Genomic DNA, 288,358 nt, shown 5'->3' with positions numbered 1-288,358 from the left:
AACGTCATGATTCCTTTCAGCTCCTGCTCCTCTTCTGTACGAGTGACCCCCTCAAATGTACATGCTGTGAGGTCCCCCAGCAATGACCATCTTTTCCCTTGAATGAACTTCCCCCAAAACAAATCTGATGAGTAACTAGCAGAGGCCAGAGCATCTTCTGAATTCCTATTATAATCCATCTGCCACAAGAGGGCACAGCGTGACTGAGGATCCCGGTCGGAATAGCCGTGGGCATTACCCGCTGGACACCCTGTGCTTCAGTAGCTGTTTTCATTTGAATATTGTTCTTATATACTTGAATTAATCTCATTCTTTAAAGCAACTGAAAACAGGTTATGTCGGCCATTTCCTTCTGGGGCCTCTTTTCTCAGGCTATAACTGGTTGAGTACAAACTTAGCATCATTCTTCTCTGTTTAAAATAGTGATTCATCTCCCTTTCTGGAGTTATTTCCTGTAGGGCCTTAAGAGGCCTTCTAGCTCCGAATCACTGTACATTCCCAGTTCTTGTCATGTTTCCTGCAGGCCATCAAGTTCATGGGTTTTATTATAGCCTTGCAAATTAGTAGAAAAAATTTACTAGCCCATAAACATTTTATCAGCCTCATCTTGTTCCTGGGGGTAGATTGGTAACAAAATAGCTGAAAGCATCGCATCGCATCGCTATGCACAAGTTACTCAGCTATGAAACCGATGATTGTTACGCAACCCATTTCTAACTTTTTATTTCCTCTTCACCAAGGGTTTCACTGTACAGTGGATACGGGCATGAATGTGACCAAATAAACCTGTGACCCAACACTGCGTGCAATCTGTGGCATGCGTAGCAAAAGCGACACATCTACAGATGGATTTCATTGGCAAATGGAAATCACCCTCCCTTGAAAAGTCTCACTGGCCTCTGCTCAAGAGAATGACTTGCCAGAGCATGCCAGTTCTCTCCTCCTCCTCCTCCTTGTCCCTCTGCTCCCCCTAAGCTGCACCCAGACGCCCAGAGGGAGCGTGGGCAGGACCTTGGCACGCTATTTTACAAAGGTTTCTGATCTCTGGAGCGAGATGGATGTTTCCACACTCAGGAAGCTGGCAACCAGGTGGTGTGGTGCAGTGGCCCAAGCCCCTGTCTACATTTATCCCTTTGCAAAGTCACATGCATTTCTTTGTGGCTGCTACTCCCTTTTTCAGCTGAGACTTGGGGTCAGCCGGACTGAACACCATTGAGGATAAATATCCTTACCCCTATATTCTGGGAAGGCCTGCCCCTTTCTATCAGAGTAACTGTGGTTCTACATCCTTCTCTTTCACACCAGTTATGGCTCTACCCACTCACACTGGTCCACCATCTAGCATGGGGTGGCGGATGAGCCACATCATAATTAATAATGCAGACAGAGGCACCACAAGAGAGAAACAGTGCCCCCGTGGGCAGGAAGGCAGGCGAAGACAACCATGGAGAAGTGGCCGGTCCTTTTTCAACCATCAGGACTTCTTCCCTCCTAGGTCAAGGCTCTGAGTAAGTCAGTGGGAGTCTGGCCTCATCATTGGGCATAGGCTCCTGATTTGAGCTCTGACCCATCAGCAGAGGGAGTTGATAAGGAAAGTGGACAGCTGGCAGCAATAGGATAGGGTGATAGGATCCCCAGTGGTTCCTAGTCCTGGGCTGCCAAGCAGAATGTGAGGATGTTGACAGCATGAATTTCAAGACAGACTTCAGGACCATATTTTCCCAATGAATGTTCTGAGAGAGGTTAAGAGATGTCCTGTGAAAAATAGAGTTTCACAAAGTTTTTTCACTGTAGGATTTCTCAGAGTCTTTCATAGGCCAAAATTTATATCTCCCAAAGGGAGAGATTATTTTACCACAAAACCTGTTTTTGAAATTATGTCATACAAACCTAGTGTTTTAAGTTGCACACCAGGGAACTGTTTCTCTAGTCATCTAATTTGGACCAATTACTCTAAAAGAAAAAAATGTGGACAGCTACATGCAAAAGAATGAAACTAGACCACTTTCTAACACCATACACAAAAATTATATCGAAATGAATTAAAGACCTAAATGTGAGACCTGAAACAATAAAAATCGTAGGAGAGAGCACACGTAGTAATTTCTCCGACAGCAGCCATTTTTGTTGAAAACTCAGCGTTTTTCTAGATATGTCTCCTCGTAGCAGGGGAAATAAAAGCAAAAATAAACTGTTGGGAACTGCATCAAAATAAAAAGCTTCTGTGCAGCAAAGGAAACAATCAACAAAATGAAAAGACAACGTACTGAATAGAAGATATTTGCAAATAATAGATCTGATAAAGGGCTAGTATCCAAAATACATAAAGAACTTATACAACTCAACACCATAAAAGCAAATCATCCAATTAAAAATGAGCAGAAGACAGCAACAGACATTTCTCCTAAGAAGACATCCAGATGGCCAACAGACAACATGAAAAGATGCTCAACACCATTCATCATCAGGAAAATACAAGTCAAAACCACCATGAGATAGCAGCTGACACCTGTCAGAATGGCTAAAATCAAAAACACAAGAAACAGCGAGTGTTGGTGAGGATGTGGAGAAAAAGGAACCCTGGTACTCTGCTGGTGGGAATGCAGACTGGTGCAGCCACTGTGGAAAATGGTATGGAGGTTCCTCAAAAAAATTAAAAATAGAATTACTATATGATCCAGTAATTCCACCACCGGGTATTTACCCAAAGACTATGAGAACAGTAATTCAAGAAGATACATGCACCCCTATGTTTATTGCAGCATTATTTACAATAGCATAATTACAGAAGCAGCCCAAGTGTCCAGTGATAGATGAATAGATAAAGATGTCAATACTATTCAGCCATAAAAAAAGAATGAAATCTTGCCATTTGCAACAACATGGATGGATCTAGAGGGTATAATGCTAAGTGAAATAAATCAGTCAGAGAAAGACAAATACCATATGATTTCACTCATGTGGAATTTAAGAAACAAAGCAAACAAACAAAAAGACAAACAAAAAACTGACTCTTTAATACAGAGAACAAAATGGTGATTACCAGAATGGAAGTGGGTGGGACGATGGGGGAAATAGGTGAAAGGGATTAAGACACACTTATGATGAGCACTGAGTAATGTATAGAATTGTTGAATCACCATACTGTACACTTGAAACTAATACAACACTACATGTTAATTATACTGGAATTAAAATAAAAATAAATAAATTTATTTTAATTTAAGAATGACAATGTATTGTTCCTTAATAAATAAGAGCAAAAATGTTTTTGTGTGTGTGACCAAAAACTAAGATTGAGGAATACCTCTAGGGTGTTTTAGGGGGTTGGAAGTGGCATTATCACTGTACATTTGCAAATACCTAGGGTTCTAGTGAAGGACACAAAAATTATTTTTCATGCAGCTGCATCTTTATTTCAACAAGCTCTTAATGCTTCTCAGATGTCACCTTGTGAGAATCCCCAAGCTCTAAGAACTGGTTCGAGGTAGACGGGCTAATGGTGTGATAAATTGATAAATGCAGAGGCTCAATGTTCTTTAGGCAGGCTCCGAAGGCTTGATATGTCAGGAAGACATACCCAGCAACTATCTATTCCTAGTGAGGTACAAGATGCCGCCCTTGCTAAAAGTCATAGTCTGGACTATTCCCCCATATCTCAATCAATACAAGTTGATGACTGAACAAAGCTAAACTGATTATAAGGAAGCAAGTTGTGAGCAAATAAAATCCCAGGAAAACCTGAAATAAACACGTAACTTGGTGTTGCTACCATCGTCTTACATAATTGCTATGGTAACAGATGAGATGCGGATGCAAGAAAATGTTTTGGCTGGGTCCTTTTGCAGGTTAGGTAGTGTTCTCTACTCATCTACAAGGCTTCCATGAGTCCCGCTGATTTTGCTCTGCTCTGCGCCATGAGGGTGGTGATGAAGGACGGTGTCCTTAGAGCATGTCTGTGGAAGTAGGCACTGCCAAGAATTATCGTCTGAATTCCAAATAGAGGAAACCAACCATCAGTGTTCAGGGCTCAAGAATAAATGACAGGGACACCTGGGTGGCTCAGCGGTTGAGCATCTGCCTTTGGCTCAGAGTGTGATCCTGGAGACCCAAGATCGAGTCCCATGTCAGGCTCCCTGGATGAAGCCTGCTTCTCCTTCCGCCTGTGTCTCTGCCTCTCTCTCTCTCTCTCTCATGAAAGAATAAATAAAATCTTTAAAAAAAAAAAAAAAGAATAAATGACAGTAACTCAGTGCATATCTAATTGGGTTCACGTGATCTAGCCACAAACCTATAGACACTTGTGCCTGTAGAAACCCCTCCAGAGTGTCCTGTATGAGCACTTGTGTCAAACTGGCCCAAAAGGTAATCTGCAGAGCTCTGACCTGGTACAAAACTCAGCCATCTATTTTGAGAAATTAAAGTCTGATTTCAAGATGAAAAAAAAAAAGAAACAGAAAGAAAGAAAGAAAGAAAGAAAGAAAGAAAGAAAGAAGAAAGAAAGAAAGAAAGAAAGAAAGAAAGAAAGAAAGAAAGAAAGAAGAAAGAAAGAAAAGAAAGAAAGAAAGAAAGAAAGAAAGAAAGAAAGAAAGAAAGAAGAAAGAAAGGAGAAAGAATCCTTAATCTCCTCCAGAAACCTAGGGAGAGGGAGGAGGTGCATACCAATACTCACGGCCACACGGAGAGAGGACTTAAATGGCCCGAGAAAAAAATGTGTCATTCTAAGTGGAGAAGAAAACGGCTATTGTCTAACACTTAAATCAAAAATACTGTATAAACAGCTAACAGCTGTTTTTCAGCCTTTGCTTTTTAGAGCAAAAGCCAATAAAAGAAAAGACATACTCTTTCAAATGTGGTTTTTGTTCAGAGCCCAGATTTTCTACAACTAATTTCCAACCCCAAAGTAGGTCCTGTTTTGGATCTTCTTGTTTTGAAGACTAGAGAGAATGACAAAGCTTAGCGTGGCACCATAGATCCAGAGGGGGCCGAGCCAAAGCGACTTGCCATTCCAAGGGGAAGGCATATACCTGTCAGAGGGAATTTTAGTATTAAAAACCAGAAACCAGTACCCTCAAAACCCCTCAGTAAGTGGATATTGTAAGGAAGAAGCATTAACATTGCACACAGAAGTAGGAAATAGGTGCGTGTCTCTGAGGTATTGTTTGATTTCAGGGCCCTTAACTACAAAAGCATCAAGGAGAGTAAATGACATGGTTCGTTCTTTCCTCGTCCACGTAAGAAAGCCACCTGATAAGACCTGGAGGACTCTAATGAGCACTCATCTTGTAAATAAGGAAATTACAGGGGACTTTTAAAAGGGATATTCATATGAAAAATTACTAGCTAAGTCTTATAATTATGAAACCAGAGGAATAAAATAACAGTGAGGCGAGGCCTGGTTTATAAACAGAGACTCAAAGATAAGGCCTTACTTATTCCCTCTTGGTGCCTCTGTTAATGCTGTTTACTCCACCCTGAATACCACCTTCAGTCCCCTAAAAGAAATCTTTCTCTTTTTTTAAATATTTTATTTATTTATTCATGAGAGTCACAGAGAGAGAGGCGGAGACATATAAGCAGAGGGAGAAGCAGGCTCCCTGCGCGGAGCCCTATGCGGGACTCGATCCCAGGATCCTGGGATCACGACCTGAGCCAAAGGCAGACGCTCAACTGCTGAGCCACCCAGGTGCCCCAGGAAATCTTATAACTATTTTGGGTATCAGTTCTTCACTCATCTCTAACTTTTGTTATTATATATATGTGATATATGTACACACACACATACATGTATATGAAGAGTAACAGAGAGAGCTTTGAAACTTTATCTCATAAGTTTATTTTTTTTAAGATTTTGTTTATTTGAGAGAGAGAGACATAGAGAGACACAGAGACAGCAAGAGAGAACACGAGTGGGGAGGAGAGAGAGAAGCAGACTCCCCGCTGAGCAGGGAGCCCGATGAGGGGCCCCATCCCAAGACCGTGGGGTCATGACCTGAGCAGAAGGCAGATGCTTAACCAACTGAGCCACCCAGGTGCCCCTCTTTATTTTATCTTAAATGTTGATGTGCAGGCTGATGTGTATATCTTGTTGCTGTGTCCATATGACCTGAATATTAGGACCACACCATACCATTCCCGGGATCACGGCAGAGTCGATCTTCTGAAGGCCCTCCTGCTACGATTCTATTAGCTCCTAAACAAAACGTCGTTTTCAGTGTGTACTACTGGGTTTGCAGAGAGCAAAGGAACCCTCCAGGGTCCAAAGAAATGAGCAGCGGGCTGAAACCCGAGCAGAGGCGGTAAGTACAGGACCAAATCAAACAGAAGCCCTGGGCCCTTGCAAGGTGCAGAAGCCAAACTCAAGTCCTGCTTTCAACTCTAACCCTCGAAGGGGCTAAATCAGTCGTCTGGGTCCTGGAGGAAGCGAACGACAATCTCTTTTGGAGTAAATAACTCTAATTCAGGCACTCCTCAGCACTCCCACAGGTCAAGCCAAATGAGTTCAGAATCAAACATGACCAAACAGCAAGAAAATAAGCCACAATATGTAAGAGGCAGCAGAAAGAACAAATCTATACTTCCAGGACTGTGGTACTGGAATTATCAAATGCAAATTTTTAAATACAATATATAAAATATGACCAGGCAGATTTGAAAAAGAGCCAAGTAAAACATTTTTAGGGGCACCTGGGGGGCTCAGGGGTTGAGCATCTGCCTTCAGCTCAGGGCGTGATCCCGGGGTCCTGGGATCGAGTCCCACCTTGGGCTCCCTGCAGGGAGCCTGCTTCTCCTTCTGCCTGCGTCTCTGCTTCTCTCTGTGTGTCTCATGAATAAATAATTAAAATAATTTTTAAAATTTTTAATAAAAATATGATTGTTGAAATTAACAACTCAAGGGCCAGAGTAAAAACAGTATGCAAGACACAGTTGAAAAGAGAACCAGTGAACTAGCGTGTCTGAACAAATTACCCAGAATACAGCACAGAGAGACGGGAAGATATGAGAGAGGGGTGAAGACACGAGGATGGAATGGGAAATTCTAATATGCTGATCATAAGAGTCCCAGAGAAGACCAAGGAGAATAGGTGAAAGGCATAATTCAAAGAGATAATGAATGAGAATGTCCAGAGCTGATGAGTGATATGAATCCACAGATAGAGGAGCACAATACAGACCATGCCGGATTAAAAAGAAAAAAAAAAAAAAAAACTAAACTTGTACTCAGCCACAGCATAGTAAAACTGCAGACCGCTAAGCTCAAAAAGAAGATCTTAAAGGCAACAAGCAGAAAAAAGGCAGGTCACCTACAAAGAAACAGTTAGGTTGTCGGTAGAGACCTTTAAGGGTATTACCAGAAACGGAAACCAGAAAACGGTAGGAAAGTATCTTCAAAGTGATAAGAGAAAAGACCCGAGAATTGCATGTGCCACAAAACTGCTTTTAAGAATGAATGTGGAGGGATCCCTGGGTGGCTCAGTGGTTGAGCACCTACCTTCGGCCCAGGACATGATCCTGGGGTCCCAGGATCGAGTCCCACGTCAGGCTCCCTGCATGGAGCCTGCTTCTCCCTCTCTCTGCCTGTGTCTCTGCTTCTCTCTCTCTCTGTGTCTCTCATGAATGAATAAATAAAATCTTTTTTTTTTAAAAGGAATGAATGTGGAATAAATCAATTTTTAGATAAATATGATACATGAATGAAAAAAATGAACAATATGAAGGGTGCTATGCTTAAGCTTCTTTCTGGGCATCATACCAGGAACACTTTTTTGTGAAAAAAAAAAAAAAAAAGATTTAAGCAAGAGTTTAACATTTACTTAGTTGAGTGACAAAGAGGGATTTTGGTGTTCCTTGACTCCCTGGGAATTCAGGAAACAATTGAGTTATTGGTGGTTTAAAATGTCAGAGAGCAGTAATCACAATGTGCTTCCCACTCTCAATTACTTCAAGCATTGTCTGATTTTGAGGCTATTCTTGAGAACTAAAATGTTTTTCTAGTATATATTGTGCAGTTTCCACGTGCTCGGTATGACTAATGCATTAGTCACCAGTTACAATATGGGAGACTCAGGAAAAGATAGTCTTGGGCTCGGGAATGACTTTCTTCCCAGTCCCATCCACCCCCATCCAACCAATTATTGCCTCCTGCCTGGGAGACCAGCTCTATTCCAGACAAGAGGCACTTCCAGAGTACAACCTGTTGCTTCCAGAAGCCTCTACTTCAGTAAAAAGCTCCATCATCCTTCTTGGGCAGACGTTCTCCCAGTATTTCTCATTCCTTTCCCTGTGATCTCTGGTCTACCAGTGGGGAAGTGTGTGAGCCCAGCTATTGAGAGAAGAGGAAGGAGGTGACAAGAAAAAAAGTTAGGTTGGTTGACACAGCTTCAACAAAGGTATTTGAAGATGTAGTTTGTAATATGGAAAAGCAGGAACCAACCCAAGTAGCCACCGGTTAGGAACTAGCCACGCAAACTTCAGCATCTGAAAAAAAAAATGGAATATGATCCTGCCATGACTGATGATAAATGCAAGTCTGAGTGGACGGTGGCTCCTTGTGGATATTGGGATCGCATCCAACTGCTTATGCAAACTAGTGTCAAACTGATAAACAGGTCACAGACCCAATTATGCACGAGGGGTATGATTAGTCAAGCAGCCAGAGAGCTAAGAATTAAAAACAAAAGATACAGAGTTTTCTGACTTATTAGCAAATTTGTTATTTATTCATACATTTATGGCAAAAGTGTTTTTAATGTTGTTTTCATTGCTCCTGTGATTTTTTACATGTTTTTCTATAGAAAAGACACATCTTTATTTAAAACAGCAGACTGAAAAAAAAATGGTAAGTATATTCGAGTCTACATAGAAGACAGAAACCACACAGTAATTTCTACAAGGAAAATTAACTATATAAAGCATTATTAATAGGGCACTGGAGTAACAAGAGGTTGGCTAGTAAGAAGTAAAGAGAGCTCTAAAGGAAACAGTAATAACAGACACAGAGAACAGCTATCACCCTTACGGCTGAGATACAGTTGAAAGGAGAATTAGTGAACTAGTGTGGAAGAGGCCTCCTCCTCCCAGGACAAAGATCTAGACCTTATGGGACCTTATGGGAGCCGTGGCTCTCTGGATGGTGGGGAAGCTCCCTAGGGGCTGCTGCACTGTGGGACTTTCCAGAGACCTGCTGTCTGGAGGACTGAGGCAGCCATCCACTGAGTGAAGACACCTTGCCCCAGACATCACTACAAAGCCATCTAATGGGGTACCAGGGAAACCATCCAAGGGGAGATACCCTACCTTTGGCGCTCTATTGTCAACCTCCTGTGGGGGTTCCAGCAGAAATCATTCACAGAGGGGTGCCCAGGGAAGCTGCCCCTGGCCACCTGTCACTGCAGAAAGAGCTGTGCACACTACAGGAGCCTGCCAAGGCAGGCCCACTGGAACCAGAAGGAGACGCCCCAGCCCTTCACAACGTCCCTCTGCGACCCTCTACTGACAAAACCTAACAACGTACTAGCTGGCGGGGGAGAACTGCTAATAGGGTCCAGGTCCATTCCTGCAGAGCCAGCAATGAAGGGTGAATTGGGCCGTGAAAGGCAACAAATTGGCAACTTTCACAATGAATTAGGCTGATGGCCCTACCTGTGTTTATTCCAGACTGGAGGCCCCGGATTTTCCTATCAGAGAGCCAAGCCCATGCCGGGAGCCTGGGCCGCTGATCAGACAACGGAGCCAGCCGGTTCCTAGTTTCCTTGTGTGCAACGGCTTTTCTGAAGGCCCAGTGGCTTTCCTTATTAATCATTTCTGGGCTGCCCAAGGCAGCCTGGCCCAAACGAGTCTCCCAGTCTTGTTATCTAAAGTACAAACCTAACGATAACAAATCCGTCTTCTAGTTGTGTCAGGAGAGCTAACGAGTTAGGAACACCGTGAGGAGGAGTTAAGAATAACGAACAATGATGTGTCTAGTGGTTAAACCGATGCCACTCACGCTCCTAACGTTTCTGCGATATGCAGTAGAACGCAGCGAACAAGAGCCTCGGCCCCGAGCTACTTACCAATTGTGCGAGCTGGGGCAAGTAACATCATCGCTCTGTGCCTCAGTTTCTCCACCTGAAAATGGGGATAATGACAGTACCTGCTTCGGGGGATTGTTGGGAGGAGTAAGCGAGTTCCTGGCAAAGCTCTGCAGACACAAGGTAGCACAGAGCACCTAGTAAGCGCTTTATCTGTCAACTATAATTATTAATATTTGAGAACAGACGCACCCAGACTAGGTGATCTCTCCCGCTCTCCTCCCACAGGATGTTGATCTCCCTCACAAATGCTGTTCCCCAGAGGCACCCAGGCGCGGAGCGACCACTGAGTCATGCTGTGTCGCTCAGCAGTTCCACCGGTCACGCAGGACACTGGCTTGCTCTTCTGTCATCAACACTGGACAAAGGGGCCGAGAGCCAAGACAAGTAAACTGGCCCCCGCAGACCTGATCCAAACGGCTCGGGGCCTGGCAGTACCAGCGCAAGAGCTCGAAAAGAAAAACAACCGAAAACAACGCACAGGCTTGTCTTTGTCACGACTGACCCAGCTCGCAGCCAGGCATGGAAACAGAGCAGCTTTATGAGAAAATGCCTTTCTTTCCACGCGGTAATTGAATCCAGTTGCGGATTGAGGGTGTACATTAGTGGGGTTTAAGAAAGGTCTGCTTCTTAGATGCATCTACTCCGGCTGAACAGTCTTTTCTTTCTATTAAATTCTCCTTGGGCGGGAGGGGAAGGGACATCCGCGGACAACATAATGCTTTGGAACCTGGCTCCCGCGCTCGGCCTAGGGACACCCTGGCGACCCTTTGGGTGCTTGGGAAGCTAAGCCTGTGGGTCAGGCCCAGGACGGTCCCTCTGGATGCTGAGTTCCACTTGGCAGCACACAGTGTTTGGGGCACTTTTAGGGCAGCTGGATGTCCAGGCCCCGCTGGGTCCACTGCAACACAGCTGGTGTCCCAGGGGCTCTCCTTGTCCCATTGCCACCCCTCGCCTGGGGGACCCCTGCGGGGGGAGCCAGCTTGAGGCTAGGACAGGGTGTCTCCGGGTCAGGCTGGTTGCGCCTTGTCCCGTGGCTGTCGCTGCCCGCTGACACCACGCTGTGCTCCCTCATTGAAACCAACCGGTCCCGTCCCCTGATCTAGCAACTGCCACCCACGTGAGGACAGCAAGGCGCAGGCCAGCCCGCTGGAGTCCCGCCCTGGAGCCCTTGGGGCACGCATCCCGAGGCCTCAGCCAGGGCTGCAGCGCGCTTTGGACATTTTGCAATTACTGTGGTTGGTCTCGCAGCGATGGGAAGGTCCCCGCGGCAGCAGGCGGGCCGCGGGCTAAGTCGGAGTCCGCTCCCTTCCCAGGCGCCCAGACCCCACCTGCCGAGTGGCCCCGTGGGGGCGCCCTCCCGGCCGCAGACCGCCCCCCCTCCCCCCGTGCAGGTCAGGGTGCAGGGTGCAGGGTGCAGGGTGCAGGGCGCGGGCGAGCGCAGGGGCGCGGGGGGAGGGGCGCCCACTGAAGGGCCGCCCTCGGGGCGGGGGCTCCCGGCGCACACCCGGCCCGGCCCCGGCCCCCACTCTCCGCGGGGCTGCCTCGAGGCCTGCTGCTCCTTCCTGCACCAGTTGCACGAAGCAGGGAGCGAGCGCCCCCCCCAGGCCTCCAGCGGGCGCGGGGGGCGGGGGGGGCCCGGGAGCCCCGCGGGGAGGAGAAGGCACCGAGGGGCGCGGGCGGGGGCCTCCGGGGACGCGGGGGGAGGGGGAGGGGGAGGGCGAGCCACGACCCGGCCACGCGCGACGTGAGGGAGACGAAGGCCCCGCGAGGGCGGGGGCGGGGCGGTCACCCCGGGCCCGGAGGACGGAGCCCCGCGGGGGCGGCACCGTGAGGCGAAGGACGGGGGACCCCGCGAGGGAGAAGCCGCCGCCCCGGCCCCGCGATGCTCGCCCCCCACCCCGGGGCACCCTACCCCGCTCCTCACTAAGTCCCTCCCGGCTCCCCACCAAGTCCTCTCCCCAGACTTCTGCAAGCTCCCGGGGAGGGCGGCCCGGGGAGGGGGGGGGGGCCAGGGGCTGAGCCCGCCTTCGCCCTGGGCGTGACCCCGGGGTCCCAGGATCGAGTCCCGCGTCGGGCTCCCCGCACCGAGCCTGCTTCTCCCTCGGCCTGTGTGTCTGCCTCGCTCGCTCTGTGTCTCTCATGAATAAGTAAATGAAATATTAAGAAAGAAAAGAAAAAGAAAAGAAAAGAAAAGAAAAGAAAAAAAAAGAAAGAAGAAAGAAGAAAGAAAGAAAGAAAGAAAGAAAGAAAGAAAGAAAGAAAGAAAGAAAGAAAAAGAAAAGAAAGAAAAGAAAAGGAAAGAAAAGAAAGAAAAGAAAAGAAAACCTGGCTCGCACCTGGCCGGGCAGGTGCAGGGAGCAGGAAAGCTGGGGGGCGGGGGCGGATGCGGGGGCGGGGAGGCTGCGTGTCAAGCCCACCCCACCTCCTGCGGGCCTCAAAATAGTAGGGCGGCCCTGGCCTGGGGGGATCCCGGCCCTCACCCCGTCCCTAGGATGGCCCGGAGGCCCGCATGGGAGGCCGGAGATCTCCGTCCCTGGGAGGAGACCCCCCTCCGCGGGGAGGCCCGTGGTCACCGGAATTCAGGAGGCTTGGGGTGATCGCGTCAGCAACTACCAGGTATCACAGTTGGGAGGGGCAGGCCCATCTCCAGGCCGCCCCCCCCAGCCCCCCAGCTTTTCTTTTTGCACCTGCTGCCCCTCTCGGGTCACAAACGTCCCTGACACCTGGCCTGCGTGGATGAGCACAAGGTGCAAGCTCCCAGGGGAGGTTTCCCCCGAGTCGTCTGGGGCTCCCACTGGCTCCACCGGCATTACCTTAAAAGGGATAAAGTAAAAGAGAAACATTGAAAGACCACAGTATTGACATCTTTGCAGATTTTCTCAAATTGAGTGGGAAAGAGTTGAAAAAATGAAGGCAAAGGGAAATTATTTCTGGGAGCGAAATCCTGAAATTTCTGTTTCTTTGAGGCCAAGATTCCTAAACTAAAAACCCAGCCCCTCGTGCTGGCCCTGGGCTGGGCCCACAGCACTAGATGCTCAAGATAGGGCCCAGGGTCTGTTTTGGGACCTCAGACTGTGGCCAATTACCCCCCAACCTGCAGCCACATTAGTTTCCTAGGCCACTAGAACAAATGCCCACAAAGACGGTGGCTTAAACCAATAGAAATGTTTTCTTTCATAGCTTCGGAGGGCAGACGTCTGAAATCAAGAATCAAGGTGTTGGCGGAGCAGTGCTCCCTCCAGCGTTTGGGGAAGATTCCTTCCTTGCCCCTTCCAGCTTCCGGTGACACCAGGCATCCTGGCTTGTGGCTGCATCCTCCCATCTCTGCCTCCTCCTAGTTGTTCTGCGTCTTCTCTTCAGTCTCGGGTAAAGGCACTTGTCCTTGGATTTCCAGCCCATTGGGTAATCCAGATGATTTTATCTCAGGAGGCTTTAACTACATCTAGAAAGCTCCTCTTTCCAAATAAGGTTGCATCTGCAGTTCCCGGGTTTAGGATGTGGACATATCTTTTTAGGAGCCACCATTCTGCCTGCTAGACACCCCACATCTTCATTCTCCCCCTGCCTCTGGAGTCTTACACTCAATCTAGAAACATGGTCCATTTGCCTCATCAAAAGAAAAATAAATTCTCTCCCATTGACACTTTCAAGCTGTGCCGTCCTTCCTTTTGTTCCTGCGCTCAGCTTCCAGTCTCTCTAAGGAGTAATCTGTATTTGTTACCTCCGTTTCAGAACTACCACTGTTCCCCCACCCCAACCCCACTTACTTTTTTAAAGTTTATTTTAAGCATACAGAGAAGTGTAGCGCATAATATGCCTTTTTTTAAAAAAAAAACTTTTATTTGCATTTATCTTATGCAGAATTCACTCCTGGGCATAAGTTTTTTGTTTATTTTCTTCTGGGATGTCGTCTTCTTCTTCTGCAACCTCGTCTTCTGCTTTAGGAACAGTCTGCTCTTTTCCAGTAGAAATCATCTCAGTGTGGCAGGGAGAGCTCATGGGCGGGTTCATCTGAACACGAGCCCTCTTAAGTGCTAGGCCGCATCTTGGGGGCTTTGCTCATCTGGATGTACTCGATCATCAGAGAATCTATATCTAGACCCTGAGGTTCAGCATTACTCCCTGCAGTTTTAGGCACGTGCAGTAAAAATACAGCACTCTTGTTAGGCCACCGACCCTTGTCCAGCCCGTGTTTGGCCTGCGCACCCCTACCAACTCTACCATAGTGGTGATGGGATGGCACACAGTGCTTCTGCAAAGTAATGTCCTTCAGATACTTGGTGGCTTTTTGGACGTGCATACCCTTTGGCCTGGGCAGCTTCACGTGTGTTCTTAAAGTGAGCACGAAGATTTGAACCTCTTGATTTGCACGATTTTGTAGGGTTTTCTGGGTCATGTGAATGGAGAACCATTTCCAGAGATCACCACAGGCCACTTATGGGAAGAGAGGGTGTTTCAGTGTTTACATTTTTCTCCCACTTTTTATGGTAAAAGATGACATAAAGTTTGCCATTTTAGTCATTTTTAAATGTACAGTTCGGGGATGCCCGGCTGGCTCAGTCAGTTCAGTGACTGCCTTTGCTCAGGTCATGCTCTGAAGGTCCTGGGATTGAGCCCCACATGGGAGTCCCTGCTCACGGGGGAGCCTGTTTCTTACTCTCCCTTTGTTTGCTGCTCTCCTTACTTGTGCTCTCTCTCTTTCTCTATCAAATAAATAAAATCTTTATTAAAAAATAAATATACAATTCAGTGGCATTAATTATAGCCACTTACTTTTCAATGTTTTGTAATTTGGTTTTGACCCTCACCACTGACCTGTAAGCATTCACTCAGAGATCAGCAGCTTCCATCCTCAACCTTCTCTGCCCCTTTACCAAACTGAATATTGCTGACCAATTCCTTCTTAGAACTCTTCCCTCAGCTTCCCAGATCCCTGTTGTTTTCTGTTGGACTATTTCTCTAATCCTTTCCTCCCATTCCCTAAATCAGTACTCTTCAAGGACTTGCCTGGCTCCCCCCAGGTGAGATCGATTTCTCCCTTAGAAACCTCTCATATTCTCATCCAGTGTTATGGCTCCAACCAGCCCCTCAATGCAGGTGGCATGGTCTAAAAGCTAATAGTGCTTCTCTCTCTGCCTGTGTCTCTGCCTCTCTCTCTCTCTCTCTCTTTCTCTGCATCTCATGAGTAAATAAAATCTTAAAAAAGAAAAAAAGAAAAAGAAAAGAAATAACTGGGTGGCTCAGCCTTTGGTCCAGGTCGTGATCCTGGAGTTCTGGGATCGAGTCCCACATAGGGTTCCCTGCAGAGAGAGAGCCTGTTTCTCTCTCTGCCTGTGTGTGTGTGTGTGTGTGTGTGTGTCTTTCATGAATAAATAAATAAAATCTTTTTTAAAAAAATAAAAATAAAAGCTAATAGTTGAATGGGGTGCCTGGGTGGCTCAGTGGGTTAAGTTCCCAACTCTTGATTTCAGCTCAGATCATGATCTCAGGGCATGAGATTGAGCCCCACATCAGTCTCCATGCTCAGCGAGGAGTCTACTTCAGATTCTCTCCTTCTCCCTCTGCCCCCCTCAAGTAAATAAATCTTAAAAAAAATAATAATAAAATAAAAAACTTGGCTAATAGTTTGAGGCTCTGAGTTGTAAGTGCACATATCTGGCTGCCTTCTAAACAATCCCACTTACATATCCCATGACACCCCAAACTCAACATGTCCAAAAGGGGTCCCATGATCTCTTCTTTTAAACATATTGCTTCCTCCGTGTTCTCCCCACATTTGCACATGGCACTGCCGTCCTCCACCTCACCCTGTGTGGAAATCTTGGCACTGCCTTTGCCTTCCATATGCCCTCTGATTCCGTGACTTCTGTCTCTGCAGCAGCTTTCCCCTGCCCCCATGCCATCTCTTCCACATCTCTTCCAACACTCTCCAGATGCTAATGCCTGCCTTCTTGCTTTAGCCCGGCAGACTCTAGTGGACCTCTCCCAGATCCTGCCTCCACTCTCTCTCTATCCCATTCTGTTGCACATATTGTTAATAAATTGTCCTCCCTAAAACACAGTTCTGATCCAGCCCTCAGTAGCTCCTACTGCTTTGAAAATACAGCCTAACCTCCTCAGCTGAACCTTCAGTGGCCTCCCTGAACTGGCCCTGACCTCCTCCTGACCGCCACATTCTCTCCACTCCAACCAAACCGATGAGGGGTCTGTCCTCTGGACACATCCCACACTTCCTTCTTTACCTTACCCCATTCAAAATATGGGTTTCATGGTCTTCTAAAAGACCGCTTTTCTTTCTTTTAAAATATGTGTAACAAAATAAGAGATGCCGCCTAAAGAGAAGACTGCCAAATTCCGCCAAGTGGAATCGCCCACCTCTTATTTCCTGTACCAAACAGAAAACATACCCCAGATTACTCTTATCTGACAGGGTTACAAACAGAGCTTTGTTTGCCCATGGAATTCACCAGCTTGGAGTGGAACCATCCCCTTTTGAGGACTCCGACGTTTTCTCGGTGACTCACCTGTCAGGAAAGCATCAACTTTCCTGCTCTGAATTTCTGTAACAGAAAGGGGACTCTGGTAGCAGATACAATGGTAACAGACACTATCACTGCCAACCTGAAATCTTGTGATTGAGAGTTTCGGGAAGCCAAATAACATTAGAGATGTGATGCAAAAATTAAAAGAAAACCAGCCCACAGAAATCAGTGGAGGTACAAAAAGAACAGACTATAAAGTGCTCCACTGGGTGCTTCCTTCTTGGGCACTTCAGTTCCCAAGCCCTTGGCCTGCCCAAGAGATGGCATCAAAATGCTCTTACGAAGCCCATACACACCTCACCAGTCCAGGCACACCAAAAGGAAAGAGTTCTTTTGGAAAACCCAGGTGTGGCAGCCTTTAATCCATCTGAAAAGACCAAAGTCGTGCATCTTTTGGTCTATACAATATCTGAAATTTGAGATTCTTCTTTTAAATCCCTTGTCCACTTAGTGCTATTTCTGTCCCTGTAGCCTTTGAGATGTTCAAAAGCAACTGAAGCGGTGGCTTCTGAAGCTGCAGAAGCACTTTGAGCACTAAAATCCCTCTGAAATTCAACCAAACACAAATTTAGGGAATTGGATATTTTCTTAGTGGAGAAGGATACTCTGACGTATACAATCTAGGCTTTAATTATGTAATGGGAGCTACTAGGTGTGTTGCTCTGGGCAAATTATTGACCCTCTGTAGGCCCCTCAAATGGGATGATTACATTACTTTGCAGAGTCATAGTAAGATTAAAAATAACATGTAAAGAGCCTAGGTAGGGCAGGACCTGGCACTAAAAAAGTTCTCTTTAATAGTGAAATTATTTTTAACACTGTAAATCTGATTGAAAAAGAAGACGAGATTATCCTTCATTTAGAATCCTCTTTTGTTTATTTTTTTTATTTTTTATTTTTTTAAATTTTTTATTTATTTACCCATGATAGTCATAGAGAGAGAGATAGAGAGGCAGAGACATAGGCAGAGGGAGAAGCAGGCTCCATGCACCGGTAGCCCGACGTGGGATTCGATCCTGGGTCTCCAGGATCGCGCCCTGGGCCAAAGGTAGGCGCTAAACCGCTGCGCCACCCAGGGATCCCCTCCTCTTTTGTTTAGAAGACACATAAGGGTTTTTTCTTTGAAGAAAAAACTGTAGTATTAACATATTAAACTATGTATTAATGTATGCCCTTCAGATTTGTGTCCATTTAATATTATTTATTTAATTTACTCACACCTCCAATATGACTCTGGCACTTCCTATACTCAAAAGCAAAATCTTCCCATAATCCATTTTGTCATACTTTCTTCTGCTCTATGCAAGGAGCATTCCACAATTTTCCTGAGATTGATATTTCCAAGGTATTCCCACCATTCCCAGAACAGAGACTGATTTTCATGTAAGGTTCCACCTCTCCCCAGATTTTAGCTCCTGTGGGCTGGGTAAGGCTTCACTCCCAGCTCCAGGGCTTGGGAAGTGCCCCAGATGTAGCCAATCAAAACATCATATTCTTCAGCCACAGACATTGGTTCAGAGATGAGCATGTGATGTAAATCAATCCAGTGAGAGAGTCGCTAGGGAATTGTGGGACCACTAGGAAAGACAGTCTTCTCCATAGTAGGTGGAGAAATCTGAGAGGGTGTGAAGCTAAGGCCACTGCAGCCATGGTATCATCGTATGGCAGCTAGGAAGCTAGCTTGAAGGCAGGCAGAGCAATGGAGAGAAGGTTCAAAGCCTTACGACAGAACAGGATTTGAGCATGGGGAGAATAATCCAGAGTTGAGATGATGGAAGAGGCAAAGGATGAAGAAGTTAAAGGGTGAAAGAGAAGAGATAAGAGGACACTAGAAAAAGGAGTAGATGAAACAGGTAAATAGAAGGAAGAAAAGGACAAGAGCAGCTTCTCCAGCCTTCTGTGAGGTCCACCCCTTTCTGTTCCTCTACTTCTTGTCTTCACCTACAATTTATTCAACTAAGAATATGTATTACTTGTGGGGTAAAAAGGAGATAAAATAGCCAGTGTTAAGGCTTCAGCTGGGGTGGAGCTCAGCTGCTACTGATCTGGTGTGAAGGGCTCTTCCCAGGAAAGTCAGATACCCCACCCTCTCCTCAGCAGAGGCATTACCAGTGGCTCTCCCATGGGAATGGCCTGGACAGCAGCTGTCAGAGCCTAGGGATGGTCCCAAAGCAGAGCATGGACTCAAAAACCACCCTTCTGCTGAAAAGGGACACATAGCATAGCATATGAGGCCTTTCTTTGCTGGACCAGGTCACTCTCTCCTGTTTTCCTTCCAGGCAGATAGGCCATGCGCTACAGAATAGCCAGCTGCTGAGAAAAGGCACCAGTCCAAGGACCAGGATGCTGGGAGTTTCCCAGGAGCAGGATAGAGAGGACAGATGATCTCATGAGCCTCTTTCTGGCCTCATTAGCACCTCACACACTGCTGGGAACCGAGCACTAAGATGAAAAGTCTTCACAAATTTAATTGTCTTTAAGGGGAAGACAGTTTTTGTTTGGGTTTTGTTCTTAAGACATTAAAGCTTTTTATTTTTCTTAAACACTCTTCCCAAATGTACTATACTAAATCTACTTCGTCCAATGGTAGTAGATCTCTTAGGCAGATCCACAATTTTCCAGTTGTTTTCAGATATTAAACCTCAGTAGAATTTCCAAACTCGGTTCTGTTTCATATTCTCACCTCCCTTCCCCTGTGTAAGCTGGACCTTGATGGACTGAAGGTCTAATTTTCAGCCACTTCCTGCTCCTACTTTCTCCTTCCAGGTTGGGTTCCTCTAGTGTGTTGGGCTGAGAATTAGGACAGGGAGAGGGCAAGGGTATTATACAAATAGATGCCTAGTAGTGGTGGCTGCTTCACTGGCAGACCTAGACTGACTGTTGATGCCATCTGTAAAGTGGACACCCAAATACTGGCTCCATCTGGGAGGTACATGTGAGTTCTTCAGAGAGACATGCAGGGCAGGGATATGGTAAATCCAGGTTGAACCCTTCCATGCTCTTCAGCTCCCATCACTGAAGGTATACCTATACACTCTTTGAGCTCCAGCTCCCTGGGGAATAGGACAGACCTGTCTTAGGATGTGAATGGAACAAATCCAGCTACTTCCTAAGTAACATGGACATGAACCACAGAGAACTCATTCCCTACCCTTGACAAACTGGGCCTGGTCCAGTTTCTCCTTGCAACCCTTCTCCCTCCCTTCTTTCTCCAAGACCCTCCTCTGCTCCTCATGATGTACTGGTAAATCGGCAAATCCTTTTCTCACTCAACTGTCCAACTGGAGAACTACTTTCTACCTGAATCTTTATTACTGATTTTCTCTGAAACCCTTTACTGGAGAGAAAATATTTATCTATTTCTCATCCTGACAGGAAGGGGAGGAATTGCCTCTCCTCATACCACTGTATTCCAATGACTCTTAGATTGACTTCTTTCTCTTTCCCCATCTTTTTACATAGAAGATGGTGGTTGGTGGTAACAGGGCTCCATCTATCTCCTCTTAGGAATCCTTGGTTTTCTGGCTCCTGTGGATATTGTCTTGAATATTGAGTAATTCTCTTTTCTCACTCTTGGGTCCTCGTACCCAGGTCCAGGGCAACAGAAAGAGTCCCACCTAAAAGCTTGTTACATGTTTAAACTAAATGAAGTTCCATTTCCAGAGTTCTCCATCCTTTAGTATAGAGGTATCATTTATCTGATATTTTCCTTCTGCATGAAGGATTTTCTTTAACACTTCTTTCAGTACAGGTTTGCTGGTGATCAATTCTTTCAGGTTTTTTGTGTCTAAAAACGTCTTCTTTTCACATTCATTTTTTTTAAGAGATACTTTTGCTAGGTATAGAATTCTAGGTTGACAATTTTTTTCTTTCAGCACTTCAAAGATTATTGTTCCTTTGTCTTGCAACTTACTTTATCTCTGACAAGAACTCTGCTTTCATCCTGTGTTCCTCTGTCCATAACATAACTTTTTTTTTTTCCTCTGACTACTTTTAAGATTCTCTCTTTTTCATTGGTTGAGCAATTTGATTATCTTGTGCCCTGGTACAATTTTATTCATGTTTTTCTTGCTTGAATTTCACTCTATTGAGTGCTGGATATTCTTTTATCTTAAAGATATTGGGTGTTCTGGGCCACAGTTAAGTTACTTGGAAATAGTTTGGTCCTTTCAAGGCTTGCTCTTCTGAGTACTCTACTCAATGCCCCCCATGAATTACAAAGTTGTCAACTTTGGCGGGTGGGGATAGGGACTATTCCTGTCTTAGGTGAGCTCTAGGGAGTTGTTCTCTCTAATCCTTGTGAGTGGTTCTTTCCCTGGCCTCATAGAGTTCCCTCACATGCCATGTGCTGACCAGTACTCAGCTGAAGACTTGGAGGAGAGGATGCTCTGTAGAACTCCTCGGTGTTCTCTGTGTACAGTTCTCTCCTCTCCAGTATTCTGTTCTGTGAATTCTAGCTTCATTGGTCCCCCTGGGATCCCAGGTCCAACTCCTCTACTCAGGACTACTGCTAGGCCCTACACTGTGGCCTGGAAATTCTCTGAAGGTGGTCAGCTGGGGACAGTCACAGGATTTACTTCAGTTGTTTCCATTTTCCCAGGAATCAGTGTCAGGCACTGCTGGTGGTCCAATGTCTGAAAATCATTGGTTCAGTTATTTTTCTGGTTTTTCACTTGTTTTAGGATGCTGGCCTGAGTGTACATTTCCTAGAATTCCTGGAATCTGAATACTAGCTCTTAGATGGGCTTTAGAAATCAGCTCAACCTGCACCTCCCATTTACCAGCAAAGAAACTGAGATGGGGAAAGGGCCTGCCTGTGTTTGGCCGACTCTAAACTGGGTCACTTTTCTTAACTTCAGATAAAAGTTGTTTTGAGGGCAGCCCCAGTGGTGCAGTGGTTTGGCACCACCTGCAGCCTGGGGTGTGATCCTGGAGACCCGGGATCAAGTCCCACATCGGCTCCCTGCGTAGAGTCTGCTTCTCCCTCTGCCTGTGTCTCTGCCTCTCTGTGTCTATGAATAAATAAAAATAAATAAAATCTTGAAGAAAAAAGAAAGAAAGTTGTTTTGAAATAAATGAGCTCCCAGGAGAAAAGAAGGAGCCTGAGGAACTTCAAATCAAGGCTCCAGTGTGTCAAAGGAGTAAGTAGAGTCAGTTGCTCTCACTGTCCTCATCATTTCAACATTTTCCATGTTTAGTGCCTGGAATGATGTTGGCCCCTTACCTCAATTCCTCAATTTTGGCATTAATGAGGAGGCTTTCGTTCCTTCCTGCCATCCTCTACTACATCAGACTCCTAGAAGGATGCTGTGGAATCTCAGAACCAGGAAGAGGCAGATAGTAGAACTGGAATTGGAGCTCATATCTCAGAGCCTGCCCAAGGGAGCCTGAAGATCGTCTGAAGCAAATGCATCATTGTATAGACAAGGCAAGAGACCAGACAGGCTCGCCAGTGCACCCAACAAGGGTAAATATCTTGGTTTTGCACACGGATGCCCATGTCTGAGAGACAACGTGTTTCAGGGTTAAACAGCTCTTCATGATGTTGTATTTTCAATAGATGTTCACTTCACTATGTTGTTTACCTGCAGGAACCACTTCACACCCAACTGGGTTTCTGTGTCAGACACTTCTCCAAGTAGTCTTGTCCATGTTTTCTGTGCACTTATAACAGTCTGTTTTGCTTGTTTATTCATGCAGCAGAGTGAAAATTCCTGACAGAAACCTGGGGTCACTGTGAAAGGAAGTTTTGGAGAGGAGGACCAACGCCAGAGAGGAGGAGGAGGAAGGAAGGAAGCAATGAAAGTCATAAGCCCATTTCTCAGGTCACTTCAAAAGCCTCCAATTCAAGACACTGAGCAGATAAGTATCTATTTTTCTTTGCTTTAGGAACTGCCCCTCCCCATTTACTGCATTACAATACTAAGCACATGCTTCTCAGCACGTAAAAAGCCAGGGACTGTCCAGGTTTTGATGCAGGGGGCAAACTTTGCTTTGCCTTGTTGACCAGCCATCACAATGGGGCCTTTCATTGCAGAAGCACATGGTTCCAGGCAACGTGACCTAAGAGCTGGCAAGGGCTCTGGGCAGCACAAAGGAACGGAACTTGTCTTTGTGCTGGGAGTGCAGTGTTAGTATTTGCAGTGACTTGCAATGGCCCCTCGATTCAGGATGTGGGCACTGGTCTGTGCCACTCAGTGGCACCTTTACCCTGTTCCCACACCTCTGCAACCAATGGGTGGCCAGAGCGGGCCAGGTTCCTGGAAGAGGAGGTGGGGCCAAGGCAAAGTCCACCTGGGGAGACACACGTGTGTGCATCTAAGGCAATTCTCCAAGTGGTCAGAAAACTTCTCTGTGCAGACTGTGGTCATTATTTTCACTTCCTTGGTGACTATGTAAATTTTCAGAGAGAGTTAAAATCTGAGAGTGGAGCATTTTCACATTGGCCAAAGTGGGGAGATAAAATTGGGTCATCGGGAAGAGCCTCATGGCAAAATACATCTCGTATCCCACTGAATGAAGAACTATTTCAAACACTGTCCTTAAGGCAATTTAATGGGTGCTACTTAAGACCCCTCACACTGTCCCCTACTGCATGAAGTGGTGTCTCCAGGGACTTTTTAGCTCACTCCTCAAGAAAAGGCCTCCATTTGGATGAGGTGGAGGCAGGCAGCAGGGGACAGCTGGACTGGAGTAGGGTTCTATCCATGGACTAACCTTCACTTCTTCCTCAGGGCAGCAAAATACTAACCTGGCCTTCTTCAAACAGCAACCCCCAAACCTGAGGAGGTCCTGATGTGTTTTCCAAATGTCAGTTCATCATAGTCAGCACGGGTGGGGGCCTGACTGGAAATGGTACCCATCATCCGGAATTGACTAAACTTCTACTACGCGGACTGCGGACGTGCTGCTATCCTCCAGTATCACCATTTCACTGAGGACCAGTCACCAAGAACTATTAATGACAAGGTAAATGAGGTTTATCCAACCCTGTAGTACTTTTTATTAGGCTCTTCCATGCAGTGTCTCGTTTAATGTTCACAACACCATTGGGGTGGGGGTGGGGGGGACCAGACTCTTACAGAGGAGGAGATGCTTCAGAGAGGCAAGAGGCCCAGGATCACAGGACTAGAGCCAGGGCTCCCGCCCAGCGATCCACCCACCACGCACTTACCCACCAGCTGTGGTAGGAGCAAGGAATAGGGGCAGGAGGCAGAAAACAGGAAGAGGCAGGAAGGCGGGGTTGTCATGAAGGTTGTGGCTCAGACGACATCCCTGTGAATCTCTCAGAGCCCGATGGTGGGGGATCGATCCCTCTCCACTACCCCAGGCAGAGAGACCAGGGAGAGAAAGAAAAAACACAAAAAAACAAAAAATACTCCTGCTCCAAAAGAAGGAGCCAGCAGAGGAGTGTCGATGGCCCCGCATGGGTGAGGTGCTGGTTTATGCTCTTTGTCTCCCTCCCGCCAAGTCCCCCCACTGTCCCCCTGGCTAAGTCCCCCCCAACCCCCCTCGCTAAGGCCCCCCACGAACCCCTGGCTAAGGCCCCCCGGCCCCCCTCGTTAAGCCCCCCCTGGCCCGGGCGAGCCTGGCCGCAGGAGGGATGAGCAGAGACGCGCTGCTTGCCGCTCGCCAGGCTCTGCGGGTGGAGGAGGACAGAAGGCGGACAGACGGACGGACGGACGGACGGATGCTGAGGCTTCCAGGTTAGGCGAGAACACAGAAGAAAGAACAGGTTGCAAATGATTGTTCTGAAATAGCTACTCCCAGGCCCCTACAGCCCCGGGCACGGCGGGGTGGGGGGTCCGGGGGGTCCGGCTCCCCTGCAGCTGCCGCCGCCGCCCGTTTTCCTGGAGGCTCTGAGAGCATCAGGCTTTAAAACACAGGCGCGGGACGCCTGGGTGGCTCAGCAGTTGGGCGTCTGCCTTCGGCCCAGGGCACAATCCTGGGGACCCAGGATGGAGTCCCACGTCGGGCTCCCTGCATGGGGCCTGCTTCTCCCTCTGCCTGTGGCTCTGCCCCACCCCCTTTGTGTCCCTCATGAATAAATAAATAAAATCTTAAAAAAAAAAAAAAAAAGCAAAGACCATTAAACTTACAGAAGAAAATTTAAAAAAAAAATAAAAAATAAAAAAGATAAAACACAGATGCGCTGTTTGCTGCGGCGTCGGGGCGGGAGGCCGCCAGCCCGGGGCCGGGTCAGGGGACAGGCTCCCAGGGCGGACGCCCGCCAAGGCCGAGGCCGAGCTGCCCCCGTGCCCCGCCGACCCGCGTCCCGGGGGCGTCCCGGTCACCGAGGCCGCATCTCGGGGGCATCCCGGTCACCGAGGCCGCATCTCGGGGGCATCCCGGTCACCGAGGCCGCATCTCGGGGGCATCCCGGTCACCGAGGCCGCGTCTCGGGGTCATCCTGGTCACGGAGACCACATCTCGGGGGCATCCCGGTCACCGAGGCCGCATCTCGGGGTCATCCCGGTCACCGAGGCCACATCTCGGGGTCATCCCGGTCACCGAGGCCGCATCTCGGGGGCATCCCGGTCACGGAGACCACATCTCGGGGTCATCCCGGTCACGGAGACCACATCTCGGGGGCATCCCGGTCACGGAGACCACATCTCGGGGGCATCCCGGTCACCGAGGCCGCATCTCGGGGGCATCCCGGTCACGGAGACCACATCTCGGGGGCATCCCGGTCACGGAGGCCGCAGGGAGGCGCGCTGCCCCGCAGGACATCCCCCGTGGGACTAGAGGCTCCGCGGTGCCCGAGGGCGCCAGACTGTGAAGGCGGTGGGAGCCGGCACCACGGAGCCTCCCCAGGGGCTCTGAGAAGCTCAGCGCGGCGATGGCAGGGGCCTGGGGCCAGGTGCGTCCGCGCCCGCCTAGCCCGCACCTGCGGGGAGCCTGGCACTGCGGGGCGGGGGGAGCCCCCTCTTCGCCTCCGCGAGGCAAACCCTAGACGCGGGCAGATCCTTCTGCCGCGAGCCCTGGGCGGCGCCCGGCACCTGCAGGACACGGGCTCGCGGGGGTCCAGCTGCAAACCTGGCCCGGGGCGCGGCCTGCGGCTACGCACGCACAGGCATTGCCGCCTAAGGCCTGCTGGCCCTCCGGGGCCCTGACCACCACTGAGCTTTTCACCTGGCTTCAAAGGGAAAAAATAAAATATAAATAAATAAATAAATAAATAAATAAATAAATAAATAAAAACAGGATAGCGCCTAGTGTATTTTTAATGAAGCTGAATTTGTTCAATTTCGGAGAACTACCATTTGTTCTAGGATTATGTCCTTTCTACTCTTTTTGGTAGAAAGGACTTATTTTTAAGAAACAGATGGGACAATGTAATAGATGATAACATTTGTGGCTTTGTTTTTTTTTGTCAAAACAAAATATGGCAATACTATGTTGGTCTTCCCTTTTGTCTGTGAGTTTGGTTTTTGTTTTGTTTTTTGTTTTGTGTGTGCAGTAGCTTAAGGATAGTCACAAATTCTTTGGCGCGTCTCCCATTGAGAGGTGCATCTAATTCGTCTCCCCTTGAATCTGGGGGCTGGCCTTATCGACTTACTTGGCTAATAAAATAGAGTGGGCATAACTAATAGTTGAGAACTTCTGCAACTAGGTCATAGGAAGCCTTGCAGCTTCCTCCTAGGCTTTCTGGAACACTTATTTATGGAACCCAACTGCCATGCTGTTGGAATGCCCAAGAAGCCATGAGGAGAGGCCCATAGAGAAAGGAAGCAAGGCCCCTGGCCAGTACTGGACGAGGTCCTAACTGAGCCAGCACCAACCTGCCAGACGTGGAGCAAGCCCTTTTGGAAGAGGATCCTTCAGCTCCAGTTGAGCTGCCACAACCGATACTTACATGGATCAGAGATGAATTCCACCAACCTTGCCCAAACTGCAGATTTGTGAGGAAAATAAATAATTTTTGTTGCTTCAAACCACTGAGTTTGGGAGCAATTTGGTACACAGAAATAGATAACCACAACAGCTTGTTTGTCTAAACAGTTTGTGAAATTCAAAAATCCGAGAACTGCTGGTTCATGTTGTTTGTTAAACATCTATATTGGGCCAAATAATGGTCCCCCCCCCACCCCCCCCACCCCCCGCCGAGAAGTCCATGATCTAATCTCTAGCATCTGTGAATATGTTCTGTTACACAGCCAAGGGGAATTAAGGTTACAGATAGAATTAAGATTGCCAATCAGACCTTAAAATGGGGAGACTTTTCTGAATTATTCGGGTGGACCCAATCACAGAGGTCCTTCAGGGCAGAAGAGGAGGTCAGATGAAGGATGAGAACTTGACCTGCTGCTGCTGGCTTTGGAGATGGAAGAAGGACTACAGATGGCCCCTCGAAGCTGGAAGAGGCAAGAGAACAGTCTTCCATAAAATATCCAGAAAGGAACGCAGCCCTGCCAACCCCTTGATTTTAGCCCAGTGAGGACCCGTGTCAGATTTCTGAGTTCCAGACTGTGAAAACATACATCTGGGTTGCTTACAGGCACTAAATGTGTTGTAATTTGTTACAAAACCCTAGAGAATGAATACAGTGCCTAGCCTGTGCTACTATGTACCCTCGACCTCTTAGGGTCAGAATAGATGGTTAAATCTACTTGAAGATCTTGTACAGCCCCTATTTTAGAGATATAGAAGCCTAAAGATTCTAAGGTCAAACAGCTAATTTGTAACATAGCCAGGACTAGAACTTAGGTGCTCTCAAATTTAAACTCCTTGAGGAAAGGAAATTTGGGGGATGATGGGGACTTCTGTTTGGTTCGCCACTCTGTCCTCAGCGTCTAGAACAGTGCCTGGCACATGGTAGGTGTTTTGTTTTTGTTTTTGTTTTTGTGGGTATTTTTTGAATGAAAGAGTAAAAATCAATTCCTACATGCTCCGCTGTAGTCATTTCCTCCAGCAAAGTCACCAAAGGACAAAATCCATAGCTTCATTAAAAATAAACAGGGCAGCCCGGGTGGCTCAGCAGTTTAGCGCCGCCTTCAGCCCAGGGTGTGATCCCGGGGTCCCGGGATCGAGTCCCACGTCCAGCTCCCTGCATGGAGCCTGCTTCTTCCTCTGCCTGTGTCTCTGCCTCTCTCTCTCTCTGTGTCTCTCATGAGTAAACAAATAAAATCTTAAAAAAAAAAAATAAACAAAAATCTCCATCACATCTTCTGTTTTACATCAGATTATGTGGCTTTTAACTATGTTCTGTGTTTGAAGCCCATCATTTGCTTAATTTTAATTATAAATTATATATTTTTATATAGATACATGGCCCCAATTTTTTTAAGTATGAAAGAATACAATGAAAAACAAATCTCATTTTCATCTCAGTCTTTACGGGTCACCACAGTTACCATGTTCTCATGCATTCTCCCAGACATCAGGCCATATCTTTGAGACTTGAAGCTGAGCAGTTTTAAGTATGTCCACGGTAGTCACTGGATTTTTATATTCTTGGCACCTCTCTTGTCATTTGTTACTTTGGCTCTGAAAGAATCTGAGCTACTCCCTATTTTTGGACAAGACCCACCCAACAAGCCTCACCTGGCCCGAGGTGGAGGTCAGGGGTCTTCTGTGGTGCCAGGGCTCACCCAGACCTCTGGGAATAAGGTCTATGGTGGTTATTTAGCTCCAGGGCTGGTTAGTTGGGGCCCAGGCGACTCTGACGGTGTGTCCCACATGCCAGAGCTGGTGGAAGAGACATGAAGATCTCAGAGGTGCCCTCCTGACACCCTCTATGGAGGTTGATGTATACACAATATCCTGCTTCAACCCCTGGGCACTGATTTAGTTCAAGAGGCAAACTGGCTCCTTTTCATGAACCACCCAGTCCAAGGGGTAGCGGGTGATTATCTCAAAATGCTAAGTGAAAGGGACGCCTGGGGGGCTCAGTGCTTGAGCATCTGCCTCTGGCTCAATCTGTGACCCCGGGATCCTGGGATTGAGTCCTGCATCAGGCTCCTTACAGGGAGCCTGCTTCTCCCTCTGCCTGTGTCTCTGCCTCTCTCTGTGTGTCTCTCATGAATAAATACATAAAATCTTACCCAAAAAAAAGATGCTAAGTGAAAAGGTGGAAGCAAGGAACTGTAATGCCCTTTAGCCTTCCTCAGACATTCCACCCCAGCCCAGGCAAGATGCCCTATTACACTCTCTTAGCACTGCACGCACCACCCCTTGCAGCTCTGTCTCCCCTTTCTTGCATTTACGATACTATCACACCAAAAAAAGTTTGCAACAAGTACAACTAATTACAGTGTAATTATTTTTTTTTAAAGATTTTATTTATTCATGAGAGACACAGAAGGAGAAGAGGCAGAGACACAGGCAGAGGGAGAAGCAGGCTCCATCCATGCAGAGAGCCCGACGTGGGACTCGATCCCAGGTCTCCAGGATCACACCCTGGCTGAAGGCGGCACTAAGCCGCTGAGCCACCAGGGCTCCCCTACAGTGTAATTATTTGATTAAAGTCTAAGAACACGTCATTTAGACTAGAAGCCTCCTGAGGGCAAGGACGGTGCCTCTTTGTCTCATGACTGTATCTCCACCCCTAATGCGCTTTGTGGCAAGTGGGTGCACGACACAAATGTGCTGAGTATTGAATGAGCCAAGAGCGAACCTTCGTGCCAAACGCCAGCACCCACGAGGGCTCGATAGGTACTTATTCTTTCAGTTCTTACAACAACCTTATGAAAACAGGCTGTAGTAGTATTCCTCTTTGCATAGAAGGAAACTGAGGCAGAAGTGCTTGAGTAACTTGGCCCCGACTGCACGGCCAATGGCAGCCTGGCCCAGAGCCGACCTGTTCAACCACCATGTGGCACTGCCTTTCAGTGAAGTTTGGGGCAGGCGCCCGACAGCAGAGGCGCAGAAGCCACATGAAGGAACCAGAGCTCTGGGGCCCAGAGAGGAGAGGCGGGTGCAAGTCCGGGGGCTCGGGAAGTAGGGGAGAGCCGCGCACCAGTCGCCGGGCGGCCCGTCCCAGGGCAGCCGGAAAGCCGGGCCTCAGGCCTAGGGGTTTCTGCCCCATTCCTCCTGGCGCCCTGGCCTCGACGGCGATGCCGAGCCTTTGCGGGAGAGGACGGGCAGGGCCAGCTGCCTCAGGCCCAGGCCTCACCCCACGGTCAGCCTCAGGGGACGCTGCGGACACACAGGCACCCTGCCACCGCCCAGGCTCTGGCACAGTGGGCCTCTGCAGCCTCCTCTGCCTGCCCCGGCGACTCCGGGCCCGCACGCCTCCCCGGGCCCCAGGCCTCTCATACCCGACTCACCCCATAAATGGGCTCTTCTCACTCTCAGTTTCTGTCTCGTGGCCTCTTCCCCATCAGCCACCCTCCAGCCTCCCACTGGGCTTGTCAGAAGTTTCTTTTTTTGAAAGATTTTATGTATTCATGAGACGCCCAGAGAGAGGCAGAGGGAGAAGCAGGCTCCCCACGGGGAGCCCGATGCGGGACTCGATCTTGGGACCCCAGGGTCGCGGCCTGGGCCTAAGGCAGGGCCTCCAGGGCTGAGCCCCCCAGGGGCCCCTTGTCAGAAGGTCCTGAGGCAGCAGCGGCAGCCCTCGCATTGGTGCTCCTCCCAGTAAATGGGATCCAGCACCCCCTCCCTTTCCGTTAGGGGTGTCCTGTGCGCGCTGCTCCTTGCCATTTTGTGTGCTGTGCGCGGGAGCCGCGGCCCGAGCGTTACCTGCGTTACCTGCAGCCAGGCTGCAGCATGGGGTTCTTGGGTATTTGTGATCAGCCCGGAGCCCAAGCACCCAACCAGAGCTGTTCTTTGACAGGAATCCAGAGGCAGTTTCTAGGTCTGGTGGAGAGATGGCTTCCCAGTGTGGGCCTCAGCCTGCAGGAGGACCTGGAACTCTCAGCAGTTGGTCCCCTGAACCGGCTCTGGGTCCCTTTGCCAGTGACCTTGAATACCAGCCCCTGGTTGTGCTCTTCTACAGTCATTAGCACTCTGGACATAGAAGCAAGTGCGTTCTTGTTAAAGGGATTTGGGGGCAGTGTCACACGGATGGGGAGGCATTTGGGCCCACGTAGAGAGGGAAGGACCCCACCCATCGCAGGCCCGGCTCTGCCCCAGCGTGGCATCAGCACCAGCTCTGTGGTCGGCCCCAAGCACCTGCTCCCCAAGTGAGCCCACTCTGGTCCTAAGCGAGGAGCGAGAGGCTGTGTCACCAGAGCTGCGAGCCGGGGTTCCGGGGAAGGTAGGAGGTTACTAAGGTGAAAAACCCTTCTCTTTACCAACCATCATCCCCTTCTCCAAATGCAACCCCAAACATAAAGTAAGATATGAAATTAAATAAAATGTAGGATCCTACGGGTGCGTTCAGAGGCAGACCAGTTCTCCCCAGCAGACGCTACCCCAAAAGCACAAGGACCTCATTCTGTTTTGGTGCGAGAGCAACTCTCTGTTCATAATAATGTTCAAGGTCCCTGCTGAGAACGGGGAATGAATTAAAATACTTGGGAATTTCTCTTCTCTGCAGGGGCCATGCCATTTTTTAAAAGTGCCATTTTGAGGATTTCGCCATCACATTTCCTTTGAAGAGGAGGTAGGTCCCTTGACTCATCCATGTGCAAACACCCCCATCGTTCGGGAAAAGTGGCTCCTCTGGAGGGTTGGGGGGTTGGGAAGCCGCGGCTGTCCTGTCGCTGAGAACTGTGGGAAGGAGGAGAGGGCATCCTGTCACACTTACTGTATCCAATTTCTTTGCTCCGTGCTTTCATTTTATCTTTTACTTTGTAGAAAGTGAGAAGTGTCTTTTTTGTCTTTGTGAATCTTTCACCCAAACCAGCATTTCTTCTACTCTCTGGCTACTCCAGAAAAATACGGAAAGAAAATTCTTTGTATGGCTTTGAAATAATAATATTTAAATTCTTGTTGAAGCAGTAAGCCATGTGCATTATTGGAAATTTAGAGAAAAACAAACTGCCCATCATCTCAGGATCCAGAGACAATCGTTACTCATAATTTGGATCACCAAAATAAACCTGTCTAGGTCCTGATGTGTGACCTTTTGGTTCATACTGCTGGATGTGATTTGCTAATTTTTGTTAAGGATTTTTACATGCATGTTCATGAGGAGTTTGGGTCTATAGTTTATGTATGTGTGTGTGTGTGATATTTTGTCAGGTTTTGGTATCAAGATAATGCTTCTCTAATAAATCAAGTTAGAATGTGTTTCCTCCTCTTCTGTATTCTGGAAGAGATTGTGTAGAGTTGGTATTATTCCTTAAATATTAGTAGAATTTGCCAGTGAAAACATTTACACCTAGAGTTTATTTTATTGAAATTTTTAAACTACAAATTCAATTTCTTGTTATAGATTTATACAGAAATTCTCTTTCTTCTTGAGTCAGTTTTGGTAATGTGTCTTTTCATGATATTCCTAGAAAATCCTTTCATTTTATCAGGGGTGCCTGGCTGGCTCAGTTGGTAGGGCATGTGACCCTTGATCTCAGGGTTGTGAGTTTGAGCCCCACATTGGGTATAGAGATTACTTAAAATAAAATAATAAATAAAAATTTAAAATAAAATCTTTGGGATCCCTGGGTGGCCTGCCTTTGGCCGGGGGCGCAATCCTGGAGACCCGGGATCGAATCCCATGTCGGGCTCCCAGTGCATGGAGCCTGCTTGTCCCTCTGCCTGTGTCTCTGCCCCTCTCTCTCTCTCTGTGTGTGTGTGACTATCATAAATAAATAAAAATTTAAAAAAAGAATTAAAAAAAAATAATAAAATCTTTAAAATAAAAAAATACCTTTACCAGATTGGTAGTAATATCCCCTCTTTCACTGCTGATTTTGATAATTTGTCTTCCCTCTTTATTTTAAATTTCTTTTAAAGATTTAAAAAAATCTTTTCAAAGTACAGTTTGGCTTAATTGAATTGATTTTCTGTATTTACTGTTTTCTATTTTATTGATTTTTACATTGATCTTTATTTTTTTTCCTTTCTTCTGCTTACTTAAGGTTTCATTTGCTCTTTTTTTGCTCTTTTTTTATAATTTCTTAAGGTGAACGTTGAGGTAATTGGCTCATAATACTTCTTTTTATTTTTATTTTTTTAAAGATTTATTTTTATTTACTTATGATAGACATAGAGAGAGAGAGAGAGAGAGGCAGAGACACAGGCAGAGGGAGAAGCAGGCTCCATGCTGGGAGCCTGATGCGGGACTCGATCCAGGGACTCCAGGATTGCGCCCTGGGCCAAAGGCAGGTGCCAAACCACTGAGCCACCCAGGGATCCCCATACTTCTTCTTTTTAAATGATTTATTTATTTTAGAGAGAGAGCACACAAGTGAGCATGGTGGGGAGGAGCAGAGAGATAAGGAGATAGAATCTCAAGCAGACTCAGTGCTGAGTGTGAGGGGGCTTGATCCCGTGACCCTGAAATCACGAACTGAGCTGAAACCAAGAGTGGATGCTTATCCTGACTGTGCTACTCAGGTGCCCCAATATTCTTTCTTCTTTAATAGAAGGATTTGGTGTTATAAATTCCTCCAAACCACTGCTTTAGCTGCAATTCATACATTTTAATATGTTGTGTTTTATTTTAAATCCATTATGTTTTGAAATTTCCTTTTTTCAAAAAAAAAAAAAAAGGTTTTACTTATTTATCTGAGAGAATGGGAAGGGACAGAAAGAGAGGGAGAGAGAGAGTCTCAAGCACACTCTGCCCCGAGTGCAGAGCTCAAATGAGGCTCCATCTCATGACTCTGAGATCATGACCTGAGCCCAAATCAAGAGTCAGACAATCAACTGAGCCACCCACATGCCTCTCTTGTTTTTTAAGCAGGCTCCACGCTCAGTCCTCACACTCATGACCCTGAGACTAAGACCTGAGCTGAAACAAAGAGTCAGATGTTTAACTGACCGAGCTGCCGAGGCAGCCACGAAATTCCCTTCTTGATTTCTTCTATTGTCCCTGGGTTATTTAGAAGTTCTTTGTTGAATATCCAAATATTTGGATAACTCCTGTTTCTTACTGTTGATGATCTTTTTAACTCCACTGTGGTCAGAGAACATCTTTTGAATAATTTCAGTCATTTTCAATTTATTTAGCTTTGTTTTAGGACCTATTATATGATCTATCCTGGAGAATACTTCGTGTACAGTCTAAAAGGACATGTATTCTGGGTCACCTGGCTAGCTCAGTCAGTAGAGCATGTGACTCTTGATTTTAGAGTTGTAAGTTCAAGCCCTATGTTGGGCATAGAGATTACTCAAAAATAAATCATTAAAAAAATAAATAAAAGGATGTGTATTCCACTGCTGTTAGAATTTTTAAGTCTCCTCTATCTGTATTCATTTTTGTCCAGTTATTCTGTCAATTATCAAAAGGTGGGTACTGGAATCTCTAACAGTAGTCATGGAATTGTCAACTTCTTCCTTCAATTCTGTCCATTTTTGCTTTATATATTTTGAGGCTCTATTTGTTAGGTGTGTATACACTTATATCTACATGATTTATTGAGATTTTTAGTATTGTGAAATACCTCCCTTTGTCTCTAGCATACAGCTTGTCCTAATATCTTGTGGTATTTGATATTAATACAGCCATTCCATCTCTCTTATGGTTACTGTTTACATAGTAAACATGTTTCCATCCTTTTACTGTCCATCCATTTTTATCTTTAAACCTAAAGTTTGTCTCTTATAGGTAGCATATTATTGAATCTTATTTCATAGCCAGCATGAGACTTTCTCCCTTTTCATTGGATAAGTATTGTAATTTAATGTGATTAGTGATAGGATTGGATTATGTCTATCATTTTGTTGTTTAATTCCTATATGTTGGAGGGGGTTTTGTTCTTCTATTGCTCTTCTGCTGTTTTCTTTTGTGATAAAAATATTTTAAGTGCAATATCTTTATTTCTGACTTTAAAAGTATTCTTAGAATTTATCGGTGATTGCTCTAGGGATTAAAATTTTACCTTGTCATAATCTAGTTCAAGTGAATGCTGACTTAATTCCAGTAAAATATAGCAACTTTCCTCCAATATAACACATTCCCGGGATCCCTGGGTGGCGCAGTGGTTTGGCGCCTGCCTTTGGCCCAGGGCGTGATCCTGGAGACCCGGGATCGAATCCCGCATCGGGCTCCCGGTGCATGGAGCCTGCTTCTCCCTCTCCCTCTGCCTGTGTCTCTGCCTCTCTCTCTCTCTCTCTCTCTCTGTGACTATCATAAATAAATAAAAATTTAAAAAAAAAAAAAAACACATTCCCCCTTTCCTTTATGCTATTTCTGTTTGTAATTATGTATGTGATAATGATCAGCTTAACAGTAGTGTTACAGTTTTATAGAATATTGATTTTTAAAAAAATCAAGAGAAAAAATATATTTATAGTCTTTATATTTACTCTCATGTTTACCATTCCCATGTTCTTCATTTTTTCCTTTTCTTTCTTTCTTTCTTTCTTTCTTTCTTTCTTTCTTTCTTTCTTTCTTTCTTTCTTTCTTTCTTTCTTTCTTTCTTTCTTTCTTTTCTTTTTTTTAACAATGAAAGTTTACATTTAGAATTAGCCAGCTGGACTCAGTTTAAATGATGTCAATTTTGTTGGCAACATCCAAAGCATCATGGTCAGGAGCCAAACATATGTCTTTTTCTGCCCATCAGGCCTGATCATGGTGTTGACCCTGACCACATCAGTGTCACAGAGCTTCCCCACAGCCTCTTTGATCTGGTGCTTGTTGGCCTTGGCATGACATCCACAATGAACAGTGTGTGGCTTTCTTTTCTTTTTTCTTTTTTTTAATTCAGACAGAGAGAGAGGCAGAGACACAGGCAGAGGGAGAAGCAGGCTCCATGCAGGAAGCCTGATGTGGGACTCAATCCCTGGCCTCCAGGATCACACCCCAGGCTGCAGGCAGCGCTAAACCGCTGCACCACTGGGGCTGCCCAATGTGTGTGGCTTTCTTCTATCTTCTTCATGGCTGACTCGGTGGTTAGGGGGACCTTGATGATGGCATAGCGGTCAGGCTTGTTTCTCCCGGGGCACTCTTCCAAAGATAATCTGGATTCTCTTCACAGAAGTAGTGTCTTGAGCCATTAGAAAGCAGGTGATGTGTGGATCTTTCCGTGTGTGGCTGTGGACACCTTTCAACACCACTTTTTTGGCCTTCAAAGCCTTTGCTTTGGCTTTAGGGAAGGAGCAGGGGTTTCCTTTTGGCTTTTGGCACCATCCTTGTGAAAGCCTTCATTTCTTCTTTGGATTCAGGTTAACACCTGGTGTCACTTCCTTTCGGCCTGAAGAACTTCCTTTAGCATTCCTTATGAAGCTGGTCAGCTAGCAACAAATTCTTTCAATCTTTATCTGGGAACGTCTTTGTTTCATTTTCATTGCTAAAGGATAGTTTTACTGGATGTAAAATTCTTGGTTAAGAGTTTTTCTTTTCTCTTTGAGCAATCTGAATAACTAATTCTATTCTGTTTTGGCCTCCAGGTTTCTGACAAGAAGTTGACCATTATTTTTCCCTTGTTTGTGATGAGATGTTTTCTTTCACTGGTTTCAAGGTTTTCCCTTGTATTTGCCTTCTAATAGTTTTGACTATGATGTGTCTAGGAGTGAATCTCTTTTTATATGTTCTGCTTGGAGTTTGTTGAACTTCTGGGTCTATAGATTACTGCTTTCATCAAATTTGAGAATTTTTCAGCCATTATGTCATGACGTATTTTTCTGCCACTTTCTTTTAGCCTTCTGGGACACCCACTGCATGTATATTGGTATGCTTGATGCTATCCCACCAGTCTCTCAGGCTCTGTTTACTTTTCTTTAATATTTTTCCTCACTGTTCCTCAGATTGAATAATTCCTAATGATCTATATTCAAGTTTATTGATTTTTTTTCCTTCTGTGACCTCTTCTAGTAGATTTTTTAAATTTTCTGTTTTTATATATTTCAACTCAAAATTCCCATTAGGTTCTTTTTTATAATGTCTACTTCTTTGTTGAGATTCTCTATTTGTCAAGTCATTGTCACTGAACTGTTTAATTCTTAAGTGTAGTTTCCTTTAGTTCTTTGAATATATTTATAATAGCTATTTTGACTTTTTTCCCCTGCTAAATCTGGTTTCTGGGCCTACTCAGAGTTTCTGTTGTTTTATTTTGTTTTGAGTATGAGTCACATTTTTTTTAGAGTATGAATCAGATTTCTGTTTTTTTCCCATGTCTCATCATTTTTCTTGAAAATTTGACATTTTAGAAAATATACTATAGCAACTCTGGATTCTAATTTCTTTTTCTGGGATGAGTATGTTGTTTTTATTAACTTGTCTGGACTTAATCTGTGGAATCTGTGTCTCCTGCAGTGTGTGGCCGTGAACGTTTCATGGCCACACATGCTGTTTTATTATTTTTAATTCTTATGTTTAATTTTTAGCCTGGCCCCCAAAGCATTGTCCCTGTGTCTGCATAGTTTAGTGGTCAGCTGATGACTGGGAAGAGAGGTTCTGCTCAAACACCTTAAGCCTATAAGATCCGTCCTCTGTTGATGGATTTGTGTGTGGGTTGAGGAATGTATTTAAAGGTCAGTCAGTTTTCAAGTCTGCCTGACTTGTATTTTCTTCCAGAATTTCTTGGCTCCCCTCTGTACATATGCATAGTGTCCTCGTCAACTAGGGATGCATGGAGAGCTTATACAGCTTTTTTATGGCTCTTATTTCTAGGATTTCCCCCATTAAATTTCTGACTCATCAGCCACTCTCTTCTAACCAAGACTGCAATCTCAGACCAGCAGCACTGCAAGGTATCTTTTTTCAATCCTACTGAGTTTGCTGCTTTAACTGACAACATTGCTGGGTATGAGTTTTTACCTTTCTTTCCAAATCTAATCTGCCCCTTTCTGACAGTAAGGCTGCTGGTTTTCACAGCCAATATTGTGCTGGTAAAATTACCAGCCTAGATGTACTGGGGGCACAGGGAAGGGAGCCCATGAAGGCCACAAATTCTCATCATTTTAACATAAAAGTTTAGCAGCTAAATGCTTCTCAATTTGTTCTTTCCTTTTGCTTAATTTCCCAAGCCCTGAAATTGGTTGTTTGTTTGTTTGTTTGTTTGTTTGTTTGTTTTTACCATTTTGCTCAGTTTTATAGTTTTGGGGGGCAGGAGGGCTGAGGATCTGTCGACCTTTTCACTCTGCCATAGCCAGAAGTCCCACCCAATATATATTTTCAAAATATAATCACACTGCACATTCTGTTGTCTATACTGAAAAGTCAATCCTAGATTTTCAGTTTCATTTGTGCATTTGATAACTTGACTTATTTTAGTTACTTTTCTAAATTTCCAAATAGAACTTTGAGGACCACTACCTCCTTTGACCCAGGATCCCCTTAAAAACTCAAAGAAATTTTATTTTATTTTTTTTTAATTTTTTTAAAAATTTTTATTTATTTATGATAGTCACAGAGAGAGAGAGAGGCAGAGACATAGGCAGAGGGAGAAGCAGGCTCCATGCACCGGGAGCCTGATGTGGGATTCGATCCCGGGTCTCCAGGATCGCGCCCTGGGCCAAAGGCAAGCGCCAAACCACTGCGCCACCCAGGGATCCCTCAAAGAAATTTTATTTATTTATTTTTTTTATTTTTTATTTTTAATTTTTATTTATTTATGATAGTCAGAGAGAGAGAGAGAGAGAGAGGCAGAGACACAGGCAGAGGGAGAAGCAGGCTCCATGCACCGGGAACCTGATGTGGGATTCGATCCCGGGTCTCCAGGATCGCGCCCTGGGCCAAAGGCAGGCGCCAAACCGCTGCGCCACCCAGGGATCCCCCTCAAAGAAATTTTAAATGACCATTTGGTTAGGGGACCCCTAACCTGGACCCCTTAAACCATAGGAGTAGGAGAAAGTTGTGACAGGGAAGGGAGGGGCAATTAATAAGATACTTTCAATATTTGAAAAACACACATGAGCATTGAACAATTACCAGACACAAGGCAAAGCTTACCACAATATCTCATTCCTAAGTTTTGGGCTGGTATTACTTCAACTCAATATAAGGATTCTGTAATCTTATGCTGATCAGAGGTTTTTGTTGGTAGTTATAAATAGTGCCAGTTAACAAAAGTGGGAGAGTAAGCCAATTATTACCTAATAAAGCAGTTTATTTTAAACATGGGTGTGGGTCAAGGGAACAAAGTAACAAAGGGACCTTGGAGATAAAATAGAAACTCTGATGTGGCCCCCACCTCGCTGATACAGATGAGGAAACATGAGGCCAGTCCAGTAGGCCACATGGCAAGTTATAGCACGACCCAAATCTACATCTATGGGCAACCCAACTTACCCTTTAAGTCTATAAACATATTACAGCACAGAGTACATAGCCACTATCAATTAAGTCCTATGATTTAAATAATATAAAACATAAATCAATGCTGTCTACTAGAACTTTCTGCAATGATGGAAATATTTATATTGGTACTGTCCAAAATTGTAGCCACTAGCCAATAGCCACTGGCCATTGAATACTTGAAATATGGCTAGTGAAATTGAGGAACTGAATTGAATAATTTATAGTGGCTAACGTTTTGGAGAATGAAGATGTAAACACTTGTGTCATTCATAAAAGTAAATTCCTTCTCTAAGCTATTCAAAGCATAAGGCAGTTATTTTCAAACTTTATTTTTTATTTGTTTAAGATTTATTTTATTCTAGAAAGATAATGTGAGCAGGGGAAGGGGCAAAGAGAGAGGGAGACAAGCAGACTTCTGTGCTGAGTGGGGAGCCCAATGCAGAGCTCAGTTCCAGGACCCTGAGATCATGACCTGAGCCAAAGTTAAATGCTGAACTGACAGAGCCACCAGGTGCCCTTCAAACTTTAAATCACAGAATCTACTCTTTAAAAAAGGAAAATATTGCTCCCAAACTAATAAAACGTAGACCAGCAGAGCTACCAGGAGAGTGGGCATGGAGCCAGCTGCTCCCTCCTCAGCTTTCTACCTTTATTGAGCCTCACCTGGGGCCTGACCCACCTGGGGCCTTGGGAACCTCCTCAGAAGCCCTAAGACTGCACTGAGCATAGTGTGACAATCATCAACAAAAAGTACAGAATAGAACAGCAGCAGGTAATTCCCCTAACAAATAGTTACTGAGCAGCAGCTGGGAACTAGACACTAATCTAAATATTACAGGAATCACACAGGAAATATGGCTCCTGCAACAAAAAGACAAAAAAAGACAATAATGCTTAGCAGTAATATCTTAGCCAGATGCTACCCATACCTTATCTCGTTTTATCATCATGTTAGCTCTGTGAAGTAAGTGTTATGATCTTCATTCATTTCACAGTTTAGTACATTAGACTTTGGGAGAGCAATAGCTCCACCCAAGAACACACACACAACTGGTCAGGAGGAGCTGAGACCTAGGTCTGCCAGACCCAAAGCTGTGTTGTGCCCCTCCAGGGCTCACCATGGGGGCTCATGTAAGCTCCCGTGGGAACTGGAGTGAGAGAAATAATACAATTGAGGGTTAAATTGTCATTAGGTCAAAGAGGAGATAGTCACAAGTAGCTCCCAGAAGTTTCTGCTATCACCAGATGGAGCAAGGAGTAGGTCAGCCAAAAAAGAACAGGAAAAGAAAGGCTGAGGCCCATAAAGACGAAGGAGACAGAATCACAGTCAAGGAACTAGAATTTGGCCAAGGAGGTGAATATTTCTAGCCCCTTCATAGCCCTGCAGGGCATTCAACCGCTAGATGAATACACCAGTGTGATATTGTGATGTAATAAGAAATATATATTTGGTCTTTGTTCTCAGTTCCTGGCACAGAGCTCCTAAACCCCTGATAATTTTCTGAATGATAGGGTTAATAGGAGCATCCTCTGTTATCATATTTGGTTTTAGCCTCTGATTCCTGACACAAAAGCTTCTTAGGCCCTTGCAATCTCCAGAGTGATAAGGGTGTCTTTCCATATGCTAATGAGATGGTGGGTGGCTAGACCACTCGACGGCTTCAGGATGGAGGGCTCATCAGCAGAAAGACAAAGGCATACTATCAGCACCACTCCCCAACCTCCAGGGAGAGTGGGGAGCCCAACTCAATCCAACCCAATTAGAGATTGAGTTAATCACTAATGGCCAGTGATTTAATCAATCATCCCCACATAATGGAACCTCCATAAAAAACTCTATACAGTGGGGTTGGGAGAACTTTTAGGATGGGGATCACATCTGGGAGGGGATGTGCTCTCTGGCAGGGGAGCTCCATGACCCCCATTCCCCACCATAACTTTGCTCTACATATCTTTTCCATGTGGCTGTTCTTGAGCTATGCCCATTATAATAAACTGCTTAGTAAGTAAACTATCTGAGTTCAATGAGCTGTCCTAGCAAATTATCAAACCTGAGGAGGGGATCGTAGGAATCCCTAATTAATAGCCAGCAGTCAGAAGTATAAGAGGCCCAGACACATGACTGGCTCTGAAGTAGGGGCAGTCTTGTGGAACTGAGCCCTTAAACTGTGGGGTCTTCACTCAATCCAGGTAATTAGTGTCATAATTGAATTAAATTATTAGACACCCAATTGGTGTCTACAGAGAATTGAAGAATTCCATGGTGTGGAAAACCCACACGTTTGGTGTCACAAGTGTTTTGAGTACAAATGGGTCATATTAATCAGCATCTTGACCTTAGAACCAGAGAATCTTCTGATCTTCCAGCTTCCCAGTTTCTGTGTCCACGCTCCCTGTGCTCTCTCATGGGTCATCTACATGAGAAGGACGTGCCAGCTGAAGGACATCCTCCTTGGTGATGCCTGTCATTGCAGTTCTTCCAGAAAGCCATGACCTCTGAGCCAGGCCACCCCGCCACAGTTTATACTTCTTTCTCGTCCTACAGCCCTTTATGCTTAGCTCTTCCAAGTCCAGAGGAGAGTGGGAGCTGATAAGCAAGTCCATCACCTGAGAAATTTCTGTCATTGGGCAGGGATTTCTCATGGTTTTCCATAAAGTTATGACCACAGGAAGTGAATGTGCTGATTGAATATTGAGATGTGAGATTCAGAATCGAGTGACCAGCCAAGCTCGCTGACTCTGTTTGGGTCCAAAAATTATATTACAGAAAGACTCTAAAGCAGCTATTATAAATATGTTCAAAGAATGAATGGAAGCAATGATGACAAACACTGAAGCATAGAGAGTCTTGATAAAGAAATAGAAACTATTAAAAAGAACCAGAGACATTCATTTATGGCATGATGGAGTGAGGAGGTCAACAGTTCCTCTCACAGGAAACATAAATCTGGACAAAACTGTCAAAACATATATAACATTAACTTCTTGAAAATGAGGAACACTTTGCTCAAATAGAATTATAGGGCAGCCCCAGTGGTGCAGCGGTTTGGCACTGCCTGCAGCCCAGGGCCTGATCCTGGAGACCCAGGAATCGAGTCCCACGTTGGGCTCCCTGCATGGAGCCTGCTTCTCCCTCTGCCTGTGTCTCTGCCTCTCTCTCTCTGTGTCTCTATGAATAAATAAATAAAATATTAAAAAAAAAAAAAAGAATTATAGATGGGAGCTCACCTGGTAAATGGAACAAATGAAAACACTTGCTGGTAAAGCAGACCACCCTCTACCCCCAGCTGACCTTGCCACCTCCTGTGGCTCATCTGCAGCACCCACTTCAGAAGCCAGGCAGTGAACCAGTAAACTGACATTTGGGAACTCATGTCCTGTTCTCAGGGCCTTTAAAGCTAAGGGTCATGTTCTGGATTCTGGTAGTAATTCCACCCCCACTGGTCTTGGTTTAGCTCAGTGGATGTCATTAGAACCAGTTACCCCAGAGATCTTTCTAGAAATTTATGGAGACTTTCAGTATAATCTAATGATTGGAGGGTACTGCTGGCCTGCAGTGGGTGAGGGCCGGAGTTGCTAAGCATGCTAAAATGCTCAGGACTGTGCCCCACCGTGAAGAATTGTCCTGCATCCATTGCATTTGAAGGTCCTCTTAGCCATTCATTAAGTGAGTTTTGTTTTGTTTTGTTTTGTTTTGTTTTTACAGAGAGTGCACAAGCTGGGGTGAGGAAAAGAAAGGGGGAGGAGGAGAGAGAGAGGGAGAGGGAGAGGGAGAGAATCTTAAGCAGGATGGAGCCTGATGCAGGGCTCTATCTCACAACCTTGACACCATGACCTGAGCTAAAACCAAGAGTCGGATGCTTAACCAACTGAGCCACCCAGGTGAAAATTTTGTTTATAATTATTTGAACCTAGAACCAAACTTACCTTAAATACAAACAAAAAGTATGTTTTGCATTGTTTTAATATACACTGAATTGCTAGGAATGAGACTATAACATAAATCAAGGTAAGTTGTACTTTTTTGTTTATCATTTAGATTGTTCATCATTTATCATTTTAGAAAGTCCCATCACTCATGGCACCATGGCTTGTGGCACTCAAGCTGCCAGTACCAAACATTACATAAGTGTGCATTTTCTCAGCAATTCATTGTGGCTTCTCCTGCAATTGTGACAAATATTTACCTGTTGATATATATATATATATATATCAACAGGTAAATATGTTGATAAATATGTTGATATATATGATAAACATATATATATGTGTGTGTTTGTGTTCCTTTTCCTTTTCTTCTCTTTTATACTACAGCTAGAGCATTGAATTGATAAATGGTTGACCCTTGAACAACACGGGTTTGGATTACATGTGTCCACTGATACACAGATTTTTTTTAATGGAGTGCAGAACTGCAAATGTATTTTCTCTTTCTTATGATTTCTTTTAAGATTTTATTTATTTATTCATAAGAGAGAACAGAGAGAGAGAGGCAGAAACACAGGCAGTGGGAGAAGCAGGCTCCATGCAGGGAGCCCGACGTGGGACTCAATCCCAGGTCTCCAGGATCACGCCCTGGGCGGAAGGCAGGCGCTAAACCGCTGAGTCACCCGGGCTGCCCTCTTATGATTTTTCTTAATAACATTTTCTTTCCTGTAGCTCAATTGTAAGAATACAGTATATAATACATATGACATACTAAATATTTTTTAATCAACTGTGTATATTATTGGTTAAGCTGACAGTCAACAGTCTTCTATTATTGATTTAATTTGGGGGGAGTCAGAGGTTTTACAGAATTTTCAACTGGGGGTTTGGTGCCCCCACCCCCAACCTTGTTCAAGTGTCAACTGTATTTTGAAGTTTTATGTGTAGGCCAGTTGCCTTATCTGTGAATTTTCTGCTAGATAAAGCAGTGTTACAGCAAAAGCGTTTCTTATAGGAGTGCTTGGGTGGCTCAGTCAGTTAAGTGTCTGACTCTTGATTTCAGCTCAGGTCATGATCTCAGGGTGGTGAGATTGAGCCCTGTGCTCAGCAGAGTCTGCTTGAGGTTCTCTCTGGCTGTAAAGTGTTTCAACCAAATGCCAGAGAAAACAGTTCAGACTGGGTATCTAGGAAGAATCCTTCAAAAAGGCTGTTTAGTGGAGGCTGGAGTAACTAGGAAGGCTCTTGCAGATGGGACTTGCGCAGGACTGCGATGGGGTGTAGGACCTGGAGGAAGGGGAGGGGACCTGCCCAAGCATGGCACACAGGAAGAACTCGATGCAAACTTGGCAAAGGCAAAGGAGAGAACAGTCTTGGCCCTGATGATGGGCAGCACATGCTGGGCAACCACAGGTAGACACAGGGCTCTCGTGCGTGTTGCGTCCTGCTCCCTACAGCTTAGGCTCTCGGGCTTGTGGTTCCTTTCGGATTTCACTGCTGCAGTGCTTTGATGATTGTTTATCATCTCAGCCTGCCCCTGCTGTGAAGGAATAAATGTTTCAATTTCTAATTTAGAGACACTAAAAATGGTAATATTAGAGTCATTCATTTAAATATAAAGGTTAAAGGTCCTGGTAATAACGATAGTGGACACTCGGTTTGTAATAGGCTACTGCTTTTTAACAATTACAATTTCCAAAACCAATTCTTTGAATGTCCTGTGCTCGTGCCAAGGGCATTAAGGCTCTGACTAGTTAGAACCCCATATGTGGATGATTTTGACTCTTAACATGAAAAAAGAAATAAGAAACTGATTTTTAAAATAAAGACTATTTATGATGTCTCGGAAGAGAACTGCAGAGACAGGGCAGTTCCAGGGCTGGTAAAATGAGTGATTCAATGCAGTTCTCAAGGATGCTGACTCTTTCCATTTTCCTTTTCAGTAATCCTTGGTATTTCTGAGTGGCCTCCAAGGCTGGCTCCCTTCGTGGTCTTGAGATGGCCACCACAGCTCAAATTTAAAAGTACGGAAATAGAAAATGGGATGTTGGTGCCTTGGTTATCTTTTTAAGCTTAAGACAAATCCTCCTGACAGCTCTCCCTGAAAGTTTTCACTCAGATTGTATTGGCCAGAATTGCATGACATACCCATGCTTGAACCAACGGCTTAGCAAAGGGAAGGAGATCAACGTATGGGGTTTGGTTCAATCACTATGCATTCTCTGGAGACAAGGAGAGGCCCAGCCTCCATGGAAGGTGAAAGCCACTCTGGACAAAGTAAACAAATAGGGCCTCTGACAGCAAGCAAGGAAGAAGCAGGGTAAGTCCATGGAGGAGGCAATGCCATTGTCTGTCACAACCAGGGATTTCTACGTTGGTTTCTACAGAGTATTCTTCGGAGGTGCAGGAAATAGGAGTTCTTTGGTCAAGTAAGTGTAGAAAAGGGTGCACTAGATCATCTCCCTGGGAATTCACAATGTCATCGGGATAGTAAAGTTTCTGAGAAAACCTGTGCTTAACGTTAAAGCCAGAATTTTCCCTGTATTTCCATGAACGCATGTATACATATATTCAGATGTATTTGACCATGGAAACTTTTGTTTGTGAATATCTGAGAGCAATCCAACAGAAGTAGTGTTTCATGAAACATCTGTTTGTGAGACGCTGGGTTGATATCGGATATTTGTTCAGCTTTTGAAATAGTTTAAGTAGGATATTCATAAGTTATATGTGTCAATGCATTTATAAGAAAATTTAGCCAGTTTTATTTTAGAATGTTTTGCTACTTTTTAAAAAGAGCTTAAAAATGTTGCAGAATTCATTTGTTCCCTTCTCCAAATTAGAAAGGGCGTGGTGGTGGTGGTAGGCTGGAGACCAACTTGTTTGCTGAAACTAGATCTGGTATAAAGATCTAGATTCTAGATCTATTGTTTTCATTACTTAGTCTTTGGAGCAAACAAAAGTTAACATGGTTGGCCAGGGTGAGCTCCAGATAAGACGTCCAGCCTTTCCATTATTTTGTTTTCCCACAGAACACAGGGACAGGAACAATCCAAAGAGACTATCCAAATCACATGGTCCGTAAACCACTCCAAGGGCAATATAATGGTTAATAGTTTCCAAAATGAGGGCATAAGGCCTTACTTAGGTCACTAACCAATGAGAAAAGTTTCAAATTAGGAAATTGTGCTATATGCTCAATCTGAATCTTCTGTATAGTTCACTAACAAATGCAATTGAACATTCATTATATGTGTAAGGCCCCGGGACTTTCAAAGGTAAACAAAACCAGAAGCATGGTCTTTGCTTTAATATGTGCACTATCAGGGCACCTGGGTGGCACAGACAGTTAGGCATCCGACTCCTGGTTTTGGCTTAGGTCGTGATCTCATGGTGGTGATCTCATAGTTGTGAGATCAAGCCCTGTCAGGCTCCATGCTCAGCACGGAGTCTGCTCAAAATTCTCTCTCCCTCTCTGCATCTCCCACTCGTGTTCTCTCTCTCTTTGAAATAAATGAATAAGTATTTTTAAAAAACAAAACAACAACAAAAAACAAGTGCACTATCTATTTGGTGTCAAGATACAAGTCCCAATGTTAAAATGATACCAGCATAGCTAAGTGATGCAGGGCAACTTCACCAGAGAAGTCACCAGAGAATATTAAGACTACATGAGACACACCTTGAACTTCTGCTTAAAATCTTATTTTCTTTTGTCTAATCCTCACTGGAAATAAAGAACTTGTTACAACAAATTGTACAAGAATTTTTCACATAATTTAGTTGTCAAGAGCCCCCACTTAACCTGTAGTTCTTTGGATCATTGTCCTATGAAAGTTCTCATGAATTACAAATAAGTAATTATATATGAAAACTATGTGCACAGATATATTATAATCAGTGCTAAGCTCTTTGTTCATGCCAAAAGAGCTTTTATATACATAGTACAGATGAGGAAGCAAACATAAATCTAGTCTTGTTTATATGGGAAAAAATGTGTGGGTTTTTTTTAAGCCACTGGAAAAATCAAGAAAGTGATTTTTGAAAAGCTTTTTAGACACATCTGTAGAATTGAAATGCTTGTGATTAAAAGAGCTTAATTCATTTCTACAAATATCTTAGAGGGAAAACGCCTTTGGATTTTCTGGACCCACCTCCTCTGCTCCATGCCCGATTTTCATTTGGACCTTCTCTCTCCTTTGGCCCTATAGCCCATGCCCTGCTCAGTTTGGATGATGGTTCCAACAGTTTCTCCTAAGTGCAGGGCTTTCTGGAGGGGAGCTGTATCATACTGGTTTGGAGTTTGGGCTCAGAGTGCTCCAACTCCAGCAGCCCTTTCCTCCATGGCACTCTCCAGCAGACTGGAGTCTGGGAACAGCCAGACTTACCCACTAAGGGCTACTCTTTTCAGGGGGATCCCTCATGTTGTCTATGTACAGAAAGAGGACCTCTTTCTCTTTTCTCTTCCTCCTGTCCCTTGAGTGGCACAGACCTTTCTAACCCAGCCTATAGGGCTAAAAGGCAAAACTCAGGAGTTATTTTTATTCCTGGTGATCTTTCTCTCAAGATGAATGATCAAAAGTATTGGGAACTGAGGGGTTTTGCAAATCTCTGGACCATGTCCTTGACAGACGTGATCACTCAGGAGGTGGAAGTACAGATAGTAGCTTATGAGAACCACAGTGAGGAAGTGGAGGGACTATGTTCTCTCAGATCTAGACTTCCTGGGTGGCTTCTGCTTCATCTTGCAATTGCATGTCCAGAGAAGACAGTTGCTCTCATTGGTATAATCGTAGCTACAGATAGTACAGAAACACAATTTAGGGCAGCCCCGGTGGCCCTGTGGTTTAGTGCCACCTTCAGCCTCAGGTGTGATCCTGGAGACCCGGGATCGAGTCCCACGGCAGGCTCCCTGCATGGAGCCTGCTTCTCCCATTGCCTGTGTCTCTGACTCTCTCTTTCTCTCTGTATCTGTCGTGAATAAATCAATAAAATCTTAAAAAAAAAAAAAAAACACACAATTTAATGAATTTATTCTTTTTTAAAGTTTTTCTCTCTTTTTTTTAAGATTTATTTATTTATTTATTTTAGAGAGGGAGTGTGTGTGAGAAGGGGGAGGGGCAGAAGGAGAGGCAGAGAGTCTGCCCAAGCAGACACCCCCACTGAGCGCAGAGCCTGTTGCAGGGCTTGATCCCAGGACCCCAAGATCAGGACTTGAGCCAAAACCAAGAGCCAGCCGCTCAACTGACTGAACCACCCAGGTGCCCTTAAAGCTTTTATTTCAATTTCAGTTAGTTAACAGAGTATAATGCGAGCTTCAGGTGCATAGGGGAAATGTCGGAAAGCAAGAGAAAAGGTGATGGGTAATGCTGCCAAACACAGTAAAAGAGTCGCTCATTTTTAGATAGTGTTTCCTTAAAGGATGAACCCGGATGCCTGTTATGTAGGCCCTTGCTTCTAAGAGTGCTCTTTGGCACAATGGGTGATTTCCTTCTTGGCATTCAAATGGCTGACCAGTAATCTATGCAGATATAAATGTAACAAGGGAGATCATCAAATAAAAGAGATAAAGGATATTAAACTTCCTATTTACACTAGAAACACATCCAAGCACATAAAAATTTTGGAGGGAAGAGAAAGCCAATGGAATCCACTTTTACGGAGAGCCGACTATAGGGCAGTCACTCTCCTGGGCACAACACATATTATGTCATTTAACCCTTAAAACTCTATGAGGTAGGTGCTATTTTTTGCATTTTATAGACAATACTGTGAGATTAGAGAGGCTCAGTAAGTTATCTAAGGCCACACAGATGAGAAGTAGACATGCTGGATTTTAAGCCTAAATTTGTCTCTAAAACCTATGTTCTTTCTGTCATGCCATGTTGAGATGGCTGATGTGGAGGTAAATATCACAACTCAGTAATTATTAGAGACTGTAAGTGGCAATTAGTCCTGTGATTTTTTTTTTTTTAAGTAATCTCTGCCATCAACATGAGGCTCAAACTCACAACTCTGAGATCAAGAGTCCCATGCTCTACCAACTGAGCCAATCAGTGATATTTAACCAACTCAATTTTTATGGGGTCTTTTCTGCAATGTGTTGAAAATATAATGGGAATCACGATGAAATAAAATCACGGGACCTTTAGTCAATCAAGATTTTTCTGTTCTTCGACATGAGAAAGGTACTCGGTCCCCCAGAAATGTCAAGATCAGGGATTACGTTCCCCTAAACACTTTTGAGGCTATCACTTGAGGTGACTACAAATCTCTTCTCCTCCTACACCCATCATCCTCATTGATATTCAGTACACTGGCACCACGATGCCAAAAGGTACAGAAGATTTCAAGGAAAATATACAATTTAGAAAAGGATTGTCATTAACAAAAAAGTTGAAGAAGACTTTGTACTCCATGCTTAGGAAACAACAACAAAAAAGATTTTCATATTTACATTAGATAACCTATTTGCTTCTCCCTACTCCTAAAGAATGAGATTAATCTAGTACTCACATGCCATGGAGTTTCCTGGCAAGGTTCGAAGTGTTAGAATTAAGAACCTACCCCCCAAAAAGGAAGGTCAATGGAGCCTAAGGCCATGCAGAAGAGAGGAGGCCCAAGTAGGGCAGAAAAAGGGACAGAAACTGACTCTCACTAAAAGGAGAACCAAAATATGTTTTTTGTTTTGTTTTGTTTTGTTTTTTTAAGGGACAAGAAGGGGGCGCCTGGGTGGCTTACTCAGTTTAGCCTCTGACTCTCTACTTCAGCTCAGGTCAAGATCTCAGAGTCCTGGGATGGAGTCCCACCTCAGGCTCCATGCTCAGCTGAGAGTCTGCTAGAGGATTCTCTCCCTCTGTCCCTCCCTCCATGCTCTCTCTTTCAAATAAATAAATTTTTTTTTTTTTTTTTAAACAGGGGCAGGGGCAAGGCCCTACTCTTTGCCTATAAGATTTAGTACATGATTTAAAGATTGCTCATAGTGAATTTTGGAAAGGCTAAGGGACATGGGCACTCTCATAATACTACTGGTGAAAGTAAATTAATACAGTCTTTTTAGAAGGTAATTTGGGAGCATATATAGAGGAGGAGTATGGTGCAAGTAGTGGTTCTCAAACTTTAGCATGCACAGAATCACCTGGAGGCTCATTAAAACACAAATTGCTGGGCCCCACTCCCAGAGTTTCTGATTCAGCAGTATGGGGGAAGAGTCTGGGAATTTGCATCTCTAACAAGTTCCTACGTGATGCTAATGCCACTGGTCTAGGGAATACACTTTGAGAACCACTGGTATAAATGGTTAGGAATTTGGCTCTGATGCTTTTCAGTTTTGTGACTTATACAAGTTACTTAACCTCTCTCAATGTTGTTTTTCATTTATTAAAAATGGGGACAATGGGGCACCCGGCTGGCTCAGTTGGTGGAGTGTGCAACTCTTGATCTTGGGGTTGTGAGTTCAAGCCCTGTGTTGGGTGTAGAGATTACTTAACAGTAAAATCTTTTTTTAAAAAGAAAAATGGGGACAATAGTGTCTACCGCATATAGCTGTTGTGAGAATTAAGAGTTAATAAAAGTAAAGCGCATGTGGGAAGTGCTTAGTAAATGTTAGGTCAATAAATTTTTTAAAAAATATTTAAAAATATATTATATTTATTTATTTGAGAGAGAATTCATGCTCCCGAGTAAGGGGGAGGGGCAGAGGGAAAGGGAGAAGCAGACTCGCCTCTGAGTAGGGAACCTGACTCAGGGGTCTACTCTAGGACCCTGAGATTGAGACCTGAGCTGAAAGCAGATGCTTAGCTAACTGAGCCACCCAGGCACCCTTCAATAAATGTATTCATAATTTAAAACGTTCATTCTTTTTGACTTGACAATTCCATGTCTAAGTATGTATCTCCAGAGAAATATTTATATTATGACCTAGATGAAGTAAATTCATTTAAAAATATAACTTAACAAAATATTCTTGGCTTAAGAATAGAAAATCTGTAGAGCTCTATTACCTTTAAGGTAATCCAATTTATAATTAAAATGTTTCTCATAAAGAAAACTCCAGAAGTCCTCAATGGTGTCTTCTACCAAACTGCTTAAGGAAGAAATAATCCAAGTATTGCCCAGACTCTCTCAGACAACAGACGATGAAAAAGAGTTCCCAAATAATTTTACGGGCCCTGTATAACTTTGACACTAAACTTGCCAAGGACATCACAAGAAAATTATAGACCAATATCCTTCATGAATATAGATAGAAAAAATTTTAACAAAATATTAGCAAATCTGTTGTCAAAAACGGACCTCTGTGCTCTGGAGCCAAAATACGTAATGCAAAGAGTTTGGGTATAAAGAAGAACAATAGCTTTATTGCTCTGCCAGGCAAAGGAGGCTGCTTCAAAACTGCAAGCCCGCCCAGAGGAAGGGGCTGGGAGTTTTATAGGGATACAGGATCTAGCCAGTTTTGACAGGAATTGTGTACGTGCCACCAGCCTCCTTGGCCATGTCTTCAGGGTGGTATCAGATTCCTGAAACAAAAGGCTAAGATGGGAGGGAGGGTAAGTTTGTAGAAGGGAGGGAAAAGGTTACTTAAAGATTTAAGCATTTATTTGAGAGAGAGAGAGAGAGAGAGAGAGAGAGAGACAGCATGAGTTGGGGGAGGAGCAGAATCTTTCAAGCAGATCCACTGCTCTGAGTGTAGAGCCCCACTGGGGGCTGGATCTCACGACCCTGAGATCATGACCTGAGCTGAAACCAAGAGTAGGAGGCTTAGCTGACTGAACCACCCAGATGCCCCGAGTTTACTTGTTTAAAATCAGGCTTCGCTGAAGCATTAGTGCAGCCATTTTGACTTTTGTTGCACTTTATGCTTTTAAGCAATTCTAAATCCAACTGAGCAAATTGGAAAAATGGTAATACACCATTACCAAAATCTATATTGGTTTCCTAGATTTGTTGTAACAAGTTACCGCAAACCCCGGGGGCTTAAAACAACAGAAACTTATTCTCTCTCAGTTCTAGAGGCCAGAAATCTGAAATCAAAGCATCAGCAAGGCCAAATTCCTTTCAGAGAATTCATCCTTGCCTCTAGTTTCTGGTGACTGACAGCATTCCTTGGCTTGTGGCTTCATCACTCCAGTCTCTGTTTCCATCTTCACAGAGCCTTCTCTTCATGCTTATCTGAGGAATGCAAGGTTGTTTGAACATTCAAAAATCAGTCAAAAAAAAAAAAAATCAGTCAGCATAGCCCCTGATAGACATCCTACATAATTCCCCTCATTTGAACAGGACTTGTGAATATGATGGAATAGGCACATCAGTGATTACATTATGTGGTCTAAAACACTGTAACAGACTAAAGAAGAATTCTCCTGGCAGCCTCCAAGAAGCCAACTACATGTTGTGGAAAAGGCCACATGGCAAAATACAGTCTCTAGGAGCTGGCGATGGTCCTCCTACAGGCAAGTCCTACAACCACAGGAGCTGAAATCTGCCAAAAACGTGATCTTGGAAGAGAACCCCAAGTCTTTAATGAGCTTCAAGTCCCAGCCGTCACCTTGAGATCTGGTGAGACCCTCAGCAGAGGACCCAGTCAATGCATGACCACACTCCTGACCCACATAAACCGTGAGATAATAAATTTGTTTGTGCTAAGCCAAAAAAAATTTTTTTATGTTTATTTATTTAAGGAATCACTATGCCCAACGTGAGGCTCAAACTCACAACCCTCAAGATCAAGAGTCGCATGCTCTTCCGACTGAGCCAGCCAGGCACCTCTCACCAAAGATATTTTTTTAGTGGAATTCATCATATTAACAACATAAAGGAGAAAAATCACATAATTATTTCATATGTAGGAAAGGCATTTAACACAATGCAGCATCTGTTTGTGATTAAAACTCTTGTCAAAGGTGAAGTAGAAAGAAATTTCCTCTATTTGAATAGGGGCATCTATGAGAAACTTTTATCTAACACCATATCTAATGGTGAAATATAGGAATACTTTCTCTCTAAGACTAAGAACCTTACAAAGTGTTCACTCATATTTGTTCTTTTTCAACATTTTATTAGAACTGCTAGCCCATGCATTTAGGCAAGAAAAATAAGTAAAAATTCTTTAAATCAGAAAGGAAGAAGTACAACTATCTTTATTCACAGATGACATGATTGTATATATAAAGAATCTAAGGGAATCCTCTCTCTCTCTCTCTCTCTCTCTCTCTCACACACACACACACACACACACACACACACACACACGACAAGCTATCAGAGCAGTGAAATTGGCAATGTTGCAGGATATAAAGGCAATATGCAAAAGGCAATAGTATTTCTATAAAGCAACAAAATGAAATTTCACCCCTCAAAAATCCTACCTTCCATAAAACACTAGAGAACAATTTGGCCAAGTTCTTTGCAGGTTTGTAACAAAGATTGCCTTTTCTCTAGTTTCCAGTGACCTGTTCCTTATTTCCATCTGAGATCTCACCAGAATGGCTTTCACGTCCATTATTCTACCAACATTCTGTCCATGATTATTGATGTGTTCTCTAAGAAGATGGAAGCTTTCTCTCCAGCTCTCCTCTCTTCTTTCTAAGCCCCCACCAGAATTACCTCTAAAATTTCTTATTTCTAGCATTTACCTCCAGACTCCATGAGCTACTGCCACACGTTTAGGTACTTGTTTACAGCAGTACCCCATGTCTTGGTACCAAAATCTCTATTAGTCTGCATGAGTTGCTGTAACCAACCAAATACCATCAACCGGATAACTTCAACAACAGAATTTATTTTCTCACAGTTCTGAAGGCTGGGAAGTCCGAGATCAAGGTCTGGCAGGGTTTGGTTTCTGTTGAAGGCTGTCTTCCTGGCTTGAAGATGACAACCTTCTTGCTGTGTTCTCACATGGTAGGGAGAGAAGGCTGTGGGGAGAGAGAAGGTAGGGGAAGAGAGCTCCCTAGTGTTTTCTTCTTACAAGGAAACTAACCATTTTAGATCAGGGTTCTATCTTTTTTTTTTTTTTTTTTTTAATCAAGGTCCTATCCTTTTGACTTCACTTAACTTTAATTACTTGGATAAAGGTCTCATCTCCAAATATAGCCACACTGGGGATAAGGGCTTCACTGTAAGGATTTTGAAGGGACACAAATCAGCACCTTTATGTGAAAAAATTCAGTAGTACTTTCTGGAAAAAATCTAAGCAGCAGAAAAAGCCTGAAAAAGCAGAAGTAATGTACTTAATACATTTAAGTCAGTATTTTTGTCTCTGTCCCGTATATTCTCTCATTTAGAATAATTGAACAAATGTTCCTATTAGGCTTGTGTTTTACTTGTCCAAGCTGGCTTTCTATCACCTGCAGGATAAAGTGATGGCTTTAAAATGCCCACCATTTAATATGATCCAGGAATTCTATGCCAAGGTAAAAAAAAAAAAAAAAAAAACATGATGCTAATGACTTGCCCTATTAATCGTCTGTTCTGTGTGGGGTGTCATGACAGATGCTGGGAGTGGAGGAGGAATCAAACCCAGGGGCTGTCCACAAAGAACTTATAGTTGGCTAAGGACATAGACCCCTACTTTCAAAATGATTTTCCCGGGATCCCTGGGTGGCGCAGCGGTTTAGCACCTGCCTTTGGCCCAGGGCGCGATCCTGGAGACCCGGGATCGAATCCCATGTCGGGCTCCTGGTGCATGGAGCCTGCTTCTCCCTCTGCCTGTGTCTCTGCCTCTCTCTCTCTCTCTGTGACTATCATAAATAAATAAAAATTAAAAACAAAAAAACAAAATGATTTTCCCAGGAGTGGTAAGGAGTTTGTACAGTCATCCACATCCTATTACCCAGGTGGCTGGTTAGAAAGGCAGCTATGGGGCACCTGGGTAGCTCCATCAGTTAAGAATCTGCTTTCAGCTCAGGTCATGATTTCAGGGTCCTGAGATGGAGGCCCATGTTGGGCTCCCTGCTCCATGGGGAGTCCTTTTTTTTTCCTCTCCCTCTGTCTCTCTCCCTGCTTGTGCTATCAAATTTTTAAAAATTAAAAAAAAAAATCTTTTTTTTTTTTTTAAAGAAAGAAATGCAGCTATGGTCAAAGAACAGTTTTCTAAGAGCAGTTCTACCCTACAAATAGCACTGTATTGAATATATATACAGTCTGTGTCAAGCAGTGAAGCAACTGGACACGTGCAATATCTATTTTAAATAGAAATGGAAGCTCTGTGTTTATGCCATTTAAACATTCTTCAGTTCACTCCATGATGTCCTTGACCGTTGGAGCAACCATATTAGATTCATCAAGTAAATTATAAGGGGCAGCCAGGTAAAACAGAGTGTTCTTATAAAAAGGAGAAAAACCCAATGCCACTCTACCCACAAAATGCTGCCTATTTGCTTTTTCGAAACCATCATTCTAACTTTTTTTTTTTTTTTTTATAAAAGGGATGCTTTCCCAAGATATGTCTTAAAACCTGTAATTCTGCTTCTGAGGTATATGTAAGCATGGTGTCTGTGGTTTTGTGACATCATAAGCATCCTGAATAAAATAACATATTGCAACTCCCAGGGAGACTTTGCATCTCTGCAGGGCAGAGTATAATCTCAAGAGCTTCTAGGCCTACAGATGAAATTGTGACACTAAAGCTTGTGAACAGGAGTTTTTCTATACTTAAAAGATCCACATAGAAACAAAGTCAATTAAATTTTATTACAACCAAGAATATAAAATAAATGCAGTGTAATTTATTTTAGTTTTAACAGTCATTTCAAGAAGGATGTCAGGACAACTCAAAAGCGGGAAACACTCAGCTCCAAAGTGGCTGCTCCCCCGCACCCCACGGAGCGGCCTGGCTTGGGGGGCAGCTGGCTCTGAGCGGGCACCGCACCTCGCCGCAGGGTGTGGGAAGCGTACGCAGCAGTCATCGCTATATTCATAGAAAGAGGGGGTGCGTGCAGAAAATGGCTGAAAAAAGGGACAAAGACAGGTTCACTTCACAAATAGGAATTATGGGGATTACAAACTAGGCAGTTTAGAAAGGATATACTACATAACATATATAAAAAGTACTTTAAATCGTTGTTAAAAAGGACATCTTCAGTCCAGATTTTGTGTAATACTTTTAGTGTCTACACAGACAAATCTTTAAAAAAATTAAATAGTATTAATTTACTAAATATTTAGGAGATAACAGTGCATTAAGGATTTTTTTTTTTCATATAATACATACATATCACTCCTTTGCAGTGATAGCATAGAAGAGTAAGTATGGCCTTAGGTACAACACATTTTTTAAAAATCCTAAACAATGAACTCTGCTTTATGATATCTGTGACTACTCTTGAAGATGACAGAGGCCCGTACTGCTAAGTTTGATGTAAAACATTACATATACTTGAGTCCTTCGAGCCTCCGGTAGGCTAACTGCTATTTTACTGCCTTTCTCCATTCCCTAGAAAGGTATCACCGTAGAGTTTAGGATTTGCAATTTTCATAGAATTCTTCCTTCATCGTATAGTTTCTGCCACATAGTTTTATCCAAAGCAGATGAGGCTGCAAATCTTACTGTCCGGTGCTTTTGCCTTTTACCTTGAGCCGAGAAAACAGCATCCTTTCAGGGGCACACGCTCAGCAGTTGCTTCGCCAGGAGTGAGGCAGTGAACATGTAGGTAAATATCGTCCCTTTCCATTCTTCAATGTAAATTGTTTCTAAGAGCAAAAGAGTAGTGCAGAAGGCCAAAGTTCTACGTACTAAAGTTTTAAAACCACACAGATATAAAAATATACATGTCCTTGGTTTTTGTATGTTACTGCACGATCTACTTTCATCACAAGGATTGCTTCAGCCTCGTAGTAACGGCCCTGCCACCAGGCTACCTTACCCTTGAGCTCGGCTCCTGGAACGCTTAGAATCCCTTTCGCCAAATGCGTACCTCACCAGAAGGCTAATTTGAAAACTGATTCGTAATATGGAGGGCAGAAAACCTTCACCTTTATTCCTTCCTTCCTTTCAATAACCTCCCTTTGGTTTGGGTTCTCACGGGCTGAGGGGTGAGAACTCCCCACCCCGTATTCTCAGGGAACAAGATGGTAATGAGTATTTGGAGAGGAATGAGGTCATTTGGGGACCACAAAGATAAAATTTTAACCTCAAGAGGCTTCACAGATCTACCTCCAGGTCCCACAGTTTAGGGTCCATTAGAATGTTAAAGGCTTTGTTCCCTGTCCCAAAGGAAATCATGAACCATAATTATTTCAAGGGTAATTGGGCGCCAATGGGGATCACCTACTCCGAGGCAAGAACAAGAACAAATGGGCCAGGGCCAGCATAGTGACCAGAATAATGGGGATATCTGGCCGCATCCTGGAGAACACTGTGGACTAGGAAAAACTGATGAAATGCCCTCATGGTTTTCGTATCAGTTCTGCCGATAAAATTAACTATCTGCAAGGAAAGCAGGGTAGCCCATTGATTATATAAGCACATGTCACAAGATTTGTGTATCAAAGTTGCTTTTAAAGTATTAAGGGGCATGGTATTTTGGTCTCTGCATGTAAGTGGGCTTTTCTCTTATTAAATATAAGTGCCCCCGAAGGGTAGCAACATAGATTCTGTTTTCATTATAATTTCCCACAACCACTTAAGGAGTTTATTCTGCCTATAAGGGCCACCTGACTGTTGTTGAAAGGCTGCTGTGAACATTTCAAATCTGCATTAATGCCTGTTGTGATATTTAATCGCTGGCTTTCTCGAAGGTAGATAGAAACCTCTCCATAACACTGTTTATCACACAGCAGAATTTGGAATAATAACTCTATCCAAATGAGTTTAGAAGTAAACAAAAGGACCTTCATAGTCTTATAAGCCACTCCTATCACCCCACCATGGAATGGATCACAGGCTCCTTAAGGACAGGGAGCATGTCTTGCCCTTTGAGTCTTCCACCCAGCATGGCATTGAGCACGTGGTGAGGGTACAGTGAGCATCTGATGGCCAATAACTATGGACAGTGAGGCTTCAGGGCACAAGACAGGATTTTATACAGGTAGCTACGTTATGCAAAGGGCTATTACTTTCTCATTAAAACAAAACAAAACAAAAACGGAAGGGGTGAATTACCATAGAGACGATCAGAAATTCCTTCCAATGGAGAATGTTCAACTGTTTCATCTTCAATGTCAATGAGTGTCACTATATAGCTTTTATTATTAATAAGCATTATTATGCTGAGATCAGTAAGGTCCTTGCTGGCTACAGTATCACATTAATAGTGCAAAATGTATACTGGCTTCTGTCTAAAATCTTATTTTACTTGTGTATGGACCCAGAGTATCATAACCAGGTAGATAAGTTCACAAAGAATAGTTTTTAAAAAATGCATATAACTTGCATATACAACAATCAGCTATTTCTTCTAGCTCAAGAAAACATTTAAAACAAGGCTGGTGCTGCTAGTAGCATTCAGAAGAACACAAATTTCTTGCCCCTTACATTACAATGGGAGCTCTAAATCTTTACATTTCCTGTGACTCTGGGGAGTGAGGGGCTCCTTTCACAGGCTAAGAAAGAACTCAGCCTCTAATTCATAGATCGTGGAAATGCAAAATACGCACTTTATCTAGTATAGTCGTGTATATACTATCTGCCCATAGTTTTTTAGGCACAATTATTAAGTTTTCTCCTAGGGGCAAAGAAAGCATTCAGTGCAATGAAAAGATTCTTGATAGAATTAAGTTTCAGTAACAACAGCAAAATTATGCATACATAATACATACTTGAAACATGAATAAAACCTAAATTTTTAACATGCTTTAAAAATAGTCACTCTATGTCTAATGCAAATATGAATGGTGAACACTGCTCTTTATTTTAAAAGCAGATTAATTTGCAAATTAATTTGCAGGCTTCTATTTGAGTACTCTTGATTATGTAAAAAAGTTACTCAAGCTAACCCAGACGTGAAGAAACCAACAGTTCTTTAGAGAAGCCAACTTTTATGTACAACACACACTAAAAGCTTTTCCTTCAAAGGTAAGTAACACGTCCTTTGATCAATCTTACTCCTTAAAGAAACCCTAGTGCAGTTAATATTCTCTTCTGCTTTCTGGTGCGGGGCACCAGAGGGCTGCAGTTCATCAAAGCTCTCGAAACCCTTTTTAAGGTAGACTTCGCTACATGAAGGTTAAATTAGAATTCTTCATTACTGAATACTATTCAGAACAAGGTGATTCTGGGAACTACGTTCCATATGAGTGATTGATTATATAAAAACTACCACATACTACAGTTCTTCATAGCATAAAGCATAGTAACTGTAAAGATCTAGGCTGTTTTTGGTTGTAGGTTCCCTCTGTCCCACCATTTGTCTTTTTTTAGACCTTCCCTGAAACTAGATAAATAAAAACGTAATAGTAAAGTACTTTGGGACAGTAACAGTTTCTGTTTAAGACTTCCATGAGCAAAACAGTCATATTCTGTGAAAACAACGTAGTGCTTTAAAAGGTGCATTTTTTTTTTTTTACCTGTGTTGCTAGATCAGTTCATGAAGTATAAAACTATACACCACTGGAGTCGTTTCTAAAACATTAAAATCCTATTAAAAGAGCTTTGAAAAGATAAATCATAGTGATTGCTACAGCATGAGAAAGGTGCACCAGGAGATCCTTCCAAAAAATGCTGAAGGTTACAGAAGTTAAGTGCTGGGATTAGATCAGACGATGTATCAAAGTCACAATGGAACTCATGCGGGGCAAGGGTGTTGGGGAAACTTCACAAAAAAATCTTCTTTAAGTCAATAAAGAAGAGACATCAGTCAGTCCTACAAAATGCTTAGTACGTAGCCTTCCTACCGACGTGGATGCGTTTGAAACGTCATCATCACTTGCATTTTTGGTTCTTGTCAATGCGGACATCATATTGCTGGAGTCTGTGCCCTGGGCCGTGGCGGTCAGTAGCGGTGGCCCTGGTGCGATGGGTGGTACTGCGTGCTCTGCTGGGACGAGGAGGAGTAGCCCAGTGTGCTCTGGGACTGAGAGGATCCCTGGACGCTGCTTTGGTAATTCAGGCGAGAACTGGAGTGCTGGGGAAGCAAAGAGACAGGGGAATCACTGGTGGGAGAAGAGGAAGGCTCAGGATGGTCATCACAACGGGACGCACAGGACACAGGGGCCACTTACGGAGGCTCCTGGTTCAGATCCAGCATTGTGGACAGTGGACAGCCAACTTAAGCTCGCAGCTACACTTTGCTTATTTGGAATCACGGCCTGGCACTGCCGTCACGGCACGTTTCGGCGAGCAAGAAGCCTGGCTGGATTTCTCTGGGACATAAGCTCACGTGGCAAAGAAAAGCGGAGGGGGGAGCCTTATGCTGACCCGCTGCTCTTTACGGTGACCGACCCTGCCAAGTTATTCTTTGTGTAACTGAGATTACACAGTTCTCTGGGCGCCTGCAGGCCTCAATGATCGTTTGGGCACACTGAGTCAGTGGTATCCATAATGTATACTCATGTGCTCTTAATGCCCTCATTATCAATAACAAAGCTATGATTAAGAGATCGTTTTCAGAGAAAAGAATTTTCAGAGGTAGAGGCTAGAGTGCCATCAGCGGCACCACCTGTCCGCCAAAGCACGGCAGGCTGGGCAGGATGTGGCGGCAATGAGTGGGTTTTATAAACTTCAGGCAATATTTAGAATGAAATAAAAGGGGGGTTCATACGTGAAAACACCCTCAAGAGAAAGCAGAGACAAATGTATTTCAATCCAATGGTGTTTTATCGCCTTAAATGAAACATTCATCTTCATGGTACCAGGGACAAATATGCAAAAAAAAAAAAAATCATCTCTAGAATAAGAACATGGGCCTAGTTAACGATAAGCACAGCTGGACCCAGGGCCTTCAGCTAAGCTCAGAAGGCTGGATTTTCCTGTGAGTAAAGCAGGAAAGATCTTAACTAATAAAACCATCACTTGGAGTAAAAACTGTAAGTGACCCTGAAGGTGGCATTGGGGGTTAAGGGAAGGACAGCTCAGCAGGGCGTGCAAACGCTGCCAAACTGAACTAGCAACATCGGGTCTGACACAGCAGGGCCATAGGAGGGCCTTGGTGAAAACCAGCTCCACGTCGCCCCCTCCCTGTCACAGGACTCTGGCCAGGTCTAGAGAACACGACAGAGTCACTCCTGTCAGTTACGGGGATCGCGGCTACCAGGCGTCACCAGGACCAGCGCCAGCTGAGACCACCTCGGCTTGGGGGGACAGTCCGCAGGCGCCGAGGAGGCCTGCAGGCGCCCAGAGACTGCTGAAATCCCTTCAAAAGGGGGAATTTTTGCACCAAACTATGCGACTCCTCAGATGTTGGCCCCTCTATATGCGACCACTTCGAAAAGGCACCTGCACTGAAGGCCCTGCCCAGGTGGCCTCCGGGCTCGCTGCCCGACGGGAGGGGCCGCCGGGCCCGAGCCAGGCCTCCGCCCGACTTCACAGTCCGCTCGGGGAACTTCCCACCCCCCCGCCCTACCTTGTTCCTCGCGTGACTTGTCCCGTGTTCGGCTTTGTGTGCCGTGTAAGGAGCCGAGTTACGCACGGGGCCAAGTGTCGCTGCTGGGAATCCTGCTGCACCTGCTTTATGACCGAATGTGGAGACACAACTCGCGTCCGCGCCTTCGCGGCGTGTTCATGACACCAGTCGTGTTAGTGTAAGAAGCCTCTCATGCTTTCGGATTCACATGTTTTATTTTTTAAGTTTATTATGAAAAACATGTTCTTTACACCCAAGCCCTCCGATTGCTGGGCTGGCTGTGATCCCTGGACTTTAGCAGATGCGATTCAGCACAAAAGCTCCTCTACACTAGGCAAAGGTGGGGAAATGGGAGTCGTGGGCAGGTGCAGCGGGCCTCTCCCACCTCCACGCCACACTGACCTCTCCAACGGAGAGCTCTCTCTCCCCAGCCCATACGCACGCCTGCTTCATTTTGAAGCAGATGGCACGGCGTGGGCCAAAGAAAAGCATTTTGAGGAATTCTTGGATTTGAAAGGAAGGCAGTAGCTGAGTTATCTGTCCACAATGGGACTCCACTCAGGTTAACATAACAGAATCAGAGACACAAAGATGCACCAGGATGAGATAAAGGCCTGGTGCTCACACAATAGGAATAAACTATTGTTGGGGAGGGGGATGGACTTTATATATATTAAAAAATTCAAATACGTTCACGGCTACTACCCAAACAGCAAGCGGTTTTTAGTAGATCAAAATGAAGCCCTGATTAGTGTTCGTTGTGCTTAAAGAAGAAAACCGTGAGTCCCAAATGGGGTGCCTTAGGCCAAGTCACCAAACCAGAGCTGAAGACCTAACTGCAGTTTCAACTCTCCCCCTGCAATGTAGTCTACCAGGTCAGTCAGGAAATCTGGTGGGTGCCAAAGAGTCGGCCTCCTGGGGCCTCTCCTTTCCCTCCAAGGAAGACAGGTAATTTGCACGGTAAGAGCCCTACCCTTTCCCTGAGGGAAAAGCGACCCCCCAACTGGAACAATCTTCTTTTCTCTTTTGCCAGTAAGGCTCTTGCCCGGCCCTCCTTCCTACCAAGGCTTCCATGTTGTACCCGCTCCTGGGAGCTCCCCTGCACTTGCTAGATGGGACGCTGCCCAGTTCACAAGCCATTTAATAAAGCCAACCCGACCTTCAAATTTACTCTGTCGTCTTTTGTTTTTCACCCTGTAGAACCAATGGAAGCTCTATGGCGTGTACTCCTCGGCGTGCAGGGACTCTTCCAAGAGAAGGTTTCAGAGAAGAGGTTGTGTGGAAACAAATTAGTTTGCAGATACATTCAAAATGGAAAGCCAGCTGAGGCAGCTATTTATTGTGTCTTTCTTGGTAAATGTTTCTCTTGATTCGGGTTCCTTATCAGCAAGTTTATGGTTTCCTTGCCAGTGGTTTTGTTTTCTATTATCTCTATTCTCCTGCTCCTATTCCACTAGCAGTACCTTGAGGTTCTAAATCTTTTTTTTTTTAAGGTTTTAAGGGTTCTTCGCTCCCCCCCCCCCCCTTAGATCTTAGCTGGTTACTTTCCTTGAAAATGAAGGCTGTTTTAAAAAAAAAAGAAAGAAAGAAAATGAGGGTTTTATGGGGTTTTGTAATGTTCCCTATGGTTTTCACGGGTATTTTTATCTCTCTCTCCCCCCATACTAATAATCCTTAGACTTTTTTCCCTTTAATTTCCCAAATTAGTAGTACAATCCATAGAGGCCACTTTTAGACTGTAGACTTGAGCAGTGCAAACGTGATCCAGGCAAAAGGGCCCCATAGGGAACCCCTGACTGAACACAGGCCCATCGGGGGACCCACCTCAAGACATCCCTAGGCCCTCACTGACCAATGGGCTACTTACAACCAGGCAGTTACCAGAACAGGGATGGTTCCATGGCCGTCATACCTCCTCACCCTTCCTATCTCCCCACCTCCTGCTTTAACTATGGCCCTCACCCTCCTTGCTGTCCTGCCGGGGGGCTCCCTTGAGGAGGATTCAATAAACCTTGATCTCCTCTGTTATTCTTTCATGGCCTGGACTACCAGCTGCCACTGGCTTCCACCCATCCTTGTCCCACACTTGGGGGCCCCCATCCCATGGAGAGAGACACTACATTTAGGCAGATACCACACAACTGTAGGGTGTTGTTGTTGTTTTTTAATCTTATTAATAAAAAGTATTTTCTAGTCTCAAAAATACTTCTAGTGAGATTGAACAGTGATTTCTGCAACATCTCAATCTTAATCCCTTTCTATGTTTGCAATGGCTACTTACTGATTATTTCCTCTCAGGGACAGCAAATCTTTCTCAAGTGGGCAGCTTATTTTGCCCAAAATAAGCTGCCGCTCCTCTCTCTTTCAACTGCTTATTCTGACCCAAAGCTGACAGGCAGCTGGAAGGCTAATATGAGAAATTTCCTTTGAGCAGGGAGATGCCCGCCTCACTTTCCCTCCTCCGGAAGTCAGGAAAAACAAGCCAAGGAACAAAATGTTTCACAATTACAACGAAATATGACCCAAATCTTCATTTTCATGTCATGCCCTAGAAACAGGATTGTACCATTTGTACAGTCAAACTTTAGAGTTCAGTATCACTGGAGTCTAAAAGGCTCTAGGATCAAATTGACTTCTGGGTTGTCTGGGAGGCTCAACTGCTTGAGCGGCTTGCCTTTGGCTCAAGTCGGACCCTGGGGTGCTGGGGATCCAGCCCCGCCTGGGGCTCCTGGCTCAGTCTCCCCATTCAGCCCAGGGTCTGCTTCTCCCTCTGCCCCTCCCCCTGCTGTGTTCTTGCTCATGCTCTCTCTTTAAATAAATTTTAAAAAAACAATCGACACTCCATTTCATAAAAAACCCTTGACCAGAACAGAATCGGAGGGGGTACCTGATAATCTGACGGCATGACAGGCCCGCCGGAGTTGGCACCCGAGGGCCCCAGGCGGGGCTTCTTGCTGGGGGGCACCTGCCCGAGGCCCGAGTCCTGGCTATGCTGCAGGCCGCCACCTGCACCCCCGGCCCCTGCGCCAGCCCCGCCCGTGGTCCCGTTGGTCTGGGTGCTGTTCTGCTGTGGTGCCGGCGCCTGCGGGGGGGCTGCCGCCTGCTGGGGGGGCGCTGGGGGCTGCTGATGCTGGTTCTGTTGCTGCTGCTGGTTCTTGCAAGAAAAGGAAGAAAGGCAAACTTGGTATGGAACTAAATGAACAGGGCGGTGGTTGCTTTCATTTTCCTTTTCTCTTTTTTTTTAACAGGACATTGATTCCTTAGTAGGCTCACTGGGCTGCCCAAGGACCAAGCTGGAGAGCCCCTCTGGGGTGGGGATGCCAAAGTGACTCCAGCCGGATGCTGCGCATCCCCTAAGGTCAGAGTACTGAGTCCTGAACACGATTCATTCTCCGAAGTTCATCTAGATTGCACACTCATCCTCCACATCAGTCCCAGACATCCGGCCGGAAGGCATGCAGCACCCAGGAAGCTGTTCTGCTCTCAGGAAACCAGCTGTGATGGTCTTCTCCATCAGGAGTTTGGAAAAGTAGAGGGATATGGGGAGGGCCTGATATACCCAGTTACCAGCAAAGAATAAGACCCTTTGAAAGCAGCCTGCATAAAGTGACACTGAACAAATGAAACCCAACAATTAAGAACCAGGGAATGAAACAGGCTAGAAATCATTTATCTGTAAACTTACTAGATTTCAAGTTCGCAAAGTACATCTGCAATCATGTAAATACATAATTAAAGGCAGTTAAATACGTAGTAATCATTCAATTATAGTTCCCTAAATTCTCTTTTTGCCTCCCTTATTCTCTGGAAGTGATGTGTACCGTGTAGCTTTATACCTTGTCACCTTTCTCTTCAGGTTCATCTTCATTAAGGAATTCTCGTTTGGGGTATGGAATCTGGCAGCCAGCAAACACACTACAACACCATTTAAAAAAAAAAAAAAAGAATATACATCACGACCTAAAATCTACAGTTATCATTGACCTTGTTAACTTAAAATTCCACTTTTTTTCTTAAGCTATGTCCCACTCTTCAGCTCTAGCTAATATTTGCGGGATGCCTCCCAAGACAACTGAATTCAAGCAAATAAGAAAAGAATTTGTGGGGTGCCTGGGTAGCTTAGTTAGTTAAGTGTCTGACTCTTGATTTCGGCTCAGGTCAGGATCTCAGGGCTGTTACATCGAGCACCGAGTCGGGCTCTGACCCGCGCTGGGCACACGTGCGCCGAGCCTGCTTGAGATTCTCTCTCTCCCTCTGCCCTTCACCCCCACCCCCTTCTCTCTCTGGAAAAAAAAATTGTCTAAGTTTTATAATAATTACCATTTTCAGTAACAAATCTTAACTGCTGTTAGCTAGTTGACATATATGATGGGGAAGTTTCTCCACAGAAAATTTATTAGCACACAAAACAAAATTGAATTTGTAATTGCCTCAACAATGAAAATACTCCCTCCCCCCCAGAAAAGCTGCATCTTTTATGTGTGCTAATAAACACAAGCACGTGGGTGTAACAAGGAGGGGGAAACACAGGGGTTTTGGTAGTAGAGTGGACACACAGACTTTTAAATTCTTAGTTCCCTACTGGTTTGGCTTAAACTTATCTGGCTGACTGACCTCTCAAAGTCCCACCTGTTCTCAGCTTCAGTTTTTTTCTGTAACCCTGAGTAATGGTCCTTTCTAAAATACTTGTTTCCATTCACACCTCTCTATGGCTTTGCCTGTTTCAGAATACGGGCCCTTTCTCTTGAGTACTTTTTCTCTGAGGTAGTATTAATGGAGAACTTGTAATGCTGCAGTAACAAGGGCTTCTCTTACTTGCAGCCACCATCCAACACCCCCGACCTGGAGCAAAGAACACAGAACACGTACAATACGTACTCTAATGTTGGCAAGGGGTCCTCCTGAAAATAGGGATCCTGCAAAGCCTGCTCCGAGGTAATTCTTTTGGTTGGATCCATAGTAAGGAGTTTCTGAAGCTAGAGTAACACATAAGAAATTGATAGCACATGGAAAGACTGCTTATCAATGTTTTGACTTTTGTATTAAGGTCTAGCAGGATTAATATCAGATGCCATTTTGCAGAGCTCACCATGCTATTAGGACACCACACACATTTATGTGAAATTGGCAGAAATCATTAGCATGAAGGCCCTTTGAGAATATAATTTTTTTTCCTGCTGATAAATCTTTGGGAAAAATTAAGTCTAGAAATCAAGGGTGACATCTTAAAAGAAAAGTATTTAATTTTGCATCAGCCCCCAACAATTTCTTTTCTTTCTAAAGGGAAGGAATAGCTGGCACAATTCCATGTTGAATGGGATGGGGTGGGCCTGTGCTATGGACCCAACTTCCATCTGGAAGAGAAGCACCTACCAAGAGGAACACTTTGCTGTCAGGCTTGACCTTGTGTTTCTCCATGTACTTTATGAGGCTACTGTTGGCGTACCTGCAAGGACATGACAATCACACATCACTGGGAACACTCACGTTTTGTTCTGCTTCGCTTCATTTTTTCAAAAAATGTTCATTTACTTAAGTACAGTTTACACAATTTGTATTTTTTAATGGAAAGCTCCCAGATTGGTTTTCCCATAAGGTACATGTTTAGGCCATTGTTTTTTCTAATAAAAGTACACATAACTGAATATTGGTAAATGTGGGAAGAAGCAGGGATTGTTAAACACCACACCTAAGAGTTTCTATTGTCACAGTTGCTTGGGGGGAAACAACTAACCATTAGAATTGAAAATGTGAACAACCTAAAATCTAGCAATTCCTTTCCTAGGTACATAGTCTAAGAGATTCCTTTGTGCATGTATATCACAGGATACATGGGCAAGAATGTTCTTAGCTGCATTTCTATAGTAGAAAAAAACTGTAAACAACACCAATGTCTATCCACTAAAGAATGGGTACGTTGTTATGTGTTATACAATAGTAAAAATGAGGGACGCCCGGGTGGCTCAGCAGTTGAGCGTCTGCCTTTGGCTCAGGGCATGATCCAGGGATCCAGAATAGAGTCCCATATCAGGCTCCCTACGGGGAGTCTGCTTCTCCCTCTGCCTATGTCTCTGCCTCTCTCGTCTCTCATGAATATATAAAAATAAAATCTTTTTAAAAAATAATAAAAATGAATACAGAGGTTGTGTGGGGAATAAAAGCCAACTGGAGAAGAAAATACAGACTGTAATATAATTTATATAAAGTTCTGAGATATATTAAACTGAAACAGTAATCCATTTAGAGATATGTCCATCTATAGCAAAACCAGAATGAAAAATGCAGAATGATAATTACAAATTCAGAATAACGTTTACTCACTGGGAGGGACATGAACAGGAAGGCAGGGTGCACAGAGCACCTCAGTAATCTTAGTGATGTTTTATTTCTTATGCTGAAGGGTGGGTAGGGGGGGTATTCATTTTATTATTCTAAATAGACTATGTATCGTGTTTTTGTTACGTATTTTCTTTCCTACATATGAAAAATTTCACAAAATCTTATGCTGAAGGGTGGGTAGAGGGGTATTCATTTTATTATTCTAAATAGACTGTGGATCATATTTTTGTTACGTATGTTCTTTCCTACATATGAAAAATTTCACATTAAATTTTCACATTTATGGTGGAAAATTTAGAGAATACAGAAAACTCTAGAGAAGAAAACTGATAGTCAAGTAAGTCATTCAGTGATTAGAAGAAAAAAAAAACAAACAAACCAAAACACTGTTGAGATTTTGCTGATTTTTCCTTTGGCATTTTTGCTATGCATCTATGTCTGATTCAAACACAGAGGAGTTTTTGTTTTTGTTTTATAAAATCAGGGTCATACTGTACAGACTGCCCTCTTTTCACTTAATAATAAACTTCTTTCCTTGTCTACCACTCCCTAAACTACTAATTTGCAGGGGTTGTATATTCCTACTGTTCTTGATGTTGTTTGTTTCACAATAGTTAAGAAATCTGTGTCCTTGTAGGTTAATCTGATCTGCATGGTGGGGAGACAATGCTGCACAGCAGGTGAGGATCAGAAAGGATTTACCAGTTCGTCAACCCCAGTGAAAGCCTAGGTTCCTCCTCTGAAAGCTGAGGATTATAATCATACCTATCTAATAGCGTTGTTGTTGTTGTGGGGACCATCCGAGAAAGTGCTGCTAAGGGCTTAGCACCATGCCTGACATAGTAAGTACTTGGCAAGCCATGTGTGACTGCTCTGATTGCTCCCACAGGATAAATTCTTGAATTTCTTAGGTCAGAGGAAAGGGACATTTCAAAGCCATTTTTATGTGCTACAGAACGAACCTTTCTACACAGAGCTGGCCCTAAGACAGGCAGCATGGGTCCCTGAGAGCCTGCATTTTTAGCAAGGTCTCCAGGTGATTTGTATGTAAATTAAAGTTTGAGAAACACTCTGGCTCAGCAGTCACATTCAAGGAAGAGTGCCCATTTTATCATACCCTTCCCTAGGTATGTTCATTCTTAAAATCTTTGCCATGTGTATTGATTTAAAATTTTCTTGGGGTGCCTGGCTGGACCAATTGGTAGAGCATGCAACTGAATCTCAGGGTTGTAAAGTTCGAGCTCCATGATGGATGTAGAGATTGCTTAGAAATAAAATCTTAAAAAAAAAAAATTGGGGCAACCCGAGTGGCTCAGTGGTTGAGTGCCACCTTCATGCCAGGGCGTGATCCTGGAGATCCAGGATCGAGTCCCATGTCAGGCTCCTTGCATGGAGCCTGCTTGTCTCTATGCCTGTGTCTCTGCCTCTCTCTCTCTCTCTCTCATAAATAAGTAAATAAAATCTTTTTTTTTAATTATTTTTTTTACATTTTTTTCCCTCCAGTAATGAGGAACATTTTTATTAGCAAGGTAGCTACTAAGTTTGTTAATGGGAAGAAATTTTAAAGTTTATGTAGAAATGGAGTTTGTCTACATAAATCTCTTTGGTCTTTATGTTGCATCAACTGATTTCTTGGGTTAACTCTAGATTCTAAGTTATTTGTTTCCATCATAATATCAGGTGGAATGTGATATTGAATGCTTATTGGAACAATCAATTTTAAAGTCGACTTAGAGATTTCCTTTTAGTTCCATTTTCACCTTGCCTTCTACTGAGCTAACAAGAGCTGACACTCTGGAAAGATTATAGAAGCTTATATCACTATCCTTCCCAATTCACTTAAGAGGAATTTTGGGGGTTCTTTTCATTTGATATAATGAAAGAAAGTTATTTTACTTTTTATGTCATTTAAAATGATGCTTTCTGGAATTCTTAAATTATATTTTACTTCAGTGACTGGTATGTATTCTATTAGATTTAGCTAATTTTTAATAAATTCCTTTCATCTTACCCATCACTAGCCTCTTTCATGGGGGTAGAACCGTTTGCATAAGAAGTACAGGCTCTTACTGCTGAGCTTTTCCTATTACTTTTCCAACTGAATTTCATTTATCTTTTAAAACTTCTCTCCTTTTATTTCTGGTTACTGTAAACACTATCATTTGATGTGAAAATTTTCCTTTAGTCTTTAAACACTTAGATGAATGTTAAGTGCTTACATTAATTTTCTTCATCTTTTACACTACTAGTATGTCTTCAATTACTTGTACCACTTTCATTAATACCCATTTGACAAGTCATTAGTGAGCATGTACTTATGTACCAGGCCCTGGAGACACAGATAATGGTGTATAAAGTCGACATAACCCATACTATCTAGAGGGAGAGGCAGGTAAGTGTTCTAAAGCTAACTGTGGTGCAAAGTCATCAGTGCTGAGAGGAGCAGCAAGGATGTCACAGTACAGAAGGGGACTACCTAACTCAGACCTAGAAGGGCAATGGAGGCCTCAGCAGGCAAGTGATGCCTAAGCCAAGATTGAAAGGATAAGCAGAAAGGAAGTTAATATGAGAAGTTAGAATGAGTGGGAGGAAAGTATATCGTAGACTAAAGGAACAGCATGTGTAAAAACCCAAAGGTAAAGAAAAAAAAAAAACCAAAAAACAAAACTCTGGGGTTTTCAGATTCTTTTTTTTTTTTTTTTTAAGATTTTATTTATTTATTCATGAGAGACACAGAGAGAGAGGCAGAGACACAGGCAGAGGGAGAAGCAGGCCCTATGCAGGGAACCCAATGTGGGACTCAATCCCAGGTCTCCAGAATCACAGCCGGGGCTGCAGGTGGCGCTAAACCACTGAGCCACCTGGGCTGCCCGGGTTTTCAGACTCTTAAAGAAATTCATGATGTCCAGGCTATAGAATAAAAAGTAGACAGTGGTTTAGTAGATGATGGTGGTGCAGAAGCCAAAGCTCTGTAAGTCACACTCAGAATTTAGAGTACAGTGAATTAAGAGCAACTAGGAGACCAAACATGATCAAATTTGCTTTTGGCCACGACTGCAGTATAGACAGTGAGTGTGAATGAAGATTGGAGGTCTTCCACTTGGAAGACCACTGCAGGATCCTAAGTGAGAGAGAGTTGCTGTCTGGACTGTAATAGTGACAAGGTAGATGGAGAGAAATACAAAGAACTGACTAGATTTACTAATTGTTTGAACCCTGCAGGGTAAAATGGAAGAGAATGGGATAAGAGAAGATCAGGCATATCTCAGGTCTTGGGCTGGAACAACTAGGTGAATCATGGAGTCATTTCCTAAGATAGGAAATACAGCGGGAGGAAGGTGTGGGAGGATAGATGATGAGTTCAGTTTTGGACACTGAACTTGAAGTGTTTATGGAACATTCACGTTGGGATTCCAGAAGGCAATTAGATAAGTGGGTCTGAAACCTGGGAAAAGAGATCTGAGTCAGATGCAAAAACTGGGAGTTATCAGCGTAATCAGTGGTAAATTGTGGCCAATGAAATCAGAGAAACTGCTCGGGAAAATGTCCAGAGTGAGAAGAGAGTCCAAGACAGAACCTTGAGCAATAGGAGTGCCTTTAAGAGGCAGAAGAAAAACACCCCACCGGGGACCGTGGAAGAGAGAGGCCAAAAATGTGTGGTGCCATTTCCTACCTTTCTTTATCATGCCTGCTTTCATTCTTACATGTCATCCTGTCCTGAAATTTTCCTGTTAAGTTGCCCAAAAGAGAACCCCTTTCACCTTTTCCTCTAGGCGTGCGCATTTACAACAAACCCCTCTCACGCTGTCCCCTTTATTCTCTCATTTCTACTCAATATACACCAGTGTGTTTTACTCGGCTTCTGGGCCATGCGTTCTTCTTTCTGCTATACTTCCTGGTTGTCTAACCCAGCATTTCGCTCACCGGTCATTATTCAGATAAAGATAAAAATCACAGTTGTGGCCTTGAACTGAGCCCTCATCATGCTAAAACAGGAGAGACATTTAAATGCTATACTGACCCTTAAAATTCTTAGAAGTCTGTAAAATACTACAGTCTAAGCCTGACATGTACATTAGCAACATCTGGAATATCTTCTTTAAATCATGAGCATAATTAATATATTAAAACCTAAAATCTAAATGTCTGGTTTAAACACTAATCTGTATCTGGTTTCTAAAAGGATTGATTGAGATATTCCCATTGAAGTTACTACTTATATTTAATATGAAATTACTTACGTTGTTCTTCTAAAGTCTTTCTGAAGTGTGGGGTACTCTGGCATCTTTCTAATATCTTCCCAATCTTTATCTTACAAAAAAATATCAAATATTGTTATAGAAAATAATGTTACTTATATTTAAAAATCTACTTATGTTAGCTTAAAAATAGACATAAAAATAAAATATGCTTTTGAAAAGGAATTATTTTGAAATATGACTCCAATGTTATTTTGAAAAGAAAAATAAATTACCTGCAGGAAACCCCATGACACTAAATATCCGATCTAGTTGATCATGATGAAAGGGATTGCTTGTTTTTATATCTTCCTGACGACAGTGAAAAATAGGTTCTGAAGTCAACAATTCAGCAAATATGCAACCTATTGCCCATATATCTATGAAGGAAGAAAAACAAGTTTTGTACAGACTTATTATATTTCTTGGGTTATAATCCCTGAGTATTTTCACAACCTACATATAAAAATAGTTTTCAGTGATGGAATATACAAAGTATGACAACCATATTAAGAAAACATATAAAAACATATATATATATATATATATATATATGACATGAAATAGCTGTATCATTACATAACAGATTAAAAGCCAAATATAAAAACATTGATTTGTAAATTTTCTAATCAAGATACACTTGGGAAACTCAATTTAGCAAGCAATGAATTTACACCTAGGCAAAAGCTTTTCCCAACCATTGTGAATAATGTAGTCACTGAAGCATTCAACTGATAATTTAATGCAGGTAATACTCATGACCCAATAGACTAAACAATGTCATCATCATCAGGTATAGTGAGACATTCCTTTAAGGCAGTCAAATGCACAACAATAGATCATAATTTCTGATGCATGAGTGTAGATAGACAGTACAGACCATATAACATGACCTGGAAAAGCTCTACTTTTGTTGGAAAGACTACCAATTTCAATTTTTTCAACAAACTGTAAGGTCTAGAAGCTGATAAATACAAGTGTCTACAGGTATGGCATGACACCATAGAGACAGATATTATTTGAATATATTCACTTGGATTAAGCTGTTCCAATCCTCTAACACTCCAAGATAAAGTTAGGCATCTTTAAAAGTTTTACTAACTATTTTAAATCACCAGTGATAGATTATTCTATCTGGATTTTACATGTTGAAAAACTGTAATTTTGATTCTAAGACTATAATAATACATTCACAATGCTTTGCCAAATGTACGAGTGAATTGATTTGTGTCTCTCATGAATAAATGAAATCTTAAAAAAAAAAAAAAAAAAAAAGAAAAGAAAAGGACAGAAGCCAGGATCCAGATTCCTCTGAGAATTGCTAAGAAAAAGAACCTTAGTGCAGCAAGTAATGTTAAGTTCTGGGATTTCTTGCCTCCTATTAACCTCTAATTTTAAATGGTCATCTGGCTCTTGTATCATCTATACCATTTCTCAGCTCTCATTCTTCTATCAACGATGTGTTCCTCCCTCCCTCCACACACACACACACACACACACACACACACACGTACGCACAACTGCTATCACTCCTCTTCCCCCCTAAATCACTCCATGAAACTTCGTGATATCAAATCATCAAACTCTTCTTTTATATGTTCTGAATAGAAATAATACTCATTTCTGACATGAACCAGGTATGGAGAAGAGTAAGAACAAGTGAATGTGTATGCATTTGTTGTATTTATAATGTCTGCTATGATATGTGAAGCTGGGATGCCTGGGTGGATCAGTGGTTGAGTGTCTACCTTTAGCTCAGGTCGTGATCCCAGGGTCCTGGGATTAAGTCCCACATCGGACTCCCCACAGGAAGCCTACTTCTCCCTCTGCCTATGTCTCTGCCTCTCTCTCTCTCTCTCTCTCTCTCTGTCCCTTATGAATAAATAAATAAAATCTTTAAAAAAAAAAAAGAATATATGTGAAGCCTAAGAATAACTGATTTGGGGATTACTCCTTTTCTGTGTCTTTTTTCTTTCTTCCTAATTTCTATCCAGAATGGATAAATGCAACTTGACTAAAATTGGAAATTATCTTTATCTCTAAGTTGCAAACTAGTTTAAATTCAATTTTATTGTCCACACCCTGAGGAAATAGGAAATAGAGTTGATTTCCAATTTATACCCAATTATCTTTATTTCTCCCAAAACACCTAATTTTATTTCAATAGAAGAACAGTTAATCAGAAAATATTCAGGGCTCCTGGGTGGTTCAGTCTGTTGAGCATCTGCCTTTGGCTCAGGTTATGATAGCAGGGTCCTTGGATGGAGCCCCACAGTCTTGTCGGGCTCTCTCTTCAGCAGGGATCCTATTTCTCCCTCTCCTTGTACCTGCTGCTCCACCTGCTTGTGCTGTCAAATAAATAAAATCTTCAAAAAAAATATTCATAGAATTGTGCTTCTCAAAGTGTGGACTGTCAAAATGTGTGGACCACATACAACAGACTCATGCAATGGCACATATCATAAATGAGACTTACTACACCATGGATTTGTCCTCTAAGAATCTCTGAGAGTGGGAGAGGTTTTGGTGGGGAGTCCAAGAAGGTTTGGCTGAATGTGCCTTTTCTGCCTACAAATCTCCCTCCTAGATATACTCTGTAGAGACCTTGCTAAGAGCCGAGAGCAGGTGGATTTCTACTGTTACCATGTCCTCGACTCGCTGCCCTGTGCCCTGGGTTATCTCATCATCAGTTCTGCTCTGAGGCACCGCCTGTTACTTCCCAGCTAACAACCCCTTTCTCTGGGGTATTTTCAGTCTCTCCCTATTCCCTAGTGCTTTCTGAGATTGTCTAAGAGATTTTACTGTTCTCAGCGGAGAGATTGAACAGAAAAAGCACACATAATTCCAAAAGTTTCAAAGGTACAGCTTCTTGGTAAAAATCACTCATTGGGATGTAAGTAGAGTCAGGCTCTAATTTTAACCCCTCATTCTGAGACCATTCTATTCCTTCCATCTGCTTGTATAGTTGTCTTTTCTGTATCCTTCAGATACAGCTGCCATGGTCGGGTCTCAGGCCCATAGCATGGCCTCAGCAGCCTCTGAATGGGGCCTTACTATTGGCTCAGCTGCTAGCAGTAGGGTTGAAGGCCGGTCTCACACTCCCCTACTGTAAACACTCATAGGCTTGTTCACCAACTTAACAGAACCTTTCAGCAATGTTTAAGAAGTATTACAAGATTTCAGCAACTGTGTTGGCATCTCAATCCTTGGACATAGTATAGATGTATGCTGGGTGTCAGAATTTTGCAGAAACTAGACCTCCTATTGAATGAGGACATTGCTCACTATATTTTAATCTTTGTTTCTCCTTTTATCCACAAACAGGTTAATTATCAGTCTAATCTTTTCAAACATAGGAACTACCTCTGTAGTTCTTTGCATGCCACCAGGTTTTTCACAAATTTAACAGAGAAAGGTTACACTCAACTATCTTTAATAATTTTATTATTTAGTGCCTTTATTAAATAGAACTTAACCAAAGCAGCTAAATGTAGTGAAAAATGATAGGAGACTAATACCAGTAAATGGAAAATTCATCAGAAAGAAATTTTCAAGAAATACACCTAGCAGATTTTGGTACTTACAGAACTAGCCCATCACAGTGACAGTACTATTTACCCTTCTCTATCTTCTCTTTTTACCTCATTTAAATAAATTTCTAGGGAGCACCTGGGTGGCTCCATAGTTGAGCATCTGCCTTTGGCTCAGGTCATGATCCCAGGATCCTGGGATCGAGTCCTGCATCGGGCTCCCCGCAGGGAGCTTGCTTCTCCCTCTCCCTGTCTCTGCCTCTCTCTGTACGTCTCTCATGAATAAATAAACAAAATATTAAAAAAAAAAAAAAAAAGAAATCTCTAGGTTTGAGGAGAGCTCTGTCTTCCTGACTCCCCCAGTTCATAGCTGGGCACTCCAAGGACACGGTAGTGATCAGTAGTAAAATCTCTGCTGCCTCTGTTCTGGAGCAGACTTTAAATTCTACAGAGAGTGTGTTTATAACAGATTCTCTTACTCAGTTTTTTTTTCACTTACTGAAATGGCAAGATGCTGAGCACAGCTAATCCACCCAGAGTCTATTTCCTACTGTAATGGAGAACCCGTCATCCTGATAACAGTAATGGCAGGAGAAAAAAATTAGTCACATTATTTCTTGTTGAGGAAAGAACTGACTGACTGACTTTTCCCACCAGATAGAAGGGGCTCTCTTCAACATCACGCTATATCTGGTTTTCTGTTTTTCTTTTTGTGGAGAAAACAATTCTTACTAAACCTCTCTCCAATTCTTCTTGATCAATGGTAGGCAAGTGGGAAATAAAATCAGCGCGTTATCATTTCCATAGCAACACAACAGGATCAGGTAAGTCTCTTCTCTAACAGGAAATGCTTTCTTCTTTTTAAAGAACCATATTCTCCTACAAAGTTAAAAAGGCTAATCTACCAGAATATAAAATTTAGGGCTGCAGAAGACAGGAGGACTTTGACAAAGGGATGGAAGAATGGTTTTTACAAAACAGCTTCATTATTATTGTACCACTTGGTATTCATGATCATTCAGTGCTACGATCGGAAATCGTCTGAGACTAACTTACCAATGGCCTTTGTATAATGCCTCGCACCAAGCAGAAGTTCTGGAGCCCGGTACCAAAAAGTCACCACCACTGGATCCAGGTCTGCTAGTGGCTTTAGAGGAGAGTTGAATAGTCTGGCAAAACCCATGTCAGCTAGAAAATGAAATAAATTAATATAAAACTCAGTTTGGTATGCTACTTGAACCATGCAAGGTTGATGACAATAGCCACTTGCCTTATAAAGCAACCTTTTACCTCACTTTGCAACCAGGCACCAGATCCCCACCCCCTTCTGAGGTGGATATTATTATTATTATTGTGCCTCTTTAATTGATCAAGAAACTGAAGCTTAAAGATATTCTGACTTGCCCAAGGTCATGGAGTGAGTGAAGACAGTCATAAGTAGAACCCAAGTCTGACTTCAGATCCCCAGCTTTCAGAAACACTATAATCATCTTAAATGTTTTATAAAATTGAAATAGTCTGAACATGATTAGTTATGACCTCTGTATGCCTTTGCATCTAAAAACTGACTCCATCTTGGTTTGGTGTGAGCTGCAGTTGGCTCATGGACGCACGAGAGCCAATTTGTACATATGTCTTCCCAACTCTGAGTTCAGTGATGTCATGTTGGTGACTTGAAATTGGCTATGATGGGAATATTTACATCATGAAAACAGCAAATGCTACAAATTGGGGCTTTTTTCCCCCAGGGAGCCACTGTTGTGTAATTACCAGCACACTTTATAGGATACCAAGAACCATGTTACCAAGAACATGTATAGGATATGTAAGAGATAATTTGTTATAATTCAGGATTTAACAAAGATCTATACCAAAGGTGATTTAAATATCAGAGGTGTACACAAGTAGCAAAAGAATAGTTATTACTCTAATGAGTTCCTGGAGACTAATTTTCTTAAGATTTCATAAATATAAAAAATATATATAAAAATTTTTTAAAAAACATTTCATAAATAACAAATACTTTTTATCTATCAAGCACTTGATAGAGTTTACAGATGGTTTTCACATATATCATACATAACTTCATCTAATCCTCATTCGAATGCTGGTTCAGTAAGCATGTTGTTCCCCACCTCTGAGATGAAGAATCTAAAGCAAACCCAAAAGCAGTTAGATGACTTGCCCAAGGTCATAGAGATAGGAAGTAAAAATGCCATGTTATAATTTAGCAGCTATATTCTTACGCATTGATGGGACATCCAGTAGAGATAATATCATGTCACAAAGGAAAAATTGGAAGAATTAAAAAAAAAAACCTCTATAATTTGAAATGTATAATATACACAGTATGTTTTCATTGTATAAGGGATAGTAATAATTCCTGTCTATTGTTTGAACTTTAGAGGAATTTCAAACCTTTTCTCAGGTAATCTCTACTTTAGACATAGGGTAACTGGCCTAAACATTACTAATGGTTGTTTTCCTAAAATTAGATGTGAGTGAAACTGTTCAATTCAATACACTGCAGTAATAAAATTCAGGTGTGAGTGCTAATTAGACAGTATCAAATGATAGAGAAAAGCAGGAAAAAGCCGTGTGCACCACCAAGGAGCTTACAGGAAGGGAAGGTGACAAAAAACATGGAGTAGACAAAAACCAAAAGGGTAATAAGCACTGTAAGGGCCAAAGGCCAGTTGCCAGTGGCTTCTACTAGATTCTATGTCCTTTGAGGGGCAGGCCATGTCTCCTCCCTGGCTTGAGCTGGAACAGTGTTTGGTACACCTCTGTAGCAGTGGACGAAACTGACCGTGGGGCTTGAGCTGGATTTCCCAGGGGGGAGTCACTGTGAACAGTATGGGGGGATGGGGATCTCTGGGTGGCTCAGTGGTTTAGCGCCTGCCTTCAGCCCAGGGTGTGGTCTTGGAGTCCCGGGATCGAGTCCTATACTGGGCTCCCTGCGTGGAGCCTGCTTCTCACTCTGCCTGTCTCTCTCTCTCTCTGTCTCTCATGAATAAATAAATAAAATCTTAAAAAAACCAAAACAAAACAGTAAGGGGGGTTGCAGGCAAGCAAGAGGGTTCCAGGGAAGGCCCGAAGTCTTCAGGCTGCTGGGGCGGGGGAGGTCAGGTGCAGCTAAGGGCACGATGCGCTTTTGCCTTCACTCAAAAAATGACTATTAAAGTGTTAAGCATAGGCATCCGGGCATTACTAGTGTTTAAACAGTAACATACGAGTGAAACAAAATTTAAAAGCAATTTAATCGACTAGATTGACTACTAGACAATTATTTACCATTAAGCTTATTGCTTACTTTTAACCCTGATTTTTATTCCTAATCTTGGACAGCATTACAATTCTCAAACTCTTAACAGGAGGGCAACTAACGGGCCTGGCTAGAACACAGAATTTATGCTGAGGAGAACTAGAGACATCTGGGAGTGGTAGGGAGAAGACAGGAAGGGCGGGTGACCGGGATAACATGATGACCGGTACAAACAGGGGAGAGTCCAGGATGGTGACTGTGAATCTGGTTTGAAACAATGGAGTAGAGGTTGCCAGCAGCGCATCCGAATAAAGGCAGAGCTTTTGGCGAGGGTGAGAGAAGAGAATCTGAGATTCAGATCTTAAAATGATTTTTATAGAACCCACAATTTTAAGGCCACAACTTATTAGGGCCTTAAAGAAGTAATTGTAGAGGGAGGCCACACCCCTTGCCAGCGCCCAGGGGATCTTGAAACACAAGGCTAATAATAGGAAGAAAAGCCACTGATGAGTAAAATGCAGAAGAGTAAGCAAAAGTGGTGAATGGGAAAAGAGAATTCTGTGATGTCACAGAGACCAAGGGAAAAGGCAGTCGTGAAGCCAGACTGGTCACAGACATGAATGACTAAGGTAGTAAAGGTGACTATCTATAGGCGCCAGTTGCTCTGGTGAGACAGAGGTCAGAGGTGACCGTCTGGAGAGCAGTTTCAATGGAATTAGAGGGCAGGTTATAACAAACGAGGGTGAGTAGAACCAGTGGGTGAACACTGTGTGCTCTAGAAGTAAAGGAACAAGGGGGCAGAAAATGAACAAATGGTAAAGAAAACACAATGGATATGAGTAAGGCTTATTCCAGAACTGGGAAGAGGATTACGAATGTTTAAAGGTGAAGAGGAGAAACTAGGGAAGCAGAGAGTGGAGACACAGCAGTGTGAGAGCTTTAGTACAGCAAGATCTTCAGAAGCTGGGGCGGGGTGGGGTGGGGTGGCCCAGACGGGACTCAGAAGGGGAGCGTCACTCTTTGTCCGAGATCCCTTCAAAGGCAGCACTGTGCTGGCAGAAAGTGCTCGGTGAGGGTACCGCAGACAGCTTTGATATCGCTAGGCAGCAACGTTTGCAGGGAAAGAGACTTTGGACTTGGAATTCAAGTCCTCCCTTGGAGAGGCCACGTAAGCTGCAACCTCTCCAAAGTCAGCTCCCCTCCTCTGTCACAGGGGTGGTTGTGTAAGTACATGAGGTAACATGTAATGGCATTTACCACTCTGGGCAGGGAACTGTCTGTGTCACTGTCTCTCACAGGGAGGGCCACCCTCCACCACCCTTTCCCCTTCACCAATATCTAGCAAGAGGTAGGGACTCAAATGCCTACAAGAAAAGGCATAAGGGAGACACAGGAGCAAGTGGGGAGTCGTGGAGGGCCCAGGGATGGGGTGGGAGGCAAGGGAAGGAAAGTAGCTACTTGGTTCTTAGTGACCACCGACAACATTTTTTATGATTCTGAATCTCAGTAAACTCAACATAGAGGTTTAAAGAAAGGGAAGTTGGCTGAAAACAGCTTTTTCTGGAGCCAGACTAGCAAACGGATTGAAGAAGTAGAAGACGGGGCAGCAGGCAGGCTCAGTTGTAGCAGGATGGAATGGATGTGTAGCAGGTCAGCTTAGCACCCTTAGTATGATATGTTCAAACAGCAAAGAAAGCAGATTGATGAGACGAAACTTCTTTTAAAATCCTTCCAAAAATCATTGAGCATTTAGTACATGTAATTTCTATTACAAAAAAAAATTAGAATAAAGCACTTCTTTAGTTCATTTTCTTCCTAAAAATGTCACAGGTATAAATGATGCCAATTTCTTTTAGAACAACCTTCAGGGTTGCAAAGGAAATTTTAATATTATAGATGAAGTTCCTGCTGGTGCCTTAACTTAAGACCACCAAGTAAGAGAGTCTTATAAACATATGTCTTCATTTGGAAAAAATATGTTGGTACCTGGCACAGGCATGCAGGGGGCAGAAGAATGGTATCTGGGAAGATGTGTGCTTTAGGTCAGGTGGGAGAGAGGCATTCAGGAAAAGCTGAGACAAAAGCAAGACTTAGCAGATTATGTTCAGGGTCACTGCGAGACAGTAATCATGGTATAAACACATGCTGGGTACGATATGGGAATGAAGTTTTTGTGGGCTTGCTTGCCTCAGCTTAGAAACACAGAACCTTATTTGGGGAATAAACCCTCTGAGGAGTTTTATAAACTATCTATCTACACTTCCCAACATATTTTCTAAAAATGCCATGAAGAAGTCATTTTAAAATTAACTACTTAAATACGAATCTTAAAAAAGGGATACCACCTTTGCAGTCATTTCAGTTTCTTAATAAATTATTTTAGAAATAATTACCTACCTATTTTGACTCTCCCCCTTTCAGGACCTTCTCCCATTACTAGGATATTTGCTGGTTTCTAGAAATAAAAATAGAGCATTCAAATTACTATGCTTATTTTGACATGCTCTAAAATGGAAAGAAGTTCTTAAAATATGAAAATATCACTTCTGTATTTTCATCAAAACTGTAACAGAATTTAAGTACCCTCTATATCGTTAAAGCATTTGACATACTTGAAGTCAGTGCTAAATTTCTATAAACATCTTTGCTTTGAAAACATCTTATTTTCAAAATTATATCATACAAATAATTATAAAGAAATTAAAACTATCATTTCTGTATACCCCACAAAAGTAACAATAATTTTTTAAAAACCTGCACATATTATAGACTGTCCAGTTGCTGCCCACAACAGTTTTTGTGGCAGCAAATTTTTATGTAAAATATCTAACCACAACATCACTGTATTCATTTACATGAGTCAAATGGAATACTCCTTGCTAAATATTTCTAAACTACTATAGGAAATACAATCAACATACAACAGACTCTATTATTAAAACACATATGCGTTTTCATGCAAAAGTGAGAAATTCCAAATATGATTTCAAGACATAGGAAAGTACAAACCAAGGCTAATATAGAGCTATATAAAGAAAAAACAGGTTGCAAATGTATCCACTGCTTTGTAAGTCATCCTCACTTGTAGATATTTGGAAACAGAGGAGCAGTAGAACAGGCTTTTGGGCAAGTCAGTCTCCTCTGTGAACTATTTATGGAGAAAATGTATGATTCATTTATTCAATCAATGAATATATTTTTAGTGTCTTCCCGGGACAAAAAACATTAACGATTAAGAGGAAATACAAGCGCATGATGAACCAAATTCCTAACCTCCAGATGCTTGTTACATAAAGTAGAAAGAAAAAAACAGGAGCTTTGAATCATATTAGAAGCTAATGCTATGTATGAGTTATGGAGAGGAGTGAGGTCTTGAGTTAAGAGGTTAAACCAGATTACTTTTAGATCCCTTCCAATTTGCTGGCTCTTTTTAAAGTTTCAATGAAAACAACAGCACTTAAAAAACAAAGCAGTTCAAAGGAGGAAGTGATTAACTAGAGTTTCCATTGTTGAAGGAAATACTCCTTGGAGGTGAGCGCAAGGGTGGTGTCCCTTATCCAGGTCTTGAAGAATGAATAGGAACCAGCATGGCAGAGCAGAAAGGCAAGAGAAAGAGAACCACAGGAGGTGAAAAAGGCTACGAAAGAGAGGCTTAGGAGACAGTAACCTGGACAGAACTCTGGTCAGAAAACAGAAGACCCCTGTTGGGGGCAGTAAAATGAACCTAGACTCTGGATAGTCTTAAATGCCAGGTGAAGTAATGTGACCTTTATATGACAGGCCATGAGATGATAGGAGAGGGGGAAGTATCAGGACTAGGCTTTGTCCAAGGTCTTCTCGGCTGAAACAGAGAGGTAGGTATGGAGCTGAGTAACACTGTAAAGTAAAAATTAACAGGACTTTCTGACTAGTTGAAGTCAGACAAAGAGTGATCAAAATTTCAGCAAGATTTTGAGTTTCTGCTCCTGGAAGAATGATGGTGCCTTTATTATGGAAAAGTTATGAGAGGTACTGGCTAGGGAGGGGGAACAGTGTGAGATGCCCAAGTTACACTAGCCAAGGGAGGGGAAATAGGAAGATTTGATTTGAAAGTTACCGTCCCTGGAGTAAAATGACTGAAGAAGACATGAGACAAAATTAGTTTATCACAGTGGAAAGAGAAAACAGCAGTAGACAAAACCCAAGCCGTCAAGATTCAAGTTTGACAACAATTTACCAAAGATCTATTATAGATAAAATATCGTGCTGTAGACTTTCTGGAAAGAAAAAATAATAAGATATGAAGCACTGACTTCTAAGAGCTTTAAAATCTAGTAGGGGAAGACAGGCAAACTGCTTTTTAGAATATCAGGCAGGTTATGAAAGGTACCAAAATAATCCAAAAGAAAGTAGAAGTAAAAAAGTTAAGGATAAGGGCAGAAATCTAGGAATGAGATAGTGTTTATGAAGCCTCTGGGACAGCTAATATAAGAGAAAATAAACATGGAAAATAACCAAGTAAACATGGCAAATTACAAGAATGACCATAAATACAGGTCCAATGGAGGTTAGAAAGATAAAAGACCCCTACAAGAACTCCGTATCAACTAATTTTAGAATGTCTAGAAAATAGACAAAATTGGGAAAATGTAACCTACTAATTGACTCAAAATGAATTAGAAAAACTTAAGAAACCAATAAGTGCTAAATAAATTGAAATTATAGTTAAAAATCTTGTACCAAGAAAACACTAAACCCCAAATGATCACAGTAGCAAGTTCTCCAAATTTTCAGTGAACAGCTTGTTCAATCTTATTCAAGCATTTGCAGAGAACAGAAAAAGAGGAATGTTCCCAATACATTCTAGAAGGCCAGTATAATTTTGGTAGCAAACTCAAAGCATGAGAAAGAAAAATTTCAGGCCAACCTCATGAATATAGATACAAATACTTATGAGCATACATACAAAACTATATTTTTTAAAGATTTTATTTATTTATTCATGAGAGATACAGAGAGCGAGAGAGGCAGAGACACAGGCAGAGGGAGAAGCAGGCTCCATGCAGCAAGCCCGACGTGGGACTGGATCCCAGGTTTCCAGGATCAGGCCCTGGGCTGAAGGTGGCGCTAAACCGCTGAGCCACCCGGGCTGCCCTACATACAAAAATATTAAACAAAGTATTATTAAGTCAAAGACCATTAACAGGAATCCCAGGATGGCTTAACATGAGAAACCCTATATATATCCATCACCATATTTATATATTAAAGAAGAAAAATGATATAATTATCTTGATAGAGGCTGAAAAAGCAGTTGATAAAAATTTAAGATCCATTCATGATAAAACCTCTCAGCAAGTTGGACTAGAAAAGTCCCTCCCTAACCTGATAATGGGTATGTATCAAAAACTGAGAAGTAACATTGGAAGCATTCCCTCTAAAATCAGGACTAATGCAGGGATACCTATCATTACAGCTTCTAAAATCAACATTGCACTGAAAGTCTAGTGCTATAAAACAATAATTACAGGGATATGGATTGGAAAGGCAGAAACAAAATTATTGTTATTTGCCAATGACATAATTATTTACATAAAAACTCTAAGTATTTAGAAATAAATTATTAATAGTAAGAGAGTTTAGTAGGATATTTGTCTGACTGAACAATATGAAAAAGTCAACTGCATTTCTATATTATCAGCAAAAAAAAAAAAAAAAGGAGGAAATAAAATTTTCAAAGGCAGAATTTCTATAGCAATAAAAAAACACTATAAGGTACCTAAGAATAAATATAGTAAAGGATATACAAGATTTTTATACAGAAAATCTTGAAACTTGATCTTAAATGACATTAATAAGTTCTAAATTAAGAGGCCATGTTTACAGGTAAGAAGACTCTATAAAGACATCAATTCTCCCCATACTTATCTGTAAATTCAATGCAATTTCAATAAAAATTCCATCAAAGTTTCATGCGTGTATAACTTGAATAGCTGGTTTTAAAATTTATGTAGAAAATAAATGAAATGAAATAAAATAAAATAAAGTAAAATAATAAAATAAAATAAAATAAAATAAAATAAAATAAAATAAAATAAAATAAAATAAAATGTATGTGGAAGAGCAAAGAGGGATCCCTGGGTGGCGCAGCGGTTTAGCGCCTGCCTTTGGCCCAGGGCGTGATCCTGGAGACCCGGGATCAAATCCCACGTCAGGCTCCTGGTGCATGGAGCCTGCTTCTCCCTCTACCTATGTCTCTGCCTTGTCTCTGCCTCTTTCTCTCTCTCTGTATGACTATCATAAATAAATAATAAAAAAATTAAAAAAAAAAAAAAAGAAGAGCAAAGACCTAAGGATGGCCAAGATACTCATGAAGAGCAAGGGATAGGGGATGATGAGAAGAATCTGGCTCAAAATAGGACATCAAGGTTTATTTTAAAGCCATATTATAATGAAGACAGTTTGATACTGGTACACAGAGAGACAAACAGATCAATGGGATAGAATACAGAGCCCAGATGGAACCATGACACTGGGAGAAGAACTTCAGATCAGTGGAAAAAAGAGGAACCATTCATTATATGGTGTTGGCACAACAGGTGAGTCAAATGGGAAAAAAATAAATAAAATCAATGCTTGCCTCATACCATACACACAAAAATCTCAGGCAGATTAAGGATTTATTTTTGTTTTGTTTTTGTTTTGTTTTTGTTTTTGTTTTTGTTTTTGGTGCAGAAACCCGAGATCGAACCAAGATTAAGGATTTAAACATGAAAAGCAAAACTTTTAAATTATCGTGTTGGGGGAAACATAGAGAATATCTTTTTGACTTTAGGTAGGAAAGAATTTCTTAAGATACATAAGATAATCATCAAAGGCTGATAAATCTGGCTATTAAAATAACTTTCAATCATCAAAAATGAAGAAAATAAAAAGACAAAGCACAAACTGGCAGAAGTATTCCCAATACATATAAGTAACAAAGATTTTGTATCCAGAATAAAGAACTCCCATAAATCAAAAGAAGTAATCCCATAAATCAATATAAAAACAACTTAACAGAAAAATGGGCAAAATGTCCGAACAGGCCTGCTGAACTGGAGACTTGCTAGGGAGACCGGTGGGCATTGGGAAGCACAGAATAAGGCACTGATGATTCCAAAGAGAAGGAAACCCAACAGAGGGCTTGCCTGCTGTTCCTGATGGTTCTGCTTTTGGCACAAGTCATTTGAGAGCCGAAATTGGTGAATTCCTGGCCTGTGCTCTGAGAGTAGATGAGGGCTCCTACAAGATTTGCAGAAGGACACGGCCATGATGTAGAGCAGTGAGGAGAAACCCTGGTGAGCTAGCAGGCTAGCTAACCGGAGAAAGAGCAAGAGGTCAATGTGGCTGGAACCAATGTAACAGGAGGAAAATTAGCACCAGGGGAGCAGTAGAGAGGTAAGGTGCAGATGCTGGCGGCGTGGGGGGGGGGGGGGGGGGGAGGGAGATGTCAATCATACAGAATGATGCAGGAACTTGGAAAGACCAGTCCTTACATGACTAGAATTAGCATCATTTTATTATATATTATCAATCTTGCCATAATTTTTATAGGTCATACAATATGGATTTTGGCATTTTGCCAAATCTCTGATGGCAGGATATTGGAGAGACTATCATTTTCTCACAAAATCATATATTTCTCTAATGTTTGGTTTTGTATTTTGGGGTATTATTTCTCATCAGAGAAATTGTATTTTTTAAAATAAAAAATAAATAATGCTGAGAGGAATAAAGGATGGTTAGAGAAAAAAGAGCCAACGAGAAAACCTGTGAAGGAGCAACCAAGTTAAGAAAACAGCACAGGGTTCTAGAAGCTAAGGGAACTTAAAGAGGAAGAGGTGGTATTTAGGTGCAATAGAATGAAAAGATAGGAAGAGGCAACTTCTGTCCATTTACAGAAGAAGCCAGACACAGTAAATGAGACCCAAATAAGTCGAAAGAAGGTAAAGGCAGAATTAGAATTCTATAAAATTATCAAATTATCAAATAAAGCATCTTACATACCCTTTGCTACATTACTTGTAATTCCTAAATTTTGATCTTAAATCCTTTCAAAATAAACCTGTAAGATAAAAATACAACGTATGGGATAGGGGAGCAAAGTCGCTTCCCATAAGAAATGAAAATAGATTATGAGCATTTGAATGGGAGAAAAGCCGGAAGCTGGTCTTAGATCACTGTGAGCTAACTCTCACAAGTTCCTGCAGTCATGCTATGTAGACACACAATATGAGTACCACAATGGAGTGAGATTACAGAGAGAGAGAAGAGTCTAGCTGTACTGAAGTTTTTGGGTTTTTTTTAAAGAGTTTATTTATTTATTTGAGAGAGACAGAGATAGCAACAAAGAGCATGAACCAGGGAGGAGAGGGAGAAGCCTGAGAAGCAGGCTCAATTCCAGGACCCTGGGATCATGCCCTGAGCCACCCTGGAGCCCCTGGTACTGAAGTTTGTAAAGAATACCTTTTATAGGGACACCTGGGTGGCTCAGTGGTTGAGCGTCTGCCTTCGGCTCAGGGCTTGATCGAGTCCTGCATTGGGCTCCTTGCAGGGAACCTGCTTCTCCCTCTGCCTGTGTCTCTGCCTTTTTCTCTCTGTGTGTCTCATGAACAAATAAAATCTTAAAAAAAAAAAAAAAAACCACTTTATATAAGATACCTGAAGCCTATGGAAGCTCTAGGTGTGGGGTCCCCCTGTAGAGCCTGAGTTGATGGCAGAGGCAATGAGGGCAATTTAGGGGAGCAGGGGCTATAAGCTCCCTTGTACAACCTAAGAAAGGAACCCAGAGCTTGGGCAGTATCCACAGAAGGGCTCCTATAGTCAAGTTAAGATCTAGAATTGCATGGGAAGTCATTTTTAAACATGCACCCCTTAACTGGGGTTACATGTTCCCGCCTACTACCCAGGCCAAGTAAATGAATGTTAAGGTCACAAGATAGTTGGTATTTCAAAATAACAATCATAACAACAAAATAAATGCTATAACCACCATTACGATGCGTTTACCCTTTCAAAGCATTCTCATATCAATCATTTCCTTTTTCTTAACGGAAACACTCAAGGGCCTACAGGTCTGGGGCAAGACTCAGAACTGCACCTGATCCTCAAGGTTCCAAACCGAGTCATATTTACAGATATTATGCTTAATTTTCAAAAGACTTTGGTAGGGACTCATTTAAGTGAAAGTACATGCTTTAAAAAAAAAAATAAGGCAACTGCAGCTCATGTGCACGCATGCACACCCACACATACCTGAAAGAAGGAAGAAAGGATACCAAAATTGTTCTGACCTACTTACATCCCAATTAACACAGACTATGCTTTACTAAAACTCCTCTTACTGGGAACACAAAATGCCAGCTGTGAAAGAAAGTGATACTGCTGGGTTTGCACACTTTCGTTACCATAGAAACAGCAGAAATGGCAGGAGTTGGATGCCTCGCATTTAAGTTATCAGCAATAAAATCGGATAGACAAATCAAGGCTGCAGGGTTCATTTTGGATAAATTATATTTTAAAGGCAAAAGTCAGGGAAATCATGTGATAAGCAATATGATTACTTAGGGACTATTCTTGAAATATCTGCATTTTAGCAGAATTTAAGTAATTCTTGACATTCACGATGCTTTACATGTACTTCAGATTTGCTTTTTCCTTCTGCGGAATCCATTTTTTTCCACAGGGTTAAATTTGTTTTAGTTAATTGGCACCTCATAAAAGAACAGCCTAAAGATACACAATTATCCTACTACATTTCCTTTGCACTCCCCACCCCAGGACATTTGGAACAAAAGTATGAAGCCACAAGATGACTCTTAGCAGCACCAATAAAGAAGACAGGAAAAAGACAAACAAAATTGTCTCTAATCCTGAGTAATCGGGATAAAACCAATAAGAATATCAATCAGACTAGTTTCTGAACAATGAATAGTGCTGGCCTAATATTGATGGCTACAACGATTCTTTTATTTAAACACAGTAGTGGCACAACTCTCCTCACATTTGATACAGAAGTACATTCCCAGGAGAAAACCCTCAGTTCATGTTCCTTTTTATACTGTTCTCTATTGTTCACCTGGAACAAAAAGGATTCTGTGTTGTGACAAATTGGGCAAAGCACTCAGAGTGAGTTATGTGTGCGTTTTTTTCCTTAGCAAACACAACAGTCATTTGCTAAGAGCATCAGTTTCTCATAACTGTTTATCCCTTAAAATAGCCTCATTGATAGTAGAGGATTTAAAAATATAGAGAATCTGTCATTGTGACTGGAACCTCCCAAAGGGCAAGGAAGATACTTCTGTTACCACTTTTTGTATCTGCTGAAATCCGGGGACATAGTATTTAATAAATATTTACTGGATGAATGAATAGAAATTGTCAATGGCTGGTACTTAGAGTCCTTTGGTAGGCAAGTTTTCAATTTAATTTTAATTTTATTTTTAAAGATTTTATTTGACAGAGAAAAGAGGTAGGCGGAGCAGCAGGCAGAGGAAGAGGGAGAAGCAGACTCCCCGCTGAGCAGGAAGCCTGATGCGGGACTGATCCCAGGACCCTGAGCCACCCACGCACCCAGTTTTCAATTTTAAAAGAAGTTGCAGGGTGTCTGGCTGGCCCAGTTGGTAGCGCATGTGACTCTTGATTTTGGGGTTGTGCGGTCAAGCCCCACGCTGGGTGTGGAGATTACTTAAAATAAAATCTTTAAGAAAAAATACAAACAAAAAATTTTCAAAGTTGCAAGAAACTAGAGTCAGCACTTACCCCAAAATATGCCAAACTCACTTCTGAATACGGTTATCCCCTGCTTTCCAAATGTTCCATCACACTCTACGTTTACAAAAGACCTGCATTAATACCTACTTTTTCCAAATGAATAAAATAAGAAGAGGATTTTCGCTTTCACGGAATAAAGGGTGAAAGGTGAAAATCGGGTTCAGCATTTGTTTTGCAGCAGTGGTTATGGAGGCAGCGCATCCTGGGCAGCGAGAGTGGCCTCGCCAAGCTCCCTCCCCGGGACCACACTCAGCATCAACCTGCCATAGCTTTCAACTATGAGCATCCGGGCTTTCTCTGGATTTATTTTGTGCATCTGTTAGCAAGATGTATTGTACACCATCAGAAAAGCCTGAGAGAGGTTATTTTTGGGGTCTGGAAAAGCTCAAAAACTTTTCCATATAAATTAATGGTTACCATTTCTTCACTTTACTCCATTTCAGCCTACAAAAGATTTCATGGGAACACTCTACTTTCAGACAGTGGGGAAGACCTTTAGAGGTTTCTTAAAAAAAATTTTTAAGAATCCTGATCTTAGTTTATTCTAGAGTTTCAGCAACCACCCATATGCTAATGACGCTCAAATCTATAACCACAGGTCTCTAACCTTCTGGATAGCTTAGAGTTACGTCAATGGTCTGCTGGTTGTCTCCACAATCATCTCAACTTGTTCAAACTGAATTTTTACTGCCTCTTTTTCTGGTATTCCCTTTTCAGCCAATCAACAAAAGCAGAGGCCCGAACACCCTGTCCTTTATCCCTCAAATCTAATCCTCAGATCTGATTAGTGTACTTCCTAAATATTTAGCTACTGTTTCCCTTCCTGTCCATCTTGATTACCTCTGCCAGGCCTTCATCAATTCTCAACCAACTGATTACAACAGCCCGATGAAGCTGCTCTCCCAGTGCCCTCAAAACAATATCTCAGTCTGAGTGGTCTCTCTTAAGCAAAAACCTGACCAGCTCAGCTGCAGTTGGCCACAGGAAAATTCCACGCTTCTACACAAGAGAGTGAAGAATCACCACATCCGGTCCCTACTTTTCTACTTCTCTCATTATTTCTGGCTTGGCTCCAGTGATAACCAACAGGCTTGCAGTTTCTCACTCCTCGCCCTTAATCATGCTGTCTCCTCTGCCTCGGATGCGGCCCTCACCTCCTCCCCCTTTCATTTTATAAATTCCTACTCCTCCTTTAGATTTAGAGAGCCCCCATCCCAACCGCTCAGGTGTCCTCCTGTGTTCAGTACCTTATGCATGGCTGATCCCTGATTATACCTCATCATGTGTTTTTAAAACCTTGTTATATTATGATGATCCATTTGTGTAGCTTCCCCATCATCCATTCATTGAGGGGAGGGATTATATTTTATGTATCTTTGTGGTCCCGGTCTCTAGCATAGCGCCTGGTACATATTAGGAGGTCAAAATATGTTTGTGAAGCAAATATTCTGAGTCTGTGAACAGGCACTTCCTCCACAGAAATCCAGTTATAAATGAATAATCCAGTTAAAGTGACAATTAGGTTCCATAGTTCTGTAAGTGTCACCCTTAGCTGGATTGTGGGTAAAATAGGCCTTTGTATTCAGAGAACCTAACCACTGTTTAAAGTGCTGTTTCTAAGCAAAAATGCCTCCTTAGTTCAAAATTATTTATCTACAGCTAGATGCAGGCTATCTGTAACTCAGGAGCAGTCTACAATATTAAATGTTGTGATTCATTTCATCTTACCTTAAAATGGTCTAGAGGTATCTGTAATAGGTTAATCTGAATAACCTATGTTAATCAAGCTTTGGTGTTCAGGAGTAAACAATGCCTGCCAACCCAGCACTGCACAACAGTTAACAATACATTTCTTTGTTTTTGTCTTTTAGGAGTGGTTACAGGCCTGGACAGCAGAGATAAGGTTTTCTTTTCTTTAATAAGAGCCAATAAAAAGCAACCATTATTAAAAAAAAAAAAAAAAGCTTAATGCAAGACAAACACAGGTATCTAGAAGGCTATTTACCTAACTCAACTGCAAGGTCGCTAAGAGTATAATCAAGATAAATCCCACACTGATGGCAATGCCAGGACTAATGCTACAAAGACATTCAGATTCTATCTTACTCATTAACGAGTACAATCTGTCCTCAGAGTAGCAATGCTGGTAGAAAGCAGTTTTCTATTTCTATTTGGGACATTCATATTCAAATCAAATAATTCAGTCTTATCATCCTGAGAAATTAAGAATGCCAGAGGTAGAGTGCCTCTCTCCTTTTCTCTGCCATGGTGGTGTGTACTGTTGACTGCTCTCGGTCATGTCTTCTCACAAGGCTTTTGGGATCAAGGGATTTCCCGTGGAGAAGCAAAAGCAGAATCGTCCCATTCCCTGGTGCATTCGGATGAAGACTGGCAATAAATCAGGTGCAACTCCAAGAAGAGATATGAGAGAGGAGCCAAGCAGGGTCTGTAAGGGATCGCACATGAGATGGCACATGTATTTGTGCTGCATGAAGGTCACGTGCTCATATCCTATCACTCTGTAAACATCACGCCTACCTGAACAATAGACCTGTTTCATGGGGGGGGGGGGGGGGGCGGTGATCGTCCTCTGTTAACTATGCTTCTGCACCAGTAGGTTGGTTCAGCAATAAATATGGGAGAACTTTGGTTTGGCGGGGGTGGGGGAAAAAGAATGTCAGAGGTAGAAATTATGAAACTGAGCCCTCTCTTTTGACTCTGAAGACACAAAGGTGACAGACCTACAACCTTACTCCTAAGTTCACTGTTCCCCAGACAGTGGCAGGCCCAGGATTAGAACTCATGTCTCTCAGAAACGTACCACAGGCCAGGGTTATGAGAACAAAAGCACACCTGGAAAAATGCACAATGCTTAATTGATTTATGGCCCTCACCTCTAGAAAGCTTCTACTCAGATGAGTGCTTAGTTGGGAATATAATCACCCAAAATTATCATCATATGCAATCTCCCAATGAAATAAAATAATCAGTGCATACATGTAAGATCCCCTCTTGATGAAAACACCACCATGCTCAACAAGGGATCACCCTACAGTGCTAGTCACCTAGGATGCTTGTGGCAGAGACTACCCTGGTATATAACATTTGTCCAAACTCATCAATATGTAACTAAAATGGATACATCTTATTGTATGTAAACTCTACTTTAATAATACTAATTTATTTATTTGTAAAGATTTTATTTATTCATGATAGACACACAGAGAGGGGCAGAGACACAGGCAGAGGGAGAAGCAGGCTCTCTGTGGGGAGCCTGATGTGGGACTCGATCCCAGGACCCCAGGATCATGACCCGAGCCAAAGGCAGACACTCAACCACTGAGCCATCCAGGTGCCCCTGAATAAGACTAATTTAATAAAATAGTATGCCTGAAATGATTCTTCAGTTTTAAACACAGGCCTCAAAGTGCTGGGGCTCCCATCTGTGGCCCTTGATTCTTAAGCAGTTCAGGCCATTCCTGTCACTGTGGCTACTAAAACTTTATGCTAAAGTCAGGGACCATCCAAAGAGCCTTGTCCCTGAGCTGAACCTTAAGAGGTCTCATATATTTTAAAGTTGGCCCTCTCAGAAGTGTGGTTCTTAGTGTGTATCACCTGTCTGTGGAACAGATGGTGCAGCTTTATACTCCGACTAAAATCGACAGATGTGTAGGACTCTGCAGAAAGCTCCTAGGATGGGCTTATGGGTATGGATGATGGAAAACCTGTCATGCCAAAAATAAAAAATAAAAATAACATCCCAGGGCACCTGGGTGGTTCAGTTCAGTGGGTTAAGCGTTTGACTCTTGATTTCAGCTCGGGTCATGATCTCAGGGTTGTGAGATCGAGCCCTAAGTCCAGCTCTGTACTAAACATGGAACTTGCTTAAGATTCTCTCTCTCTCTCTCTCCACCTCTGCCCCTCTGCCTCCCACTTGCACACTCTCTCTCTTAAAAAAAAAAAAATCAGAGCCCATATCTAGAAAACACCTCAATAATACCTCCTTACATTTTAAGGTATGTGTCACGGTACTCAGAGCACCTTAAGAAATAGTATCTTGCATGATCATCACAAGGCCTACGTCCAGGCAGAACAGGAGCCACTGCACAGGGGTGACATTACGACCATCAACGGCCTTCAGACTGCAGACATGAACTGCTGAGCCACAGACTCTCAAGGACCTAGATCTAGGAACTAGTAAGGCACTAAAGGTCACCAGCAGGAACCCCAAGGTGATGCTTCAGTATGACAAGATCTGTAATTGTCCAAAGTTACCTAAAATTGCAAGTTAGAAAATAACCAAGCCATATTTTCCTTTTTCATTGTTAGCTCTGCATTCTAAAAAAAAATTATGATGAAGTCATATTAAAATAAATACTACTTTCTGCCATAATTGTATAAGCAGAATGTTAACTTAATAAATCAAATAAAAAATAATAAAGAAAAAGTCATTCAACTAGCATGAAATTATTAGGATTAAAAGTAAATTATTAATTTTGATTTCACTTAAGCAACTTATTTTAATTTGTATTTTTAAATATGAAGACTTGACAAAAATGTTACCAAAGTTTAAATATAAACAGGATGAAACACGGTCTACTTTTTTTTTTTAAACACCGAGAAGCATGTTCATATGTTCCTAATAGGGCTCTACTGTGTAAAGCAGAGGGGCTAGAGTTTCAGACTAAAGGAATTCTGGGAAGAAGGCAACTAAAGAAAGGGCATCTTTGGATTGCTGATGGGATCCAGAAAGAATGCACAAAAGCTTCTACAGAAGAAAATTAGGAAGAACTTAGGAACTCAGGAACTAAGACTGGGAGACCAACAACTGTACAAAGTACCCATCATTATTCCCATTTTACAAGTGAGTAAACTGGGGCTTATGGATCAAGATTAGGTATCTTAGAAATAATTTTTTTTAAGTATAAGATCTCAAAGCTCTCATTTCATAAGAACTAAGCAAGGCTAACCTCTAAAACATTACTAAAATTCTTCAAAATGTCAGCATGATGGCTCCAGATAGATTTTACGGTGTTCGTTGTGGTATAACACGTTCACCTTGTCAGGCCCTGTGTAATATAGACAAAATTAAAGACTTGATGTATCTCCTTGTCAGACAAGGTATGAAGAGAAGCTGTGCTACACACAGAGGTTTCTAGAAAATTCTCCAACCACTGAGCACTTATTTAAACTTTCACAAAGATTAACAGAATTAAAATAAAATCTTCAAACAAACAAACAAACAAACAAACAAAAAAACCTGATTTCTTCAGGTTGATCTGTTGGGATCAATTATTATTTAGGTCAGCATTTCAGTGTTTTGAAATATAGTTGTAAAAATGCCACTGACTCAGCAGAATAATGCTAAACTGTATTAGTAAAAAAACCCAGTTGTGTTGTTCTCTTTAGTTCAGAGTAAGGTGGGACAGTAATTCTCCTCCAGCTGAGTGGAATCAGACACCATCTTTGACTTTCATATATTGGTCTTTCATAGACAATGTTCCTAAAGCATCTTCAAATGCTCTCTCTTAGCTAAAGGACTATAATATTTCATACTTCCACTGCTTGTCAGCTACCTATTACATTGCAGCAGCACTACTAACTGTGGGAAACTTAAATTTTCCTTTGCATTTTTGCCTTTGTTTGACACAAATGCATGAAAAATAAGAAAGCAGTAGTGAGAAGCATAAGACTTAAACTGTATAACAAAGATGGGATCTCTAGGTACATTTAAAGTGAAAAATTCAAAAAAAAATAATAAAGTGAAAAATTCCGGATCTCAATTGAACACATCCTCTAGATTTAAGTAGATTTAACCTGTGGTTCAGTAGCAGGTAGGGAAGGAATGAAGGGCACAGGACAGGATGGGAAATGTAAGGAACGTATACCAAATTCTGGAAATAAATCACTGAAGAATGTTTGCAAAAAGGAAAGGATAATTGGTACATTATACTATGTATTATTATTACTGTTAATTTCTAATAAAATAAGTCTTTATGTCTATGACAGAAGCAATTTTTTGATTGCCAAAATTAACTTCCTCCTCAACTAGAATCTCATAAAATTTCATCATGTTTGAGGACAATATAGTTATTTGTGCCCATAGACTTCAAAAGAGTACAAATTCATCCGCTATTGTGAACAATAATTACCCATTCAAACCCGAAGGTAGAGTTTTGGGATGGGACCCCCACAAATATTTTTTAAAAGACAGAGCAGGCCAGGGCCCTGGAGCATTTACTCAGATCTTTCATTCAATAAAGACCTAGCATTAACCATGTGTTAGGTACTGAGACATGAAAGCGACAAAGAGATAGTTTAACTTACAGTTCAGTTTATGCCACTGATTCGGTAGCAATACCAAGTAACTAAGGAGCCATAAATCTTAACAATACCATCAGTTAGCCAGTATTTCTCTACCTTTGCTAAAGAATAATATGCGATTGCCAGATGCTTTGCTGAAATTCAAGCAACTTAAAACACAAACAATATACCAACACTATGAATACAAAAATTAGTAAGATATGATCCTTGTTCCCCAGAAGCTCATAATTCTGAAAAAGGGATAAACTATATCTTGGCGTCCTTCCAGCCTACCAGAATAGTAATCTCATAAAAGTGAGTCATCCTATATTTCATCTTCTTACTCTTAGCTATATCCTGCTGTAAAATTAAAATACATCTTTTTTCCCTTGGTGTTTACAAGTTCCAAATATTTATAGACTCATGTCTCTACTTTTCTGTCTCTTGGCCAAGATGAATATATTTAGTTCCTCTTCTCCTTTCCTTTTAAAGCAATTCCTCAATATAAGTAATCTTTTTAGTGACTTTATTTAAATTCTCTATTTTGGTTTTAAATTCTGGGATCCAAATGACATAACTAAATACTATTCTGGATATGTAATCAATCACAATGAAAAATCCCAGCCTTCTTTGATGATATAATGTCTCTGTTTGTAGAGTCCAAAACACTGATTATAATCTACTTTTTAAATTTTGGAGGTCATACTAATACATTGCAAACTTACATTTACTCTAACACCTGTAATTTATGGATCTTGCAGGTTTCACACATTGTCAAATGAAAATTTAAAGACAGTCCAGATCCATACTCTGAAACAATTGTGACTAACAAATAGTGTAAAGCCAAATTTCTTTTTTTTAAGCCAAATTTCTTACAGCAATAGGAAATGAAGCATTAAAAATAATAAACCACTCATTGACTAAAATTGCAACTCTATTAAGCTCACACACAAAAATAATTTTTCAAATGTCCACATCACATGTTTAACACATTTATAATTGATATGCTTTATATTTCTATACCTAATACAGAATATATCTAAAGTAAACATTAGTTTAAATCATCTACTCCTGAAAATAACTTTAGCAAAACCATGACAATATGGTTCAGCTCTCATGGATTCATGATCAGGGAAAAGAACTAAGCAGGCTGCCCACAGGTACATTCCTACTAGTTCAAAGTTCCAAATATTATTAGTTACTTACTTGAAGAATAGAGGCATTCAGTGAATGTTGAGTAAATTATGAATATGCTCTGAGGTCAGAACCACATTCAGAATATATTTTCAACACTCTGTTTATGCTATGGATGAGGTAATAATCATCATCATCATCATCATCATCATCATCATCATCAGTGGTGGCTCCTTTAATTGGGAAAAAATTTTTATCCCAGGAAAAAATTTTCATTCTGTTGCTCTCAACTTTTTTAAGTAGATTCTACACCACACACGAGTTTTGAACTCACAGCCTTGAGATCAAGAGTTGCATGCATTACTGACTGAGCCAGCCAGGCACCCCTGTTGCTCATAGGCTTTTCATACTAAGAACAAACTCCCTAGTGTGATATCTAGGGCTGCCTTGATCAGGCTCTAACCAGTATCTTTCTAGTCTTAACCACATAACTACCACAACTTAGCTTATCCATGTTGGAATCAGACAACTCCATACCCTTTGTGAGGTATTTCGAGTGCTTTCTCACCTCAGAAGTTTTTACACCCAACACTGCTCCCTCAAATCCCTACTTAGGGGGTCAGTATGGCCGAGTAGTCTGAGGTGCAAGACTCAAGCTTCACTTCCTCAAATCTCTATTTAAGTTTTACTTATCCTTCAGTGTCTAGCTCAAGGGGCAGCTCTCTGAAGCTTTCCCTCATCCCCCCATCATAACCTCTTCTAACCTTGAGTAGCATTTAGTCTGTGCCTGACACATAGCCATAATTACATTCTTTCTCATCTATCTTACAGCATAACTGTTTGTGTGTATGTCATATTTCTTCCTTCAGAGTAACTCCTGAGGAGATCTTTGATGGAGTCATATTTGTGTCCCCATCCCTCATGCTTTAAACATACAAGCTAATAATAAATGTTTATTGTGGACAGTGTGTTGAAATATATATATGTTACTTGATCCAAAAGCATACCATAATAATCGGTATTCTTACTCATATTCACTCACTGACAAAATATTTCCTCAGGACCTGTTGTGTACTTGGGTAATACTAGTGTGCCAAAATGAATCACAGACCCTGCTCTCTCAAGAAGTGTATGGTCTAGAAGATGTTCTAAGACAGCTACATAAATTACTATAATACTAACAAATAAATGCCATAAGGGAGGTCAAGAAGTACAATAGCAATCAACAAGGAGACACGATTTGCAAGTAGGAATGGATATGAGGGTAAGTTTTAACATTTGTGCAAGTCCTCAAAGACAGACACTATTTGAATATGTAGAGCTGAGTAATAAATAAAGGTCACTGGGGCAGGGAATCTCAGGATGACACAGGGAACAATCAATAGTATAAATGGAAGATTACGGGGATAAAGAAAAATTCTGAAAGCAGTAGGAGCTCTATCTGTAATGACCTTGAAAGCCCAATAAGGAACTAGAGCTTTAGTCTGTAAGCAATGAGGAACTATTTCAAAGTTCTCGAGCAGGGCAGGAGCTATATAATTATTCAGAAGGTGCAAAATGGATGGCAGGGAGACTGTTTGCAAGGAGGCAAGATAAGAGGTTAGTTAGCACCATACTGCAAGAAGAGACAAGAGAGGCCTGAACTAGGAATGAGACACTCAGGATGGAAATGAACAAATGGAAGAGATGTTAGAGGTGACACTGACAAGACTGGATGGTCTTTTGGTAATGGATACCAAAGTTTAGATGTATAGTGCAAGAGGTAAAACTTTCTAGGCTGAGAGGAGGGTGAGTCCATAATTAAAATAGACGCTGAAGCAGCAGTTAACCAACTAGGATGAAACTAAGTCCTAGTCATACCAAGTTTTAGTGTTAGTGGATCCTCAGGTGACAACATCAGAAATAAAATCTGTCAGTCTATGCTGTTTAGAATAAAATATACAATCTTGCGGAAAAAAGAGAAGAGCTGAAGTTAATCTTCAAGAGATTCTGATTGATGATTCAAATATGATCATGACCTCAAAAATAACTCACGTCGGTTACATCAAGTACGTAGCAAAAATCTAAAACCATTTACAATGGAAGTTTTCATCTAGAACCCATGTACCCATGTAAAAATGCGCTGATTCATGGTTAATAGTAAAGGGGATAGGCGGAAGTCTTTGAGAATCATAGTTCAAAATTTTAAGGTGAAAATACATTTGTTGAAATGGTAAATCCATCTTTTTGGTCACTGTCATTTGGCTCCAATTTAACTTCAATGTCACAGCAAGAGATAGTCAAATCAGATGATAAGGCCCGACTGACAAGTAGATTGTTCCTTTCTATAACAAATACTTTTCTTCAATTAGTAAAACTGAGTCAACCTAGATTTATCCCCACCACCTCCCTAGAATCTCCACAGGCCTAAGAAATAATGATCATGAGACCACTTTTTCAAGGAGAGTTAGAGAATAAAACTTCCCTTAATTGGAAGTTTAAACTCATGATATTACAACTATTCAGTACTCATATTTTCTTATGAACAAACAAAAAAGATCTCATCAACATAAACTAAAAATGACAATCATGCAAAGATAACTAGAATTTGACATTAATAAATGTTTATTACATGTGTACTAAAAAAAAAAGTAAAACCAAACATTTGATTTGTTGATAATACTTATAACAACATTCATTGATAATACTGACAACAACATTCTATTTACTGGATACAATGTCATTATTTCAACTTAGCTCTTAAGGAGAAAAACGAGAACTCAATCTTTAATTTTTAATGTTTTTACTAATAAGGAGCAATAATAACATGAAAAACACAATGTATTGAAAGTCACATGTGAAAAAAAAAAGTCACATGACTATTCCATTAGGATTATACCAATCATTCTTTTTTTTTTTTTCCAATCATTCGTTTAAAACCACAGTGACACTTTATAGCCAGGCATAAGTATAGTGGAAGCACATACACCAAATGTTAATAATAGTAATCTTTTAATTTGTAGACTTATGGGTGATTTTATTTCCTTCCCTTTTGCTTATATTAGCTTTTGAAATTTTCTACAATTAATGTTTATAATAATTGTACCAGAAGAAAAAGGTATTTTTTAAGAGAAGGGGATAACCATAGTGATCAATTTAAAAGAAACATACTTACCAGATCTCTGTGAAGCACCCAATTTGCATGAAGGTAATGGATACCATCAAGAATCTGGTAAAGTAATGATTTAACCATAGATCTTGGCAACTGCATGGGCTTCTTATTTGCTTTTGATGCACGATGAAACTTAATAATATGCTAAAGATTAAGAAAAATAAAACATGCTATAATGATATATAGTATTTGCTAATATCTATATCAATAAAACACAAGTCTGCAATAAACTCTTTACATTTTAAAAATTACTTACTAAAGGCCGATAATGATGCAAAGAAAAAATATTTGAATAACAAGGTCAACCAAATGGCACTGATATTGGGGGTGAATGTGACAATGTTGTTGTGGGTATAATGACTCGATTTGCTGGAAGTATTAAGATTTCCATAAAATAAGACTGAAAGGTAAAAAGCACTGATGTTTGAAAGCCTGCATAAAAACAGTACTAGTTTTATTCTCTACCAGAATGAGGGATTAAAAAAAAAAAGATCCTTAAATCTTTACTGTTCTTGGTTTTTTATTTATTTATTTTTTTAAGTAAACTCCATGCCACACACATGGGGCTCAAACTCACAACCCTGAGATCAAGAGTCGCATGCTCTACCAACTGAGCCAGACAGGCACTCCTAAATCTTTACTATTCTATAAAAAGTTAGCACTTTGAGCATTTGTGTAATGTCACTGACTATGTGTACATTTGAATTATTGGTAAGCTTCTTTTGACATAGAATGAAATCAGGATACATTCCTGGTAGTTAATATTAAATAGGAAATCACTAAAACAGTGGAAGGAGAGAAAAATGATTAATTCAATCCCACTGAAATAAATATAACTGTATCAACATATTCAAATTTTTATGTTCATATTTTCTAAGTTATAAAAACATTATAATGATAGGGAAAAAATGCTACCTGTCCCCCAAACCTCCACCTCCATCTCCACCTCACCCCTCTGCAAAACATGACATAATGGGTATTAAAGGTCATTTAAGCCCCTATTAAAATAATATTGGTAAAGCTGTCAACAACGCTCCACTAACTTTAAAATGGCCAAATCGGGGGGGCACTAACTTTAAAATGGCTCAGTCAGTTAAACATCTGCCTTTGGCTCAGGTCAGGATTCCAGGGTCCTTGGGTCAAGCCCAGAAGTAAGGAGTCCCTGGCTCAACAGGGAGTCTGCTTCTCCCTTTCCCTCTGCTATCCATTTCCCAATCCCCTGCCCCAGTTGTGCTCTCCAGCTTTATCTCTCTGTCAAATAAAATATTTTTAAAAAATAAAATAAAATGGCCAAATGGCATGGGAAAATTTTAATCTATTTACATACCCTTCTTGCTTGTTTATAAACCGTTTAACAACGTGTACTTTACTTAACAAACTAATAGAAAATTAAGGTTTGTACTATAGCACCAGTGTCCAAAAAATATATATAATAGGAGCTACACATTTCAACTTTTTTTTTCAAGATTTTATCTCTTTATTCTTGAGAGACACACAGAGAGCAGAGACACAGGCAGAGGGAGAAGCAGGCTCTCCATGGGGAACCCAATGGGGGAATTGATTCCAGGACCCCAGGATCACGACCTGAGCCAAAGGCAGATGACGCTCAACCTCTGAGCCACCCAGGTGCCCCACATTTTAACTTTTTATAGCCACATCAGAAGGGGAATAAAAGAGAAACAGGTAAAATTAATGTAATATATTTTAATCAACCCAGTATATTCAAAATATTATCATTTTAACATATAATTCATATAAAAATATTAATGAGGTATTTTATATCTTTTTCATACCAAGTCTTCAAAAGTCAGTATGCATTTTATATTTATAGTGCATCTCAATTTAGACCAGCTACACTTCAAGTGCTCTATAGGTACATGGTGCTAGGGGCCACCATGGGGCAACACAGTTCTAAGGACTTAACTAGTCCAATGTACTACATGTCCTTTCATCATATCATGTGTTCAAAGTGAAGTACACACATTATCAAATAAACCTGGGTAGAAATATAAGCCATACAGAATAATGGGGAAAACACAACTTTTATGAATATCCATGAAAAAGAAAGGAAAAAAATTCACTGAACATCTTTGTCAATATGCTATAATAGCATAAATTCTCTAAGTTCCTTCAAGACCTATAAGTCTGTTAAAGTTATTCCTAAATAGATGTGTAATTTATATAGATGATAAACCACACCATGTTAAGTCAAAACTTAACTATCCAAAATTTGGACTTACCACCAAGCTTGAATTTTTTTTTTTTTTTTTTTTTTTTTTTTTACTTTTAGCAACTCCTTGGATAAAATGTTTAAATACCCTGATTTCTAACTTTAAAAATTTGGAATTAGAATTTTTGGCTAATCTTTGCAAAACCACACGTATGTACTTCTATTTGGTAGAGTCGGTTTTAAATGGCAAAATGCTGCAAGAGATTGACCTCAACTTAGAAAGAGAAATTATTCACAAGTACATAACTGGTGAAATTTGAACTACTGTGTGTACCACAAAAGGAAGCCACTGGGTGGTTCAGTGGTTGAGCATTTGCCTTTGGCTCAGGGTGTGACCCCAGGTCCTGGGATCCAGTCCCGCATCGGGCTCCCTGCAGGGAGCCTGCTTCTCCCTCTGCCTGTGTCTCTGCCTCTGTCTCTGTGTCTCTCATGAATAAACAAATAAAATCTTAGAAAAAAAAAAAAAAAAGGAAGCAATTTTCGCTACACTTATCAGTAAACTGTCATTGATTACTTGTATAAAATGACGATCTCACGCACATTAACTCCTTCTGCAGTGAAATTTCTAAATATTACAAATGCTATCTTCTCAGTATAATAAGATGACAATGTTTACTGCTCAAATTCTTTTAAATCTGCATTTCATTTAGTATTTATTTTAAACTCCTCTAAACAAAGCAAGTTTTCCTTTACGGGCATTAGCAATACGTAGTGCATACATCTGTTGCTCCATACCTAGATAATACAGCCTTAAAAGATAAAGTGACTTCAGACTTACCCACAAATCATGTTCTGCATAATCAAAGAGCAGCCACACCTTCCTGTCACTGTGAGAAAGGAACACCTTCTGCAATGCGATCACATTCGGGTGCTTCAATTCTCGCAATAGCTGAATGCAAGAGGAAGAGAGGGGTCACTCTCCTGTTCTCAAGGAAGGGGGAGTGATGCATTTTTCTATAGCAGCAAAATCTTTGAAAAATTAGACAATCTAGATGAGTAAAATAAAATAAAAAAGAAATACCCCTACTCAGAGAGAACCTCTGTTACATCTTGGCACACATCCTTCCAATTCCTAGGTGTATGTGTCTGTTTTTAAAATGCAATCATTTTAAACAGTAAAATGTAAAATGGTAAACAAAGGTAATATCATATCACTAAGTAACTAAATATGTCTTGGAATGCTGTTGGGGGGGCAGGAATCACATATTAATTCTGGGTTTTTTTTCTACCTTAGCACAGTATGTGCTCAGTAAATATTTGACAAAAGAAGGAAAAAGATATTTAGCAATCCCTACACTTAACCATGCTTAGAGCATGTGGTTGACGTTTTTTAGAAAAGCAGTGAGCATAAGGTAATGACTTTTATACCCACTGATTTAAAAAAAAAAAAAGAAAAGTGGGGTAGAGAAGAGGTCCCATAAATAGAGGAAAAGAATAGGCCCTCACAGAGTAGAAGCTGGACCCTGAGAATAAGAAGGAAATCATAAGAAGATAGACCAGATCCACAAGTGAAAACTTAGCACTTGGCACATCACAGGCAGTTGTCTGATAAATTATTTAGCAACAATGACTTTAGCTGTTCAAGAGGAAAGCCTTATAAACGTGCCTCCCTCAGGCTGTCCTTAACCAGGTTCAGATTTAACACTAGCATACTCAATGTGATATTCTAAATGTCTTTTAAATGTAAAACTCTGTGGGACATGCAAAAAGGGAGAAGGAACAAAATCTCTACTGAATACTCTCAGTGTGTAGGATAACTTTACATACATGGTTTTTCTCTCGTTTAATCCTTTTAACAACCCTATGGTGCGCATGGTAGCTGAAGTCCAGTGTTATAAAAATAACTCGACCAAACACCTAGAAAGAGAATAGGTTTGCATTTAAAGGGATCTGCCTAATTTCAAAGTCCATGTTTTTCCCAGTGTGGCTAAAATCCTTGTCTTCCATTCCTATAGTGTAATGAGCAAGACAGACATACAAATCGATCAACGAGACAAGAGAAAAAGAATGAATTGCTTACTCATTCTAATAAGTGTAGTGTTTTTTTATTTTTCTTTTTTTCCTAATAACTCTAAATGAGTAAAGTATACCTTCGGTGCCTGTGCTGGAATCATGTAAAAATCACATGAACTACCATCTCTGGAACTTTTATAAATTACTTCCCGGTTGCCTCATTCTTCATTACTTTCAAGGTTAGGTGTCCCAGTTCATCAATTCTCTCATTTTGGCTTCTTTACTTCAGCTCTTGCTGCTCTTGGGCCTACACTTTGACCACCTTGCTGGAAGGTGGTGCTTTGCCAGCTATAATCTGGGCATGGTTCCTGGATGTGACTCTCTGGATTCTCCTTCAACCCACATGCCCTGGATCACGACTAAAAAGTAACGTTAGGATGGGCTGGGCTACCCGTAGACAGCCTTCTACTTTATACAGTCTGCCTCAGGATTCTATCCATACTTCCTACTGGATCTAGGTGGGAAAGGAAGAGCTGGAAGAAAATGTCCAGGGAAGACCTAATAGTCCTACTCCCTTGGTAGGAGGAAGAGAGGGGGGCAATTAGGTGGGCAGCACTGTTCCCACTGCCCAAGAAATGTTCACGATCCTGCTTCTTGCTTCAGATGCAAACATTAGACATGATATGCTCCTAATCAATGACTGAGTCAGAGAAAAGTGGAGGATGCAGAGCTGTATCCAGGTAGTTTCCTGCTTTTGAATGGCTAAGGCTCCCAGACTCAGGGGCTAATATGTCTAATAACCCTTCTTGCCATGGTCAACTTCAAGCACTTGGACCCTCACTGCCTCACTGTAGGCCTCACTGCCGGTGCAATGTCTCATCGCCCTTTTTTTCTGACTCTTGGTGTTAATGAACTTAGAAGGTTTGGCTTTATTAAAAGTCTCTACCCAAAATACGTTCTCTTTGTTGCCTGAAGTGGAAGGGGGGTGAAACTCACTTCTGCATCTAAACCTGGCTCTGACTCGTCCAGGGGAAGGGATGTCGCATGTAGCAATATTTAATCAATATCTCTAAAAAGTTATGTTTTATGGGACTACAAATTGGTGATCCCTCTACAATGAAAGCACTTTAACTCCCATGTTTAAAGAGTATTTTGAATAGGTGACACATTTACATGGTCCCAAAATCAAGGGTACATAAAAGGCTACCCACTGAGATGTTTCATTACCACTCCTGCCCCTGCAGACCTTAGTCCTCCTTACCTGCTGGAACTAACAACTTTTATTGGTTAATCCTTCCAGTGTTTCTTTATGCAAATAAAAGCAAATATGAATATATATTTTATCTGGCCTTATAGTACTTCTTACTATCTACCCTAAAAATTCTCTCCAATATCAGTATAATATTAACATGTAGAAATCTTTCTTTTTCTTTATTACAGGGGTGATATATTCTTAGGTCTTTTTCTTTCCAGGTTCCTTTTTTTTTATTGTGGTAAAATATATATGACATAAATCTATCATTTTCACCATTTTTAAGTGTACAGTTCAATGGCTTTAAATATATACACACTGTTGTGCAACTATCACCACCATCCTTTCTCCAAGACTTCTTTTAACATCTCAAATGAAACACAATACCACTAGGGCGCCTAAGTGGCTCAGCGGTTGAGCATCTGCCTTTGGCTCAGGTCATGATCCCAGGGTCCGGGATCGAGTCCTGCATTGGGCTCCTTGTGTGGAGCCTGCTTCTCCCTCTGCCTGTGTCTCTGCCTCTCTGTCTCTGAGTCTCTCATGAATAAATAAATAAAATCTTAAAAAAAAAAAGACGCGATACCATTAAACAATATTACCCCATTCCAAACCCCTCTACTACTCTACTTTCTGTCTCTATGGATTGGACTATTCCCGGTACCTCACAAAAATGGAATCATATAGTATAATAGCTTTTGTGTCTAGCTTCTTTCACTTAACACATCTCCGAGGTTCATCCATGTTAGATCATATGTCAGAATTTCTTTTCTTTTGCAAGCTAAAGAATATTCCATTGTAGGGGCACCTGGGTGGTGTAGTCAGTTGAGTGGCTGACTCTTGGTCGTGATCTCAGGGTTGTGGGATGGAGCCCCACTCAGGCTCCTCACTCAGTAGGGAGTCTGCTTGAGGATTCTCTCTCTCTCCCCTTCTGTCCCTCCCCATCATGCTATCTCTCTCTCTTTCTCTCTCTCATTCTTGCTCTCAGTAAACAAATTTTTAGAAAACTATTGCACTGTATGTACATAGCACCTTTATTTATCCATTCATCCTTTTCATTATCCCATGGACACCTGGCTTGATTCCACCTTTTGGCTACTATGAATGAATAATGCTGTCTTGAACGCTGATGTACAAATACCTCTTTGAGTACTGGCTTTCAATTCTTGCATATACCCAGGAGTATTCTTGTATATACCCAGGAGTAAAACTGATGCATCCCATGGTAATTCTATATTTAATTTTTTGAGAAGCCACCATATAGTTTTCCCTTTAATACAACATACAGGAGAGAAAAGTGTAAAGTTTGCAACTGCATGCACTTAGTAGAAATTTTTCCCTCAGCCCCAAATTTGTATTTTCTACTACAGCAATATACACTTTCTATTTCTGCATATCTGCTGAGTCCAACCCTACAGGTCTCTGTAAGTCACTCAACATCTACATGAAGGCAAATGAGGCAAAGAAATAGCAAACTAATGCTACCCAAGCCTATTCTGCTGCTTCTTTGAATTTGTCTTTCACTCTACAGTCAAAGTGGTATTTCAAAAATACAAAACTGATCATCTCCAATACCAGGGATGGGTCTGAGGAAGTAAAACAAGAGATAAGACAAAGGCCAAATAATGGGGAGCCTTGTAAGCCATGCAGAAGTGTCACCAGCAAGGCTCTCTGGAAACTTGCTGGGCACAGGGGATTAGTGGAGAAGCCAGTTGATATTAAAGGTCCCACACTTTGACAATACTCTGTGTATGTTTCTTGGTCAGGTCACTGAACAAGCAAGTTTGAGGGTTATGGAGATTTGGCTTCACAGAACCATCTGTACTTCATGTTTATTTATATTAGTATATTTTCATGCTGCTTTAACTGTTTACAACTGCCTCCCATTAAACTATGAGGTCAATTTTTAATTTATCCCTGTTCATTTTATACGGCTTGGGTCACAATCCTAGGGTTCTGGGATGGAGTCCCACATTGGGCTCCCTGCTCAGTGGGGAGTCTGCTTCTCCCTCTGCCCTTGCCCCCTGCTCATGATCTCTTTCACTCTCTCTCTCAAATAAATAAATAAAATCTTTCAAAAATAAAATTTTTGAATCTAAAACACATCTTGTTCCTAAGGCTTCATTTAAGAACTAGGGACTTAGGTATTCTTTATTTATTTTATCTTGTCTATTGTCTGTCTCTTGCCATTAACATATAAGCTCCATGAAAAGCAAAGTTTTTGCTGGTTTTATATGCCAACCCCCCCCCTTACAATGGTGCCTAGCACATAGTAAGCACTCAATAAATATTTGCCAAAAAGAATTAAATCTACTGAACTTACCTAGTTCTTACGAGATAAACCAGGAAATAGCTTGGAATATTATAAAACTTTGGTATCCTTTCAAAAGGTGTTTTGAACGATTTTGTTTTTAATAAACTGAATAGACCATGTCTGAAACAGTTTTTTTAAGGACACTGACTTACTGCAAGCTACATTTATTTTAGGCTTAAAAAGGAACAGTTCTCTCAACTAGCGCCCACACTACCGGAAGTAGAAGAGAGCTGCCTTGATGTAAAGAGCAGAAACACAGTTCTTAAGAGTTCAGGGTGAGGTATTCCACCTTTGTGGAACCTCAAGAGCAAAAGGGTGCTTCAAGGGTGCTTCTTGAAAGGGCCGTGAATGAAATAAACACTACAAAATTCTGAAGAAAATGTACACAGGAAGAAAGGCAGCATGGGGGACACACCTAGAGAATTGAAGCAGAGATTAATCCACTCAAGGTTAGTTTGCTAACAAAATGCTACATCCGAAACAAATGCCACAAGAGTGTACTCTCTACCCTGATTTACTGAAGCAAACAAAAGAAAATAAGGAAGTTTCTCTGTCGCTATTTGCTGAAGAAACAGCAAACATAAATATCCAATAATAAGAACACTGGTATGTGAATTATGGTATATCCACATATTATAGACTTACATGCATAGGCCAAGAGCTTTTAAGTACCTGAGAAAAGACATATACTACAATATTGGGATGTAATATAAAAAGGCTGCAAGATATTAAATGTTTATAAAATAGGAAATACATCAAAGCATTAATATAGTCATCTCTGGGTGGTGGGATTAGGTGTGGTTTTTAGTTCTATTTTTGTTTTCCTACTTCTCTATAACGAGCATTATTTTATTATTTAAAAATTCACATACATGCAGACACACACCCCCCCCAAAAGACAGTTCTTTCTCTCCAGAAATCTACCTGCTAAGATAAGATACGATCAAATTATCACAGCTTTTTATGTGATTGATTTGAAAAGGGACTCAAAGAAAGAAGGAGATGGGTATGCTTCCTTATGGGAAGATGGGACCTTCCTTAATTGTAGGCAATATCAGATTTTACCAATGGACTTGAATCTCTTGTCACGCAAATATTCATCCAACACGACATCATGCAATTACAGATATGCTTTAATCATATCTAAACAACAGTGAAGTATAATGTGACTTTCCTGTGAAAAGCCCACACCTAATGATAATGTTTTCTGTGCAGATACTCAGAGCACTAACATAATCTCAACAGAGCTTAATGAAGAATGTGCAATGAACATGCCTACATTTTATCTGATCTTCCTTCAAGGGCATATAAGCAAATATAAAGAGTATCCATTTTTCACTATCCTAAACATATAATAATTTAAAGTTACAAACCTAAACTTTTCTTAAAGCACAATTTAGGGTCCTGACTCACGTTGGGGAGGCTTGGGAGACTAACAACAACAGAGCCCATTTTTTCAAAAAAGATTTTATTTATTCATTCATGAGAGAGAGAGAGAGAGAGAGAGAGAGAGAGAGGCAGAGATACAGGCAGAGGGAGAAGCAGGCTCCATGCAGGGAGCCCGATGCGGGACTCAATCCCGGGACTCCAGGACCAAGCCCCAGGCCGAAGGCAGCACTAAACCGCTGAGCTACCCGGGCTGCCCCCCCCCCACTTTTTTTAATACACACATCTTTCTTCTCCTCTCATTCTGTTCTCCAAGTCTCTGATACCCCCATGGATTCCAGATTCCTCTTTTAGGGTATCCTTTTAGACTTTTAATTACTCACTCACTTATCTCAAAGTAAATTCAATTTTCTGGTTTTTGTGTTTTTTTTTAAGGAGGGGAGAGAGAGAGAGATGGGGCAAGAGGAGAGGGAGAGAGAGAATCTCAAGCAGGCTCCACGCCCAGTGCAGAGCCCAGTGAGGAGCTTGATCTCACAACCCTGAGGATCATGACCTGAGCCGAAATTAAGAATCAGATGCTTAACCAACTGAGCCACCCAGGCACCCTCAATTTTCTATTTTTATTTGACCTGTTGAAAGTAACTGCCTGATTCATTTGATTATCAATCTTTCCCATTGTGAAAATGGCTTTACTTTAGGAAGCACTGAATGTATCATTTTTTTAAGTGTATGACCCCCTCCCCTGCAAAAAAGGAAGACAAATAAAGTAGTTATTTTATGGCAGAGAGGGGACTCATCTAATTCCAAAAGGCCACAGTCTTCCCAAACTGAAACCTAAGAATTAGCATTTTGAAATCTGACACTTCCACATCTTTGATAGTAACCCTTTTGGAAGCTGGTCTTTGCAAGCATATAGATACATTATAACCTTCCAGCAGGTGGCACTCATACTCTGAAAAGGGGTCTATAAAACAGTAACCCAGCTTTGGTTCACGGTGGCCTTAAATTATTTTGCTTTATTTTACTTTAGGGACACTGCTTGGGTACTAGACATAAGCGTCAGGGAGGTCAATGCTCCCACTACAACAAAGTAGAAGCGATGGTGAAGCAGCAGGCATAATGCAAAAAGTAGGGGTTTTCAAATTCTGAGATCTGAGTTTGAGTTCTGACTTATCAACTGTATGACATAAAGCAAATTGATTTCAAAACCCCTCTGAGCTTCATGGAATAATGAATACCTACTGCCAAACACAGTCTCTGTAAGAATTAAGGAATATAAGTACATTGACCATGTAATAAAATGCATAGGGTATGCTACATATTTGATAAATTATAATTATTGCTCCTATTAATTAACTCTTATTAACAAGAATGCGATGTGAACTAAATGACATAATATTTGCAGAATGCCTGGCATACTATAAGTTCTTGATGAACAATAGCTGCTATTGTTGGTAAACATAAGTAGAAGAGACCAACCAGTCTGGACAGAGAACCTGTTAAAGGAGGATGTGCTGTGATGTGGAATGCCATAGCATCTCCTTACCAAATTCCTGAAACAGCCTCTGGTTGAATCTATAATAATACTAAGGATACAGAAACGTTACTTTCTTTTCCATTTTGTAACAGTCTGGTTTTCTCAAGTACCTGTAGTACTTGAGGTCTGAGAGAGATACTTGAAACCAAGTGAGGTCTGTAATAAATAAATAAATATGCCCTCAACTGTGAGAGTATATATGTTTTTTTTAAACGATGAGTGTTTAATCTTTCATGTAACATATTCTATAGGATAAAGTTGTACATGTTTCTTATAAATCAACGGCACTCTGAATATATAAAGTTTAAATATGAAAAAAAGAATCAGATGCATATCAAAATAAAGAGTTTACAAAGTAAAACCTGCGTAACTGGAATTCTCCAGGGCTTTCTGATTCATTGAGGTAGTCAAAAAATCTTTTCTCATTTCAATGTTCCCGATTAAAAATCTTCCCTACCCTCACAATGATCAAAACTAAATTTGTCTTTGACTCTGGAACATTGTTTTAGAGCCTTGGGGTTTCGATAAGTAAACTTCTAACAAACGTTGATTTCCTTCTCATCTCTCATTTCCCTTTCTCCTAGAAGTAAAATGAGGAAGGAAAAAAAATCCAATTTAAACTCCTTATTTAGATCCTTGCTTTAAAAAAAAAAAAGTATTGTCTTATTCTCCATAATTCTGCTCTAGTTCTCTTTTCCTTTTCTATTTGGCAGTCCCTCTTGACATCTTACTCATGTGTCTGAGGTTTAGCTATTACTTTTATGGAAAATCCCAAATCTCAATCTCTAGCTCTAATCTTGCCCCTAAACTCTGACATCAATTCCCAACTATGCATATAAACATCCTCATGAAATCCCACTGTGCCTCAAAACCCACAGATGCAAGACTGAACATCACTTGCCTACCTCTACCTCCCTCTTAGTGTGTCCACTACTCCTGCAATTACACTAATACTTCCTAATCACCAAGATAGGCTCAAAACTTATAATCAATCAGTTTCCAGTCACTGAACAAGTGCTACGTAGTCTGCCTTTTTTTTTTTTTTCGTACTCTGCCTTTTAAGTGCCACTCATGAATTCTCATCTTGACAATTAAAAGAAAACCCTTAACTAGTATTTACACATGTGCTCCTCTCTCTGCCTGGAAAGATCCTCCCTATCCTCTTTGTCTCATTAATGCCTACTTGCTTTTTCAGAAAGGAGGAGTTCGTCACGGCTTTTAAGAAGTCTTCCCTGAAACTCCTAGTCAGAAGTAGATATCTCCTGTTTCTACCCATTCTGTATTTCTTGTTAACACACCATTAATTAAATAAAATTATGATGTAGTTTAATTATCTATCTCCCTTAATAGATTATGAGGTCCTGGAGTACAGAGACTATATCTTGCATCTCTACATCTCCATTGTCTTGAACAAGCCAGACACATGGTAGGTGTTCCAACAAATGCTGGCTGAATTCATGAGTGATGATGTATCTCCTACCTCTTCTAATACATCCTATGCATCAACATCAGAATATCTTCCTAAAATAAAAAGTCTGATAATGTTAACTCTCCCATCTCAAAATCTTAAATGGCTTCAAAGTTAAAATTCCTAAATAGAATATTCAAAACCATCCATCCCAAAGGCTAAATCTATTTTTCCAGAAATAATCTCTTGGGGGAGGGTGTTGGGGGAATCTGAGACTAGAGATAAAACTGCATTGTAGGGCAGCCTGGGTGGCTCAGTGGCTTAGTGCCAACTTCAGCCCAGGGCCTGATCCTGGGGTCCCGGGATCGAGTCCCAAGTCGGGCTCCCTGCATGGAGCCTGCTCTTCCCTCTGCCTGTGTCTCTGCTTCTCTCTCTCTCTCTGTCTCTCTCATGAATAAATAAATAAAATCCTTAAAAAAAAACTGCATTGTAAATGAGGCAGATGGATAAGATCCAAATTAAGGACAAGTGAGCTTTGTCTTGATAAAGGGAGTAGTATCATCATTGCCATATGTCTGTCTATGTTGTAGCCTTCACCATAAGGATATTCCCTATGCCACCATCACAAATGGGCTCCCAAGGTCTCTGTACTGCACAGAATTCTGCCCATTACCCAATATCTTCCACACAGCCTTGCCCTGGCTCATGGAGATGAGGCAGAAACATGATAGAAAATACCCAGCAGAAAGAAAGAAAGAAAGAAAGAAAGAAAGAAAGAAAGAAAGAAAGAAAATACTCAGCAGGCAGCAGTGAGAGGAGGAATAAAAAAGTCAAAATTCCTTAATAAACATGAGTGCCTAGCATACTGCAGGCACAGGGAGCTGCCTCAGGTTAGTTTACGGCCTATTGGAGACCAAAGAGGAGAAAGATTGAACAAATGATGTTTAAATTATAACTATTATGAGGCTATTAAGAAAAATACAGAGTATGCAAAGACAGCAAACCTAATCTGCTCTGGGAAGTCCAAGAAGGTACTCCTACTGAAGATGCTTGTTGGAAAGAGCACTGAGTACAGAGCCTCAACCTGCAAGGACGTGTACTCAGCAGTTATTCTCATTATGTCATGAAGACACCAGCTCAAAAAAAAAAAAAAAAAAAAAAAAGATACCAACTCTAAGAATCCTTCACTATTCATCTTTTCATCTTTTAGAAGCAAATATCAAATGAAAGTCATACTTTATTCTAAATTTGCCATGGCACACTTCTAACACTGTGTAGTAGAGATGGCTTTTCTTTCCAGATGAATATTTATAAAACCACCTAGCACAGGATCTGGCACAAAGCAGACATGTAGCAAGTTTTATTGAATGAGAAGATGAAAGCAATAATGTATGAATTGGTTTTCAAACACACTGGTTAGATGACATTTATTCCACATTGAAAAAAAAATATTTTTAAAACCGAGAAACAAAATTTCTAATAAGGAATTTAGTGAGTCTGAAACTTGAAGTCGGCATTTGATTGATTAAGCAAATAGAGGAGTCATTTTATCCGCAATGGTCATAATAAACCTCATAAAAAAAAAAAAGATTTTATTTATTTATATTGAGAAAGAGAGAGAGAGAGCATAAGAGAACAGCAGCAGAAGAAGAAGCAGACTCCCCACCAAGCAAGGAGCCTGATGCAGACTTTGATCCCAGGACCCTGGGATCATGACCTGAGCTGCAGGCAGACACTTAACCAACTAAGCTGCCTAGGTGCCCCTTATTTTTATCTTAGTGCACTCTCAAGCTATCTGGGTTCACACCTAACCCATACCTTTATAACTTATACTTCTAAAATATACAGTTTACATTCTCTTTAACAAAAGCAGGTGACCAAATAGCCCTGAAAGCCATCTCCTACCTACTCCCTCCCTGCCCTGCCATCTAGATGGTTCTGGCTGAGGATCTTTACAGAGAGGGAAGGGGTTTTGCTTCCTGAAGGAATTTGTTTAATACATGTTGGAGGTTCTGCTTTTCAGAATGACTGGCATTATCAGTGGTCAGATACCCCTCCCATACCACTGCAAGAAATTGCACTAACATTTACAACTTATAGCTAAAGATTTTAATTAATTATTAACAACTAAAATACCAATATCAGTAACTCAATGTATTTTACATCACTATGCTTCTAGAGAAGGTAAACACAGTGAAGACAAGGCTCAAGTAAATTAATCATTCATAGTTCCTGAAGACCTCAGAGGAATTCAAACAGTAGTAATAAGTAAAGCTACTAAATGATCTGACCAAAATGAAATCCAGGAAATGTCCACTGTATTGTTTCCATTAAACAGAAAATCCACTTCCTTCCTACTCTGCTAAAAAACCTTTGTATGCATTATAAGCAAACACAGAGGGGGGTGAGTTTCCACAATGAAACAAATGACTTCTTTTACATTAAACATCTATTAGAATTAATAAATCCTAAATATTCCCACTGAGTATTAACTTTACCTTTTTAAAAGAGTTTTACTGTGACATATGTGGCTTTTATGAAAATATGTTAAAGCAGTGATGGGGGGAACCTAGTAATTACCGCATTATAATAATGAAAGGGAATTCAAAATACTGTAACTTTCAGTAATATTGCAATTAGCACAGATGTAAAAGGGACAACATTAAATAAGCTTCCTTTGAATAATCTTGGAGCTTTGAAATGTCTTCATCCAAGGTCACTTGAAAAATACGTATAAAATGTCAAATCTCACTTGACTCTCCTCTGAAACATAATTCTTCAATATAAGTTCTGGTCACACTTAAAACAAACATCTGCTATAGAGAAAGCTTCTTTTAAATAAAATTCACAGGGAAAATGTGATAAATTAATAAATGTGACTACAAAACTATCTTATTCAGAAACCATATCCTAAACAAAGTCAAAAGGATATTAGAAAACATCACCAAATTGTAAGACATTAATAATAAAGGGCTAACTTGCTTCATTTATAGGGCTTACAAACATTAAGAAAAAAAACTTCGATAAAACAATGGGCTGAGAGTATGAATAGATATTTCACAAAAAGAAATACAAACTACAATACTCAAAAATTATATGAAAAAATGACTCACTTAATTTAATGCAAACTGAAGCAACGGAGATATTTTTCATCTATCAGATTGGGGGAAATGTTAAAGCTTAATAGTATCTAAATGGTATCAACAGGAAACTGGCTGAGTAAATTAAGGCCCATCCCCACCACGGAATATTATATAGCCATGAAAAATAACACAGTAAGAATTAGATAGATCTGTATTGTTGGTATTGAAAGAGTACCAAGATAAAATGTTAAGTGATATAGATGGAACAGAATATATAACATCTTTTGGTACTTTTAAAAGTTATAGGGGTGCCTAGGTGGCTCAGTCAGCTGAGCATCAGACTCTTGGTATAACCTTAGATCATGATCATAGGGTTGTGGGATAGGTCCCTGTCAGGCTCCATGCTCAGCACAGAGTCTGCTGGTCCCTCTCCTTCCCTCTCTGGCCCTCCTCCCACTCCCATGTGCATTTGCTCTCTGTTTCTAAAATAAATGAATAAAATCTTTGAAAAAAACATTTTTAATAGAAGATATATAAGTGCTAATAGACACATTTAAAAAAAATCAGTAAGGCCAAAATGAGTCATTTATAGTGCCTACTTTTGTACAGAAGCACCAGGCTGAGAGAGAGAAGTTTAAAATTTTTTCACTTTAAATCTTTTGATATTTTTTCAATTCTTACTATGCTATATTTCTTCAATATTTTTGAAATGTCAATAGGAGTTACCTGAAGGAACAAATTATGCATAATTTGAATTTGCTACCTTATACTGCTCTGCATTTTTTAATTAACTTTTGTAAGAATCTACTCTAAGATATTGATTGCAGCTTATAACCCATTAATGGATTATGAAATCAGTTTAGTGAGCTGCAACCAGCATTTCCCATTCACCAAGCGAAATCACTTTGGGACTAGAGCAGAAAGTAATTGAAAACACCAAAGTGTACCTCATAGATTATGAGCAAGAGAGAGCTAGAGCAAGAATGGATCACAGTCAAAAAGAGTTTAAAAATCATTGCTCTAGGATATTATATGTTAATACAATTTGGGGCACAAAAAATCTTAATGGGGCAGCCCCGATGGCTCAGCGGTTTAGCACTGCCTTCGGCCCAGGGTGTGATCCTGGAGACCTGGGATCGAGTCCCACATCGGGCTCCCTGTATGGAACCTGCTTCTCCCTCTGCCTGCCTGTCTCTCCCTTTCTCTCTCTCTCTGTCTCTAATAAATAAATAAAATATTAAAAAAAAAAAAGAAAAAGAAAAATCTTAATGACCTTATCATTTCCATTCTACAACCAAGAATCTTATCTTAAACTGAGTTTTTATTACATCCATTCTTAGTAGACTAACTTGAAAAAAATACTTTAGTTGAAATGGTAATAAAGAAAAATACAATTTCTGAAAAACCTAGAGATGTATTAATATAAGACATCTATACAATGTACACAAAGACTTGAATTAACTTTTTTTTTTTTTTTTTTTTTTTTTATGATAGTCACAGAGAGAGAGAGAGAGAGAGGCAGAGACACAGGCGGAGGGAGAAGCAGGCTCCATGCACTGGGAGCCTGATGTGGGATTCGATCCCGGGTCTCCAGGATCGCGCCCTGGGCCAAAGGCAGGCGCCAAACCGCTGCGCCACCCAGGGATCCCTTGAATTAACTTTTAAGAATGAATCTACATACATATGTTGGAAATAGCCCCACATTGTAGGTTATAAACATTAATAATCTCTGGAATTGATAAGACTAAAATTAAAGAAGTTTGGTTAAAATTGTTTATCTATAAAGAAATCACCAAAATAACAGAATTCTTAAAAATGCTAGGCTATCTGAGAATTTGACAGAAGCTAGGCTTCTGTCAGAATATTGACAGAACACATAGCTCAAATACATATACAACAGATATTCATGAGGGCACGTATTTTAGGTTCTTTTTGTTGTCAAAGGATGTGTTTATTCTGGTTACACACACAATCTATTGCCCAATCACCTGTTTGATGAAGGTAGATAACTAAAAAATGATTAGCCAGGATTAGGAACATAGTTCAGTCACCATAAATTAAGTAAAACTGAAGAACTTATAGGAGAATGAAATCAAAAGACTTTGTCTTCACTAACATGGCAGTTAAACCCTGTACATTATGCAGTCAGTGCGTCCATAGAAAACTCATTTTTTTTATTTCACAAGCGTTAATTTCATATATCTTTATTCCTTCCATCCTTTTCTCCCTTTCACCCACACCCCATCTTCCACTAACTCTTGCTAGCTTTTTACTTTGTTTCTTTCCATTCATGAAGGGCTTTACTATTAATGATCTTTCATTCTTCCAAATCCCTATGGGAATTATATATACCACTCATTTGGAACTTAACATATGATTTCTTGTATTATCTACCTTTAATACATATCCTAATACTGTTATATATAATTATATACTTATGTTAACTCTGGCAAACCCTGTGGTCTTTCCATACTATGAATGTGGTTAAGTATCAGTAAACCCTTTTAGTTATATTTTTAAGTTCTCATATAACTTAGAAGTCAAAAGTTGTTCAGGGCATGGGTTCCATGACTAAATAGATTCCAGTAATCCACATATTTCCTGGGAGTGTGGATCACAGGCCGAAAATAATTTTGGAAGCAGTGAATCCAATGAGTCTTAAAAAAAAGAGACTCACTGGGAGGGAGAGAGGATATTACTGGACATGGATAATGGCAATAAGGATAGAAAGGGGCACTGGGGTGGCTCAGTGGTTGAGCATCTGCCTTTGGCTCAGGTTGTGACCCCAGGGTCCTGGGATAGAGTCTCCTATCAGGCTCCCTGCAGGGAGCCTGCTTCTCCCTCTATGTCTGTGTGTGTGTGTGTGTGTGTGTGTGTGTGTGTCTATCTCTCTCTGTTTCTCATGAGTGAATAGATAAATCTAAGGGAAAAAAAGGATAGAAAGGAAGTCAATAAAAAGAGGGGAGGGAAGAACTAGTATGACAGGCTAAGGGCTAATGATCCAGTATAGCACAAACCACTGAACAGACAGTGGTGTAATTTAGAGACAAGAAAAAGAATTACAGCTTTGAGGTGGGGAGAAATGTTGATTTTAATTACAATTGAGTTTGAGATGTTCGTGGGGCACACTGATAGCAGTCTTGATTACAAGGATCTGGAACTCAGGACAGAGTGTGCAAGTGGAGACAAAAAACTGAGGAGTCATCAGCACAAAGGTAAGATGGTACCGGAAGTGTTTTGCATGCAAAGGTGAGAAGGACAATTAGTGGAAAGTACTTTTGGGAAATAAGAACATTTAAGAGTCTGAAAAAGAACCATATAAGAGAAAAAGGATCACACAAAGACTCAGAATGTAGACTCAGAGGAAAAGCCTTTTTCTCCCAGGAGAGAGAATATTGGTATAAAAACCAGAGTTTCCTTCTTCTCAGAAGGGAGAATAAAGATAATGATTTCAAGTGTCGAGAGAAGTGTCAATCTATTAGATCTGTCAACCTCTATTGGAGGTATTTAGGAAGCTTAGAAAGAACAGTTTTCTTCACTGACACTTTAAATTCCAAAGGAAAGGTATCACAGTTGTCTTGTTCATTGTTACTGCATGGAGAACCAGGCCCGTCATGTGGCGGGCACTCAATAAGTTTTTTTTTTTTTTTAACTAAACTGAAAGTGCAAACAAAGATTGCAACAAAAGCTAGGTTGCCCTTGAAAGTTAATGGTGAGGAGAAACCACCAGGCTATGAACAGGGTCAACAAGGCTCAGAGGGGTGGTTTTATACTGTTTTGCTTTGTATGGTAGGAGAGTCTTCAGTATTTTTCAAATATGGAGAGAGAAGAACCCACAGGGAAGGAAGAAAAAGTAAACATCTGCCCAGACTTCATACATGACCCTGCCCAGAATTATTTGCTAGCTTTAGCCCAAATGATTATGTAATTGGTTGAAGACCTGAAATTTTGTTTTAATGAGCAGGAGAAAAGGCCAAATGAAGAAACATAGGATTATGATACAGGACAGAATAGCCTCCTTATAAGCGAGCAAGTATGGCGAAATCAGCTACTAAACCACGACATCTTTTCCCCAGCTTCCTCCCTTCTTTTACTTCTAACACAAATTCTTTAAAGATGTCCCTACATAGGGGCAATAAGACCTCGTGGGAGTCAGAGGCCCAAAGGCCGGTAAAGGTGGGGTGGTAAGAAGGGGGAACTAAGGGAATAGGGAAGGAAGGAGAAGGAGCTGTAAGAGCCTTCAGGAAGGCTCTTCTTAAATCAGGAAATATCAACACAGTTTGGGTTATCAACTTAGTGATATGGTAAGAGTCATATCATTAAAAAGAAAGAAGGAGAAGGAGAAGGAAAAGAAGAGAAGAGAAGAGAAGAGAAGAGGAGAGGAGAGGAGAGGAGAGGAGAGGAGAGGAGAGGAGAGGAGAGGAGAGGAGAGGAGAGGAGAGAAGAGAAGAGAAGAGAAGAGAAGAGAGAGGAGAGGAGAGGAGAGGAGAGGAGAGGAGAGGAGAGGAGAGGAGAGGAGAAGAGAAGAGAAGAGAAGAGAAGAGAAGAGAAGAGAAGAGAAGAGAAGAGAAAAGAGAAACATGATCTCACATAAACTTTCACGGTTCAAAACACCTCAAATCTAAATCTATGGCATCGGGATCCCTGGGTGGCGCAGCGGTTTGGCGCTTGTCTTTGGCCCAGGGCGCGATCCTGGAGACCCAGGATCGAATCCCACATCGGGCTCCCGGTGCATGGAGCCTGCTTCTCCCTCTGCCTGTGTCTCTGCCTCTCTCTCTCTCTCTGTGTGACTATCATAAATAAATAAAAATTAAAAAAAAAAAAAAAGATTTAAAAGGGAAAAAACTATTTAAAAAAAAATAAATAAATCTATGGCATCTATTAAATGTGAGCATTTAATAGAAGAGATAGAGAAGAGAGAGGAGAGGAGAGGAGAGGAGAGGAGAGGAGAAGAGAAGAGAGAGGAGAGGAGAAGGAAAAGAAGAGAGAAAGAAGAGAAGAGAAGAGAAGAGAAGAGAAGAGAAGAGAAGAGAAGAGAAGAGAAGAGGAGAGGAGAGGAGAGGAGAGGAGAGGAGAGGAGAAGAGAGGAGAAGAGAAGAGAAGAGAAGAGAAGAGAAGAGAAGAGAGAGGAGAGGAGAGGAGAGGAGAGGAGAGGAGAGGAGAGGAGAGGAGAGGAGAGGAGAGGAGAGGAGAGGAGAGGAGAGGAGAAGAGAAGAGAAGAGAAGAGAAGAGAAGAGAAGAGAAGAGAAGAGAAGAGAGAGAAGAGAAAAGAGAAGAGAAACATGATCTCACATAAACTTTCACGGTTCAAAACACCTCAAATCTAAATCTATGGCATCTATTAAATGTGAGCATTTTTTAAAAGATCTGATCAAACAAACAAACAAACAAAAATGGCCAGCTGTTTCTCCCATCCTAAACATATTTCTGAAAACATCAACACTAAAGTTCCTTGACCTGATTCTCCAGCTTTCTCACTGGCTGGCCTCTTGCTTGCACTCTACATCAAGCCACACCAAACCACTTTCAAGCTGCCCAATGCACCATGCTGCCTCAAACCACAGCTGCTTCGCTGCCAAAAAAGGCCTCAATCCCACCCTCAAGGACTCAGACACTCATCTTCAAGATTTAGCTCCACATCCTGTCCTTTACTTGATAGCCCCCTTCCACCTTCCTCTGCCCACCACTCACCCTCACTCAAAATATAACCAACCCCTTCTTCATTGGCATCCTATTGTACCCACTTACGTCTATCATACCTACTTTTAACATCTGATTGTTCTAGTTGTTTATTTTTTTAAAAGATTTTATTTATTTATTCATGAGAGAGACAGAGAGAGAGGCAGAGACACAGACAGAGGAGAAGCAGGCTCCATGCAGGGAGCCTGATGCGAGATTGAATCCCGGGACTCCAGGATCATGACCTGGGCCAAAGGCAGGTGCCAAACCACTGGGCCACCCGGGGATCCCCTGTTCTAGTTGTTCAATTGCCTACCTGGCCACACTGCTACCTTTCTCACTCATCTCATTCCCAAGAGCCTAGAACAGAACCTGACACATGTAAATTCTAGGCAAAGTGAAGTATAAAAGATTGCTGCCAAAAACTTTGGAAATACAAAATTCAAGCACTAAAGCAATACCCTAAATAGATGTCTATAGCTTTGCCAACAATCTACAACACCATTAGAGTGACTGAATTTGAACCTCAGAAACAAGCAATCACAAACAAATCCATTTCCAAATAGAGATAAATGTACTGGTTTTGCCCAGATTATGAAGGATACAAGTTAAAACATAACTTGTCTTAGTCTTCCCAGATGTAATGTGATTAGAACTGTAATTCTACATTTAGGAATGTGTTTCAATTACACTAGTACACTTCCATTGGCCTTAATTTTACAGATCTTCTCTAACCACAAAAATGGTTGTGCATCTCTAAAGAGAGTGATGAAATCCATATTATAAATCTGTATCGTAAATCTTTCATCCACTTACCATGAGTCATTTTTGCTCAACTGGGATTATATGTTAATTACTTAGGCAAACAGAAAGTTTTAAACATTTTAAAATTATAGAAGCAATAGATGCCCAAAAATAATACCAGAATCCGAACACATAGAAAAGCAAAGAAGAAAATACAGATCACCTGCAATTCTACCAGACAACTTGAGAGAACTTTTTATGTACTCCTAAACTTTCTCCTACGCAGATATACATATGATAACAATAGTCATCACCATGACCACGAAAAAGCTGCTGCTTTATATGATCTTATCACAGGAAGATATTGGCATCCTGCTAAGCAATTCAGTCATGTTATTTCATTTAATCTTTAAAACAACTCAATAAGATAGATGCTATTTTTAATCCCTCTTTTACAATGGAAAATCTGAAGAGGCCGAGAGGTTAGGCAACTAGCACAAAGTCACAGAGCAAATAAAGGGCAGAATGAGGATTAAGATAAATCTTGTGATACCTAAATTCCAGATCCTACTTATCTATGTATGTATGTGTGAATACACATGTACAATATTTTCAAATATTTACACCAAAATATGGGAACACACTAAGCACATGGTTTTGTAACGAGTCTCCTTTCACTTAACGTATTGGAAAAAACTTTTTCTGTCAACAAATGTCTATCTACATTAGCAGAGTCTTTTTTTTTTTTTTTTTTTTAAGATTTTTGTTTATTTATTCATGAGAGACATAGGGAGGCAGAGACATAGGCAGAGGGAGGGAGCCTGATGTGGGACTTGATCCCAGGACCTGGGATCATGACCTGAGCCAAAGGCCGTCGCTCAATCACTGAGCCACCCTGAACACTGCTGAATTCTTGAATCGGGCACAGCCTCCCTGTTCAGCCTGAAGCTGGTAGGGGTAGGAAACTCCTCTATATTCACTTACTACTGAGGACCCTCCCTCCACGCTGACAGCTGCTCTGACCCCACAGCTGTTGCACACAGCATACGTATACACTGGAGAGTCAGCTCCCTCCTGCAGCTCCACCCAGGGTAGGATACAGATTTTACCTACTGACATCACTGGTCCTGTGTTTGTCTCCAGCCCTGGCTCCCAGCCTGGACGTGTTACTAGGTTTATATGGAGAGGCAGGCTTTCTGATCAACCTCCTTAGCCAATCTCTCCTGAATGTGCTGGCTGGTAACTGGCAGGCTGACGTGTACCCTCACCCTACTCCTACTTTATTGTTTCCTACCAAAGCTCTTCAAGAGGAGGACAGTGGGAATGAGACTCTCCATAGTTTCCCATAGGTGATATAAATGTGTTTGCATTCTACCATTTGGGTTATTTCAAAAGGAAATTGGTGACAGGGTGAAAATAAAAAATAATTACCACCATGGACTCAGAAGTTAAAGCCTTTTTTTTTTTTTTTAAGATTTTATTTATTTATTCATGAAAGACACAGAGAGAGAGGCAGAGACACAGGCAGAGGGACAAGCAGGCTCCATGCAGGGAGCCCAATGTGGGATTCGATCCCAGGTCTCCAGGATCATGCCCTGGGCTGAAGGCAGCGCTAAACCGCTGAGCCACCGGGGCTGCCCGAAGTTAAAGCTTTTACAGTTTACAGATATTGAGACAGTTTTAAATAACTTGATATCTCAACTATTTCTCTTTACCTTTCCATTTAGAATCTACTTAAGAAATAAGTACCTAGTGATGTAATGAGCACTGGGTATTATATACAACTGATGAATCACTGAACTCTACCTCTGAAATTAATAATATATTCTATGTTAATTAATTGAATTTAAATTTTTAAAGGTTTAAAAACATTTTTTAAATCAAGAACAACAACAACAACAAAGAGAAGTAAGTACCTAGTAAAGGTCTCCCTTAGTAAAGTGTCAGAATATATTAAGCAAGAAATAGATTGTCACAAATTTACTAAGTAAACAGCAACTAGATTTTACATGAGATCTTTATTCATGGCAATGCAATTTCTATGAAGTAGAAAGGAAGGAGGTATTTTCCAATTTTTTACATAAGAAAACAAATATCAGCCCACATGTAATTACAGAATGAAAGAGCAAAGACCAAAAAACAAGAATTGAAATTCCCAGTTCTTGCTCACAATCGTGCTAGAGGGTCTTTTTAAAGGATTTTTATTTTTATATATTTATTTGAGTGAGAGAGAGACCGTGAGCGGGGGAGGGATAAGCAAGAAGCAGACTCCCCACTGAGCAGGGAGTCTCACTCCCAGGACCCCAGGATCATGACCTGACCTAAGGCAGATGCTTAACCAACTGAGCCACTCGTGCCCCTTTCTGAAAATCTTTTTAAAGAAGCCATACTATTCTTTAAATTTTTACATACCATTAAAATATATATAGAAGAGTAGAATCTGACCAAAAAACAAAAAACAATATTAAAGATAAAACTTCCAGCGGGCAAATCATGTTTGCTAGTGATATATATCTGTGTATCATTATGTGTTATTGTTTTTCCAGACAGAACAAATAAAATTTTGACTTTAGGAATTCATCATCACAAAAAAAAAAAAAAGAAAGAAAGAAAAAGAAAAAAAGATTACAGTATCGATTTTAATTTCATTCTCAAAGTCACTTAATTCAGACAACAAAATATGTATAAAATTGAAAATATTATGCCATAATAGCTTGTAGATCATGTCTAACAATGCAAAGTACAAGACACCATTTGAGAAGAAAGGCTGCTTGTGACTAGAAAAAGCAAATGCAAGAGAAAAACATTAATTTCTAAGCAAACAAAATTAAAATTAGCCTTCAAGCCAACACAAAAACAAAAAGCTTTCACTTCATGCTTTGTTGAAGTGCCAAAACTCTTGTGAGAGAAGATCTGTTCTGGTTCTTCAGGAACCCACCTGGGAGTCATTTTTACTTCATCTGGGAGAAGCTCTGAAAGAACCATGTTTTATCACGGCCAGACAGGCTGGCTTGTATGGGATCAGGAGCCAAGCACACAGAAACAACTCTGAACAGAAACCTGGGTCATCAGTCAAAAGATAGAGTAGGAGATCAAAAATACAATAAACCCCTAAAACACACAGGAGGAATACAATCCACAACACCGTTAGGCTTTATTTCCCCCATTAGATTCAAGCACTCTGCCTAAAAACAACAAAAACGGGGCAAGCCACAACAATCTAGTCTTATCCCATCTCTAATAAGAGCTTACAGATTATTTATGATTAGCATTATCCATTATAAAGTTCTCAAAAACAAGAAAGACAATGTAATGAGAGGTATTTTAGAGAGAAAAGAAATTCAAGTACATGAAAAGGCTAAAACTTGTTAAAGCTAAAATCCTACCTCATTAGATTTAAAAGAGAAGAAATGATACCTACTAGGTATTTCATAGGAATATAATGTGATACATAATTTTAGTGTTTACATATTTACATGTTACTAATGGATACACACTGAGTGCCAGCTGTTTTCTGTAGAGAAGAATTAACAAAGTAATGAACTGTGCTTATTTATTAATTTACCTTCTACATCCAAGGCTAATTACTTTTTTAAGACAGGGCCTGTCTTGACAAAAATCCTTAGTAAATGAAAACATGACTTGGATTTCAAAGGGTGTTTGAATTATACAAGTCTGAAATTTTATAACAGGCTCAACAAATACAGGTACTAGAGCTTTAACAGAGGCATTTACTTATTTAAAACTGGGAATGTAAGTGCTTTAGTCACCCTTCAAAAAAATATTTTGATATGATAAAGTAAGAAAGAGTAAGAAAATCACTCAAAGACAACAATCTGACACTTGTAAGTAAAGTGGAAAAAAATGAGGTCTATCTCAATAGAGAATTTATAGGATAACTATATACACAGGATGCCTATCAAATAGAACATATGAACATTGTAGTTTTTGGTACTAGTAGCTACTTTTTGGAATTAAAATAAAAACATAAAGAAATAATAGAACACTATATGTTAACTAACTGGAATTAGTCAAAGGAAACGTTGCACAAATTTACAATGCTCTAAGACACTGTCTTCCCAACTGATGTTATTATGTAAGATATTAATAGCTACGCTGTCCCTTCCCTTATCACCAAAAGTTCTAGTCTCAAATAAGTTTGGAAATGCTAAGTCAAACAAGTTTCTTGACTACATTTCAGAGCCCTTAAAGGCTAAAGTATGCTATGGATCACGATAAGCAGCCTTTTCTAAATATATTTGACCATGGGATCCTCCCCCTTCCAAAGCAGAGCTTCCAGTAATATTTCTAGGGATGAGTCTTCTGTGGAACATATTTTAAGAAGTAACTGCTCTCAAGACAGCCTACATGTTCTACATTGAGCAGAAGCATAAATTTACTAGATAAGCTATACAATAAACATTAAATAAATGTCTGATTTCTGGAATAGCAGGCCTATATGAAACCAGAGTGCTCACATCTACTGACAGTTATTCTAACAGATTTTACAAAGCCTCTGCTTCATTAGCTCTCATTCACCCTTCCCCCTATTCCTGTTTTTGGGGTCCTTGCTGTCCAGGTTTCCTTGGTAAGGTCGAAGAAGTGAGGATGCTGACACATAAAAGGATCTAGGTTAAGTGAACAGGACCATGAAGAACCAAGATAAACAAGGTGTTTATCCAAAGTGGCTAGAAACCGTGTCAGTGAAGGAGCAGGTTAATTAAAGACAGAGACCCTATTAGTGCTAGCTGAGCAGTATATAGTTTCATATACTATATGAAAGAAAGGCAAGCATGAAGCTCATATATATACTTCAGAAAGGCATGCATGAAGCTCACAACAGTAAGAAGTCAAGCAGATGTAGCAGAAGATGGCAAGGACAGTGTATAAGGTTGAGAGGCACTGCTCATGACTAAAAAGAGGGCAAGCCAGTTAAAAAGCAACGTACTAAAACACAATAAAATAAAAATAAATAAATAATAAATAAAAAGCAATGTACTAGTCACAGTACTCTGCATGAGACTGCCACACAGCAAAACCCCTCTGAATGAGGACCAAAACACACATACCTCATATTGAAACCTGCTCTAAAGAATATTTATTTGGCCCCAAATATATTTTCACCAAATTTAAATGTTTTATAATTTTTCTAAGCATAAAATAACATTGAAATAAAGTTTCTTTTGACTTTAAAATGCGTATTTTATATTTCACTGAGAAGTATAATCACACTGTATATTTTTTACTGAACTAAAATCCCTATAATATAAACTTTACCATTTTATTTTGTTTGTTTTTCTTTAAATATTTATTTTTTCATGAGAGACACAAAAAGAGAGGCAGAGACATAGGCAGAGGGAGAAACAGGCTCCCTATGGGGAGCCTGATGTGGAACTCGATCCCGGGACCTGACCTGGGATCATGACCTGAGCCAAAGGCAAACGTTCAAACACTGAGCCACCCAGGCATCCCTAAAACTTTACCTTTTTAAAAAGTTTATTTAAATGTACTGGAAGGTCAGTGACTTCCAGTACATTCATAAAGTTAGGCAACCAGCACTACTGTCTAATTCCAGAAAATGTTCATCATCCCAAAAAGAAACCTCACACCCACTGAGCAGCTATGCCTCAATCCTTGCTCATCCCAGCTTCTGACAACCATTAATCTGCTTTCATCTCCACAGACTCACCTATTCTGATCATTTCTTACAGATGAAACCATACAATATGTGGCTTTTTGTATCTGGCTTCTTTTACTTAATTAAGAAGTTCATTATTAAGGTTCAGCCATATTGTTGTCAGTATCAGTACTTCACTCCTTTTTATGGCTGAATAATATTCTATTGTATGGAGGATATAGCACATTTCGTTTATCCATTCATGAGCTGATAGACATCTGGGGTGTTTCTCTTTTTTAGCTATTATGAGCAGTGCCGCATAAATATTTGTGCAGAAGTTTTTTTTGGAACACCTGTGTTCAGTTCTCTTGGGTATATTTACCTAGGAGCAGAGTTGCTGGGTCAAATGGCAATTCTATGTCTAACTTATTGAAGAACCACAAAAATATTTTTCACAGCATCTATACTATTTTATGTTTCTACCAGCAATGAGGAGGGTTCCAATTCTCCACATCATCAACAGTTGATATTTTCCTTTTTATTATTATTATTGCCATTCTAGTGGATGAGAAGTGGTATTTCATTGTGAGTTTTAATTTCCTTAATAACTCATGATGTTAAACATCTATTCATGTGCTTATTGGCTATTGGAATACCTTCCTGGGAGAAATGTCTATTCAAGTCCTTTGTCCATTTTTAAATTAGATTGTCTTTTTTTAATGAATATTCATTTTTAATTTTAAATCTATTTTTATCATTTTTAATCATTTTAAATCTATTTAAATCTATTAACTATCTTTTCTTTAATTCTTTAATTCGTCAGGTCTATAGACTAGTTTTATCAACATTTGGTAGGATATTTCTTGTTTTCCTCTAATATTTAGTATTCTCCTTACAATCTTCTAAGTTACATCTTACAATTACATTCTGGGGTACTGAGGGCCAGTTCACAGTATCTAAAAGTAGATTACTAAGTGAAAAAGATAGCATTATGTTAATAGGTTAACAGGGTCAAAATTAACTTGATCATTTAAACTCAGCCAGCATTTTCTGAACACTCCTATATATACAAGGCACTGTGTAGGCTTTGTTAAAGTACTTAAATAATTTTAAGCCTAATGAGTACTGAAAATCTTCACAATGGTGCTATCCTCTTCATTTCGTATGTTCAGTTCCTTGGCAAAAACTTTATTTAAATGATGCAATCAGATCTCTGAACTCTGAAATGTCATGTGGTTTGCTTTTCATAGCATTTTTATATGATTAAGTAATAGATTAAAAACAATGGAACATCTTTCTAAGAATAATCTTAAAGTATTTTTGGATCGTAAATATTTTTATTTTGGTATCCTAAAATAGTTGGCACTACTCAATGACATTCTTCATGAACAAAAGCACATTACATTTATTTAAAAAGCATACATTTTCTCTATGGAAGGAAGTGTAACAATGCTAATTGTGTTTTAAATCCATTGGGATCGATCATTTAAAGGAGTTACATAAATAATATTGTAACTTTTCTGAGCTTTGGGATAGACAGATTATGAAAAAAAATAAGGTAATTAAAAAAAAAAATAAGGTAATTAATTTACAGATGTAAAATATTTCCTTCATTCCACATCTAACACTCAACTTTTAAGAACCTTTAAATAAAGAATGCTCAAATATAAGGAAATCATAGATATACTAACATATGTATCATTTTTATCAGGGTCATCAACATGATTTTATACCATAGAATTAATAAGTACTCTCTGTTTAAAAAAGTAAATCAGGGACGCTTGGGTGGTCATGATCCCAGGGTACTGGATCAAGTCCTACATCAGGCTCCCCACAGGGAGGCTGCTTCTCCTTCTGCCTGTGTCTCTGCCTTTCTCTCTATGTCTGTCATGAATAAATAAAATCTTTAAAAGTAAGTAAGTAAATAAATAAAATTTATACTTCATGTATTTATAAAAAGTATGCATCCCAGGACCACCTATGAGTTCAAACATTTTATCAAACTTTGGGGTACCTGGCTGACTCAGTTGGAAGAACATGGTGATTCTTGATCTTGGGGTCATAAACTTGAATCTCATGGTGGGTGTAGAGATTATAAAATTAAGTTAAAAATAAAGTACAAGTCCAAATATTTTATCAAGCTTTCACTTAAAAAGATGACGAAGAAAAATATCTAATGAATGACAAGGGAACAATGTATACTATATAATCTCACCTAATGCTGGTATTGAGAATTTAGGAATCACACTCTGAGAGCCACTACCTTAGATCATGGCAAAGAGTCTTGCTATAGAAATATTCATTTTAAGAAGTATTTAAAAATCTTTCTAGGGGGTACCTAGTTGGCTCAGTCAGTTGGGTGGCTGCTTTAGCTCAGGTCATAATCCCAGGGTCCCAAGATAGAGCCCCATATTGAGGCTCCCTGCTCATTGGGGAGCCCGCTTCTCCCTCTGCCTTTCCCCCCTATTTGTGCTCTCTCTCTCTCTTTCACTCACTATCTCTCTCTTACTCTCTCAAATAAATAAATAAATCATCTTTTTAAAAAAATCTTTCTAGGATAGTTAATCACACCTAGGTGGCCACAGGCTCCGACCAACTCAAGTTAAACGGAAAACAGCGGCTCAAGGCTATCAGTACACAAGGGCTGTGTATATATCAAAATGGCACTTTCAATCCTTTGATGGAATAAAGCAACCAGTCAATCAATCAATAAGAACTTAGAGCCCTGGTCATATTATACACTTCAACTAACATTTAGAATAGCACTCTGGAAATCTCCTGAGATAGAGAAAAAAAATCTCCTGTTTTCAAGTCATTTTTTTTTCCTACCGTTAAACACGTTAAATGGTGAATCAGAAAAGACAAAAAAGAAGATTCCCAGGTGCCAGGAACAAAGAGAAAAATCAAATCAGAGCCAAAAGAATAAGTGGATGTATAAAGCCCATAGAGATTTGAGACCTGAATACAGGCCCTAGGAGCTGGGACTCTGAGTCCTCACTGAAAAATGGAAAATGACATCTTAGGTGTCTAAGACTAGGATACTGGGATAAGCCCCTCTGCAGAACCCAGAGCGCAGGAGGCACTACAGTGAGAAGTCAGTGAAAAGAGGACGGGAAAGTCTATCCCCTGACTGGGGAAGCAGTAAAGAAGTCTGCTGTGTATCCTGAGCCTCATGTTGGGCAGTATGCAAAACACGTCAAAGGCAAAGGGAAAACCTTAAAATCAGAGAAAAAAATGGATTACCCAGAAAGACGAGACCACTACACTGACAGCAGACATGACATCAGCATGAATCAAGGCCAGAGGAACATAGAGAAATCTTCAAAGTCCTGAAAAAAACGAATTCTAATTCTGTATCTACCTAAATGATATTTCAAAAATGAGGGCAAGATAGAAATTTTCAGCCAAAGACTAAAAAAACTAGTTAAACAAGCCCTTGCTGAAAGAACCACTAAAAATATACCCAAGAAGGAATGTATGCAAAAAAGAAGAATCATAAAAATAAAAAAATCTGTAAGTAAATCTAAGTAAGCCCTGACTGTAAGGAAACCTAAAATATATAAAGTTGGGGGTAGGGAGAGGGGAGGTTAAGAAAAACAAGGTAGAACTAAAATAATAGAAATAACAGGAGGAAAAAAAAAAAAGAAATAACAGGAGGGAGAGAGCTGAGTTAAAGAGGTTTGAAGTCCTACTACTTAGAGAAAACTTGGTAAATTTGAGATTTTAAGTCAAATATGCACAAAAAAATATAAGAATAATCACTAAATTAGAAAAAATATGTGATTTTCAAACCAGAAATTTAGGAAAAAGGGAAATAAAGGCAACTCAACCAATACTTTAGAAGCCAGAGAAGAAGGGAGGAAAAAAATCAAAGCATGAGACATAGAAAACATGAAAATTAGAAATAAACCAAAATATATGAATAAACACATAATGTAAACAGAGTACACTCTCCCAACTTAAAATGGATGCTAAGATTAGAAAGGATATTAAATTTAAAAGAAAATTAAAATTAATTCCACAAAAATAAATTTCAATGAGAAGAATGTTTTTCTCTTGAATAAAGAGCTAAAAGAATAAGCAGAGTGAAATCCAACATGCCATTGGTCTTAACAATCCAATAGATTGCTACCAGTGTTCTGACAACTCTGATTCACAAAGTTATGTAACAACAAATGGAATCCGAATTCCCCAGTGGTTTGAGACTTATTCTTTGGAGAATCAATGAACTTCTCTGCAACAGAAAACAACCTTATATTCCACTCCTATCTCTCAAGAGAAGCTCCAGACAAGGCAGTGATTCAAGACCCTGACTGGGATAAAGTGTGACTTTCAAGACATCAGACAAGACTTCTTTCATGATCGTTGGCAGAGTCTTTGATGCCAATGTAAAAGCAATGATTCATAGAGACCTATGGAGCTTCTTTCTTCATCAAAACAGCAAAACCAGATGTGTTACCAGGTATTCCATCAGTTTTGATGGCAAGCCACTTTTCACTGTTTTATCTCTCAATGATCTTTCCAGTGTCCAAAATGGGTTCACAAAACAAGAATCTGGATGGCCTCAGCATGCTCTTACAGGACAGAAAAGAGAAACTAGCTTTACTAAGAGTCATCAGAATTTCATTTGGTTACATGCTGAAAGAAAATGGCTAACTGCCAATTCCTTTAAAACCATGGTTTGAGAGAAAACAAGGGGAAAATGTCAACCGTTCTAGAAGGATAATGTCATTGGGAAGAGGCCTTCATTGTCTGGCTCCTGGTCACAAACCATCAGGAGTTCAGAGAGCTTCACTAAGGCTTCTCCAATCATAGCAGTACGTTCTCGCTTCCAAAATTTTGTAAGATAAGGCTTTTTTGGTGTTGGGGCAAATCCAAATTTAGGTAAGGTTCAAGCCTTTTCAAAAAAAGCCACCTTCTTGTCAGAAGAATTCACCAGTGTGTTTTCTGGCTGGGCAGACACAGAGGCTTCTTCAGCTATGTTGGCCTCAGGCTTCCATTAGCAAAAACCTTGCCAGAGAAAAAGCAAGACTTTGTATCTCTGCACATTCAATCTTTAGAGTAAGATCAAAGGACACACAAGTGTTGTCCTACATTCTCTTTCTTTTCTTTTTTTTTTTCTTTCCTTGTCTTTTTAGTTTTTAATTTTTATGTAGGCTCTGCATCAATACAGATAACATGGTGAATTTTCATTGATTCTTATCAGTGGGAAACTGTTTGACATTGTCTCCACAGGCAGCAACATCGAAAACTGAACGTAATCTAACTGGATACGCTAATGATCCACGACACTATACTTGTTTAAAGTTAAGAGAAGGAAAAAAAATACCTAAGCAATTTTGACTTTAAGGGGGGAAAATGTTTTCAAAAAGCCAATTGTCAAAGTACTAGAAAAATATACTGTTTAAAACCTTTTTTTTTTTTTTCTAACGTTTTCAATCTTCAGTTCACAGACTCCTAAAGTCCTAAACTCCATTCATGTAAACAGGTAAAGAATTCTTGGTCTTTTATGTCTAAAGTCATTCTAAGTATGCATTTCAAATGAAAAATATTAATAAATATTGGACTTGACTATTGTGGCAGAATGTATTTTCCAAAGATGGTCAATAACAGTACCTCTGGTACCAAATGCTTTTTTTTAGAACTAGTCACTCTCCCAGCAAGAGGTGAAATCTATCTGGGTGTGCATATGCCTCACTGAAAACCAACAACAGATGTGATGTGAGACGTTTGTGAGGCTTTATCAAAAAATAAAACAATGCAACTTTCTCCTTATTCACATTAACATTTAGGTTTCACCTGACTATGCTGAGGCCACCATGTTCCACAGGAGCAAGGCCACATGTATAGGTACTCTGGTCAATGGGACTCTTTGAGTCTTCCCAACTCTGATTCCAGACACGGTGGTGACAAACCTTCAAATTATGAAATAATCATCCAAATTATTCCAGCCCCTAACAGTTGATCCCAACCTTTGGGTTTTCCCAACTGCAACATCCATTATTCTAAGTGCTGAGAAAACTATCCCCAGTGTGCCCTTTGGGATTCCCAATCACAGTATCTATGTTCATAAAAAATAAAAAAAATTAAAAAAGGCATGTTTTACACCACTAAAGTTTTGTAATAAGTGTTAGGCAACAAACCTACTGGAATAACTATCTCAAGGGGAAAAAGTTAATCTCATTTCTAAACTTGCATATTTTTTAACCTAAACAAAGTCAGTCTTCTTATCTACAAAAGATTGAGGAAATGTGATAAAATTATACATCTTTCTTTCTCTTGTGTCTACCACCAAAATTTTTAAATAAATAAATAAAAATGCATCCTAACCACTCCTGATTTCCACAAATGACATTAAAGGTATTTTATACTTCAGCTCTTAATCAAGTCCCACAGAAATTTTATGAACAGGCTCATATGCAAGATAAATTGCTTATCTAAACTATGATTTATTTTCCTTTGTGAGAATTACAAAAATATTCTCTCCCCACTATTCTGAAAGAATGATTAACACAGTCCAACAACACATAATATGCCTTCTACATGTAGTCTACAGTTGATGGTAATCATTTATTGCACAAGCTAAGAGCCTGGGAAACATAAACATTCGAATCAAACTAGTTTCAAAAGAGAATAATCCAAACCGGCCATTACAAATGCAACAAAGTAAACGAAGTCTTACTAAAATGCAATCACTGATTCAAGGCAGTTCTGGGGATCCCTGGGTGGGGCAGCGGTTTAGCGCCTGCCTTTGTCCCAAGGCGCGATCCTGGAGACCCAGGATCGAGTCCCACGTTGGGCTCCTGGTGCATGGAGCTTGCTTCTCCCTCTGCCTGTGTCTCTGCCTCTCTCTCTCTCTCTCTCTCTCTCTCTCTCTCTCTGTGTGACTGTCATAAAAAAATTTTTTAAAAAAGGCAGTTCTGAAATAACCTGTCTAGCACAATTATTCAGAAGATTCCTTTTATCACTTCTATTGTCTGGAAATAAAAAGAGAGAAAGAAAAAAACACATATCAACAAAAGTAGCTAACCTGCTGAGAGGTGAAAAAACACGACTAACCACTGCCCTGCTCATCCTCAGGGACACTAAGGTTGGGGTGCCCACCGCCCCTACCCTCCCCAAATCTTAGTATATGGTTCTTGTTCTAGCTAGAAACACTGAGGAGCAGGCAACTGATATGAGCACATCTATTGTTTAAGAAGACCAACCCAATGGCTATGTTTAGGCCAGGACAGGAGAGGCAAAGAGAGAAAGAATACTACTGCTAAAGTTTAGGCACAAAGAAGGCTTAGACAAAGGCAGTAAAAATAAAATCAGAAAAGCTAAAGATGAAAAACGTTTAAAAAGAAAAATTAACAAGATTTGGTAACCTAGTTGGGTAAATCTCGAGCTATTGCCAAAAAAAAAAAAAAACCAAAACATTAGAAGATATATACCTAAGTAAGATTAACTTTTGGTTTCTGTGCCTGAGTTAAATATAACTGAAACTACAGTGCAACATCAGAAAGTATTAATATATAGATATCTAGCTGGAAAATTAAATATACAAAGTCACCCGGAATTCTGAATTATACAGCAATGAAGAAGCTATCAGTCAGGGGGGTCTTTCAAATTGGCACTGTGAATATAGAGAGCAAATGCAAAGGGTGCTCACAAAAGCATGTAAGTCTTCAGCTGATATCCACTCTGTAAGCTCCATCAGGACAGAATTATTAACGTCAGTATTTTTTTCACTATTATATCTCCACATCTGGAATTTATTGAATGAACCAGTAATTAACATACATTAAATATAACCTCCATAAATATACCTATACCTCCAAAAATATAACCCATGGTAGCTTCAAAGGATTTCTTATGGATCCATAGCTTTCAAAAATTCCAACAAGAGAATGAAAAGGAAAGAGCATGGTAGCCAAACTAGAACATATGCTTTCAGAATTGTGAAAAAGCCAAAAAGTCTGAGTTAATAGGAATTAAATCAAATTTAGAGCAAGAAAACTAGAGATTATTATGCTAAGTGAAGTAGTCAGAGAAAGACAAATACCATATGATTTCACTCATATGTTGAATTTAACAAACAAAACAAATGAACAAAGGGAAAAAAGAGAGAGGAATACAAACCAAGAAACAGTAGAGACTGTTCACTGTAGAGAACAAACTGATGCTTACTAGAGGGGCAGGGGTAGGGGGTGGGGGGGGGAAAGGATGGGTTAAATCAGTGATGGGGATTAAGGAGTGCACTTGCCTTGATGAACTTACCGGGTGATGTACACAAGTGTGGAATCCCTATATTGTACACCTGAAACTAATATGACACTGCACGCTATAATTTAAATAAAAACTTTAAAAAAGAAGAAAACTGTGCAGCCCGGGTGGTTCAGTGGTTTAGTGCTGCCTTCAGCCCAGGGCATGATCCTGGAGACCCGGGGCCGAGTCCTACGTCGAGCTCCCTGCATGGAGCCTGCTTCTCTCTCTGCCTGTGTCTCTACCTCTCTCTTTCTCTGTGTCTATTGTGAATAAATAAATAAATATTTTTTAAAAGAAGAAGAAGAAGAAGAAGAAGAAGAAGAAGAAGAAGAAGAAGAAGAAGAAAACTAAATAGAAGAGGAAAACACGGGTTTAACAGTTTATTAAGTCTTCCCTAAACCTTCTTGAGAAAAATAATGAATTAAATGCTGAGATGAAACTGAGTATTACTAAAAGCCAACAGATAGTGACAGCTTAAAATGGATAACTTATAAAATTTAAATGTAAAAAGATTTAAAATGCTTGACACTGATTTTACAAATGACAAAAAAAAAGAAAGAAGAAGAAGAAGAAAACAACAACAACCCACAAAAACAAAAAAGAAAAGAACTCGGAGGAACAGATTCTGAATAAAATCCACCATACAGCCTAAGAGGTTGGAAAAATCATTACAAGAGTATTAGGAACATCGCTCTAACAGTCTTTTTTTTTTTTTTTAAGATTTTATTTATTTATTTGACAGACTGAGAAACAGAGAGAGAGAGGGAGGGAGAGCACAAGCTGGGGAAGTAGGAGAAGGAGAAGCAGGCTCCCTGCTAAGGGCTCCATCCCAGGACCCTGGGGATCATGACCTGAGCCGAAGGCAGACGATCTTAACTGACTGAGCCACCCAGGTGCCCTGCTCTAACAGTCTTATAAGCAGCCTATAAACTTCTGGGTACAGGTATTGCACTTAAGCAGAACTTACAGACTATTTAACTGAAATTTGGCAGGATTTCTATTTTTTATTTAAGCTGTTCAATTCTTATTATAAAGGAAAAATGTCCATTTAATACAAATTCAAAAAATGAACTTTTCCACAAGCAAGAAACTGACTGGGAAGCTCACGTTACATTGATGTGTAAAATCCTCTGTTACAGTCTGCTTAAAAATGCTTTCTTAAAAATAAACAGTTATGTTCTGTTGGCTCGATTTTATAAATAAACTCTTCCTGAAAGCATTTCTCTTTTTCAACCCAACTTGTGAAAGATGCAGTGTTTGCCATAAGAAATTGGTAAGGTGTTGCTATGGGAACAACATTTTAATATCATTTTAAAACACCAGTAGCTTCAAAGAACAATGAAGTAAAGAAAAACTAAGGAAAAAAGAGGGTGGAAAAGAGCACCCTAATATTTTACGATACAACCATTATAATCATGCTGCAACAGAGCTTCACGTGCCTTTTTATTTCTGCACTTGTTGGGAAAGTATCAGGAAGTACTTCAGGAGATAAGAGGAGACAATTAGAGAAAGCCAATTAATATCAGCAGTTTTGAGCAAACAACTATAATCAGGTCCTCTTCCAAGAGTTAAAGAAGGAAAGAACTCAGATGTGAGCAAAACTATTAAAGAGCCACCCCTCATTCATAATTCTGGAAAGCCCTCAGAATCAAAGTGCTCTCACAACTCAAGCCTGGAGAAAATGGGGCAGGGGGAATCGATTAAGTAATGACTGGTTAACAGGTATGGCCAGAAATATTCCCTACCTAATCATACGTACTTAAGTGGGATTCTTCCTTAAATCTCATCTTTATTGGGTAATTGAGAAAAATGTTTTAAAACTAGTGGATTAAGTTTATTTAATCTTTGTTAATAGATATTTTTAAAAGATTTTATTCATTTATTTGACAGAGCACAAGCACAAGCAGAGGGAGAAGCAGGCAGAGGGAAAGGGAGATGGATACTCCCAGCTGAGTAGGGAGCTGGACTTGGGGCTGGATCCCAGAACCCCAGGATCATGACCTGAGCCAAAGGCAGACACTTAACTGACTGAGCCACCCAGGCACCCCAAGAACTACATTTTTCTTTATAGTAAACACACCAACACACTTTATAGTATAGTAAATACACCATAATTAAGTAGGAAGGAAAAAGCACTATATACTTCCAAAATATACCTTGCCAAGAAAGATGAGGCTCTTCAGACCCCTAAGATAAAGACTTAGGAAAAAAAAAAAATCCACTGACGGCAATTCTTTTGCTTTAGAACAAAGAATTATTTACTCCTAGATTCTAAATAGTAACATGGAACATATGGAAGTATTAATAATAATACTTTGCATTAGCATAAAACCATAAAGTCTACTAGGTACTCTCATATAAACCAAACTGGATGCCATGTTTTCCCTAAAATATCAAGCTAGAAAGGATAGCCATTATTACATGGCACATTTGAACAGGTCAACAAAATATAATACTGAGTTTAAAAGGAGCTTTTCAAAAAGTAGGAAAGGTGGAACCATATTTGATAGAATTATGTTATATAAGACAATTTCTCATGAGGGATATCAAAACACATTATATAAGTCAACTTAGAAATTAAAGATTCTTGGTTAAGTTGTGATTAATATTAATCTAATTTATACTAAAAAATGTATCCTGTCTCCCCAACCAGCATATGATCAGCATATAAACTCCATATGGGAGAGAACCATGTTCTCTTTGAACAGGATCCCCAGGTGATATGTAGGTTCATAAAGTTTGAGAATTTCTGGACTATAGAATGACTAGCTATGATAATAATGGAGATAGACCAATCTAGAAAGAATACAAGCAAATCCATTAAAGACAGAAAATAGATTAGTGGTTGCCAGGCGCTGAGGGTAACAGGGGGCAGGGAAATGCCTACCACTGGGGGATACAGGGTTTCTTTATGGAGTAATGGAAATGTTCTGGAATTAGAGAGTAGTGACGGTTGCACAACTGTGTGAATATACTAAAAATAAATGAATTGTACACTTTAAAGGGATGAGTTTTATGGTATGCGAATTATATCTCAATTTTAGAAAAGAATACAATAGCACTGGGCCCTCTGCAGTCCCTCCCCTGAAAGAGTCTGATTGCTTCAATACTATATGGTTGACTATTAAAATTAATATGGAGAGTTACATGGTAAACTATTCTCTTGAATAAAACTCTCCCAACTTTCTATTTGTATAAACTATTCTTTGTTCAGTAGTTGTATTTTATATGGACTATGCTGTTCATAGTTCAAAGAGAAGAAGGGATAATGAACAGCTTGAGCAGAAATAAATATATAATAATTTGGACCTACAATTCCTTAAAATTTTAGTCTTATTATATTTCTAATTATATTATTATTATATCATTTTCTGTATCTTTCCCAAAACTAAGCAATCAAATCTGAAATTCAGGTCACCATCTTCCCCTAACTTCCTCACCTCTTGCATACCTCTGTTCTTTTGCTCAGTTTATCATGCCATTGTCCACCTAGCTGATCAGAGAGAAACGCTGTGATCAGCCTTGTCTTCTCTCGCATTCCCCATCATTAAATGTCTGCTTCCTCCAACCCCTTTATTACCTTCCAATACAAACCACTAACATCTTTCATTTTGGCTTCAGCAAAAGCTTCTTAAATGGTCTTCCTAATTCCATTCTTAACCCTTTTCCGAACCACTGAGAAGGCAAGGATGGTTCTAAAATCAAACAACACCATCTCTCTTAAAAACTTTCAATAGCTTCCTGATGTTCTTAGAATAAACCTTAGTAATTTACAAAGTCATTCAAGATAGCCCCAGCCCAATATAACATTCCTACCCTCAGCTCTTTCTCTTAACCCAACCATATTAGACTTCTTTTGTTCCCTTAATGCACCAAACTCTCTAGTCTTTATTTTGTATTTTTTATACTACTAGTATTTTATTGAGGTACAATTTACATATAGTAAAATACACAAGTCTTAAGGGACTGGCTTGAATTCTGATAAATATATACATATATGCATACTTAAACATCAACCAGATCAAGACAGAGAATATTTCTATCACTCCATAAAGTTCCGTTGTGCCCCCTTCTACACAACTTTGCCCCAATTCCAGATAACCACCAATTCTGATTTCTATCACAATAGATATTTCTCTCATTCTTGAATTTTATATCAATGAGGCCATACTCATATGTATTCTTTTGAATCTGGCTTCTTTTATTCAACTTAACATTTCTGACATTCATCTATGTTGCTGTATCAGTTTTCTTTTTTAGAGTTGAGTAGTAATCTTTTGTACAGATATACCATAAATTGTTTATTCATTCTCCTACTGACAGACATTTGAATTGTTTCCTACTTAGGTCTATTATAAATAAAGCTTTTACGAACATTCTTCTACAAGTCTTCTGTGCTTGTATGCATTAATTGTTCTTGGATATATACACCTCCATATGGAATTGCTGGGCCATACAATAAATAGATCTATATATAAATTCATCAGAAATTGCCAAGCTTTTTACCAAAGTGGCTATACCATTTTACACTTCCATCAGTGCCAGTTATTCTATATCCTCATCAACAATGATTATTCTTCTTAATTTTAGCCACTCTAGTGTATGTATAGTAATTTAATCTATTTTTAATCAAAATAATATACTCATATTGTTCAAAAACAAAGCAACATAGCAGATATAATAGCCAAACAACCCTCTGATCCAGCCCTTCCCTTCCCTATAAGTAACTACTATTAACTTTTTCTGGTTTGGGTTCTCCTGATTATTTCCTATCTTTAAGTGTTTATATCACTATTCTTGACTTACCAACTTTAAAAACACAATTGGTTTTCTGGTATACAGATGGAAGTGAAAAAAAGAATGGAAGTATAGTTCAGTTACCACCCTCCATCTCCATGTTCCCTTTCCATCTTCTTATACTCAGGTGATCCTTTTTAGTTCATCTATTGTTTACTTTAAAAATCATCCTTAACATTAATTTTTTGTTTCAATTTTGAATACTAACTTAATTATTCATACATTACTGAAGGTAACCCTAGATACTATAGTAATTAAACCCAGTAATTTCAGTTACTTAACACAATAGAGATTCATATAATGCTGTTTGCAATAACTGATTAATTTGGTAGGCTTAAGAGAATTAAAAGTGTACTTCTCTACAGTTGTTCATAAAATTAAGAGTATCCAGGCTCATTCTTTCTCACTTCTATGCCTTCCTACCTGTTATTTCCTTAGGCCAAAGGCTCTTCCTCACTTTTTCCCTTCTTTACCAAGTCATCTCCAAAATACATAAGAAATAAGCCAGAAATAAAAAAAGAGAAACAACAAATAGGATAAGCAATAGGAGAAAAAGAAGTGAAATGAAAAATCAAATGACAAGATAAAAATATTATCTAACATGCTAATGAGCTTCACTCTTACATTCTAGATTCAAGGTAAGACTCTGGGGAACAATTAGAATTTCTTTTCAGAATCTCTTATGGAATTGTGAAGCCCACAAGTTAATTCACATATACCACAGTATACATTTAGCACAACACAAAAAACAGTGCTAATTCAAAGGTACCCGAAACCATACACTGCATCACCTCAATTACATGTTCCACAATTAGGTATGCATCTAGGATCTGATTAGCATTTGGATATCATAATAAAAATGCCTGATTCTGGGGTGCCTGGGTGGCTCAGTCAGTTAAGCATCTGACTTTTGATTTCAGCTCATCTGATGATCTCAGGGTTATGAGATTGAGCCCTGTGTCAGGCTCTGTGCTGGATGTAGAGCCTTCTTAAGATTCTCTCTCTTTCTCTTCCTTTGCCCTTCCCCCTCTTCCCTCTATTTTTTTTTCTTCCCTCTCTTTAAAAAAAAGCCTGATTCTTATATATTTAAATACATTATCTCATTATGAATTACTTCTTTTACTTTTTTTATAATAAAGGATTGTAATAATTTTTTAATTGTGCATGAAAATAGGTTATCACATCTATGAGTTTCAGTTCAGGGTAGTAAATAGAACTACATTATAATTCTTATAAAGAAAAAAAAAATCATTCTTATAAGGAGAGTATTAGGTCAACTGAGGTTGAGAAGCACTGCTACAGCATCTACATCCAGGAATGAAGTTATTGGGTAACAGGCATGTGTATCTTAACTTTACTAGATAAACAAATTATTTTCCTCCATGTTGTAGTATAATAATTTACAATTCTACTAGCATTATATGACAGTTCCAGTATTCCAATCATTGCAGATACAGGATACTGTTACCAATCTGGTGGGCAAAAAAGTCTATCTTATTGTGGTTTTAGTTTCTGTTTCTCTGATAATTAATATAATTGAGCATCTTTTTTTATTTATTGGCCAATAATATTTCACTTTCTTTTTAAAGTTCCTATTTAACTCTTTAGACACTTTTTCTATTGGATTAAAGATACCTAACTTTAGGGGCACCTGGGTAGCTCAGTTGGTTGAGTGTCTGACTGACTCTTGATCTCAGTTCAGGTCTTGATCTCAGGGTTGTGAGTTTAAGCCCTGTATTAGGCTTCACGCCCAGTATGGAGTTACTTAAAAAAAAAAAAAAAAAAAAAAAAAACGAAAAACAAACAAACAAAAAACTAACTTTAAGAATTCTTTCTGAGGAGGAATAAAAGTGAATACCATACACCATGCCAGCAACATCCAAAGACCAAAACCACAAATAAAATTGGGCTTCTTAATTAGATTATTTTAATATAAGGTGGTACATCACACTTATTAGAAAGGCAGACAATCTAGAAGGAAAAAAAAATCTTTTTTAAATCAGAACATACTTATAGAGAAAAAAAGTGACAAAACAGTTTGTACTCAAACCTCAGTTATTTACTACTCTGCAAATAAGATTTCCAAATATCTTTTCCTGATATAATTCTACAATGTAGAATACCTAGCATTATCTTGAGCAAATTTTAAACCTCTGGCAGTTATTTTGTTTCAAGTGCTAATTTACTTTCAGCTATCCGAATGCTATGTTATCTAATAATATCAGTAAAATCTACAAACTGTAGAATTTCCGGTCAATTAGAATGAATTTCTTCTAAGTAGCCTATTTAAACTTTGAAATTACTGAGCTGCTGAGTACGTTCAAAAGCTTATAAACCAACATTTATGTTTTATCCGTTTATCCCATTTCCATTATATACTGCCTTTGATAATAATATAGAATTATCTGGAGGCACATAATATGGCTCAATCAGTTGAATGATTTCATTACTCTTGATTTCAGCTCAGGTCATGATCTCAGGATCCTGGGATGGAGCCCCTCCCTCTCCCCACCCCCCACCTCCCCCACCTCTGCCCCAGGCAGGCTCCACACTCAGCAGGCAGTCAGCTTGAAGATTCTCTCTCCTTGTCCCTCTGGCTCCTTCCCCACACTCACCCATGTGCGCTCTCTTTCACTCTCTAAAATAATTAAATAAATACTTAAAAAATAGAACTATCTGCTTTTGAGTAACAATCTTCATCCTTTCAAAATGCAGTCTATTAACTCCAGTTTGTATCTACAAACTACAACTGTTAAAGTTCTACTTTATCTTGACTTTGCACCATTCTGATTGGGGGTTTTTTGTTATTTAAGCCAAAGACCTATACTAAAAATGCAAACAGCTTATGTCACCAGGAAAAGAAATAGAAGGCCAAAGTAACAGAATAAATAATACATGAGACTATGTGGTTATTATAATCCGCTGGTACCTAAGCGCCTTTGCATAATTATGCTAAATTCTTTGCTATAATGTGTTATTGTATCAAAACTGTAATTATGGGCTTTCCCAGTTTCTGATCCCTATCACTTTAGATTACTTTGTTCACTAGCTCTCTCTACTGACTCAAGATAGCTACTGACTGGCCAAGTACCTCCATTCCTCATTTACTTGGATACTACCTGAAACCCTACAAGCTACCTCCAAGGTCCCCAGCCTTCTTAGCTCCCTCATTATCCCCTCCCTCCCCTTTTCCTCCCAGGCAAAATCCTAGTTCCCAATCCTTACTGCTTAGATAATACAATTTCTATTCCTTCTTCTGGTTACTGTCAAGCCCCCTAACTTCTGACACAATGGCTAATCTTCCCCAATCTAGTTAAAATTAGTTTCTAATTTTAATTTCTAAAATTAGTTTCTAATTCCTCAGACTCGTGGCCAGTGACTTGGATGTGAAGGAGCCTGTTTCCATTTAGAAAACCATGACAAGGCAAGATATAACATGTAAGATTTTAATTATAAACATGTTTCTCCATCAAAACAATGTGATAAGTACTTCTCAGGTACTGCAATACTAGAGTACCATAACTCAGCTACCTAGAGGCTACACAGGTTTTGGTGCAATAGACTGGTAACCTGGGCATGATCTACATGAGCGCTCCTAAAGCAAAACGCATTTCAAACAACTGGCTTAAAAATAAAGACTTACAGTGGCAACTGGGTGGCTCGGTTGAGCCTTTGACTCTTGGTTTTGGCTCAGGTCATGGGCTTGGGGCCATGGGACTGAACCCCATGTTGAACTCCTCACTCTGCTTAAGATTCTCTCCTTCTGCCCCTCCCCCGTTCATATGCTCTCTCTCAATTAAGTAAATAAATATTTTTAAATAAATAAAAACTTCCATCTTCCCAAAAGTACTATTCTGTATTCTCTCAGCAAACAAAACTATATTACAAAGAGTAGTGATCAATTTCTGTTAATTGACTGATATATTTGAAGGAATGAGGGCATGGAGGCAAAATTGTATCTGCTGCTATAAGTATATTTTAAATATAATTCAGTGGGGATCCCTGGGTGGCTCAGAGGTTTAGCGCCTGCCTTCGCCCCATGGCGTGACTCTGGAGACCCGGGATCGAGTCCCACATCGAGGCTCCCTGCATGGAGCCTGCTTCTCCCTCTGCCTGTGTCTCTGCCTCTCTCTCTCTGTGTCTCTCATGAATAAATAATAAAATAAAATCTTTAAAAACAATAATAAATAAATATAATTCAGCACTCATAGACCACAATGAAATAAATGAATTTTTAAACACATATTTACTGCCCACCTCCATTTATTATTACTGATCAAAGCCAAAGCCGCTAACAACTTACCTTTCCAACACATTAACGAATTCAACTTAAGAGAAAGGAAGAAACCTAACCTTCACCGAGAACTGATTATGAACTAAGATGTTTATGTGCTTTAACTTACCCTTACTACAATTCTGTGATATCAGGTACCATTAATCCCATTTTACACATAAAGAAACTAAGGTTCACAGAAATCAGATACTTTGATAGTTGGTTTGTAGGATTAATAATTTTTATTAGGCAAAAAAAAAGAGATTAGATGTTTAATTCCAAATACAAATAAGTCAGAATAAATAGTCTGAAGGAGAACTAGAAATATAATTAGAACTTATCCATATTTTAACCCAAGAGCTTTAATGCACATTTAAGTGGTGTGCACCACTAAAATATATGCAAGGGTCAGACTCTCTGCCCTCAGAGGCAATTCTTCCCTCCTAAGAACTTTTTTAAGATTCTTGAACATATTTGGAAAGAAGCACTTTGTCAAAATATTTTGTGTGATTTAGCTGATATTCTGATTACAAGATAGAATAGAGAATGACCTGGAACATTTGCAAGAGGCTCAGAGAATCTGAGAAATCTGGACAACTTGTGGATTGCTCCATGCTCGGCTTCCTTGTAAATGCCAGCCCCAGAAGCAAATCAAGATATAACCTGATTCCCTGTTAAAATAGCTTCACTTCTATACCTAGAACATGGGTCCTTACAGTAAGAGCAACCTGCCTAAGACATGCAGGAGTAATGTGAAGTGTAGGCACAATTCCAAGTCTATCTGAATCCAAAGTCCATATTCTCTCTCACTTTACAATCTGAAAACCAAAGGCATATTTTTAAAAAGTTTTTTTTTAAGGTTTTGAAGTTTTCCCACTTCAATCTCTTATTCTGAATCTATAATTACCAATTTTTTTTTTAAATAAAATTTATTTATGATAGTCACAGAGAGAGAGAGAGGCAGAGACACAGGCAGAGGGAAAAGCAGGCTCCATGCACCGGGAGCCCGATGTGGGATTTGATCCCGGGTCTCCAGGATCGGGCCCTGGGCCAAAGGCAGGCGCCAAACCGCTGCGCCACCCAGGGATCCCCAAGTGTAGAGATTCTTAAAAATAATTTACTTTGACCACAGTGAGAAAAATATATTTTCTTTGATTAGAGTTTAAATAGGAAAAAGTTGTCATTATCAATAATAACAATAATAGCAATAAAAACCATTTACTGTGCATTTACTCTCAGGCTCCAAGATAAGCCCTTTGCATCCACCATCAGATTTATTTTCAGTCCTTCCCTTTGCATAGTATCACTAGTATAATTTTGCTTCAATATTATTTAAGATAAAAATAAACAACACTAAAAATAGGGAATAGCCAATTAAATCTAATTAGACAGGAATATGAAATTGATCCTTTTATATTTTTAGAATGGAAATAACTGATTTATTTAATAGGGAGGATACTGACGCAGCAAAAAGCCAACTCTTCTGTAATTACCCACCTATTCTTTATGGAGAGAAAGGAGCTATAGTGCCACAGACCTCTAAAAGCACTACTTTCAACCAACTAGTCTGTCCCCCAGACAGGGGGGAAAGAGAGAAAAGTGGGGCAGTTTTCAGTTACATATATGATTCATGTTACCACACCGATCCATCTTCCCTTGCCATAGCATACACACAAACAAATACACATAAAAAAAAAAAAAACAAAACTGAGCAAAACCAGTATTATCTCTTCCAAAACCGTTCATTCTCACCTTAGACACCCTTATTAAAAAAAACAAAAAACAAAAAAACAAATCAGAAAACTACATGACTCACCTCTTTTCTACCACTGGAAACAATAGGTATTTAAATTAGCTTCTGAGGATACAAAGATTTATTAGTTAGTCTTCTCAGAGAAAACATAAAGTGCCTCAAAATATACTCCAAAAGATGCATGCATGCACACACATACACAAACACACAGACACATAACACAATAATAACTTGTAAGAGACCCATGACCTAACATATATAATAAGGCAGACAGATCCACCACAAGACTGAAGAATCTATCTGCTTGTGACTCCTCTTATCTGCCCCTTATATCTTTTCAGCTTTTGAAAGGAAATGAAAAGTGCTATAGCATGGTTCCTCCCTATGAACTGATAGTATATCCATTTCCCAGATTTATCCTAAAATAATCCCAAACCCTATCCCCAACTCATATAAGATGCTATTTTTCATTAGAAGAGTTACCAAGTTGCCAAGAAGGTTATATATATTATATATATGAAAAAAGTAATAACTATCACTATCCAATCAATGCAAGAAAAACACATTTTATTTATTTCTTTAAATATTTTATTTATTTATTCATGAAATACATAGAGAGAGAGGCAGAGACACAGGCAGAGGTAGAAACAGGCCCCCACAGGGAGCCCGATGCAGGGCTCCAGCCCAGGACCCTGGGATCACATCCTGAGCTAGAGGCCACCCAGGCATTCCATATTTTAAAGAGGAAAAAAAAAAAATCTATACTGAGTTTTCAGGCCACAAGTAAACTTGTTTGTTTCTAAGGAGAATAAAAGGACCACACCAAAGAACAGATTTTGCTCAAAGGCAATTTCATACATAATTTATTTAGTTCTAGTCTCCTAAAATCACGCCAAACTTTTTATATAATTATCATTATTTTAAAATAATTATTAAATCATTATTGCAAAAAAGATCATGTTCAAAGTCAATTGAAAAAAAACAAACTTTTCTACCCTAGTGGTTTACACAAAAAAACTTAATACTATCCCTTAATTTTATCTCCCTCATAGAAAGGGTAAAATACCTTACAAATGTATTTCCACAAATCTATACCTCTATAAAATTGGACATATATTTAAGGAAAAATTTGTATTCTGTGCAACATAAAAGCAATTGAGAGGATATAATTAATCTTAATGAGAATAAGCAGATACTTCTCAATTTTCAATACATGAAACTTAATGAAATAGTTTTAAGGTTGATAATAAATATATTAGTAAGAATTAGAGCCTTGCTCATAGACATTTTAAAGTTCTTGTCAAGGAATCCACAGCAAATATACATTTTATCAATTGAATTTCATAAATTAAAAAAAGCAAAAGCTTTTTTGTTGACCAGGGAAAATTCCAGGCATTCCACTGAAGTTTACATAGTGGCCTTACACTACCATAGTGGCAAGAGAGGTGAAGGAAATGGTGGCAAGTCTTAACTGCCACTGCATCCTGCCCTTTCTGTGCTATGCAGAAAAACAGCTGATCCCACCTGTCAGCCGTCACCATGGGAGCATCGATGCTGGGGTGCTGGCAGTTACATGAGGCCTGGACAAAACTGTGCAGAGGTGAATGAGGAAGTGGCAAATGAAAGCCAACAGCAGTCAGGGAGATAATAGTAGGACAAGAAGTCGGGTTTTCTCTATTTCTCTTCCCTCCTCAGCCTATGCTTCTCCCCTACTTCCCTAATATTCTTTCAGTCTGTCTTCACTTTCTTTGGGAACATCTCAACTTTTTAAAGAGTATTCAAGAGTGTGTATGTGTACACACACACACACACACACACACACATATACACACATTTTTTTAAGATATTATTTTTAAATAATCTCTACGCCCAATATGGGGCTCAAACTCACAACCCTGAGATCAAGAGCCACAGGCTCTACAACTAAGCCAGCCAGATGTCCCCTCAGAAGTTCTATTTTCAAATCTTTCTTACAGCTCACAGAACCTAACATGATTAATAAATGTTCCACCAACTTATTTTGATAGTTAAATTTACCTTTTTATCACTCCAGCTAAAATTACATTTTCTAAAAAATTAATGGACTCTTTTTTTTTTTTTTTTTGGACTCTCCACTCTTATGGGAAAAAAATTTTCTGTATTTTTGCAAAGAAAAAAGCCTAAAAGACTATACACAAAATATTATTTTTTTATACACAAAATATTAATTATTGTTTCTAAAGTAGCATAACAGATGCTTTTAACCTCCCTTTTCCATAGTGTCTGAGAATTTTTATTTTTATTTTTTTATTTACTTTTTTTTTGTAATCTCTACACTCAATGCAGGGTTCAAATTCATGACTGGAGATCGTCACATGCCCCTTTGAATGAGCCAGTCAGGTGCCCCCATCTGAGAATTTTGTAATGAACATATTTGAATTTAATAATCAAGAAGGAAATGAATGAGATGAATTAATGATATTTATCACATTTCTTTTAAGATTTTATTTACTTATTTGAGATAGAGTACACACTCACTAAGCAGGGGGTATGGGGGTAGGGATAGAGAGAGAGGGAAGGAGAAGGTATCTCCAGCAGACTCTGCACTGAACACAGAACCCGCCTTAGGGCTCGATCTCACGACCCTGAGATCATGACCTGAGCCAAAACCAAAAGTCAGATGCTTAACTGACTGAGCCACCCAGGCACCCCCATTTACCACATTTCTAATCCAGCAACTTTATGATTACATAGCCCTCAAAGGTAATAAACTTTATATTAGAACTTCCCCGTAACCTCAGGCTAAAAATGCTAATGTTCACATGTTTCTGATATGGTCATCACCTAGAATTACTCCCTGTTGTGACATATCATAAACTGGAGAGTGCCATACAAATATATAAATAAGGTTCAGGGGGATCCCTGGGTGGCTCAGCGGCTTAGTGTCTGCCTTTGGCCCAGGGCATGATCCTGGAGTCCTGGGATCAAGTCCCATGTCGGGCTCCCTGAATGGAGCCTGCTTCTCCCTCTGCCTTTGTCTCTGCCTCTCTCTCTCTCTGTCTCTCATGAGCAAATAAATAAAAATCTTTTTAATAAATAAATAAAACAAAGATATAAATAAGGTTCAAATAAAATTGAAATTTGATATAATATTCTTTATTAATGAGACTTGAGATAGTAACAAATTTTAGGGTTTTTTTTGTTTTTTTTTTTTTTTTTTTTTTTACAAATTTTAGTTTTTAAACTTCTTCCAATTCTGTATACATTCTTCCAAGTTCATTCCACAGCTACAGTTCTTTGACTTCTTTCCTCATCCTCCAACCCTGCTCTCAAAAGTTCTTTCACAGGCAAGAGTCCCACCATTTTGGAGTGATGAGTGAAATGTTCCTAATGCTCTCCACATGGAAAACACATCTCCACATATCCTCTTACCCATATATGAGACTATTTGAACTAGAAAACACTAGGAGTTAGATATATCATGGGGTAGAGAAGTAAAGGGGCAGAGAACAAGCTCTATCTACTCTTTAATTTACGGTGTGTCTACTACATTTTCTTGGATCTATCAGTCGCTCTTCACCCTCTGACTCTCATCCACCTTACACTTTCTGTCCTTCCACCATATCGAACAGAAAAATCCAATTCTGCCTTCTTATACTGGGCTGCTAGTGAAGAGAACTGTACAATTATGTAGACGAGTTCCATGACTCATCTCCTACTTTAGGTGGACTATAATACTTCTATAATCTTATCTTTGATCAGCAAATTTTCACATATCCTTCATCAATTACCTCAAATGTTTATTACTTAACACCACACTCACAAAAAAAGAGGCACACAAGAATGTAACTACCTCATCATCAACCTAGCAAAGTGTTGTATGTTGACACCATCATCTCTTCTATCACTGCAGTTTCAGATAAACTAGCTATTCCATTTACTATTCAAGGTGAATCCTTCCAGCTGTGCTTATGAGCCACTGATTTTACAAATTCCTCATTTACAGACCCTTTATCCACTAATAAACCCATTCAGCTTTGATTTTTCCCCAAAATTTACTGAGATATAATTGATGTGCAACAACCTGCATAAATTTTTTTTTTTAATTTTATTTATTTATGATAGGCACACAGTGAGAGAGAGAGAAGCAGAGACATAGGCAGAGGGAGAAGCAGGCTCCATGCACCGGGAGCCCGACGTGGGACTCGATCCTGGGTCTCCAGGATTGCACCCCGGGCCAAAGGCAGGCGCCAAACCGCTGCGCCACCCAGGGATCCCCAACCTGCATAAATTTAAAGCATACCATTTATGAGTTTTGATATAGCTACACACTCAAGAAACCATCATGACAACCAATATGATAAAGATTTACATGGTCTCCAAAGACTCTTCATACTTCTTTATAATATTTGTCTCCATTCCCATCCTCAAGGAATCACTGGTCTACTATCTATCACCATAGATTATTTGCATTTTCTAGAATTTTCTATAAATGGAATCAGGTAGGAAAGAGTGTAATTAGGGGGGAAAAAAGAAAGACTGTAACTGCTCGTGAGCAGAACTGTGGGCATGTCCAGGAAATAGATGGAAAGGCTCTAATTTCTCATCCATTAAGGCTATACAAGTAGGATATGAAGGCTAAAACGGACTCTCAAATTAAATAGCAATAAGATACCTACTAGAACAGCTAATATCCAGAACACTGACAACAATAAATGCTAGCAAAGATGTAGAGCAACAAGAACTTTCATTCATTGCTGGTGGAAATACAAAATGGTACAGCCACTTTGGAAAACAGTTTGGTGGTTTCTTCCAAAGTACACATACTTTTATCATATAACCCAGCAATTGTGCTCCCTGGTGTTTACCCAAAAGAGTTGAAAGTTACGTCACATAAAGCCTGCACACAATATTTATAGCAGCTTCATTCATAACTGCCAAACCTTGGAAGCAACCAAGATGTACTTCAGTAGATGAATGGATAAACACACTATAGTACACCCAGAAAATGGAGTATTACTTAGTGCTAAAAAGAAATGAGCTATCAAGCCATGAAAGACATGAAGGAACCTGAAATGTCCATTGCTAAGTGAAAGAAGCCAATCTGAAAAGGCCACATACTTTATGATTCCAACTATAGGACATTCTGAAAAAGACAAAACTATGGAAACAATAAAAAGATCAATGATAGTCAGGGGCCAAGGCAGGGTAGGAGGGTGTATAGGATAAATAGGCAGAGCATAAAGGATTTTAAGGCAATGGAAATATTCTGTATGGTACAATAATGGCAGATACATGTCATTAAGCATTTGTTCAAATCCACAGAATATATACGAGGAGTGAAACTTAATGTAAACTATGGATTCTGGGTATCAACATAAGTTCATCATTATAACAAATGTACCTCTCTGGTGGGGGACGTTGATAATAAGGTAGGCTATCCATGTGTGGAGTAGGAAATATATGGAAAATCTTTAGACTTTCAACTCAATTTTGCTGTAAACTTAAAATCCCTTTAAAAAATAAAGTCTATTAAAAGAAACATATAGCAATTTTGGAGTTGAAAAGTCCAAATAAAATGAAAATTTCAGCAGTGTATCTGAGTTGGCAGAACAAGGAATCAGTAAATGTGAATGTAGGCAATTTAAAGTATCCTGTCTGTGCAAAAATAGAAAAAAAAAAATTAGGAAAAATAAGCAGAGCCTTTGAGAACTATGGGATACCATCAAGCCTATCAACACACATGATGGGAGTCTTAAGAGGAAAAGAGAGAAAGAAAGGGGGAGAAACAGTATCTGAAGAAATGAGAACTAAACACTTTACAAATTTCATCAAAAACATTAATCTACATATCTAAGAACTCAACAAACTCCAAACAGGATCCACACTTACACACATATAGTCAAACAGTCAAAAGAGCAAGACAAAAAGAGAATCTTGAAAGTAACAAGTAACATGAAAAATAATTCTTCGTGTATAAGAGATTCTCATAAAATTAACAACTGACTTCTCATCAGAAACCATGGAGGCCAGAAGGCAGTGGATTAATATAGTCAAAGTAATGAAAGAAAAAGACTGTCAAATAATTCTATAACCAGCAAAACTATCCTGCAAAATCAAAGGGGAACCAGATGAGGAAGGAAAAAAGAAGTAAGGCATTCCCAAATACAAAAACTGAAAGAATTTATCACTAACAGATCTATTTTACAAAAATATGCTAAAGGGGGATCCCTGGGTTGCTCAGTGGTGTAGCGCCTGCCTTTGGCCCAGGGCGCGATCCTGGAGTCCCGGGATCGAGTCCCACATCGGGCTCTCGGCATGGAGCCTGCTTCTCCCTCCTCCTGTGTCTCTGCCTCTCTCTCTCTCTCTCTTCTCTCTATGTCTATCATAAATAAATAAATAAATCTTTAAAAAAAATGCTAAAGGGAGACCCTCAGTTAAAATGAAAGGAATATATACATATGTATATATGTGTGTGTATATATATGTATATATATAATTCATCTACATAAAAAATAAAGGGCACTGGTAAAGGTTTTTTAACATGGGTTAAAAAACATAAATGTATTTTTGTTTATAACTTTTTTCTTCTATATGATTCAAAAAAATTACATAAAGCAATAATTATAAAACTGTTAGCAGGCTTGTAATGTACAAAGAAATATTTATGCACTTAGCCACTACATAATAATATTCATGCTCAACTTGTGTCAAAATCACTATCACATTGGGGCTAGGTCATTCAGGTAGTGACAAAATACTATTCAATCTAGAAACTGCATACTTTCAAAGGTCTATTAAGCAAATTCTCAATAAAAATATGAAGACATGCTTTTCCAACTTCTGCACAGCAAAATAAAAAACAAAATGAAAAAACAACTTACAGAATAGGAGAAAATATTTACAAACCATATACCTGGTAAAAGATTAACATTCAAAATATATCAGAAACTCATATAATTCAATAGTTTTTTAAAAATCCAATTAAAAAATAGGCAGAAGGGCTGAGTAGACATCTTTCCAAAGACAACAAACAAATGGCCAACAGATGCATGAAAGGAGCTCAATATTACTAATCCTCAAGGAAATGCAAATCAAAACCACAAAGAGCTATCACTTCACACCTGTATAATGACTATCATCAAAAGGACAATAGACAACATGCTAGTGAGGTTGTAGAGAAATGGGAACCCATGGATTAATCATCATAGAGAAGTCTCTGTTTCAAAACGGACATCTACAACCGGGCTTTCATTTCCTAATAATTAATACCTTAAATATCAGCTTTTTCCCCAATTAACTCACAGAAAGGGAGTTAATGCTATACTACAGTACTTTAAAATAGCAAAATTGCACACCATATTCACAATGGTTGAGACAACATGTTTAAGAATTTTAGGGAATTAAAAAATCACTTACCAAATGCTTATTCAGGTAAAGCATTACAAACACCACCTTATAATTTATAGAAAACTGCCAAACTAGAATTTTTTAAACCATAAATTTTATATTCTAGAGCAAACTTAGGATCATGGACTGACAGTAAAATTATTTTTGTTCTGTTTATTCATTTATTTATTCAACACACATTTATGGACTACCTGTTATATGGCAGGCACTATGCTCGGAACTGGAGATAAAAAGATAGTCTCTGCCCCTTAAAGTGTGCATAGTCTAGTGAGAGGCTCCCATTCTGAAAGCAGAGAGTTTATAACTAGAAGAGACCTTATAGTTCCCTTATCTCACAAATAAAGAAACTGGCACTCAGGACTAAATAGTCACTCAGGCCAGCAGACACTCAACTCTACAGATCGCCTGCCCCGTGTGTTCTTTGGTACAACACATTTTCTTTGAGTGATGCTGGAGTATTCCAATGTGGGTAAGGCAAAAACATGGAACTGTGGGCAATATATGTACAGTTACCAAATTAGAAGCAGAAATACCTAATGGATACAGACAATATAAATATTTGACAATTTTGAGACAGAAATCCCTAGTAGATGTGATATGATAAAATCCCAAAAAGAAACTAAAGAACTAAAATAAGAAAATGAACTAAAATAAGATAAAATAATGGTAAGTCTTCTAAGCCACAAATATGGCTTTGCCTTTGTTTATTGATATGTTAAGTGGAGATATTAAAAGTACTCATTTCATAGGATTGTTTGTTGTGAAAAGTAAATTAACTAATTCTTGAAAGCACTTAGTAAGCCTGGTACCTAGCAAATAGTAAATGTTAGGTATTCTTACGGACAACCATTTCTTAAGTGCACAATATATCATATAAAGACAAAAAAAAAAGAAAGAAATTATCTTTCTTTAAGGAATTATCCTATTATTATGATAGTCCTATTTTTCTAGCTACTAGCAAATTCTAGTACTAAAACATGTGAGAAAAAAAATTTAATATGCATAATATCTAATAATAAACCCTTCTCTGTAGACATATATCAGTCCTAAAATTACAAGAAAAATAGGCATTAAATTGTTACTTTATCAATAATGAACTGTATTAATAATGAACTACATTAATTAGTGATATTAATAATTATTTAGTAATGAATTATATTGATTCATAATTTAATTAAATCATCATGTAGCTCATTCAATAGTCCTAAGATTATAAATCCTAAATAACATTAAGAGATTGTTTAAAGATGACTTTCAAGTAATTAAAGTTTATGCAGCTTTTTCATCTTATATAAAATATCATTAAACTAATTGACATCTTTGAAATAACTACACATGGAATACATCACTGAAACTATTTCATATTAATATCACTCATCATCCAATATCAGTAACAAAATAAAAAACATATTGATATTCACTTACTGCAATCTCTCTACAAGCTGACATGGATATTCCCGTGCCTTCAATTTGCTTCAATGCATATTCCTTTTCATCTTTTCTGCATATGAACAAAAAAAAATTATTTTTTCTAAACATTATTTTCAGATTCAAAATCATAGCTACAAAAACAATAAAAATACACTAGTCTCTCAGTGATATATAAACACTCTCACTATGCATGCATTGCTTACTGGTTCTGATAATATTACAACTACAGAAATACAAAATACGAAAAAAAAAAAAAAAAAAAACCTCATGTCACAATGAAAACACTAGACAGAGCCAAAACACAAAATTCAAAATTGAAACAGGATACTAAACATGGCACTAGTTTCAAAAAGTAAACAAGTATAAATATAAACTCAAGCATATTGCAAGATAATTCTACTCCTGTCTTAATTATCTGTAATCTATGAAAGCATTCTGTTAAAACATTAACTACAAAAATAAATGACAGATGCAAACTTCTATATTTGTTTAAAGTAATTTCGTAGTATAAGAACCACTTAATAGGAGGGATGAACTATAGAAGAATCTCGACCCATTGGGACACCCTATTCTGACCTAGGACAGGGGGCATTCAAAAGCCTAAAGACCTCAAAAAAAAAAAAAAGAAAAGAAAAAAAGAAAGCCTAAAGACCTCAACCAAAAGCCTTGGAAAGTCTTTAAAACTCTAGCCACCAACATCTCATTCTCAAGAACTCTAGGAAAAACCTAGTAGTTATAGTGAATTTTCCAAATAGTGAAGGTAGGATTAGGAATTCTGGGAAATCCCAGTAGTTATCAGGGTGCTCAACCAAGGGAAGACAGCAGTTCAATAATGGTGATACAGTCCATTAAAAAAAAAAAAAAAAGTTTCACATGAGTGGCTAGAGCAACACAGTATCCTCAGGGTACTGACACCAGAACTGGACACAGCAAAATGTCAGAAATGTGGTTCATATTCTGAGTTGTTCTGATAAAAGGAGTATCATCCACACTCTCTGAGTTTTGTCTTTTGACAAATATTGGAGCCTCAGCAAGCTTTCATCATGTCATGATGGTTTTCTCAAATGATGGCACCTAAATGGTGCCACATCTGCCTGACTTACCTATTCCTTATCTTCCCCATACTGTGTTTACTGGCAGATAAAGCAATTTTTTAGGTAGGCCCCATAGCATGGAGTCTGACACAGGGCTTGAACTCTCGACCCTAAGATCCTGAAATCAAGACCTGAGTTAAAATCAAATCACCTAAATCAATGAGCCACCCAGGTGCCTCGCAGATACAGTAATTTAAGAGAGTATTCATTACATGCATTTTAAAACGTTTTACGTGCCTTTTGAAGATTTTCACAATCATCTATGGTTTGGGCAAATAAGTGAATTACAGTTACTGTCTCCCACAATCAGTTTGAAAATTATATCCATTTTCCTTCCAATACATGGCATTCAGGAAATAATTAAGCAGCATTTTGACAAACAGAAAACACACCAGATATATCAACAGAAAATAGACTGTTATGCAATTACTAAAATGATAATCACGACCATCATCAGAAACATGGAAAATGTTTACTATATATTAGTGAGGAAATACACAAATTATACCATATAAAATTATACATATATCTAGACATATGCTAAGATGATAAAACGATGAAAATCAGTTGTGTTAAGATGTAAGAACTTATAATTAACTTTAGTGCTAATATTATATTATAACAACTTTTAAATTAGAATTAGAGGAGAAAAAGAGAAAAGCCAAAATAATTTGACACTGAAAATAGTCACGTACTAAAACAATCCTTAGTATCTTCAAAGTAATATCCTAGACATGTTAATTTAAAAAGCAAAGTCAAAACTAGAGAAAGCTTTAAGTAATCACTTTTTCCTTTTTCTCTATCCTGTTTCCTCCAAACATAAAGCTAGGCATTTTTTCAGACCACCCAGAAGCCACTAAGAAGTACAAACAGCAGGTGACTGAATGTAATTAAAGCCAAACATCCCCCCCCCCCCCGCCTTAAATGTATGTGTGAACATGTGTGTAAAAGCATTCATGCCTGAGAGGTTTAACACAATGCTCATGATGTAAATTTCTCATTTAATAATTACTTTAACTACCAAGTATCTATCGCTAAATATTTTAAAAATTTGTTAAATTCTTAAAACAAAATTACATAAGCTTTTTGGCAAAATTTTCAATGAAATCATAATCTTTTAAAACAGAAATATTTCAATCCCCAGTTCCCTTAAATGAAGTGCTCCAGAAGCTCATGTAATTGCATGGTTTTATTTTTAATACTGTAAAGAATATTACACAATCTGGATAGGTTATCGTTGCTATGGAAACTATAAGATTTTTTTTTTTTTTTGCAGTAAGTCAAAAAGTGCAAAATTAACACATCACATTAATGACTTTTGAATTTCACATCCAGGCTGTCAAAGGAATTTGAAAGCTTGAGCAGAATAAACTGAAGCATAGGCCTTTACTCTGAATTATATGGATGGGATCTAGGAACAAACCCAGTAATTATTTCACTTAATAAGTTTAAATATAACTTCCATCTGCTAAATTAGCAAAATACTCAAAGATCTGAAAACTTAAGGTTTATCTGCAGCTTTGAAATTAAGAATGAAAGAAAGTGGATAGGTCATGGCCATTTCTCTTGTGTATTAACTGTCAGATGGTAGGCGATAATGTGGCACCTCTAAGGTTCACCATATGAAGAAGGGGCAGATCCCAAGAGGACACCTGGGACTCACTTTGACCACTGTGCTCTCTCAGTGCTAGTCCTTGGTCAGATGCCAACACCTTAGGTATGAAAACTACACATGTGACCTTTCCTACAATGCCCACAAATATTTCAGTGATTAGCCAGGGGCCAAAGAGGCTTTATTGCTCTCAACCTATGGGAGTGCTGCCTGTCTTGGGGGTTTTTCCCAAGTGGTAGTGACAACTCATACCCCACGGCTTATGTGTCTCAGGCACACATAATATTAAGTATCGTAAAGGAACAATTTGTTCTCTTACATGACAAGGTTGAAAAGCAAGTAAACTTGCCCTACATACACTGCTATGATGGCCTGGCTTTTAGAGGCAACTTGTTCTTTCTTAAAATGATCTTCTTTCTAAATTACTTTAACTTTTAAATAAAAGTACTTTATTATCTGCTGTAATAAAAGCCGACAAAGTAATTCCAAAGCCTTTAGAGAAACTGCTTCCTAAATTTTAGTGTATATTAGATACTACGGTTAGGACACCTGATATTGATAATAATCAAAGGAGGTTACTAAGTAAATCCACAAGACTCAAAAATACATAAATTTTTAGAATAAACATGGATATATTTAATATGCAATTTTTTAAATTTAAAGACATTTTCTGCTATATGGCTGTAATGTATATCAAAACCATGTGAGCTTCACTCAGCAGTGACAAAGAAAAACAATTATTCAACAGGAACATTATGTAATAACAAAATAGAAAAATAAATCTGGCAGAGACTGCAATTCTATTACATTTTCCATCTGAGACGCTATGTTCTGGAAAACTCGTGATGCAAGCAATTCTATAGATGGTAGAAAATATAAGAAGCACATATTTGTACAAATTGTAGAAATTGCTGCCTTAAAATGAAAGCTTTATCCCAGGCAGAAAAACAGGCTCAGCGGTGGAATTGTAATATAATTCAGGAAAGAATTTCTCAAGTTTAAAGAAGCAAGTTCAGGAACATCTCTTGAATGAAATATTAGGAACCAGCTTATGGTAATAATGTCTAAACTTGGTGACCAGTCTCCAGTCACTTTTAGCAAGGTGAAGCACCATTTAGGAGCCTGTATATACAAGTACAGGCCAAAACTCCACCCGTTATCATCATATTTAGGACCAAGGCTTTTTGACTCCTATCAATACTACTACCAAGTGTCCAGATCAGCCGTGGGCCATCTTTGGTCCTAAGGATCTATGACAGACAAAAAAATTAGAAGCATCTTTCAAGATAAGATGAGGAAATTCAAGCTCAAGCAATATTGAGATAAAAATTTTCATCTTCATGGGGCACCTGGGTGGCTCGGTCCAATGAGTGTCTGACTCCTGACTTTGGCTCAGGTCCTGATCAGAGGGTCCTGGGATTGAAGGGCTCTTTGCACTTAGAAACTCTGCTTGAGGATGCTTTCTCTCTCCCTCTCCCCCTTCGCATGTGCACACTCGCCAACATAAATAAATAAATCCTTAAAAAAAATTTTGTCTTCAAACTAATAGGGTTAAAATATTTTTCTTGTTGTTTATATGGAAAACAGAAGAGGCTTACTATTTTATTTTACATCAACCAACAAACAACTACTGAATAAATATTATATGTTCCAACACTGCGCCAAACTCTGAGAATGAACAAAATTAGAGACTGATCTACACTAGACACCATGGAGTTCACAATCTACCTGGAAAGAGAATCTGGGTGAGTGGGAAACAAAAACAAATAACTCTTATATGACTTCCACTATACCCAGGATGGATGCATAAGACACAGGAGAATCAGACTAATGTTTCTTTCAGAGCCTTAAGGAAGGTAACTATGTGAGTGATGCTTAGGGAGGAGTTCCCCAAGCAGAGAAGAGATGAAGGGGTCCAAGAACTGCAGGCAGATGTACAGCATGAGAAAAATAACAGAGGCATATTCCAGAAACTGCTAATACTCAGTATGGCTGGAAGCTGGGGCATGATCACAAGGAGCAGGAGACAAGTTAGAAAAGTAAAGGGAAGGGACCATGTGAGTCCTGGAAAAAAAAAAACAACAACTTGCATTTCATATGTTAACAGTGTGGAGCAAAAGGGTTTTTTTGGTTTGTTTTTGGTTTTTTTGCAAAAGGTTTTTAGAACAGAAAAGGTAGTTAACAGATCTTTGCTCAGAAAGATAACTGTGGTAACTAGAAACTGGTGACAGAGCAAACATTTGGTAGTTTGCGTCAAATGTCCAGATAAGAGAAGATGAAGAACTAGATTATAACAGCGGCAGAAGAGAACAAATATGGATTTAAAAGGCGTTTTTGAGTCAGAACTGACGGAATTTAGTAACCAATTTGATTCTGTACGGGAGAGACAGGAAGACTCTGAAGATGGATGGAGTTTCCACTCTAATTGTGTAAATGAGAACACCACTAACCAGAGAAACGATGACATGAATAATGGAGACCACGAAATAGAAGATTTTACTCTGTAGGCAATGAATGTTATGTATGAAGATTAATCTCATCAGGAAAGCCCGAGACTAGAGGTGTGAAAAAATAATTAGGAGGTGACCACAATGCAAGTGTGAGCAGGTAAGGACCTGGATTCGTGTAACAGAGTGTTAGCTCCAAAACAGGTATAAGGCGATCCTGGTAAGCCCTCCTCATTTTAAAGATGAAGAAGCTAGGCAAGCAGCCAGAAGCAGAACTGAAATGAAACCTTCCAATTCCAAGTCCAGTGTTCTCCATAACAGAGTGGTAAGGGTAAGACCGAAGAAAAGACGAAACATTTGTGACAGTCATTCTAAAAGAAGAATCAGCAGGACCAGGTTAATAAATAATGAAGATCAAGAAGGCTGAATCAAGAAGTCTGAGGGTCTGAAATTGCTGATGGGGAAGATGGTATCATGAAGGACAAGACTTGGGGGGGATCTCAGAAGGTCCTTTGGCTCATAAATGATTCTTTTCGATAGAAAGAAAAACTCCAACCAAAAATGAAAATATCTGAAGAGTTCAAAAGGGAGATGCCCTAATGGTGTTTACTGAGGAACTACCCTAGTAGTTTCAGGCTGAAGGGACCTATGTAGGTGATATTGGATTAGAGGATATAGCACAAAGATGACCTTCTTGGTGTCTAAAAAGAACTTGAGGCAAGAAGGGGAAAAGGAAGAGAGACAGAGAAGGAAGGAAAGACAAATGGCAGAACAACTTCTGAACACTTCTCTCTTATGTCCCTTAAGAGGACAGACTCTGGGCAGCCCGGGTGGCTGGACAGTTTAGTGCCGCCTTCAGCCCAGGGCGTGATCCTGGAGACCCGGGATCGAGTCCCACGTCAGGCTCCCTGCATGGAGCCTGCTTCTCCCTCTACTTGTGTCTCTGCCTCTCTCTCTCTCTCTCTCTCTCTCTCTCTCCCTCTGCTTGTGTCTCTGCCTCTCTCTCTCTCTCTCTCTGTGTTTCTCATGAATAAATAGATGAAATCTTAAAAAAAAAAAAAAAAAAGGAGGACAGACTCTTCTATGAATTCATCAAATTTCCTTTTCCAAACCTTAAGAGTAAAACTGAAGTAATGAAATCATCAGAAATACAGTATCTAAGACAGTACAGTATTACCAGTTTTTATAGTGTTAGGTGTTATCAATTAAGACATTCTTCAAACAGTATGACACCCAAGTCTTACCAACAAATTTTTCTTCAAGAATGCGGACATAAAGCAAGATCCTATCCCTTTCTTTTAATATGTATTGATTTGGCTTAGCAGATTAAGAGGCCTCCACATCATACACGGAAAACATATATGTATGGAAGAAAAGAATTCGGAAAAACAAAAACCAAAAAAGATCACTTAGTTTTACGTTGGTATCATTCTGAGTGTTTCCATATCATGAACTCAGTATTCAGCCTGCGATTCTTTGTTTGGGAACTCTTTCCTGTATTATATGATAGCATAGTATTTTTAAATTTTTTCTCATGAAATTCCCCAAAAATGAATGAAATATTCTATGTATCTGTCACACAGCTTCAACAATTATCAACACATGGCCAGTCTTATTTCCACTGCCTACCCTCTTGATTATTTTGAAACAAAATCCACATACCACACCATTTCACTCATAAACAATTCCACACCATAATATTTTTAATTATCAGGAATTTTTCTTTTTTAAATGCTAAGACTTTTAAAATAATTCTGAAATATTCAAAACCTGTAACACAAGTTACTCTTACTATTTTGTATCCCCCTTATTAATGAAAAATGTCAAATAGTACTACCACCTTCTTTGTTTTCATCTATCAAACATTTCATCTACTCATTCTCTTAACATCACCAAAATACAATAATGGTCTCCTTATTAAAGTTCAGGATTCCCTTGCAACATGGAAATTTGACAAGAGTTTATCTTTTTGCCTTCATTCTTTAGAAAGACAGCCTTTATTTAGGTTTTCTTAAAAACTGATTGTTTCTTTCTCTAAAAAAATAATCTATCATGTTATACTATTTCCTTCATTCAGAATTCCAATTCTGATAAACATTTACTAATCTAAAGGCTCTGAAATGATAAAATTTCAGAAGCTCCTATTATGGCAAATTTCTACTGCTCAGAAGTTATTTTAATTTTTTAATAATTTATTTTTAAATTTTATCTAAATTGAATTAACATACATTATATTATTGGTTTCAGAGGTAGTGCTCAGTGATTCATCAGTTTTATATAATGCCCAGTGCTCATTACTACATCATGTGCCCTCCTTAATGCTCATCATCCAATTATCCCATCCCTTACTGCCCCTCTCCAGTCACCCTCAATTTGTTTCCTATGACTAAGAGTCTCTTATGGTTTGTCTCCCTCTCTGATTTCATCTTGTTTTACTTTTTACTCTCTTCGCCTATGATCCTCTGTTTTGTTTCAGAAGTTATTTTAATTAAAACAAATACATCTGCAGTAATACTTTAAGATATAGGCGTCAAAGTGTTAAGTTGAAAACACAAATAATTCAGGATTGTATAACACAGAAAGTAATCATTAGCAAATATTTAGTATATAAACCAAAATTTTAATATAAAACATTATTTTCCTATGAGAATTGTTGAATCTTAAATCAGATTTACTTGCTACAGAGAGTAAATATAGCAAATAATTCCAGCCTCTCCTTTCAGAAATATTTTACTAGGCCTGTGGTGTGTACCAGGTATTGTGTTGGGCTCTGGGAAAAGTAGGAAGGACAAGATGATCCTTTCCCTTGTGAACCTTTACACCGAGAGACACACTAGAAAGGGACACAATCTGATAAGCACTACCACGCATGTATATGCAAAGTACATCAGATAAAGAACAGAAAGTCTTTGGTTCTGGTGAAGGGGATAGACAGGCTATCGGTAAATAATTTTCAAAGGGAATATCTAAGCGGACCTTGAGAGATGAGTAGTATTTCATTAAGCAAAAAAAAAGAGGTCAGGGCCTTACAGACACCAGAAATGTATGGACAAAGTCTGAAAATTAAAATCTATGCTATATTCAAGAAGTTAGCAGGAGACTTATATAGCTAGAACACAGAGATGGAATAACACAAAAAGAGCAAAGTAGAATTAGCATAGTCTTATACAGTATGCTAATAAGTTGGCATTTTTTTCTGTATAATGAATGGGAAACCATCAGAAGTTTTTAAGCAACAGAAACATATGATCAAACAGGTACCCTTAGCAAAGCAGGCAGAGAGTGTACAGGATGGATCAAAGGATTTAAAACCAGAGGTTGGGCAAATGTTGTAAAAGTCCTATAAAAGGGTTGATAAGGACCAAAATCAGAGTAAATACAGTTAGGAATGGAAAGAATGTATGCAAAAGGCATTCCAGAGATAGGCTCATCTACCATAGCCAAATATATATAGGCATATTGCAGGCATTGAAGAAATATTTGATGCATAAACGTGTGTGCACATCTGTGTATGTATATGAGAGAGCGCTGAATAGCCAGAGAAGCAGCTAAAGATGAGGTTCCTACCAAGAGTGTTGTCCCGGTGAGAATAAAGCCATTTACCCTACACCTTCTACACCTGTCCCCTGCCCAATAATAAACAATACTGACAATAAGCCAGTTCACAAGTTGAGAATAAATTCATTTTGGACATAGTGATTTCGAAGTGGTTCCTAGATAGCGAGAAGAGGATGAACAAAAGGAAATAACAGAAACGGAATTCAGAAAAGTAAACATCACTACATCACTGGCAACTCTTAAAATCACAGAAGTAAATGTGATCACAAAAGAAAAGTGCTCAGAAGAAAAAAAGAGCTGAAGATGGGACTGCTCTTTCATATCATGGCATCTACATACTGGTAGGAATGTAAATTCAAGCTCTATGTTGGGCTCCAACGTAGGAATAGAGCCTACTTTAAAAACAAACAAAATAGCTAAAAAGGTTTATCTGTGGGACATTGGTGAAAATTTAATATACAGACTAGATAATTTCATCATTGTTAACTTTATTTTTAATTTTTATGTTATTAATTTTCTTAAGTAGAGGATAATTTAGGATAGTTATGTAGAATATCCTCATTCTCAGGAGAAATAGATCAAGTATTTTGGAGTCTCATGTCATGACACTGGCAACTCAATTCAAATGGTTCAACAGCAACAAAAGACACATACACACACACATATATACAGAGAGAGCAAGCAATACAGAAAAATGGTAACAAAACTGAAATCTAGGTGGAGGGTATGTGGATGTTCATTGTTCTACAGTTTAAACTTTTCTGCTTTTACAAAACTTTTCTAAATAAAACAAAACTGAGGAGGAAAGAAAATAACAGACAGCAGTTAGAGTTAAAAGAAAAATAAGGAAGTTGTATACAGAAGTCAAAAGACAAGTATTAAAAACATAGCTGGGCAAAAGCATCAAACATAGAAGCAAAGTCAAACAGGAGGGAATAGAGGTAAACTGGTCATATTTGGCAGCTACTGATGTTTTGCAAGGGCATGGACCAGGAGAACACACACTGCTCAAACTCTCTCAAAGTCTGTACCATACTCTTTGTTATTAAAATTACTTAGAATTAGCTCATGCATTTTGCTCCAATTCCCAAATGAGGAAGGAGACTATCTTACTCATTCCTTTTTTTTTTTTCTTTCAGATTTTATTTACTTATCCATGAGAGACACAGAGAGAGGCAGAGACACAGGCAGAGAGAGAAGCAAGCTCTATGCAGGGAGCCCAATGTGGGACTCCATCCCAGGATCCTAGGACCACGACCTGAGCCAAAGGCAGACGCTCAACCACTTAGCCACCCCGGGGCCCCTGTCTTACTCATTTCTCTCTATCTCTTTAGGAGCTAACAAAGTGCTGTGCAAATAGTAGAAACTAAACATTTTTGCGCTGAAATAAACATGTTTATTAGTCTTGATTAATTTAAAAAATATTTTCAGCATAACAGAAAATCTGGAAAATCTTCTTTAAAAAATATATTTTCTAGGGACACCTGGGTGGCTCAGCAATTAAGCACCTGCCTTTGGCCCAGGGCATGATCCTGGAGTCCGGGGATTGAGTCCCATGTCAGGCTTCTGCATGGAGCCTGCTTCTCCCTCTGCCTGTGTCTCTGCCTCTCTCTGTGTGTGTCTCTCATGAATAAATAAATAAAATCTTCTTTAAAAAAAAATAAAAATATATTTTCTAAAGACAAAAGTAAAATACGCTGGGAGATAAAATGACAGCAATAAGCAAACACCCATATTTTTAATGGAAAAGTCATCATATCTAAAAATTTACCAGACAGCAACTATCTCCTTCTCGAACGAAAGGAGAAAAATACAAATATTTTGTCATTCTCACATCTAGCACTGTCAGATCAGATAGAACTAGATCAACAATTTGTTCCTTTCAGTACACTTCATATTTCAGTCTTCACAAAATCATCTCAAATCATAAGTCTCAATGAAAAATAAATACTCTGAAGACAAATTAACAGTCAAAACTACAGCCAGGGCACTGGGTTGCAAGAGCACCTGGCTCCAGGGGTCCCAAACAGACCAGTCGTTGCTGACAAAATCCAAAGGCAGAGAGACGAGGGTGGTGGGGCAAGGAATTTATTTCCGCGAGGACCACACCAGAAACACAGCAGAATAGCTTCTCAAAGACTGTCTCCAAAAGGACTGAAACTATTCCCAGGTTTATATAAAGAAAATGTGGGCCAAAGGTGGGTGGGTACATGCAGGTAGGCAATAAAGGTCAAATGGATCATTGTCATGGAGTCCATTCCAGGTGGAGTCTCTTAGGCTTAAGGTGGGCCCTATTGCCTCAGGGTAGTTTCAGTTCCCCTCAGGGGAATACTCTGCCCTCAGGGTCTTCCACCAGAGCCAAGAGACAAACGGGAAGAACCCAACTGGAAAGTTTGAGGTCAATATGGAGGCAACCTAAGTCCTCTTTCAAGATTCAAAATCAACACTTAAAATTTAAATACATGGGGATCCCTGGGTGGCGCAGCGGTTTGGCGCCTGCCTTTGGCCCAGGGCGTGATCCTGGAGACCCGGGATCGAATCCCACGTCGGGCTCCCGGTGCATGGAGCCTGCTTCTCCCTCTGCCTGTGTCTCTGCCTCTCTCTCTATCTCTCTGTGACTATCATAAATAAATAAAAATTAAAAAAAAAAATTAAAAAAAAAAAATAAATAAAATAAAATTTAAATACATGTAAGTTTTTCACCATACTACTTAAGTTTCTGCCAAACCTGAGACCACTGAGGAAACTTCTTCTGATAAAACTTAGGTTTTGCCATGTTTTCCTGGCTGACCTTAACTACTGTGATAATAAAAAATGTGATACTGTGATGAAGTAAGAAATATGTATTTTGGTCTTCCTTCAGGGTTTCTGCCTCACAGATCCTGAAGCCCTTGTAATTTCCAAAGTGTTTGGAGCATAGAAGCATCTCTTATGATATTTAGTTTTTGTCCTTAGAATAGCTCCAAAAGGGTAAAAGTGAAAGAAACTCTTTTGTTACTCATAGCAAGCCCCTTTCAACCAGACCTGAATTCATTTAGAAAGTCCCTAGATAATCACAGGATAGGGGCTGATTGATGAGGGAAAACTAGATGAGAACTTTCACCTCTCCCATCAACTACACCCACACCCTCAAGAAGACGGCTGGAGGCTGAAAACCAGTGGTCAACAATTTAATCAGTCACATCTACATAATGAAGCCTCAACTCTGAAATACAGAATACTAAGAGCTGTAGATTGGTGAACAAGAACATATCTGCTTGCCAGGAGGGCGGCATACCCCAAAACTCCATAGGGACAGAAGCTCCTGTGCTCCAGACCTTCCAGACACAGACCTCGTCCCTTATATTCTTCATCTGACTCTTCATCTGTATTCTTTAACATATCCTTTATAATAAACCAGTTAGCTAGTAATCAAATTGTTTTCCTGAGTTCTGTGAGCCCTTCTAGCAAATGAGTGACCTTGAGGAGGGGGTCCTAGGAACCTTCAATTTGTAGTTGAGTTGGACGGAAGTAGTAGGTGACTTGGGAACCCACTGCTTTTTATGGAGGTCTGAAGCTGGACGTGGTCTTGTGGGACTGACCCTTCAGTCTGTGGTGTCAATTTTGATACCAACTGACACTCAAGCAGTCGGTGTCAAAATTGAGCTAAACTGTAGGAGGATACTCAGCTGGTATTGGAGAATTGGTCACTATGAGAAAAGAGTCACACATCTGATAGCAGAAGTGTTCTGGAAGTGTTGGGTGTAAGTAGAATTGTGAATAGAGAGAGAAACAAGAGCTTTTCCTTTCAGAGAGTCTATTTAATAATACAATTAAGTATTCCTTGTTAGAACTCAAACCAGTTGAACCATTATAATCTACAATCTCTGAAATACACTTGAAAGAAAAAAAGTGGAAGTCCTTTAAAAGACTTTACTTGAAACTTGAATCAGCATGGCACATAAATCATAAAGTAAAAAGTCAGCTATTAGCTATTAAGAATTAATTTTCTTTTAAGAGTTGCCATGGAGGGGACACCTTAGTGGGTCAGTCAACTAAGCATCCAACTCTTTGTTTCATCTCAGGTCATGATCTCAGGGTGGTGAGATCGAGCCCCATGTCAGGCTCTGTGCTCAGCACAGTCTGCTCGAGATGTTCTCTCTCCCCTTTTCCCTCTGCCTCTCCTCCTACTCATGTACTTTTTCTTTCTCTGTAATAAAATAAATAAATAAAATCTTTTAAAAAATAATATTAATTTAACAAGTAAAATTTTCCATGGAAGTTTACCTGAATTCATTCGTATAAAAATTCAGGTAAGCCTAATGTTGTCAAATGATCTATTTCATGAGAATGTCAACCTAAGACCAAATTTTAGTTGCTAAAAACCTAAAAAACAAGAAGGAATACAAAGCTGCCACTCAGCCAAGAAAAAAAGATAAATATCAATTACAAGAACCAGCCAATCAAGTCATAGTTTATGGGTAAACATTAAATCATCTTTAAAACATAAAAAATTAATACCATCCAATAGCACAACACATTTACAATAAGAATTACACTAAGAGCTACATTTATATAGTCCTTAGTAAAAGCCTCAACTATACTAACTCTTTCAATCCTCATAATATGCTGTGAAGCAGATACTATTGCCATTCCATCGTACAGATGAGGACACTGAGAGCAGAGAGGTTAAGTTAACTCACTCTAGATTACACAGCTAGGTAAGTGCCAAATTCGGGATTCACCTGGATGTAAGGAAGTCTGTGCCTTTATAATCACTACAACTTCATCTCTTCTTATTTCCCTTCTGGATAAAGGGAATAGCATGTACCACAGGCAAAAGAATACTATGCATTTGAGGTTCAGTAAGGCTGATTTAGAATCGGGGAAAGCAAGATAAAGCTGACAAAGAAGAAGGCAGAGCCAGATGGAGCACAACAGGTAAGCCATTTTAAAGAAACTGGACCTTTTTTTTTTTTTAAGATTTATTTATTTATTTGAGAGAGAGAACAAACGCAGGGTGGGGGGGTAGGAGCAGAGGACAGGGAGAGGGAGAGAGAGGAGCTCCAACAGACTCCCCACTGAGCGCAGGGGACTCAATCTCCCGATCTCGAAATAGTGACTTGAGCTGAAACCAACAGTCCAGCGCTTGACTAACTGAGCCACCCAGGTGTTCTCAAGGAAACTGGACTTTATGCCAAGAAAAAAAAAAAAAAAGGATTTTAAGTAATCTGTGTGTTCGTGATTCAATGTTTTTGATAAGTTGAAGTTGAGAGGACTGTGGTATTGTCTAAATGGAGATGCCCAAAAGGCATTTGGATGAACCAAGAGCTGAGAGGGGAGATGTGGACTGGAGATGGTGATGCGAAAGCATTTAGAAAATGAAACCATGAGAATAGAAAAGAGGACAAAACCCTGAAGAACATCATTTAAGAAAAAAGATTCAACAGTACTAACAATGTAAACAACATGACTTGGTGCTTTACACTGCTAAGTGGTTTCAAATGATTTATGCTTTACTCTGGTCTTCCTAACTAAACACTGTCTTCACTGAAAACAATACCTCCTATAGGCCTTTACAACTCCACAGCCTTAGCATATTCATGGCTATCTGTGGGGTACTTAACCAAATGAGATATGGAGAAGGAATAAATAAAACATACTCGATTTTAGGAAAATCTTTTTTTTTTTTTTTTTTTTTAAAGATTCCTTGGATCTCCCATTTCTCCCCAGGCTTTTGCTCCCTCTGCACTTGCTACATTGATTGCTCTAACCCAGCAAAGATAAGGTGAGAGACTGAGGACATGGGAGTTATGTGGTGGTTCTGTGATCTGCTGTCTCATACTCAAAACCTAATAAGCAAAAACAAAAACAAAACAAACAAAAACCTAATAAGCAAATCCAGCCGAAATGATGTTAAGAGAAAAATGGAGGAGACGAGTCCTCGTTTAAAATGCAAGACAGGGGCGCCTGGGTGGCTCAGATAGTTAAACATCTTGATTTCAAGTCAGGTCACAGTCTCAGGATCATTGGATCAAGCACCTGTCAGGCTCTACACTCAGCATGCTCTTAATTAATTAATTAATTAATTCTTCTAAAAAATAAAAGACAAAATTTGTTATATTGCATTTTACTATTACAGCAGGAATTTTTCTTATATTTTTATATTATACTGTCAAATCACAAATACTCTCTGCTTTTGGCTGTCTTTTCCACGGTGATGAATCTTTCTTTCCCCTTATTATTCCTATTCATTAGACAAATTTTCCAGAAATTTTACAAACACTCTAAGGTTAAAGTTTTCTTCTCTGGGATGCCTAGGTGGCTCAGTGGTTAAGCGCCTGCCTTCGGCTCAGGGAATGATCCTGGAGTCCCACAATGGGCTCCCTGCATGGAGCCTGCTTCTCCCTCTACCTATGTCTCTGCCTCTCTCTCTCTCTCTCTCATGAATAAATAAAATCTTAAAAAAAAAAAGCTCTCTTCTCTACATTCACCAAGCACATCTCTGTATTATACACATGACATTCATCACATACCACCTTGTATGGTACTCTTCCCTAATGTATGAATGACTTCAAGAGTGTGGGATATGGAATTATACACCTGTTATATTAAGTCACAGTTAATAAGTTACTTATACCCTCAGGTTACCAGTTTTTGCATTTGTAAACTGAGAAAAATAGTAACAACACTGTACAACTGTTCAAAGTATAATTGAGATCACATATGCAAAGTGCCTAGCACTGTGTCCAGCTATAGGCTCAATAATTATCAGTTCTTGCATCAAAATAGTGAACTTTTCTTAGAATATGAAAGAAGTTCATGAATAGATATTTCCATCAGAATACTTGGAAAGGAGGGCACTTGGCTCAGTCGGTTGAGTGTCTGATTCTTGATTTTGGCTTAGGTCATGATCTCAGAGTTGTGAGACTGAGCCCCAGTGTGGACATGGAGCCTGCTTAAGATTCTCTCCTGGGGCACCTAGCTGGTATAGTTTTACTTAAGCGATGGACTCTTGATTTCTGCTTGGGTCCCAATCTCAGGGCTGTAAAATCGAGCCCCGGATCAGGCTTCCACGCTCAGAGTGTAATCTGCCTGATACTCTCTCTGGCCCTTTCTGCTCCTTCTTTCTCTCTAAAATAAACAAATCTTAAAAAAAAAAAAAAAAAAATCTCTCTCCCTCTGCTCCTCACCCCCCAAAAAAGAATGCCTAGGAAATGACACAGTAATGAGTTTTGGGGGGAGCCTGGGTGGCTCAGTCAGTTAAGCATTTGCCTTCAGCTCAGGTCATGATCTCAGGGTCCTGGGATCGAGCCCCACATCAGGCTCCTGCTCAATGGGGAGTCTGTTTCTCCCTCTCCCTCTGTCCCTCCACCTGCTTGTACTCACTCTCCCATTCTCTCTCTCAAATAAATAAAATCTAAAACAAAAGAAAGGAAGGAAGGAAGGAAGAAGGAAGGAAGGAAGGAAGGAAGGAAGGAAGGAAGGAAGGAAGGAAGGAAGATGAGTGTTTGGCAAATATATGCAAAAATGGAACATAACATTTGAAATTAACATTTCCTATATAGATAAGTTTTCTGAGAGGGAGTGTCATTATCATGTGTGCCTTTGTGGCAATCATAATACCTAGCAACTAACAATCAAAATTTTATGGATTAATTGATTAGAGGACTAATGTTATTGGTTATCTCCCTTTTCTATCTCCTTCCTAATGGAGGTTACCAGTAAGAGTCTAGAATTAAGTTTTTCATTTAATAGTTTTGCCTATTGTAGTATCTATTGGACCATACAACTGTTATAATAATATATCGAGGTAAAATCTTTGTTCTACAGAAGTTCACAATGGAGGAACTAAATAATGTGTGCAGTTACAAAATATAAGGTATTATACGAAAAACTGCCTGAATCCCATGATTTAAAATATTTTTATTTTTTTTAAAGATTTTTATTTATTTATTCATGAGAGACACAGAGAGAGAGAGAGAGAGAGAGAGAGAGGCAGAGACACAGGCAGAGGGAAAAGCAGGCTCCATGCTCAGAGTCCGACATGGGACTCAATCCCGGGACTCCAGGATCACGCCCTGGGCCAAAGGCAAGTGGTAAACCGCTGAGCAACCCAATCCTGTCTTTCTTTCTTTCTTTTTTTTTTTTTTTTTTTTTAAGATTTTATTTATTCAAGGTGCCTGGGAGGCTCAGTAGACTGGGCATCTACTTTTGGTTCAGGTCATGATCCCGGGTCCTGGGACAGAGCCCTACACTGGGCTCCCCGTTCAGCTGAGAGCCTGCTTCTCCCTCTCCCTCTGCTGCTCCCTGCTGCTTGTGCTCTCTTGCTGTCTGTCAAGTAAATAAATAAAATCTTTCTTTAAAAAAAAAAAGGCTTTAAAAAAAAAGATTTTACTTGTTCATTTGAGAGTGAGTGAGCGAGCATGAGTGGTGGGGAAGATACAGAGGGAGAGGGAGAAGCAGACTCCCTGCTGAGCAGAGAACCCAATGCGGGGGCTCGATCCCAGGACCCCAGGATCATGACCTCAGCCAAAGACAGACATTTAACTATCTGAGACACCCAGGCACCCCTAATCCTATCTTTCTTATAGAAATTTCAGTGAGAAGAAGGAATCCTCCTATGACCTAATATGAGAAGTACATCATATCTCTTATACTACTGATTAGATAACCTATCGAGGTTGTCATACTTCATAAGGAGAAACTAGAGCGTTTTCCTGCTAAGATCAGAAACAAGGCACTCCTATTCAATATCATATTGAAAGTCCTAGCTAATACAGTAAAATAAAGAAATAAAAAGTATACAGATTGAGAAGGAGGAAGTAAAACTCTGTTCACAGATGATACAACTGTCTTCGGGGAAAATTCTAAAGACTCAACAAAATACTCCTAGACTGGGCAGCCCGGGTGATTCAGCGGTTTAGCGCCACCTTCAGCCCAGGGCATGATCCTGGAGACCCTGGATCGAGTCCCACATCAGGCTCCCTGCATGGAGCCTGCTTCTCCCTCTGCCTGTGTCTCTGCCTCTCTCTCTGTGTGTCTCTCATGAAAAAATAAATAAAATCTTTAAAAAAAAAAAAAAAACCTCCTAGACAAATAAATGATTATAGCAAGGTTACAGGATACAAGGTTAATATACAGAAGTCAATTACTTTCTTATATACCAGCAATGAAAAGTTGGAATTGAAATTAAAAACATAGTAACATTTACATTAGCATCCCAAAAAATGAAATACTTAGGTATAAATCTAACAAAACATGTACAAGATCTATACAAGGAAAACTGAGAAAAGAGATCAAAAAAGATCTAAATAAAGGGAGAGATATTCCTTATATATGCCTAAAAAGACTCAGTATTGACAAGATATTTGTTTTTCCCAATGTGATCTATAGATTCAACAAAATCCCAATCAAATCCCAGCCAGTTATTTTGTGGTCATTGACAAAATGTCTTTCACGTTGACATGGAAAAGCAAAGGACTGAGAATATCCAACATAATATTGGAGAAGAAAAACAGAAGACTGACATTACCCAACTTTAAGATTTACTATAAATCTATAGTAATCAAGACAGGGTAGCCCTGGTATAAGAACAGCCAAATAAATTAATAGAATGGAATAGAAAGCCCCAAACTAGACCCACATAAATACCATCAAATAATCTTGACAAAGCAACAAAGGATAACATTAGGGAAAAAAAAGTCTTTCAACAAATGGTGCTTGAACTAATTGACATCCACATGGAAAAAAATTAATCTGGACACAGACCCTGCACTTTTCACAAAAATTAATTCAAAACGGAACACAGATCTAAATGAAAATACAAAACAATAAAGCTCCTATAAGATAACGTAAGAGAAAATCTAAACGACCTTGAATTTGGAGATGATTTCTGACTAAAACTTAAAACTTCTGCTTTGCAAAAGACACTTAAGAGACTAAAAAGACAAGCCACAGACTGGGAGGAAATATTTGCAAAATATGTATCTATTAAAGGACTGAAATTCAAAATATACAATTTAATATTGTTAAAACTCAACAGTGAGGGGCACTTGGGTGATTCAAGTCAGTTAAGTGTCAGTCTCTTGATCTCAGCTCAGGTCCTGATCTTAGGGTCATGAGTTCAAGCCCTGCACTGGGCATGGAGCTTACTTTACAAAAACAAACAAACAAACAAAACACCTCAACAAGAAGAGAACAAATGACTCCATTTTAAAATGGGCGAAAGATCTACACAGGCATCTCACCAAAAAGATATGCAGATGACAAATAAGTGTATGAAAATATGGTCAACATCACATGTCATTAGAGGGCTGCAAATTAAAACACAAAATAAGATACCACTATACACCTATTAGAATGGCTAAAATCCAGAAAATCAAATGCTGACAAGGATATGAAGCAACAGTAAAGCTCATTTATTGTCAGTGGAAATGCAAAATGATATAGTCACTTTGGAAGAATTTGGCAGTTTCTTACAAAACCAAACATTCTCTTATATGATCCAACAAATACACTCCTTGGTATTTACCTACATGAATTGAAAACTATATCCACACAAAAATCAGCACATAAAAAAAAAAATCAGCACATAAATGTTTATAGTGGCTTTATTCATAATTGCCAAAAAGGAAGCAATCAAGATATCCTTCTTGATATCCTTCTAGACTACGGTACGTCTAGACAATGAAATGTCATTCAGCACTAAAAAAGAAATGAGCTATCAAGCCATGGAGAGGCATGGAGGAAGCCAAAATGCTTATTACTAAATGAAAGAAGCTAATCAATCCCAGGCTACCTGCTGTGTGATTATAACTACGCCATTTAGGAAAAGGTAAAATTATAGAGACAAGAAAAGATCAGTGGTTCCCAGTAGCTCAAAGGAAAGGAGCCAGAGATACATAGGTAGAGCAAAGGATATGTTCAGGGTAACAAAATTATTCTGTATGACATCATATTGATGTATACATGCGATTATACATTTGTCAAACCCACAGAACATCTATAACAAAAAGAGTAAACCTTAAGGTAAACTGTGGATTTTAATTAATAATAATGGAACAATACAGTTCATTAATTACAGCAAATACACCAAAGCAAGATACTAATTATGGGAAGAGGGGCCAGTAAGGGAGTATATGAGAACAAAATTTTTCTGTAAGCCTAAAACTGATCTAAAAAAATAAAGGCAATTATTTTTGAAAAAATACCTTGAGTATTTTCATCACATCTTTCTCATTGAAACTGAGGGGTGAGGACCTGGGGAGGAGAGTCTTTCTCTGCTTTGATAGAAGCAGAACTTCACATCTTTTATACTATGCTATAGGTTGGCAAATTGAACTCCAATTTTAAAAAAATATATGTGTAAAAAAAGAAAAGATAATCTATTGAGATTCTCAATTGGTAACCAAATATACCACACTCGTATTAGTTAAGCAAATATAAGGCTGCATAATTCTTTTTTTTTTTAATTTTTATTTATTTATGATAGTCATACAGAGAGAGAGAGAGAGGCAGAGACACAGGCAGAGGGAGAAGCAGGCTCCATGCACCGGGAGCCCGATGTGGGATTCGATCCCGGGTCTCCAGGATCGCGCCCTGGGCCAAAGGCAGGCGCCAAACCACTGCGCCACCCAGGGATCCCAAGGCTGCATAATTCAACAGTAGTGAATACAACCAACTAGCCTGAAAATGAACCATGAAAAGGCCTTCAAGAAATTACTTCCAATATTATTGGCAAACAGAAAATATCTCCCCAAATGGCCACTGAAAAGAGTAAAAGAAAGGAAAAAGCACTTAAGAGGTAAAATCACAGCTAATCATAACAGTCCAAAACTCATCTATCTTCTCATTAACTATCTCCTAGTAAATAGAAGAAGCTTCTCTGAATAGGAGAAAGGTAAAAGAAATAGTTAAAGTCAATTGATTTTAAGATGGAGTCTGTTTTGGGCACAGAACAGAAATTTAATAAATATGTACTACCCTAAAATATGTGTGTGTGTGTGTGTGTGTGTGTGTGTGTATACATATATATATGGATCCCTGGGTGGCTCAGCAGTTTAGCGCCTACCTTGGCCCAGGGTGTGATCCTGGAGACCCGGGATCAAGTCCCGCATCGGGCTCCCTGCGTGGAGCCTGCTTCTCCCTCTGACTGTGTCTCTGCCTCTCTCTCTCTGGTCTCTCATGAATAAATAAAGAAAATCTTTTACATACATATATACATATGTATATATGTGTGTGTGTGTGTATATATATATATATATATATATATATATACACACACACATCCTTGACTTTGCAGAAGGTGTATAATCCACATATAAAGTATAATGTGCAGCCACTACAAATAAAATTTCCAGGAGACATAAGAAAACCATTCCTCAAATTCCCATTCAAAATCTCTCTAAAGGGGTAGCCTGGGTGGCTCAGTGGTTTGGTGCTGCCTCCAGCCCAGGGCATGATCCTGGAGACCCGGGATCGAGTCCCACATCGGGCTCCCTGCATGGAGCCTGCTTTTCCCTCTGCCTGTGTCTCTGTCTCCCATGAATAAATAAAATCTTTAAAGAAAAAAAAAATCTAAAAACTAGCCACATTATGAACTTTACATCTAAGGGTACATTTTGTTAGCTGCTATAGATTTTTAAAAACAAAACAACAAAACCTCTACACAAGTAACATCTGAAGAAAGTTCATAAATGGTTTTATAAGTTCACAAAAAGTAGTATCTGACACATAAAAGGCAAAATGTTTCTATTAAAAAAAAAAAATCAAAGAAGCATTACCCAGGAAAGGTGTGTCACATTATTTTCTTAAAAAGTAACTCATTAAGAAGGTCTCTATAAAAACATATTTTACAAATATGTGGGATGTGTTTATTTCTCTACTGAAACAAGAACTAACTTGAGAGAAGAGCATATTAACACGTTCTGAAAAGAGAAGTAATTAACATATTGGAAGCTAACATTCTTGGCACCTGAGACCTACAGCAAGAATGTCTGTCCTCTAGCCATGAGTCATGAACTAGGCTGCCTCTATTATGAAGCGATCTTTCAGTAAAAGGAGCAGCAGGGAAGAAGACAACAGATGAATAATGACTTGGACAACTTCCCGGGAAGAAATCATCATGAAGCTAGGTCTGAGGAAGCTAGACCGTCGATACTATACGTTATATGTTAATGCTTTCTTTCCTGAATCACCCCTACTGTTAACAGCAGCATGAAATTTAGTCTTTAGTTCTACCTAAGGTTTTCCATTTTGTGTAGATTTTGATAACACTGCCGAAAATTACACAGCGTGGCCGCAAATTTTGTGAAATACTTAATGCATCGTTTTAAATTATTTTGTGATGACATCTGTGAAGAGTTCTCACCTGCCACGTACCCACCCCGGCACACACACACAATGACACCAGAAGGCAACACTCTCCTTTACCTTCTGCTGAAAAGTCTGCTACCTCCAACGCTTGAGGTCCATACACGAAGCCCTCCCGGAATCTACGGACACAGCAGAGGCAAAAGGCAGAGAAGTTTATGTAGATTTAAAGTTACGCTGCCCAAAACATTAAATGCCAAATGCCTATCACAAGTCTACATATCTGCCAAGGAAATCAGATTTTAGATTTGACAAGTGAGCACGTCCACAATATATGATTAATATTCAGAGTTCATTATATATTACTTAGTTACGTGAAAAGAACAAAATTGAGTCTTAATGAGTATATACTCTCACCAAAAGAAGTGACTGAAACTATCTGAAATATTAAAAGAGCAACAAAGTATGAATTCATATATAGTCAAAATAGCAATTTAATGTTTAAAATTACATGATGAGAGGTGGGGCGCCTGGCTGGCTCAGTTGCTAGAGCATAGGACTCTTGATCTCAGGGTTGTGAGTTGTGATCTCAGGTGTAGAAACTTACTTAAAAATTAATTAATTAAAAATTAAATTATGTGACGAGCCAATCCACACACACACACATAAGGAATATAAAAGAAATTAAGCAAAAAAATACTCTTCACAAAATGAAGTGTGATAGACCCTACACCTCAAGGTAAATTATTTCCTACGACGTCAGATGGGGAATATACAACAATTAGAAACAGACCTGCAAGAGGACAAGGTAGAGGAAAAAGGGGAAAGTAGAACCAAAAAGATATTCTGATGCCAAGTCTGACAGTAATTTTGAAATGAGCAAGGTTAATACATAATGCCAGGCAGTAAAGGGGAAATCTACCTTGTTCCAATATTATAAAATAAATATAAGCATGAAACATGAAAAGCTTTTCAGGAAACATCCATGTAAAAACTTAAGGATTTCATCAGGTAAAATATTTAGAACTCAGATTTTCATCTCATTCTTTTCTAACAATAGGGATAAAAGACAAAATGCAGACTATGAGAACAGGAATTAGATAAATTCTACTGGCTATTAAATTTAAAAGAGGGGCACATGCTACCTTTTTTGTGATATTTAGAAATCCTTAAAAATGTCAATGAGTAAGTCGAAAAGAAGAAACATAGGAAGAAACATAGTATCACAAAACATTGTCCCTAAACTCAGGTGGCTTGACTTCAAGTTCCAATCATTCAGTTGCTTTGCAACATCAGGTAGGCCACTTCATCTCTTGGTACAACCAGGGTTGTTCAATGAGTTGTCCACCATCTCACAGATTTATACTGAAGACCAAGAGAAATAAGATATTAAAAACCACAGCTATAGGGACGCCTGGGTGGCTTAGTGGTTGAGCATCTGTCTTTGGCTCAGGGCGTGATCCCAGGGTCCTGGGATCGAGTCCCACATTGGGCTCCCTGCAGGGAGGCTGCTTCTCCCTCTGCCTGTGTATCTGCCTCTCTGTCTCTCATGAATAAATAAATAAATAATTTTTTTTAAAAATCGCAGCTATATTTTGTTAAAAATTCAAATCAGTGCACTTGGGGATCCCTGGGTGGTGCAGCGGTTTAGCGCCTGCCTTTGGCCCAGGGCGCGATCCTGGAGACCCGGGATTGAATCCCACGTCGGGCTCCCGGTGCATGGAGCCTGCTTCTCCCTCTGCCTATGTCTCTGCCTCTCTCTCTCACTGTGTGCCTATCATAAAAATAAAAAAAAAAAAAAAATCAGTGCACTTGACTTAAACGAACAATTTAATAAAAGTTGTCGTGTAGAGGCAATATAGAGTGCGAGGTCCAAGTAATTTGGAGAACTAGATGGGGAAGGAAGGCCAAAAGCAAAAAGACTGAACTGGCCAAAAGAGCCTAGAGTAGCAGTCGGGGCGAAATGGCAGCCAGAAAGGTCACAGTCCCCAAGAGAGGGCTGTATCACAGTATTAATTTAGCACTTTGCCCAGCACTGCCTTAGATTCATCTTCTCTTAAACCCCCCAAAAAATCTTAGACTGCACCATCCTCTAATGTGCTGTTTGTGACAGTCTAACTGACAAGATCTGAGACACACTAAGTACCTACATGCTGCATATATTTCTAAAAACCAAACAGATAAAATCCCACCTGATAAAACAATAATGGCAGCAAAGTCTTCTCTGGAATGTATGATGTGCCAGGCACGATTCTAAGAGCTCCACAGGTATTAAGTCATTTTGGTCTTCACAACTTTGACGTATTATCCTCACTTTACAAATAAAGAAACTGAGACACAAGACCTTCAGAAATTTGCTTAAACATAGCCAGAAGCAGCCGATGTGCAATTCAAACAGACTACTTCAAGAACCACATTCTTAGCCACTGTATCATCCAGTCTGTGGAATTAAAACCATACAAACCAGGCACTTTTCTCTATGGAATAAACCACACAATTATAAGTGTTCAATTTATCCATAAATGTTCAATTGAATCCAATGGAGCCAATCATGCCAAATAGATTTCTCAGCATTTGCAACATTTTTCTGGAAAATTAAAATTCAAATGATTGTTGTACAAAATATGTTTTACAAAAATGGGAAATGCTTACAAGCCCAGTCATGAGTAATTATATATATGGTCATACATATCCAAATAACATTAAAATAATATTTGTGTTAGAGTAGCAAGATTGAGTGATTTTGCTCCAATTTTTAAAATCGCTGCCATGTGGGGCACCTGGCTGGGTCAGTCAGTAGAACATGCAACTCTTGATCTCAGAGTTGTGAGTTCAAGCTCCACATTGGGTGTGGAGCCTACTTAAAAATAAATAAATAGGAATGCTTGGGTGCCTCAGTCGGTTAAGCATCTGATTCTTAATTCCACTCAGGTCGTAATCTCAGGGTCCTGAGATTGGGCCCTGCATTGGATTCCCTGCTCAGTTGGGAGTCTATTTGTCTCCCTCTGTTCCTCCTCCTGTTCTTTTTCTCTCCCTCTCTAAAATAAATCAATAAATCTTTTAAAATAAATAAATAAATAAAATTGCTGCCATGCTATTATTTAATTCGCTCTTAAACATTTTATAAGCTTAAAAAATCAACATAATGAGATAGTACCACATGCCCATTAAGATGGCTACTATCAATTTTTTTTAAAGGAGGAAAATAAGGTGAGGATGTGGAGAAATTGGGACTCCTGTGTACTGTTGGTGAAAATGTAAAATGGTGCAGTTGCAATAGAAAACGGCATGGCAGTTCCCCAAAAAAATTAAAAATAGAATTACCATATTATCCAGCAATTCCACTTCCAAGTATATAGCCAAAAGGATTCAAAGCAGGGATTCTCAAACAGACATTTATATGCCATGTTCATAGCAGCATTATTCATAAGAGCCAAAAAGTGAAAGTCACCCAAGTCTCCATTGATGGATGAATGGATAAACAAACTGTGTATACTTGGGGCATACCTTCTGTAATCTCCAGTGATGGAGGTACCCACTTCACTGGACAAATCATACAAGCCTAATGAAAGACTTGCAAACTTCTTGGAATGATCATTACCCTTATCACCCTCAATCATCAGGCAAGGTTGAAAGAACTAATAGGATCCTCAAACTTCAAACTTCTAAACTTGCCAAAACTACTGGATGTCCCTGACTAAGCTATTGCTTTTGATCTTGCTGATAGTTCCCAGTATCCCCTTTGGAAAACAAATTCATTCCACAAGAAAATCACCAGCAGACCAATGTCTACTGGCATACCACCTTCTGCTGATCCCTTGTTGCTTCAGGCTAGTATGAACAGCCACTGTAAGTCTCTAATGTCTTATGCTCAAGCCTATTATCAATGGGTGAAGCCATCTGAGATCCCAATTCAAAGGATCCTGTTGGTCACAGTCTAGAGCCTGCTGACTGGGTACTCCAGAAACATCATCAGGGGATGGCAGACCTTGAACCTCGTTGCAAGGGATTTTACCAAGGGCTCCTAACCATTGCCACAGCCGCAAAATTAACAGGCATCGAATCTTGGATACACATCTCACAGAAAGCTCCACCTGACACCTGCTGCTGTGCAGACACTAAAGACCTCCAAATCAATTTGACTAGGAAGAGAAGTAGTTGACATCAAGTTAGGCTGTTTCCATCCTAGACGATGGATCAACACTTCATACTTTAACTAAACATGAAACTTACTCCTTTTTCTTTCCTTTCCTCTGGCATTGGCCTGAAAAGATAACACCCTCATCTTTACCACCCACGCCATTGTTAAGGGGGTAACTTCTAGGAAGCAGAACCACCTTTTATTTCAGGCTAGGAGAAACTCTAACTGTGCCACTAACTTTTTATAAGCAAAATGAGACATCTCACTGGTAGGCTCCCCTGAATTTACACTGCTGATTTAAAAAGGACCTAGCAGGAGTTGGTCATATTTCAAGATCCACTCCTTTGATAGGTCCCTAATTCCCTGGTTAGGAATAAATGTAATGAGGCCATGATCAAGAACTTCTCCTTAATTCTTAAAATTATTGCAAAATCTGCTGCTAAAGCAAATGCTGCCCAAAAGAGATCCTTAGACTTTCTAGCCAAAGTTGGTCTTGGTAATAGGACTAGCTCTTGATTACCTTTTAGCCGACCAAGGAGGTGTTTGTCTTATAGCCAACACCACCAGCTTTACCAAGAGTAACATTTTTGGAGAAGTTGAAACTTAACTATTCAGATCACTGAGCAGGCCATTTGTCTAAAAAGAGGTGACTCCTTCAGTGGGTCTTTCTTTGACCTATATGATTTTGACTTGTTTGGGTCTTGGGGACCATGGCTCCAAAATGCACTCCAAACATTGGAAATTATCTTGCTTACAGTAATCATAATAATTTCCCTGGCAAATTATATTCTCACAAAAGCTTTAAATTAAATGACTGTAGCCACTAACCACCAAGGAAATGATCTCCTCAGAAAACGAACAGAGAGAATGAGTGACTTAAAAACTGCAAACCTTAACTTGTTAGTTGTGAGTATCACAGAGATTAAGCAGAGAAACAGCAACAACAACTGTGGGAACTTTCCAGAGCAGTAACTGAAAGTGGTGCTAATGCCTTAATTTTTTAGCATATTTCACAGTCAAACCAAGAGTCTGCTCCCCAGGGGGTAACTGCCAAAAAAGGAAATCACAGGGTGGGCACTGAGTGGCTCAGTAGGTTCATCAGCCAAAGCTTGATTTCAGCTCAGGCCATGATCTCAGGGTCCTGAGACTGAGCCCTACATCAGGCTGCATGCTCAGCGTGGAGTCCGCTTGAGGATTCATGCCCCCTGCCCACTACCCCTACCCCACATATGCATGTGCTCTCTCTCTCTCTCTCTCTCGCTTGCTCTCCCTCTCAAATAAATAAATACATCTTATTAAAAAAAAAAAAAAAGATAGAAAGAAAATAAAAGGAAATTCACAGCCCCAAATGGCATCACTTAGTTTAAAGCTCCAAATCAGTAAATCAGGGCTTAATACCAGATCTAATCTCCAAAGTCTTTCTTTTTTTTTTTTAAGATTTATTTATTTGGATGAGAGAGAGAGAGAGAGAGAACGAGGGCAGGAGCAGAGGGAGAGGAACAAGCAAACTTCACAATGAGCACAGAGCCCAACACAGGACTCAATCCCAGGACCCTGAGATCATGACCTGAGCCAAAATCAGACACTTAACCAACTGAGCCACGCAAGCGCTCCTCGACCTCCAGTGTCTTAACTGGTCAATTGGAAATTTTCTGAACAGCACCAATGAAGTAATGTGTGTCATGGGCCTTCTCTATCCCCCAAAGGAGGACAAGGTAGTCTGTATAATAAGACTCCCAGCCCACTCCCTTAAGGGCATGTGATTTTGCCTGAAACTGTCCTTTCTTCTCTTTTGCTTAGAACTTTCTTGCCCCACCCTCTTTCCTATAAAAACCTTCCATTTTGTTCTACTCCTTAGCACACCTCTCTACTTGCTAGATGGGATGCTCCCTGACTCATGAATCATTTAATAAAACAAATTAGATCTTCAATTTTTTTTCTGACACATATTACACAACATAGATTAACCTTAAGGATATTATGCTAGATGAAATAAGTAAGTCACAAAAGGGCAAAATCCATGTTATCCTACTTCTATTGAGAAACCTGGAGTAGTAGCAAATTCATAAAGGTAAGAAAGTAGGATGGTGGGTGCCAGACACTGGGAGAAGGGGAGAAAAGAGCAGTTACTCTTTAAAGGCATAGGGCTTCAGTTTTGCAAGACGAAAAAAGTTCTGTGGATGGATGGTGGTGATGGCATACAAAAATATGAATGTACCTAATGCCACTTTACACTTAAAAATTATTACGGTGAGGGTACCTAGGTGGTACAGTCAGTTAAGCATCAGACTCTTGATTTCAGCTCAGGCTGTGATCTCAGGGCCATGAGGCTGAACTCCACGTTGGGCTCCATGCTCAGTACAGAATCTTAAGAAGATTCTCTCTCCATCTGGGGCACCTGGGTGGCTCAGGGGTTTAGCAACCTGCCTTCAGCCCTGGGCGTGATCCTGGAGTCCCGGGATCGAGTCCCACATCGGGCTCCCTCCATAGAGCCCGCTTCTCCCCCTGCCTGTGTCTCTGCCTCTCTCTGTGTGTCTCTCATGAATGAATGAATGAATGAATGAATGAATAAATAAATAAATAAATAAATAAATAAATGAAATCTTTAAAAAAAAAAAAACATTCTTTCTCCATCGCCCTCTGCCTCTCCACCTGAGGCAAAGAATCTCAAGCAGACTCCCCACTGAGTGCAGAGCCCCACAAGGGGCTCAATCTCATGACTCTGAGATCATGACCTGAGCTGAAACCAAGAGTCAGTCACTTAACCAACTGCACCACCCAGGCACCCCTACCCCATTTTTTAAAAAGTAATATGGGCTAAGTGTATTCAATCTAAAGAGAAGTATAAAGAAGAAAAATAAAATTATTTCATCTCCCAGAAAAAAATATACTGTAATTCCCCTTTTAATGTATATTTACCCAGTGAAAAAGACATGCTATATAGTCTTTTTAAATGTAATTCCTATTGATGCCATTCTTTTCTGTGTTAATTCTCTTTAGCACCAAGATATTTAGTTTTATGAAAAGCTTAGTTGGAATTTTTTTAACTCAAGGATTTAAATATTAAAGCATAATTTTTGTTTCCAGAGCTTGAACAGTGTGGTATCAAAATAATGGCTTCAATCCTCTAGGTTTCCCAGCAGAGTAGCGCCTCTACTTAGTTATCAAACATTTATATTCTTGCATTTCAAGGCTATCAACTTTACCAAATCTCTTCTGCAAGAGACTATGAGTATTACTACATAGCTGTTGTACCAAATTGGTCTCCCCACCTCCATTCTCACTCCTCTTTGTGCCTGACACTGCTGGTGGCCTATATACCCATTCTCCCTTTTCTCCTCAGTAACAGACCCTGGATTTATTCTGGACAGCATGCCCCCAGGCACAAGTGCACCCTTTCCAGTCTTCCCAGCTGCTACAACTGGTCAATGAGCTGGAAGTGGACATCAAAGGATGTGACTTCTGGAAAAGCTACTTAAAGGGAACTGACTTGGCTGGGAGTGCGTCTGTTACTGAGACATGATGGATGACATCAGGATTTCAAGCCAGTTGATAACACCATACGTTAATTTTCTTAACTATAAAATATCATTTCTCTTCCAAAACCAAGTATCTTGAGTGGATAAGTAAACCTATATAAGTAAACAACTTTTGAGGAGTTCAAGAGAAAAAAAGCAACAGAGAAAATTTTCTCTTTGCAAGACATCCCTCTCACAAATACTGAGGACTACTTATGTGCCAAGCATTATAGTAGGCAGTTAAAATATAGAATAATGAGGTCTTTGAAAGAGCGCATTTATCCCCATCTCCTTTCAATGAGAAAGCTTAAAGGAGATGGCCTTTAGATTTTTTTCTTATTTTTTAAAGGAAAAATGAAACTTCCAAAAGATTTTAGTTTTCCATTTTTTTATGAACTTATCTTTTTTAAGTAAAAGTGAAAGAGTCAGTGCCTTTTAGTGCCCACTATGCAGCAACGTACCAGGTTCCAAACATACGTAATTTCAACTAAGCCTCATAAAAGTTCTGTGAGATAGTTCTTCACCTCATTTTAAAGGCTAAGTAGCACATGATCTGTGAAAGTTAAATAGCTAGGATCTGAACTCAGAAAAGTCTGCCTCTGACAACTATTGTCTATCACATGCTAGCTCTTAAATTCTTACATATAAACATAAAATATAGGAGCCAAGAGAAAGTTATCAATAAATAACTCACCAGTTAACTAAGCTTTCATATGCTTCATCTCTATTTATAATATTTTGGTTGGGTACAAGGAAGCCACTTTTTAAATGATGAGAAAATTAACTTTAAGGAACACAATGGGGTGCGGTGGGTGAGAGGGTAGTTTGTTGGCTGGCTCAGTCAGTAGAGCATGCAACTCCTGACCTCAGGGTTGTAAGTTCAAGCCCCAAGTTGGGCATGGAACCTACTTAATTTTTTAAAAATAATAAAAAATAAAGAGTACAACTGATAAAACCAGAATTTAAACTTTCTGAAATAAGCTTTAAAGCATAAATAAAAGCAAGCAAAATATATATTCCTCCTTAATTCCTCCCAGTGCAACTATAAGAAAACATTGCATGAGGCCAAGTCTCTCCTAAATTCTATATATCTGTTATAGAATTCCAATCCATGACTCTAAGGAAAGCCTGCCAATTCTCACACATATACTATTTAGAATAATACCTCAGGTGAGTAACTACATCCACTAAAGGGTTGGTAAAAACAGTAGTAATAATAGAGACCAAGCAAGAAAGTAACTCTAGAAGAAAATTTGACGCTATGTTGTAATTCAATAACCGTTACTCAGATCTTCTCAAACCTCAAAAATAATGTATTACTATGACAGTACTTGTATACCCAGGCAACACTCCATAAGAGGTTCATGAAAGGATATACAAGTAAATAAGAAGTGCACTGAAATGATGACATTGAAGTTAGAATAAAAAATGTCCCAACAGTGAGGACTGTTCAATGCAAAGATGAATAACCACCAAAAAAAGGGTTGCAATTTCCTTCTATGTGACTATTTTAAAATTCAGAAAATTTTATCTGCATGAAAGTTCCTGTTTAATCCAATCTGAAAAAGCAAGAGAGATTAGATAGATTAGCATTAGTGACCTAAGTCTTTCTCACCCAGGAATGAAATGCCTTCGCTCCGTAACCCTCCCATGAACCAGCCAGTCTTTTAGTTAACTGGATTCTGAGGATCCTTCACTGTGTCCCAGAATTCAGGGTCTATGTTAACACTGCATTATGTGAAGATAACAATGAGCCAAAGTTTCACACCATGACCTCTACAGCCTTGTTTCCAATGGTGATAAAATATAGCAGAATCTGGTAAAAGCAAGATCCTACGCAGAGACCTAAACAGCCCTTAATTCAGAGTCAAGGAACCTCTGCCGATAACTGGCCCAAGTGACCCCCTCACCCCACACCAAACCCAGTTCCTCAGAACAAAAATTTAAAGATTACTACAAGAACTCTGTGAAATGTAAAAGCTATTTTACAGTTACACACCAAAACAGAAGCAACTTCTCAAAGGACACTGATACCCTTAACTAATTCAAGAGAGAAACAATTAGTTAAGAGAAAAGGGAATGTACAATAGCTTTCTATCAAAATAGAACTGCGTTCTTACTTTTACCCCACCCCACCCCCACCTTCTAGCCATCCTGAATTACTTGCTGTTGTGTTTCTTTTTATCATAATTTTATACATTTTGCTTCTTCTCTGTAGAATTGCAGAGATGTAACAATAATTTTGAGCCTGTTCCTAATAGTCAAACTGCCTCCCTCTGGTAGTTACCTTTGAGTCAGTAATCTAAGAATAAACTCTTATTTATCTCATTTTGCACATGCTATTCCTAACTGTAGCCTACAGTCCCACAGCTATACCAACACACTAAATTATTTCCTTCTAATCAAGGAAACTGAGGTTTTTAAAAGGATAAAATATGATGATGCTTTGCTTCCACAGCCTAAGAGATGGTATGAGCAGAAGACAATGCAGAGTGCTAAATCTGGGAAGGGATGGAGAAGTAGAGAAAAATAAAGCAAGGACCCTGGATAAACTTGTAGCATAATTTTTCAGACTACAAGAGCTTTATCTGAAGCATTATCTTCTTATCAAGTAAAAGCATCATAAAGTTAAATTTGAAAACAATGGGAATATCCATATTACTTTCCCTCCTTCTTTTAGCATGATAATTCAAAAGTTGGCCACTTTTTTAAAAGCACATAATTAGGTGGCACCTGCGGGGCTCAGTGGTTGAGCATCTGCCTTCGGCTCAGGGCGTGATCCCGGGGTCCTGAGATCAAATCCCGTATCAGGACCCTGCAGGAAACCTGCTTCTCCTTCTGCCTGTGTCTCTGTCTCTCTCTGTGTGTCTCTCATGAATAAATAAATAAAATCTTTTTTAAAAAAAAAAGCACGTAATTGGCTTTACCTTCCTTCAGTTTCTTCTACCACATAACAAGGACCATCAATCAAATGGAAATTGCCACTGTAAACTCTTCATTTGTTTATAAATTACATGTAATTCTCTTTCAAATCAAATAAAATACAGAAAACCCAGACTTCTAAAAATATAAACCGAACACATAAAATAAAATCAAAATATTCCCTTCATCAGATTATGTAATTAGGTCAAATGAAAACAGCAAACAGCACTACCCAATACAGATTTCTACCTAAAGAATAAGAGAGGGAAAGAGGAACAGGGACAAAGGCAGTTCAATAGGTTACAAAGGTTGAAGAGCAAATCTAAGCATTTTCACAATTTTTGTGCTAGGTTATATAGCCTTGGTTCTATTAAAAAGAAGAAAATTATAATGTTCTTAACCGTAATAATGGTATTACGGTTATGCAGGAGAATGCACTTATTTTCAGGAGATGCATATTAAAATATGGGGTAAAGTGCCATGATGATTGCAATTTAACCCTGTAGTTAAACACACTTACAGAGAAAGTAAATATAGCAATCTGTTAGCTGTTTGATCTGGATCTGGGGATGGCAAACTACAGCCCCGGCCAAATCCAGCTGTGCCTATTCTTATAAAGTTCTGTTGAACACTGCCATATCCACTCATTGACCTGTTGTCGATGGCTGCTTACTCACTACCACTACAGAATTGAGAACTTGTGACAGAGACTGTATGGCCTCCAAAATCTAAAACATTTACTAGGCCTTTATAGAAATACAGGAAATATCTGACCCTTTACAGAAAAAAATTTTGCTAACTCCTGGTCTAGAGACAGTGGATATATAGGTGATCATAATTAATTGGACTATGTCTTTAAACTTTCCTGTACATTTGAAATTTTTTATAATCAAAAGTTAGAAATACATACAATTTTATACATGAATCTTTTGATTTCTCAACAATACAGATGAATGTGGAAACAAAACAGAGCTTGGACACAATCATAATACTGATATGATACTGCAGAGAGTTATTATGCAGGTTTTAGTGCAAAAGGAACAATTAAAACAGCAATTTGGTGATATCGATTTTCAAACACAGCTACCCTAGTAGGGATTTATCCTATAGACATACAAAAGGGTGAAAAAATAAATAGTAATAGCAGTGCTTGTTATCTGCCGGACTCTGTGGCAAGCACTTCACATCATGCAGTCCTCACAACAACCCTGCGAGGTAAGCACTACCATTATCCCCACTTTACAGGTGAGGAAACTAAGACATAATTAATCTGCCCAAGTCAAACAGCTAAAAAGAGGTATAGATGGGATTATGAATCCTGATAATAAAATTCCAAGCCCAATCTTAATTGCCATACACATTGCCTATTGAAAAAAGTACAAGGGAAATGAAAGTGAAATACTTAAAAGATGAAAACCAACAGCCAATTCACAAATGAAGACACTCAACATCCCTGGCTATAAAATAGTAATAATGATGATGATGATTATTGATGATGATGATAATAGCGGGGTACCTGGGTAGCTCAGTTGATTAAGCATCTGCTTTTGGCTCAGGTCATGGTCCCAGGGTCCTGGAATTGAGTCCCAAGCTGGGCTCCCTACTCAGCAGAGAGTCTGCTTCTCTCTCTACACACCCCACTCACTCGCTTTCTCACCCTCTCTCTCAAATAAAATCTTTAAAGATAAAGAAATAAAATGAACTCTTTTTAAAAAAAGATTAAAATTACATATGTAAAATCTTACTTTTGTAAATTGTTTTTGTAAAAGCAAATATGTGTTTGGATACACAGCACAAATGGACAAAAAGACACCAGAAAGGAAATGCACCAAAATATTAAGTAATTATCACTTGATAGTGGGATTTTGAGTGTTTCTTACTTTCTCACTTAGAGCTTTCCTTACTATCTAATTACTTTTGCAGAAAAACCAGAATCAATTTTAAATATTTGCTTTTTTACAGCTCAATAATTATTTTCTTATGAATAACATCTATAACCACTTCCTTGTTTATAATATGCAGTGTATACTTAATTAAGAAATTCAGAAGTGGGACACCTGGGTGGCTCAATGGTTGAGCTTCCGTCTTCAGCTCAAGGCATGATCCCACGGTCCTGGTATCAAGTCCTGCGTCAGGTTCCCCATGGGGAGCCTGCTTCTCCCTCTGCCTATGTCTCTTCCTCTGTATCTCATGAATAAATAAATAAAATCTAAAAACAAACACATAAGAAAAAAAAATTCAGAACAATCTGTTCCTAAGGACTTCATGACACCCTAGAAATAAAAAGATACTAAGGAACCAATGATCATCAAAATTTCATGTTAAAAAATTCATGGTAACAGGATTAACACATAATACTACAGTATAAAACCATCATCTTCTTTAATCCTCACAACTCATAAGGAAAACACACCATCCCCATCTTACAGATTTTTATTTTCAGACCCTAATCCTTTCTAGTTCCTCCCAAGGTATAAAAAAAAACTTTAAAAAAAAAAAAAAACTTTTTATATACTTTTAGAATTCATCTGGCCCAAACAAGAACTAAAATCTCCTCCCAATCTCTCAGTTTATTACTTTTTTTTACCTCTATATACTATGTATTTACCACTCATCTTGCTAAACTACAAATCACTTTTCTGTCTGGCTCACTCTTTGGCCTTCCAAATTCAGTTATCACAGGATTTCCCCATACTGGGAAGGTTTCCCAAGCACCCACACTCTTGGGTCAGTTCGTTGTTCCTCCTAGCTGCTCCAACAGCATTCTATGCATACCTATATACAATAATTCATAGCCCTGTACTGTAATCTATTTTATTTTTTCTCTAGATTATAAGGAAAAGAACTTTGTCTTGTATTCTTACATTACTAATTCCTACATAGGGTTATTCAGTTAGTGTCAAATAAATGAGTGAATGGTACTACTAGTTATGCCATATATGTCTAATTCAGGCAAATACCCTATAACTCCTAAAAGGCTGGAGGCTTGTCACATGTCCCCTTTACTGAAAAAAAGAAAACACTCCCTCACCTAAATGTAAGAGCTGAAACTACAAAACTTGTAGAAGAGAACTATGGAGTAAATCTTTGCAACTTTAGATCAAGCAGCAATTTCCTACTGTAAGAAACAACAACAAAAGACATAAATTGGACTCATCAAAAATTAAAAACTTTTATGCTTCAAAGGATACCACTAAGAAAGTGAAAAGGCAATCCACAAAATGAGAGAAAATATTTACAAATCATAAGTCACCTAAGAGCGCAGTATCCAGAATATATAAAGAACTCTTATGACCCAACAACAATAACAAAAAAGAATAAAACGAAAACTCAATGAAAATATGGGCAAAGGACTTGAATACACATTTCTCCAAAGAAGATACACAAATGGCCAAAAAGCACAGAAGAAGATGTTCAACATTTTAGTTATTAGGAAAATACAAATCAAAATCACAATGAAGTGCTTGCTTCAGCAACACATATACTAAAATTGTAACAATACAGAGATTAGCATGGCTCCTGCACAAGAATGACATGCAAATTTGTAAAGCATTCCATACTTTAAAAAAAGAAAAAAAGAAAAAAAAACACCGCAAGGAAATGTGAGTTCACACCAAGATAGCTAAAATCAAAGACAGACAAGGGGCACCAGAGTGGCTCAGTTGGTTAAGCATCCAACCCTTGATTTCAGCTCAGATCATGATCTCAGGGTCCTAAGACTGAGCCCCGCATGGAGCTTTGTGCTCAGTGGGGAGTCTGCTGGAGATTTTCTCTTCCTCTCCCTCTACCCCTTACCCCACTCACACTCTTTTATGCTCAATGTCTGCCATTCTCTCTCTCTCTAATAATAAATGTTTTTTAAAAAAATGAAAAAACAAGGGTAGCTGGCTGGCTCAGTCAGAAGAGCAGGCAACTCTTGATCTCAGGGTATGAATTTGATACCCACACTGGGTATAGAGGTTACTTAAATTAATAAATTTTAAAAAGGGGGTAGAGGCATCTGAGTGGCTCAGTCAGTTAAGCATCCAACTCCTGGCTTCAGCTCAGGTCATGATCTTAAGGTCGTGAGATCTAGCCCCACATCATGCTCTGTGCTCAGTGCAGAGTGTGCTTGAGTCTCTCTCTCCTTCTGCCCCTCCTCACTCTCTAAAATAAATAAATAAATCTCTTTGAATTAAATGAAAAATAAAAATAGATAAAATAAATGATGTGCAGTTGACCTTGAACACAAGCTTGAACGACGTAAGTCCATTCATATACAGATTTGTTTTCTTTTTTTTTTTAATTTTTATTTTTTATTTTAATTTTTATTTATTTATGATAGTCACAGAGAGAGAGAGAGGCAGAGACACAGGCAGAGGGAGAAGCAGGCTCCATGCACCGGGAGCCCAACGTGGGATTCGATCCTGGGTCTCGAGGATCGCGCCCTGGGCCAAAGGCAGGTGCCAAACCGCTGCGCCACCCAGGGATCCCTACAGATTTGTTTTCAATGAATAGATGTATAGTACTGAAAATGTATTTTCTTTATGGTATTCTTTAATAATATTTTAAATTTTAAATTTAAATAGCACTGTTCAAGGGTCAACTATATTCATACATCGTACAGCATGAACTTTGAAAATACTATGGTAAGTGCAAGAAGCCAGACACAAACCACATTTAGTAGGGTTTCATTTATACAAAACGTCCAGAATAGACAAACCCATAGAGACAGAAAGTAGAATAGTGTTGCCAGGAGCTGGGAGAATGGGGAAATAGGGAGAGACTGCTAATGGGTACAGGATTTCTTTTGGAATGATGAAATATTCTAAAATTAGATAGTGGTAATGGTTACACAACTCTGTGAATATACTAAAACCACTAAATTGTTCCAAAAAAAAGCTTCTGCCAAGGTAGGCCTAAAAAATATTTCATGGACGAAAATGACAGTACTTATTAATCAATCAGTATCTTAGAAAGTTTTAGAAATTACATCTCAACAAATGATAATTATTTGTCTTCATCAGTCTCTTCATTAAAGATTACAGATGTTCCATAGGCAAACAGTTCTCATTATCTTTATATTACACTTCTTACAGATAAGGATATTGGGGTAGGAATTAGAAAACAACAGAAATATACCAGACACTGAAACATACCATGTGATCTTAAGGGAGGCAATAATATTTCTGGACTTCTTTTAAGGCAAGTGTTTTGAACAAGATCTAAGACTCCATGAATTTCTAAAAGCTTATGTTGTGTTTTTATTGCTACCTATAAGTACATCCAGGAAGAAATTTTTTTCTTAAGGTTTTATTTATTTTAAGAGAGAACACACACACCCCCACACACACACACATACACCCACACGTGAGAGCAGTGGGGGAGGAGAGGTAGAGGGAAAGAATCCCAAGCAGAGTGTGGAGCCAAAGCAGGATCCCACAACCCAGGGATCATGACCTGAGCTGAAAGCTCAAGTGTCAGTCACTCAACCAACTGAGCCACCCAAGTAACCCAGGAAGAAATATTTTAAGCTTTTAATTAAATTATGTAAGTTCTTAAAACCTCTACTTTATTCAGATCAATATGGTAACACTAGGAAATATCAGTTCACTTTAAAGTTTCCTGATGGTGATCTCCAACATTTTAAAGTCAAATAGTTAAGCACATTTCGATTTATGTATTCTCTCCTTTTTGCTTTTTCCACTTTAGAAAATTCCCTCTCAGAAAACCAAAATTTTAACTAAATATCCGTTGATCACAGTGCTATTTGTAACAATAAAATGTTATAAACAACATAACCACCAGTCAACAAAATAAGTCAGTAAACAAACAATGGTACACCCATACAATGGAGTATGGTCCCTAAAAATAAAGACAGTGATTTTTCTGGGGAAGGAAGATGAGAAAGCAGACTCTTATCCATACCCTCAAGGATAACTGCATTTAATTAACGATATTATTGGTGGAAAGTTGTATATGTGAATGGTACAGATATTCTTTACAAGAAAACCACTGCTGGGGTGCCCGGGTGGCTCAGTCTTAACTGCCTTCAGCTCAGGTCATGATCCCAGGGTCCTGGGATTGAGCCTCAAGTCAGGCTCCCTGCTGAGCAGCTTCTCCCTCTCCCTCCACTGCTCCCCCTGTTTGTTCTCTCTCTCTCTCTCTCTCTGTCTCTGTCAAATTAATTAATTAATTATTTTAAATTTTTTTTAATTAAAAAAAAAACACTGTTGGAAAAGAACATTAAATGAAATGAGAAAATATCCATTATATATATATATTTCTTTTTAATGGAAAATTCAGGTTACCAAAACTCATGTAGAATACAAACACATTCTTAAGAAAATAAAAGCATATATTGCCTAGGAAAATGTATACCATACCATCCATAGTGTTCATCTATGAATTATTTTACTTATTTTTGCTTATCTAAATTTTTTTCAGCTTTTAGATATAATTGACATGTAACACTGAATAGGTTTAAAATATACAATGTAATGATTTCTGTACATATTGGGAAATGATTGCTATGGTAAAGTTAGTTAACACATCTATCATCTCATAGCTACAATTCATGTGTGTGTGTGTGTGTGTGTGTGTGTGTGTGCTTATCTTCCTAATTTTTCTTAAACGTTATATTTCTAATAAAAAAAAAAAAAATTTAACGTGGGGCACCTGAATGGCTCAGTCAGTTGAGCATCTGACTCTTGATTTCAGCTCAGGCCATGACCTCAGGGTTGTGGGATCAAGCTCAACACTCAGCATGGAGTCGGCTTGCCCTCTCCCTCTGCCCCTCCTACTAGTGCTCTCTCTTTCAAATAAATAAAATCTTTAAAAAATAATACAAATAAAAAATTTTAACTTAATACAAAATAAGGTTCTCCTCTTTCATCTGTTTTATTCTGAAGGCTGAAGGTATAATAGCCCATCACAGAACCCATTTTTCTTTCCCAGTATAGTTTCTTATAACAATTCATTGTAAATGGGGAAAAAATTCTAGCTTCCTACTGAACCTAACAAGATTAATCCTTATTCTCAAAACTAAGGTGACTATAATTTTTACTTAGCGCCTACCCTTTTTATTTGCTAATTTAATCTTCAGGGAAATTTATCATGGAACCCCCCTTAATATATTTGGAGAATACAAAACCAATACTTTGCTGGGGATTTTTTTGTACATTATGATTTAATTACTCTTCCAACAACAGCATGAGATAGTAATTTATCATCCTACAAATTATAATAGGTGGGGAATTTAAGGTTCAGAGCTATTACTAAAATCCCAAAGCTAAAGAGTACTAGCTCAGATTTGAAGGATTCCAGGTCCAAGGCTTCCTAACACGACAGTTGTGCTTTTCATTTATACGTATATTTATTGAGAATCAGCAGTAAAAACCTCTCAGGAGAAAGAACATTCAAGTAGTTCTTTAAGAAGGAATAAGCTTTATTTAAATCATTTGTACCCAAAAATACTTTGTTTATTCAAATGCTTTTGTAATGGAAAATGTTTTTCTGATAAAAGTATTGAATTTATAACCCCAATAAAGAAAACAAAGAAGCTTAGTTAGTTGGCCTAGAGCAACCATCACATGTAAAGTTTAATATGACTATATTCTGTTCTCTTTTAAGTACCAAATTTTTCTACTGTGTGTACCTACCATATGTATAAAAAGATAAGCATTCCCATAATGTCCTATGGCTCTACTTAAAAGCCCATCTTTATCAATCTAAATTTTAAGCCTTTTATGGACTTGAGGGTCTACAAAATTTGTTTTGGTTAATTATGGAAAATCTTATATAATATGGGAGACAGTGATGGTTCACAAATTGTATTTATTATTAAGCACATGAGTAATAGCTAAGCTTTGTTAAAAACAAGATTAACAGGCCCAAAATGAAATCACTTAAGCTAAGTCACGTATCACCCAACCTAGCTCTATCTCATTAGTTTAGGCTCTCCCAGAAATGGAAACTTAAGCAAATCAAGAATCTCCTTATCAGCACTAGTTGGAGATAATGTGCCTGATAGACCCCTGCCATGCCCTAACGTAAAGTAGCCTGGCCAAAACCAATCCGCTCTTTCGTCTACTGTAACTTTCTTGTTCCCTCTCCATTCATCCTTTAAGTCTTTCATTTTGTACAGCTCCCTAGACCTCCTTTATACCCACTGGACTAGATGCAGCCCCATTCGTGAGTGGTTGAATAGAACTTATAGGATCTTCAAATTTTATTTGGTTGAATTTTGTTTTCTTAACAGCTTAAAATTCATTCAAATGTTTCTTTCTCTTTCACCACCTCAAAGGGAACTCTGTTCCACAATGTGCCACAGATTATTATTAACTAGGTTCCCAAAAGCCATTCACAGTCTGCTTTTCCTTTGCTTTCCTCTATGCCAGGGAAGGCACTTGCTTACCACTTAGTTGGCACAGCCCTTTTTGACTTTCAGCCTTTACCTCTTCCTCTGCTTCCTGCCTCAAACCTGGAATCAATACCTGAAGATGCAATAATCATCTGACCATGTATACAAAAACCACAAAACAGAGGGAAGGAGGTGGATCTCTGGTAATATTTCTTGTCTAGCTATACCAGCACAGCACTCTCCAACTCTGGACTTTTTGATACAAGAGGAAAATAAACCCCTTACTTGTTTAAGTCCATTATTGATTGGTTTTTCTGTTACATGAAATTACAACGACACAAAAACACACCGTAGCATGTGTTCTTTCCAGAATTTAAAGGACAGCTAGATCTGCTCCTCTTTCCAGTAGTTGTTTTTTTAATGCTTTTAACAATTTATTTATTTATTTTTTAAGATTTTATTCATTCAGTAAAGAGAGACAGAGAGAGATCACGAGCCAGGGGAGCAACAGAGGGAGAGAGAGAAGCTGAGCAGGGAGCAAGGCGGGGCTCAACCACAGGACCTGGGGATCATGACCTGGGCCAAAGGCAGGGACTTAATGAACTGAGCCACCAGGCACCCCACTTTTGACAAGCGCCCCACTTTTGACAATTTCTATATGTAAAACACAACATGTAATTTTCTTCAACACACAAGTAGGAGAAAGGATGCTAAGATTACATAAATACACAGTTTTCCAATGAAAAAAAATGCTTCTTTTTCATAAGCCAAAAACAGTTATTAACTATAAACTGGGCGAACACTGTGACACAGATAGGAGAATTATCTCAACTATGAGCTACAATACCTAAGAAGCTGATGAGAGCTGTAAACTATAAAGCTCACCAGACTTTTATCTGAGCTTCAGGAAAAGTACAGAGAAAATAGCTTTAATTCCTATCAGGCTAAGACAGAAATAATTACACCTGTCAAATTGTGATAAAGGACATTCAAAGCATGAAAGTATTTGAGCTGGGTGGGATGGTGAAGTAGAAGGACTCTAAGCTCCCCTAGTCTCACAGATACAACTAGATAACACTGACATCAGTTTAAACAACCCAGAAAACAGAACAACTAAAGTTAGGGAGTTTGGCAGAACAAACTCCACAACTAAAGTTAAGAAAGAGGCCACATCAAAGAACATTAAGAAGGACAAAGACAGTCTGGGAGCAAAACAAACCTTGGTCATCCTTGGTGAGAAGGGAGCTGGTGGGCATGGAGAAGGGCAAAAAACAGACTTTCACACTAATGACGATGACAAATCCCCACATTTGCCTCTGAAAGCAAGAGGGGCCAAAATTTATTAGTTCTTACAACCAGAAGAACTTAAAGCCTGGAATTTTAAAATCTGTGGACTCCACTTTGGCAGAGCCTGAAGGATATTAGGAAGCAGAGTCTCCACCCATAAAGAGCAAACAACTCATGCAGATAAAGTATAGAACCGGCAATTTGAAAACTTTCAGGGGCAGACAGGAGAGACAGTAATTTTCTCATCTCATAACATGGCCTGGAGAGATAGGGATCACAGGGAGTCCCCTACAGGGACAAAGGAGCTGGCAGGTGTCATATCTCTCCCTCACCCCCTAGCATAAAAAGCCAGGTGTGGGAACCAGCATAATAAATTCACTACTTTACTTGCTTACACCAAGTACTGGTCCCCTACACTTTAGTAGATCCACCCTTTTCAGGCAGGCTCCCCTTACTCCTAGTGCTGTGGGCCCCTTCCCCAGAAAACCAGCACAAATTCTGCAAACACCATCCTCCTGACCACCGCCCATTATGGGACCTCAGTTCTGGTGGGGGCAGGTATCCTCTTACCAGTACACTACCACATACCTTGTTAAAACGTGCCCCACCCATGCTGGGGACCAAACACTGCCCTCAATAAACAAAGAGAGTCTCTGCAGACAACTGAACTGAAGGAAAAAAAGAGTCCAAGACTCAAGAGCAAAGCACATGCAACACACATAGGACACACTCCCTGAAGCACCAGGCCCTGGGGAACAGGGGACAATGCACTACAGGGTACTACAGGACCTCTTCTTCATAAGGCTATTAATGTTAAGAGCAAGAAAAGTAGCTAACTTTCCTAACACGGAGAAACAGGCACAGAAAGTCAGACAAAATGAGGAGACAGAAAAATATGTCCCAAATGAAAGAACCAAACCAAACCACAAGAGACTAAAGTAACATGTAGTAATATGTCTGAGAGAAAATTTAAAGTAACAATCATACACACTGGACCTGTGTGTGTAGAGTGGAGGACATCAGTAAGATCCTTTTACAGAGATAAAAAAGAACCAATCACAGAGAAGAACACAATAAATGAATTTAAAAATGCACTTGAGGGAATAGCAGGCTAGATGAACCAGAGGAACAAATTAACAACCTGGAAGACAGAGTAATGGAAAGTAAACACGCTGAACAAAGGACAAGAAAGAAAATTATGCAAATTAATAACAGTCTTAAGGAACTCAGTGACTCCATCAAGCATAACATTTGCATTATTGGGATCTCAGAAGAAAAGGAAAAGGGGGCAGAAGATTTATTTGAAGAAATAATAGCTCAAAACTTCCCTAAGAAAGAAACAGATATCCATCCAGATGCAGGGGGCACAGAGATCACCCAAAAATTCAACCCAAGGAAGTCCACACCAAGACATATGGTAATTAAAATGGCAAAAAAAAAAAAAAAATAGCAATAGAGAAAAAATTTTTAAAGCAGAAAGAGAAAGGGGTGCCTGGGTGGCACAGTAGCTTGAGCATCTGACTCTTGCTTTTGGGTAGGGTAGTAGTCTTAGATCATGAGATCAAGGCCCACATCGGGCTCTGTGTTCATCTCCTTGGGACTCTCTTTGCCTCTCCCCCCCATGCTCATGCTCTCTCTATCTCTCTCTCTCTCTCTCTCTGTCTCTCAAATAAATACATAAATAAATCTTAAAAAAAAAAAAAAAACAGCAAGAGGTAAGAAGACAGTTACATAAAAGGGAAACCACATAAAGCAATCAGCAGATTTTTCAGCAGGAACTTTGTAGGCCCAAAGAGAACGGCATGATACATTCAAAGTCCTGAAAGGGAAAAATCTGCAGCCAAGAATACTATCCACCAAGGATATCATTCAGAATAGAAAGAGAGATAAAGAGTTTCTCAAACAAACAAAAGCTAAAGAAAAATTCATGACCACTAAACCAGCCCTACAAGAAACATTAAAAGGGGGCTCTGAGTGGAAAGGAACGACCATAAATGAGAGTATGAAGAGTAAAAAACAGAAAAGCAGTAAAAATAAATATTTCTATAAAAATTAGTGAAAGAATTCATAAAATAAAAGGACATATGGGACACTTGGCTGGCTTAGTCAGTAGAGCATACAACTCTTGATCTTGGGATCATGAACTCAAGCTCCATGCTAGGCACAGAGCTTGTTTAAAAAAACAAAAGAAGTATATAAAATACAACACCATATACCTAAAACATGATGGGGAAAAGAGTAAAGAATGGGTTTAAATTTAAGCAAACATCAACTTAATATAGACTGCTATATGCAGAACATGTTATATACAAATCTAATGGTAAACATAAATCAAAAACCAGCAATAGATATGCAAAGAATAAAAAGAAAGGAATTCAAGTCTATCACTAAGGAAAGCCAACAAACATGAAAGGGAGCAAGAGAAGAAAGAACTGGAGAAATTCTATAGAAACAACCACAAAACAGTAATAAAATGGCAACACATATCTATCAATAACTACTTTGAATGTAAATGGAGTAAACACTCCAATCAAAAGACACAGGGTGAGGGAATGGATAAAGCAGCAAGCCTCATTTATATGCTGCCTACAAGAGACTCATTTCAGACTGAAAGACACCAGCAGATTCAAAGTAAGGAGACAAGAAACATTTATCATGCAAGTGGATAACAAAAGAAAGCCAGGATTTCAAAATTAATATCCAACAAAATAGACTGTAACAAAAGACAAAGAAAGACACTATATAATACAAGAGGATATAACAACTATAAAAATCTATGCACCCAAAATGAGTGCAACCAAATATATAAAACTGTTAATAACGAACATAAAGGAAATAATCCATAATAATACAATAATAGCAGGGGATGTTAACACTCCATTTACATTGATTAACAAGTCATCCAAACAGAAAATCAACAAGGAAACAATGGCTTTGCACATGTGCTGCCAAAGCAAGTACAAGGAAACAGTGGCTCTGAATGACACACTGCACCAGATGGATTTAACAGACATACTCAGAACATTCCATCCTAAAACAGCAAAATACACATTCTTTTCAAGTGCACATGAAACATTCTCCGGAACAGATCATATATTAGGCCACCAAACAAGTCTCAACGAATTTTTAAAAATCAAAGTCATATCATGCATCTTTTCTGACCATAATGCTATGACACTAGAAATCAACCACAAGAAAAAAATCTGGAAAGAGTACAGATACATGGAAGGTAAATAACGTGCTACTAAACAATGAATGGGTCAACCAAGAAATCAAACAAGAAATCAAAAATTATATGGAAATAAAAATGAAAACACAACAGTCTAAAATCTTTGGAATACAGCAAGTGGTTCTAAGAGGATAGTTTACAGCAACACAGACCTACCCCAAAAATCAAGAAAAATCAAATAATCAATCTAACCTTCACTTAAAGGAGCTACAAAAATAAGAACAAATAATTAATCTTTAACAAAAAGAGGAATTGTATAATGGAAAAAGACATTCTCTTCAACAGATAGTGTTGGGAAAACCGAAGAGCAATGCAAAAGAATGAAACTGAACCATTCTTCTACCATACACAAAAATAAACTCCAAATGGATTAATGATTTAAATGTGTAATATAAAACCATAAAAATCCCCAAAAAGAGCACAGGTAGTAATTTCTCTGACATTAGTCACAGCAACATTTTTCTGTCTCCTAAGGTAAGGAAAATAAAAGCAAAAATAAACTACTGGGACAATATCAAAATAAAAATTTTCTACACAGCAAAGGAAACAACAAAACTAAAAGACAACCTACTGAATAGAAGATATTTGCAAATAACATATCTAATAAAGGCTTAGTATCCAAAATATATAAAGAACTGATATAACTCAATACCCAAAAAAACAAATACTCCAATTAAGAAATGGACAGAAGACATGAAGAGACATTTTTTTTTAAAGATTTTATTTATTCATGAGAGACACAGAGAGAGAGAGGCAGAGACACAGGCAGAGGGAGAAGCAGGCTCCCTGCGGGGAGCCCGATGTGAGACTCAATCCCAGGATCAGGCCCTGAGCCGAAAACAGACGCTTAACCACTGAGCCACCCAGGCGTCCCTGAGGAGACATTTCTACAAAGACACATAGATGGCCAAGAGACATCCAAAAAATTTTTCAACATTTTCAATTTTCACTCATCAGCAGGGAAATGCAAATCAAAACTACAATGAGGTAACACCTCACACCTGGCAGTTGACTAAAAACAAAAACACAAGTAACAAGTGTTGGGGAGGATATGGGGAATAAGGAACCCTCTTCCACTGCTAATGGAAAGGAAAACTGGTGAAGCCACTATGTAAGACAGTATGGAGGTTCCTCAAAAAATTAAAAGTAGAGCCGCCCTACAATCAGTATTCACACTACTGTGTACTTAACCAAAAAACACAAAAACACTAACTCAAAGGGATACATGCAACCCTATGTTTATTGCAGCATTATTTACAACAGCCAAACTATGGAAGCAACTCAAGCATCCATCGATAAATAAATGGGTTAAGAAGATGTGGCATGCATTCATACACACACACAATGGAGTATTATTCAGGCATAAAAAGAATAAACTCTTGCCATATGCAAAAGCATGGATAAAGCTAGGGAGTATAATGCTAAGCAAAATAAATCAATCAGAGAAAGACAAATACCATATGATCTTATGTGGAATTTAAGACAAAACAAATGAGCAAAGAAAAGAGAGAGACAAACTAAGAAACAGACTGTTTTTTAAAGTTTTAATTTTAATTCCAGTTAGTTAACATATAGTGTTATATTAGTTTCAGGTGTACAATGAGGTGAGCCAACAATACCATAAATCAGCCAGTGCTCATCACAGGACAAGTGTACTTCTTAAGTCCCATTACCTATTGAAACAGATTTTTTTTTTTTCAAACACACGAGGGTTTATTTACAAGCTCGAGCTTGGGTCCAAGTATACCCGACACAGCGGAGCAGGGACCTGGACCTGAAACAGATTCTTAACTACAGAGAACAACTGATGGTTACCAGAGGGGAGGTAGGTGTAAGGATGGAGGTAATCGAGGATGGAGATTAAAGAATACACTTATTATGATGAAAAAATAAATAAAATGATTTAAAGAAAAAAGAACATTCAAAGTTACTGAGGATAAGAGGGGCACATATATACTATCTGTGGTGGTGAATGAAACTACATATGAAAAGCAATTAAGAAATATACATATTAAGAGCCATAAAAACTAATATGCTTTGACATAGAAAATTTCTTTATAAGACAATTATAAGAAAGAATCAGATATATGGACCAAAATTCATATACAAAACATCTATTCATGTTATTTGTATTATCAAAATACTGGAAAGAACTTAAATGTTCAATAATTAGAAAGGGTTAACTAAAGAATTGCAAATCCACATGACAGAAGAACATAGACATCCATTATAAAATGGGTTTTCAAAAGAAATGCAATAATATGGATAAACATTCTTCATATCTTATGTAAGAGGATCCCAAACTTATACAATCTTATTATCTTACTGACTTGTTCATGACATCTCTAGGTCAAAAGAGATATCTAGTAATTCCAGTATGGAGGTTCCTCAAAAAAGGTAAAACTGGAACCACCAAATGATCCAGCAATTCCACTTCTTGGTATATAGCCAAAGGAAATGAATCACTATCTCAAAAAGGTATCTATATGTCCCATGTTCATTGCCAACATTATTTACAAAAGCCAAGACATGCAAACAACCTAAGTGTCCATTGATAGATAAAAGGATACAGAAAATGTGGCATCTGAGTAAAATGGAATATTATTCAACAATAAAAAAAAAAATCCTGCCATGTGTGACAATAAAAATAGAACCTGAGGGTATTATGCCAAGTAAAATAAGTCAGAGAAAGGCAAATACGTTATTATTTCTCTTATATGTGGAATCTTTAAAAACTAAAATAGAAACAGAGAACATATTGGTGATTACAGGAATGGAGAGGCAGAAAAGAAAGTTCAAAGTAGTCAAAATGTACAAATTTTCAGTTATAGGATAAATAAGCTGTAGGGATATAATGGACAGCATGATGACTATAGTTAACAATACTGTGTTGTATCTTTGAAAGCTGCTAAGAGAGTAAATCTTAAAAGTTCTCAACACAAGAAAAAAAATTTATAACTATGAAGTAGTGGATGTTAACTAAACTTATGATAATTATTTCACAATGTATACATATATCAAATTATTATGCAGCACACCTTATATTAATATAATGTTATATGTCAATCCAAACTCAATAAAACTGGGAGTGGGGAGAGAGAAACCCAGAAGGAGATATCCATTCTATACCCACTAGAAGGGATCCCTGGGTGGCGCAATGGTTTGGCTCCTGCCTTTGGCCCAGGGCGCGATCCTGGAGACCCGGGATCGAATCCCACATCGGGCTCCTGGTGCATGGAGCCTGCTTCTCCCTCTGCCTGTGTCTCTGCCTCTCTCTCTCTGTCTGTGACTATCATAAATATAAATAAATAAAAAATTTATACCCACTAGAAAGGCTATAATAAAACAAACCAACAAAAACAGAAAACCGCAAGTGTTGGTGATGATGTAGAGAAATTAGAACCCTTATACACTGTACATGGGAATAGAAAATGGCACAGCTACTGTAGAAAACATTTGGCAGTTCCTTAAAAAGTTAAATATAGAATTACCATATGACCCAGAAATTACACTCCAAGAGAACTGAAAACATGTTAAGAAAAAAAAAAAAAAAACTTGTCCACAAATGTTCATAACAGCATCACTCACAATAGCCAAAAAGTGGAAACAACCCAAATTTCTGAGTGGATGAATGGATAAAGAAAACGTGGTACATCCATATAGTAGTGTATCATTCTATTAAAAAGTACTAAAAGCCATAAAAAGTACTGAAGTACTGATAATTCCCCACAATATAGATGAACTTTGAACATATTATGCTAAGGGCCTGGGTGGCTCAGTCAGTTAAGCGTCCAACTCTTGATTTCAATTCAGGTCATGATCTCAGGGTTGTGGGATAGAGCCCTGTGTCTTGTGGCTGGCCACAGGCTAAGCAGGGAGGCTGCTGGAGATTCTCTCCCCCTGCCCCTCCCCCTGCTTGTGCAACACGCACTCTCTCTCAAATAATAGATAAATATTTTTTAAAAAAGGAAAAGAAAATACTAGGCTAAGTGAAAGAAGCCAGCCACAAGAAGCCACATAGTCTATGATTCTATTTACATGTAATATCCACAATAGGCAAATCCATATAGGAAAGCAGATAGTGTTTGCCGGAATCCAGGCGAGGGAAAATAGGTGCATGAACTGCTTAACAGGTATGGATTTCCTTTTGCTGTAACAAAAATGTTCTAGAACTATCTTAGTCCTTTAATAAGAAACTAAGTAGTGGTAATGGTTCCACCATGCTACAAATGTACCAAAACTCACTGAAATGTTTAACTTTGAAATGGGGAACTTTATGTTTTGTCAATTTTACTTTTAATTAAAAATAATGACACATAATTAACCAATTGAAAACACCAGGAGGGAGGTAGGAGAAACTGGAGGGAGGTGGTTAAAAGGTACAAACTTCCAGTTATAATAACCTACAACACTATGGCCATAGCTAACACCGCTATATGATATACAAGAAAGTTCTTAAGAGAATAGATACTAAGAGCTCTCATCACAAGGAGAAATTTTTATTTTATCTTTATGAGATGATAGAATTAACTAAATCTATTGTGGTAAATCATTTCACAATACATGTAAATCAAACAATTATACAATCATACCTTATGCTATACACTTTTTTTTTTATTACTTAAGTAATCTCTATATCCAATGTGGGGCTCAAACTCATGACCCCAAGATCAAAAGTTGTTTTTTTTTCATGATATACAGAGAGAGAGGCAGAGACACAGGCAAAGGGAGAAGCAGGCTCCCCACAGAGAGCCTGACTGGGGGTGGGAGGGCTCAATCCCAGGACCCCAGGATCACAACCTGAGCCAAAGGCAGACGCTCAACCAATGAGACACCCAGGTGGCCCCCTAAGATCAACAGTTGAATTCTCTCCCAAATGAGCCAGCCAGGTGCCCCTATGCTACACACCTCAAACTTATACAGTAATGTATGTAAATTATGTCTCAATTGAAGGGGGTAGGGAAGACCAGAAGAACATGTCAAAATATTACCAATGTTTATCTCTGAGTGGTCGGGGTTTTTTTGAGTGGTCTTATTATGTGATTTATATTTTCTTCTTTATGTTTCTATAATTCCTAGCTTTTCTTTAATGAGTACATATTGGGTTTTTGTTAACACGTTGATTTTTATAAGATAATAAAAGCTATTTTATTTTTTTAAGATATTTGCCTCTTTTACGCCTGGCTGGCTCAGTCAGTAGAGCATGCAACTCTTGATCTTGGGGTCACGAGTTCAAGCCCTCATTGAATGTAGGGTTTACTTTAAAAATAAATAATAAATAAAAAAATTTTAATAAAAAATAAGGGGCAACTGGCTGGCTCAGTCAGTGGAATATGCAATTCTTGATCTCAGGGTTTTGAGTTTGAACCCCACATTGAGCATGGAGCCTACTTAAAAAGAATAAATAAATTTTTTAAAAATCAAAAATTAAAAATAAAGATATTTTGCCTTTTTCTCATAAGTTATACGTACTTTAAAGTTTAAATGTTTTATCATGTTTAAATAGGTAATATAAATGTAGTAAAATAAATATGAACAGGTATTTTTCAAATAATACAAGAGCATATACTTTTTTTTCAAAAAATCTTCTCAACCCAACTTTCCTTCCTGTAGACAATCACAAGTACCAATTTGTTGTGATACTTCCAGTCTCAGTTTTTGCAGTCTGAGATTACATCTCATTTATCCTGTATACTCATGACCTATGGCACAATACTTGGCTCATGGAAAGGAATCAAATGAAAAATAGTAAACAATGGATACATGAATGGATAGCCAGTAAAATGAAGACAGATGAAAAGAGAGACGCCTGAGTGGCTCAGCAGCTGAGCATCTGCCTTAGGCTCAGGATGTGATCCTGGGGTCAGTTATCCTGGGGTCCAGGGATGGAGTCCCACATCCGGCTCCCTACAGGGAGTCTGCTTCCCCCTCTGCCTATGTCTCTGCCTCTCTCTGTGGGTCTCTCATGAATAAATAAATAAAATCTTTAAAAAAAAAAAAAAAGATGAGGGGATCCCTGGGTGGCGCAGCGGTTTGGCGCCTGCCTTTGGCCCAGGGCGCGATCCTGGAGACCCGGGATCGAATCCCACATCAGGCTCCCGGTGCATGGAGCCTGCTTCTCCCTCTGCCTGTGTCTCTGCCTCTCTCTGTGTGTGTGTGACTATCATAAATAATAAAAAAAAAAAATTAAAAAAAAAAAAAAAGATGAAAAGAGATAATAGAAGACAGGCAGAGAGAGGATGATGTATGAAAATTTGGATAGAGATAGGTTGATGAATGAATAGGTGAATAGACGAATGTTGTTGAGAACTTACTATTAAAGTAACAATAAAACCAATATAATTTATATATATGCGAAAACAAAAATATTTCCATTATCTTGGTCTAGCAGATTATAAGAAAAATATTAACGAGGAAAAGCTAAAAACAGCACATGGTACATATATAAATTACTTAAGAAACACCATAAATGAGCTAAGTATTAATAAGGAATTTATTTATGTATTAAACCAATGCCTTATTAAACTCGGGCAGTCAGGCTCATGCTGAATAAAAGAATAGCGAAAAAAATAAATAAAAAGAATAAAAATAAAAGAATAGTGACCCCTCACCAAAGACCAAATTGGTAATCCAAAAGATTGGATAAAGGAAATCTTTCAGAATGTAGAGAGAAAAATGAGTTGCAATTTTTGAAAATGGATTTAAGAGACATAGAAGGTAGAGCCTAAAAGGTCAACATTTGTTAATACGCACATCTGAAGAAGAGAACAAGAAAGGCAACAGAGGGAGAAGAAAAAATAATCAAATAAATAACAGGAAATAAAAATTGCCCTAAATCAAAGATAAAAGAAAAAGTCCACTAAAAGATCCATATGAAACAGGCAGGATTGGAAAAGGGGAGTGAAGGAGTAGGGGATAGGCAGGAGGAGTTCAACTAGACTAAATATCACTTTTTACCTTTGAAGTTCAAATTACATGCATTGGTTATGTATTCAAAAAATAAATACTTTGTTAAAGACACAGAAACAAAGGCATATAAATTTTTTTAAAAACTATATTTTCTAGACAGACTTTGGTGAAATTTTAGAATGCCTAGATAAAGTGAAAAATCCTAAGAGATTCCAGAAAGGAAAATGCAAGCTTCCAATAAAGAAACTCCCATGAGCAACAAGAAATACCAGGAGAAATGAAGCAATAGTTTTGGGTTCTGAGACAAAAATTGTTCTTAATATAGAATTCCATATTCAGCCAAACTATTAATCAAGTATGAGTACAAAACACATTATCAGACACACAAGAACTCGGAATATGTACACATCCTATGTGAAAAAGCTTCTCAAAAGGATGTACTCAACTGAACCAAAACAAAAAGTCCAAGAAAAATCACACATGAAATGTAAAGAAACATTATTAGCTAAGTAAGATCCAGAATATTTGAAGAAACGGCAAAACAACTTAAGAATAAGACCCATTAGGTCTGAATACCTGAAAGATTGTTTTAAGCACCACTTATTTTATGCTCAAGATTACTTTTCCTTCTCCATGGGTCTCAATATACTAATTCACCCTACAATAAATATTTCATAATCATAGTATTTTAAGGCTGTTAAAAGGTTTTCAGTGTTCCCTTCATAGAATCAACTTATAGACAAAAAGCAGGCTGCATAAAAATTATACTTTAAATATTGGCAGATAGAGAAAAAGAGAAGAAATATATTACTTTCCTTAATATTCGTATCAGGAAGACCACAAATAATATCTAAACTAACAAATCAAGAAAAAGAAGTTTATGATCTAAATAAAGTCATAAAAGCATTCCCCCCCAAAAAATTTAAAATACCAAAGGTAATAAATTTGAACACTGAGATGGGAAAGGGGAAAACAAGCGGTAGTGCAATTTCACAAAATTGCTCAGCTTTTCTAGTGGAAAATCAACAAAAAAAAAAACCCACCTAAATTTGATAAACCAAGAAACAGAATTATAGAGGCACCTGGGTGGCTCAGTAGGTTAAGCACCTGACGTTCAGATCAGGTCATGATCTCAGAGTCCTGGGATGGAGCTCAGCAAATCTCAGAGTCCTGGGATGGAGCTCATCTGTCCCTCTCCCGCTGCCCCTCCCTTCACTCATGCTTGCAAATACATAGTCTCTCAAATAAACAAATAAATATTTTTTAAAGAAACAATTATATGTTATTTATTTAAAGTTATAATGGTAAGCACTAGCAAAACTTAGAAACAGCTAACACTGGCTACCTCTGAGAAATGAGGGAAGCTTGAGAGTGGACAATAAGAAGGAAGGCTTTTACTTTTCATTTTACATACAGTTTTACTGTTGGGGTTTTATTAATCATGTACAATATTATTTGGTAAATTTTAATTGCATAAAAATAAAAAATAATTCTACTTTGACACAAGTATACTATAAGGATCAAAAGATTACTGAGAAATTAGTTAACAGAACTGTGATTTTCTAAGTTACACAAGGTCAAATTACATATAATTTTCCAGAAAAAAAAAAAGGAAAATTTTTAATTTGCACCTAAATCCAAGACAATAGGATTCACTCAGTGTTTAAGTCACTCTTAAAATGCAATTATAATAATCACACTGCAAAAGGGAAAGAGAAAAAGGAAACTAACTTTTGTAAAAAGCAACATGCTTCACTCAGACCACTTGGTACTTCCATAGATGAGCTTATTTAACAATCTTAAGAAAAATATAACTGGGACGCCTGGATGGCTCAGTTGAGCATCTGCCTTTGGCTCAGGTCGTGATCTCGGAGTCCCAGGATCGAGTCCCACATTGGGCTCCCCATGGGGAGCTTGCTTCTCCCTCTGCCTGTGTCTCTGCCTCTATTTCTCATGAATAAATAAATTAAATATTTTTTAAAAAAGAAAAATTATAACTTTCCTACAGATAGACACAACTAACCTGTAAGGCACACTAACCACCTATAAGGCAAAAGTTTTACCTTATTTTTCCAGCAGCCTTGGATTCACCTTTCTGTCCAAATGTAAGTATTTACAAAAGTTTGCCATGACACAATTTTGGTCTGTGGTCACAGTACAAAACAAAATTAAATCCATTTCCTAATCATGTTCTGCTTGATAACTGAGATCATCAACCACAAAATCTCACTGAAGTAATATTTTTAGATAGAACACACAACAGGTTTAAAGCCTCTATGAGGATGGGTTTTTCCTTTAGAAAGACTCATTATATTAGAAATTTAAGATATTTTATAAGGATACTAATTACTTGGGGACTTTATAGGTTTTTACTTCTCTTTGATCCATCATTTACTTTTGGATAAGAATTCAAACCCTCAATAAAAAAACTGCTGCACACTTGTATCCTGAATTACATCCTGTCTCCTCTCTTGAGACTCTCTTTTATCCTGCACAATGCATGCTCAAAAGGGCTATTACAGGAAGTGTTGAACTATCAGCTATTTATAAATGGACAAAATCTTCAAATAGCTTTGCCGGCTACCTCTTCATGGTTCTAGACCTTAAATGCTACCTATTTTTAAAGAAATAGTCATGTTAATAATTCAAAATATTAAAATGCTCTCTAGGGAAAAAATATCTTGTCCCCTTGTTTTGAGATCCAAAAGCACCACTATTATACAATCCCAACATCACAAGATAACAAACAAGCTGATCTTTAAAAACCACATTAACCAAATAGTCTTACTCTTATAATTTGCGACCAAGAAATTTTCAAATTGTAATATATTGCCTTCAAGTCTTCTATACTAATGTCTACATTTCACTATGCTTGTACGTGAGCATTTTGCAAAACAAGCACACAGTTTAACATCACATGTTAATTTTTTTCCCAGCATATTCAGTCCAAATATATAGTACACAAAAGTAAAAATCCTTAATTCATCAATAGTGACATCCATTACATTGAAAAAAAAGCAAAACAAAACAAAACAAACTTTCCATAGATCTACTTTTTTCCCACGTAGAACTCGGAGACTTACCTTTTCCATGCTACTAGAACAGTAACCTCTACTTCCTATGGCAAAATAATAATTTATAACTCATTTTTATTTATGAATAATTATTCTTAGAGCCTTAAACATTTCTTTTCCTTATTCTCAGCCTCCTTGTCTATAGTCTTTAGAGATTTATATCTCATGTATCATCATGTTAGCAAATCATTTCAAGCCAGTACTTCCAAAGGGAAATAGCTTACAGAAAAGTTAATTAGCTACAGTAATACACACAAAAACTGTACTTACTAGGACATTCATTGCAGTATTAGTACTAGCAAAAGACTGGCAACAGCCTAAAAGTCCAAACTAAGAGGGACAGTTATTTATGTCAATACAATGGAGTACAATGAAACTATTAACAATAACTAGGCATCTCTGCCTATCTTATATAAGGATTTTCAAATTATATTTGTTTAAAAATAGAGAGAGAGATGTACAGTAAACTATTTATCATCAAACATAACACACCCCAAGAAAATCTCTCTAAAATGGAAAACCAAGTATGGCTGCCTGTAGAAAGGAGAAAGGGTGGGGAAAGGGAAGGCTTACGTATTTCATTATGTCTTTTTATGCACATGCACTTACTACTTACTGAACACATGCTTTAACAAAATATTTTTCAAAAACAAATATTCTCGATTGCATTCACAAATTGACAGTTTTTCAGTGGAGGTATTGGCTTGCATTATCAAACTGTTTCAGCCTCAAAATCCCTTCTCTACCTTGAAAGACATGAGCTTTCCTATTTCATTTGTCCACACTGTCATATACCCCATTGTTACTAAATGGTCACATCAGGGGCACCTGGCTGGCTGTCAGTGAAGCACACAACTCTTGATCTTGGGGTCATGAATTTGAGCCCCATATTGGGTGTAGAGATTACTTAAATTAAAAAAAAAAAAAAGCCACTTCATAGATTTGAAAATTATGTATTGCTGCGCCATGCATTCCAAATATTCTAAGCCTTCCCAGTCCAGTATCATAGCGACTAGCCAGCTTTTCAGTCATAGTAATCACATTCCTTAAGCCACATGTGGCTAGTGGCTGGCTAGTGGCTACTATACTGTAGAGCATAGATGCAGTTCCATCAGTGCATGAAGTTCTATTAGACATCACTGCTCTAAACTAAGGGTTGGTAAACTAAGCAGGGAACGAACGCTACAGCCTGCAGACCAAAGCCAGCTCACCATCTGTTTTTGTAAATAAAGTTCTATTGGGACATAATCATTCTAATTTATATTCATTTATACATTGTCTGTGGATACTGTAGCACTACAACAGCAGATTCAAGTAATTATAGCATATATGGTATGGCCCACAAAGCCCCAAATATTTAGTATCTGCCTCTTTGTGGAAAAAAGGTTGTCGGCCACTGCTCTACACAATCAAATTTCATTGAAAAGAGCATTTCTTTCCCTTGGGCTCCAAAAATAAAGTTCTGAAGGCTTGCACTGCATTAATGAAGAACCAACTAAACATAAACCAATGATTTACTAGTGCCAATTAAACGTAAACCCAAAATGTCAATAAATTTCCTAAAGTATGCTTGAATGCTGGCATTTTCTAAGCATCTCTATAAAATAGCTAGCAAAAGCACAGAAGGGGCACCTGGGTGGCTCAGTCAGTTTTGCTTCCAAATCTTGATGTGGGCTCAGGTCATGATCTCAGGGTTGTAAGATTGAGCCCCGCAGCCTATTACTTAAAAGCAATATTACACACCTAACAACAAGAGGGCAAAATCACAGCTAATGAGTTTCCTTGGTGAATAAGAGAAGGCTTCTAGAAGAACAACTATTTGAATCGGGTATTATTATTATTATTATTTTTTATTTATGATAGTCACAGAGAGAGAGAGAGAGAGGCAGAGACACAGGCAGAGGGAGAAGCAGGCTCCATGCACCAGGAGCCCGACGTGGGATTCGATCCCGGGTCTCCAGGATCGCGCCCTGGGCCAAAGGCAGGCGCCAAACCGCTGCGCCACCCAGGGATCCCCTGAATCGGGTATTAAGTATGAGCAGGAGTTTACCAAATTTATGGGAGTGAGAAAAGGGAGGGAGGAATGGCAGAGCAACACCATTCTACTTTGAATGCAGGGAAGGAGAAAAAAAAAAAAAAGACATGAAAAGGACCTACCAAGTCCAGTGCTACAGAAACATGGCTTGAACACTCTGGAAAATAGGACGGAGTTGATGGCAAGTATAAATAAAGTCTGTAAAGACTAAAAGACTTTAGGATCTGAATGCAAATAGCTTTACGTGCCAAAGTAAGGAATGAAGATCAGATGTGATCCATAGAGAAATCCACAGTTTTCCAAGATGGGACATGATTGGTTTTGTTTTATAGAAAAGTGACCCTGGGCAACTTGATCTTGGACTATGGTGAGGAAAGACTAACAGCAGAGACCAGCTTGGCTACTGTGCAGATCAGAGATGGCAGACCAAAGTAAGGACAGTGAGAATGAAGAGAGAAGCCAGATGAAAAGGACTATAGGCCTGCACTCCTGCTTTTTTTAAATGTCCATGTGATATTTTCCCTTTTCTGTATTTGTTGGTATAGATATATTCTTTGCATGGAAAAAGTTTATATAGTAAGATTGTCAAAAATGGAGGCAATGTTGCCTCTTTTGTTCTGCCTCCTATGGTATTAAGAAGGAAAACACATCAGAAAATGCCACGACTCAGTCACGAGATCTGGATTACTGTCTTGTAATTTGCTGTGAGGCTTGTCTTTACTATGAGACTCTGGTCATGACAGCTCTGGTTTTCTCATTTGTAAAAAAAGAAATGAGACTAAATGATCCAAAATTCTTGATAGCATTCTAAAATGCTACAATCATACTTCTTTAATCTTCGTAGATCTGCCAAGAAAAAGAATGCAAATACAATTGCCTAGCTACAAGCCAAATGTGAAAAATCCCATCAAAACCAAGCTGATATGACCATGCTTATTATTTACCTATATGCATCCACATGTACCTAACTACATTTGTGAAGGATTTCATGACCTACATGAAGACATGCAGTCACCAATTACTCATCTGTAACTTAAGATACATTAAGATGTATAGTCACAACTACTCATCTGAAACCCTAAGGCAAAAGTGAAACTCTGTTGTCAGCCATTTCACTTTCAACTACCAAGTATCTTTCAAAAACATTTCCAAAAAGGAGCATTATTTTACTGGAGTGGTTCAAAGGCTCAATGAATGTTTGCAAAGTTGAATAGTAGTATTGTTGGATACAACAGTTATCAGACCTAACATTATCCTATATGGAATCATTTGTTTGGACCTCTTGTTGACAAAAGAACTTTTTAATAATGTTCCTTTATCAATCAAAACAAAGTTTTTCAAATTTAAGAAATATCGCCTTGAGATTTGTAACCATAAACCATTGTGTGATGTTATGTTAATGCTAAAAGAAAAACCATTACAAATTCTTGCTCTTTCTAAAAAGTATAGAAATATTCTGAACTTGTTTCTTAAGAATAACTTTTAAGCCTAATTTTAATTAAAAAGGATGGTTGGGTCAAAAGATTCTCTTTCTCCAAAACAAAAAGAACAAGTAATATTATTATTAAAAGTGAAAAACCCAAATGTAATCTTCCGTTTCCACTGTTATAAACTTATGTGGTACAACTGACATAGCCTAAGGTCAAATCATATTTTGATGGAAATATTCTAAGGTTTTTTAAGGTGTAGAGAAGTATAAACTACAAGCAGAGACTTTTCTAGTGATGTTTGGGGTTACATTACTTCTTCCAGTGTTTCTCTGAAAGATCTGAATGATTTTTTGGTTACATAATACTATGTTATATACAGAATAATTTGTCTTTAATGAACCATGTCATCTTTTTTCTTGTTCCATAAGATAGCATTATACATTTTGTCTGAATTAACCAAAATAAATTAGGTCAAGAGCTACCCTGTAATGGACCATGATCGGAGTGTAAAATCTTTTACTATGCAAATCTGCATCACAGCTTAGAACCATCACTAAAAACTTTGTTCTTTCAAATCGCTTGTATCACTGAACATAAAACTAATCCTACCAACCCACAAGAGATGTGTTTACTGTAAAACCTCAAATCTCAACTACACCTTTGACCCAAGAAGACCTACCTTTATAATGACTTTTCTTATAACCAATACAGTGATATCAACTAATGCTTTCAGATCCTAAAAGTTTCTTTAAAAAGCGTGTTTTGAAGATACACAAACTGATCTTATTCTATTCGAGAAACTTTATTAATTCTGCTCAAACAAATTTCACTCAAGAAGAAAAGTGTAGTCGAATCAAGAACTTTATTAGAGGGGAAAAATATATATATATATAAAAAAAAGAACAATGAGAAGCAGGAATTAAATTTATCTGTTTTTTGGTTGTGGCCCATGCTATCAAAAAATACAATTCAAAAGCAGAATCCTCAATTTTTCTCACCTTACCTACTGAAAGGAAGCTATTTTTAACAACAAAAATGAAAATACATCTTAGAAATTCCAGATCAAGTGTATCACAACGTAAGCACGAGGAGTATGAAAAACACAAGGTGGGATTTGTTTTGTAACGCCAGTGTCCAACCAGGAAAACTAGATGTGCTCTCCCCCAAGTACATCTGTTAAGATTCCTTACAGGGACACCAGGAGAACAAGCAGAGCTAATATTCCAGAAGCAAAACACAAGTTAATTATAGTGCCTCACAGTCCAAGATATTAATTCAAGGACGACACCTGGCAATTAACTGAAAGAACCATGAGTTAAGTTACAACTGAACGCCATGGGGCTCGTCCAGTTCAGAAGGCAAAACCTAAACGCGGCTCACAACCCCTCTTGGCACGTGTGCAGCACCTCGCGAGGCCCACGACGCTCCAGGGCGAAACGGCGGGTAAGGTCGCGCCCCGCGGGCTCCCCGGGCTCCCCGGGCTCCGGCGCACGGCCCCCCGCTCCCGCCCTGGCCCCCCACACCAGCTGCAGCGACGGCAACAGGCAGGTGCGCAGGACGAGACGCGGCGCCGCCAGTCCCACTACCGTCGCCGCGGCCGATCCTCCCTTCATTCAGGGATGTCCCGTTACGAGCCTACAAACTCTCCTCCGCGTGGTGTGACAGCCTGGGGAATCCGGGCGGGAGGGCTCGAGAGGCGTTCCCGGGCTCCCGGCTCCCGGCTCCGCGGGAGGAGGATCCCCGCCAGGGTGGGCGGGGGGGGGGGGGGGGAGGCCAAGGGTTTCCACCGACCACCTCGCCGCGGGGAGCTCGTGCCTCCGGCCCTGCAGCCCGCGCCCGGCTACCCTACAGGACCAAGGACAGGCGCTGTCAATACTTTCTCCGGCTCGCCTTCTCCTAAGACGGCGATCCATGGACGCTTCTAAGAGGTGCTACCACCGGTCGCCCTCAGCTCCCCGGGAGAACAAGAGATTCAGGCCCGCCTTCCGTCCTGGCCCATCCAGGTGCTCGGGAGCCCCCAGCGCGCAGTCATTCGGCCAGGGGGGCGCAGGGGAGGACCTCAGGATGCCCCAGGTCGTGGTGGGGAGGACCTCAGGATGCCCCAGGTCGGGGTGCGGAGGACGTCAGGATGCCCCAGGTCGGGGTGGGGAGGACGTCAGGATGCCCCAGGTCAGGGTGGGGAGGACGTCAGGATGCCCCAGGTCGGGGTGCAGAGGACCTCAGGATGCCCCAGGTCGGGGTGCAGAGGACCTCAGGATGCCCCAGGTCAGGGTGGGGAGGACGTCAGGATGCCCCAGGTCGGGGTGCAGAGGACGTCAGGATGCCCCAGGTCGGGGTGCAGAGGACCTCAGGATGCCCCAGGTCGGGGTGCAGAGGACCTCAGGATGCCCCAGGTCAGGGTGGGGAGGACGTCAGGATGCCCCAGGTCAGGGTGGGGAGGACGTCAGGATGCCCCAGGTCGGGGTGCAGAGGACCTCAGGATGCCCCAGGTCGGGGCGCGGAGGACGTCAGGATGCCCCAGGTCAGGGTGCGGAGGACCTCAGGATGCCCCAGGTCGGCGTGTGGAGGACCTCAGGATGCCCCAAGTCAGGGTGGGGAGGACGTCAGGATGCCCAAGGTCGGGGTGCGGAGGACCTCAGGATGCCCAAGGTCGGGGTGCGGAGGACCTCAGGATGCCCAAGGTCGGGGTGCGGAGGACCTCAGGATGCCCAAGGTCGGGGTGCGGAGGACCTCAGGATGCCCCAGGTCGGGGTGCGGAGGACCTCAGGATGCCCCAGGTCGGGGTGCGGAGGACCTCAGGATGCCCCAGGTCGGGGTGCGGAGGACCTCAGGATGCCCAAGGTCGCGGGGGGTAGGGGGTGGGGGAACGAGTTAGGGAACTAGGCGAAGTTCCGCCGGTAAAGCGCGGCAGGTCTCCCGGGAGGTCCCACCGTGGAGGGGAGGCGCGGAATTCACAAGGTGCAAAGGCGGAATCGGCGGGGGGAGGATGGATCCAGAAGTCGGCGGGTGTAGACAGGGGCTGCGCCCAGAGCCGGGAGGCTGCCCGGGCCCCCAGCGCTCGGCCGCGCCGCCGGCTCCCCGGCTGGGTTTCAAACCGCCGCCCCCGGGGAGGCGCTCAGCCGATTGGAAGTTCCGCCACGACCGTCACCGGCCCAGGGCCGGAGCGGCAACTCCTCGACGAAGCTCTCCCGGCGCTCCGCGTGCCCCCCCGCCCGCCCCCGAGAGCAGACCCCGCCAACTCCACCTCCGCCCGAGGTGCCCCCTCGAGTCCCCGCCGCCAGCCCGGGGCGCGCGGGCGGGGGGCGCCCTCGGGGACGGGACCGCCGCCCCCCGACCGGGCTGCGCCGCGGGAGTCCGCGGGGCGCGACGGGGCCGCGCGGGGCGGAGGGTGCCGGGTGGAGGGTGGGGGGGCAGCTCCCGCGCCCCCCAGTCCGCGCCCCCCGCCGCCTCGCCCCCGGGAGCGGCCCGCCCCGGCTCCGACCCAGCCGCCCCGCGCGGTCGCGGGCAGGGCGAGGACCCGGGCGAGCCCGCTCCCCCCGCCCCTGCTCTTACCCATCTTTCCGCCTCGCCTTGTAGACGTGCCCGTAGGTGCCGCGTCCCACTTTGCACCCTTCGTACTCAAACAAATCCTCCACCCGCTCCCGCTCCGCCGCCAGCTTCGCCTTGAAATCATAATCCATTGTCTGCTTTCCCCATAGAGGCACCGGGACGCGGGGGCCGCCGCCGCTCAGTCCCTCCTCCTCCTCCTCCCCCCGCGCCCGCCGCTCCACTTCTCCAACAGCCGCCTCTCGGGCGCGCGCGCGCCGCCCGCCGCCCCGCGGTCCGCCTTCAGCAAGGGACTCCTCGGCGGCCGCAGCAGCCACCTCCTCCTCCACCACCACCTCCTCCTCCTCCTCCTCGGCGGCGGCGGCGGCGGCGGCTCCCGCAGGCAGCCCCAGTCCCGCCTCCCCCCTTCATTTCCTTGTTTTGGAACCTGGTGGGCCGCGCCGCGGCTTCCTCGAGCTCATTAACGAACCATCCCGCCCACCCCGAGGTCGCGGGGGCTCCTGGGAAACGTAGTTCCGGGGGGCCCCAACAGCAACCGAGTTTTGCCAGCAGAAGAAATACAACACCCAGGCTGCTTTGGGGCGCCACAGCCCCGCCCCCCGCGAGGCGGGCACGCCTGCGCACTGCGGCCGCCCCTCCCCCTCAGGTAGCGCCGGACTGCCAGTTCCTGTGAAGGTGGGAAGCTTCAAGTTGCCGTGTTCTTTCTGCGAGTCTGTGGGGGAGCGGGTGGAAAAAGGCCCTTGTTGTGGTGTAGGGGAAGGTGCTCCACTATCACTGCCCCCGGGCGAGAGGGAGAGTGGAAAGTACGTGACAAGTGCTCGGCTCAGGAGTTTGCGCGGCGGTTAGAGAGGCGAGGACTGTGGTTAGAGCAGTTGTGCTGCGGGACTGTTTGTTTTTCGTGGCGATTGGTCGGCTCGTTGCCCCGCCCCCCTCCGCCGCTCATTGGCTGAGACTAGAGAATGACGTCCTCGTCGGTGCGTGGGTATCCCCGGGCTTTGGCTCCTTTCCCGCTCTTGATTGGTAATTGGGTGTGCTCGGTTGTTCTGATAGGTCCATCTTTTTTCTTTACGATGCAAAAACCGTATTTCAAAAGCTGAACCCTCAGCGGTTTCCTAGGGCTGGCGTCGGTCTGCGGAGAACTTCTGAGCCCCGGCAGCCAATCATCCTTTTCCTGGCGCTCGAGTCATGGTCTCCTCCTACCATATGCGGTTCCCACAGCCAAGCTTTGGGCCATCTGTCTAAGGACAATTCAAGTGCCAGGAGGATGCATCGTCTTAAAAACAGGCATCAGGTTTGCATTGTAAAAGATGTTGTTGTTTTTTTTTAAGGTCTGTGCATAATGGTGACGTTCTCCAAGGATGTCTGAAAAAGTGTCCTTAATCAAGGTGAATATGGATTCATTTAATTCCTGCGTCCTTAGGATGCTTGGGATACGATTTTATGCGTGATTGGTGCTAGGATAAGAATAATATACCACATTTAGTGGGAGCACAAAGGAAGAATTGGTCCCCTTTATCTAAAGTGGTAAGGAAAGTTAGTAGTGACACCCCCCCACCCCACCCCCGCCCACCTGCTAGGTTTGGGAAGAAACCTGGAAAACTTGGGAGTGGGGGATGGAGATCATTGGTTTAATACAAGAGTAAATTTCTTAGGGAACTTTCTCAGATCTTGAAGTCAATCAAAACGTATCTGAAAATCTTAGTTTCTCTTATGTCCAGGAACCAGGGTGAGTGCTGGAGATACCAGATGAAAACTGGTCTTTTTCCATCAGGGGAGCTAAAACCTATTGGAGAAATAAACACGCAAGCAAATTAAAAATAAATGGTGTGGGTACAAAGAGCAATGATAGACTAGGAAGACTTCTGGGGGGTCAGGCCAGGCTTCACAGGGAGGTCAGTTTGAGCCAAAATTTAAAGAACCTTATGTGAAGGGCAAGTAGGCAAGTAGCAGGAAATTATTTAAGGAAGGATGGCAAATACCATGTATCATGATAGAGCATGACATATTCTGAGAAATGCAACTAGCTTGAATGTTAGAGATTAAAGCAGGGAAAGGGGATATCTAAAAAGATTGGACAGATAAGCAGGTCAAATTATGAAGAGCAGCGTGTGTGTGTGTGTGTATATATATATAAATATATGTCAAATAGAGGTTTCAGATTTCATCATTTTATAGGTAATAGGAAGCCATTTAAGACTTTTGAGCTAAGGAGCATTATAATCAGTTTCGTATATTGAAAACCTTCTCCTGACAAGTGTTCAGGATAGATTGGAGGAAGGTGAGAATAGTAAAGAAGCTCTTGCCTTGGGGTTCCTGGCTGTCTCCCCAAGTTGGTAAAGCACACGACTATTGATTTCAGGGTCTTGAATTCAAGCCCCATGTTCAGTGTGGAGACTATTTTTTAAAAAGGAAGAAGAAGCTATTGCCTTAATACTTATAAGATACAGGGATCTAAAGCATAGAGTGGCAGTGCCGATCATGAGAAAACGACAGATACCAGAATTATTTATGAATCAAATTCAACAGAACCTAGTGATTAATTGAATGTGGGTTTAAGGGAGAGAGAATATTCCAAAATGACTTCCAGGGTTTTGACTTTAATGATAAGGTAAATACAGGAATAAGAGCAATTTTTAAGAGAAAAATGATGAGTTTGGCTGGAGTACATTGAATCTGAAGTGCTTGCGGGGCATCAAGATAGAAATAACAAGTAAATTGAATTTAAATAAAACATTTTTTGGGGATCCCTGGGTGGCGCAGCTGTTTAGCGCCTGCATTTGGCCCAGGGCGCAATCCTGGAGCCTGCTCCTCCCTCTGCCTGTATCTCTGCCTCTCTCTCTCTCTCTCTCTCTCTCTGGGTGTCTCATGAATTAATAAATAAATAAGATCTTTAACAAAAAAACAAACAAAAAAAAACATTTTTTTAAAAGTACAAGTAAGCAGATGAATATTTTTAAAATCTTTTTTTTTAAGATTTTATTTATTTATTAGAGACACAGAGAGAGAGAGAGAGAGAGGCAGAGACACAGGCAGAGGGAGAAGCAGGCTCCACGCAGGGAGCCCAATGTGGGACTCAATCCTGGGTCCTGGGCATGAAGGTGGCGCCAAACCGCTAAGCCACCGGGGCTGCCCAGCAGATGAATATTTTTACCTGCCAACAAGAAGTCTGGCCTAAATGTTTAGATTTGAAAATATATTGAGTTTTGCATTCATTTTATCCTTAAAATATCCCTATCAGATTTGTTGATTTATTATTCTTATTTTACATATGAACAAACAGACAGCTAGCAAATTGTAGAGCTACGGCTTAATGAGTATGTACTTGGGAATAAATGGAAAGTGGGAAAATGTGTAAGTAAAAAATCAAATATAGATTATAAAAAGGCTAACTGAAAAAAAATCAAAAAGGTTGACCACACCCTGTGTCACTAAGAATATGAGGAAATAGCCTTCTACATTGCTAGTGGAAGTACACATTCACAAAATATATACATTAGATTTTGATCAATCGAAATTACAAAGTAGTTTCAAAAACAAATTACAGTAGTACCTCTCTCTGTGGTAAATGCTATGATGTGCCTGCCAAAATGACTAAAGTATGGCACATCCGTCAGTGGATTATTATGCAGCCCCAAAAACAATATGAAGGCTATAAAATATTCCTCTCAGATCTTTTCCCTGCAAGGAGGCTCCATCTGCTAAGCCCTGAATCTACCACTGTATTTGCAGTGAGGCCACACTCCCCATGGACTGCTCCCTACCGATGACTGAGCATAGCAGGATATTCAGACAGGTCCATTCCTGCAGGATGCAGGATTCTTCTGATGTGTGACTTTGTATTAAGGAATCCCCAGGTTTAAGCCTGTCTGAAACTTTCTTAGAACTATGTTGCAGTCTGAGTCACTGCCTACCCCAACCCTCCTAATACCCCTCCCTTCATGGGGCTCAGATCAGCATCACTATCTGATTTGTCTCCAGCTCCCTCCTTTTTCTCCCTCACAGGCATTTCCTCCAGTCAGTCTCTTGCATGTCTAATCCCATCTTGGCATCTGCTTTTGAGAACACTTTAACAATGAGGAAATTGTTTAGGCACTGATATAAAAAGACCTCCAAGATACTTTTTTAACAAAAAAAAAAAAAAAAAAAAAGCAAGAATCAGAGGAGTATCTATAGTGTGCTAAACTTTTCCTACAAGGGAAAAATGCGTATTTGTTTATACATGCACAGACTGATCTCTAAAGACAACAGGAAACCCATTTGCTCAGGGAAGGTAAATGGCTTGAGAATCAAGGGTAGGAGGGAGAATCTGTACTGTCTGCCTTTTTGAATTTTGATTCATAAAATGTTGCCCTTTCAAAAGGTGAATAAATAAAATTTAAATGAAAAAAAAAGTAGAAGTGCCTGGATGGCCCAGTCGATTAAGTGGCCAACTCTTGATTTTGGCTCAGGTCATGCTCCCTGGGTTGTGAGATCAGCCCCACCTGAGCCCCATCTTGGATTCCCTGCTTGGCAGGGAGTTGGCTTGAGATTCTCTCCCTCTGCCCCTCCCCCCCGACTTGTGCATACACTCTGAATCAAAAAAAATCTTTTTTTTTTTTTAAAGATTTATTTATTTATTTATTCATGAGAGAGACAGAGAGAGGCAGAGACACAAGCAGAGGGAGAAGCAGGCTCCATGCAGGGAGCCCGACGTGGGACTCGATCCCAGGTCTCCAAGATCAGGCTCTGGACTGAAGGCGGCGCTAAACCACTGAGCCACCTGGGCTGCCCTGGATCAAAAAAAAAATCTTAAAAAAAAAAAAAAGGTAGGAGTTTGGTTAAGAAAGGAAAAAGATACAATTGAACCTACCATAGTCAAGAGAAGTTCAAAGTTTGGTTTTGTTATTAGTTTGTTTTTTGATAGGTGGGAGAAGCTTTTCATATTCTGAGGGGAAAGAACTGGTGAAGGAAGAAAAGGTGAAAACGTAGGCAATATTGGGGTTAAAATATGGACCCGCTAGGGGATAAAATCCAAACAGGTAGTTTCACACAGAAAGGGAGAAATCTTCAGAATGTGAGTGGGGATAGTAAGCCTGAGCCCACATGAAGGAAAGAGAATCGAAGAACTGAGAGACCCCTAACCTCACTATAATAAAAGCAATAACTTCTATATGACATGGGAAGCATGATCAGATGCAGACGGGAAAAAAAGCAGTGGGGCTTGAGCAGGGGTCTTGAAGAAGGAATGATGGTTTTGGCATATTTTTTTGGCAAGTAAGCAGGGTGACAATGAAAGCTAAGATTTACTGAATCCTAAGCATTTTATATACATTAGCTAATATCCTTAAAACCATTCTAGAAGATACCTCGAAAATATGTATTATCTCCAGTTTACAGATAAAAAAAAAAAACACCCGAGGCTCTAGGAAGATAAATTATGGTTAGTGATAGGATTTAACCCCAGGTTTCTATGACACTAGAGGACAATAATGTCAAGTATTAACCGGGCCATTTATCAAGATCAAATGATCCTACTGAGATATTCCATCCTCTTTGTCTTAAACTCTACTTTGTATATGATAAAATTGCTATCTCTACTTTCTCTTTATTTTTAGTTGATATCAATCATCTGTTTCTGCTTTCTCAGTGCATGGAAGAGTCATAGGGCTCATTAAATAAGAGAATGCAGCATTGCCACAGCTATTGAGATGTTCATTGTCTCCGTATGTTAAAGAGGCCTTCCTTCCCTTTGCTCTTCCTCTTAAACAGCAACAGTTCTCTGGCCAATCAGATTTCAGAGTATTAATTGCCATGTAAATACCTGTAACTCTTCTGGGAGGTATATACAGAATATTTAAAAATTGAAAGTCTGAGAACAAAGCTCCATTTAATAAGGATGGTCTAAGCTAAAAAGCCAGTGAGGTAACAGATTCTGGTATCTTTAGTACACAGTGTCAGGGAAGCTGAGGAAGAAGAATGGGAGACAATGGGTTAAGAATCAGACCTCTTGGAGTGCCTGGGTGACTCAGTCAGTTGAACATCCAACAGACCTCTTGGAGTGCCTGGGTGACTCAGTCAGTTGAACATCTGACTCTTGATTTTTGGCTCAGGTCATGATCTCAGGGTCATGAGATCGAGCCCTGGATCAGGTTCTGCATTCAGTGTAGAATCTGTTTGAGATTCTCTTATCTCCCTCCGTTTGCCCCTACCCCTGCTTGCATGCATAGGCCAAATAAATAAACAAATAAACAAACAAATGAAAAAAAGAAGAATCAGAACTCTTCCTGCTAGATGAGGGTATAGACCAAACCAAGGGAGGCATGCCCACCTTCTGCTTGACAGGGCGTGGGAAGAGCTGTATGCCACTATCAGTTTAAGACTACTGTTAAAAAATTGCCACAGACTGGGTTGCTTAAAAAACAATTTATCAAAAAAAAAAAAAATTTATCCTCTCACAGTTCTAGAATACAGAAAGCAAGGGATAGTGGGGTTGGTTCCTTCTGGGAGAATCTGCTGCATACCACCCTCTAGTTTCTGGTGGTTGTCAGTAGTCCTTAGCTTTCCTTGGCTTGACAACTCCAATCTCTGCCTCTGTCTTCACATGGCTATCTTCCATCTGTGTCTGTGTCCAAATTCCTCTCTTCCTGAAAGGACATTAGTCATATTGGATTTATGCCCCACCCTAATCCTCACTGTACAAATTACAATCTCATTGTAACTTTTATATGTGGAGGCCGATTAAAATTAAGGCCATCCCACCTAAAGTTTAGCATTAGCACAAGTACAGCCATCTTAGGCCCCTGTGAATAAGAGCTGAACTTTATGGGAAAAACTGCAGAATGTCCTCAATGTCCTCGGCAGGTAATCCCATATCAGAAAGACAACAGAGCCCACGCCTGTGGTAGAAAGTCCCATCTTAGAATGAGAACAGAGCTCAATGCCCTTAAAAGCCCCATATCAAAATGTAAACAGAACTTGAGAAATTCTTCCATCCCTTCTGAAAATCCCCTAGACCAGCCTATAAAAAACCCAGCTGTAACCCACTTTGGGGTCTAAGTCCCTGCTCTGCTGTGTCGGGTATACTTGGACCCAAGCTCGAGCTTGTAAATAAACCCTCGTGTGTTTGCATCAGTGTCGGCTCCTTGGTGGTTTCTCGGATTCGCAATCTTGGGCACAACATTATACATTTATAAAGATCTTATTTCTGGGGACACCTGGGTGGCTCAGCGGTTGAGCATCTGCCTTCTGCCCAAAAGGTGATCCCGGAGTCCTGGGATCAAGTCCCACATCTGTGGGGATGTGGGGGGAACACTATTCAACCAGGAACCATGCTTAGTTTTAACTGTCACTAAATGAGGGGCCATCCTGAAAAAAGGAAGAAAATTTTTCTTCACCTACACAACATTCAGTGGGAATGAGAGGGAATTTTTGGCATCCCCAGACTGGGCTTGTTTAGGGTTTTTTGTTTTGGGGGGTTTTTTTTAGATTTTAGTAATTCATGAGAGAGGCAGAGACTTAGGCAGAGGGTGAACCAGGCTCCCTGCGGGGAGCATGATGCAGAACTCAATCCCAGGACTCCAGGATCACAACCTGAGCTGAAGGCAGATGCTCAACTACTGAGGCATCCAGGTGCCCCCCAGACTGGGCTTTCTTTTTTATATTTTTATTTTCATAAAGGAGAGCCTACCTACAAGAATATTATTTTTTTTTAAGATTTTATTTATTTATTCACGAGAGACACATAGAGGCAGAGACATAAGCAGAGGGAGAAGCAGGCTCCATGCAGGGAGCCTGAGGTGGGACTTGATCCGGGACTCCAGGATCACGTCCTGGGCCAAAGGCAGAGGCTAAACAGATGAGCCACCCAGGTGTCCCTAGAATGTTATTAAAACACTCCCTTTCCATCTTTTAGCTGTGTTTCTCTGCCTTAATGAAGAAACATGTCATGGTAAATGAATCTGATCTGTAAAAGTAGCCTTGTATGGGTGCCCAGCTAGCTCACTTGGTAAAGTGTGCTACTCCTGATCTCAGGAATTCAGAGTCATGAGTTCAAGCCCCACGTTGGGCATGAAGCCTACTTAAAAAAAAAAAAAAAAAAAGCCATGTAAACAGATTAAAGTCTTCTTGTTCTTTTTATTGTCACTTTTTAGTAGATCAAGTATGGGAAAATATAGGATTCTTCAAATATACAATTAACTACAGTGTGCCACAAAATAACAATGAAGTAGGTCTATTGAGCTGATGCTTATTTCAAAGAGAGCCGAGAACACTTTTTTTTTTTTAATTCAAAAAAGAAAAAAATTCCAAGTAGGAGGAAGACTTCATAGTACCTTATTTGTCTTTTTGGTTTATTGTGTTTTCAGGAAAACAAAGAGGAAAAGAAATAGAAAGTCCACAAATAAGACTTTGCCAGCTGTCCTTTCATTCTTTAAACTTCTTAGCCCCAAGACAGCATAAATTGTTCTCTGACATCTGAATGTAGTCTGCCCTGTCATCTAAACAAATAATAATAATAATAATCACACAGAAATTAATAAGGCCTAAATCATATGCCAAAAAGGAATTTGAAACATTTGGTCTAAAAAACTGAGTTCATTTGACAAGTAGAGAACCACAGTGAAAGAAAAAACCGATGGTCAGCTATTTGTTCAAGTCAGAAGGAAAGGTAGGTGTGCCCCACTTTCGATGGATTAGTCACCAGGAGAACTGAGCTGTAAATCTTGCAGATCAGGTTCAATGCATATGTGATAGAAGGAGTGAGCAAAATCATGACTATTTTTAAATGGTTATACCCTTAATCATGACCAGTTATAAGCTATGTGAAAGTCAAATTTGAATATGGAGATAAACTCTCCCTTACCATAGTCTACTCTAAGTCAGGGAAGTTTATTGAAGAGATTTATCAAGATGTTTCCTCATGGTTCAAAGCTCAACTCAGGGTCATCTTTAAGAACTCTTGCCTGGCTCCTCAGACTAGATTGGGTGCCCTTCCACATGTTGTTAACACCTGTGAGACCTTTACATGTAAGCATGTCACGTTTACCTGTCTTTCTTCCCAGACAGGCTGTGAGTTCCTCAGTGAGCAAAGAGTAGATTGGTTGCTTTCCAAACTATATGTTTATTTTTTGGCTGAATATAGAATTCCAAGTTGAAAATGAATTTTCCTCAGAACCCCGAAGTATACCCCCACTAATTTCTAAAATCAGTGGTTCAACTGTATTAGAAATCTGTTTTGCACCCTATTTTTAAGACTTATGTCTTTGAGGGCAGCCCTGGGGGCTCAGCAGTTTAGTGCTGCCTGGAGCCCAGGGCCTGATCCTGGATCTCTCTCTCTCTGTCTCTCTCTCTCTGTCTCTTATGAATAAATAAATAATCTAAAAAAAAACAAAAACTCAAGAGCTTTGTTACACATATCTTAAAAAAAAAAAAAAAAAGACATGTATTTGAGAGAGTAAGAGCATGCACATTAGTATGGCGGGAGCCAGGGAGGGCAGTGCAGAGGGAGGGAGGAGGGGCAGAGGGAGAGGAAGACAGTCTTCAAGCAGACACCCCACTGAGCATGGAGCCACACACTGCTGATCCCATTACCATAAGATCATGACCCAAGCTGAAATCAAGAGTTGGACACTCAACCTACTAAGCCACCCAGGTGCCCCCCTCAACCAAAAAATATTTTATTTTTAAGTAATCTCTACAACCAACTTAGGGCCTGAACTTAGAACCCTCAGCTCAAGAGTTGCATGCTCTACTGACTGAGCCAGCCAGGTACTAGGATCTATTCTTTAATCTTGGAAATAGAATCTTTTAAGATGTGTCTGGGTGTGAGTATTCTGAATTCATTTTGTTCTTTTATTTTCCTTTCTCCTCTTCACTGCTGTTACATCACCACTCCTTTATGCACCCTTTTGAGGACTCTCATTGACTCTCATGTTGGACTTAAGATTGATTTTTTTTTTTTTTAACTAATCTGTACATCCAACATGGGGCTCAAACTCATAACCCTACGATCAAGAGTTGTAAGCTCTTCTGATTGAGCCAGCCAGATGCTCATCTTAGATTGATTCTTAATGCCTCTTAATCAGTTCCTTATTTCTCTGTCCTCTGAGGAGCTAACACTTACACTAGGGGCCTTAGCACTTCCCCTCTCTAAGAGAACAGCACTCCTGTTTTTGGCTTAGTGATAAATGTCTAATGCTTTCAGTCGGACAGTATTTTGCCCATATGAAGAATGGAGCAGATAAGGGAAGGTCAGCTGTTCTATATGCAGTTCTTCAAATAACATCCCATCTCTAAAATCTATTGCTGCATTTCCTTGTATGCCAATTCTAGCAGCCCCAACACTTAGAGATTTGTGGCAGACAGCCTGCATCTCTCCAACTTCATTGGGGCCTGCAGCTTCCTCATTCTTTGTGTCAGAATAGTCTCATAGGAATGTTTTTAGGGGCACCTGTGTGGCTTAGTCAGTTAAGAGTCTGCCTTTACCTCAGCTCATAATCCTGGGGTTCTGGGATGGAGTCCCATGTCAGGCTCCCTGCTCAGCAAGGAATCTGCTTCTCCCTCTCCCTCTGCCTGCTGCTCCTTCTGCTTGTGCTCTCGCTCTCTCAAATAAATAAATAAAATCTTTCTTAAAAAAAAAAAAAAGTTTTTAGGGACACCTGGCTTGCCCAGGCAGTGGAGCATGCAACTCTTGATCTCAGGGCTGTAAGTTTGAGCCCTATGGTGGGTTTAGAGATTACTTAAAAATAAATATTTTTTTAAAAAAATAAGAAATATGTTAAAAGCTCATTCTCAGCTCTCTCCACTACTACTTTATTCACTCTCTGTGCTTCTGAATCTCTATTTCAGTGATGTCTCAAGAGGGGTAGGAAGTGGGGGAAGAAAAGAGGGACAGGAAGGAAACACATTCACCACCCCCATCTTTCACTAGAAGCAAGCGTCATAGTACAAGAGCAAAGGCTATGTCTATTTTATTTACCAATAAGTAACCAATGCCTAGCAGTTTATAGTATTCTATATCCACTTAATAATTTCTTAAATAAAAGAATGTTCAGGTGTCCAAAGAGTTTATCCTCCTTTTATATGATTATCTACAGTAGCCAAGTGAACGTGACAAGAGAATTGGATGTAGCATTCAGCTTTTTGTTTGTTTGTTTTTTGTGTTTCTAATAGACTTTTTTTTTCTTAGATTTTATTTATTTATTCATGAGAGACACAGAGAGAGAGGAGACAGAGACACAGAGGGATAAGCAGGCTCCATGCAGGGAGCCCGATGTGGGACTCATCCTGGGTCTCCAGGATCATGCCCTGGGCTGAAGGCGGCACTAAACCGCTGGGCCACCCAGGCTGCCCTACTAGACTTTGTTTTTTAAAGCAGTTCTAGATTCACAGCAAAATTGAAAAGAAGGAACAGAGATTTCCCATGTACTTTCTGTCCCTACAAATATGTGGCATTCTCCATTATCACGGGATATAAAACTAGTTTTAAGGATGCAAATATATCTAGAGAAATTAAAGATGATTTTATCAACAATGAAAAATAAAGAGTGCTTCAGGTAGCCCAATTTTATTTTGTTTAACAATTTATTTATTTATTTTAGAGGGGGGAGGGAGAGAGGGAGAGAATCTCTAAGCAGATTCCCCACTGAACATGGAGCTGGCTGTGGGGCTTGATCTCACCACCCATGAGATCATGACCTGAGCCAAACTAAAAGTCTAGCGCTCAACTGCTGAGCTACCCAGGCGTCCCTTTTCTTAAGATTTTATTTATTTATTTGACAGAGAGAGCACAAGCAGGGAGGAGGAGCAGAGGAAAAGGGAGAAGCAAGCTCACTGCTGAGCAGGGAACCCAACGTGGGGCTCAAACCCAGGAAGGACCCTGGGATCATGACCTAAGCCAAAAGCAGATGCTTAACTGACTAAGCAACCTAGGCACAAGTGGTAGTTTATTAAAGATAATTACAATGTAAAATCTGAAACCAGTAGCACTGAGGTTTTCATATTCTATTATCTAAAAAATCAAAATCAACATTGGTCTACCTTGAACTTGAATGTATCTTTTTTTCACATTAATTTGTGACCTCACACATTAGTCATTTTGAAAATGTTTCCCAGAGTTTTCCAGATCTGACAAATGTTGATACCTTCTATGATCATAAATATCATAATTTATTAATATCTCCATGGATCTCATCAGGAAACTCTTTAAGAATTGGGAAGATACCAAGCTCATGGTGTCAGGTAAGTTTTTCAGAATACTACTTTTTGCTTGAAAACTGAACTATTATCATTGATAACAAGTATCAGCTCTTTTCCTTGAAGTAACAATGTCACTTTGTTCATTTCCTTTTTTGTCTTTAAAGATTTTTTTTTTTAATTTTTAAGTAATCTCCACACCCATTGATGGAGCTTGAACCTACAACTCTGAGATCAAGAGTCACATGTTCTACTGACAACCAGCCAGGTGCCCTCACTTAATTCATTTCTAAGAAAATTCCAAATACCCAAGTCTGAATAATCATAGTTTTTCAGGCAGCTGTTCTTTCAAGTAGAAATAATAGTCTGTGGTGGCTACTTTAGCTCACAGTTCCAGTCATTACACAAGTGTTTTTCTCAAGATAATCATTGTCTTCAATATTCAGCAGAAGTGCTTTCTCAAAGTACTTGTCACGCAAAATTATTAAAAAGATACGTACTCTAGAGTCAAGATTTAATAAAGCTAATAATTGTTATGTTTCATCAAGGACGTTTCTATACAGACTGGCATTTTCTTTATTGAGTATGGCAGTGAAGAATACAATGACTATTAGTACAGTTCGGTGCCACTATCTCATACTTGTTGAAACACCAGCAATTTTAACCACCATTGATTGCTTTTGCACCATTATTAAAACATCCAACAGCAAAAAAAATAAATAAAAAGTAAATAAAGTTTTAATGTTACTATGAAAATACTTTTAACCTGGACACCTGGGTGACTCAGTGGTTTAGTGCCGCCTTCAGCCCAGCGCGTGATCCTGGAGTCCCGGGATCGAGTCCCACGCCAGGCTCTCTGCATGGAGCCTGCTTCTCTCTCTCCCTGTGTCTTTGCCTCTCTCTCTCTGTCTCATGAATAAATAAATAAAATCTTTTTAAAAAGAAAAAGAAATACTTTTAACCATGTAGACTCCCAGAAAGGGCATTAGGATTGCCTAGGAATCCATGGACCATAAGAACTTCTTGGTAAACAGCTAGTGCCCTACTTCGTAAGTTCCCTAGGCTGCCGTAACAAAATATCACATAGTAATTGGCTTAACCAACAGAAATTTATTCTCCCACAGATCTGGAGGCTAAAAGTCTACAATCGAGATATCAGTAGAGCCATGTTCCCACAGATGTTTCTTCTATCTTCTGGTGGCCCCAGGCCTTCCTTGACTTATGGCAGCATAACTCCAATCTCTCTGTCCACCTGCACATCCGTGGCCTTCTCTGTGTATTTCTGTGTGCTCTCCTCATTTTATAAAGACATGAGTCATTGGATTTAGGGCCCACTCTAATCTAGCATGAATTTGTAGGGGAGGAAAAAGTTTTCCTTGACCCTCTTAGGGTCCCTAGCTGGGTCTATAACTTTTACGTGACCCAGGAGAACTCCATAAGGAAATAAAGATATAGAAACATACCTGAGATTTTTATGCTAGATTTGTGAAGAGCAGACAGTTGTAAAGGTATCATAAGTTAAAGAGAATAAACGTAGGGACGCCTGAGTGACTCAGTGGTTGAACATCTGCCGTTGGCTCAGGGCATGATCCTGGGATCCGGGATCAAGTCCCACATCCGGCTCCTTGCAGGGAGCCTGCTTCTTCCTCTGCCGGGGTCTACACCTCTCTCTGGGTCTCTCATGAATAAATAAATAAAACCTTAAAAAGAGAGAGAGAAAGAGAGAGAATCAATGTAGTAAAGTGTGGGAAACTCAGCAAAGCCTGTCTGTTCACATTCTTCTTAGGGTCCCTTTGTTTTCCTTCAGAGATAAGGATACTCCTTTCCTCTGGGTGCAGGGAGGCCACCTCTCACATGAGTGTTTTATGATCTGTTTCAGGGGATGGGAGGAGATAGTCAGGATGACTTGACTGATTCTAAGGTTTTCTCAAACTCTTTCAACTTAAAATAGTCAGTATGCTAGGGTGCCATATTTTGGGGTAATGTGTCCTGAATCCTATCAACTTCATCTTAACTAATTACATCTGCAAAGACCCTGTTTTCAAATAAGGTCACATTCTGAGGTTCTGGGTGGACATGACTTAAGGAGGACAGTACTCGACTACTTGACTACTATACCCATCAGTATTCCCTGCAGGAAGGTACCCCCATCCTGGAGCTGCTTTGAGTGTTGGCAGCTAAAAGTTCACAGCTGTCCTTTCTCTAGAACCAGAGAATTGCCCTTGACAAAGAGAACTATTTGATCTAAGGAAGTGGTTACCCCCTCCCAGAGGCCACTCACAGTTGGTCTTCTTGCCTCAAGGCAGTAATACCTTTGTGCTGCAAGTCATACAACAGAGGTCCCCTTGGGATAAGGCTGAATAAAGCTAGTCTCCAGCTGAGATGACAATCTGGCTTAACTCTTCCACCTACACCATACTACTTCCCTTTCTGCCTTTCTTTTAAGAGCATCAAGTAATTTTTTTTTTTTTAAGATTTTATTTATTTATTCATGAGACAGAGAGGCAGAGACACAGGCAGAGAGAGAAGCAGGCTCCTCTCAGGGAGCCTGATGCAGGACTTGATCCCTGAACCCTGGGGTCACGCCCTGAGTCTAAGGCAAACGCTCAACCGCTGAGCCACCCAGGCATCCCTAAAATAATTTCTGAATTACTTTTCATCTCTCTGATTGGCAAATATATAATGATTGCTGCTTTTCACTAAAGATAGAGAAATTCCATAATGTTATACATCCTTAGTGGGAAGATAAACTATTAATCTTTCTTGAATGCAGTTTGGCAGTTTGAATTTAAAAATTTAAATATATATCCCCTTTAGCCTAACAATTAAGAACTCTTAAGAAAGTAAGCCCAGGAGGGGCCCTGGTGGCTCAGTCAGTAAGCCTCTGCCTTCATCTCAGGTCATGATCCTGGGAGTTCTAGGATGGAGCCCTGTGTCAGGCTCCTTACTCAGTGTGATGTCTGCTTCTCCCTCCCCTTCTGCTCCTCCCCCCAACTCATGCTCACATGCTCTCTCTCCCTCTCTTAAATAAATGAAATCTTTAAAAAGAAAGCCAGCCAGCCCAGGAAAGGGGGCAGGGGGGAAGTAATCCGAAGCAAGTGTGCAAAGATAGATGTACAAAGATGAACATGACAATGGTTTTTATGATAAAAACAGTTTAAATATTGGCTAAATAAGTAGTCGTATTGTATTACACGGTCTCCAAATTTTATGACTGCTTGAGTCATCAGCAACAACTGTACCTTCTTCAAAACATTTTTCTAGGATAGTGCTTCCCAAACATTAATGCACAGGGGCACCTAGGTTGCTCAGTTGGTTAAGCGTCTGACTCAATGTCCGCTTGGGTCATGATCTCAGGATTGTGGGACCTAGCCCTGTGTGGAGCTCTACACTCTGCATTCAGTGGTGAGTCTGCTTCTCTCCCTCTCCCCTCTGCCCCTCTGCACATGTTCTTTCTCTCTCTCAAATAAATAAACAAATCTCAAAAAAAAAAAAAAAAGTGCTGGGACACCTGGGTGGTTCAGTAGTTGAGCATCTGCCTTCAGCTCAGGACATGATCCTGGAGTTCAGGGATCAAGTCCCGCATCAGGCTCCTACATGGAGCCTGCCTGCTTCTCCCTCTGCCTCTCTCGCTATGTCTATCATGAATAAATAAATACATCTTTTAAAAAAAAAGTGTTGATGTACAAAGGAATCACTGGGAAATCTTGTTAAAATACAGATTCTGGGGATCCCTGGGTGGCGCAGCGGTTTGGCGCCTGCCTTTGGCCCAGGGCGCGATCCTGGAGACCCGGGATCGAATCCCACGTCGGGCTCCCGGTGCGTGGAGCCTGCTTCTCCCTCTGCCTGTGTCTCTGCCTCTCTCTCTCTCTCTGTATGACTATCATAAGTAAATAATAATAATAAAATATATTTTAAAAAAATAAAATAAAATAAAATAAAATACAGATTCTGATTCAGTAGGGCTAGAAAGGGGCCTAAGAATTTGCATTTCTAACTGCACCCAGGTGGTGCTGATGCTGTTGATCATGGGCTATACTATGAGTAGCACGTTTTCAGAGCCTGTTAACCCTGGAGTGATCCAAGTAATTACTGTATCAAAGCTATGAAATTGAGTATGTGCAATATTTCTAAAGTTGCCAACAAAATAATCAATTAATACAATTCTGCAGTGAGTATAATACAACTTAGAGAATCCTGAGGCCTCGCTTCCTGTGTGTGGCAGGCTTACATGCTTCTCCACATACCCCCCAACCAGGTGGTTCTTCAGATAACTTGGGGGGAAATCCAGTTAACTAAAATACCTCATTTCCTAATCGCGTCTGTTAAATTCTTTGAAACCTGCCATCCTTCTGGATGAATTCAGCATTCATACAGCTGGCTCATGGTACCATAAGCTCCAATTATGATTACCTCCCTGCATTTCAGCTACCATGCCTGATAGTATAGAAGATTAGAGACACAATAACCCTCTAATATAAAATAATAATTCTCAATGAAATAAAAAAAATCTATTGAAGTACGAATCTAAAATATTAAAAAATTAAGGAATATTCAGAGACGAAAAACCAAGTGAAAGCAGGAATCTGGAGGAGTAAACAAGCACAAAAGGAAGATTGTATGGGGCTTGAGGGTATCTTCTGAACTCTAGTGAGCTCAGACCAGAGTTCTAATGGTTATGAAGGGTGTAGGGACAGGAGACAAACCCAAGATTCCAATTGAGGTAAGGAGTCTAATAGATCCTTAACCCAAATATACATACACAAGTTAGAGCACAAAGGTTTACACTTTTATCAAAAAAAAAAAAAAAAAATCTTCCCTATACCAGAGGACAGCAAGAAAACTTATATGTCTTGATCTTGAATCTAAACAGAAGGGGGGATAAAGCTACAATGATAATTTGTGAAACACAAACATAGGTTAACGGCCCAATTCAAATGATCTGTTGTTAGAAGACAATTCTTCATGAGTTGCTCAAGTTTCTGCACATCTTGTGAGTAGAGGCACTGACTTTGTTCCAGACTATCTTTTCAATGGTTTATGTAGCGAGAAGTCTTAGAAGATACTGATGGTGTCTCCCTCTAGACCAGAGGCAGATTTGCCTACAGCCTTGGAAGATAGCCATAAAGTCTACCTCTGGACAAAAAGGTAGGCATCCTTACTGCCCATTATAAAATATGCATGTTCTGTAAGTTCAAGGCTCTTATCCTGTAATGCAACCCACTGCATACATGTCACCTGGCCTGCTGTGTAGCCCTGTGGGAATTGGGCCTTAGGGAACCAACACAAATGCTGACACTCTGGCTACTGCTATTGCTTTGAGTAATAACCTGTACTTGATCTCTGACCCACGAGTAGTGTGTCTTCTACCAAAATCCATGCATTTAAAATAAATCCATGCCGTTATGGCAGGCTAACAGTAGCAGGGTAAAATCTCAAATCTTTCACACTTCTTAATATGTAGGTGGTACCACCAAACACCTTATGCTAAGGGGTGCCTAGCTGGCTGTCAGTAGAGCATATGACTTTTGATCTTAGGATCATGAGTTCAAGCGCCACATTGGCTGTAGAGCTCACTTTAAAAACAAAACAAAACAAAAAAAACCACTTTTTTGTGAAAATAAAAAAAAGAAGGGATCCCTGGGTGGCTCAGCGGTTTAGTGCCTGCCTTTGACCCAGGGCGCGATCCTGGAGTCCCGGGATCGAGTCCCATGTTGGGCTCCCTGCATGGAGCCTGCTTCTCCCTCTGCCTGTGTCTCTGCGTCTCTGTGTGTGTATGTCTCTCATGAATAAATAAATAAAATCTTTAAAAAAAAATACACCTACCTACCAAACATCATAACTTAGCCTAACCTACTCTAAACATGCTCAGAACCCTTACATTAGCCAATACTTGGGCAAAATCATCTAACAAAAAGCCTATTTTATAATGAAGGTTTAATATCTCGTGTAATTTTTTGAATACTAAAAGTAAAAAACAGTGGTTGTATGGGTAAGAATATTTTATTTTTTAAAAATTTTTAAAATTTTTATTTTTATTTAAAGTACAATCTACCCACCCCCAACATGGGGCTCAAACTCATGACCCTGAGATCAAAAGTGTCATTCTCTACTACCTGAACCAGCCAAGTGCCCCCAGAATAGTTTTAAGTGTATCGGTTGCTTACCTGGGTGGTCAGGTAGCTGAATGGGAGCTGCAATTCACTGCCATTGTCAGCATCACAAAAAAGTGTATACCACATAGGGCTAGCCAGGGACAAGACTAAAATTCAAAGTACAGTTTCTGCTGAATGCATGTCACTTTCAATAAGCTGACAGTGAAAATCAAAAGAATCCTAAGTCAAACTATCGCTAAGTTAGGGACCATCTGTATAAACATCTCTCTGGAAGAACTCAGACCTCAAACAGTTCCCATAGATAATGTACCAAGGAACCATGAGCTTTTAGTGAAGTCATCAAACATACCAAATAAGGTACTATGAATTAGAATATGTTTCACAAAAACTTTAGATACTAGAATTATCATTAGATACAGAGTACAAAATAGGTATGTTTAATATCCTTAAAGAAATAAAAAATTGAAAATCGGAATAAGAAACAAGAGGCTGTTAAAAAAAATGAAGTCTAATTAAAAAAAAAAAATGAAGTCTAGTTTACCAAGGAACCAGATAAGACGTCTAGAAAAGAAATATATAATTGTTGAAGTTGACATTTAATGTATGGGTTAAATAGCAGTAGAATGGCTGTTGCGGGGCGCCTGGGTGGCTCATTTGGTTAAGTGTCCTGATAACACCTGATTTAGGTTCAGGTTATGATCTCAGGGTCATGATTGAGCCCCATGTCGGGCTCCAGCTTAGTGCAGAGTCTGCTTGAGATTCTCTCCCTCCTCTCCACCACCCCCCCCCAGCTCGCTCACTCTCTCTCTCTCTCTCTCAAATGCATAAATCTTTTTTAAAAAAGAAAAATGCTGCTGCAAAAAGAATGAGTACACTGGAAACTAGATCTGAAAAAATTACCCAAAATGTAGTAAAGAGCAAATATGAAAGCAAGATTAAAAGCGATGTAAGATAGAGTAGAAAGTCTACGTATGTTGAGTTCCAGAAGAAAAGAGAAAGAATTAAGAGGCTATATTAAAAATTATAATGGCTAAAAAAATTCGAGAATTGATCAGAGAGACTGTACTAGTTTCCTATCACTTTTGTCACAAGTTACCACAATTTATCATTACCAACAACACAAATTTATCATCTTACAGTTCTCTAGGTGAAAAGTCCAACTCCGGTCTCTAGGCTAAAATCAAGATGTTGGCAGGGCTACATTCCTTCCTGGAGTCTGTAGAAGATAATCTGTTTCCTTGACCTTTTTCAGCTCTTAAATGTAGCCTGCATCCTTGGCTCATGGCTCTCCTCCTCTGTCTTCAAAACCAGCAACAGCAAGTCAAATTTGTCTCACATCACATCGTTTCTGACCTTCCTTCTGCCTCCCCCTTCCATACTTAATCAGTTTTGGACTGATTGATTAGATAATCCAAAATAATTTCCCTGTTCTAAAGTCATCAGATTAGGGACACCTGGGTAGCTCAGCGGTTGAGCATCTGTCTTTGGCTGGGGGCATGATCCCGGAGTCCCTGGATCGAGTCCCACGTGAGGCTTCCTGCATAGAGCCTGCTTCTCTCTCTACCTGTGCCCCTGCCTCTCTCTGTGTCTCTCATTAATAAATAAATAAAATCTTTAAAATAAATAAATAAATAAATAAATAAATAAATAAATAAATAAATAAAATCTGTGAAAAAAAATGGAGTCATCAGATTAACAATCTTAATTTCATCTGTAGCCTTAATTCCTCTTTGTCATGTAACAACATATTTAGGGGTTCTAAGGATTAGAACATGGACATCCTTGAGGGACCATTGTTCCACAAATCATAGACTCTACATGTCCTAGAATATCAATCAATTTTTTTTAAGATTTTAAGTAATCTCTACACCCAATGTGGGGCATGAATTCACAACCCCAAGATCAAGAGTCGCATGCTCTACCATCTGAGCTAGCCAGTGTCCCCCACCATCAATTGTAAGTAGAATAAAAAGAATGCCTATCTAGTCAAAATCTGTACCAAACATGTCATAATGAAACTTCAGAATGCCAACAACAAAGAGACAATAGGAAAAGAGAGAGAGGAGAGATTTCCTGTAAGTGGTCAATAATTATAGTTGACCTAACAGCTAAAACTGAAGTCAGAAGATAGAAGCATCATATATATCTTCATTCTGTTGAGAAAAACTAATCGTCAACCTACACTTATTTAACCAAAAATTATACTTTTAAGAACAAGTGGCAAATTTACTAATTAAGTGTAAACTCAAAGAGACTTTTCCACTCAAAGACTCTGAGGATGTTCTAAAGGGCAAACTTTAGGCTGAAAGAAAGTACACATCAATCTGAAATTCAAGAAGGAATGATGAACAATGAACTGCAAAATATGCATTAGCCATACTTTTACTACAATATGTTGTGTAACAAACCACACCAAAAACTCAGTGGCTTACCAACAAGCATTTATCCTCATGCTCACTGGGTCTGCAGGCCCACTGTGGTTTAGCTTTTCTAAGTTGACTCAGCTCTGCAGCAAGTCTGAGGCTACAGATTGGGCTCAGGTTTGCTCCTGCCTCTTTCGGGGAGCAAGTGCTGAAAGAGAAGTAACTATTACTTAGCCAGCGTGTATGTCTCCCAGTAGATCATAAGTACCTTGGGAAATGGAAGGAGCATTTCTTTTTTCACGGTCAAATTATGTCATAAGGAAATACTGGTAGCTAGTACTTTGCCTAATACCAAGTGGAAATTCAAAAAGGTTTTGCTAAAGAAATTCATGAACCAACCATACTTCCATTACGAATTATAATTATAAATTATATAAAAGAGCCCAGCCAGTGTTAGGTATTCAGTTTAATATTATTAACCACATTAAAGGAGAGAGGGAGGGGCGCCTGGGTGGCTCAGTCAGTTAAGCGTCTGCCTTTAGCTCAGGTCATGATCCCAGGGTCCTGGGGTCCATCCCGCAATGGGCTCCCTGCTTAGCAGGAAGCCTGCTTCTACCTCTACCTCTACCTGCTCCTCCTCTTGCTTGTGCACAGTTGCTCATGCTCTCTCTTTCTCTCTCTCTCTCTGTCAAATAAATAAAATCTTTAAAAATAAATAAAAGAAGAAAGAGGAATAACGAGAGAGAATGAAGTTTGATCGATTTTTAAAGTGAATATATCTAGGCAGACCGCCTCTCCTCTGCTATCCTGCCTACTGCTCCTCTGTGGTGTATTTTACATCTATCTCCTTTTAAAAAAATAAAGTAAATATATCTACAATGAACTATACTTACCTATTAAGCCTATTAATTCATTCAGCCTCTGGATAACAAAATATTTATAAGTCTTATATTTATAAAGTGTTATTGTTATGATGGCCTTTTGAAAATAGCTCTACAAAATACAAAGAGACATTTTTTTAAAACTCATAAGTTATTCATCTGCTTCTATATTTGAACCTCAGGTGTTTTTTTAAAGTTTTATGAGGAGTTCTGAAATTGGATTTTATAAATTTACTTTGAAACATGACTGTTTATGCCTGAAGGTTTTTTTTTTTTTTTAATTAAAAACAGTTTGGAAATCTTATTTTGATTTTCTCTAAGCAAGAGGTTTTTTTAAATTTAATATTTGTATAATATCTGGATTAAAGCTACCTGATTTCTCACAGAATCACTGAATGTGAAGGTTTTCCCTCTCTACCCCATTCCCCCTCCATTCATCTTTCACAAACATTGCCCCCCAATAAATCTATCACACTCCTAATTCCTTTTTGACAGCTACTCCCTGGAAGACCCAGTCTTCACAGGCACTGACCATATTTTCCTTATACAGTAAACAGACTTTCAAGAAGGGAATTTGGGGATTGGGTTGCTCACCTAGTATAATATAAATGAAGTGAAATTAGGATACTAATAATCCTTGCAGGACTGCTTCATGGGTTTATGGGCCTCATGCTCAGAAGGGCATCATATTTTATCTTTTTCTTTGAAATTGTGTTTTGTAAGTGAAGCTCAATAGGGCAATGAAGCATTCTTGTGAGCAACGGAAATACACTGGTAGGGAAGGAGGCAGCACATGCAGACAAGGGTTCAGACCCATGGATACAGCAGACAGCCTGAGTATTGAGCAGTTGACCTGGCAGCCCAGTGCTGCACCCACCCAGGCAAACCTGGGCTAGGGGGTCTGGGCCCCGACTGGTGTTGATCGGCGGCATTAACACAGATACTAATTTTCTGGCCTGAGTCCCCAGACAAGAGCTGCCAGCACTCTGGCAATAAACACTATCCACAAATTATTACAGAATGAAAGTGTGCGCGTGGAATATGTAATAAGCATTTCAGAGAGTTACCAAAATTCTTAAGTGAGCTTAAATTCCAGAGGTTTGAAAATGATTTTGCAAAGCAAGTACTCACAATTTTTACAAATAATTTAAAGACTGTCACATTTAATGGAAAAGAACACTTCTCATATGAAGCTGTAGGTAAGCAAATTATCAAGGAGGAAGAGAATTTGAAAATTAATTTTTTCCTTTTAATTGAACACACAATAATAGAATGCATAAACAGCCATCTTGAATTATATACAAATCACAAAGCCACTTTCAATTTCTCATATGACCGCTACAAATTATTGGAAATGTCAGAAGAAACATTTAAATGCCATTGCATAAATTTACATTTACAATTAAATACAGGCTTACAAGAAGCTGATATATATGTAGAATTAAATCTTTTTTTTTTTTTAAGTTTTATTTTTTTAGTAATCACTATACCAGGGGTACCTGGCTGCTTCAGTCAGAAGACCCTGCAAATCTAAATCTCAGGGTTGTAGGTTCAAGCCCCATGTTGGGTGAAGAGATTACTTAAAATGTAAATTAAAAACTTAAAAAAAAATCACTGTACTCAATGTGAGGTTCATACCCTCATACCCATCAACCTTGAGATCAAGAGGCACATGCACTTCTGACAGAACCAGTCATGTGCACCTTAAATCTTTTTAGAAAAAAATTATTTCATGTGAATCATTAGCTCTGGGTGAATTAAAATATACATTTCACGGGTGCCTGGCTGATTCAGTCGCTGGAGCATGTGGATTTGATCTTGAGGTTGTGAGTTCAAGCCCCTCACTGGGCATAGAGCCTACTAAAAATATATATATATACACATATAGAAATATATTTATAAATAATATATAACCTATGTTATATATTTTCAACATAAGTAATCAGAAAATCACCCCAATGTTGTCAAAGTCTATGAAATACTCTTAATAGCTCCAGTAACAGTTGCATCAGCAGAAAGATCCTTCTTGAAATTTAAAATTATCAAAAATTGGGGGCTCCTGGGTACCTTAGCGTTTAGCGCCTGCCTTCGGCCCAGGGAGTGATCCTGGAGACCTGGGATCGAGTCCCACATCAGGCTCCCTGCATGGAGCCTGCTTCTCCCTCTGCCTGTGTCTCTGCCTCTCTCTCTCTGTCTCTCATGAATAAATAAAATCTTTTTTAAAAAAGTAAATAAATAAAAACTAAAATTATCAAAAATTATTTGCAATCTGGCATTTGCCAAGACCAATTGATGTTACTTTCAATTATAATGATTAAAAATAAAGTTGCTAAAAGTATAAATTCTGATGACCTAACAAATGAATTTGCAGGCAAGCAAGCCAGGAAAATCTTATGATTAATCAAGATATCACATTAATAAAGTATTTATTTAAAATTATGACATCAAAAATACATTTTTGTAATGGGCAAATGTATGTTGTTTTTCATGTATCATTGCCTCCATTTTTTTTTTAAGATTTTATTTATTTATTCATGAGAGACACAGAGAGAGAGAGGCAGAGACACAGGCAGAGGAAGAAGCAGGCTCCATGCAGGGAGCCCGACGTGGGACTCGATCCTGGGACTCCAGGATCGCACCCTGGACTGAAGGCAGTGCTAAACCACTGAGCCACCCAGGCTGCCCGCCTCCATATGTTTTATAAATAATAAAATACTTTTAAAGGATAAAGTTTTATATTTTAGTATGACACTTGTTTCCTTCTTTTTTGTTTATTGGTTTCCTGCTTTTTGTGTATTTTTGTATTTTTTTAAGTTTTTTTTAAGATTTTATTTATTCATGAGAGAGGCAGAGACATGGGCAGGTGGAGAAGCAGGCTCTGATGCGAGGAGCCTGATACGGGACTCGATTCCAGGACCCAGGGATCGTGACCTGAGCCAAAAGTAGATGCTCAACCACTGAGCCACTCAGGTGCCCCTATTTTTTTTTTAAAGATTTTATTTATTAGAGAGAGAGAGAGCATGAGCGGGGGAGGAGAGGGAAGGGAGAAGCAGACTCCCCACTGAACCTTCTAAGTAGGGCTGAACTAACAAACTATGAACTTTTGAGTAAATTTTTAATCTCTGTAAGCCTCAGAAAGGAATTCTTTAAGGAGAAATCCTTAATAAAAAAGCTAATACCACCTGCCTCACCAGGTTAATGGAAAGAATAAATGAAAGGATATTTATATGAAGCTGGATGTTAAAATATAAGTAGTCATAGACATAAAGATCATTATCTCAATTTTATTCTATGTAAAACCTTATATTGAGTGTTTACTATGTGCTGTGTACCCTTCTAAGGGCTTTATGTCTATTAAAGCTTGAAATTAATTAACGCAAGGCATAATAAGATGCCCAACAACTAATTACTTACTGTGAAAACTCTACATTAATTATCTCATTAACTCTTCAAAGCAACTCTAGCAATTTACTACTAATACAATCTCCATTTTGCAGATCAGAAAGCTGAGGGAGAGGTTAAATAACTTGTAGAAGATCACTTACCCAGGAAGTAGCAGAGCTGAGATTTGAATACAAATACAATGCTAGTCATTTTGTGTGCAAATTATGTGACCTGGGAATCCTGAAAGCTTTTTTCTGTATTTTGTGCTCAATTCTGTAATATTCCTGTTAGCAAATAATTTATTTGGGAGTATTGGTAATATAAGCCAAACTTACTTATTGGATGATACCATAATACAGACGTAAATATCATTCTACATTTTTATGCACAGCTAGCTATAAGTTAAAGTATGTTAGCTTGTTAGCTTCATTATTTCTGGTCAAAGACCACGTTTTTCCCAGTTTCTCTAATGGGAAAGCTTACCTAGGACAAAGTTAGTAACAGAAATTCCTGGGCTCCAATCAGGACTCAATGATACATGAATTCATGAGTTTTGCCCTTTAAAATAATGTAGTTTATTTTTTTTTATTATTTTTTTTGTAGTTTATTTTTATAATTTTAGGTGTTTTGTTTCTAAATGCTATAAGAGAAAAGGTTTTAAGTTGAGATTTTTAAGCACTTTTCTGTGATTAATGCATTGTGGATGTGGGTGGATTTTATGCTCAATAAATAAGAAGCCAAACTACACTTAATAAACTTGTAACTCTCTAGTTCAACATTTTTAAGTGTTAGAGGCATTTTCATGTACCATACAACATTTTTATCAAAAGAACACAACTAAAGCTCATGGGAAGTTGTAGAGCATAGCAATTAATGGGGAGGGTTCTGGAGAAAGAGTGTCTGGATTTGGTTCTGTAGTTCAATAGCTGTATGACTTTGGCTAACAAACTGAACCACTTTTTCTTTTTTTTTTTTTTTTTTTTAAGTTAACTCTATGCCCAATGCAGGGCTTGAACTCACTACCCCAAGATTGATAGTGGCGTGCTCTATTGACTGAGCCAAACAGTGCCCCCTCCCCGCCCCCCTTTTTTTTTAAAATTAAACTTAGTTTTGTTTATTTATTACTTATTTATTTAAGATTTTATTTATTCATGAGAGACACAGAGAGAGAGAGAGAGGCAGAGACACAGGCAGAGAGAGAAGCAGGCTCCATGCGGGGCGCCGGACATGGGACTCAATCCTGGGTCTCTAGGATCAGGCCCTGGGTTGAAGGCGGCGCTAAACCGCTGAGCCACCCGGGCTGCCCTATTTATTACTTATTTATAAAGAACAGAAATTTATCATCTCAGTTCTGGAGGCTAGAAGTCTGGAATTAAAACATCAGTAGGGTTGGTTTCTCCTTAGGCTGTGAAGAAGAATCTGTTCCATGCCTCTTTCCTAACTTTTGATAATTTGCTGGCAATCTTAGGCATTCTTTGGCTTGTAGAAGCACCACTCCAATCTCTGGCTTGGTCTTTACATGGTGTTCTCCTTGTATGTCTCTATCCACATATCCCTCTCTTTTTTTCAGTTAAGTATAGTTAATATGCAATATTATATTAGTTTTAGGTATACAACATAGTGATTCAACATTTATATACATTACAAAATGATCACCACAATTAGTTATGATCTATCACTATATATAGTTCTTAGAATATTATCCACTATTTTCCTTATACTGCACTTTACATCCCTGTGACTTATTTCATAACTGGAAGTTTGTATTTCTTAATCCCTTTCACCTATTTCACCCATATTTCTTGCCCTTGACAGCCATGAGTTTGTTCTCTGTATGAATCTATTTGTTTTGTTTTTTTTAGATTCCACAATACAAGTGAAATCATACAGTATTTCTCTTTCTCTGACTTATTTCACTTAGCATAATGCCCTCTAGCTCCATTCATGTTGTCACAAATGGCAAAATTTCATTTGTTTTTGTATTTGGTAGGAAGTTTTAAAAATTTAACTCCAGTATAAGTAACATCAATGTTATATTAGTTTCAGGTGTACAATATAGTGATTATACATTACTCAGAGCTCATCACAGTAAGTGTATTCTTAATTCCCATCACCTATTTCACCCATCCCCCCACCTCCTCCCCTGCAACCACCAGTTTGTTCTTTATAGTTAAGAATCTGGTTTTGTTTTGTTTTTTGTCTATCTCTTTTTTTCCTTGTATATTTGTTTTGTTTCTTAAATTCCACATATAAGTGAACTTGTATGATATTTGTTTCTCTAACCAACTATTTCACTTAGCAAGATCCATCCATGCTGTTGCAAATTGCAATTATTTTGTTCTTTTTTTTATAGCTGAGTAATGTTGCATTGTGTATATATATATACACCACATCTTCTTTATCTGTTCATCTATTGATGGACAATTAGGTTGCTTCCATATATTACCTATTGTAAATAAGCTGCAATTAACATAGGGGTGTTTGTATAACCTTTTACTACTTGTAAAGTGGAGATAATGGCAATATCTACTTCTTAAAACCTAAGTGAAATAAAGCATGTAGTATTTAACATGACTCCAGGTTGTATAAATTAAGCAGCCAATAAATATTAGCATTATTCATATATATTAGGCATATTAAATTTGCCAGGAAAAAAAGAAGAGTTACACTAGACAAAGAATAGGGGCTGAATATGCAAAAATAAATAACAGTTATAGCTCACTTTAAAGAACCATACACTTTTTTTTTAGTTAGCTCTACACCCCCTTTTTAAAGAGATTTATTTATTTATTTATTATTTTTTTATTATTATTATTTTTTTTATTTGAGAGAGAGCACACAAGTGTGAAGGACAGAGGGAGAAAGAAAATCCCATGCAGACTCCACACTCAACAAAGAGCCTGATGGTTTGATCCCAAAACCCTGAGACTTCAGCTGAAACCAAGAGTTGGATGCTCAACAGACTTTGCAACCCAGGTGCCCCTACACCCTTTTAAAAAAAAATCCTCTCTCCAACCAATGTTGGCTCAAACTCAGGACCCTGAGACCAAGAGTCATGTGTTCTTCCAAATGAGTGAGCCAGGCACCCCAATGTCCTTTTTTTTTTTTTTTTTTACCTATTTGAGAGAGAGCATGTGCATGAGTATATGAGCAGGAGGGAGGGGCAGAGGGAGAAAGAGAAGCAGACCTCCCACTGAGCAGGAAGCCCAACACAGGGCTCAATCCCAGAACCCCAAGATCCTAACTTGAGCCAAAGGCAGATGCTTAGCCAGCTAAGCTACCCAGGTGCCCCTCCCTTTTTTTTTTTTTTTTTAAAGATTTATTTATTTGTGAAAGAGAGGGGTGTGGGTGGGCAGAGGGAAAAGGAGAGAGAGAATCTCCAGGAGATTCCCCACTGAGTGCAGAGCCTGATGCAGGGCAAGATCTCACAATCTGAGCCAAAACCAAGAGTCGGATGCTGAACCAACAGAGCCACCCTGGCACCCCTTTAAAATGTGTATAAATTGGGGCACTTGGCTGACTCAGTCAAAAGAGCATGCAACTGTTGATCTTGGGGTCATGAGTTTGAGCCCCACATGGGGTATAGAGATTACTTAAGTAAATAAAACTTTAAATTGTGTATAAATTGATTAAAGTCAAACTGAGAGCTGCTGTTTAAAAGGGAATTCTGGTAAATTCTTCATTAACATGATGGATTTTCTAATATGTATTATGTAGCTATTCATATTTAGACTTTCTCCCCACCTCCCTTACCAGTTGGGAAATATTTGTTCTGTATCTCATAAGCATATCAAATAAAGGCTCAAATTCTAACCTTTTCTCAAAAATAAAATGTGACAATAATAAGTGATTCAAGGAATTGATGATTTGGATCTCTATACTCGTTCATTTTTATAACAAACTGCTTATGGAAACCTCACAATATCATTTAAGAGTCTCAATTTCAACAAGTAAGACCTGGGGCACCTGAGTGGCTCAGTCAGTTAAGCATCTGCCTTCAGCTCAGGTCATGATTGCAAGGTCCTGGGATCCAGCCCCACATTGGGGCTCCCCCGGCTTAGTGGAGAGCCTGCTGCTCCCTCTCCCCACCCTCCACTTGTGCTCTATCTTCCTCCCTCTCTCTCTCTGTCTCTCAAATAAATAAAGTCCTTAAAAAAAAAAAGACCTAACAAAATGTCATAATAGGTACTCAGAGAATAGTTGTTGAATGAATGAATGATTAAATTTAGTTAATTCATTCATGAGTACATAAAAATAATAGCTAAACCTAAAAGTGTTCTGGGAAAAAACAAGACTACCAGAAAAGGTTGTAAGTATAAGTAACTATATCATTCTTCAACTACTTGACTTTTTGGACTAGCAGTTGAGGTTAGGAACTCTCTATTTTGCCTCTCTGTATCAACATAATATTGCAGCTCTTTTATCATATTGTGGAATGGTTATAAACCAGCACAAAGCTCAAGGTTGTGTCAGCTGATAGGCCCACTGCACAACTGTACCCAGTGTGTTACTTAGCAACATTTCCCTGCTCCCCTCTCTCATTTTCTGTTGGGAAGCCTGCTCAGGGAGGTGGAACTTGGCAGGGGTGAAGGAAAAATCCAGTGACTGATACTTTATGTCCAGGAATTTTCAGACACTATGAATGACTTTGGGTTTTGAGTGGTAATTTTTCTTTTTTATAGCTTTTTTTTTTTTTTTCTTTAAGTATTAGATGCTTTATATTAGAAAGTTTACTCCAAGGACGCCTAAGTGGCTCAATGGTTGAGTATCTGCCTTCGGCTCAGGTCATGATCCCGGGGTCCTGGGATCAAGTCCTGCATCAGGCTCCCCAAGGGAGCCTGCTTCTCCCTCTGCCTGTGTCTCTGCCTCTTTCTGTGTATCTGTCATGAATAAATATATAATTTTTTTAAAAGTTTACTCCACAATGGAACATGCAGAACAGAAACATGTTTGACTGGAATAGGGTTCTATAGCACTAGTGATGCCACACCTTAATTGCTAAAGACACTGCTGTGGAGAAACAGTTGACACTCCCCTTCTCACACGTTGGGTTACAGTTAAGCAATACACTACTTCACACCAGAGACTGAATTTAAACGGGCTATAACTAACTTTTATGTGGGTCAGCAAGGTACATGAAAAGGAAAATAAACGAGTACAAAGGAGAAGGGAATCACTTCTTTCCATATAATTCCTTGGTGGAAGTATAATGTGAATGGATAAAATAAATGCTCCTTCAGTGTAATTATAATTCTAAGTGGCTGAAGTATATACATTAAACCAGCCTATTTGAACAAAACTGAGCTATAATTATAACTGTAATACTTTGTTCACATAATTGCTTTCTTTCTTTTTTTTAAAAAAGATTTTATTTATTTATTCATGAGAGACACAGAGAGAGGCAGAGACACAGGCAGAGGGAGAAGCAGGCTCTCCATGCAGGGAGCCCGACGTGGGACTCGATTCCAGGACCCCAAGGTCACGCCCTGTGCCGAAGGCGACGCTAAACCACTGAGCCACCCAGGCTGCCCTCATAATTGCTGTCTTTAAAAAAATTAAGCTTTAAAATACTCATTGGTGGGGATTGCTGGATGGCTCAGCGGTTTAGTGCCTGCCTTCCGCCCAGGGCGTGATCCTAGAGACCTAGGATCCAGTCCCGCATCAGGTTCCCTACAGGGAGCCTGCTTCTCCCACTGCCTGTGTCTCTGCCTCTCTCTGTGTGTGTCTCTCATGAATAAATAAATAAAATCTTTTAAAAAAAATACTCATTGAAAAATTAATAAAAGTAATAATTAGACCAACTGAAGTGATTACTTCCTTAAATATTGTTTTTCTTAGGAATATTCTTAGGGAGGGGTACCTGGGTGGCTCAGTCCATTGAGTGCCAGACTCTTGGTTTCAACTCAGGTTATGATCTCAGGATCCTGGGATTGAGCCCCACAGCAGGCTCTACACTCAGTGCAGAGTCTGCTTATCCTTCTCCCTCCTCTGTTCCTGCCCTCATTCTCATCTACTCTCTCCCTCCTCTCTCAAATAAATAAATAAAACATTTTTCAAAAAAGGAATATTATTAGGGAAAACTAAGCTTTTAAGCAACAAAAAGGTTATATTCAAATTTTGTAAAGATTTTATTTATTTATTCGTGAGAGAGAGAGAGAGAGCGAGGCAGAGACGCAGGCAGAGGGAGAAGCAGGCTCCATGCAGGGAGAACAATGTGGAACTCGATCCCGGGACTCCAGGATCACACCCTGAGCCAAAGGCAGGTGCTAAACCGCTGAGCCACCCAGAGATCCCCAAGGTTATATTCCTTTTAAGGCTAAGTGCAAGTAATACTAGATAAATACAGGTTATAGAATTATCAAAAGGAATGGAAAACTTTCACATTTCTTTTAGATATGAAACTAAATAAAAAGTACTATAACTTCGCTATTCAAAGTAGATAAAAATTAACTTGTCATATATAGTTAAATTTATAAGATATTCTAATTTTTAATTACCCAAGGGTAGAAATAATTTATTTTCTTTCATCTATGATGATAATGTTTTTCATTTTTGGTCCATCTTACTTTCATAAGGATTTAATGATTATAAACATTGACTTATGAATAACTGAATGGTTTTTATTATCTCAGAATTTGAAAGCCATTTAAAGAGGAATCTACTTTAAAAGTGCATACTTTAAAAATAATAAAAATTAAAATTAAAAAATAAAAAAATATTAAAGTGCATACTTTAAAAAAAAAAAATTCAGGGGATCCCTGGTTTAGCGCCTGCCTTCGGCCCAGGGTGTGATCCTAGAGTCCCAGGATCGAGTCCCACGTCGGGCTCCCTGGATGGAGCCTGCTTCTCCCTCTGCCTGTGTCTCTGCCTCTCTCTCTCCCTCTCTCATTAATGAATAAATAAAATCTTTAAAAAAAAATGCATACTTTGTGACATGACAAGATACTAGAATACCCATAATTATCTGATGTTCACCAATACAAAAAGTTATTTACTCTTCTTAACAGTGTGAGCTCCCCTACTTCAATTTTTTGTAATTCTTATATTCTATGGAATGAATTTTGCTAGCTAAATTTATACTGAGGTATATAAATTTCTAGTTTCGTGTATTTAATGTATGGTCCTTTGAAGGGTCCTTATCTTATTCTTTCACGTAGTGCTAAGTACACAGGAGACACAACAAAATTTTCCTAAGTTGAACGCTACAATTGGGGGGGATCCCTGGGTGACTCAGTGGTTTAATGCCTGCCTTCGGCCCAGAGTGTGATCCTGGAGACCTGGGATCGAGTCCCACATCAGGCTCCCTGCATGGAGCCTGCTTCTCCCCCTGCCTGTGTCTCTGCCTCTCTCTCTCTCTGTGTCACTCATGAATAAATAAATAAAATCTTAAAAAAAAAAAAAACTACAATTGTGGATTTTGGTTTTCTTTTTTTTAAAAGATTTATTTGTTTATTTGAGACGGAGAGAATGAGAGCACAAGCAGGAGGGACAGAGGGTAAGAGAATTTCAGGCAGACTGTGCTCTGAGCACATACTGACCTGAGGCTCCATCCCAAGACCCTGAGATCATGATGTGAGCCGAAACCAAAAGTCAGATGCTTAGCTGATTGAGCCACCCAGGTGCCCCTACAATTGTGGATTTTGAATAAGTAATACCAAACCGGTTCTGCAAAAAAATGTGAAGATAAGGTATGTTTATGAATATCTACCTGGGGAGGTTTTCTCTCCACATTCTCTGAGTATATGGCTAAAAATTCTCTATTTTGATAATTTCTCAGCAGAGACTTTCTCAAATAGAGATCTCAACATTGTATTTGTTAAAGTTTCAACAAGGGACCAAGAAAAAACTCCACACACAAAAAAATGTAACCTTACATATTTTAAAAACAAGAAAATAACCAAAGGGAACTATCTTGAAGCGCCTGGCTGGCTCAGTTGGTAGATAAATAAAGGAAAATGTTTGACCGTCATGTGGAACAGTGTTTTCAACATCTGGTAGTGAGGACCCGGGAGTACTGTTGTCCAGCAAAGCATCATCAGTCCCATTAATTACGTCAGTGTACAAAGGAGAGCTTTGTTTTGTGTATAGACTTTAATTTACTGGATTAAAGTTACACTTTTATTTTTTTAAGATTTTATTTATTTATAGAAATACATAAATTTATATATATTTCTATAAATATTTGTTTATTTAGAGTCTGCTTGAGATTCACTCCCTCTGCCTCTCTCCCCCACACGTGTCTGAGTGTGCTCCCTCTCTCTCATAAATAGATAAATCTTAAAAAAAAAAAAATTTAAAAAAGTCCCTCTCCCCCCACTTGCATGTGTGTGAGTGTGCTCTCTTTCTCATAAATTGATAAATCTTGGGCAGCCTGGGTGGCTCAGCAGTTTAGCACCGCCTTCAGCCCAGGACAAGATCCTGGAGACCCCGGATCCAGTCCCACGTCGGGCTCCCTGCATGGAGCCTGCTTCTCCCTCTGCCTGTGTCTCTGCCTCTCTCTCTCTCTCTCTCTCTCTCTGTCTCTCACGAATAAATAAATAAAATCTTGAAAAAAAATAAATCTTTTTATAAATCTTAAAAAAAAAACGCCCCAGAGGAGAAATCTCATGGTTCCCAACACAAATAGAGAAATGGTCAACTTGTCAGACTTTCTCCATCTTTCTCTAGAGCTGTATGATTTCTGCTTCTTTTGCCACATCCAGGTTATGGCATATCTCTGAAGATCAGATTTCTCCATTTATTTGCATGCATACAGGAAAAAAATGGCTTCCACTCCTGAGCCTACCTGACTTACAGTTCTACTTTCCTGCACAAAGTTACTGACTCAATGTCTTGGTCTCTCGGTTCAAATAATCAAGCAAAAGAACCTGACTGGGTTAGATCTTCTCCCCGTGTCTTTTTTTTTTTTTTAAGTCTATTCATGAGAGAGAGAGAGGCAGAGACACAGGCAGAGGGAGAAGCAGGCTCCATGCAGGGAGCCTGATGTGGGACTCGATCCCAGGACCCCAGAATCACACCCTGGGCTGAAGGCAGGCGTTAAGCCGCTGAGCCACCCAGGGATCCCCTCCCCTTGTCTAATCAGCCACAGCTCAGGAGTCAAGGTCTAATGGAATTAGGGTGCCCCTTCCGGGGACTGTGGGTTGGGCAGATTATCTGAGAAGGGGATGTGGGTGGGGATGAAACAATCAGTATCTCAAGTTACCAGATACTAGATAGGTTGAAGCTGGACTTTCTCAGTTTTTTTTAAGTCTCTTTCAACTTGGGAGTTCAGGCTATGGATGGCAGAAATGTCAAATCATATCAGCATATTCTTCTTATTACAAAACAAGGTAGGCTTTTGGTATGTGGTAGATATAGTTTAGTCTATTAAAAATGGGAAGGGGGGCACCTGGGTAGTTCAGTGGTTGGAGCATCAGCCTTTGGCTAAGGGTGTGATCCCCACAGGGAACCTGCTTCTCCCTCTACCTATGTCTCTGCCTCTCTCTGTGTGTCTCTTACGAATGAATAAATAAAATCTTAAAAAAATAAAATCAAGTAAATAAAACAATAAAAATGGGAAGGGGGACTGCCTGACTCACAGCTCAGTTGGCAGAGCATGCAACTCTTGATTTCTGGGTTGTGAGTTCGAGCCCTGTGTTGGATGTGAAGATTACTTAAAAATAAGATCTTTTTTCTCTGGATATTTTTAAAATCTTTATTTAAAGTGTTCTGAAATTTTACAAATATATGCCTTTGTGTGGGTCTTTTTTTTTTTTTTTCATTCATTGTGTGGAGCACCAGGTGAGCGCTTTCTTTTCTTTTTTTTTTAATTTAAATTCATTTTGGCCTGGTGAGAACTTTAAACCAAAGAATTCACTGTTTTGAATCTTTTTATTATATTGCATAATATTATTTATTTGAGTATTACCCCCCTCTCTTCTTTCTTTCTTATTATTTGGATAGGGGGATTCTTGGACTGATCAACTAATTGTCCTATGTTTCATCTCTAGCTTGTCCTACTTTCTTAGAGCTTTCTTAACTTTTTTTTTAAGTTGGCTCCACACTGGGCTTGAACTCACAACCCTGAGATCAAGACCTGAGCTGAGATCAAGAGTCAGATACTTAACCCACTGAGGCGCCCAAGAGACCTAGAGATTTCTTCAAATTTATCTCCCACCTTTTTTTTTTTTGTCAGCTATTTTTAATTTTCAAGTACTCTCTTTTGTTTTTTTTGAACATTCCTTATTTATGTAGGATTCTATTTTTGTGCGTTTTCTTTTGTTTTGGTGGATAGAATAATTTCTCCTATCCTCATGATGTATAATTATGGCCTTTGTTCTTGGAAGTTTACTTCTACTGTCTACATTATTTCTGTTTTCTCTGGTTTCCTTTCTTTCCTATTTACTTTGATCTCTCTCTAAATATTGAAAGCTTTCTTCATGGGATCCCTGGGTGGTGCAGCGGTTTGGCGCCTGCCTTTGGCCCAGGGTGCCATCCTGGAGACCCTGGATCCAATCCCACGTCAGGCTCCAGGTGCATGGAGCCTGCTTCTCCCTCTGCCTATGTCTCTGCCTCTCTGTGTGTGTGTGTGTGTGTGTGTGTGTGTGTGTGTGTGTGTGACTATCATAAATAAATTTTTAAAAAATTAAAAAAAAGAAAAAAGCTTTTCAAATATCTAGTACTTGACTAAGTATTTAAGCACTACAAAACAGATTGTAAGCTCATGGCTTCTGAACTTGCAGGCATCACCATAGAAAGAAGTTGAGGGTGTGGGGTTTTTTTTGTTTTGTTTGTTTGTTTTGTTTTTTGAGAGAAAGTTACATGTGCAAGGTGCGGGGGAGAAGACAAAGAGAATCTTAAGCAGGCTCCATGCCCAGTGTTGGATTCCGTGACCCTGAGATCATAACCTGAGTTAAAATCAAGAATCGGACACTCAACCAACTGAGCCACCCAGGCGGCCCAAGGTTTTTTTCCTCTTGGAATGAGCCTCAAATGGGAGTTTGTAGAGTTCTTTGACTTAGAGGTATTTAGCTTCTGGGAATACAAGTCTCCAAACTCTGAGAAATTTTGATTTGCTTTCTGAAATTAGACATTTGACCTGAGAGAGGGAGAGAATAGGGCTAATTTTCCCTTAGAACTCAAAATTTAAAATTCAAAAGAACTTATTTCCCATAGTACTTGACTTTAAAGTTTGCCATAAGCAATGGATACAAGAACTGAATTTCTGTAAATATTTTCCCTCAGTGAATCTGTGCTCTTTTTTTTAGATTTATTTATTCATGAAGGACACAGGCAGAGGGAGAAGCAGGCTTCTTGTGGGGAGCCTGACGTGGGACTCGATTCAGGGTCTCCAGGATCATGACCTGAGTTGAAGGCAGATGCTCAACCGCTGAGCCACCCAGGGGTCCCGAATCTGAGCTCTTTTTTTCCAGTAATTTCTACACCCAATGTGGGGCTCAAATTTACAACTCACAATCAAGAGTTACATGTTCTATCATTGGAGCCAGCCAGGCACCCCAGGGCATTTTTATTTCAATCTGACATTTTTTTTTTTTTTTTTTAAGATAGAATGGCTGCTGGGGGAGCCTGGGTGGCTCAGTCGGTTAAGTGTCTTGTCTTTGGCTCAGGTCATGATCTTAGAGTCCTGGGATGAGCCCCACATTGGACTCCCTGCTCAGCAGGAGTCTGCTTCTCCCTTTTCCTCTCCCTGTGCCACTCTCTTATGTTTCCCCTCCTCTCAAATTTTTAAAGTCTAAAAGAAAACACAAAACTTAGTGCTTACCAATGGCATATAAGGACTAGGGAAGAGGTGGGGGGGCAGAGGTTGGGGCTTTAAGCCACAGGTATAAAAAGCTGTTAGAAGCTACAGTCCAGAGATAATACTTCTGTGAACTCTGGAACCAGTACCAGCTCTGCTCTGGACCCTGCATGTCACAAACATACCCTCAAAAAGCATTTGTTAAATAATATATGAGTTTACCTCTGTCACTTGAAATTCGGAGCACATTGTTGGCATAGTGTGACTCATGAACTTAAATATCCACTCCTGGAAAGAACACCAATTAGACACCAGGGAAATACTTTTCTGTACATCTTGTCCTATGTTCACAGTGGCAACTGAATACAAATGCCATAAAGGTTTTCGGTTTAGAGACACCTGGGTGGCTCAGCGGCACAGGTTGTGATCCTGGAGACCCAGGATCACCTCGGGCTCCCAGCATGGAGCCTGCTTCTCCCTCTGCCTGTGTCTCTACCTCTCTCTCTCTGTGTGTCTCTCCTAATAAATAAGTAAAATCTTAAAAAAAAAAAAAAAAGGCTTTTGGTTTATGGTATTGTTGACATAGAAGAAAGACCTTTGTAATATGGGGAGGGTTTGCATAGAAGAGACAAAATAGGGATGCCTGGGTGGTTCAGCGGTTGGGCGCCTGCCTTTGGCACAAGTTGTGATCCTGGGATCCAGGATTGAGTCCCGCATCAGGCTCCCTGTGAGAAGCCTGCTTCTCCATCTGCCTATGTCTCTGCCTCTCTCTCTCAGTCTGTCTCTCTCATGAATAAGTACGTAAATAAATAAATAAATAAATAAATGTAATTTATTTAAGATTTTTTTTTAATTTTTTTTATTTATTTATTTATGATAGTCACACGCACAGAGAGAGAGAGAGAGAGAGGCAGAGACACAGGCAGAGGGAGAAGCAGGCTCCATGCACCGGGAGCCCGACGTGGGATTCGATCCCGGGTCTCTAGGATCGCGCCCTGGGCCAAAGGCAGGTGCTAAACCGCTGCACCACCCAGGGTTCCCTTTTTCTTTTTTTTTAATTTTATTTATTTATTTATTTATGATAGTCACACGCACAGAGAGAGAGAGAGAGAGGCAGAGACACAGGCAGAGGAGGGAGAAGCAGTAATTTATTTAAGATTAAATAAATCTTTAAAAATTTTCAATTATTTAAGATTAAATCAATCTTTTAAAAAAGAAGAGACAAAATAATTGTCAAATTCTTCCTCTTATTGTGAATGCAATAGCTTTGGGCCTCGTGAAGTATCTTTTGCTGGTGCCAAGTATCCATTTTCTTGCGTCTCTTAGCATACCAAAGATACTTACAAATTAGGATGAAAATTCAAACAAATGAACATGATGGTTGAGAAACATTTTGCAATACTGAATTTTTTTAAAGTATTTATTTATTTATTTATTTATTTATTTATTTATTTATTTATTTATTCATGAGAGACACACAGAGAGAGGCAGAGGGAGAAGCAGGCTCCATGTGGGGACCCTGATGCGAGACTCGAGCCCAGGACCCTGGGATCACGCCCTGAGCCAAAGGCAGACGCTCAACTGCTGAGCCACCCAGGCGTCCTGATACTGAACACTTCTATATTATTCTTAACTTTATGTAGGGACACCTAGGTGGCTCAGTCAGTAGAGCATCCAACTCTGGATCTTAGGTGTTGATCTCAGGGTTGTGAGTTCAAGCCCTGTGTTGGGTGTGGAGCCTACTTAAAAAAGGGAAAAAATTATGTATAGGTAGTTATAGGCATAATATACATGAAGTGTGATATAAACTCTTTACATTAGTAGCAAAGTGAACATGCCGCACAAGAATTGTGAAGTTTAATTATAATGTTTCATAAATTGGTAAAAATCAAATTAAACTTACCTTTATAATGATAATTTTAGGAATTATTATCATTCATATATGTATTGTCTTTCATTTTACCATAATTATACATTTTGAAAAAATAGCTCTTTGAAGTATCTGAAAATAATTTTATTTTGTAAAAAAAGATGTGATTTGTGATATTTTTACATTTATATTTTATACACATTCAAAACACTTTTTTAAAAGATTTTATTTATTTATTCATGAGATACACACAGAAAGAGAGGCAGAGAGACAGGCAGAGGAAGAAGCAGGCTCCATGCAGGGAGCCTGATGTGGGACTCGATCCTGGGACCCAGGATCACGCCCTGGGCCAAAGGCAGACGCTCAACCACTGAGCCACCCAGGTGCCCAACACTTAATTTTTTAATCCTTTAGATGACAGAATAGGTACAAATTGGGATCATGACAGAAAAAGAAAATACAAAAGTGTTGCTCAAAACAATAACAAAAAGTCTCCAGAAAAAATTTGAAAACCTTTGAAGAGGCTATGTGCTTAAATATTTAAAACTAAAAAGGTTTATGAACCACATGAAACTTGCAAACAGCACATTACAAATTCTTTACTTCCTGAATTTTTAATTATTGATGAAAACAAGTAAGAAAATCATGTTAGCATATTTTACCAGGACAGTGGCCAGTTCATTGTTTATAAATGGCTTTGTCCATTTCCATTAAGGTCATTGTCAATCTTTTCTTATTTTTAACTTTATATCTGTGGTTAAATAGTTCATTCAGCCTAGGAAACACCATCACTAAATTTGTTCTATTCTGCAATTCTTATTCTCTCTTATTAGTTTCACTTTCTTATGTTACTGTCCTTCCCCTATGTCTGATAGATTGAAATACAGCACAAAACATTAAGGGGAATCATTCTAAAATAAAACTATATTTTCACTTTTGATATGTCTTCTCTTATTCACATTAGTCACACCAAAGAAGTCAAACAGCTTTTGGGACAGATTATATCTGGGCACTTTTGTTTCACAATTTAATGTAAAACACATAAGGTATTGCAGTGATGTTCCTTTCCTCAGTACCTTGGTTTTGTATTTTGTGGTGATAATGCCATGTCTTATCTTGTATGCTGTTCTTCAGTTTCCAAACCACTGTTATCACTTATAATCCCAAGGAAGCCCCGTAACAGCCTTGGGTGGTGGAAGTCACATTTATATTAGAGAAAACCATGTTTTCAACACCATGAGCGTGACAGATTTGTGACAGTGGTGTACTGGTAAATGTTTAACAACTGACTCTTAGAGGGTATGGAGAGCCCCAACTGTACAGTTTACCAATTTCCTTGAAGTAAATGCTCCTACCGTGGCCAATTCAATCTACCTATGTCAATTGGCTCCTAAAAGTTCTAAGAACTTAACAAATGGCTCTTGCAAACAGGAAGAAACCAGCTCTAGCACATCACCTAGTTACTTGAAATTCAATTCAAGTTTATGAAAATGTACATCTGCACCTTGTTTTGAGATTGGGATATCAAAATAGAAGATATGGAATGCCAATTTAGTTGGCATATTAAATCAACAATGAAGGTATTTAATGGTAAATTATGTGGTCTTAATTATAAATGTTTCTAGAGGGGCACCTGGGTGGCACAGTCAGTTGGGCCTGAGACTCTTGGTTTCTGCTCATGTCATCATCTCAGGGTTGCGAGAACATGCCCTGCATTGGGCTCCGCGCTCAGCGCAGAATTGGCTTGGGTTTCTCGCTCCCTCTCCCCCCCCCAAACCCCTTCTTCCTCAAATAAATAAATAAATCTTTAAAAAAAATTAATAAGGGCAGCCTGGGTGGCTCGGTAGTATGGCGCCTGCCTTTGGTCCAGGGCATGATCCTGGAAACCCAGGATCAAGTCCTGCGTCTGGCTCCCTGCATGGAGCCTGCTTCTCCCTCTGCCTGTGTCTCTCATGAATAATTAAATAAAATCTTAAAAAAATAAATAAAAATAAAAAAATTAATAAATGCTTCTGGAGTTCCCCAAAGGTGGTAAATGTGATGGTAGGTAGATTCTAAACTGGCTCTCGGTGATCCCCAAGTCACAGAATTTATACCCTGAATCTACTCCCCTTCAGGAGGGGTAAAACTGCTGACTTTATTCTAGTTTTCTTAACCAGTAGAATATGACAGTGGTGTAAACCCAAAGGGATGCCACTCCATAATTATATTAGATTGTAATTTCTGGCTTACTAGCATACTCTGTTTCTGGGTTTTATGAAGCAAGATACTATGTTGTGAACTGACCTATGGCAAGGAACTGAGGCCATCAGTCCAATGGCTTATAGGAACTAAATTCCTCCAACAAACACAAGAACATGAAACAGCTCCTTTCCTAGACAAACCACCAGATGGGACCACAGCACAGGCCAGTATCTTGACTGTGGCCTTGTGAGAGACCCTGATACAGAGGACTCAGCTAAGCCATGTGCAAACTCCTGACCCACACAAATAGTGAGAATGATAAATGTGTACTGTTGTAAGCAACTAAGTTTGGGTAATTTATCATGCACCAAGAGATAACTAATATAGTCAGTGTGTGCTGGAGTACTCTCCTAGAGAATGTTATATGTGGAATTATAGCTGAATTATAGCTAGTATTGGAAATTGAGTAAGATTTTTATAGTGTGAAGAATTGCCAGGGTGGGGGGGACTTTGAGGGAATGTTGGGAGATAAGGTTAGTTTGAAAGAGCAGGATCTGTTAAGAGGACACTTAAAAATTCATGTTTTCAACTAATCCTGATTGAATACATTATGCCAAATACTTTTTTGGGGCAATGCTATATAGTTTTAAGCAAAAACAAAATTTTACATAGCTTAAAATTTGAGGGAGACCAGACAATCAGCAAATGAGTAAATATAGGAACACTAAGGATTATGCAGAGAATTAAAAGCAGAATGGTGTGTTGGGGAGTGTCTACTTGGCTACTATAGATTAGAAAGTAAGGAAAAGTGTGCCAGGTCTAGAGAATGGTCCCCACATCCATTCTCTCCCTGCTTCCTCTTAAGTAACAGGATTGGCCAAGTTTTGACTGGGCAACTAGCTACCCAAGTAGGAACCATACTTTCCAGCCTTCTTTGCAGCTAGGTGTGAACATGTGACTAAGTGAGCAGAACTGATACTGTAATTTCCAGGTCTTATTTTCATAAGAAAATTATTATTATTATTATTATTATTATTATTATTATTATTATTTTGCACTTTCTTTCTTTCCTCTTTTTCCAGGCTGGAATGTAGAGAGATGTGGATGAGCTTTAATCATGTGAATGAAGATTGCAACCTGTGGTAAGAACTGGCTAGAAGGAACCAGGGCTCCTGAATGATCTCCCAAAGCAGAGCTACCCACTCACTCACCCTTGACCACCTCCCTGCCTCTGGATGTTATGTGAGAGAAATAAACTTTAAACCTTTTTTTTTTTTTTTTTTTGAGTATTACATTTGGTTCTCTTTGTTATCTTAGCCTACTCCCTACTACTACCAGTGACTTCTCAGAGGCGGGGACATTTAAGCTAAGAGCTTAGTGAAAAGAATGAAAACGCTATACAAGGTGGAGAGAGAGCTTGTGAGACCAATAGAAAGGACCTAAAAGGGACGCCTGGGGGGCTCAGTGGTTGAGCTTCTGGCTTTGGCTCAGGGTGTGATCCTGGAGACCAGGGATCCTGGAGACCTGGGATCAAGTCCCAAGTGGGGCTCCCTGCATGGAGCCTGCTTCTCCTTCTGCCTATGTCTCTGCCTCTCACTCTCTGTCTCTCATGAATAAATAAATAAAACCTTAAAAGAAAAAAAAAAGAAAAGAAAAGGACCTAAAACGAGAAAGGCCAGTATGGCTAGGGCTTAGGGAGTAAATGAACAGTAGAGATGGGCCTGGAAAAGAATTAATTGAAGACCAGATCATGTAGGGGTTTGAAGACTAAGGTAAGGAATTTTGATTTCAAGTATAAGGGGAAACCACTGGAGGATTTATAAATATTAAGAGAAGTGTCATAATTGGATTTATGTTTAAAAAAAATTACTCAGGCTTGCTCTGTGTTAAATCATCTGAGGGGGCCAAAGATATGTTTTGGACACATTAAGTTCAGCAAAATATTTAAATGAGATTAACTGAACAACGTAGTACAAGGGACTTGAGCCTCAAGATGGTAATGATGCTTAAGAAAAATGAAAAATTTCACAAAGGACCAATTCAATTGGTAGACACTCAATTATCCTCTATCAAATTAACAAAGACTTACCTTGCCAAGATTCTTGGCACTTTTATATTAACTTAAATTGCATTGGGAAAAAGCATAATAGTAATAGAAAAGCAACTAATTATAAGCAATTATAAGCCAAATTATGTTTACACCACAATTAGTGTTTGAGGTGGTTTAGTAGAGAGATTCTTCATTTCAATAAGCAACCATCAAATAATTGAATAGCTTGTAAAACACATAAATACTTCTTTTATCTTTATTCCAAGTATAACCACCACATTCTCTTTGAATTATTATTATCATAAAATAAGCAACATTCATCTTTTGTCCCAATTCCCAGTTTGAGTTGGATGCTTTTAAAAACATGGTAAGAGTAGTCTATATACCTACCGCACCACACATAGCTTCTTTCAACAGGTTTCATGGAGAAATGTGAACAAATTCACGTTCTTGTAAGACAAATCCTACGCTGGAGGGAATCTAGAGTGCAAACTCAAACCACATCTTTTTCATTAGGTTTTTCACGCTTAAAACATTATCTCATTTCACTTTCCGTTAAAAGAAGTCTTTCTCTAAGGACAATAGGGGGAAAAGTCTTTTGTGTTATGACAATGGTAATTTTTAGGACAGGCTGGGGTGTTTTTTTTTTTTTTTTTCCTCCCATATTCCCGAGTAAAAGTCATGACTTGGTCACAATTTTGCCACCTCGGGTTAAACCCTTACGACTTGCCAACCATTTTACAGTTTATGTTGATTACTGAAGTATTAAGTGTATGGTTGCTTCTTTCTTTCAATTCATACTTCTTTAAATCACTGCTAGTGATAGGTCAGATGCCTGTTCCATGAATTTCCATGTAAATTTTCCTGAAGCACGTGGGATGATATCACTGTACATTGGGGGGGGAGGGGGTGGTGCTTTCAACTAGTTCATCAGTTTGAGAACACTGAAAGAAAAACATCAAACAATTTCAGGCCATATTTAATAAGCCGGTTTCTAGAAAGAGCCTTGCAAAATAAATTCCCACCGACCGACCCAAGGGAGCACGGGATCGCCAGGGCTGCACAGCAGCTGCCGCGCCGCTCGGCCAGCTCGGGGCTGGGCGAGCCACATGGTCGGAGGTGGGGAGAGCCCGAGCCCTCCCGGGCTGGCCGCCACGTTGCTTTTTCCCTTTTTTTTTTTTTTTTTAAAAACAGGGAGACAACGCTTCTGGGCTATTGTGTAAACGGGTCGGGAGCTGCGTTCTCGAAGCACATCGGCTAAGGCACGAGCAGCAGCGGAATCCAGCCGCCTCCAAACGCGACCCCTGCAGCACGCGCGCCACGGGCGGACGTGGAGTTGCAAATGCGTGGCTCCCCTCGCCGTGGGGGGAGCGCACCTGCGAGCGGCCGGGGCTCAGCAGCCGCGGGGAGCTGCGCGGGGGCGGGGGCGGGGGCGGGAGCGGGAGCAGGAGCACCGCGCCATCCCAGCAGCGGCCACCGCCCCCGCCGGCCCCGCCGGCCCTCCCGGAGGACCCACCCATGTTCCCTGCAAACCGGTTGTTTAAGGCAGCGCGGCGCAGCCTCCCCTCACCCCCCTTCGCCCTCTCCCCACCCATTCCGCATCGACCCCAGGCGCCTAATCCCCAACCGGACCCCACAGCGCCGTCTCCCGCCCAGGGGCCGGCGCGAGCCCGAACCGCAGCGCGGCGGGCAGCTCCCCGCGCTCGGGGGCAGGCGGGCCTCCAGCCAGCCGCAACTCCGTAGCTGCTGATTGACAGGCGGCGGCAGCAATGAGCCTGGGGGGCGGGACGTTGCGTCACTTCCTGGCCTTTCGGGGGAGACGGGGTATATAAGGGCGGCGCTCACGCAGCGCCCTCGCTTCCACAGTATGGCCGGCGACATTAGCTAGCGCTCGCTCTACTCTCTCTAACGGGGAAACAGCGGACTACAAGAAAACTGAACTGTATCTGCCTCTATTTCCAACAGACTCACGTTCAACTTTCGCTCACACACACACACACACACACACACAAAAAGAAAAAGCCGGGAAAATTTTATTAATCCTTTTTTTTTTAAAAAAAAAAGTTAATATAAAATTATAGCAAAAAAAAAAAAAAAAAGGAACCTGAACTTTAGTAACACAGCTGGAACAATCCGCAGCGGCGGCGGCGGCGGCGGGAGAAGAAATTTAATTTTAGTTGATTTTCTGTGGTTGTTGGTTGTTCGCTAGTCTCACGGTGATGGAAGCTGCACATTTTTTCGAAGGGACCGAGAAGCTGCTGGAGGTGTGGTTCTCCAGGCAGCAGCCCGACGCCAGCCAAGGATCTGGAGACCTTCGCACCATCCCCAGGTGGGTGCGCGGGGGCTGTCGCGGCCTCGGAGGCGGGCAGGTGGGGGCGCGCAGGTCCGCGGGCGGGGCCGGGCGGGGTGGCCGTGCGGGGGCCCGGGTAGTGGGGGGGCGGCCGCGTCCGCCCGGGGCCGGGGCCGGGGCCGGCTCCGGCTCCTCCCGCCGCCGTTGCTGGGCCCGGCGCGGCCCGGGGGAGGGGGAGGGGAGGGGGGGAGGCAGGCCGGCGCGCCGCGTGCTCAGGTAACGTCCCCCGCGCGGCGAGCAGGGCGGCCCGGGCCCGGCAGGTGTGGCGCCCCGGCCGGCTCCGTTGGGGCGTGCCCGCGGGGGGCGGCGCGGAGGGCGGCGCGGGCGCGGGCCCGGGCGGGTGTTCCCCGCGCGCTGCGGGGCTGGCGCGCAGGCCTCCCGCCCGCGGTCGGCGCCGGCAGCATGTGGCGCCCGGGAGGCGCTGCGCAGGGCCGGGCCCCACGGCCGCCCCGTAACGTGCTCTGCACCAAACCCTTTCCGGGGCGGCCTCGGCCGTGTAACCTGTTAGGGCGTCGGCGCGCGCGGGCAGGGCCCGTCCGCGGCGGGACCGATTCCTTCGAGGCCCGAGCCCGCGGGGGCACCGCGGAGAGACCGCCCGGAGGTGGTCCCCGGGCCGGGCCTGCCCGCGGCGCACGAGTGCGGAGGAGCCGGCGCGGCCGCCTCGTCGGGGCGGCGGCCAATGGGCGCCCGGGCCCGCCCGAGAGCCGGGCCCCGGGGCGGCGGCCAATGGGCGGCTCAGGAATGCGGGCTGCGCTCGCCGCCGTCCCCGACAAAAAGCAGCCGCGGCCGGAGCGGGGGAGCCCGGCGGGCACGTGCCGCGGGACCCCTGCGGGCGGCGGGCGGCGGGCGGCGCGGGGAGCCCCCCGGGGAGCCCTTCCTCGCGCTCCTCCAGCGCACAAAGGGGGGCTCCCCGGTGGCGGTGATGCGGCGGGGCCGAGCCGGCGGGGCTGCCGAGCGGGCCTCGGGCGGACGGCGGGGGCTCTGCTCTGCTCTGCCCCGCTTCGGCGCGTTTTGTTGCCTGCGTGGGCACACACCGTCAATAAAGGAAGGACGGTGGTTCCTCCCCCAAGTTCTTACGGCAGATGCCACGATGGAAGCTTGAGCCGTTCTGGACCTAAGGAGAGGGGAGAAAGGCTGCTGAGAGGGTCGCCCGCCCGCCCGCCTTTCGGCGTCCGAGCACCACTTACCACTTTTCCTTTGTACTTTCGGCCCCTGAAATCACTGTGGCTCTTAAAATGATGACAAAAGTTGGACCTTCGTGGGCAGAATGTTCCGATTTGTTCGCGATTTAGTGCCAGAACGTTTTATAGACCCTAAGCGTCCGTTAAATCACTATTGTGAGGGTTTACATCACATTTCAGTTTTTGTGCATGGAGCAGGTAAGAACTGAAAACTCTTGTTCATTTAACTGAAGCCCGTTGGCCACCTCTGTAGGAACAACTTCTCTGATGTGTCAAGGATGCTCGGTTAGGTTATATGCTAGAAGATAAAAATATGTGAAAAATTGTCAACACTTTAGGTAAATCCCCTAAAATCAATGGCCTGGCCACAGGGACCCTTTGCTTCGGGTTTCTTGAGGAGTTCGGCGTTGTGGGCCCCAGAGGAGGATTATAACCTAGAAGAATAATCATAATGAAATGGTTTAAGTGCATTGCCTTGGAATATCCAAATTTGAATTCAGACAGCCTTTATATCTCCTCGTTGCTAAAATGAAGACCATGGTGCGCCTACCTTTGGGTTGTGAGGATAAAGTGTGTTTATTTTCTCCCCGGGGCTGGAGAAGAAATTGTCAGGTTGGAGTCTAAAAGGCTACACGGTAAAGGGTGTCCTACAGTTTGATGTATTTTTATTTAGATAGGGGAGATAGTGTCACTGGGGAGTTTTAGTTTGTATTGTTACAGTATATTTTTCCGTAATCCATCTTCAGTGGCTTTATTTTTTAATGATAAAAATGTAAAAGCCTCCATATCCCCACTCAGTAATTCCATTAAAATGCAAATAAAGGCAGAATTGGAAGAAGACATTAATCGACTGAATTAAAAAATATCTAAGGACATGGAAAGGATTAGCAGAAGGCACAAATATCCTACAGGGTCTTCCTATAGATGCTAGATATTAAAGAGATCATAGATGTTCTAGGAAAATGCCCTCTTGCGCTGTTTTCCAGTTACTATTGTACCCTCTCCTCCCAACTTCACCTGGTTTTGAACTTTAAATAATGTGGAATCATTTAGTATGCATCGTCACATGAGGCCCCTTGGTCAGCCTTACACGTTTGACGTTTTGTGTAGGGTTTAATGTCCGTGTACCAGTTTTCTCGCCGTATTGTTAGTGGGTAGATTCCACTTTGCTAATACAAATATATTGCTGTGTACAGATGTCATTTAGTGAACAATAAGTATGCTTTTCTGTTACACACACACACCTCGGAGAAGAGTTAAGCCCTAAGGTGTGCGTGTATCCAGCATGAGGGTGCTAGCTGCTCCGTATCTTCATCCAACACTGGGTATTATCTTTTTAATTTTAGCTCTTGTGGGTGTAAAATAGTATGTACATCTCCTCAGACTAATGGGAGTTGAGCATCCTTTCCTATCCGAACTTGCCATTTGTGAAATGCTGCCTATTCTTTTGGAATGCCTTCTGTTTGTAGGAGACCTGTATTGGGGATGTGTTACAGATCTCTTGTACCCTCCATAGCATCCCCTTTCACTCTATTCGTGATCCCTTACAGAAGTGCGTAGGGTTTTTGTTCTTGTTTTTAAGATTATTAGAATATATTTGAGTACCCACGAGGGGTGGGGAGGGGCAGAGGGAGAGAGACAAGCAGACTCCCCAGTGAGCCGGGAGCGCCCAACAAGGAGGTGGGGGCACGGGTGCTCCATTTTAGGGCTCTGGGATCATGACCTGAGCTGAAGGCAGACACTTAAGCTACCCAGGTGCCCCAGAAGCACACAGTTTTTAGCGTATTCCAATTTATCAATATTTTCCATTTTAATGCTTAGCAGGTTTTTAATTTTTTTTAATAACCTATGTATGCAACATGGGGTTGAATTTAAGAGATGAGGAGTTTCATACTCTACCCATTGAGTCAGCCAGCTGCCTCTGATTAGCAGTTTTGCATCCTATTATACTACCTCTTCTTATTTGAGATTAATGAAGATGTTCTTTTTTTCCTCCTAAATTTCGTTTTGCTTTTCATGTTTAGATCAGCATTCCATCTGGAATTTTATTTTTAATACAGTATGAGGGAATTCAGTGCACTTGAAGCAAAATTGGCTCCTCTTTCCAAGCTTTAACTCCCAAGTCAATCTAGAACTTGTCTGTTAAACATTTCCCACTCTCCGGTAGGCTGTTTGGTAGTATCTTAAGTGTAATCTAATCAAATTACAGAACACAGAATCTTTTTCTAACTTCTCAAGAGAGACAATGGGTACATTATATAGTTTCTGTTGTTTTTTGAGAGAGTTTGGGGGAGGGGCAGAGGGAGATTTTTTTTTTTTTCCTAAGATTTTATTTATTGGGAAGAAAGGGAGAGGGACCAGCGGACTCCTGCCAGGTGCACAGCCCAACACGGGGCTCAATTCCCCAGAACCCCAAGACCACGGCCTTGTCTGAAGTCAGATACTTAACTGACTGAGCCACCAGGTGCCCCAGGGAAAGAGGGAATCTTAAGCAGGCTCCATGCCCAATGGGGGCTTGATCTCAACCCTGAGATTGGGACCTGAGCTGAAATTGAGAGTCAGTCACTTACCCGACCAAGCTACCCAGGCACCGGTTTTTGTTCTTGGGTTGTGAGATTGAGCCCCATCAGGCTCCACACCAGACCTGGAGCCTGCTTAAGATTCTCTCTGTCCCTCTCTAAAAAAGTAAAAATAAGTAAATGGAGAGTGGAAAATCTTCACTGACTCCGGTTGAAGAATAGTGGTTAACAGTATATTGAAGAAAAGCACCAGTCCAGGATATCCATATGAATAAAGGAGTTGGTGACATTCTAAAACTGACTTAATTCACACATTGCTTGAAGTTAATGTAAAAAGGAAGGGGGGGTGGTGGTAAACTGCAGGTTCTCTAGCAGTTTTTTCAGATTTCAAAAGGATGTGAATAGAAATCAGTGATCATATATTAAGATGTCTTAGGGTTGCTGGACCAAACAAAAGCCTTTTATGTTATAGGAAATGGCAGTTATGGGGAGGAAGTCTGTTAGAAAATAAAAATTTTTGCTGGGAAGAAAGATTATTGCTTTTGAATTCATAACCCTGAGCTTTTATTCTTAGTAATGAGGTGGGTTCAGATGGGAAATTGTAGTGGAGGTGAAGAGAGTAAATATTAACTATAGGATGGTTAGAGGTGTATTATTTGCACAGTTAACATGAAACTAAAAACTAGAATCTATACTGTTGACATTGGAAAAAGCCCTAAGGAGTAGTGGGATCAGTAATTTTACATTGAAGAAATTGACAGCCCATTGCCAAGAAACCTTTTAGTGTAAATGTTTTGAAGTAGAAAAGCTTCTTATTGAATTAAGCTTCTTGTTACATTCTTCACAAAAGTTTTGAAAGACTTTGAACTGTTGTCCCCAAACCACCCTTTCTTTGTATGCGTTGAAAGTAATAATCAACTGAATGTAGCAGTAATTATACTAATAGTGATTTAAATTTTAAAGCTTGTGAGAGAGAATTTAATACTGTAATTAAAATTAGCACTGTGTATTTTCAGTTGATTTCTTTGAACAAAAGGGGAAGGCTTTTATTTTTCTGGATATCTGAACTAACTGCCCCTAACTCAAGGGAAGGGTATACTCAGAATTTAACTTCTGGTCAGTCTCAGCTTTGATAGAGAATAATCTATTTTAGGATGATGTTGGCCCAAAGACTAATAACCTTGGGTAAGGTATAGAGGCCTGAATGTAATGTGGTAAGGGGAGTCACTAAAATTAGGCTGTTACCTAAGGTCGCAGCTCAGGGAAACTTCACATAGTTGTGTGACTTTTTGGATGAATTACTTGGTAACCCTGAAACCAGTTTTTATTCACAAGGAGGCCTTTTAAATGCAAATTTTTAGGCACCATCTGCAGCGTATCTGACCTACTGGATCTGAGGTTAGGATCCAACTCTGGGTGATGAGAGTGATATTCTGCTTAATGGGTTTCTTCCACCTGCCAGCAACATTCTGTTCCCTCTGACGTTTACTTTATAAGATTGTGATTTAAAAACATCTTAGTTTGCCATTTTTAAGTGGGCAGTATTGTAAGTATATTCATATTGTTGTGCAACAGTTCTCTAGAACTTTTTCATCTTGCAAAACTGAAACTAAAGCCATTAATTTCCCCTCTCTTCTTCCCCATCCTTGGTAACCATCTTCTTTTAGGATTTTGACTACTTTAGATACTTCATAGGAGTATGAGTGCTTCATAAATGGAGTCATACAGTATTTGTCCTTCCATGATTGGCTTATTTCACATAGCATAAGGTCCTCAAGATTTATCCATGTTTTATGTACATACCACATTTTATTTATCTGTTAATCCTTTGATGGGCATTGAGGTTGCTTCCATCTCCTGTTGGTTGTGAACAACAGTGTGGGTGTGCACATACCTCTGCCAGACCTTGTTTTGAATTTTTTAGATCTGTACCCAGAAGTGGGATTACCAGATCAGTCAGATGGTAGTTCTATCTTTAAGGTTTTGAGGAACATCCATACTGTTTTTCTGTAATGGCTGCATCACTTAGTTATTTTCAAGATTTTTAAGTAATCTCTGTATCCAACGTGAGGCTCAAACACAATCCCATGTCGAGAGCTGCACACTCCACCGACTAAGCCAGCCAAGCATGCACCATTAGGTTTTTACTCTTAGGGAAGTTCCTTGTATATTCTGGAAGTTTACCTTTTATCACCTATGTGATTTGCAAGTATTTTCTCCTGTATTGTCTTTTCACTCTGTTGAGTACTTTCCTATGAAGTTAAGTTTGATATTGTCTCATTTGTCTACTTTGGCCTTTGCCGCCTGTGCTTTTTGTGTCATAACCAAGAAAGCATTGCCAGATCCGGTGTCCTGAGGCTTTCCCCTGTTTTCTAGGACTTTTGTAGTTTTAGGTCTTGGTTTTGTTTTTTAATCTATCAATTTTTGTAGATGGTGTAAGGTAAGGATCCAACCTCATTCTTTTGTGTGGACAGTTTTCTCAGCACCCGTTGGATGGCTTTTTCTCCCAATTTGTAGTCCTGGCACTTCTGTTGTTGAAGGTCATTTGACCTGTGGCATTTACTTTTTACATACTACATTTAAAAATGTAGTCAGTTGTCCCTTTTGGGTTTTGTTTGATCAGATAACCTTCAGAAGCCTGTCGTTTTAGTGTAATCTTTGCCCTTGTAAATGCCCCCAACTTGTGTCTTTATTAAAACACAGATTCTTTAAGAGAATTTCAAATATAGTAAAATATACCATTAATGCTTTGCAACTCCTGCGTGGTGATCTAAGTTTATTCGATCCATGTACTGTTAATAGTAAAGAACATCCTATTTTGGGGGGCACTTGCTGTGACCTGGGTATGGCTAGGATCCAGTAAACCTTTATTTACAAAACAAGGCTTATTTTCCTGGGAGAAATGTGATAAAATAATTGACTAAAATTCTCAGCTGTTTTTGGTGTGGGTTTTTCACCTTTCTCTTTATATACATGTATAGCATTGTATTGACTTTTTCCGTTTTCTTTTACATCGTGCCCTTGGTTTCTTTTTTTGAGCCTGTTAGCTCTCAAGATTGTCTTTTTGGTTGTTTACTCAGCTATGTTTTAAGGTGTTTTGAAGCAACAGCATTCTCACATGCCATGACTTTGAAAAAATGCTAGAGGGTTTTTATTAGGTGAGGAAGAGTTTGGTTGGAAAATTTCTTAATGGTGAATGAGTGTAAGAGCATTTTGGTTTCCCTCAAGATGGAATAAGCACACTCTACAACTGTCTCTTGTATTTACTAAAAACCTTGGACAGAATGCATGGAACAGTAAGGACTTTGAAAATTAAATGTTAGCAGGTGAATTGAGAAAGGAAACCATAATTCAAAATACCACTGAAACAACTGTGATTTCTTCTGTTCTGTTCTTTTCTTTTCATTATCTCTTGGGGTGGTCTGAAAAGCTGCCAGAAACTGGTAACTGCACACTAGGTACAGACAAAAAGAGTTCCAAGAGAGGTCCTCTATTTCTGGTCTACAGAGAAGGAAGGGGGCTGGGCCTTTCTGGCGTCTTCAGGTCAGAGAGAGTAGGGAAAATCCTTTTTTAAATTTTTTTTATTGCTTCGCTTTTTGTGTATATGTTCTACCGACAACACTGGCAGTCCTGTGTCCACACTTGTGGCCAGACAGATGCCTAAAACTCCAGGTGCAGGAGGGACCCCTTTTTGACCAGAGTAAAGAACATCAAGGATATCTCTATTCCTCTTTTCCCTTTTGTCGTTTACCTGTTTGGCCCCAGAGGGACAGATAGTTCTAGGCAGCCTGCTGCCCGTGAACAAACTAAAACCTTGGCTTCCTACCCAGAGGACCAAGAATTGGGCCCCCCACCCTGAATCTTGTCAACAAGATTATTGGGAGGAGAGAGCGGTGAAGAAAGTGATCCCATAAAGATTTATATAAACCCCACTCAGCTGCTCCTGTATACACCTCTGATCTTAAACAGTATGTCAGAGGTCTTGAAAACTGATAGATCACCTCCCCAGTCCCAGTCTGGTCACTGGGTGACACGAAAGCAGGGCAGATCTGAGTACCATGACAAGGGCTTTTGTAACTAAAATGTGAAACTATAACATAACCCAGAGAAGCTGAATAAAAACTTGAAAACTGAGCTTAACCGTTTCAGTTGCCTGCTAAAACAATTTTTAAAATCAACATGCTCCATAGGATTGAAACAAGATTTAAAATTCTGTAACATTTAACAAAACTAAAAAACAAAAATAAAAAAGTAAAGATAAAATAAAATTATGTAACATGATCAAAATGCTCAGGATGCAGTTGTAAATTGTTCAACTTACGAATGACCAGGAAAATTCTCAGCATCCCTCAAAGGAAAAAGACTGTAGCCTCAAGGGGATGCAAATCAAGCTTTAGAGACAGCTGTCATAAACATTCTATAAGAAGAGTGAGTAGGCTTAAAAGGAAAAGACAAAGTCTTAAAGAAATAGAAAATGGAACTTTAAAATGCAACAGGAAAGTAACTACTGGAATAAGAAGTTTCCTGGGTGAGTGCTCGCTTCAGCAGCACATATACTAAAGTTGGAACGATACAGAGATTAGCATGGCCCCTGCGCAAGGAGGATGACATGCAAATTCGTGAAGCGTTCCATATTTTTCCTGTTTAGGATCTCATGAATAAATAAAATTTGGGGGAAAAAAAAAAGTTTCCAGGGTGGGCTCTAGTAGAATGGAAATGGACAGAAGAGTGAATAAACATGAAGATAGATCAGTAGGAGTCACCCATTCTGAACAACACAGAAAAAAGATTGGGGGCAGCAAGTGCCCCACAGGTCTCTCGGGTTCTGTTCAAACCAAAAAAGTTAAACATGTTTGCATCAGCAGATCCCTCCAGGGGATTTGTGTGTTTCAGGGAAAAAAAACTGAGAAAACAATCACATGTAGGTTCATTTTAATAAATGGATTCTTATAACTAAGTTATTTGGCAGTGAAACGAGTAAGCTCCATTTATGTAGATTAAAATGAGATGGCACTTCAAGTGGAATATATAATCAAGTTTGTTAACAAGATAATTCTGTTAAAGGAGTTTATCTTTTCAAGAACTTGCCTTCGAAATACTTGAACTATTACAGTGACAAACAATAAAGGAGCATGTAACAATTTTAGATTTAAAAAGTTTAAGGCTGGGACGCCTGGGTGGCTCAGCAGTTGAACATCAGCCTTTGGCTCAGGTTGTGATCCTGGGGTCCTGAGATCAAGTCCCACGTCGGGCTCTCCCCTCAGGGAACCTGCTTGTGTCTCTGTGCCTCTCTCTCTGTGTTTCTCATGAATAAATAAATAAGATTTTTTTAAAAACTTTCATATTTGGGCAGCACCGGTGGCGCAGCGGTTTAGCGCCACCTGCAGCCTGGGGTGTGATCCTGGAGTCCCGGGATCGAGTCCCACATCGGGCTTCCTGCATGGAGCTTGCTTCTCCCTCTGCCTGTGTTTCTTCCCTCTGTGTGTGTGTGTGTGTGTGTGTCTCGTGAATAAATAAAAAATCTTTAAGAAATAAAATAAAATCTGAGTCAGATGAGAGAGGGGATGCCAGGAGATCTGAAGATTGGATAATAGTTTATTCTCTGGGAGTAACAAAGGATCTCTCTGAAATGAGAACTAAGTACTGTTGAGAGGGGTAAAGTGACTATACTGAAAATAAGGAATAAAAACTTAGAATGAGAGATCATTAGCCCTTTACCCTCTTTTGCCTACCAGAATTCCTCATGCTCACCAGGCAAGAGAATGGAATATTTGGATGATCTGACCTGCCTAGGAAAGAACTTTAAAAGAAACACTAATAGGGAGTTTCCCAGTGAAACCCCCACATGCCCTGTACGGAGGCTGACAGTAAACAAGCCCCATCCATGTGTATATAGACTTTTTGACTAGCTAAGTCTTAGTACCCTAATCTTGGCCAAGAATCACTCAAAAGAAATGTTGAAACAGTTGGGGGAACATCTGAGGATAAGTTAATGCATAGAAAACCAAAGCAAATGAAAAAGCAGACAGCTTTTAAATCCAGAGAAAAACAAATTTATACAAGAAAGAAAACATTACGGAACATGATTCAAGTCGTAATATACTGTTGTTAACACTGCTGTATGATACATGAAAGTTAAGAGAATAAACCCTAAGAGTTCTCGTAGTGGAAAGATTATTTTTTTCTGCCTTCTCTTTTTATTGTATATATGAGACAATGGATCCTAACTAAACCTTTTGTGGTAATCATTTCACAAATGAGTAAGTCAAACCCTTAGGCTGCACACCTTAAACTTACATGCAGCAGTGTATGTCAGTTATCTCAGTGAAACGGACTGAGGGAGTCTGCATGAATAGTGACTGTAACTGGAAAGGTAGCGTGTCCAGTGAGTGGAAGAGAATATTTATTTGCAAGAGTGCTGAATTCTAGTGGGAAGTCATTAGGTAAGATACGATTTTTTTTTTTTTTAAGGTAAGATCTGAATTAAGTAAGCTCTAAAGAGAGACCTGTGTGCTGCAGAATTTTACTTAATGCTTATAGTGGGTATTATTATTTACCTGTATATTCGATGCTTGAATTTTTACCATTGAGTAGGTACATTATGTATGCATTATATAACTACTTTTTTTTTTTTTTTTTTTTTTATTTATGATAGTCACAGAGAGAGAGAGAGAGGCAGAGACACAGGCAGAGGGAGAAGCAGGTTCCACGCACCGGGAGCCCGACGTGGGATTCGATCCCGGGTCTCCAGGATCGCGCCCTGGGCCAAAGGCAGGCGCCAAACCGCTGCGCCACCCAGGGATCCCTGCATTATATAACTTAATCAGTTATATGAAGTAGGTTTTATTGCCCACCAGATATAAAGAAACCAAGCACAGAGATATTTTAATTGTAAGAAATGTCAACAACAAATTGTACCATTTGAAAAATTTGAAACAAACTGCAAAGATGTGGCCCAGTCTAATGTGTATTTTTCTTTTTCTTTATGTAAACAGTCATCAGCACCTTTTTAAAAGAAAGCTAATTGTTAGCACTTAATAAACATTGCTTGGCCAAAGCTCCTGGGTGGCTCAGTCATTTGAGTGTCTGACTCTTGATTTTGGCTCAGGTCATGATCTCAGAGTTGTGAGATGGAGCCCTGTGTCAGACTCCACTGTCAGCAGAGTGTCTGCTTGAGATCCCCCACCTCTGAAAAATAAAAATAAACTTAAAAAAATCCTTGGTTAGGGATCCCTGGGTGGCGCAGCGGTTTAGCGCCTGTCTTTGGCCCAGGGCACGATCCTGGAGACCCGGGATCGAATCCCACGTCAGGCTCCCCGTGCATGGAGCCTGCTTCTCCCTCTGCCTGTGTCTCTGCCTCTCTCTCTCTCTCACTGTGTGCCTATCATAAATAAATAAAAAAAAAATTAAAAAAAAAATCCTTGGTTAAAGTTACAGGCAGATAGGCTCTATAATCATTAGCAAGCCTAACAATTGAGTTTTTTTCAGGTAAGTCTCAGTACTGTTCAATTTAACTAATTTACCCAACTTAGGAATTACTGCCTTCTGTGATTGGTCATATAATTGCCTGTTGGGCCGGTAAACATTTTTTTTTTAGAAAATGATGAAACAGGCACAAAATGCTAACAGGTTTGACTGGCACTATGCTTGTGGGTGGTTTGGTTTTGTTTTTTAAGTAATCTCTATACCCAATATGTGGCTCAAATTCATAGCCCCCCCGAGATCAAGAGTTGGATGCTCTCCCAACTGAGCCAGCCAGGTGCCCCTGTGCTTGATTTTTAATACAAAAGACTAAAACATACCTGGTTTTGTGCTGGCTGTGCTGTTGAGGATTTCTTCTACAGAGTCTTAACAGGATAAGAAAACTAACCATAATGTGCTATTTTCTTGGGTATACAGGAATGACCTGTCAAACATTAAGAGCCTTAAAAATATTTCAAGCCTTTAATTTGGTAATTATAAGCTTGTCGTGTGAAATTGTTTTATAAATATTTCGGTTTATAGTGGACACACTAAAGAGGGAAGCACTTCTTAGGTCTCAATCAGATAAAATTAAAACTAATTTCTTTTGTTATGCCCATTTGACTTCCATTTTAGTCCATTGCCTTATACTACAGACTTTTCACTTTGTTGGAATGGGCATATTTTTGATCCTGTTAAAGAGTTGTATAATGTTGCCCAAAATCTTCATGTTGAATTGCCAACAAAAACCATGTTTCAAGTTTCTGATGACTTTGATAGGCAAAAGAAAAAATCTCATTTTACTTAATCTCTTCACTTGCTTGTGGGTGAAAGGTAAAGATTTTCCTTGGTTTAAGGGCCTTTTAAACTTCCTCTGCAAGTCTTATTCATTTTGTCATTTTTTTTTTTTCTGAGTAAATTGTAAATGGCTTTTAATTTCCAGTTTTCAAGTTTGCTCTTTGTTACTCTGGATATGTCAGTATAGATAGGTTTTTGAAATAAAAACGTTACTCAGAAGCTGGAACAAGAATGTGACAAATATACATGGGTTAAATTGTGTTAGAACACAAGTTTAAGGGATCCCTGGGTGGCGCAGCGGTTTGGCGCCTGCCTTTGGCCCAGGGCGCGATCCTGGAGACCCGGGATCGAATCCCACGTTGGGCTCCCCGTGCATGGAGCCTGCTTCTCCCTCTGCCTGTGTCTCTGCCTCTCTCTCTCTCTGTATGACTATCATAAATAAAGAATAAAAAAAAATTTAAAAAAAAAAAAAAAAGAACACAAGTTTAAGAGCTTTGTAATTTCTACTCAAGTAGGCAAGTACTATTATGACTTAATCATCCCTTTTTTGTTAAATAATAGATCTGAGTGGGACATACTTCTGAAGGATGTGCAATGTTCAATCATAAGTGTGACAAAAACTGACAAGCAGGAAGCTTATGTACTCAGGTGAGTTCTGCGAAAACAAATGTTAGCTACCTAGTTTCAGTCTGAATCCTACTTTACATGGAATAGCGAATTGTTCCTCTGGATCTTAGTAGTGTAATCATTTTTACTTTATTTTGAGAAATAATAGTATAAAATAAAATGTTTATTTTAGATATCCCTATGTGGTATGTTTTGAAGTCTCATACTAATAATAGCTCTTCAAGATGATTGCTATCTTTACCTCCTTAGTTAGCAGGAAGTAGCTGTAAAAGAGAGTAGTAGAATAGCATTATACCTTTATTCTCAGCCCCAGATAGGTCTTTTTTAGTATATGCCTCTCAATATCAGAACTTCAAAGTGAAAATTGGCTTCTCTGTATAAATACAATTGTTATATATGAAAGAAAGCCATTCAGCATGCTTATTAGGTACAAAGCTAATTTATTCAACAAAAGCAATTATACATATTATAATGAACCTTGTGGCTACTGGATTGAACAAAGTGCCTGGTTTTTTACTAAGCTTGTGTTGGACATACACAGATGTTTATCAAATGCTTAGTGTGTGCCAGGCCTTGGGAATATAATGAATTAAAACAAATTCCTTTCCTAAAAGAGCTTATTACCTAATTGGATGTTTGCAGAAATATATGTCCGAGTGGGTGGTACAGCTGAAGTAAAGTATGATTTTTAGTGAATATCCTAAGATAGGTGAAGTGAGGAGGAAGGCTTAGAAATAGGAGGAGGTTTTTGTAATGAGCTAATATGCTTTATACCTAATTCAAGGCCTTTCTGTGGGTTCTGGAAGCTTTAAAATGATTTCTGTGTAATAGAAAGGAATACAGTAGTGTGTCCTTTTTGCTTCGCATCCTTGATCTTGACAGTGAAAGTTAATAGATTTTACATTGTAAATAATCTAGTAATAGATTTAATTGCATCTCAGTAATACATTAAACATCCTTATAACATTGTGACTTTTTCCAAATGCAGTGAGAGTAGCATGTTTGTCTCCAAGAGACGTTTCATTTTGAAGACATGTGGTACCACCCTCTTGCTGAAAGCACTGGTTCCCCTGTTGAAACTTGCTAGGGATTACAGTGGGTTTGACTCAATTCAAGTAAGTAATCAGACATTTTATCTTTTTTTCCCCCCCAGGCAAATGTTAGGGCTCTGTAATATGCATTTGCCTAGTAAATAAATTTTCTATACTTAACTGCTTAGTTGTGGATAATCACTGACTCTTGAAACTAAATGCATACATGCTCTCAAATATTGTTGCTTCGGATCTGAAACTACTGTCCAGAAATAAAGTACCTTGTCTCTACAGTTGTTATGACCTACCATGAGTAGGTTGAGTATTTTTTAAGTTTCCAGAAACTCAAGAGATGTATGTGGTCTACGTTCTTCATGGTTGCTTGAGATTCTTCTCCACAGCTTAAACAAAGTATAACCCTTTCTCACGGATGTTGGTCTGAAACCTTGCTCTAACAAAGTGGCCATTTTTTATTTATTGGCCAGCAAAAAACCACTTACCTTTTAAACATATTAAATGGGAAATATGTTAAATTTCATTGGGGAAAGAACAGATTTGATGTTGATACGTATATGCAGAAAGTAGTTGACTAGGAAAGGTAATAGAATTCTATGTTCATGTGAAGTTATCTTTTTCAGAGCTTCTTTTATTCTCGTAAGAATTTCATGAAGCCTTCTCACCAAGGGTACCCACACCGGAATTTCCAGGAAGAAATAGAATTTCTTAATGCAATTTTCCCAAGTAAGTTTAAATAGAATTAAAACCCATTTCCTTATGTCCTTTCAGAGATCTTTTTATATATGTGAAAGCATATGTATCCAAATATGGTATGGTGCATTATATAGTTAAGAGTATCCGTAAAAGTTGATTACAGATTTAGAGTGTGCGTGCACATCAGGTCAATGTTGTTGAAAAGGTGGAAAAAGAAAATGAATTGATCACTTGCCAGAGGGAGACATCTTTGTCTTACCAGTTGCTCTAATTTTTATCTACTTAGTGATTATGAAGACTTTGTTCCCTTTGTCCAGAAAAATGCATAGTGCCTTCATACATCCATGCTAAGATGCTGATCTGTGTTAAGAAACTCTGGCCTGGGCAGCCCCGGTGGCTCAGCGGTTTAGCGCTACCTTCAGCCCAGGGCGTGATCCTAGAGACCCAGACCTGGATCGCACGTCAGGCTCCCTGCATGGAGCCTGCTTCTCCCTCTGCTTGTGTCTCTGCCTCTCTCTCTCTGTGTCCCTCATAAGTAAATAAATAAAATATTTTAAAAAGAAGAAAGAAAAAAAATTCTGGCCTGGCATTCTATTTAGGAATTGAGCTGGCTTAAAAATGATCAGCACAGTGAGATCATAGTGTCACTTCAAACAAACTGGCAAGATTTTCTTCCATTTACTAAGCTTTTATTTATAGACCTTCCTTTTTGAGCTTCAAGGTCAGGGAACTTAAAGGTTATCTAATCTAACACCGTTATACCCTAGATGTGGCTGAAAACCTAGGGTGATTTTACTAACTTGGCACAAAAGCACTCCCAGGCATAATTTAAGATTCCCACCCCTCCTCCATCACAGGCATGATTGAAAAGAAAGTCCAATTTCTATCCTATTCTTATCTACTAATATGAAATTATACAAGGCTGTATCAGTGCTGAGTATAATGGAGTGTAAATATCTCCCAGTTAATTTACTATGTTGAGTGGGTCTTTGGGACAACAATATGGAAAAGAACATTACATAAAATGGCATGTAGACAAATGGGTGGTCAAATTCTATTTCCTTAGTGGAGTTTTAGGGAAGGGTGCACCATAGTTTTCTCAGCACTCAGACTCACTCACTGTAGCTGAAGTATATCTCTAGATGACAGTAAAATATTTTTAGTAAAATATTTTTTTAAGGGATGACAGGGGGCATCCTGCCTACTTGTGAACTCACTTCCCTTCACTGATGACATGTCTAATAGGAGGCAAGCGCTATCACCCTAACCATTGGAACAGTGGGGGCAAACCTATCTATTAAATGGAGCTGTTAAACTTATTTTATGTTCTCCCTCAACAGATGGAGCAGCATATTGTATGGGACGTATGAATTCTGACTGTTGGTATGTTGGACATAGTTTTATCATTCTGTGTGTGTGTTTCCTTTTGGTTTGGTTTTGTTTTTGGTTGTTACAGGATTTACTTTAAATTGCCATTTGTCATTTTTAGAAACTACTTTTTATTTTTGTATAGGTACTTGTATACTTTGGATTTCCCAGAGACTCGGGTAATCAGTCAGCCAGATCAAACCCTGGAAATTCTGATGAGTGAGCTTGACCCAGCAGTTATGGACCAGTTCTACATGAAAGATGGTGTTACTGCAAAGGATGTCACTCGTGTAAGCATTTTCAAGAATAGTTCTAGATTTGGGATGCCTGGGTGGCTCGGCAGTTAAGCATATAGCCTGCTTCTCCGTCTGCCTGTGTCTCTGCCTCTCTTCTCTTTGTCTCTTATGAGTAAATAAATAAAATCTTTAAAAAAAAAAAAAAAAAGAATAGTTCTAGATTCTTCCTGGGCACTAAATATTTTAACTCCTTCTCAGTTTATTTTTCAAATTTGTATGTAATCAGTCTTTCCTTTCCCAGGAGAGTGGAATTCGTGACCTGATACCAGGTTCTGTCATTGATGCCACACTGTTCAATCCTTGTGGGTATTCGATGAATGGAATGAAATCGGATGTAAGTGATATTTTCCTTAATAATTATTAAATATTTAAGTGTACCTTTCCATTATTAACCTAAAACTATTTCTTTAAGGGAACTTATTGGACTATTCACATCACTCCAGAACCAGAATTTTCTTATGTTAGCTTTGAAACAAACTTAAGTCAGACCTCCTATGATGACCTGATCAGGAAAGTTGTTGAAGTCTTCAAGCCAGGAAAATTTGTGACCACCCTGTTTGTAAATCAGGTAAATTGTCTTATTCTCAATAAAGTCTTACATAGGAAATGAGAATAGTGAATCGTGTCATAATACGTATTCTTTTTTTTTTTTTTTTTTATAATACGTATTCTAAGGTGGCATATGTCAGATATCTAGAAGTATTGCTGTTGAGGTTATGAGTAGAAGAGATGCTTTCTATCTTTGTTTAGACTTGGTCCTTGATTTATATCTAGCCCAATCGATGAATTTTTTTTTTTCCTGTTTAGATGGGTAGATGGGAGGGGAACAACATAGGATGTCCTACTCATCCACCCATGAGACAGCTACAATATTCAAATGCCATGTTTGTTCAGACAGCGGTCTTAAATATTTATTGACTGAAAATAACTTTTTCAGATTATAAGTACTAATGCTTAATTTAAATTTCTCCCCAGAGTTCTAAATGTCGCACAGTGCTTTCTTCACCCCAGAAGATTGAAGGCTTTAAACGTCTGGATTGCCAGAGCGCTATGTTCAATGATTACAATTTTGTTTTTACCAGTTTTGCTAAGAAGCAGCAACAACAGCAGAGTTGATTAATAAAAATGAAGAAAAAACGCAAAAAGAGAACACACATAGAAGGAGGTGGTGGCTGCTTTTTAGATATTGATATCGGGGGCCATGCTTTCCATAACCACCACCTTGTAGCTGCAGAAAGCCCTAGATGTAATGATAGTGTAATCATTTTGAATTGTATGCATTATTATATCAAGGAGTTAGATATCTTGCATGAATGCTCTCTTCTGTGTTTAGGTATCCTATGCCACTCTTGCTGTGAAATTGAAGTGCATGTAGAAAAAACCTTTTACTATATGAAACTTTACAACACTTGTGAAAACAATTCAATTTGGTTTATGCACAGTGTAATATTTCTCCAGGTATCATCCAAAATTCCCCACAGACAAGGCTTTCGTCCTCATTAGGTGTTGGCCTCAGCCTAATCATCTGGGACTGTTCTATTAAATTGCTGCCAGGATTTTACATCCAGTTACCTCCACTTTCTAGAACATATTCTCTACTAATATTACTGAAACCAGTTTCTACTTCATACAGATGTTTTTTGCAACAGCAATTAAAGTTTATCTTCCACAAGTCAAGTCCTCTTAAGAAAATGATTGCAGTTATCCATTTTGTGTATTACTATTTTAACATTATTGCTTCCTGTACTTGTACTTCCTTTATTTGATTTTGTTCCTCACCATGGTGTCTTGCCTCCCAACCCCCCCTCAATAAAGCAATACACTGTTAACACTGTGGGTTTATACTAATCTTATACCCGGGAGGGGGAAGGGAGAGTGAACCCTGGGCTTAATTTTCTCTTAAGGTCAAGGGAGTTTGGCCTCCTTTCATATTGACATGGGCTCTTTTGGGAGATAGTGACAAAAATAAACCTGTTGTTGATCAGGAAGGAAGACCCTTAAAAATCTACATTAGGGTATACTGGGAGAACTGTCCAGAGGCTACGCCATTGTGTGTTCCCATTAAATGAGATTAGCTTCTCATGAGTACCATGCCTTTTGTAATTTGCTAAATAGTTGTAGAAAAAAATTTTTTTTTTTTAGAAAATATTTTTTATCACTAAGTTTGTTAGCAAGGAAATTAAGATAAAGGTTAGATTTACAGGATTTAATAAGTCAGCTCAGATGATTCACATTTTACTTTAGCAGCTATCTCCAACCATTTTCATTCACAACTTAACATAAACTGGTTGAAAATGGAGTCTGTCTTTGCCATCTTGTGGCTTAAAGTTCTTTGACTTTGTGATGCATTATGATAGTGTTCTGACTTTAACCCTTTCTCTTCCTGGTGTTCCTTTCACCATGAATTCATAGCATCAAGTGAAACTTCCCAGAATGAGAACTGTTCAGGTTATTCTGACATACACAATGAAGCAGAATGCTATCAAGAAGACACAAATTCCAAACTGGTCAGTGGGAAATGACTAGAAATACAGGCTTTGAGGAGTTGGCATCTTTTAGCTATATTTGCAAATACTGAGATTTAAGCAGCTGAGAAAACAGCAAAGTTGACTAAATTTTTTATATTCTTGTCCTCACAAAGTTTTTTTTATTCTTTCTGGATTGATGCAGTGATGTTTTTGTTCCTTCCGTATTTATTAATGAAACACTTTTTTAGTGTTTCTAAACATAAAATCTACTTGGTTTGAAATCAAGTGGTTGGAACACAAATTTTGACTTTTATTTTAAGCATGTTGATTTGAGGTTTCATTTAAGAAACTTTCAGTCAAATGGATCAGTTTGATTCTGTAATTAGCACACGGTACCTAATGTTTCGGTACTGTTTTGAGGACCAATGCTCAAAGTGGATTTTGTTCTTGAACAGTGTCCCAGTAGATTTGATGACATTTGTTGGCTTGAGGTCTGATTTTTTCTAACAGATTTAAGATTTCTATCTAATGTTGAAAAACTGCACAAATTTGTATGGAATAAAGCCTAGAAAAATTAAAGCTAGATTAAATAGTAATCGAAATTAATCCTAGTGTGTATGATAGAGGGAAAATTTTGGTGCCATAATTTCTCTCTTCATGGTGTTGGACTTAAATGAAATGTATTTCTGTATCACAATTTAAGCTTCAATAAAAGTTTGCTTAATCCATTGTCTAGTGACATTCAGGAAGTTTTCTGTTGATGTATTTTTTAAACAGTATGCATGACCCAAATACTAGACATCTACAATTTTTGTGATTTTAGGAAATTGATACTTGATAGTTATTTTCTAACATTTGGAAGAGTAATGATGAAGACTAAGGTCTTTAAGCTCCTTGGTGAATGAGTAATTTATACTCAGATTTAAACATTGTTTTGTTTAGTGGCTTCATAAGTGAAGCTTAAAAGAAATAACTGGGATATATATTAAAGAGTAGGAAAGGTAAGTAGTAAGAATAAGAGTGCATTTGTGAGGGATCCCTGGGTGGCGCATTGGTTTGGCGCCTGCCTTTGGCCCAGGGCGCGATCCTGGAGACCCGGGATGGAATCCCACGTCGGGCTCCCGGTGCATGGAGCCTGCTTCTCCCTCTGCCTGTGTCTCTGCCTCTCTCTCTCTCTGTGTGACTATCATAAATAAATTAAAAAAAAAAAAAATGCATTTGTGAGTTCGGAGTTAAAAGTTCGAAGGTAAAATGTTCTAGCCCTTATTATGGAATAGGCTCTTAATGATGGGATGGGGAGGAGCAAGTTGTAAACATCTTTTATTTCATTCACTTATTTGGCTAACTAGAACAAAGTTACAAGCCTGATCATTTTTGCCATGTTAGGTACATATCTTTTTTTTTTTTTTTAAGATTTTACTTATTTATTCATGAGAGAGACAGGCAGAGGGAGAAGCAGCCTCCCTGCAGGGACCCTCCTGCAGGACTCGATCCCGGAACTCCAGGATCACACCCTGGCTTGAATGCAGGTGCTAAAGCGCTGAGCTACCCAGGGATCCCCAAGGTACATATCTTATCACTTATTTGGCAAAATTTCAGTTCTTCAGCCTCTTGTGTCTACAATAATCTGAAAATCAGAATCTTATAAAAATGTATATTCAGATCTCAGAAAAGGCATTTTAGAGAGTATTTTCTGAGAAGTGACTGAAAAAAGGGTAGATCCTAGAAAACTATAATATGATATAGTATTATACCTTCAACACCAGGTTCTTTTACAGCAACAGGTAAGTGATCCGAGTGGATTCAGACATATAAGTCGCAAATGTAGTATTACACTGTGAAGGGTAAAGGACCTTATTTTCATTGTCCTGGCCAGATAACTGTCACCAATTCCTGACTCCCCACCTTCAAATTTGATGTTTTCATCCCCGCTTTTAGTCCTGTTAAAATGGAAACTGTTCCTCTGGAATCTATCTCTTCTACCGTGAGAGACTGTAACAGCTGTCTGCAAGGATTAGCTAGGACTCCAGAAAATAGGTGAGATTTGTAATTAACCATTTTATTTGGAGAATCTTCAAATATACAAAAAATAAAGTACATTGAGTCTTCATATCCTACCTTAAATAGTCCTGAATTCTGCTCTGGTTCATCCATCCACATCTTTTTAAGTAAGATTTAAAGTTGAAATATGCAAATCTTAACCACAGTTCTAGAAAATGGATACACTTTTTAGCTCTCAGCCTTATCAAGACAAAAGGTTCATTTAACCCTAATAAGGCAACTCCCGCAATTTACTCCCACCCTCAAGCTAACTACTTTTTTATTTTTTCACTATAGCCTAAAGCCCCATAGGGGACACTGGTCTCAGACATTACATTAATTAAATCCAGGTATACATAAAGTGCTTTTCACTTGATAAAAGGTTTTCAGAGGTTGAACCATGTATTTTTGCCAAGTAGGATCCATTGTGTATGAATGTACTATAATTTTATCCATTCTGTTAAACGTTTTATTGGTTTCCAGTTTTTGGAAAACGTGAATAAAGCTGCTATGAACAGTGCATACAGGTGTTTTTGTGGCTTCTGGATGTGTAGTACAATCTTAATCTGTTTCTCTGAGTACTGAATATGTTCTTATATCTTTACTCACCATTAGTATATTCTTTGAAAGTGTTCTGTACGTTTAAGTTAGGTTGGCTCTTTATTTTGGATACAAGTTCCTTGTCTAGTGTCTTGCAAATGTTCTAGTCTGATTTGCCTCTTCATTTTCCTGATAGCAACTTGATGAGTAGAAGTTCTTAATCTCAAGGCTTGATTTATCAACTTTCTAAATGGATCTTTTTTCTGTCAATAAATCTACCTAGCCTCACATTGTGGTGAAGCTTCTTAATTTTGGGCTTTTACACCCATCTGTCTCAGATTTCTGTGTGTGGTGTGAGCTATGAACTGAAGGGTTTTTTTACCCATGTGAATGTGCAGTTACTCTGGCACCATTTGTGCTTTTACCATTGAATTACTTTGGACACCTTTTATCTTATTTGACTAGTTCTTGACTGTGCTTGGACTATTCCACGGTTACCTGTATTTCTGTGTAAATATCACCCAAGGTGTGGGGCTTAAACCCAACACCCCAAGATAATAAGTCTCATCTTCTACCAGCCGAGCCAGCCAGGCGCCGTTCAATTTCTATTTTTAAGGAGCCTGGGGCGCCTACAGTGGCATAGTCAATTGGGCATCTGACTCTTGGTTTTGGCTCTGGTTGTGATCTTGGAGCAGTGGGATCAAGATCAAGCCTGTGTCAGGCTCTATGTTAAGTGTGGTGTCTGGGTTTCTGTCTCTGCCCCTCCTCCCCTGAAATAAATACCTTTTAAAGTAGCATAATAAAAAAAAAAATAGATAAAGTAGCATAATAAGCCTGATTGGATTATTAGGGTTGGATAGGGTCCACTTAAAATTTAACTTTTCTCTAGAAAGGTTTTGTATGATCTGTAGGACTTTGATGAATTCAAATATTTTAGGTTCCTTGATGCTAATGCCATTTGAATTTTCTTTCCAGTTGCTATTTTATAGGCAATTTAAATTCTTTTGATAGCACCTTGCTAAATTCTTAATGCAGTGGTCAGGACCTCTAATACCTATAGAATATAGGTAGTAAGGGCAGACGGTGGCTTAGGTGAAGAAAAGACCACCAGGGAGCAAAATTCAGAGAGGTACTGGGGTGCAAGTGGGCATCTGAGAATACATCTTTTCATTTTGCTCACTAGGGGTTTTGCTTGCCTGAGTTTATAATGTTCCTCTATTAAAGTCCTCTACGTAGTCTCATATTTATAGTTTGCTCGGCATCCCTGAAATGGTCCTACGGTTTGTCTTTATCTGTTAAGATAGTATTGCTGTCCTCGGGGGAGTTTAGTAATGGAACTTTGAAGCAGGCTCCCAAACACTGGGGGCAGAAATGTCTTGTTTAAAGTAACTGCCCAAGGTTTTACTTTTTTTTTAAGTCGGCTCCACACCCACGTAGGGCTTGAGCTCAACCAGGAGATCAAGAGTCACATGCTCTACTGACTGAGCCAGCGAAGCACCCCCTCTGACTCATTTTCTTAATCACTGTGTGGTTGTGGCCTCAACCTTTTTCCTTATCACACTCCCCCTAAAACTTGGGAATTCAGTTATTTCACCTTTATTTACAACTCAATTCCCCACCCCTCATTTGCCTTTTTAGCCTTCAACTTTTAGCAGTAAAGGGTTGAGGTGAACCCCGTAAGTTAGAGAAGTCTTCATTAACCCCTTGATGTCCTTGACCCTGGTTCTCTGGCATCTCCTACTCAACTGTTTGCCCAGCCATGAGGTTGAAGTAATGAAATCTTAACTCTGGCAAGGCTTTCTGGAAATAAAGACTAATTCGATTATGGTAACCCGAAAAGTAGTTCTAGAGAGAATTGTCTGGCAATCCTTATTTTTGTTTTAAGATTTTGTTTGACAGCAAGAGTGCGAGTGTGCTGCACATACCAGTGGGCAGAGGGAGGAGCAGAGTCCACTGAGCAGGGAGCCTGATTTTTCCGGCCTCAGTCCCAGGACTCCGGGATCGTAACCTGAGCCAAAGGCAGACACTTCATGCCTGAGATAACCAGGCACCCCTCACAATCCATTATCAATCTTGAAAAAAATTTCCAAAATGTATGTAATCTTTTTAAAAATATGCATATAGTCCTATACGAAATTCAATGTAGAAACAACCTGGGTGTCAAAAGTTAGAGTGCTGGTTAGTTTATTTGGTCAATAAGCAACATTAAATTTTTCAGGGGTGCCTAGGTGGCTCATTAAGCATCTGTCTCTTGGGTTCGTCCCAGGTGGTGAGATGGGGGGGGGGGCGGGCGTTGCTCCGCATGGAGTCTTGGGAGCCTCTCCTGCCCTCCCACCTGCTCATTCTCTCTAAACCTGTTCACTGCACAGGTAAAACTGAGCGTTCAGCCAAAAATTCATCAGAGTATGAATTATAAGCTGGCCAAAGTGCTAGATGCTGAGAGTGCATAAATGAACCATAATCATTCCCCCTAACTCTTCAGGGGTCTCCTTCCCACAGAGGAAGTAAGTGCATAAATAGCGCGATAGAGGCAGGTGCAAAAGCACAGAGGAGCACCTGCCTCCTTCCTGAGGTTGGGAAAAGTTTAGTACAAGTCCTCTTGTTCCCAGTTGTGGAAATCCCTAAAAAGCAAGGACATAGCATTTCTAAGATCTTTTTTCAGAGAGAATGGTGAATTGCTCTAGAGATCACAAGAATCTATGTGGAGGAGCCGAATGGACGGAGGAGGGCAAGTGCTTACACTGGGTGGAGGATGCTCTGCTGTTAGATCTAGATTCCTGCTCCTCCATCTGTTTTCCCGGGACCGACGCATGTATTCCCTCCCCTGGAGTATTGCTGACAGCCCACACCTGAGCCCCTCTCAAGACCTTATTTCCATCCAAAGACTTAACGCTAATGAGGAAAATACTTGAAGAAACAAGGTGGGTGGGGGAAGTCTAAGATTCCAAAATGGATTGCAGGACATTAGGCTGGATGTCTGGAGACCAGTTGTCCTCTGCAGGAAGAGATAAATGTGGGGGCGCCTGGGGGGGCTCAGCGGTTGAGCGTCTGCCTTAGGCTCAGGGCGTGACCTTGGGGTCCCGGGCTCAAGGGAGCCTGCCTCTCTGGGTCTCATGAATAAATGTGTAAGTAGCAAGAAGTGTGACCGCTAATGTGAAGTCACAGCAACTGAAAACGATAAGAGATCTGGAGTTTTCTGGCTTGGTCCTACTGACCAGGAGAAGGAAGAGGATTGAGCTAAAAGAATAGGTTTGCTTTTAGGTGTGTTGAGTTTTTTTTTTTTTTAATTTATGATAGTCACAGAGAGAGAGAGAGAGGCAGACACAGGCTGAGGAAGAAGCAGGCTCCATGCACCGGGAGCCTGATGTGGGATTCGATCCCGGGTCTCCAGGATCGCGCCCTGGGCCAAAGGCAGGCGCCAAACCGTTGCGCCACCCAGGGATCCCTGGTGTGTTGAGTTTAATGAGCCAAGAGGTGGATAAGAGAACCCAAAATGTGCTATGCTGGGATTGCGAGACTATGGGCACTTCCATAAAGAATGTCTAACTTATTCTCCAAATTTATAAAATACAGATTTTAAAAGAATTGTGCAACAGGCAAAACAAACCTGTGCGCCTGGATGGGCCTGGTTAGAGAACACGCTGAAATCCATGGATTTCAAAACAGATGTATATTGGCGTGGTGTTTGAGTAGCTAATGTGAATATCTGACAGCAAAAAAGCGATCCTGCTGATGGCCACCAATTTCTGTGAGCCTCCTACCAAAATCTGCCCTGTGCAGGTGCAGCGCTGGGAAGGCCTGGAGTCCGTACACTGCGTCTCACCCCCGACGCAGGGGCAGGGACGGGATGGAGGCCAAGGTTCAGAGACTGAGGCCAAATAAAGAAACATGGATTTTCAAATAAGATACAACTTTTTTTTTTAAGTTTGACTTGCCAACATGTAACACCCAGTGCTCATCCCATCAAGTAAAACATGGTATCAAAATACACATAATCCGACACTTCCTGGAAGAACAAAAAGTTCTTACAGCCGAAAGGTAGATCATCTCCCTTGAAATCCTCCTCCTCACTGTTCCTGTCCGGGCTCCTCCGGGCGGCTGAACGTCCAGCAGTTGCCTCACGACCTTTCCCTCCACCTGCCGCTCGGTCAAGGGTCCGGCTTCACCAGCGGAGCCAATCGGGTGTCGGTTATCGTTGTTGGTTCTCCCCAGGAAGGCTGCATTGGGGCGCCCGGGGGGCTCGGCCAGTGAGGCGACCAACTTGATTTCTCCCCGAGTCATCTGGGGGCCGTGAGGTCAAGCCCGGCCGGTGCTGCACGGTCGGCTGAACCTCTGCCCCAACCCCCTTCTGCACACACTCGCTCTACAATTTTTTAAAAAGCGCCCCCTTGGGACCCCTGGGGGGCTCAGCGGTGGAGCATCTGCCTCCGGCTCAGGCCCTGATCCCGGGGTCACACCCTGGGTCAAAAGCGGACGCCCAACCGCTGAGCCCCCCAGGGGCCCCCACTTGGTGATATTTCTAAGTCTAAATTTATTTCTAAATAAATTTAGCGATGTGGTAAAGCCTGAGGGTGCTGCTGTGCTGTCGGCCTCATC

At 40.0% G+C, this 288,358-nt stretch overlaps 2 protein-coding genes, 1 long non-coding RNA gene and 2 other non-coding genes across 8 annotated transcripts; 4 read left to right on the top strand and 1 right to left on the bottom strand.

Annotated features, from left to right (window-relative positions):
* Positions 1-55,541: 55,541 nt before the first annotated feature.
* Positions 55,542-218,025, bottom strand: CDK19 (cyclin dependent kinase 19). 2 transcript variants are annotated; one of them, XM_041753324.1, is made up of 13 exons: positions 217,623-218,025; positions 155,175-155,250; positions 103,096-103,206; positions 100,091-100,231; positions 81,103-81,160; positions 76,497-76,628; positions 72,147-72,290; positions 71,914-71,983; positions 66,707-66,779; positions 66,212-66,309; positions 65,170-65,248; positions 64,221-64,487; positions 55,542-59,896 (listed from the first exon to the last, which is right to left on the bottom strand). In XM_041753324.1, the coding sequence occupies exons 1-13, from the start codon at positions 217,748-217,750 to the stop codon at positions 59,765-59,767; spliced, it is 1,509 nt and encodes a 502-aa protein (XP_041609258.1). In that variant the 5' UTR covers positions 217,751-218,025; the 3' UTR covers positions 55,542-59,764. The 2 variants fall into 2 exon arrangements, with proteins under 2 accessions (XP_041609258.1, XP_041609267.1); XM_041753333.1 differs by lacking the exon at positions 217,623-218,025 and adding an exon at positions 177,305-177,324.
* Positions 191,226-191,329, top strand: LOC121474884. The gene has a single exon (XR_005983566.1). It is a non-coding gene; the product is annotated as a U6 spliceosomal RNA (small nuclear RNA).
* Positions 218,026-218,243: 218 nt separating the features above from the next.
* On the top strand, positions 218,244-259,590 carry LOC121489893. 3 transcript variants are annotated; one of them, XR_005987452.1, is made up of 4 exons: positions 218,244-218,291; positions 218,945-219,001; positions 229,707-229,832; positions 259,405-259,590. It is a non-coding gene; the product is annotated as an uncharacterized LOC121489893 (long non-coding RNA). The 3 variants fall into 3 exon arrangements; XR_005987451.1 differs by lacking the exon at positions 218,244-218,291 and adding an exon at positions 218,361-218,419; XR_005987455.1 differs by lacking the exon at positions 218,244-218,291 and adding an exon at positions 218,426-218,590.
* Positions 259,591-262,210: 2,620 nt separating this feature from the next.
* On the top strand, positions 262,211-281,913 carry AMD1 (adenosylmethionine decarboxylase 1). The gene is made up of 9 exons (XM_041764059.1): positions 262,211-262,701; positions 275,243-275,329; positions 276,297-276,423; positions 276,978-277,080; positions 278,391-278,433; positions 278,564-278,708; positions 278,956-279,048; positions 279,127-279,282; positions 279,690-281,913. The coding sequence occupies exons 1-9, from the start codon at positions 262,592-262,594 to the stop codon at positions 279,828-279,830; spliced, it is 1,005 nt and encodes a 334-aa protein (XP_041619993.1). The 5' UTR covers positions 262,211-262,591; the 3' UTR covers positions 279,831-281,913.
* LOC121474803 lies at positions 270,955-271,061 on the top strand. Its single transcript, XR_005983533.1, has one exon. It is a non-coding gene; the product is annotated as a U6 spliceosomal RNA (small nuclear RNA).
* Positions 281,914-288,358: the final 6,445 nt, after the last annotated feature.

Source organism: Vulpes lagopus, chromosome 1, assembly GCF_018345385.1.
Source record: "Vulpes lagopus strain Blue_001 chromosome 1, ASM1834538v1, whole genome shotgun sequence".
NCBI classification, from domain to species: domain Eukaryota; kingdom Metazoa; phylum Chordata; class Mammalia; order Carnivora; family Canidae; genus Vulpes; species Vulpes lagopus.
Note: the sequence above shows the minus strand (reverse complement) of the source record. Positions and strands in the feature narration are given on the sequence as shown.

What these genes read in the sequence shown, in the direction of transcription:
- CDK19 (XM_041753324.1), bottom strand. Translation starts at nt 217,750, where the DNA reads ATGGATTATGATTTCAAGGCGAAGCTGGCGGCGGAGCGGGAGCGGGTG. An exon ending in TGTCATGGGGTTTCCTGCAG is followed by an intron (nt 71,984 to 72,146) that starts GTAATTTATTTT and finishes TTTTTTTGTAAG; the next exon opens with ATAAAGATTGGGAAGATATT. An exon ending in TCATGCCGTCAGATTATCAG is followed by an intron (nt 59,897 to 64,220) that starts GTACCCCCTCCG and finishes TTGCTTCCCCAG; the next exon opens with CACTCCAGTTCTCGCCTGAA.
- AMD1 (XM_041764059.1), top strand. Translation starts at nt 262,592, where the DNA reads ATGGAAGCTGCACATTTTTTCGAAGGGACCGAGAAGCTGCTGGAGGTG. An exon ending in GTGGGTTTGACTCAATTCAA is followed by an intron (nt 276,424 to 276,977) that starts GTAAGTAATCAG and finishes TATCTTTTTCAG; the next exon opens with AGCTTCTTTTATTCTCGTAA. An exon ending in CTGCAAAGGATGTCACTCGT is followed by an intron (nt 278,709 to 278,955) that starts GTAAGCATTTTC and finishes TTCCTTTCCCAG; the next exon opens with GAGAGTGGAATTCGTGACCT.